We start from the raw sequence: 283,496 nt of genomic DNA on the forward strand, positions 1-283,496 counted from the left end.
GAAGACCACATGGATATCGCTCACTTGACAGATTAGATACAGTCCAGAGAAGCTGGCCAGGAAATGAATTTCTGAAAAGTAAATTTATTTCCCAATTTTTCAATTAAAAAACGAGCGTCCTGGGCTCTCAAACCTAATTTGCTCATTTCTTATGTGACCTTTAATTTAGCAAGTGTGTGAGCTAAAAACCCTGGTGAGACTCAGTTTTCTCATCTGTAAAATGGGAGTGTGGCCCAAATCACTACGTTTTCCTCCGACTGACCCAAAAGAAAGCTCTTGGTGAGGGAGGGGTTGGCAGGATTACAGGCCCGCTCGGAGGGCCCCAGGGCACCTGCAGTTCCCTTAGTCCCTTCTTGATAAGACAATGTAGATGAAGCAAGTCCTAGGAGCAAGCCAGCCCACAGGAAGTGTACTGAGGGGGAGAATAGCCCTCCATTCGCTGAAGAATTAGACTGCACCTGGAAAGATAAGGCACTTAGAGTGCTTGTGACAGTGAACACTACAGGCCTGCAATGGACCACACCTCCTGGTATTCATGGCCTCTTGATGTGCAAGGTACCCATCCTTGAATCTGGGCTGCTTCAAGCAGTAGAACGGGACAGGGGTGACTCTGTACCGGCTCTAGGCCAACATCTTAAGGAAGCTCGGGGGATTCTGCTTTTGCTCTCTTGGGAGACCTGAGCTACCACATAACCTGCACCCTGTATCCTGTTGGAGAGGCCACGTGGAGAGGGAGAGGCCCTGGGCTCCGTGGAGAACCGAGGACCCAGCCGGACGTTTGCCCCTGTTACAGGCCACCCTGCCACCCCTCCCACGTCCCCACCCGACCTCCACTTCTGGGTCACCTGACACGGGAGCGGAGCAGCACCTCAGACGTTCCACCCAGACAGAGACCAGCCACCCAGTGGCCTTGTTTAAATTCTCGACCCACAGATTTGTGAGCAAATAGCATCACCACTATTTTCAGCTCTGATGTTTTGGGTGCAGCACTGGGTCATGAAATCCCACACTCACAGGAAAGGTACACCATCCCCCCCCAAAATATGTCAGGAATCTGTGCTGTCCAGCTGGTCGGGTTTCTCAGGGTCAAAAGAAAGGATGTGTAGAGTTTAAACCACAGGCAGGAGCACTTCCTATTGGGGACCAAACAGGAATTCCCTGAGGGCCCCAGGTTCCTGGACGCTGGGCTGGGAATGGGTGACAGCCCCCGGGGGGTTTCTCAGCTCTTGCTCAGACCATCCCTGGGCTGAGGGACCCGCCCAAGCTTTGTTCAACCCTGGCTGTGCTCCCCCAGAGAGACAAGGACACGGGGAGCTGTGTTCCGGGGAGGTTTGGTGGGGACAAAGTCGGGGGGTCCCTCACCTCCTGGGAAGCAGCAAGAACGAAAAGAGATAGGAGGTGGGGAGGGGGGATGGGGGAGGTGGGAAACCACCCCACTCAGCAGCAGAGGCAGCTCTGGGGGCTCCTTCAGTCACCCCAGGGCAGGAAGCAGGACAGAGAGTGGCAGGAGGGGACCCACCCGGATGGGGCCTCCATTCAGGGCCTGGACCGGGGGCCAGGGCTTCCCAGGCAGGGGCAGGCCTGGGGCTCTGAAGGCAGCTTACACTTCCACGGGGTCAGGAAGGGGCAGGATGCTGTGTGCCCAGGGACACCCCCGAAGGTGCAGAAATAGCAGCATGCTGCCTGGGACAGGAGGACAGGTGAAAAACGAGAAGGCCAGGCCAAGGTGGCATAGGGACCAGACTGCGATGGAAGGCTGGGCCTGGGTCTGGCCCAGCACTGACTGTCCAGCAGCTGGCACGCAAGAGATGCTCAATAGATGTTTGCTGAATAGAGCCACAGAGAAAGGACGGGGGATCGTCCTCAGGAAGAACCTGACCAGGATGAGCAGCTGTGGTCGGAGGGCATCTCCCGGGCCACGGGCTCTGGTCCAGCCTGGGCATCACATCGCCAGGTGACGTGGGCAAGTTGCCGCCTCTCTGCAGGGCTCAGCTCTGTGTCTGTGAATCAAAGGTGTTAGGGGAGAAGCTTCCCTTCTGCTCAGGGACTTGGTGTCCCTGAGATCTGGTGACTAACGTCGAGTGTGGATAGGGTGGTGTCAGGAAGGGAAGGCGATGGGAGGATCAAAGACAGTCCTGAGGAGGGGCATGGAGAAAATAAGGCAGCTGTCAGCAGAAACCGGAAGTCAGAAGGGAGAGATGGGCTGGGGGGAAAAGGTGACATGTTTGCCATTAGGGAAGTTTAAAGGGGACAAGGGCACATCTTCAAATGGGCAGTGGAGGCCAAAAAATCACAGCCAACTAGAACATTCTCTCCATGGCCCCCCAAAAGACAGCCAAGTCCTAATACCCCCAAACTGTGAATGTTACCTTACATGGAAGAAAGGTCTTTGCAGATGTGATTAAGTAAAGGTCTTGAGATGGGAGATTATGCTGGATTATCCGGTGGGCCCCGAATGCCCTCATGTGTGTTCTCCCTCTTTTTTTTTTTTTTTTTGGCTGCGCTGGGTCTTCATTGCTGCGCGTGGGCTTTCTCTAGTTGCGGCGAGCGGGGCCTACTCTTCGTTGCGGTGCGCGGGTTTCTCATGGCGGTGGCTTCTCTTGTTGCGGAGCATGGGCTCTAGGTGCGTGGGCTTCAGTAGTTGTGGCATGCAGGCTCAGTAGTTGTGGCGCACGGGCTTAGCTGCTCTGCGGCATGTGGGATCTTCCCGGACCAGGGCTCGAACCCGTGTCCCCTGCATTGGCAGGCGGATTCTTAACCACTGCACCACCAGGGAAGCCCCACGTGTGTTCTTAAAACAGGGAGGCAGAGGGATATTTGACACCCAGAGGAGAAGGTGATGTGAAGACGGAGCAGAGAGACATTTGAAGATGCTGGCCTTGAAGACTGAGGGATGCCAGCCACAAGCCGAGGAACAACGGCCACCCCCAGGAGCTGGAAGAGGCAAAGAGCAGATTCTCCCCTGCAGCTGCCAGAGGGGGTGTAGCCGAGAGACAGTGTTTTCAGACACCCAGCCTCCAGGACTCTGAGACGAAAGACTTCTGTTGCTTTAAGCCACCAAAACTTTGCGGTAATTTCTACCAGCAGCCACAGGAAATGAATACACTGGGCGTCCCCTCAATCACGGACTCTTAACTCACCGCCAGGTCCCTCACCTGGGCCCCAGGTTAAGTGCTTTGGGTATGTTATCTCTCACCCCTCTGAAGTGCCTGTGAGGCAGGAACTGTTAGAACTCCTGCTTCCCAAAGGAGGAAGCTGAGGCACAGAGGTCGGACAGCCCTCCAGAGGTCGCAGAGCTGGCGAGTGGCACAGCTACACAGAGGTGGGTGACTCCAGGGGTGCTCCTCTTAGCACTGTGCCAGTGCTCCGTCCCAGCTGAACTCATGCTCCTAAACACGCCACCCATGCAAGCTTGCAGGTCCTGGTCATGGAAGTGGTACCTTCTTCTTTCAGTGCCCTAAGTTATAGAGCTACTACGTATCACAACTGCACTTAGAGCTTGTTAGTCCCGTAATGGGGCTTTGAGCATCTGTGTCCTGAGACATGTCACAGGGCAACAAACTGGGACCCTAAGAGGCGGTGGCTTGTTCACCGCCTTAAAGCTGGTCCCTGAAGTTAGAGCCAGAATCAGAAGCTAATTCAGAATGTTCCCACCCAGCACCCCGGATATATTTTAGGAGCAAATTAAGCAGCTGAAATGTGAGAAGAAATGCTGGCTTGGTTACACGACCCTCGCTATCTAAGGCAGACCCAAGACCATGCTCCAGAACAAAGATCTGAAGTCAAATACACTCTCCTGACATACGTGTTCTGGGCACGTGAGGTGTGATGCTCGCCGCCCACCAGAAGGTGCAAGGGAAGTGGGACAGGGCGCTTCCCAGACGACTGATCGCACGGGGTGGGGGACACCTGCCAAAACGGGCCCATCAACCGGCTGATTGATGACCCATCAGGATGCCCTCCTACTGGGCGAGCAATTGGATTAACCAGAGCAGCTCCCTGGAGTGAACTGGAGAATGTGGAGAGGATTGGCGAGAGACAGACAGACAGACGAGACAGAGCAACCAATCTCCAGAGCCACACTGCATCCTGGAAACTTTCCCGGAAGAGGCGTGCGTACTCTCACCCCCCACCCCTAAGGCAGCCTCAGCGACTCTCCATTCTTCTGGGTGGATCTGAGCCTCTTGGGTAGCTCACAGGGCACAAAACAGAGGCAAACTGACACAATTAGCAGTATTCGCCCCAGTTTTTGTTTTGCATGTTTGCATTCAGATGAGTACATCTTTTTTCTTTTTTTGGCCATGCCACGTAGCTTGCGGGAGTTCCCTGACCAGGGATTGAACCCAGGCCCTCAGCAGCGAAAGCTCAGAGTCCTAACCACCAGGCCGCCAGGCAATTCCCAGATGTCTACATCTTTAATTCCTTTTTGAGGTGATATTCTTTTTTTAAAAATTTATTTTATTGAAGTTTAGTTGATTTACAATGTTGTGTTAATTTCTGCTGTACAGCAAAGTCATTCAGTTATACATATATATTATATATTTTTTCATATTCTTTTCCATGTGGTTTATCACAGGATATTGAATATAGTTCCCTGGGCTCTACAGTAGGACCTTGTTGTTTATCCATCCTCTAGATAATAGTTTGCATCCGTTAATCCCAAACTCCCAGTCCGTCCCTCCCCCACCCTCCTCCCCCTTGGAGGGGATAGTCTTATAAAATGCCTTCCTGAACTAATTTTGCTGCCTGTCACCCTAGCGAACCCACCTGGGCAAGTCAGATTTGCAAGGGCGCCCTCTCTACTGAGACAGGTCCCAGGAGGGCCCTTAACGGAACCAGCTTCAGGCAGAGACCACACTGTGTTCCTCTTTTTTCACGCTCTAGGGGCCAAAATGAGATGGGGCAACCTGGGACCCCGTTTTTTCTATACACTCTTGTCTGAATTAAAAATGTCCGAAAAATGAATGTTAAACCCTTCACCCGTGGAGGAATGTTTAGTATCTGCCTGAACACAATGCTAACTTGAAAAAATACCTATTTTGTGCTTGCCCATAGTAGAAATAGAGCTGAACTCTATGGGTCATTTGTCACTGATGTAGTACGGGTTTATACCTGTGTGCTCAGCCGATCGCAAGATCGGGGTCCGCGTGTACTGTGCTCATGGGTCCCATTCATATAAGGCTGAACTTCACCAACGGCACCCTCCTCCCCGCAGCCCGCCAGTATTGACAGGACTCCTCTCTCAGGGGACCTTGAGCTCAGGTGTCACCTTTGGGTGACAAAAATGTCATCACAGACTGAGAATTTTACACATTGGTTTCTGGTTTCTTTGGGGGAAAATTGTCAAGGTGAATAACAAAGGAAGCAAAAAGGAGGGCAAGAGGGAAGAAGGAAGACGAAGAAAGCCAAGTGAGTGAAAAGAATAACATTAAAAAGATGAAATAAAAAAATAAAAAAGATAAAAATAGTAATAGCTCCCCTCAACTCCCACCTGGTGCCTGGCCCTGTAGCAGTCTCTCACAAACGTACCGCACAGGTGTTCTAGATGAGGCTCCCAGTGCCCAGAAAGGCCAAGGCACCTGCCTGAGGTCACACAGCTTAGGAAGCACAGAAGCCTGGATTTGAATCCAAGTTCATTTTACTTCAAAGCCCATATTCTCGTTTATCAAGCACAGAAGCATCCTCTAGTCAGTCCTTAAAGAATCTTACAAAATAGAAGGAAAAAGCACAGGAATTCTCTGGAAAAGTCATAATTTAGAGTTGAAAGGTTGGGTGAAAATGTAACGAGTATGTCCTGGGCTGGCACTGGCAGTTTGGACCTCTTGTGTTATTGAGCAAAGAGGCCATTAAATAAACGAATCACACAAAGGCTGGAGGGAAAAGCACAGCCCCTCGGGGCTGCCTGGTAACCGGGCCACGTGAGGACCGTGGCTGAGATGAGAGCATCTTGATGTCATGGAGTTGGCCTAACTCAGCCCTGAACGCCTCCTGGTACAGACCCTACTCAAGTCTCGGCTTTGAGGCGGTTTAATACCACCCCCATGAGACTGTGATCTCTTTATTTTTTTCCTAACTTCTACTATGAAAGATTTCCAAACATACACAAAATTTAAACTAATAGCACAATGAACAATTCACATTTTGCTATTTGCTGTATCTCTCTCTCTGTCTCTGTCTCTCAGAGACAGTTCCTGCTGCCACCCGCTACCCCCCACCCCGTGAGTTCAAGGTCTCAGTGCCTTTGCACGTGCTGTAGCCTCTGCCTAGAACATCTTCCACATGCTTATCTTGTATCATAGCCTCCCACATTTTGTTCCCCCTACTGGGCAGTGAACTTCTGGGGTGGGGATGGTAAGGGAGCTGTTTCTCCTCTTTACTTCTAGTGCCTGACAGGAGAAGGCCCTCTCATTTCTACACTGTTCAGTCCATCCAGCAAGCAGCCGTCCTGCTCCTCGTGTCCAGATATGTCATCTTTGAAGGCCCAGCCCAAGTACCTTCTCTTCCACAAAAGCATCCCTGATTCCATCTAGATGGAAGTAATTGCCTTTCTCTGAAGGCCCCGTAGCACTTTATCAAGTCCTCCCGAGTGGTCGTTATTACTGTGTATCTTGGTTTAATTATTTATGCACCTATATTTGCTCCCCCACTAGACTGTGAGCATCTTAAAATCAATTCCATAAGTGGATCATTTTTCTTATCACCAGAAGAATCTAGCGCATAGGTGACATAGTTGACATTTAAGAAATTCAGTTAAATTGTACAGATATTTTTTTGAGCGTTTATATGGGCATACAGAGATGAATGAGGCAGACACAGCAATCTCTGCCTTCTGGGAGCTTACAGTCTATTCTAGAAGTCAGACTGGAAAGCAAGTAATTATGATGTGATGATGGAGTGAAAGGAGAAATAGATGAACTGTTTCAAAGCAAACACAGGGGATTTCCCTGGTGGCGCAGTGGTTAAGAATCCGCCTGCCAATGCAGGGGACATGGGTTCGATCCCTGGTCCAGGAAGATCCAACAGGCCGCAGAGCAACTAAGCCCATGCGCCACAGCTACTGAGCCTGCACTCTAGAGCCCGCGAGCCACAACTACTGAGCCCGTGTGCCACAACTACTGAAGCCCACGTGCCTAGAGCCCGTGCTCTGCAACAAGAGAAGCCACCACAATGAGAAGCCCGCGCACCGCAACCAAGAGTAGCCCCTGCTCGCCGCAACTAGAGAAAGCCCGCGCACAGCAACAAAGACCCAACGCAGCCAAATATAAGTAAATAAATTTATAAAAGAAAAGAATATACATTATATACATTTATATGTGAATCACTTTGATGTACAGCAGAAATTAATACAACATTGTAAATCAACTGTACTTCAATAAAATAAATTAAAAAAAAAAGTAACACAAGAAAATCTCTCAGAATGTAAGGATAAGTATCTCAAGATTGAATGGCCTGGGACTTCCCTGGTGGTCCAGTGGTTAAGACTCCCGTGCTTCCAATGGGGGCACAGGTTCGATCCCTGGTTGGGGAAGTTCTGCATGCCGTTGGCTGTGGCCAAAAAAAAAATTGAAGGGCCCAATGAGTGAGCAACAAAATGAATGGGGGAAAATGTCTCAGGCCAGGACACATCTTTAAAAACTTTACAAACTAAGAGTTCTTCAGCACTCTAAGGATAGAGAGAAAATCGTAAGATCTTCCTTAAAAAAAGCAGGTAACATACCAAGGATTAGGAATCAAAGTGGCGTTACTGGAAGTGAGGAGAAAATGGAAGAGAGTTTTCAGAATTCTGAGAGAAAATGATTTTCGGCCTAAAATTCCACACCAATCCAGGGAAACTCTCAGTCAAGGATGAGGATAGAATAAAAACATTTTCAGATAAGCAAGATTTCCAAATATTTACCTCTATGCATCTTTATTCCCAAAGGTTCTGGGGGATGTGCTACAGCAATCAAAGGAGTGAGCCAAGAAAGAGGGGGACAAAGAGTTTAAGAATTGAAGAGACAGGGGATCCAACAGAGCAGAGTGTAGTTCCAGGGTGATACCTATGTAGCAGTCCTAAAGGGGACCAGTTCAGACTGAAACAGGGGGATGGAGAGCTCCAGAATAAAGATTCCCAGAAAAAAAAAAAAAAAGCAACTAATGTGCTATGTAGAAAATATTATTGGCAAATGTATAACAGAGATGATGACGTATTTTTTAAAAAAAATTAGATCATATGAAACTAGGCTAATTAATCTTTTATAATTTAAAACAGAAAGTAAACTAAATAATAGAAATGAAATGATTATGAACTCCAGGCAAAAATAGAGTTCTACAGGAAACAAAGCATGGTCATAGTACACTACTTGACTTTGCAGTGAACAGTGTTTGCGTCATCGTAACATAAGCACTGACTAGAGAGTCAATCGAAATTTGTGATGTGCCCACATCAAGAGGAATGGGAGGGGGGGAGTGTGCGGATGAACAAAGAAGTCAAGTCCCCATCTATCATGGCAATAAGTCAGTAGATGCTACCTTTCATCAACAGATCAAGAAGTCTCATTACACACACGCTGTGTACACATATGGAGATAAATACCAGGGAAAACAGCTGAGGAGCTGAGATCGGAAGCCTCTGGGAAGCTGGCCAACGGGCTGGGGGCTACTCCTCTTCATTACAATCCTTTTCGTACTATTTGGCTTTTAAAGACACGTACTTGGAATATTTTCATAGATTTAGTAATTTTTAAATAAAATCAAAGAAGTAGGAAAAAGAACTATAGTTGATTGTTAATGCACAAGGATCTCTAGTGGAATGTCAGGGTGAGTAAAATTCAGAGATGGTAGGGAAGATGCACTGGGGAGAGGGTGAAGGGGTACAATTAAAATGAGAGTCCATACTGGTATGTTTTAATTGTCCTGTGGTTATTTATGAGAATTTACTTGGTTCTAGAAAATATATACTGAAGTATTTAGGTGTAAATGGACATCATGTCTGCAACTTACTCTCAAATGGTTCAGGGGGAAATATACTTATATTATATTATATTATATTATATTATATTATATTATATATAATAGAGAGAGAGAGACAGAGACAGACAGGAAACATAAAGAGAGACACAGAGGGAGAGAGAGAGACAGTGAAAGTAAATGAAGTAAAATGTTAATTGCGGAAACTGGCTGAAGATTACATAGGGATTCTTTATACTATTCTTGCCACTTTTCTGTAAGCTTGCAATTCTTTTTTTTTTAAGAATCAATTTTATTTATTTTTGGCTGTGTTGGGTCGTCGTTGCTGCACGCGGGCTTTCTCTAGTTGCGGTGAGCAGGGACTACTCTTCGTTGCAATGCATGGGCTTCTCATTGCGGCGGCTTCTCTTGTTGTAGAACACGGGCTCTAGGCCTGTGGGATTCAGTAGTTGTGGCACGTGGTCTCAGTAGTTGTGGCTCACGGGCTCTAGAGCGCAGGCTCAGTACTTGTGGCGCACAGGCTTAGTTGCTCTCCGGCATGCGGGATCTTCCCGGACCAGGGCTCGAACCCGTGTCCCCTGCATTGGCAGGCGGATTCTTAACCACTGCACCACCAGGGAAGTCCCAAGCTTGCAATTCTTTCAAAATACAGTTGACCCTTGAACAACATGAGGTATCAGGAGCGCTGACCCTTTGCAGTCGGAAAATCTGCATATAACTTTTCAGTCAACCCTCTGTATCCTCAGCTTCACATCCATGGATTCAACCAACCGAGGATCTTGTAGCACTGCCGTATGTACTTAGTGAAAAAAATCTGTGTATAGGGCTTCCCTGGTGGCGCAGTGGTTGAGAATCTGCCTGCCAATGCAGGGGACACGGGTTCGAGCCCTGGTCTGGGAAGATCCCACATGCCGTGGAGCAACTGGGCCCGTGAGCCACAATTTACTGAGCCTGCGCGTCTGGAGCCTGTCTTCCGCAACAAGAGAGGCCGCGATAGTGAGAGGCCCGCGCACCGCGATGAAGAGTGGCCCCCACTTGCCGCAACTAGAGAAAGCCCTCGCACAGAAACGAAGACCCAACACAGCCATAAATAAATAAATAAATAAACCCCCCCAAAAAAGTAAAAAAAAAGCAGAGGATACGATTTAAAAAAAAAAAAAAAAAAAAAATCTGTGTATAGGTGGATCTGTGCAGTTCAAACCCCTGTTGTTCAAGAGTCAACTGTAAACAGTTTTGTCACTTGATCGATAAGAAAAAAGTATTGGAATGGTTTTCATTTTACTTTGAGTAAAGTTGAACCCTTTTATGTTAAATGATCATTCAAAGTACCTGTTCTTTGCTCGTTTTCATGTCATGATGTCCATCTCCTTCCTACTGGTTTGTAAAAGTCATTTAAAAATCCTTCATCTGCCATATACTTTGCATCTCTTTAACCCGTTCTGCAGCCTTCTAATCTTGTTACAAATTTTCTTTTTGGACAACTTGTATGATTCTAAATATGAGAACCTCTTCCAGAGGTTGCTTTGCAGCAGTAGGACAGGGGCTTGGAATGAAAAATAGGATTTAGGAGTATCTTTGAGTTAACGCTGAGAGGGCAGGAGTCATGTCTGGGGCTGGCTCGGGGGGAGCTGGGCGTCCCTTTAGATGAGGTCGTGAATAAGGGTTTGAGGAAACAGGATTACAAAGGGCCAGATGTTCCCCAGGTTCCTTCCTAGGAAGCCCTCAGGACAGAGGGGCTGGTGAGCGCGGTGCGAACCTGGGGAAAAATGACGGGAGCTGGACAGAAAGGAGCGAGTGGGAGGCGGGGGCTTCTTCGGAGGCCCCCGCCTCGAAGGGAGGGGGACGCTGATGGCGCGGCGCTGTCGCCTTGGCAGCACTCGGTGGCCTTGGCCAGCCAGACCGTCCACGCGTCCCGACGTTGAGATGAGCGCTGGCCGCACGAAGGGGTAGCACACGGATGAGATGAGGGACCCTCCGCTTCAATCCCGCGACCTCCCAGGGCTGAAGGGGGTCTTCGGGATCGCAGCTGTCCCCTCTCGTCCCGCACACAGAGGCCGCAGAGCTGCTTCAGTCCTACCGCCCGCGGGCGCCTCTCCTACTTCCCAGCCCGTCTCCAGCGCCTGGAGACACCAGCGGGCGCATCCCGGGAGAAGAGAAGCGCCGCCGAGCCGCGTGTCCCGGACGCCCCCTCCGCGCCGCCCGCCAGTGGGCGCATCCCCGCGCCGGGCCGTGAGTCCACCTGCGGCCGCCGCGGACTCGCTTCCGCGCCGGTGGACTGTGTCACGCCGAGGGCTCTGCTCACACCCACGGCCAGCCGAGCACGTGCACGAGCAGCTGACCCCGCGGCGCGGGCGCGGCCGGGGAGCGGCGCCCAGGAGAGCGGCGCCCCCGAAGGGCAGGGCGGAAAGGCCGAGCGCGGGGCTGATCTCAGCGCCTCGTGGCCCCCTCGTGACCGCGCTTCGCTCGAGAACCTGGGGCCACGGCGGCCACTAGGACTCGAGCCCCGCGCCCCCGAGACTGCCTCGCGCGGCCAGGCGGGGCGTAGAGCGCAGCGTGGGGCGCGCGGGCGGGGCGTGGGGCGCGACGGCCGGACGTGGAGCGCGACGGCGGGGCGCGGAGCGCGGCGGGGGCGGGGCATGGAGCGCGGGGCAGTGACAGGGCGTCAAGGGGCGGGGCATAACGGAGCGTGCGTGCTACGGTGGGGCGTGGCGTCGCGCGAAGAGGCGGGGCACGGCGTCGGGCGCAGAGCACGGCGCAGGGCGGGTGGTGTCGACGCCCGGCGGGATGACGGTGACGGGGTGAGGGTGACGGGGTGAGGCTGGCGGGGTGGGGTTGGCGGGGTGGGGTTGGCGGGGCCGGGCTGGAGCCTCCGGGCTGGGGCTTCCTGGCCGGGCGGCCGGCTGGTAGAGGATGGAGACGGTCGCGGTCGGTGGGGAGGGAGGAAGATGTGGGAGGAGCAGCCGTGGCGGAAGCGGGGAGGACGGCGGGGGCGGGTGTGTCTCGGGAGAGCCAGGCCAGGCTTCCTCGGGTGGAAAAGACGAAGCGAGAGTCCCCGGGGATCCCCCAGGCCGCCCCCTACCGGGCCGGGTCGCGCTGGCGCGGGGCCGAGCCCAAGGAGCGAGTTGCTATGGACACCCGGCGGGGGTGGCCGTCCGGTTCCGGTCCCGGCGCGCCGGCAGCTCTCGGGCCCCCATCCCCCGAAGTGACTCCCACCTGGGAGGCCGAAGGAGGCCTCCTGACCTTTGACACCGCTTTTTTACTGTTAGGGTGAAGGCGCCACGCGCTCCCTCCCAGGCCCGGACAAGCCGGTCCTTGTGAGACAGAAACTTGAGAGGGGGCCGTCCTCTCCCTGAAGGTGGGTGGAACGACAGGACGTTGTCCTGGAGGAGAAGTCGCGTTTCGGCCCATTGTGGAGCAGTGAGGACGAGCCTCTGCTCGTAGGAGAGCTTTGACGAGAGAGAGCTTCGTTTTGGGGATTTCTTCCACACTCTGGAACTCCAGAGTTCAGATGTCCAGCCAGGACAGCCATTCGCTTAAACTTTCCCATCAATTGTCTATCATTAAAGTGGAGGAAATGTAGATAATTAGAAAATATGATAGTTCCAGACAGTGACGTCCAGTTTTTTCCTTTCCTCACTCACAAAGCCTCGCGGTGGAACAGCTGTCTGACCCGTTCAAAGGGAAGGATGAAATCTCTGCGCAGGCACGCGATGTGAATGGAAGAGGCCTGTCACGGTGGGTCTGGCTTTTAGTCACCTGGTGTCTTCCTCAGGGTGACACGACCCGGAGACGATGAACTTCAGTGGCTGAGATATATTATCAGCCCGCAGTTAAGTTACAGAAACGGCAAGATTTACATTAGTTCTCTTTCCATTTGGTCGTGAGCATCTTTGAGTCACACTGGAAAGGATGAGTATTTTTCACGTGGCCCTAATGAGTCAGTTCATAATGTTATTACCCAAATGGCAGAAGGAAATGGGAAATCAGGTCGTGTCTTGTGGTTACCACTAGGTTTTATAATAGGAGCAGGTTCCCTAAGAGATGGAGGAATGAATTTCATGGTTGTCTTTTCACTCTTCCAGAGACCCTCCCCCAAGAAATTGATTAGAAATGGGCAAAGCAAACAGTAATTTGGAGTGATCACTCCAAGGCATTGGCAATCAATCAGTCATTCCATGCTAGGGAGAAATAAAAGATGTCTGTGGAGGACGTACATTGATTAAAGTCACCAGTGTGGATATGCATTTTACATTTGACTTCTTGTGTCTTTCTGGTAGATGCAAACAGTACGGCACTCTGAACACACACTAAGGACAGCTCTCATCTCAAAGAACCCAGCGCTTGTGTCACAGTATGAGAAGTTAGATGCTGGGGAAAAGCGTCTGATGGACGAAGCCTTCCGGCCAGACAGTGATCTCTTTGGACCCATTACTTTGCATTCGCAGTCAGACTGGATAACCTCCCATCCTGAGGCTCCCCAAGACTTTGAAGAGTTTTTCAACGATCCTTACAGAAAGACGCCTTCTCCAGAGAAGCACAGTATTTATATACAGTGCATTGGTATATATTGGCTTTGGTTTGGTTTTGCAATGGTGCTGTTGCCAGGGATAGTTTGGCTTGCCGATCTCATTCAAGCGGGCAGTTTTTATAATCATTTTTGACGTTCATTCCCAAGGTGGAAGTTTTGTAGCCAAACTGCCTTAAAAGGATGTTTTGTTTCTTTCTAATTCGTATTCACCTCAGTGAACGATAAAGGTGTATTGAAAATTTACAGTTGGTTTGTGTCTAATTCCAAATTTCTAATTCTAGACTGAGGTAAAGGCTATTTTAATCATCTCATAGTCTGTCTTTAAATTTTCTTCCATATTATAGGATTGCTAGGAAACACCAGAAGTATCAGTGAAGAATATGTGAAATGGCTCAAGGGTTACTGTGAAGCATTTTTCTATGGCTTGACGGTAAAACTCCTAGAACCGGTTCCTGTCTCTGCAACGAGGTGTTCCTTTAGAATCAATGATAACACGCAGAACCTACAGATTCATGCAGGTGAATTAAACAGCTTTACGACGTGAATTGAGCTATACGTATATGTGTGTATTTATATATCACATGCGCGTTTCTTTTTATATAGGGCAGATCCTGAAGTTCTTGAAAAAGAAGAAACCTGAAGATGCTTTTTGTGTTGTGGGAATAACAATGATCGATCTTTACCCAAGAGACTCCTGGAATTTTGTCTTTGGACAGGCCTCTTTGACAGATGGTATTCCTTTTTGACATTGTTGGTAGACACTTCCTCAACTTGAGACTATTTGAAGATTTTGAAAGAGGGAAAAAATTCCAACCAATTACAATTTTGATACTTAAGACTGTATAGTATTTCTGGTGCGGCATCCTGCCGTAAAGGGAAGGATGCTGTTGATAGACCCCTTTGATCTGGGTTTCTCCACAGGTTGGCCGTTCAGTGCCTGTGTGACCTTGAAGCTAATAATACCTATTTCCCAGTGTCAGTTTGAGATAATTTACATAGGAGTGCTGACCCGTAAGAAGTGTGTACATATGCCTGGCACATATATAGGCGTTCGCACAACAGGTGGTAAATGTAGGTAATTCAGTGGCAAGGTGAACTAAATAAGTTAAGGATATTTGAATTGTCATTAATATAAACGAAAATCTTGCTAATTGTTTTTCAGCTCTTTTAGTAATCTTGCACAGATGAGGTAGCTGTAGACTGATTTACAAGTGTGCTTCATATCCAGTGTCTCAGGACATTTTGTTATTTTATTTATGGTCAATTTCAGTCTTTGACTTGAAATAAAATAAACTTTGACTCATTGTGAACCCGCTTGATAACACTGGGGGTGGGAAAGGATCCAGAAGCAAATCATATTTTTGCCTATTTTGTGTTTTTTTTTTTGCCTTCTCCCCACCCCTCTGTTTTTGCTCTTATTTTTCTACCCTTATCCCCCAGGATCTAAAACAGGTTTGAAGGGGAAAAGTCCAGTAAACTAAGGGGCATGATTGTCCATTAGCGTTCTAGGGATGGGGAGCAAGTACCAGGGCCTGTATGAGTACAGAGGTTATAGACTGGCTGTTACATCAGCCCCAGGGTTTGCTGGGGTGGGAGCTCTCGCTCACAAATGTTTCTTCCTGTTAGAGACACTCCTCTCCTCCCCGTTCATCAGAGGTGGGGGCCCGGGGTGCCGTGGAGCCTCCTTCCCTCCCAGCCCTTCATCCTCCCCCAGCCCTTCATCCTCACTCTCCATTTACATTCTTACAGCGCCAGACCCCCTGCCCCCATGACCTTACTAACACACACTCTCGCAGACTTGGGTCACTGCTGTCCCCCTGAGTTTTTGTACGAGTTTTCTATCAGAAATTTATATGAGCTCAATCTTTATTTCCCCTTTTATTATTAACCTGATAGAGATGGAACCATTAAAAAAATTTTTAAACAATGTGTTTATCTAGATATTGTTAACTAATATATCTTACGCGTTTGAGGAGGTCAGGAAGCACTCCCCCCAAATGTTTCTATTTCTTTTTTTTTTCTCAGTAAGTTTCTTAAATATTGTGTGACGTAAGAGAAGATGTAGTAGGAGAGCAGGGTTGATCTGCCGTGCAGTGAGGCAGTATCCTACTACAAGTGACTTCATTCTCTCCAAGTTTATAAAGATTGGTATTTTAAAATTGAGAAATATTTAATTACCAAAGGAAATAATCTGTTGGTAGGATTATTAGAAGAAAAAAATGTTCTTGCTGAAGGTATTATAGTGAAATACACCCACACTTGTTTGGTCAGAGGAGGTCACTTGTGAGTAGGTTTAGTTTTTTCTTAACTTCCAGAATGCTCTCTTCCCCTAAATCTCAAATACCAAGGTGGGGTGAGGTGCATTCTTTTTGAATCAAATTAGGTTGGACAAACTTACTATGAGTTCACTTCCTTAACACAAATGTTCCTTACTACTTTCGAAGAGCAACTGAAAGAGGCATACATGAAAGCGACAATGTAAACAAGTGGAATTATAAAGCAGTCAGTGCCCTTTAGAATGAGTGGTGCGTCAGTCTGTTCTCTGGGCAGAGATGGTTGAAACTAGCCTAGGTGTCACAGGAAGTCAGTTACAGGGGTGTTTGTTCTGGTCACCGGCACAGCTGCAGAGAGAGTTGTGCTGTGTTTACAGGGTGGGGAGGACAGGAGAGGTTCTTCTGTCTGAAGGCAGGGTCCAGACATGGTCACCAAGGCAGTGGGCCAGTGGCCGGATGTCTTCCTGTATAGCAGGGCACAAGGGAAGGACGGGACCCTCAGTGACATGCACGGCACCGAGATCTGTTTACCGTGATCTTCCAGAGTGAGGTCATGAGCCTGCAGTTCAGTCACTCTGTCGCTCCTTTTGGAGTACTTGATTTGGCTATTTAAGAAAATGACTTCTTTTTTTTTTTTTTTTTTTTGCCACTTGGCTTGCGGGATCTTAGTTCCCCAACTAGGAATTGAACCCGGGCCCACGGCAGTGAAAGCGCAGAGTCCTAACCACTGGACCGCCAGGGAATTCCCCCCAAAATGACTTCTTTTGTGGGGAAAAAAACTCTCTGGAACTTACAGTTTCTCAAGAACTTGACGTCAAGATCACTGAGTTTTACAGAGCAGAGCAGATTGGATAGCGGAAGATTCTGATCGGGAAATCTGGGGCAGAAGTTTCCTTTGGGCAAACCTTAGCCGAGCTTAGTGGGGCTGCGGGCACTCACTGGGACCGATGGGCACTCCCCAGCCAGGTGCCCGAGCGGGCTCTTTTTTAGTCTTTTCTTCAGGAATCTTCCTCTTATTCTGTCATTGTTTGTCCTCTTTTCCTAGGTGTGGGGATATTCAGCTTTGCCAGGTACGGCAGTGATTTTTACAGCTCACACTACGAAGGCAAACTGAAGAAGCTGCAGAAGAAATCTTCAAGTGACTACTCAGTTTTTGATAATTATTACGTTCCTGAAGTGACTAGTGTTTTTCTGCTTCGGTCCTGTAAGGTGAGCCGTTCAAACCGTCCCCCAGGAGTGTTTTTTTTTTTTTTCCTCAGGAGTGTTGTTTTAAGAGATCTCGATCCCCTGAACTTACGTATCCGCGGTCCTTAAGGTGGTTTCATAAATGAGTTTGTGTCATTTGTATACTTCTGGTGGATATTGCTTGACTGAAGTTACCAATAAAACCAGAATGTAAATGGTACCTTCATACTGAAATGTACAGTATCTGTGACAGTTTTTTGTCCTGTTAGTTACACGCGGCCTTGGCTGTACCTGTCTCCTGACCATTAGCTTAAGTCCAGAATTCTGGGCGGGTAGGGACGCCGTGCTCGTCAAGTCGGGCTAACTCCCGGGGGCCTGCGGGACCCCTGCGCTCTGGCCCCTGGCGGGGAACGGCCTTCCCCTTGGGCTCCGGGCCGCCTACTGCAGCTGCTGGTTCCTCGTGGCTCCCCCTGCCCTGCTCTGTGGAAAGCCTGTCTCCTCGTTTCCCCCCTTCTTCATAGCCAGACGGGCTTTTCCGCTTTCACCACTGCTGTGTGTCGGGGTAGAGAACGACACCTGATGGAATGACGGTTTCAGAGTACAGCCAACCCTTAAGCGACATGGCTTTGAACTGCATGGGTCCGCTGCCGTGTGGTGTTTCTCACTGACGCCATAGGTACTGCCCTACCTCAAGGGCCCGCGGAACTGCGGATGCAGAGGGCTGACTGTAAAGCCAGAGCAGGTTCTCGATTGCAGGGGGGTCGGTGCCCCACCTCCGCTTGTTCAAGGGTCAGCTGTACGTTCCCTGCATTAATGTGCTTGTTAACATGCAGTTCAAGCTCCTCCCCTCCTACCTACCAACTCGGCATCTCTGGGGGAAGGGCCTCAGAATCTAAATGTTAGCAAGCACCCCTCTGGTCCAGAGCAGTGGTCTCAACCAGGGGTGATTTTGCCACCCAGGGAATATTTGGCCGTGTCTGGAGACATTTCTGGTGGTCACAGCGGGGGAGGGCATGCTACTGGCGTCTAGTGGGTAGAGGCCAGGGCTGCTGCTCAACACCCTACCGTGCTCAAGACACCCCGCCCCGCCCCCATCAAGGAATGATCCTGTCCAACGTGTGAGTGGTGTCGAGGTGGAGAAGCCCTGGTGGGGAAGTAATGAAGCCCAGAGAGGAAGGCAGTAAGACATTCAGGGAAATGAGGGTCTAAGTCTTTGGGCAGACTGAGGTTTTGGTGGTGATGGCAAGGGAGCTCATTCCTGTGAATTGGTTTCTTGGAAGAGCATGCAAAAGAAGGGGGTGTACCTTGTTGCCGATGACCGTGGCGCTGTAAGCCTCCATGTGAATGTCTTGCAGACTTTAACCCATGAGATTGGACATATCTTTGGACTTCGGCACTGCCAGTGGCTCGCATGTCTGATGCAAGGCTCCAACCACTTGGAAGAAGCTGACCAGCGTCCCCTCGACCTTTGCCCTATCTGTTTACGCAAGTTGCAGAGTGCTATCGGCTTCCACCTTAAAGACAGATACAAAGTAAGTGGGGGAAGCCATAAAGGGGGAAGTGGTTATTTAAGTAGCAAACTACCATTTTCTATTAGGCCCTTCTCTGGAGGTGATTTATCAGAGGAAATTAGTGCAAAGGTAGGCAGGAAGCTGTGGTTTAAAAAAAAATGCAAAGAAATATCTTTCTTAAAAACTTTGACTTGCCTTACACTTAAAATTCAATGAGAAATGGTGGAAGAGGTTTCTGTGTCTCCCGTTCGTTTAGGGCCAGAGAGCTTGACTTCGCAGAGCAGAATAAATATTGATAAGCGAGGCAAAGTTCATGTTTAAAAATTCTATGAAGGGACTTCCCTGGTAGTGCAGTGGTTAAGAATCCGCCTGCCAATGCAGGGGACACGGGTTCCAGCCCTGGCCCGGGAAGATCCCACATGCCGTGGAGCAACTAAGCCCGTGAGCCACAACTACTGAGCCTGCGCTCTAGAGCCTGCGCGCCTGCAGCCCGTGCTCCACAACAAGAGAAGCCACCGCAATGAGAAGCCCGTGCACCACAATGAAGAGTAGCCCCTGCTCACCGCAACTAGAGAAAGCCTGCACACAGCAATGAAGACCCAACACAGCCATAAATAAATAAATAAATAAATTAAAAAAATAATAATAATAAATTTACATTTAAAAAACCCCACAAACTATGAATATGTGGAAGTGATTTATCTTTCCACATATGGGACAAGGGTATGATATTCATTAGGAGGAAGGCGTGATTTTAAGAAGGAGGGAAAGTAATCTCGATGTGCAAGTGAATGTGTGTCCACAAACATAGCGACTGCAGTCCATGTCTACATGTGTGTCTTCACATATGTATATGTGCCATGCCTATGTGTACACTTAACAGGTGTATACATAGCCCTGTCAAATTACAACCACGGTATAATGCCTTGTGGAACACTTAGCAAGTTGAGAAAAGAAAATAATTATCGTCCCACCTTCAAAAAACTGTGAGGACTAAGTGTAATTCTTTCTAATCTTCTCTCCTGTGCATCCTCATGACTGTCCTGTGTGCTCACAGCTGGCGTGTTTCTGGTGCGTGCCGTTTGACAAGCATGGTCTCACCTTCATGACCATCTTTATCAAATGGAACATCTCCGTGGGGTAGCATAAGTCACCGATGTAGATAACTTGATTCGGAAGCTAATGTTTTTCTCTTGCCGAAGTCTGTTTTGCTGGGATTTGTTAAAAGGTGAACGTGTTTTTCAAGGCGCTGGTGAGGTGGGTTGATGCCGAGTCCACTGACACACCTACAGTTTCTCCGGAACGTAGCCGTGAGGATCCTCTGAGTTTGCCCAAACCTGTGGAAGCCTTTAAGGAATGGAGAGAGTGGATAACAAAATGCCTTGCTGTTCTTCAGAAATAAGAACCTTCAAATAGGAGTAATTAAACACTTGCACTTTATGCTTTCATTTGGGTGGAGTACTGTACTGCATTGGAATAAACTGTTACACTGATTCTGCGCTGTGTCAAAGTAACAGAGTGGAATTTTTTTTTAAAGCACTGGAACTTCGAACTGAGGCTCATTTACAATGATAAAAACTCGAAACTCTTTCTCTTCTGTCTTAGTAGCCTGGTCTGTGGCAGCAAGCACAACATTTCCATTCTTCAGATACATTTATGTCTCCTGAGAGAGCTAGGGCCAGCAGTAACTAGTAAGTAACAAATCCTGTAAAAATAGCTCTCCCCATCCTGAGAAAGGATTTACAAGGAACATAATTTCCAGAGGAGGATTTCTGGTGGTTTTTAGAAAGAGGTGCTCCGGGTCTGCTGACTGGGCCAGGTCACTTTCTCCATTCACACCCCTCTGCTGTTCTGCAGACTTTTCCGCCCTTGGGCGCTGCCTTACCTCTTCTTTTCCTTTGCTGACTGTTAGCTCATCCCTGAAAGAAGCAGCAGCTCGCTTCAGTTCTAGCAGCTTAAACTATGACCTCCTCTCAAGAACATTTTCCAGTGAAAATGCCCGTGGTACTTGCATTACGCCAGCCTTGGATGCTTGTGGGGACATTGCAGTTCTCAGCTTTAACAGAGAGAGCCCTTTGTGAGGGGTCTTGCAGATAATTTGTTGTAGTTGTTAACGAGTCCAAGGTTGTACCGCTGGCCGGCACAGCAGGCCAGTAAGTCGAGAGGCGAGTTTTGGGGGCAAGGAATCGTGACCTTATTCAGAAAGCCAGCAGACCGAGAAGATGGTGGACTAGTGTCCCAAAGGAGTTAGAATTCAGGCTGCTTTTATACCAAAAGGGGCGGGGGCGTGGTTGTTGCAAACTTCTTGGTGTCAGAATCCTTTGTTCTTGCAGCTGTCCCCGTAGGTCAGGTCACCATGTTCCTGTAAACCTCCAACAAGATAAATGTTATTCTCTTCTGCAGCTTTTCCTCTGTATATGAATGAAAAAGTGTTACACCCTTAAAGGTCAGAGCCTTGAGAATGGGCTCTTCTGTATATTTCAGGCTCTAGGCAACATTCTTAAATTGGAGCAAAAGCTGTAGAGCAGGAAGGTTAAAGTGAAAGATACAGATCCAGTATGGAGTCAGGTTTGTTCTTCCCTCTTACATACTGGTCCTTACGGTTGTGAGTGTTGCACTTTTTCTGTCGCATTGTTTCTTTGAGGGAGAGTGTCGGGTGGGGTTCCCCGTGGGTGTGCCAGCAATGCCCACCACAGCCTGTCTGGCTGGGAACATGGGCTGGATTCCCACCGTAGGGAACAGGGCGAAGACCTCAGACCTGAGAGCCTGCCTCAGCTGCATCCGCGTCTCCCGGAAATCTAGAAATTAGAGCAAAGCACATGACTGCCTGCTGAGCAGAGCTCCCACTTCTCCTTTAATCTTGAGGGTGAAACTAAAGGTAATTTTTTAACGTCGATGCCTAAATCCTTCCACTGTTATTATTTATTGCAGTATGATTTAAAGCACATTTTAGAACCGAATCAACGGTTTCTCTTCCATTCACTCTCCTACTCAATTAAACCTCCCTGAGTCATTTAGAAAATGGTGGTTTGCTGTTAAAACTAACTGGAGGGCAGACACTTGGTCATTCTGATACTGCAGAGCGAACCCAGTGCAGCGTGGACTTTGATGGATTGTATTGCGGGTTGTGTGTCTTCCTGGAGTTGTGTGCTTTAGCTCTTCTCCACTCCCGTTCAGTTTCCTTTCCTTTTCCTGCAGGGTAAGCACAGCTTTAGTCCTGTGGTCGGCGTTAGTTACAAGCCTAAAAGAACTCAGATTTGGCTGTGTGTGTCATTTGGGGGTTACAGTTACTTGGTCAAGATAGAAGCCTGTTTGCACCGCCTCTGCACTGTGAGACCAGGAAAAAGGTCTATTGAAACAAATCATTCACTCTTGTCACAAGTTGGACCAGCAGAAGTTTTAGGTCATGGGCACTTATTTAGAAATCATCACTGAAGTGTGTATAACCAATTACTGCATTGCATTTACTTTTGGAACATTTCTTAGGGTTAAATTACAAAAGATAATTTGTTTCCTGCAACTAAATTTATACACTGTAGGTAAATCTTTGTAGTTTTTAAGAATGATTTTCACTTAGTGACAAACAGAAACCTACGCAGCTTTTGCTCTGCAAATGCTGGAGGAACAAGGTATTTGGGAGTAAAGAGAGTAATTTTCCACGGGTGAACACCATTCTAGAAGACTGGAGAGTTCACGGTGGCGCCCAGGGACTCAGCAGTGTCTCTAGGGTCAAGGGAAGGGTTACTTTTTCAGTTCAGGCTGCAGAGACTAAAGCGGGAGGCCAAGCGCGGACCCCGCCCCGCAGCAGAGATGCCCGCGCCGCGAACGAGCGCGCTCCCATCCCGGTCCCCCGACCCACCTCCTCCCTCTCTCCCTCCTCCTCCCTCTCCCCCGCAGGAAGCGCCCGGCAGCTTCCGCCCGGGGCTCCTCCGTCCGGACCGACCGGACCGAGGGGCGCAGCGGGCCTCCCTGCTGCGGGACCGGACAACCGAGCGCAGCGCAGCCACGTGGGCCGCAGGCGGGGCTGGAGGCCGGCGGGCGAGGGGCGCGGGCGCAGAGCCGTGAGTGCATCCGCGCGGACCCAGCGGTGCCGAGGCCTGTGGAGCCTTAACCTCATTCCCTGCCTCGGTTCCGATGGGTGATCAGAGCGGCTCCGGCCGGTGTAACACAAGCCACTGTGGCAGGGCATGTTTCTAGGAGCCCCGTGAGAGCGTGCAGAGAGAAGCAGGTGAAATTAATGTAATCGTGTAGTCTGCGTACTCCAGTACGTCCAGAATATTACCAACGGGTGATGGGTATAAGACTTACATATTTTGCATTCCTTGCGTGTGTGTGTGTGTGTGTGTGTGTGTGTGTCTGGGAATAACTAAGACCTAGTCTTCTGGCAGGTTTGATGTTTATAATACGGTATTGTTGTCTGTGTCATCCCTGTACTGTGCACTAATCTCCAGGATTTATTTATCAACTAGTTGCGAATTTGGATCCTAACACCACTTCGCTCTTGTTCGCCCTCCCCTAGCCCCTGATAACCACCATTCTCTTCCCTATTTGTATCAGTTCTGCTCTTGTAAAGCCCACGTGTATGTGATGTCATACAGCATTAGTCTTTCTCTGACTTATCTGAGAAGTTCACGTTATTTTCACCTACTGAGTCTTCAAATTCCGCATGTATTTTACTGGGGCAGCGCCTCTCAGTTCCCATTGGCCGCATTTCAAGTGGTCAACAGGTCCCACGGGTCCTGGCTGCTGTATTGGACAGGGCGGAGCTCAATTAGGACCGATTTCTAGTCTGCATGGAAAGATGTCCCTATGAAGCTGAAGTAACAAGGGAGTGAGGCTTTTGAAAGGAAAAGGTCACGGGGTCTTTGGACAGTGTGTACATTCAGGCTGAAAGGTGGGGAACACTGTAAGGGCCTCTGGATTCCCTGTAGATTTGCTCTGGGGTCTTGGAGTTATTCCCTGTGGCGGATGGTTCTTTACTCTCTCCTCCCATTGCCAAGGGCCTGGTGCGTCCTTTCCACTTTTGGAAAGCAAAGTTGGGAAGTGTTTATGTGCAAACAAGCCCGCAGTAGCGAAGTAAACTCTTGTGTAGTTAGTTACGCCAATGGCAGAAATGGGACCAGATCTCCCCAATTTCAGGTTCTGCTCTGTTGTCACCGTGCTGTATGACCTCATAAGAAGTAAAATACCACAAGCCAGACACCTAACCAATTTTTTTTCACATTGTTTATAGAAGAGCTTATAAGATTAAACTTTCTTTCAACCTCTTTTCTATTCAAGTTGGGCCATCTGGGGTTGCTCAAAGTCAGAGAAATCACAGTGCTTTGCTTTAGCACCAAAAAAAAAAAAAAGAGAGACTCAATATATAGAAAAGCACTTGCTACCAGTTGAGCCACTGGAAAAAAAAAAAAAAGCATCGTGAGGGAATTCCCTGGCGGTCCAGTGGTTAGGACTCCGTGCTTTTGCCGCCAAGGGCCCGGGCCAGGGAACTAAGATCCCACAAGCTGTGTGCGGTCTGGTGCGGGTGAGGGGGGGGGAGGCATCATGAAAAAAAAGTCTACTGGAAAATAGGTTAAGTTAAAACAAATTCCACACCAGCAGTATGTTCAAACTCACAGCATTCCGTTCGCATTGTCTCCCTGTATCTGCAGGAGGATTGGTTCCAGGACCTGCCCCTGCCCCCAGTACCAAAATCTGTGGATGCTCAAGTCCCTGATATAAGATGGTGTAGTATTTGTATATTACCTATGCACATCCTCCAGTATACCTTAAATCATCCACAGATCACTTATAATACCGGATACAATATAAATAGTTGTAAGTACAATGTAAATGCTATTTAAATAGTTGCCAGGAGTGTGGGAAATTCAAGTTTTGCTTTTTGGAACTTTCTGGAAGTTTTTTTTTTCCAAATGTTTTCAGTCCTCGGTTGGCTCCTCAGATGTGGAACCAGCAGATACGGAAGACTGACGTACCTACCCTAGTGGTGATTTCTTCCCACTGTTTGTTTAGTCTCTGATGGATTTATGTTTTCTTCCTCAGAGCTGACCTGCCCATATAGGACCTTACTGCCCTTTGAGACCCATCTCAGATGTTGGACCAGCAGGGTTTTTTTTAACAAATTTACTTATTTAGTTTATTTTTGGCTGCGTTGGGTCTTCGTTGCTGTGCGGGGCTTTCTCCACTTGCGGCGAGCGGGGGCCACTCTTCATTGTGGTGCACCGGCTTCTCATCGTGGTGGCTTCTCTTGTTATGGAGCACGGGCTCTAGGTGCGCGGGCTTCAGTAGCTGTGGCATGTGGGCTCAGTAGTTGTGGCTCATGGGCTCTAGAGCGCAGGCTCAGCAGTTGTGGTGCACGGGCTTAGTTGCTCTGCGGCATGTGGGATCTTCCTGGACCAGGGCTCGAACCCATGTCCCCTGCATTGGCAGGCGGATTCTTAACCACTGCGCCACCAGGGAAGTCCCTGGACCAGCAGGGCTTTTTTTTTTTTTTTTTTAAACATCTTTATTGGAGTATAATTGCTTTACAATGGTGTATTAGTGTCTGCTATATAACAAAGTGAATTAGCTCTACATATACATATATCCCCATATCTCCTCCCTCTTGCGTCTCCCTCCCACCCTCCCTATCCCACCCCTCTAGGTGGCCACGAAGCACTGAGCTGATCTCCCTGTGCTATGCGGCTGCTTCCCACTAGCTATCCATTTTACATTTGGTAGTGTATATATGTCCATGCCACTCTCTCACTTCGTCCCAGCTTACCCTTCCCCCTCCCCATGTCCTCAAGTCCGTTGTGTACATCTGCATCATTATTCTTGTCCTGCCCCTAGGTTCTTCATAACCTTTTTTTTTTTTAGATTCCATATATATGTGTTAGCATATGGTATTTGTTTTTCTTTTTCTGACTTTACTCTGTATGACAGACTCTAGGTCCATCCACCTCACTACAAATAATTCAATTTCGTTTCTTTTTATGGCTGAGTAATATTCCATTGCCACATCTTCTTTATCCATTCATCTGTTGATGGACATTTAGGTTGCTTCCATGACCTGGCTATTGTAAATAGTGCTGCAGTGAACATTGGGGTGCTTGTGTCTTTTTGAATTACGGTTTTCTCGGGGTATATGCCCAGTAGTGGGATTGCTGGCTCATATGGTAATTCTATTTTTATTTCTTTAAGGAACCTCCATACTGTTCTCCATAGTGGCTGTATCAATTTACATTCCCACCAACAGTGCAAGAGGGTTCCCTTTTCTCCACACCCTCTCCAGCATTTGTTGTTTGTAGATTTTCTGATGATGCCCATTCTGACTGGTGTGAGGTGATACCTCATTGTAGTTTTGATTTGCATTTCTCTAATAATTAGTGACGTTGGGCAGCTTTTCATGTGCTTCTTGGCCATCTTTATGTCTTCTTTGGAGAAATGTCTATTTAGGTCTTCTGCCCATTTTTGGATTGGGTTGTTTGTTTTTTTAATATTGAGCTGCATGAGCTGTTTATATATTTTGGAGATTAATCCTTTGTCCAATGATTCATTTGCAAATATTTTCTCCCATTCTGAGGGTTGTCTTTTCGTCTTGTTTATGGTTTCCTTTGATGTGCAAAAGCTTTTAAGTTTCATTAGGTCCCATTTGTTTATTTTTGTTTTTATTTCCATTACTCTAGGAGGTGGATCAAAAAAGATCTTGCTGTGATTTATGTCAAAGAGTGTTCTTCCTATGTCTTCCTCTAAGAGTTATATAGTGTCCAGTCTTACATTTAGGTCTCTAATCCCTTTTGAGTTTATTTTTGTGTGTGGTGTTAGGGAGTGTTCTAATTTCATTCTTTTACATGTAGCTGTCCAGTTTTCCCAGCACCACTTATTGAAGAGACTGTCTTTTCTCCATTGTATATCCTTGCCTCTTTTGTCATAGATTAGTTGAGCATAGGTGCATGGGTTTATCTCTGGGCTTTCTATCCTGTTCCATTGATCTGTATCTCTGTTTTTGTGCCAGTACCATATTGTCTTGATTACTGTAGCTTTGCAGTATAGTCTGAAGTCAGGGAGTCTGATTCCTCCAGCTCCATTTTTTTCCCTGAAGACTGCTTTGGCTATTCGGGGTCTTTTGTGTCTCCATACAAATTTTAAGATATTTTGTTCTAGTCCTGTAAAAAATGCCATTGGTAATTTGATAGGGACTGCATTGAATCTGTAGATTGCTTTGGGGGTAGTATAGTCATTTTCACAGTATTGATTCTTCCAATCCAAGAACACGGTATATCTCTCCATCTGTTTGTATCATCTTTAATTTCTTTCATCAGTGTCTTATAGTTTTCTGCATACAGGTGTTTTGTCTCCCTAGGTAGGTTTATTCCTAGGTATTTTATTCTTTTTGTTGCAATGGTAAATGGGAGTGTTTCCTTAATTTTTCTTTCAGATTTTTCATCATTAGTGTATAGGAATGCAAGAGATTTCTGTGCATTAATTTTGTATCCTGCAACTTTACCAAATTCATTGATTAGCTCTAGTACTTTTCTGATAGCATCTTTAGGATTCTCTATGTATAGTATCGTGTCATCCGCAAACACTGACAGTTTTACTTCTTCTTTTGCAATTTGTATTCCTTTTATTTCTTTTTCTTCTCTGATTGCCATGGGTAGGACTTCCAGAACTATGTTGAATAAAAGTGGTGAGAGTGGACATCCTTGTCTTGTTTCTGATCTTAGAGGAAATGCTTTCAGTTTTTCACCATTGAGAATGATGTTTGCTCTGGGTTTGTCATATATGGCCTTTATTATGTTGAAGTAGGTTCCCTCTATGCCCACTTTCTGGAGAGTTTTTATCATAAATGGGTGTTGAATTTTGTCAGAAGCTTTTTCTGCATCTATTGAGATGATCATATGGTTTTTATTCTTCAATTTCTTAATATGGTGTATTACATTGATTGATTTGCATATATTGAAGAATCCTTGCATCTCTGGGATAAATCCCACTTGATCATGGTGTATGATCCTTTTAATGTGTTGTTGGATTCTGTTTGCTAGTATTTTGTTGAGGATTTTTGCATCTATGTTCATCAGTGATATTGGTCTGTAATTTTCTTTTTTTGTAGTATCTGTCTGGTTTTGGAATCAGGGTGATGGTGGCCTCGTGGAAAGAGTCTGTGAGTTTTCCTTCCTCTGCAATTTTTTGGAAGAGTTTGAGAAGGATGGGTGTTAGCTTTTCTCTAAATGTTTGATAGAATTCACCTGTGAAGCCATCTGGTCCTGGACTTTTGTTTGTTGGAAGATTTTTAATCACAGTTTCAACTTCATTCCTTGTGATTGGTCTGTTCATATTTTCTATTTCTTCCTGGTTCAGTCTTGGAAGGTTATACCTTTCTAAGAATTTGTCCATTTCTTCCAGGTTGTCCATTTTATTGGCATAGAGTTGCTTGTAGTATTCGCTTAGGATGCTTTGTATTTCGGTGGTGTCTGTTGTAACTTCTCCTTTTTCATTTCTAATTGTATTGATTTGAGTCCTCTCCCTCTTTTTCTTGATGAGTCTAGCTAATGGTTTATCAATTTTGTTTATCTTCTCAAAGAACCAGCTTTTAGCTTTATTGATCTTTGCTATTGTTTTCTTTGTTTCTATTTCATTTATTTCTGCTCTGATCTTTATGATTTCTTTCCTTCTGCTAACTTTGGGTTTTGTTTGTTCTTCTCTAGTTCCTTTAGGTGTAAGGTTAGATTGTTTATTTGAGATTTTTCTTGTTTCTTGAGGTAGGCTTGTATAGCTATAAACTTCCCTCTTAGAACTGCTTTTGCTGCATCCCGTAGGTTTTGGATCATCGTGTTTTCATTGTCATTTGTCTCTAGGTATTTTTTGATTTCCTCTTTGCTTTCTTCAGTGATCTCTTGGTTATTTAATAACGTATTGTTTAGCCTCCATGTGTTTGTGTTTTTTATGGTTTTTTTCCCTGTAATTGATTTCTAATCTCATAGCGTTGTGGTCAGAAAAGATGCTTGATATGATTTCAATTTTCTTAAATTTACTGAGGCTTGATTTGTGACCCAAGATGTGATCTATCCTGGAGAATGTTCCGTGCACACTTGAGAAGCAAGTGTAATCTGCTGTTTTTGGATGGAATGTCCTATAAATATCAATTAAATCTATCTGGTCTATTGTGCCATTTAAAGCTTGTGTTTCCTTATTAATTTTCTGTTTGGATTATCTGTCCATTGGTGTAAGTGAGGTGTTAAAGTCCCCCACTATTACTGTGTTACTGTCGATTTCCTCTTTTAGAGCTGTTATTAGCAGTTGCCTTATGTATTGAGGTGCTCCTATGTTGGGTGCATATATATTTATAATTGTTATATCTTCTTCTTGGATTGATCCCTTGATCATAACGTAGTGTCCTTCCTTGTCTCTTGTAACATTCTTTATTTTAAAATCTATTTTATCTGATATGAGTATTGCTACTCCAGCTTTCTTTTGATTTCCACTTGCATGGAATATCTTTTCCCATCCCCTCACTTTCAGTCTGTATGTGTCCCTAGGTCTGAAGTGGGTCTCTTGTAGACAGCATATATATGGGTCTTGTTTTTGTATCCATTCAGCAAGCCTGTGTCTTTTGGTTGGAGCATTTAACCCATTCACGTTTAAGGTAATTATTGATATGTATGTTCCTATTACCATTTTCTTAATTGTTTTGGGTCTGTGTTTGTAGGTCCTTTTCTTCTCTTGTGTTTCCCACTTAGAGAAGTTCCTTTAGCATTTGTTGTAGAGCTGGTTTGGTGGTGCTGAATTCTCTTAGCTTTTGCTTGTCTGTAAAGCTTTTGATTTCTCCATCGAATCTGAATGAGATTCTTGCTGGGTAGAGTAATCTTGGTTGTAGGTTCTTCCCTTTCATCACTTTAAGTATATCACGCCACTCCCTTCTGGCTTGAGATTGTCCTCAATTCTTTTCATTCTTTTTTCTTTACTCTGCTCTGCGGTAGCTATTTCCACTATTTTATCTTCCAAGTCACTTATCTGTTCTTCTGCCTCAGTTATTCTGCTATTGATTCCTTGTAGAGAATTTTTAATTTCACTTATTGTGTTGTTCATCATTGTCTGTTTGCTCCTTAGTTCTTCTAGGTCCTTGTTAAACATTTCTTGTATTTTCTCCACTCTATTTCCAAGATTTTGGATCATCTTTACTGTCACTACTCTGAATTCTTTTTCAGGTAGACTGCCTATTTCCTCTTCATTTGTTAGGTCTGGTGGGTTTTTACCTTGCTCCTTCATCTGCTGTGTGTTTCTCTGTCTTCTCATTTTGCTTAACTTACTGTGTTTGGGGTCTCCTTTTCACAGGCTGCAGGTTTGTAGTTCCCGTTGTTTTTGGTGTCTGCCCCGAGTGGGTAAGGTTGGTTTAGTGGGTTGTGTACACTTCCTGGTGGAGGGGACTGGTGCCTGTGTTCTGGTGGATGAGGCTGGATCTTGTCTTTCTGGTGGCAGGACCACATCTGGTGGTGTGTTTTGGGGTGTCTGTGACCTTATTATGATTTTAGGCAGCCTCTCTGCTGATGGGTGGGGTTGTGTTCCTGTCTTGCTAGTTGTTTGGTATGGGGTGTCCAGCCCTGTAGCTTGCTGGTCATTGAGTGGAGCTGGGTCTTAGCGTTGAGATGGAGATCTCTGGGAGAGCTTTCGCTGTTTGATATTACATGGCGCTGGGAGGTCTCTGGTGGACCAGTGTCCTGAACTCTGCTCTCCCGCCTCAGAGGCACAGGCCTGACACGGGGCCAGAGCACCAAGACCCGTCAGCCACACGGCTCAGAAGAAAAGGGAGAAAGAAAGAAAGAAAAAAATAAAATAAAGTTATTAAAATAAAAAAGTTTAAAAATTATTAAAAATAAAAAAATTAAAAAGTAATAAAAGAAAGAAGAGAGCAACCAAACCAAAAAACAAATCCACCAATGATAACAAGCACTAAACACTATACTAAAAAAAACCAAAACAAAACAAAAAACGGACAGACAGAACCCTAGGACAAATGGTAAAAGCAAAGCTATACAGACAAAATCACACAAAGAAGCATACATATACACACTCACAAAAAGAGAAAACGGAAAAAGAAATAGAAATATAAAAAAAAAAAGGAAGAGCGCAACCAAATCAATAAACAAATCTACCTATGATAATAAACTCTAAATACTAAACTAAGATAAACATAAAACCAGAAACAAATTAGATGCAGAAAGCAAACCCTAAGTCTACAGTTGCTCCCAAAGTCCACTGCCTCATTTTTGGGATGATTCGTTGTCTATTCAGGTATTCCCCAGATGCAGGTACATCAAGTTGATTGTGGAGATTTAATCCGCTGCTCCTGAGCCTGCTGGGAGAGACTTCCCTTTCTCTTCTTTGTTCGTACAGCTCCTGGGGTTCAGCTTTGGATTTGGCCCTGCCTCTGCGTGTAGGTCACCTGAGGGCAGACAGGACGGGGTTAAAGGAGCAGCTGATTAGGGGTCTCTGGCTCACTCAGGCAGGGGAGAGGGAGGGGTACGGAGTGCGGGGCGAGCCTGGGACCAGCAGGTTTTGAGCACAGTGCTTTCAGGCCGTCCAGCTGCTTCATAGAAGCACCAGCCTCTTGAGTGTAATCGTAAATAGGTACCATTTTTTTTTTTTTGCTCTTGAAAAAGTCAGTGAAAAATGAGGCACTCATTAACTCATCCATTCAGCAGTATTTTTGGAGCATCACCTACAGTGTGCCAGGCCCTGCTCAAAGCCTTGGGAATATAGCGGTGAACAAAAAACTGCTATGCCTTAATGATAATAAGTGAGTAAACAATACTTTTATAACATCAGAGTAAAGGGGTAGAAACAAGTGTTGTTTTGGATAGGATATTCAGGCATGCCTCCTCAGGGGGGTGACTTTTGCGGGGGGGGGGGCCAAATTGAAGGCTCATGTCATGTGCACATCTCAGGGAAGTGGGACCAGGCAAAGGGAACCACAGATGCCAAGGCCTGAGGCGTGTGATTTCAAGGAACAATAATAAAGCTGGTGCAGTGAGAGCCGGGCAGAAAGTACTAGGCTCAGGCATGTGGTCGTGTACGTTCATGCTTTAAAAGGATTGTTGCAAGGCTTCTGTCTGGAAAACGAAGGCCAGGGTGGGCTGGGGTACATGTGTGGCGAGAGCGGAAGTGGGCAAACCTGCTGGAAGACGATTGCAGTGATCGAGCGAAGATGACATTGACTCGGATCAGGGCTGCTGGCGGAGTTGGCAAAGGCAGTCAGGTTCTGGATATATTTAGAAAGCAGAGCCAGTAGGATGTGGGGAGGAGGATCAAGGCTTCTGCTGAGAGACAGGTTAAGGTGGCATTGCTGCTCTCACACAGTTGGGAGATGTGCGGTGAAGTCGGGACTTAGCAAGAGAGTCCCCAGTGTAGAGAAGGTAAAGTTTGGGTCGAATTCTAGGGGAGTAAGTTGCTAGGATGGTCAGCGTGCTTGTTCTCTTCCTGAGTTGCTGGAAAGGTAGATAAATAATGTAAATTCATGGCCACAATTTGTATTTTTTCCCCATAACCTTGGATGAGCTATATTTTAAAAGCCTTTATAGATAAAGTGTTCTGGGGTATCAGTTTTGCTGTCCCATTTCCCCTCTAGGAGATCCATAGTCACTGTGGTCATTGTGATTTGGCCGTGAGAGTTTTTCGTTCGTGAAAAACGAAATTTTGCAAGTTCCTGACCTTGGCACTTCTCTTGTTCAGCACCCTCAGGCGGTCATGACGGACACTGAACACCAGGGGGAGCTGGTTCCCTTACTTATGCAACAGAGTCTGGCCCACCTGTTGGAGACTGTAGGCCTCCCGTGTATTAACCATAAACCTGAAACCCAGGACAGCTTCTCTTTTTGCAGTGAGGTGTATACTTATAGGAGTGATCTTTTAGCGTGTACCATGTCTGAATTGTCTTTAAATTGGTCGTTTTAATTAACGCTCATAACCATTTAAAATTTTAAGGGCAGTGGCTTCTAAACTCTAGGTGTATTAGTGAGCCCCATATCTGGGAGCTTTTAAAAATAAGGATTCATGGGACTTCTTTGGTGGCCTAGTGGTTAGGATGTGGCGCTATCACTGCCGTGGGCTGGGTTCAATCCTAGTCGGGGAACTGGATCCCAGAAGCTGTGCGGTGTGTTGCGGCCAAGAAGAGAAAAAAAAAAAGAAAGAAAGAAAAGATTCATGATCATTTCTGATTTAGAATATTTGAGAAGTACAGAAATCTAAATGTAATAAATACCTCAAGTGACTTGAATGGATGACTCGGCCATGGAACTCTGAGTTAGAATCTATATTTTATCACCAGGTATTGAGCTAAAGGAAAGGCAAATAAACGTGCAAAAGCTACCCTACACATTATTAGAGTGGAAAATTGATAACCTGGTTAAAAAGCTTGGAAACATTGTATCTGTTAAGGATGCATTTGTCTTAAAAGAACACATGATCTTATCTCATTTTTACAACTGGAATGATTTTATTTTGGGAAGGGAAGTGGTCTACATTTGTAGTGAAATTACTTCATCAGTAACGTGGAAGCCAAATCTCTTTAATCAAGGCAATGAAACCTGATAATGTGCTAGCAGCTGTTTGATCTTTCCTATCTTTGGCACCTGTGATCTAAGGCTCATTTTGACCACGATGATCCTTTCCCATCAGTTAGGACAGCTAGTTTACAGTTTTGCTACTGGTGGTACCTGTCCGATCAGTGTCCCAGGTGCGTGGAGCAGGCCCGCAGGCCCAATCCGGTCCACTGCCGATTCTTCTTGACCTCCTGCAAACTAATAATGGCTTTTACATTTTTATGTGGCTGAAAAAAATCAACAATATTTCATAGTATGTGAAAACTCTATGGAATTCAAATTTCAGTATCCATAAACTTTTATTTAGACAGCCATGCTCATTCATTTACATTTTGTCTATGGCTGTTTGCGCCCTACAGAGGCGGAGCTGAATAGTTGTGACCAAGCCTGTGTGGCCCGCAAAGCCTTAAATAGTTACTATCTGGACCTTTGCAGAAAAAGTTTTTGCAGACCCCTGGCATGGGAAGTCCGTGCTGTTTACTTACAGGTTAGAGCAGTTCTTAGGCCTGTTCTGTAACCACGTATGGTTAGTCTTAACTATTTTCACTTATTACTTTTGATAGGCTGAGCTATCTCTCTGTGGCCACCAGGATATCATTTCATTCATTTATTTATTTTTAAATTTTTTGCCATGCTGTGTGGCATGTGGGATCTTAGTTCCCCAACCAGAGATCGAACCCGTGCCCCACTGCATTGGGAGTGTGGAGTCTTAACCATTGGACCACCAGGGAAGTCCCCATTCATTTATTTTTCATTTATGAAATAATGATGTTCAACTAACACGTCTTGGAAACGTTTATGCGTCTCCAGTGCAGTTAAAAGATTTTGCACAAAAGGTTTTAAAAACGTTATTTGACATGAATCTTACTTGAGTTTTTATAACTTTAACTGGATCCAACAATGAACGCCAAGGAGTCAATAAAAAACCGAATCACTCTCTTTAAATAAAAAAGCCATACATTTATTGCAAATCTAGAAGTACCAGAATGTCACAGAATACAGAACAAATCAGCAATCCTGTTTTCATTTTCTGCCAAACATTTAAAACCTTGATTACTGACATACTGAAATTGGCATACATTTTTTTTTCCATGCAATTAACAGAATGGACGTCTTGAGCAGATCGCTCTGAAACCAGATATAAATACTAAATTGTATTGAACATTCATAGTAAAAAATGCTGTAAAGTGCTGAAGTCATGAAGTCTGCAAAAGTGCCACAAGCTCCAAGTCCTTCTCTGGTAGTGACAGAGATTTGCTACATCCAACTTGTTCTAGGTGTGTCTGTTTTTGACAGACACGTTGTCATTTCCTCCCCAGCTCCTCCCCAAAGTTTTACAGATTGTCCTATTTCTATGGCTGATCAAACACTATACAAAAACGTAGCAGGTGGTGATGAACTATGCCACTTTCATTTCAGTGCAGAGAAATATTCAAGCTTGTGTGTACCTGTAACCAAACTAGGCAAACTAGGCTTGTTATATTTTTTTTCCCCCTGAGTTGTCATAAATTAACAGTAAATGAATAAAGATGGAGCAGCGGTACTGACCGTCACCTGTGAAGTGAGATTCAGGACATTATGAGTACGTAGCCAACCTGTTACCCTCATACTTGCCCTTTTACAGAAAAATGTGCACATGAGAAATACTATACATGTAATGTAACTCCAAAAAAAAAAAACAGTGACCAGTTCCCCCGATAACTCTGGTAACATAGAGCAATCAAGGTTTATAGGATATAACTCATGATGGTAAAATAAATGTCTCTGCTATCCCACGTGAAATACAGAAATGCTTCAACGGTGAGATTAAAAAAAAAAAATCAGAAATGCTTCAACAATTCAATGAAATATAATTCTGATCAAAGAAGATCCTCAAGTATTCTTAGGTGATAAAACAAACCATTTAAAAAAGCTACGGCGATTTATTTGCTCCTCATCGTTGTGGCCCCCTTTAAATGACGCACGTCGTCTTTCATCAAACTGAAGAATCCTTACAACTTGGCCTTTTACGAGAGTCACATTACAAGTTAAGAAGTATTCTTTCAGGCATGTAAAGGATTGCAGAAAGGGGGTAAAAATTCTGCTTATGTCTCAGATTTTCTTTCTTTTGATTACTTTATTCATTCTAGAATAACTTAATAATAAATAGTGGTTTAAATTAAAGACACTACAATCACATATTTCTGAATAATTAAAAGGAATAGGAAACACATTTTTGAATGCTGTGCTGTGTATTCTGTATTGAAATACTTCTGGTAGTGACTGGCCATAAAAAGAAGTGGTCATCTTCACATTTATGAAGTTCAAGTTACATATATTTTTAAAATTTCCGTTTACTAGCCAAATGTTTGGTCTCAAACTGTACTTCATTTCCATGAACTATGTGGAAAATTCAGAGGCCCTAATTTGTTAATGGAAACCTCAGTATTTTTCAAAGGGTTTTAAACAATTTGTTCATATTTCTGAAAATGAGAAATGTTTTAAATGATGTAAGATTCTTTTTTTTTTTTTTTTTTGGAATGGCCAAGTTCATTTCAATGGCCTTGGCCATATGTCCTTTTCCAAGATAGTAGTTTATCACATGTGAGAGCTCTTAAAACCACTTTGCCAATTCATGTCACTCTTTTAAAACCGGAATGCGAACCCGAGAGTCCTGTGCATCTTCGTATTGCTACTGAATACAGCCAGGTTGATGTACGGAAAGGGTGTTCAGTGGTTTTTGTTTTGGCTTAAAAAACAAGCGAAAAGGAAAACTTACAAGAAAAAAAAGAAGGATGTTGGTAGTGGTGTTCACGCATACATTCCCTTTAGAGTGTAGTCTGGAAAGCGGGTGGGTGGTCCACGTCTCTGCTGCCCTGGGTCCCCTGTCCCCCACCCTCTGCAGCCCCCAGGGAGGCTGGTGTGAATGACAAGCGTGTCACACGGGCTCCGTTTTCATAGGCGCTCTGTGCTCAGTCTTCCCCAGGTCCATTTCAAGAAAGTCTTCTGGGATGTCTTGTAAAGCTTTCGCACGGTGACTCTCGGCCTTCCCTTCCCCGGCTCGGGGCCGGCGGCACAGCCCCCTTTTACAGGGTCTCACGAGGGCGAGGCACACAGCGGCCACCAGCATCCCAGCCGCGCAGGAGTAGAAGGCTCTGCTGTAGATCCTGCTCTGGTCCACCAGCAGCCCTGCGGGAGCATCGGCACGTTAGCCACGAAGACCTCACCCCCCGGCTCCCCCAGACTCAGCCACTTCTCAGGCTCTCTGCCTTCCTTGTTCTGTCTGGGGTTTTTTTGTTTTTTTTTTTTTAAGAAAAAAACACGTGGAAGGTAGGAGTCTTTTCTAGACGGGAGAGAAGACGTAGACAAACATACAGCCTACTTAGCACCTGAGAAAATTCTGTCACTCAGATGTTCTTCGTGGGCTGATCTGTCCTAGTTGACAATCTAAAACTTGGGAACGGTGAGATGCCCACTTCTTTGGAAAGCTGACATCCTCTCCTAAGAGGAAAGAGCTCTATTATTTTCACTCGAGTTCACTTCAGGTATCTTTTCACATGGAGTAAGATTTCTAATCACAATAACCTCAAGGACTTATTTCAGGGCTAAGATGTAAAACAAACCTATGTCCTTCCTACAGGGAAATATTCTGTAGTGATGAGTGAAGTTCTCTGCAGAGTGCAGCTCTAGGTTCAGTTCCCTAAAACCCCTCCCTAGAAGGGAAGCTGGCTTACGGAAGACCCTTGGTTCTGTTATCCCAAAAGTCAGGGTAATGAGGTCAGAAATCCAAGTGTTCCCCCCGCCAAGCATTTTTCAAGGCCAACTGGTAGAAAAAGCCCGGGCAGCTTGGTCTGCAGACCCAGGTTCTAATCCTGACTTGGTCACTGATTTACCATTGGGCTGTAGGCTGACATTCTCTGGCTTTCACTTTCCTCATATTTAAGTCAAGAGAGGTGGCTCGGGTAATCTCTATCCCAACACCTCTAAAATTCTCTGCAAGTATAAAAATCAATAGTTTTTTTCTTCATTCGACTCAAATAGGAAGCTGGCATTAATAAAAGGACAGCATCCTACAGGTGGAATCTAAACTGTGACACAGATGAACTCATCTACGAAACAGAAACAGACTCATAGACTTGTGGTTGAGAGAACAGACTTGTGGTTGCCAAGGGGGAGGGGGATGGGGGAGGGATGGAGTGGGAGTTTGGGGTGAGCAGGTGCAAACTCTTAGATACAGGACGGACAAACAACAAGCTCCTCCTGTAGAGCACAGGGAAGTATATTCAATATCCTGGGATACACCATCATGGAAAAGTAAAGTATTGTAAAAGGATAGCAGACAAGGGTTTTACTTTGTGTATTTAACTTACCTGCAAGGGGCGGTCCAGCCAGTCCCGCGATGCTCTGGAAGAAGACGTAGACGCCAGCCGCTGAAGACATCTTCTCGATTCCCACGACGTCGTCCTCAGCGAGCAGTGGGATGTGGGTCCCCGCCACCGTCCCGACCATAATCCCGGAAAACACGCTGCAGGACATGAGACCCCAGAATTCAGTGGCAAAAGTGAAGGCGAACAGGGACACAGTCAGTAAGACGACGCAGATGAGCTCGATGTAGATCTTGCGGATGGGCTCTCTGTTCAGGACCAGCCCAGCCCCGATCCTCCCGAACACTTCTGCGATCGCCATCGCGGACAATAAGAGAGCAGCGCGGTCCCGGTCCAGGCCCAGACTGAGGCCCAAGGGGATGATGTACAAGGACGGGGCGAAGAACCCCAGGGTGACGAAGAGACCGAAAAACGCGTAGCAGATAAAACTTTTCTCTTTCAAAACGGAGAAGTCCAGCAGCGGGGCCTTCTGGCGGCCGGGCGTGCAGCCGGGCTGGCCCAGGATCTGCTGCAGGTCGGCCGTGGGCTCGAGCTCTACGGTCGTGTGACCAGGCACGCTTTTAGGTGAGGTAGTTAGTTCTACTCCTGAGTCAATGGAATCTATCGAGGTGCGGGTTTTCTCGTTCTCAAGCATGTATTGCGCTTCTTTCCGATTTTCGTGGGCGGTGGTTTTGGGGGTCCCGGGTCCTCTGATGATGATGGGTCTGAGCAGCGCCCCGCAGACCACGAGGTTGAGCTGCAGGAGGCCCACGAAGAGGAGGCTGTACCTCCAGCCGATGGTCTCCTTCAGGGCCGTGATGGCTTGGGTGGGCAGGAGCGAAGGAGAAAGAAAAGCCAAGGTCAGAAACGAACTCCAGACCCGGGGGTGGGGGGAGTGGGGGGGGGAGAAGAGCGAGAAGAAACGCGGACTGGGAAACAGGTAAACAAAAGTTACTCGGCCGTGGGAATGCAGTCGACAGGCACTACCCTTTCTTCTAGGTTTGGGGGCTGTTAGGACTCGAGAAGGAGGAAGGTGCGTAAGGATGAGTAGAGATACACGTTTTCAGCCCAGGCCTCTGAAAGAGCTCTGGTGGGTGCCTTCCGCCAGGCAGAGACTCAAGAGATGAACTAAGTCCGTGACCCACGTCGAGGTTCGGCAGACAGCCGTCTGCGGGCCAAATCCAACCCCCGCTGCCTGTTCTGGATGATAAACCTTGACTAGAACACAGCCGAGATCATTCTTTAATGTCGTCTACGGCTGCTTCTGTGCTGTCACCGCAGAGATGAGTGGATCCGACAAGGACTTGTCCATGAGGCCTGAAATATTTCTTCTCTGGCCTCTTCAAAATAGAATTTCCACCCTCTGAGCTAGATCGTTCTCCATCCACTCCTTCAACCCTTAGTAGTAACAGATGAAGGAGAAGATAAACTAAGAATCTAAAAGCTCATAGGATTATCCTGGAATTAAGACACTTATTTTGTGGATACAGTACAGTCCTGTGCAGTAACTATATTGCTACAGTTCTCCGCTTTCTACTTTGTGGAATGTTCTAACTACCTTCCTGCCAGCCCAGAGGCAGCCCGGAGGGGAGGACTGGACCCTGGCTGGGGTCCTCTGGGGGTTGAGGGGTGTCAGGCCAAAGGGGGCTTCAAGCCCCCTAGTGACAATAGGATAATGCAGGCCCCACGAGACCTTCAGGAATTTTCGTCATCATCCCACAGAGGTGAAATGATGTTCATTAGAATTTCATTTCACTAGATTCTCATTCTCTGAGAGCTGACAGTCAGGTATAAGAGACATGGTAAGTTGGTTCCCTAGAAAGAAGATCAGCTTAACAAGACAGCCCCGAATTCCGGGGCAGGGGGTCTCCATTTACCTTTGTAGCATGCTTTGCTCACACCTCTTTTCCCCCTGTTAATATGGAAAGCTCAGAATTGCAAAGTCTTTCAGGCTTGGGTATTTCAAAGTGCTTTCCCCGCCTCTGGCAATGATCGGTCTGCTCTTCTTTTCTCCAATTCACGTTCCTTGAGTGCCTGCCTACCAGGTGCCAGGGATGTGCTAGGGAACAAAGCCGACCTAGATGCAGTTTCTACCTTCAGGGCGTTCACACGCCACTGATTCTCCCCTCAATGTTTTGTTCTGAAAAATTTCAAACGGACGGAAAAGTGCGAAGAATGATACCTGCCTGCCTGCCCGCACTTCAGTGAATTTCAACAGTTAACATTTTCCTCTGTCTGCCTATTTATAGGCAAGCATACATTAATTTTTCTGAACTATCTGAAAAGCTTCAGACATGACATGTCACCCCGAAATACTACTACACGTATCTCCTTTGAACAAATCTGCCGTGATCCACTGACACATTCACCAAGAAACGGCAGAGTAAGAGGTTAATCTGTCTCCAAGGTGATTTGTCTACCACTGGCTAGTGAAATTCACAGGTTCTCGTTAAGATAGGGAAATAAACCAGGGATAAAAATCTCCCTGTGAGATTATCCACACACGGTTAACGAAAGGGACTTTACTAGCACAATTTAAAGCCGCAGTGAATATGGCTCTTTTGACCAAGGAGAGAAATAGAATAATAGGAACAATCCGAAATCATTAAATCATCTATTTTGGAATGGCTGTTTCAAGCCTTACCACTGAATATGTGCCATTGTATATTCCTATTTATGTAAACTTGGACCAGTATGAAAATGTTTGAATTCCTAAAATCGGGGTTAGGGAAGACAGATCCTGAAAATGTGCTGGAGAAGAGAAGACAATTAACCTTTCCTTCTGCACGCAGTCGAAGCTGTCAATCTATTAACTGACGGTTGGCAAAAGTTAGTGTAGCAAGAAGAGCTAGTTCACGTGAACACGTAGACCGTAGTCATCCACTTACCTGGTGCAAAAGCAAACATAGCGAAACATTCTCCTGTAGAAGCAACAGCCGTGACCACAGAGCGTCTTCTGTCAAAGTACTGTGACAGAATGGTGACAGTTGGGAGAAAGCTAAAGCAGTATCCCAGACCTGTGATGGAAAGTCAAAAACGATAGAAAGGACCACATCCTCATTGATGCTAGAAGAATGCATTCAAAGATCTGGGATTTTTGTGTTCATATTTAAAATGATAAGTTCTGGGAGCCCAGAAATTCATTCTGGAAAATAGTGCTGGAGCAAAAAAAAAAAAAAAAAAAAAACAGGTTTCATCAGAGGTCTGGGGAAACTGCAAGAGCTGTTTTGGAAAGCTAGGAGTTAAAAAAACAAACAAACCTGTTTTCTTTTTTTTTTCCCCTACTTTTCTGCAATTTTTTCCCCCCAAATTTATATAATCCACAATGGACAGAACTCTTATCGAATATAGTTTTTATACATGACTTCTATTTGGAAATAAATGAGTTTTGGTATGTGTAGAAATATATGAAAAGATTTAAAGTGTTTCGAAAGGGAAAAAAGTTTTCTCAGACCCCTAAGAATAAGTCCAGCACAGACCCCTCCCCTACAGCTCAGGATCCTCACAGCCCGACTTGGGAAATCTCAGCTAAAGAAATTCAAACCTTACTTTGTGAAAATGATGTCTTTTGGCTGCAAACTATCACAAAAGAGAAGTTCTCTTTCTCATTGGTAAATATTAAAAAAAAAAAAAAAATCAGAAAGTCCTGGGCATTGAGAAGAGGTTCCCAGGGGAATACCTGGAGCCCATACAGCCCAGTTCAAAACGACTGAGCTGGGACGTTATTAATTTTAAAGAAAAAAAGAGAAAGGGAGAAAGAAATACACTTTGGATTTGATTCCCTCCCCCCCCCCCCTTGTTCTAGAAGCTAAGTCTCTGGAGAATGAGGGAGCCCAGGAGAAGTGCTTACCAGAGATGATGCCGATGGCAATGTACATATGGTAGACCTTCTGTGAGAAGGAGGCGATCACCATGCCCACGCTGACCAGCAGCCCCCCGACCATCACCACCAGACGGTGTCCAAACCCAATGCTCAGGACAGTGGACACAGGAGCTGCAGAAAGAGCAAAACGGGGTCTCAGCTCCCAGAGGCAAAAGGCTTAGCCTCCCTAGGACTCCTTTTTTAAAAAAATTTTTTAGCATCTTTATTGGAGTTTAATTGCTTTACAATGGTGTGTTAGTTTCTGCTGTATAACAGAGTGAATCAGCTCTACATATACCCTAAGATTCCATCTTGTTTAATTTTACATTTTCTAACGTTTAGTGAAGTGTAGTTGGTTTACCACGTTGTGTTAGTTTCGGGCGTACAGCCGAGTGATTCAGTTATACATACGTGTATATACACTCGTGTTTTAAAAATATTCTTTTCCCGTATGGTTTATCCCAGGATGTGGAATGCAGTTCCCTGTGCTACACAGTGGGGCCTTGCTGTTTCTCCATCCTGTATACACTCATTGGCACCTGCTCACCCCACCCTCCCTCCCCATCCCTCCCCCTCCCCCTTGGGAACCACACGTCTGTTCTCTGTGTCCGTGAGTCCATGGTAAGATTCCATCTTTTAAGCCTTGAACATGGAGGTGATGATGTAAGATACAGAATACATTTTGTGCAATGGTTCCTTAAGTCAGTTCAGGACTTATTTTACTATTTGCACAAGCTGGACAATATATTTTGGGGGCTCCTTGAAGAGAAATCAAGAGTCATAGTATAAAACATATCTTTCGTCTCCGATGAAAGATTTTGACTCACCAGGAGCCCCTATAAAATTGGATATGCATTAAATTTATGTTATTCTGTAATAAAAATGGGCTTTTCCTGTGATTGTACGAGGCTTTTTTTTTTTTTTCTTTCTATACTCGCTGCTTTGGATTTTTTTTTAAAAGGCTCCGTTTAGGGTCAAATTCCAGCTAAGTTCCATTTGACTTTTTTGCAAATGGTATGAAAGTATGGTGAATTCTGTTATGCATACCAAAAGGAGGCTAGCTATGGGATAGATAGTTCAAAGTGGCTGATGAATTACAATTGGCGTAGCTTCTGTGCTCTGTATCCTCCAGGACATTTAAATCTGGAAGATGAGCTTCCTAGTTAGATGCTACTTAGGTTCCCACTGATACCGCCTTGAGTACAATGAGATAAGGGAACCCTCCAGAGTTGGGGGGAGGAAGAATTTTGTTGGGGTTGGTGCATACCTATCTCTTATGTGAGTTGAATGTAAACTAATATATTAATATAGCGAATAATGAAATCACTAGGATCATTTTTAGGCAGTGTGTAGACTCAAGGCATTAATGACTAGAATAACAGCATGAAGAACAATTATCTTCTGGTATAATAGTATTAGCTGGAAATTTCTTGTTGACTATATTATCTTTGGTTAGAAAACGGCTAAAAGTTCAGCTTTGGGATTTTCGTTTTATTTTGGTTACCAAATGTAAAATTTTGGTTCTAATTCATGTAAGTTATCTTTCCATGAAAGTAAACATCCTGCCAATTAAGAAATTAAGTATCTTAATACTCAAACCGGAACTAGGAGTACTTCCATGAACCGTGTAGGAGAGAGTATCAGGGCTAACGGGAGAAATTCTGACTTTACCCGGTAGCAAAGAACAATGGAGCTACCTTTGTGAGACAGTATAGGGCTGAAAACTAAGTACCTTTAAAGACAGGCTTAGAAAACTTCAGAGGCAATGGTTCCATGACAGGATATTAGGGTAAAGTTAGGGAAGCTGAAGTTCAGCCCCGTTAACTGTCAGCGGTAAGTTCAATGGCCTTGCTTTCTCAGAAGACCCTGGCGCGGCCCCTGACAGATGGATGAACCGTCATGAGACCTCAGAGATGTGTTGAATTAGGTCTGAATGGGACCAAGTGAAAATTAGAATGTTAAGAATTATACTACAACCCCATTCATCTGATGCTGTTGGATCTGGGAGCTGGGCACACTGATTAGCCAGTGAAGTCCTTTAGGGAAACAGGTGTTTGGAATTCAGAATATCCTCTCTGGACAATATGGGTAGTTTTCCCATATACCCTTTTACACCTTCCATCTTTCTTCTTCATGTAGCCACATTTTCATGTTCCCAACCTGTTTCCTCAGCTTGTTTTTACGAGACCAGGACCCAGGATGCCAAGAACTTTTAATGCTGCTTCTTTAGGAAATGACCACATTCCCATTGAACCGGGGTTTGCTATTGTCCTCAAAATAATCTACAGTATCCTAAGAGAGTGCATACAGTAGGTGTTTAACACATGTGCATTAAATGAAGGCAGTCAAGTCTGGCAAGCAGACTTTTTCCTTCAGCGCCTCTTACATAATTAGGCAGACTGAAAGAGGCATATGCTTATATAGCTCTTAAGCTGGAAGATGTACTAACCTGTAAATGTTAAGACAAACACACAAATGGATATTATCCATGAGATCCTGCTATTGGATTCATCAAAACTGTCCATTAAGTCATTGAAGAAGACACCAAATGACTTGATGATGCCATAGGTGAAGACTTCAACGAAGAAAAAAGAAACAGCTACCACCCAGCCCCATCCTCCATCAGGCACTTGAGTATAAACATTGGCTCTGGAACAAAGCTGTGATTTCTTTTGGGTCATTCTTAATCTAAAAGAAAAAGTTAAAAAAAAAAAAATTAGACCAGCAATGGCATGAGGGTGGATGATTCTAATACTCAACATAACAGATGAGAACTACTTACTACATTTCTTAGGTTGATGAATATTTAAATCATGTGCAGTTAGTATAAAGTCTTTGAATAATAGTATCTATCTATCTATACATCTATGTCATCTTTTATCTATCATCACATTTATATCATTATCTGTCTCTGTCATCTATCATTTTATCTATCCATCTTATCTATCTATCTATCTATCTAATGAACTAACTATGTTTGTATTGTATATGGAGCCCCTAAAGATTCTGGGAAGGAAGACTTCCAAGCTATGGCAGTTAAATGGAAAAACTAACCAAAAAAAAACATAAAGAATCTGGGCAGAATATTTAGAGGCACTTTGGAGGACAAAGAATGGCCACCAGACCAAGGATCAGTGCTGACCTTGAACCTGAAGACAAGTTAGGTAAAGGAAGATTGAATTGACCGTAAGGAATGTGGATCAGAAATGAAGCCTAGGGCTTCCCTGGTGGCGCAGTGGTTGAGAATCTGCCTGCTAATGCAGGGGACACGGGTTCGAGCCCTGGTCTGGGAAGATCCCACATGCCACGGAGTAACTAGGCCCGTGAGCCACAATTACTGAGCCTGCGCGTCTGGAGCCTGTGCTCCGCAACAAGAGAGGCCGCGATGGTGAGAGGCCCGTGCACTGCGATGAAGAGTGGTCCCCGCTTGCCGCAACTAGAGAAAGCCCTCGCACAGAAACGAAGACCCAACACAGCCAAAAATAAATAAATAAAAATAAATTAAAAAAAAAAAAAAAAAAGAAATGAAGCCTAGGAAGAGAGAGGCTCAGAGGCCACCTTGCAGGGGGCAGCTAAGTGCTGGAGACGTCCTGCATCTCTGCTTGATGCCCCTGGTCATTCAGACCATCCTACTTCCTACTCAGCAACATTCTGATTATGGTCTGGAGTCCCATATGGCTGTACCTACGGGAACGGAATGTGGCTACAAATTAAAATTTGGGGATTCTGTCTTCAGGGTGTTGGTTTAGCATGAATGAGTTCCTCAAAGTCAGTCACCACGTGGTGTATGAGAAATGGAATTTCTCCACACAGGACCAGTACTCTAGGATATAGTGACCAAATAAGGCACTACCAATTTGCGGGGTCTGGACAGCCAGGGAACTTAAACCAAGTTACTCCTGACCTCGCTATGCTTTTCCATTCAGGTTGCAACAAACATCAGAACATCAGATCCCTGTGCCGTATTGCCACTAAGGGGAAACAATATTTAACACTGGAGGCAGGGTCGTTTAAGGCTTCTGCGGCGGGCTTAAGCGCATAAAACGCGGACATTTTCAAAGCCTCTGCAATTACATACACTTTGAAATAGTGATGTGTGTTTTTAACCCAACTAAAAATTAATACCTATAAATAACAAATGAGTCTGTGGTCTCCGCGCTCTTAATGGCAATGCACCTTGAGTTTAAGAATTCTCTACGATTATGCAGTTGTATCCAGGTGAACTTTCAGGATGCGTGCGTGGCCTAGCCGCGAGTTGTCGTGCTCACATACTAAGGCAGGTTTTATTGAAAATGGAGAGCAATTGAGAAATAACAGGACAAAACCTCATCTAGCCAGTAGACTTTCCAGTTTCTGATACGGGGATCCAGTATTCGGAATCTGCTCTGGGAATCTTACAAAGCAGCAAATCTGACCTAATTTCATATTGTTCAGCCTATTGATAGCATGGTAGCCTAGTACTCTGAAAGGACTGTATACTCACTTTTTACTCTCTGTTGGCTATTTGGTTGCATAAATAGGGCATAAGATGCTTTAAGACGCTATGCTCCCTGCAGCAAAGGCCTCTGCATTTTGATGTGTGTCAACGTGTCATGCCTGAGAGCTGAGGGCAAAGGTGGGAAGAGCACTTAAGTGGCTCTGGGTGTAGGGTAACAATTACACACCAGTTTGTCATTCATGTTCCCAACACGGAAAGCGGCTGATTTAACACGGGAACCCCGAGCCCTCCAGCAGCTGAGGTTTTCCCAAGTCCCCTCCTCCGTTAAGACTTTCAAAGTTTGCTCCCAAGATGAGGCAGCTGGGGCAGAGGAGCTGACAACGGTAGTGGGCTTAAGATTGAGAAGGAAAAAAAAAAAAGTACATGCCGGTGTTGGCTTTGGAACCGTGTTCAGCCCTAGGGAGCGGGGTAGGAGGGAAGGAGGGGGAGGGCGGGGGGGAGTCCACAGCTCAGGTCACCCTCCCATCTCGCCGCCCCTACTGGGCCACTCCTTTGAGCTTCGCCTTGGAAGCCCAAGACTCCTTCACTGGTCTCTCAACTGTCTGGTACGATTAGTCTTTCTGAAATGCTACATTTTTCTGCTCGGACTTTTTCAGTGGCTTTCCTCTTTCTGAAGGACAGAATCCACGAGCTCAGCTTGACTTTCAAAGTCCTTCCTAATTGGGAGCCCCTGCCCCCCACGGATCTCGGCAGCCTTCATTCTTCCTGCTCTGTCACTTGCCTGGCCAGCCACCTTGCCTGTGGCCATGCCCCTTCCCAAGGCTGGAGGCCCCCCTCCAGCTGGCGCCCATGAGGGCCTGCTCCGTCACACCCTCCTGCTCTACAGGCTTCCTCTGATCCGCTCAACCAACCGAAGGAGCCCTTGTCACGTGACAGGCACCCTTTAATAACGGGGTACTGTTTACTTGCATGCGTTTATCCTATTTGCTCAGTTAAATTGTAAGCTCACGGAAAACAAATCTGGGGCCTATTTCTCTTTGCATCCCTTCCCCCCCGCCCCAGGTACCTTGCACACAGCTTTAATTAATTCTTTCCAACAAAGTAACTGCTGGGTGCCAGGGCCTACGCTAGGGGGGACAGTGAAAATAGAGAGATGGCCTCTGCCTCCATGGATGAAATTGTTTGTTGATGATAATGATAAGGAACCTTAAGACTGAAATCCCATCACATTTTAAAACCATTCAGCCATGTCCTCCCGGAGCTCAGGACATTTCTGACAAGCAGTGGCGACTAAGTCCAAGGCCACATTGGCACGATCTGACGCAGAACGGTGCCCATAAGATCTTAGCATTTTAAGAGAGGGCTCGGGGCCAACCTGAATAAAAACACATTGGGCTAAAATTGATAAAGGCCCCAAAGAGACAAACAGAAGCCCTCTCTAGCCTAAAATCACTGCAGGACCAAGACACAGAATCTTTCTGTTGGGTTGCATTTTAGAGGATCAAGACTAGACTGCAGTTTTTGTACAAAGACGAGGTTTCCTACTATCAGAAGGCCCTGGGTGAGGCCAGCGCCTCAGTTCTGGTGATGGGTGCCCATCTCTCTCTTTCTTTGCCTGTTGCCGTTGGTGGTTTGAATGTGCAAGATGGGTGGGGCTGGAGGCCCCGGGGTGGGTGGAGTTAGAATTACAGAATGTTACAACCAAAATGGGATTTGGAGCCCATCTGGGTCCATCTCCTCTTTGTAAAATCCCACTCATTTTGCAAAATGGGGAAACCGACCCCCAAAGAGGGGAAGGGACTGGACCGAAATGGTCCAGCATCTGATCTCCTGTCTCCCCGGGGCCCCGCTGTATTAGGATGCAGAACAACATTCTGAAGCCCAGGGAGGGGACGTTTCCTATAGAGATTGTGAGGACTCTTTCACCACGTCACTGTGTGACCCGGAGAAAGTCACTGCACCTCTCTGGGCCAGAGTGCCTCACTCGTCAAATGAAGAGGTTGGCTTTGGGAATCCTTAAAGCTCCCCCAGCTTTGGCAGCTGACACTTCGGTATTCAGCACTGAGTTCTCAACCACCTGATTGCTCAGGTTAAACCTACTGGCCCAAGGAGAGCTGGGAGCCGGGAAGAAAGTGCAAGTGCCAGGTGGTTCTTGCAGACGTGGGTGTAAAGGAGCCGGACGTTGGTTAGATCCGATCTAGGACAGCTGGCTCGAAGATGGCAGCTGTCTGACTGCTTTCCTTCTGTTTACTCTCTGAGCTCCTTCTGGGTGTTCCAATTCCTTTGTTTCTTTAAACTTTACATCTGGGCTACTCCCCTGGAGCTAGATCCAAATATAACTCTCACCTGCATTCTTAGGTTTGGGGAGGACAGCTTTTTTATTGTTTTACTGGGATCATCATAAAAGAAAGATGACACCCCAGAACCTACTGATACTCCCAAGTTTACGCCTTCATCATCCTAAAGCATCCTATGCCCTGGTATATTGAGCTTTGAAGATCACAATACAGAATGATAATAGAAGAACCAGGTTTCTGTAACATAGGGTTGAGGACGCCTTGCACACAGGGCAGTCGGCAGCTCTTTCCAGACCCAGTGCCTGGCAGTGTGTCTGGCACATAGTATGTGCTCAATAAAAGTTCACTAAACAAAGTATTCGTCTTGGGGCGCTCCTGAAGCAATGCACGGCTCTAGCCTCCTAAAACCCAGTCGTCAAGTGAGGAAGTCCCTGCTTGCAGAATAAATCCTTCCCCTGGACTCTTTCCTTTCTGCCATCCCCTCAGCAGGCCGACTGGCTTAACTAACGGGTTGGCCTCTACAAACGAAAGAGAGAAAGGCCTGTGGCTTCAAAGGCTCTAAGAATTCCAGAACATGGAAATAATCTGTTTTGGTTTTATGGGCATGTGAATTTCTCTGACGTGACGGGATGGGATATTCGTTTTACTGTGTGGGGATATAGCCAAGCGAGGAGCGACCCCACAGCCTTGGGAGAATCACCTTGCTCCTTGATTTTCAGTGTCAAGAGGTGAACAAGGGAGTTGAACTAGACGGAGGTGATCTCAGATCTCTGCCTGCCCTAAAAATCTACATTTCTCTGATAGCCTTTGACCCCCACTTGCTCCAAGTTACCCTTTCATCTTTCTCAATTCATTTTTGAGTCCTTTGACGCAAGGTCCACAGGTCTGTCTTCGTGAGGCCCTTGTGCGTTATTTGTTGAATCTCTATTTACCATTAACTGGCTGCACCCTCATGGGGAAATGACTTTGTTCCTGAGTTTCATCCACTACGAGCAGGGGTGAGACACGGAGGTCTGGAGGGTGAAATGCTGCGACTCGGAGCGGGGGTTCCTGGCAACCGTGTCGCCTTCCCCCTAATGTTCTCCCAAAGGAAGCAGAACGGACAAAATGCACTGGGTCGTTTGGAGTGACTTCCTATGAGCATTTGGTTGTCTAATCTTAAATAAACGAGAATCCTGCCAAGGCTTGGGAATCTGCTGTAGCTGGGACTCCCTCTGCGATTTGATTTCTTGAGAAAAGCTGTCCCCTGGAGGCACGAAGGACGCAAAATACTGGACTGTGATAGACCGTCAGCGTGCCAGTCCAGGGTCAGGTCAGAGCAGGGTTCAAAACGCAGGCTCTGGGTGGGCAGCGGTGGCAGCTGCTGGTGTGGCTGGTGTGAACAAAGCCTCAGCGAGCCACTGCCAATCGCCATTCTTCTTAAAGGCGTAGCCTGGAGAACAGCTTTCGACAAGTTGTTTCCAGCCCTAGTTGTCAAAACCAGTCTGTATTTAGGTGAAGCTCACTTCAGTTCTCTATTTTAAAAAAACAAAACAAAAAACAAAACCCCCAAACCTAACCTGGACGGCAGCCTCAGCTGCTCTGAATCCCTGGAGAGCACCGATTCACCCCCCCTTTTACAAGATCGTGATGTAGAAACCTAACCCCTCATTTAAGTGTCGTCCTCAGGAGTTCCACCGAGCAAAGTCCTTTTTGGGAAACCACAGAAGGAAAACTCAGGGTTGGTGGTTCTCATAGAGAAGGAGCTTTTCCACTTGGCTGCACTGTTTATATACATACTGGAACTATCTTGGACACTCTTAATGATGAGAAGAGGTATTTCTGTATCCACCAGGCAGGATGTATTGTTGATCGCCCCCCCCCCCCCGCCCAGTGACAGGGACTGGTGCTTGGACATGGGCAGATGCATCACTTCGAGATCTCTGCATAGCACTTGGGATTGTTTTTGCAAACAAGACCCTCCACCCAATCCACTTAGTATGATTTGCAAAATAATAAGATTACCGAGAAATCCCATTCCCCGGGGTAGAAACCGTCTCCTTTGAGAAAGAGCTGGCTTGGTGTGTCTATAACCGAGCAAACAAAACCAGCTTCCAGGATGACAAGGTGTCATTGCTTGCTCTTCCCCGCTTGGCTCCGGGGAGCTTTTCTCTAAGACTGACGCCCCCCGTGTTTGGTGACATGTTACATGCCACCTAACAAACTTCTATCACCTGTCTGCTGGGAGAGTGTGGCGGTCTAGTTTAAAAAAGAAACAGAAGGAAATAACCCATTTCCTCTGCAAAACCATCCTCCCTGGCCACAGCGCCGCTCAGCTACCCGGGCGCTTTCCCGTGGTTGGCAGCCCTGGGAACCTTGGAAGTTGAGCGGGACCAGCCGTCAGCCGCTGACGGCCCTGACGGTCAAGGTGGACGAGCTGCTCTCGGCGGGGACATGCCTGCCTCCCCGTCGGCCGCCCCGGGTGCGTGTGTCAGGCGTGGGGAGGCCGGGAACCCCGCTTTCCCTGGCGCTGTCTGCGGGGTCGCCCTGCGCGCGCGCGCGCGCGAGCCTGGGGACGGTACCTCTGACATTTCGCTCCTGTGACGCGCGGGCAACTTCATGCGGAAAATCCATGCAGGGGGCTCACCGCGGCGCCCCCCTCGCCCGACAGCCCGGAGCCCCTCGCCTGGGCCGGGGGGCACCCAAAGGCCAAACCTGCCTTTACGTGTTTTCCGGACACCGACTGTACCCGGGCCACCGACAGGCAACTCTCGGCTGCCCGCACTGGTGAGAGCGCGCCATCCCGGTGGACCCGGGCATTCCCAACTGTCAGAGAAGATTCGGGGAAATAACCTATCCAAAATGTTAAGCAGTTAAGTGGTTTCCTCTTCCTCCCTCCAACCTACCCCCCCACCAGCCCCCAAAAGCTCCCAACATAGCTTAAAAAAAAAAAAACCACCCACACCCCACCATCAAACTTTTAAACATGTAAAATGATAAAACCAACTCACCAAGTTAGAAGGGAAGAGAATAAACCCCAAAAGGCTCCCAATAAGGCGGAGGCCAGGCCGCCCCCTCCTTATAAGCCGCTCGGGAACACGAGAGAGGATTAACCCCTTAGGGCGTGGGCCCGAGCCTAGGGCAAGTTGGCTCCGGCGGGCGAGCCCCGGGCGCCCGCCCCGCCGCGCCCGGCTCCGGCCCCCCGCCCGCTCCCGCGCCTCGGGCCCCCGCGCCGCGCCCCCCGCCCCCCTCCCCGCCGCCCGCGCCGCGCCGCGCCGCGCCTATAGCCGTGCGTGCCGCCGTCCGCGCCCCGGCCCCGCGTCGCTGCCTATCGCTTATCCTATACCGGCTGCAGCCGGTCTCCGCCGGCCTCGGGGGCGCGCCGCCGACCATGTGCTGCGAGCGCGGAGCGCCGCCAAGGAGGGGGCCGGCCCGGCGTGCGCGCGCCGGCCCACGTGGACGAGGCCGTGCCGGGCCCGCGCCCGCCCAGGGCCCGGGTCGCGGGTCACGGAAGGTAACGGCCTCGCCGTGCCAGACCCCAGACCGGCCGTGGGGTCCCGTGGGGCCGCCCCCCACCCGCCCCGGCCCCGCGCATCCTGGCGCGCCTGGCCCGACCGGACCCAGGCGCTCGGCCGCACTGTAAGCGGGGCGCGCCGGCACCCACTCTGCGGACACGTCCGGCCGGACGTGCGGGGTCCCCGGGCCGCCTCCCTTCCCGCCGGCCCCGCCCGCGCCCGGAGGGCTTGGGCTCCCGGCTGCGGCGGCTCTGCGCCCGCCCCGGGCAGAACAGGTTCCTTCCAGTTCGGGTGTGAGCTGCGCGCGCAGCGCCGCGGACCCCGAGTTCCTCCTCTCGTGCCCGCTTCCCCCGATTTCGTCAACTCGCGCACCCCAGCGGTTTCCCTTGGGGGGGGGGTGTGGGCCCTAGGAAGCTCGCGGCCGGCTGCCACGGGCGCTTTGCTTTCCCCCCTTTGCTGCAGAAGCGACAGCATCGCGTTGCGCGCGAGGGATGTGGGCGAGCAGCCGGGCTGAGTCAGCATCCCCGGCCCGGGGCGCGCGCGCATCCTCCCCGCCAAGCGGGAGGCGACGTCCACACGGGTGCCAGGCTGCAGAACTCGCGGGGAGCTCCGGTGGGCGAGGGACCCGGACGTCGAGGGGGTGCGTGCCCCTCGTCCCGGAGTCCCGGACCCCAGGGTCACAGGGGGCTCAGCAGATGATGCTCGGGAACCTCAGTAAGGAGCTCGTCACGGGGACAAAGCCGTGTGTCGGGTCCCAGGCGTTTCGGAGCCCGCGGGGGCACAGACTCGCCCGCCTGGTGTCCACCTCACGTCCCCAGGGCCTCTTTGAGAACTGCTCGGAAGCAGAAAGCCTTATTCTCCGCGTCCCCCTGCCGACTCTGGCACCAGCCGCTCCCTGCATTGGGTTCGGAGAATGTGCTTCTGATGTGAGAAACTCGGGAGAGCCTACTTTGGGGGGTGCGTGTACGGAGGGTCGCCACCGGGAGGAGTCGGCGGTCTGAATCATAACAAAAAGCCCTTTGCGGTCGCTGCCTGATTTCTCCCGTGATTTTGGCATCGGGTCTACTGGGTTAAGTGCCATTTTGTGCTGTTAACAAGCTCTGGCGTGGGTTAGGGGAGCAGGTGTGTTGGCGCAGAGTGCCTGCTTACGACCGGGACGGTACAGCCGGGGGCCACTGATGAGCTTTGCAACCTTGCCCGAGAAACCTAACCTCCTGGAGCATGAATTTCCAAATCTCTAAAATGGGGACAATCATGGTATTCCCAGAATCAAAGGATTTAATTGATGATGCCAGTGAAGGACGGATCACAGCGACTGGCGTTGTGTATGGTACGCCCTGACTAGCCAGTAGCTCTTATTGTTACTGCTGTTTGTGGCTTTCCAAGTCCAACAGCTGACTGCAGCACACATCCTGCACGCGGTCCTTTTTCGAGCTGTTCTTCCAGGACTCCACACGTAATGAAATTTAGAATGTGACTTTAACCACCGGCATGAAAGCACTTAATGCTAAAATAGGAATGCCTGTAAATATAATCTTCCATGTTTAGGATCTTACAGTGCCTTGGGACCTGTCCCTGCTCTGAGTGTGGAAATGTCATATTTAACATGACACAGCACATTACTGTATTGAGATCTGCTTAGGAACCTAGGTGTGCAGTCCATTAATTATAGCTGAGTGACTCCAAGCAAGTCACCAAAGATCTTGGTGCTTCAGCTTCTTGGTTTTAAAAATTAGACAGATAATGCAGAAAGCCCTAGGGGTGAATGAACGTTTGGGAAAGTCGCATCTGAGTGTTTGACCAGGTGAGATGAGTAGCTGTTGGAGGAGCATGGCTGTAGTGATAATAACAATAATAATGTAATGCTATTTTATTCATATTAATTGTACCTATTAGTATTTTTTTTTGCATTTTTGCTTTGTTCCCTGTATTAGGTGCCGTTCATGTGATCTAATTTTAAGCCCATCAGCAACCTTCTACAGTTGACACTCATCTCCATTTTACAGATTGGAAAAGTTGAGGCACAGAGCACGGAAGGGATTTCCCCCAAGGTTCAGACACACTGGCTCTTTTTGCAACTGAGAGCTCTTCCAAGTATGACATTTGCCACCTGCGTTTGGATAACAGCAAGCTGTCTGGAAACCCAACCTCTGTCCAGTCTTGCCAGCCACAAAGCAGTGACATTTGTCCACCGTGGTTAGAGGCTGGCTTCACCTTGTTCCCTGAATCCTAGTGAGACCAAGTGTGAAAACCCCTGTTTTTCTCTCTCTTCAAGGGAAAGCAAAGGAGGGAAAGCAAGGCATTACCATGCTAATCAATTACCTCCCCCCCCCCAAAAAAAAGAAAAACAAAACTAACTCTGTTTAGTTCTAAATACGAACAAAAGGACCTTTACAATCTAGAGTACAGAACCAGAAAAATCAGGAAATTAAGTTCAGGGTTCAGCTCCCCTCTTAGCCTCTTCTCTTGTATCTGTCGCAACCCAAGTGGCGGCAGAGCCCCTAGGGCCCTTCGTTTACAGGGGGCAAGGCTATAATGATGCCTTTAGAAAGTCCCACAACATCTCTGGAAATCGTTGGCTCCCGAGAACTGTCCCCACTGCTGTCTCTTTTCTAGCCCTCCTGTTTTGGCTCATTTGCATGAGAACAGATTCCTTTGTGCAAACTTGGCCTGCCTGGTCTCTGTGGACGTTCTGAGTCCTTCTAGTCTTCATGTTGGGTTGCTAGGCAGATATGACCCTGGCTTGCAAATAAGCTCCCTGCATTTACCAGCCCGTGAGAACTTCAACTTGGGGTAAGTAGGCTGAAAGGCATCTTGTCTGGAGCTCAGGGAAGTATAAGCCTGCTTTTAAGGGCTGGGTCTTCAGAGCAGCCAAGGAAGAGGGGGAGCCCTGGAGGGGCTTGTAGGGAGGCCTGGACGGCCTGCCCACCTGCCCACTCTCCTCCTTCCCTGTCTCTGCACCACGTGCCTGTCTTACCATGAGTATTCGATGAACTCAAACTCCTGCTTTAAAACTTTAATATCTGCTTCTCCGGACAGCACAGAACTTCACAGACTTTTCCCTCTAGGAATCCTGACTTTCGAGGCGGAGGTGCTGGGTTTATCTCGAGGTTTATAGGATTTCCCCCAACCCTGACATTTGATGGTTTGAGGGAAGGCAGGGCCCTTCAAACAGAAATGCATGTTTTGGGGAGAATTTGAAGATTTCCCAAGGGGAAAATCTGTTCTGAGGCACAGTTTTGGGGGAATCACTTTTCAGAACATCAGCTCTTTCTTGAAGCTGATTTGTCTGAGAACCCACCATGGGGCAGGCCCGCTGTTGCTTTATTCCTGCCTGGTGGGCCTTCTCTTGCTTAGCCAGAGCCAAGATCTCACTAGGGTGCCCTGCTCTAGCTGTAAACACCTCTGGGGGGAAGATCAAAATATTATGTCAGGGAAAGCTCCTTTCTTCAAGTCAATATGTCCCATCTCCCAAGTGCATCTTGTTAAAGATGCATTTCCAAGAAAGTTACCTTGTGCCTAATAATAATTTGTCAAAATTTATAATATATGTTGTTTGATTATCAACGATTACTTACAGTAGTAATGATAGTGGCTCGATCCAGAAGGGATTTTTTTTTTTTTTTTTTACACTTGGAGCAAAGCATAAGCAATTAAATTTCAATTTCTACACAAAGTCTGTGTTCCAGAAAAGTAGGATAAGGTAATTCAGTACTTCTGAACATAAAGTTCTAGTATATTGAGATAGAATGGAAATACAGTTTTGAAAAAAAGAGAGAAATGATAGAAAATTTCCAACCTAATGAGAACTCTTCTCAAGTAATTTTTGAATGAATGATGGTGAGAATTCCCTGACGGTCCAGTGGTTAGGACTCGGCGCTTTCACTGCTGGGGCCTGGATTCAATCCCTTGGATTGGGGAACTAATCCCTTGGTCGGGGAACTAAGATCCTGCAATTGCTCTGGTGTTTATAGGACATTGGATACATTGAAAAGCGTGGTTTAATAGTTTTGTTATAAAAGTCAACATTTATGGATACAGTTGAAGTGATAACTTTTGCAGCTATTTAGAATTGGGATGAAACAATGAAGGTAACTTAACACTGTGAGGGTTTTAGGGGCTGAATGTTTGTGCCCCTCACCATTCAGATGTTGAAGCCCCTCCCCCTCCCCCCTCCCTCTTGCAATGTGACAGTATCTGGAGGTGGGGCCTTTGGGAGGAATTAGGGTTAGATTAGGTCATGAGGGTGGGGCCCATATGATGGAATTCTTGCCCTTATAAGAAGAGGAAGAGAGAGAAATCTGTCTGTCTCTCTGTGTCTCTCTCTGTGAGCACACACTGAGGAAAGGCCATGTGAAGGTGCAGTGAGAAGACAGCCATCTACAAGCCAGGAAGGGAGCCCTCACTAGCACCTGACCGTGCCGGCACCCTGATCTCAGACTTGTGGCCACCAGAACCAGGAGAAAATACATTCCTGTTTTTTAAGCCACCCGGTCTATGGTATTTTGCTATGGCAGCTTGAGTTAATACAGAAGGGGTTTTTTGTTTTTCCAGATTCTTTTAGAGGCTACCCAAGCAGAAACATCTGCAGGCCAATGAGGAGGATCCACGTTAGTACGAGGACAAGAAAGATGTGGTTCCCTGCCCTCCCGGATAAGTTCTCCCTGGAGAGAGAAAACAAACCCAGGAGTCACCATAGCGGGCTGTGAAAGGCAAGCGAGGGGGCTGTGTCATTGAGAGGTTTGGTGGAAGATGCTGTAAGTGGTAAGGTGCACGTGAACATGGACTCCAAGGCCCGACTGGAACCCCAGGTCTGCCCTGGTAGCTGTGTCACCTTTGGGCGAATTAACCTCTCTCTACCTCAGTCTGCTCATCCGTGAAAGGGGGATGGTAATAATAATAATACCTCCCTCAGAGGGTAGTTGTGTGGGGAGCTTAGTGCTGTGTTGCTACGTTAACTGAATTAACCTGTGTAAGGGGCTGGGGGCGTTGAGGAAGACGGAGCTCGGTGGGCCTAGAACGGGTAGGAAAGATCTTGCAAGCACTGGCAAGGCGGAGGGGTGAAGGGTGAAGAGAATGAGAGGAAGGTGGTAGTGGGGGGGAGAGCATGCTGGTTTTGGGGACAGGGAGGTCACATCCCCACCCAGGGTACCAGGGGCCTCTGGTGATCTGAATTCTCTCACGTCTGGTTACCATTCTGGGCAGTGTTGATGTCTCACTGTGTGCATTGCGTTCACTCTGGAGTCACTTTTACTTGGATGTCAACACTGGTATTTGTCCTTTTTTGTCCTCATTGTTTACTGCTCCTGTAGTTTTGTCATCTTCTCGCTGCTTATAAAGAAAAAAAGTGAGAGAACAGTGGCCTTGAGGAGGCCTCTATAAATGATCTCAAGCCTGTTGCAAAAGTCCTAAAAACAGAACAAAACAAAAATTAAAATTCTCGGAACCAAGTAATTTTAATCACATTGCTTTCAGGAACAAATACATGTCATATTAGACTCTTATGGCACGGTTGTGAGTCATGAAGTTTTGGAAAGTGCTGGGTGTGGGACCACTGGGTTTTGTCCCCAACCAAATCAGGCTTCCTTTGGATAATTGTTGAAGTCCCACCCATCATGTTCCTCAAAGTCCAAGGAATGAAAACCTGCTCTCCTGCTATGTTTCTTGCCTAAAGGGAGATGCTGGCTTTCCCCATCTTGTCTAAACATGCACAGCCGGTCTGGCTGCCCCCTGGAACAGGACACACTGTTAAGCTGCTATTTTAACCCTGTCAGAGCAGCGCATCCGTGCATTTCCAGGCGGCTAGCGGGATGAGGCAAAGAAGCTAGACGGATGCTCCAGGACTGTGTTAGGGGTTTGAGGCAAGGAGGGACCCTGCCCTGCCGTGGTCGGTGGAGGGCTCTGGCCTCTGTGTTGAGCTCAAATGCTTAGTAGGGATCCGGGGCGGGGCTGGGTACAGGGAACATCCATCCATCCTTCCATCCCACGTCCATCGCTCCTCTGTCCGGACAGCCTCTGCTCATACAGCCCACTCATGCGCACTGGCAAGTGCAGTAGTTTCCCAGGCCACAAAGCCACACCTCGGAGGATGTGGTCCATACTCTCAAAGTGTTTACTCTCTAGTTTAGGAGAGAGGACACATATGTGATTATCACCTAAAGCAGCACCTCAGCAAGGGCGCTTTTGCAAGTGAGAATCTCAGAGGCAGGGGAACTGAGAAAGGTCATCTGAATTTAGGGAAGTGATGAGATGAAGCTGGGTTTTCAGGGTGGAATGGAGGCTCGGCCGTAGTGGTTCAGGTCAGATGCACTCATTTGGCAAATATGGGTTGAACACTTCCTGGGTTGGGTAACCCAGAATTATGCAGTGTGTGAAACAGATAGACATCCCTGCCCTCATGGAATTCACATCTTCGAGTTGTGGTGTTTTCTTGTTGGAGCAGTTAGCTCAGTGTCATGGACAGATAATCCTTTTGGATGTTTCTGATATTAAAATGTAATTCCCACTTTCTTTTTTAAAAAAATTTTATGGGAGTATAGTTGATTTACAATGTTGTGTTAGTTTCAGATGTACAGCAAAGTGAATCTGTTATACATATACATATATCTGTTCTTTTTCGGATTCTTTTCCCATATAGGCCATTACAGAGTATTGAGTAGAGTTCCCTGTGCTGTACAGTAGGTCCTTATTAGTTATCTATTTTATATATAGTAGTGTGTATATGTCAATCCCAATCTCCCAATTTATCCCTTCCCCTGTTACCCTGGTAACCATAAGTTTGTTTTCTACATGTGTGACTCTATTTCTGTGTTATAGGTAAGTTCATTTGTACCCTTTTTTTTTTAGATTCCACATATAAGCGATATCATGTGGTATTTGTCTTTCTCTGTCTGGCTTACTTCACACAGTATGACAATCTCTAGGTCCATCCATGTGGCTGCAAATGGTATTACGTAATTCCCACTTTCAATTGGCATCATCAGCAAAGGACGATTTCCCTCACAGCCCCTCTACATCTTGACCTCGTACTGTTACGTTGTCCAAAACCAGATTTGCTGGTAGGCAGTGTACTCCAAGGACCATGCTAGGTGTCACCAGAGTCTGCCCGGGACAGAAGGACCCAGCTCAGGTTTTCCCAAAACAGCACCGACAACCATGGGATTGTGTGACCAGGAACTATAGTTTGGAGCTTTGGAAATGCAAATCAGGATGACTCTTCACTTTCCCTTTGGCCTTGTTGTAACCATAGTGTTTGTATCTTTTACCTTTTCTGGGTTCAGAATCCAACAGCCAAGAATGCTGACAGACAGTTATGACAAAGACTCAGCCAATAGCTGCAGGGAGTCTGGTTTCACCGTCTATACTCGGAATAGTTTTGCTTAATATTAATTGTAGTAACGCTTTGGCTTTGCATGGTACTTTTTCAGAGTATTCTCATGTTTGTTATCTCTTTATCCTCAAGCCATTTGAGAGAGGGGAGAATAATAGTCCACATCTCTGAGCGCTTATTGGGAGCAGGCACTCGTGCTGGGTTATTTCATCCTCATGTTGGGTTTGGGGTGGAGGAGCTCTTCTATGGCTCTGTTCTTCAGGTAAGTGGGGAAGCAGAGGCCCAGAGAAATTCCATAACCGATCCAAAGTCACGGAGCTAGGAAATGACTCTTCTGGATCCTGGAGACATATTCTTCTGCAGACAGGCCATCACATCCCCAAAGCCAATTCTCCAAAAGGCAGATTTGCCAAGTAACTACTTCACTTAATTGAGCATTTTTTTTTCTGGCCAGACCACGTGGCTTGCGGGATCTTAGTTCCCCGACTAGGGATCGAACCCCGGCCCATGGCAGTGAGAGCACAGAGTCCTAACCACTGGACCGCTGGACTGCCAGGGAATTCCCTGAATTAAGCATTTTTTTCCCCCAAGTTTTGGTCTTATCCTTACTTCTGCCCCTGCTTCAGCCTCAGAGGTTCTCAGATAAAACTTAGCTCGGGGACTTCCCTGGTGGCTCAGTGGTTAAGAATCCACCCGCCAGTGCAAGGGACACAGGTTCGAGTCCTGGTCCGGGAAGATCCCACATGCAGCGGAGCAACTAAGCCTGTGCGCCACAACTGCTGAGCCCGCGTGCCACAACTACTGAAGCCCACGTGCCTAGAGCCCGTGCTCCGCAACAAGAGAAGCCACCACAATGAGAAGCCCGCACACTGCAAAGAAGAGTAGCCCCCGCTCACCGCAACTAGAGAAAGCCGGCACGCAGCAATGAAGACCCAACGCAGCAAACATAAACAAACAAACAAATAAATAAATTTATTTTAAAAAAACCAAACTTAGCTCGAATCTCTCTTAGCAGGCTTGGGCTGCCGTACCAAAACACCACAGACTGGGGGCTTACACACAGAACTTTGTTTCTCACAGTTCTGGAGGCTGGGAAGTCTAAGATCAAGATGCCGGCTGATTTGGTTCTTGGGGAGGACTCTCTTCCCGGCTTTCTCACAGCTGCCTACTTGCTGTGCCTCCATCTGTGAGAGAGAGAGAGAGAAAAAGCTCTCCCCTGTCTCTTCAAATAAGGGCACTAATCCCATCATGAGGGCTCCCCCCTCAATGACCTCCTCTAACCCTGATTGTCTCCCAAAGGCCCATCTCCAAAAACTATCCTATTGAGGGGTAAGCTTCCAACATAGGAATTTTGAAAGGACACCATCATTCAATCCATAATGGAATCCAACATATTTCATTGTAGAGGTGCAACAGATCTGGGGAAAGGATAAATCTGCAAAAATAGAAAAGACAGTAGGTAGCATTTAAGAGAAAGTTTTCCCTCTTCTCATGCAAAAATGACACAGGAAAAAATGAAGCTTTGACACATGAACCCCAATCAGTCTTCTTTTTCTTTTTTTACAAATTTATTTATTTATTTATTTTTGGCTGCGTTGGGTCTTCGTTGCTGTGCACGGGCTTTCTCTAGCTGCAGTGAGCAGGGGCTACTCTTCATTGTGGTGCGCGGGCTTCTCACTGCGGTGGGTTCTCTTGTTACAGAGCACCAGCTCTAGGCACGCGGGCTTCAGTAGTTGTGGCTCACGGGCTCAGTAGCTGTGGTGCACGGGCCTAGTTGCTCCGCGGCATGTGGGATCTTCCCGGACCAGGGCTCGAACCCGTGTCCCCTGCATTGACAGGTGGATTCTTAAACCACTGCGCCACCAGAGAAGCCCCAATCGGATTTTTGATGATACTAACAAATGATTGTTTATTTTAAAAATGGGGGCTTTACTAGAATTGCAATTATACTCTATTTTATTTTTTAATTTTTGAATGTTTTTTAAAGCCTTTATTGAATTTGTTACAATATTGCTTCTGCTTTATGCCTTGGTTTTTTGGCCGTGAGGCGTATGGGATCTTAGCTTCCCGACCAGGGATCGAACCTGCACCCCCTGCATTGGAAGGCGAAGTCTTACCCACTGGACTGCCAGGGAAGTCCCTGTGATTACATTTTAAAATAATTCTTATAATTTAGAGAGCCACATAGAAATGTTTGTTGATGAAGTTGTATGATATCTGAGATTTGTTTCCAAATAATCCAGTATAAGGGGAGGATAAGGGAAAGACAAGTAGGAGGGGAGACGGGTAAAACTAGACTGGCCCTGTGTTGATAACTGTTGAATCTAGATGTTGGGTAGGTATGTGTGAGTTTCTCAACTTCTGTATTTTGACAACTTTCATAACCAAAAGTTTAATAAGTAATAATAAACACTGCTTTGTAAAAAGTCGTTAAACATTTGGCAAACAGGCTTTAAGGGAGTGGATTTCAGGTAATTGACTGTAAGCCCTTTTCATTGGATCCCACCCCTCATGATTTTTCTTCTCAAGTGGAGGATGGAGTTTTATAGGAAGGATGTTATTCAGAGGCCCATCTACTCTCTCTGTTTTTCTGACCTGTGTTCAAGGACCCAGATATAATTTCTGCAGGGCTACTGAGTTTTAGATCCGTGGTGTGATGTCACCTCTGCTCTCCCAAGTTGGCTCCTGCCACATGGCTTCCTTCTGGGACAGTCCCAATAAGTGGTTCCAGCCTAAAGCCAGGCAGGATGTCATCTGTCCCTGTGGATGAGTTTCCTGGCATCCCTGGGGTCACAGAGGTTGATATTCCCAACAGGGTGCGGCTATAGGTATTCAAGCTTAAAATTTTTTTTTTAAATTATCTAAATGGAATTGCTCTCCCAGTTTGGATGGAGGTATTCAAAGATTTCTTTTGCTCCAGTTAGAAGATAAATGAGTCGGGGGATGTAACGTACAACAGGATGACTATAGTGAACCTGCCATGTGGAATATTTGCAAGTTGTTAGGAGAGTAGATTCTCAAAGTTCTCACTACAGGAAAAAAGCATTTGTTTTTCTTCTCTGTCTCTCTCTCTCTCTCTCTCATTTTCTTGTATCTATATGAGATGATGGATGGTAACTAAATTTACTGTGGTCATCATTTCACAATACATGTATGTCAAGTCATTATGCTGCATGCGTTAGACTTACACAGTGCTGTACGTCAAAGATATCTCAATAAAATGAAAAGAAATAAAGATGACAGAAAAAAGATTTCCTTTCCATCCTCTGGTGAGCTAAGACTGAGGCCCCGTACATATGCTCTAAGAAATCTTTCCGAGTTGGGCCAGCCCCAAACTGACATGTTGGGGTCTAGAGGCAAAGGGAAGGGGCCTTGAGGATGTTTATTACACGTAGACGTTAAATGACCATCTGATGTTGGCCACCAAGGTAACTGGATTCTCCTCTGCCCTTGGGCTTGGATGAGGGCGAGGCAAAATTGAAGGAGGTGCTCACCGTCAGGGCTGCGCTTACACGGTCAGGGCACCTGAGCTGGAGCGCCACCTCCTTAAGTTCTGCGCCCTGGGCACTTGGCTTGCCTCACCTGGACTCACCTGGGCTCACCTGGGCTCACCTGGGCTCACCTGGACTCACCTGGACTGCGGCAGTGACTCCTAATCTCCCAGTAGAGCAGCCAGAGGGATCCTGTTACGCTGAGTCGGAGCTTGCTCAAATCCTCTGGCTCCGGGGAGGCTGTCTTCCTCCCGATTCCAGCTAATCCGCGCCCTTCCTCACTCCGAGGCTGCTCCTGCGGCTTCTCGGCTGCCCTCACGTGCCCCAGCCCTGCGCCCTGCTGGGCTCTCTGCCCGCGGTGTCCCTTCCCTTCCCGACTGAACCTCCCAGCGGTGCAAAGCTTCCTCCCCTTCTCTCCTGGATCCACCTAGAAAGACCACCTTATCAGTGAGGCGGTCCCTGCCCTTCTTCTTTAACTCGCATCTGCTCACCGGCTCGCTCTCCCCAATCCCCCTCCTGTGGTGGTTTGCTCCCTGATGCGTTTCCTGGGTCCATGTCTTCCCCTCCTCCCCGCAGCAGGTAAGTGGCAGGAGGGCAGTGGGTTCTGTGTGTTATTCACTGCTGAACGCACAGCGCCCAGATGGAGACCTGTGCCTCGGTCCCCGTTCTCTGGGTGGATGACTGAAGGCACGGGGTTGGAGGGGGGGAATCATTTCCGACAGACGTGGGCAGCTGGTGCCCTGGGACCCCCGCGTGACTCCTGGCTGCAGCCAGCGCCCCCAGTGACCGTGGTCCGACTGGGCGGGTGAAACCACAGAGCTCTGCAGCCGGAGCTCACACTCCCTCTGCGCCTCTGTCTTTCTTGGCCTCAGCTCATCCGAAGCTTTGTCTTTGGAAAACCAACAGAGCCCTCTGCCAGAAAGGTCTGCCCGACTGTCTTGTTGCTTCAGCTGTTTGCAAGGCGCTCTTGCGGGCTGCTTGGCCACGGGGGGCCCACGGGGAGCCAGGGTCAGGTGATGGGCAGCCGGCCCGGGTGTGCAGCCTGCAGAGCGCATCTTCGGGGCAGCTCCTGCTTTCCAAGGCTCAGCCCTTCTGGCCCACAGCCCGCCTGTGAGTCGTTTCCGTGATGAGTACCCTTCCCCATCAGCAAGCCCGGAACCCAAAGGGAGGCCCAGCGGCCTTGCTCTACGGCGGGGTCGTGGAAAAGAGCGCAGACCATCGCAAAGCTGATTGGCAACCGGAGCTCCTGAGGACACGGGCAGGGTTGGTGCTCGCGCCCAGCAGAGCCCATCCCAGTCAGCTCAGATGGACCTGCCTTGGCGGTGTGTGTGGAGCACCTTCCAGCCCAGTGGAAAGAGGGGTGAAGGCTGTATTTGTCAAACGCTCCCCCTTCTTCCTAAGCCCCCAGGAGTGCTCCTTGCCTGTGTCCACTCTCCCTTCTTTTATTTACTTGGCTGCGTCGGGTCTTAGTTGCAGCGCGCGGGCTCTCTAGTTGTGGCACGTGGGCCTAGTTGCCCCGCGGCATGTGGGATCTTAGTTCCCCGACCAGGGATCGAACCCGTGTCCCCTGCATTGGAAGGCAGATTCTTAACCACTGGACCCCCAGGGAAGTCCTCACTCTCCCTTCTGAGATGGGGAGTGTGATGTGTAAAGAAAGTTTGGGAAAGTAGCCTCAGATAAGACACTGAGCCCATAGTCCTTAAAAAACGATCTTTAAAAAAGATCTTGGATCTTTAAAAAAAAAAAAAAAAAGCACAACGACCCAGCTTTATTGAAGTAGGATCGACAAATAAAAATTATATACAATGTGATGTTTTGATATACACATACATTATAAAATGATGACCACAATCAAGCTAATTTAACACATCCGTCACCTCACATAGTTACCTTATAAATTTTTTTGGTGGTGGAAACATTGAAGATCTACTTTCTTTGCAAAATTTCAACTATGTAATACAGTTTTACAAACTCTAGTCACCATGCTATACATTAGATCCAGTCACCATGCTATACATTAGATCCCCAGAAGTGATTGATTCTTTTTTTTTTTTTTTTTAATATTTATTTATTTATTTGGCTATGTTGGGTCTTAGTTGCAGCACGTGGCATCCTCGTTGCCCCGTGTGAGGTATTCGTTGCGGCATGCGGGATCTTTAGTTGTGGCATGCGAACTCCTCGCTGTGGCAGGCATCTAGTTCCCTGACCAGGGATCGAACCCGGGCCCCTTGCGTTGGAAGCGGAGTCTTAGCCACTGGACCGCCAGGGAAGTCCCAGAAGTGATTGATTCTATGTAACTGTTTGTTTGTACTTTGACAAACTCCCTTCCACCTGCCCCACCCCCCAGCCCCTGGCAACCATCATTCTCCTCTCTGCTTTTGTGAGCTCTACTTTTTTAGATTCCACATATAAGTGAGATCATGTGGTATTTGTCTTTCTGTGCCTGGCTTATTTCACTTCACATAGTATCCGCCAGGTTCATCCAGGTTGTTATGCATGGAGAAGAATCTCCTTCTTTTTTAAGGCCCAGTAATTCCATTATGTGTGTACAATGCACACAGCACATTTTCTTTACCTATTCACCCATTACTGGATACTTGGGCTATTGTGAATAATGCTGCAATAAACATGGGGGTGCCAGTAGCTCTTCAAGATATTAATTTCATTTCCTTTGGATATAGACCCAGAAGTGGGATTGCTGGATCATATGGTTGGTCTATTTTTAATTTGAGGAACCTCCATACTGTTTTCCATAATGTCAGCTTGGATCTTAATCAAGGTCTGTGGCTTGAAGTCCATTCTTTGAATGTCTGACTTGCTTTTTCCCTTTAGTTAAAAACAATAAGTGGGGAAAGGATTAAGTGTCTCCCTGGAGGTGTGGGCGTGAAGGCTAGGGCAATGGTGTACTGGCTAAATTAGCTTATTTCCATGCCATAAAAATTTTAAGTATTAATGATTCTGTTTGAAAACCTCAGAGGAATGTTTTATCCACAGAATTCTTAAGAAAAACAATCTGTTTACTTATGTTCCCACCTTAATTTTAACTTCCTTCTTAAGTGGTTTTTTCTGCCCCCCCGGGGCGTTTTGTGTTGGGTCATTCTGCAATGCATTGTGGGTGAAGAATGAGGCCGCTCTGGTGTTCCAAGCTAAGTAGCTTTAGGAAGAAAAGCTCCCTGCCACTGTTGCTCATGGTCAGAAGCCAGTAGAATAAGGCAGGTCAACAAGTGTTTGTTAGGCACCCTGCTTGTGCAAAGCCTCTTTCTTCTAGAAAGGGAGAAGTCTTTGGGGCCTCAAGATCAACAAATACCAGTTGAATCTAATTGAGTTTGAAATAATAACTTTCCTTTTGGAAAACAGAAGAATTTGCGTTGCTGAACAATTGATTCATTGCCCTCCAGATGACATGACTGTTGACTCGGAATTCCTTTTATTTTGATTAAGTGCATAGCTGCCTATCCTTTTGACTTTATCTGGATCTTCCAGAACTTACATACCTCCAACCACTCCCATCCATCTGGGTTGGCCACTGGGTTGGCTGGCTGGCTTGGTCGGCTGTGCATTCCTTCCTCAAGGGCAGGGATACACAACTGGAAATGGCATCTGTCATAACCCCAGCCCTACTAGCACCTTTATATATTAGTATTACTGTTATTTTTTGAAGAATGTGACTGTTCATTTATTTATTTATTTATTTATTTGGTTGTGCTGGGTCTTAGTTGTGGCTGGCGGGCTCCTTAGTTGTAGCATGCGAACTCTTAGTTGCGGCGTGCATGTGGGATCTAGATCCCTGACTGGGGATTGAACCCGGGCCCCCTGCATTGGGAGTGCGGATTCTTAACCACTGCACCACCAGGGAAGTCCCGCATCTTTATATATTATAACTTGGTTCTCCTTTAATGGGTTGGGTGTTCCATGGAGGTTTTTAAAATCTGATCCAGAATTTCAAGTCTATGTCTCCTTACTAACCTAGTCAATTTAGGGCTTTTAGGTGAACTAGGGGTAATATGGTTTTATTCTGTGTTTCCATTTGCAACCTGCAGTTGAAAGCATAACCTTCCATTTCTGTCTTTCAAAACTCAACCTGATTTATTGTTTTGTGTTTTTCCGCTGAAGCTGAATCATCTCTAGCTAGGTCTCTAGTTAGGTTAAGTATCAGTTAGGTTAATCACCTCCAGTTATGTTAGTTTTCTTCTCGGACCAGAATCTGGATATTTTTTCCTAAGCATCTTGCTACTCAAAATGTAATCTAAAGGCTATGTTAGAAATACAGACCCCAGGTCCCAGCCTCACCTACTGAATCTACATTTTAATAAAATCTCCAGCTGATTTGTATGTACATCTAAATGTGAGAAGCACCGGTTGAGCATGTTCTTAAGATTTTCTTATTAAAAATTACATTGTCAAGATGTAAAGGGACACATTTCCGTTAAACATTTTTTGGACATTTTTTCCTAACATTTTATTATGAAACATTTCAAACATACAGCAAAATGGAAAGAGTTCTACAGTGAGCTCCCTAGACTGTCCACCTAGATTCTACCATTAACTGATTTTTTTTCCTTTCCTTTTCTTCCCAATTAATTTCTATCAAGAATTTTATATAGAGGGACTTCCCTGGTGGTCCAGTGTTTAAGACTCCGAGCTCCCGCCGCAGGGGGCCTGGGTTCAATCCCTGGTCCAGGTACTAAGATCCCTCATGCCACACGGTGTGGCAAAAAAGCAAAAACAAAACCAGACTGCTCCTTTATTGGGGAATTCCCTGGCGGCCCAGTGGTTAGGACTCAGCACTCTCACTGCCGAGGGCCCAGGTTCAATCCCTGGCCGGGGAACTAAGGTGCGGCCAAAAAGAAAAAAAAAAAGAATTTTATATAGAAATGCTAGTTTACAGCATGACTGTTAGAAAGAATCATGTCTTGGTAATAAGGTAATAAGGGTCTCACCCTTTCTTCTAGAATCCTTGATGGTTTTGACAAGGTCACACTCAGTTTGGGAATGTCTTGTGAATCAGAGAAGCACAGTGAGGTAGGAGTCGGGGACCAGGGGGATTTCACACAGTGCGGTGCTTGTCCTTGCCCCTCTGTCCGGAACACGGGGCCTCAGAATGTTCTCCTCTATACGGTGAGCGGGTTATGAGAGATCATCTCTACTGTTGCTTCCAACCCTGTAATTATAGGTCTATTGCAAATATCAGCATCACTGTTTCTCAGGTGGAGAAAGCAATGAACCTGTTCAGTAGTCGAATAAGAAGGAAAACATCTGTCGGCCTGGAAAAGTGATTATTTCCTAAGCTACTGAGTAAAACACAGCTGCGCTGGCAGTTTTAACTCTGTTTTCTCATCAATTTCTGTTCTTTCAGGAAACCTTACAGACACACGAAGCCTTCAACCATCTGGAACTCAGAAACTCAACTGGGACTGACTGTGGCTTCTAGACTGTCCAGGTGTTCTGCAGATGTGAAAATTTATCCCGCACTCGCCAGCTGGAGCCCCGAATGGATGCAAGGCTTGTGCTCCGGCTCTCACATCTCTGAGCACAGAGGGGTCATTTCCTAAGTGGCCAAAGAGCAGTTGTTGACACTGAGGTCTGATTGCTGCACACGACCCGTCACCTTACGGGGCTGGGCTGGAGAAAGTCAAGTTCAGGGTTGTGTGTTTCCCGACTCTCTTGAATCACGATTCCAGACGGGGGCCTCATTTCTGTAGCGCCCACCATCCCTGTGGGCATCACCACCACCACCGTCACCGCCAGCAGCTTCTTGCCAACTCCACCACTGCACCACTCCACACAGCTGGAATCCTCCCCTGATCGCCATGGCCTGGCCTTTCCTAAAGGTTTTGTTGGTGGGGGTGAGTTTCCTGGGATGTCTTTATCCTCTCGTGGATTTTAGCTTCAGTGGGGAAACAAGAGACCAGAAACCGAATTTCGTGATCATTTTGGCAGATGACATGGGGTGGGGTGACCTGGGAGCAAACTGGGCAGAAACGAAGGACACTGCCAACCTTGATAAGATGGCTGCAGAAGGAATGAGGTGAGTCCTGAGATGCCAGGAGATGCCAAGCCAGCATCTCTTTGGATATTTTATCCTGACTCTTTTGGGGGGAGGGGGCCGCATAAAGCACTTAAAGAGCAATTGATGGGTCCATGTTGATTTAATTAATTGATTGATGGCTTTGGTTTGAAGCCAGTACAGCATCATGAAGGAATCCATCCGTCCATCCGTCCATCTGTCCATACGATAACTGTTTTTTATTTGGCCACGCTGCACGGCTTGTTGGGATCTTAGTTCCCTGATCAGGGATCGAACCTGGGGCCCCGGCAATGAGAGCACTGAGTCCTAACTGCTGGACTTCCAGGGAATTCTGATAATACTTGTTCTGTGTGTGTCTGTGTGTGTGTGTGTGTGTGTGTGTGTGTGTGTGTGTGTGTGTGTGTGTATTGGGAGCTGGGAACACAAAGGTGAACAAATAACAATCCTTGCCCTCAAGCTCTCATAGTGGAGACAGGTTGAAAGGAAAGTACAGATTACAATCTAGTCCGAGAGGCTGCATCAGGAATTTTTGGAGTCTGTGGGGAGGGTGTGGACCCCAGCCTGGGGGTTTAAGGGAGAAGGTGCCCTTGAAGAGTGACTGAAAGTCAGCGGGGCGCATGAAGGCCAAAGGACTTTCTTATCTGTGAGCGGACAGGACTTACTGGTCCATTTAAGGCGCACTTAACGCTAAGGGACCACAAAAGGGGAGGAGGTGTATATCTGAACTGGTCGAAGTTTTATGAATATTTTAGATCGGTTTTCTTCTTGGGCTGACGTTGATCTGACTGGCCCGCTCAGATCCCACCTGCCTGGGTTAAACCCCTCCTGTTGGCTCCGTGGGAATCATCCCAACCGGCTGGTTAGGACAACACATGGGGTGTCTCTGGAGTTTCAGCCACTTGCATCCTTAAGCCGGGAACTTTCCCCTGAGATAGGGACCCTTGGTGTCCCTGCGTCTGGTCTCACCCTCTCCAATCCGTCCTCCTCACCTCAGCCAAGGTGAACTTTCTAGAAACACTTCTCTGCTTCCAATCCTTCAAAGGCATTTGGTGACCCTAAGAATAAAATCCAAACTCCAAAGAACAGTGTACAAGCCCGGCCCATCCTCTGCACCGGTCCTCTGCACTGGTCCTCTGCACGGCCCCTCCTGTCTGATGGCTTCTTTAGCTGTTGCCTCCCTCTGTTTGGGCCTCACCTATGTGATTAGTTCTTCTTCTTCTTTTTTTTTAAATTTAATTTTTATTTTATATTAGAGTATAGTTGATTTACAATGTGGTGTTAGTTTCAGGTGTGCAGCAAAGTGATTCAGTTATACATATACATATACCCATTCTTTTTTTTTTTTTTTTACTTAAAAAAAATTTATTTATTTATTTTTGGCTGTGTTGGGTCTTCGTTTCTGTGCGAGGGCTTTCTCTAGTTGCGGCAAGCGGGGGCCACTCTTCATCGCGGTGCGCGGGCCTCTCACTGTCGCGGCCTCTCTTGTTGCGGAGCACAGGCTCCAGACACGCAGGCTCAGTAGTTGTGGCTCACGGGCCTAGTTGCTCCGCGGCATGTGGGATCTTCCCAGACCAGGGCTCGAACCCGTGTCCCCTGCATTAGCAGGCAGATTCTCAACCACTGTGCCACCAGGGAAACCCCTACCCATTCTTTTTCAGATTCTTTTCCTACACAGGTTATTACAGAATATTGAGCAGAGTTCCCTGTGCTGTACAGTAGGTCCTTGTTGGTTATCTATTGCATTGATACATATAGTGATTAGTTCTTCTTGATGCACTTTCCACTACTCCTGTTTTAGTTTCTACTCACCATCTGGTTCCTAACTCCACATGAGGTCCTCAGGAACCCTTTCTTGGATGCCTCAGGTGTACCTTTGCTGCTCTCCATGGTGACTGCTTAGCCACTTGTGTTGGGTTCAACAGCGTCACCCCCAAATTCATGTCTACGCAGAGCCTCAGAACGTGACCTTATTTGGAAATAGGGTCCTTGCAAATGTCATTAGTTAAAGACCTCTGTGATATCCTACTTGATTTAGAGTGGTCCTAAATCCAACGACCGGAGTCCTTGTAAGAAGAGGAGGGGACACAGAGGGACGTGCAGCAGAGAAGGTGACGTGAAGATGGGGGCAGAGGATGGGGTGATGTGCCTACAAGCCAAAGTCACCACCAGAAGCTGGAGAGAGGCCTGGGACGGACTCTCCCTCTGAGCCTCCAGAAGGAACCAACCCTGCTGCCATCTTGATTTCAGACTTCTCGCCTCCTGAATCGTGAGAGAATACATTCCTATCATTGTAAGCCACCCAGTTTGTGGTAATTTGTTATGGCAGCCACAGGAGATTATACACTGCCCTTCTAGCTCTGGGCTTCAGGAAGAAAAATGCCTCGTCTCTTCTTCCACCCTTGTATTCCTAGCACGGTGCCCGGCTCCTAGTAGGCTATTCAGAAGTATTTGTTCGTTAGTAAATGGGCTTCAGGAGTTCAGGGTGCTTTGAAATGTCACCCCAAATTTTGCATGTCAGATTTTTTTTTTCTCCCTAGGGTTGAGTGTTAGTGCAGAGCATTTAACAGATCCTCAAAGGGAACTGGGTTGCCAAGTGCTTAAGAACTTCTGCTTTTCGTGTCGAGTGGGTTTGTGGGGAAATATCTGGCCCATTATTTAAACCGCAATTTGTGAGCCTCGGGATTCTTCTTATGAGCTGTCCCCACCTGCACGCTCTCAGCTGAGCGGAAAGGGCATCTCGGGGACCAGAGCAAACACAGTTGGGTGGGCTCTGCTACTTCTTCCTCCCTTGGATGAAAATATTCTCTCCATCGGAGCCTTGTGACTGTGGCCAGGCAGACAGCCCTCTGGCCTGAGGTTGACGGCTTTTCACCCTGTGCTTTGTTGACAGGAAAGCAAGCTTCCTGTGAGGCCAGGGATTGATTCATCACGGGCTTTTCCCTGCCTACTCACCGCCAGTGGGGAACCATGACTTTCAGAAAGAACGCTTATTGCCAAACAGGGGCTAAGGGTGACTTGAGAAACTATCTTTTCTATTGTCTCCCTTTTATTAGTGTGTTCGTTTCCTAGGACTGCCACAACAAATTACTACAGATTAGGTGGCCTGTGTGAAAAAGAACGAAATATTGGGACTTCCCTGGCGGTCCAGTGGTTAAGATTCCGCGCTCCCACTGCAGGGGGTGCGGGTTCGATCCCTGGTCAGGGAACTAAGACCCCACATGCTGCACATGTGGGATCTTAGTTCCCACGTGTGGGGAAAAAAAAAAAAGAATGAAATAGTGCCATTTGCAGCAACATGGATGGACCTAGAGATGATCATACTAACTGAAGTAAGTCAGGCAGAGAAAGACAAATACCATATGCTTTCACTTATATGTGGGATCGAAAATATGACACAAATGAACTTATCTACGAAACAGAAACAGACTCACAGACGTAGAGAACAGACTTGTGGTTGCCAAGGGGGAGGGGTGGTGGGGGAGGGATGGAGTGGGAGTTTGGGATTAGCAGATGCAAACTATTATATAGAGGATGGATAAACAACAAGGTCCTACTGTAGAGCACAGGGAACTGTATTCAATATCCTGGGATAAACCATGATGGAAAAGAATATGAAAAAGAATATATATATATATGTATAACTGAATCACTTTACTGTACACCTGAAACTAGCACAACACGGTCAATCAACTAGACTTATAAGAAAAATTAGTGGCCTCAGATGGGCCACTAGTCATATTTATCCTCTCAGAGTTCAGAGGCTGGAAGTCCCAAATCAAGGCATAAGCGGGGTTGGTCCTTCTGGAGGCTCAGAAGGAGAGTCCGTTCCAGGCGTCTCTCCTGGTTTCTGGTGACTGCCAGCAGCCCTTGGCTTGCAGCCTCACCCCTGCGTCATCCACCTCCACAGCTCACATACCTCCCTGCGTGTGTGTCTAAACCTCCCTCTTGTAAGGACACCAGTCATTGGCGTTAAGGCTCATCTTAATCCAGTATGACCTCATCTCAACTTGGTCACGTCTGAAAAGACCCTATTTCCAAATAAGGTCACGTTCACAGGTTCTGGAATGATATGAAATCTGGGGAGACACGATTCAACCCAGAGACATTACTGCTACACATATAATTTGTACTACACCCAGAATACTATAATTAGCCATTATACGACCCATATCTGTGCCTCTGCTCCTAACATAGTCTGAAACGCAGCACCTACTCATGAGATGTTTGTTGCTTTGAAGATTAAGCATCCTGCTTAAGAGGGCAGGCTCTGGTGCCACATGGCTTGGGTTCAAATCCCAGCTCTAATACTTTCCACCTGTATGACCCTGGACGGGCCACCTCATTCCTCAGAGGTTTGCTTTCATTTTTTGCAAGGGGGCAATGGTAGCACCCACCTCATAGGATGTTGTGAGGGTTACATGAAGAATTAGCTATGTAAGCATTAGCACAGAGCCTGGCACACCATAGACACAGATAAATGTTAGCTACGGTTATTTTTGTTATTGTTATGAGAAACAATATCCATCTGCATTGTCAGTGTGAATTTGCTACTCTGCCTATGGAAAGGTCTAAGTGATAACTCATGGAAGGAGGAACGGGGTCCAGGGACAAACCCCAGTAAATCTCTACGTGGACCGTGCACGCCGGGCCAACAGCTGTATTTGAATCAACCCAACAGCTGTGACAGTAACTAACCCGTACCAGTGCTTGCAAGGCACCAGGCTCTGGGCATCGCCCCGTTCAGGTCGTTCAACCACCTGATGCTTCTCTTCTTTCACAGATGAGGAAATCCAGGTAGTAACTCGCCCAGAGTTAGCGAGTGGCTGAATCAACGTGCTCTCACTCTAGAGCCTTATCGTTAAGGGCTGGGAGGTTGAGGTGAATTTACCGAGAGTGTCCTTCAAGGCCTGGGCTGGCTTTGCCACGAAGAGGGAAGGAGGCCGTCAAAGGAGGTGCAGATTAGAGTCTCCATAGTTCCTCTCCTTCTGGAGCTGACAAAGGATCTCTGTGCCGTGAAGGTGGAAGAGGCAACTGAGAGACGTGGTTGAGATGTCAGTCACTGATGCAGCCATTGGACAGGAGACTCCACCGGCCGAGAGCGTGTGGTTGCCAAGGCTGCAGATGCCTGCGATCTCCCCCTGCTGGCTCTGACTTCATCTCCAAGCCCCTCCCCACGTTCCGTCTGCCTCAGGGCCTTTGCACTGGCTGTTCCTTCCCTCTTCCTGGCAAGCTCTCCCCTCAGGCTCTGAGTGGCCGGTCAGTCTCGGCTCCAGTGTCACATCCTGGAGGAGGCCTCTCTGACCTCCCTAACCCTTCACCAAGCGTGTCTCTCACTTTTTCTCCTGATTTGTTTCCATGACCCATATCACCACCGACATGATCTTTGTTTACTTCTTTATTGCCTGTCTCTCATCCTGGAATGTCAGCCCCCTAGAGGAACCATCTAATCTATCTTGTTCATGGCTCCAGTGCTTAAAACAATGCCTGGAGCATGGTAGGTGCTCGACAAAATCTGTGTGCCTGGGTTCGGACTTCTGGATCTAAGCTTCTGGACAGGCAGAGGCGAGTTAACCGCAGCGGGACTTGGAACCAAGCTGCCCGACTCTGTCACTTACTAGCTCAGGGACACCAGGCTCGTGACTAAACTTTGCTGGGCCTCAGTCTGACCATCTGTAAGATGGGACAGTAGTGGCATCATCGTGGGTCATTTTGAGGAGGAAATGGGTTAAGTCCTGTAAGACGGCAGCAGGTCCCTGGTAGGTGTGGGCGCTTATGTGTCCCCTGAACCTTGGGCTCTGCTGCCCTGGTCTCCTCCCATCCCCCTCCCTTGGCTGGAGGGTCAAGCATGTTGGCTCAGCTTTTGTTCCAGAAGCTCCTCCCTCTGTCTGTGCTGGACCCTCATCCTTCCCCAAGCTGGGCCGTGAGACTCAGCTGTCCTCTGGGAATCTGCTTGATTCTGCTCATTCCTCCACCAAGTCCCCAAGTCATTTTTCTTCCTTCCTCCCTTCCTCCCCTCCTTCCTTCCTTCCTTCTTCCCTTCCTTCCTTCCTGCCACGTGGCACGTGGGATCTTAGTTCCCCGACCAGGGATTGAACCAGGGGTCCCAGCAGTGAGAGCGCTGGGTGGGAGTCCTAACCACTGGACCATCAGGGAAGTCCCCGTTCATGTTTTTTTCAATCTATGGTCGATGCAATTTGCCAGTTTTGTGGTCAGAAGAGGCACCATTCACAACATAATTATGATGTCATCATGGTTGCAAGAAAAAGGAATCCTTGGGGAAAGAAAATCACAATTTGGGACTTCCTGGGCGGTCCTGTGGTTAGGACTCTGAGCTCTCACTGCTGGGGCCCCGGGTTCAATCCCTGGTCCGGGAACTAAGATCCCACAAGCTGCATGGTGCGGCCGGGGGAAAAAAAAGAAGCAACATTTTCAGAGCCTTGGTTTTGGGGTCCCTTTTCAGACTTCCTAAACTCCAGTTCCACGGAGATAGAATAGGGGTTGCGGCCTAAGACCCCATGGCCTTGAACTCGTTTCCAGCAGCTCACATCGGAGAGCGCCCACATCACACATCACGTGGGGGAAACTGGGGCCCAGAGAGAAATGAAGAGTTTTTGCTCTTACAGTCAGCTCTCTGACATGTAGGTGCGGGTTATCCAGCTTGCAGATTCACCACATTAAACAATTTATGATGATGATGATGAACAATTTTTTTTTTGACTAGCATTTTTCGGGATCCACTTTAATGAGGTCCAGTTTACATATGATCAAATGCCCCCATTTTATTTTTATTAAGAAAAACATTTTATTGATTGATTTAATCTTTGGCTGCGTTGGGTCTTAGCTGTGGCGCATGGGATCTTTGTTGCGACCCGCGGGGTCTTTCACTGTGGTGCTCGGGCTCTTCATTGCGGCGTTCGGGCTTCTCCATAGTCGAGGCGGGCGGGCTCAGTAGTTGTGGCTCGGGCTTCATTGCTCCGCGGCATGTGGGATCTTAGTTCCCCGACCAGGGATCGAACCCGCGTCCCCTGCATTGCAAGGCGATTCTTAACCACCGGACCACTGGGGAAGTCCCAAATGGCCCCGTTTTAAAAGTACATTTTGGTGAGGGTTTTTTTTTTTTAATTTATTTTTTATTGAAGTATAGTTGACTTACAATGTTGTGTTAATTTCTGCTGTACAGCAAAGTGATTCACTTATACATATACATACATTCTTTTTCATATTCTTTTCCATTATGGCTTATCACAGGATACTGAATATAGTTCCCTGTGCTCTACAGTAGGACCTTGTTGTTTATCCATTCTATATTTACCAGTTTGCATCTGCTAATCCCAAACTCCCAGTCCATCCCTCCCCCATCCCCCTCCCCCACCTTGGCAACCACCAGCCTATTCTCTATGTCCCTGATTCTGTTTCTGTTTCATAGATATGTTCATTTGTGTCATATTTTAGGTTCCATGTATAAGTGATATCATATGGTATTTGTCTTTCTCTTTCTGACTTATTTCACTTAGTATGATAATCTCTAGTTGCATCCATGTTGCTGCAAATGGCATTAGGTCATTCTTTTTTTTGGCTGAGTAGTATTCCGTTATATATATGTATGTACCACATCTTCTTTATCCATTCGTCTGTCGATGGACATTTAGGTTGTTTCCATGTCATGGCTATTGTAACTAGTGCTGCAGTGAACACTGGGGTATGTGTATCTTTTTGAATTATGGTTTTCTTTGGATATATGCCCAGGAGTGGGATTGCTGGATCATATGGTAGTTCTATTTTTAGTTTTCTGAGGAACTTCCATACTGTTTTCCACAGTGGCTGCACCAACTTACATTCCCACCAAGAGAATGGTAAACAATTTATTTGTGAAACACATGAAAGCTGCCGCATCTCTTTCTCAGGGGGCATTGCTGTTTGGGGCTCCCTATGTCCAGAGATGGCCCACATGTGCACTGCAGGGCAGTAAGGCCTCCTGCCCTTGTCAGTAGCTTCAACAGCCAACGTGTCTCGCCTTCGACATTGTGGGCTCCCGTTTTGCCAGTGTCCTGTGCAAATCTGAGCTGGGCAGTGCTGTTGAACATTTGCAAGTTTAAAAATGATATGATAACCAGAAGAAAATCGAAATGTTGGAATTTCAGTGAAAATGCCAGGGACTTCGTAATCCACTAAAACCTAAACTTTTCAAGCACTTAGAAAACTTGCATCACAATAGGGGTTAGAGGAGTGCATTGCTCATACTTTAAAAAAGAGAAAAGGACAAATACCCTTCATGGGCATCTCAGCCAGCATTTCAAGTGGTCTGAACAATGTTTAAATCTCTGCGAGAACCCAGTGGATGAGCTTGATAATGCGGCACTAGTTTGGGTCTTGCCCACAGAGCATCCAGGGAAAGGCTGGTGCTAGTTTTGAAACAGGAGGGAAGGGGGTAGGGCAAAACCTTTAAAAGAATGACATAGTCCAAGGACACTACATAAACTGATTAGAACCAAATAGGTCCAAGATGGCAGACAGGTCGACTTCCACTTGACCTTGAGCCTCAGTATACACTCACTGTAACACATCAGCAAGCTAAATGACACACCCACAGGTACAATGACAGTTCCAAGGCAGACAAGTTGACCTCCACTTGACCTTGAGCCTCAGTATACACTCACTGTAACACATCAGCAAGCTAAATGACACACCCACAGGTGCCATGACAGTTCCAAGGCCGACCATAAAGATCAAAAAGTGGGCAGTGGCCCAATTTCTGGAAATCCCCACCCCTCCCCCAAAATAACTGGAATACTCCTCCCACGCATTAGCCTATGAAATTACCCACCCCTATAAAAACTGACAACCCCATACCCTGGGGCTGCTCTTGCCTTCTGAGATGGCCCACACTCTGGAGTGTGTTTCTCTCTAAATAAATCCACTTCTTACTTATTACCTTGTCTCTCACTGAATTCTTTTTGCGATGAGACATCCAGAACCTGAGCTTCATTAAGTCCTGAGACCAGGTGTGTGATCTCGGTTAAAAGACCGTGCGTTCAAGTCCCAATGTGAGTTGCGTGGTTTCAGTTTCACCTGTGATGAGCGAGCAACGTATTTCTTGAAAATTCTTGGGTTGAGAAGTAACTTGAATAAGTCTCCTGGCTGGGTGACTGGGTTCAAGCAATGCCTTAGGCTGTCCAAACTGGGATTTGAGGACCTGAGCGGTGATGAGCCATAGGTGTCTCGGAGGGAGGAGGATGACCAGTGACAGTGGGACAGCAGTGGCCCCACCGGCGAAGCCCAGATACCGTCCACTCACTTAAGGTGTCTGCCAGGCTGGCTCAGAAATGAAGTTGGCAGTGTATCGTTTCTTTTTTAATTTTATTTTTCTTTTTTCTTCCAGTGCTACTGAGATACAGCACTGTATGCGTTTAAGGTGTACAGCATGATGATTTGACTCACGTCATGAAATGACCACAGTGAGTTCAGTGAACATCCATTGTCTCACAGAGATACAACATTAAAAAAATAGAAAAACATTTTTTTCTTTGTGATGAGAACTCAGGGTTTTGCTCTCTCAAAATACATAACGTATATAACGCACAGCAGCGTTAATTATATTGATCATGTTGTACATTCTATTCCTGGCACTTATTTATCTTGTAACTGGAAGTTTGTGCCTTTTGACCCCGTCATTCAATCTTTGGCACACACTCCCTCCACCCTGTAACCACAAATCTGATCTCTTTTTTCTGAGTTTGTTTTTGAAGTACAATTGTTACTGAATGCAAGCTTGTGTGCCCGGTGCCCAATGAGGCCAAACCAACCAAAAAGTTCAGATGCCCAAAACACAGGGAGGCCAAACCAACTGAAAATCAGTCAAGAGTTTGGAGCAGAAAAAGGTTTGTTACAGGGCCAAGCAAGGTGAACGGGTGGCTTGTGCTCAAAAAACCCGAATTCCCTGATGGTTCTGGGGGAGAAGTTTTTACAGGCAAAATTCGGGATGAGAGCTGCAGGGCGTGTGGCTTTCTTCTGATTGGCTGGTGGTGAGGTAACAGGGCCGGGCTCCAGGGATCTGGTGCTCATCCTGAAGTTGGCTAGGTGTGGGAGTTCCTACAGAAGAGCTGGAAGATATATTGTTATGTATATTGTTTGAGGGAGAACCAGGACCTGCCCCAAGGCTTCACTACTCTTTCTTGACTGCCCCTCCCTTGCTTCTGCATCCCCTCCCTTCCCTGATTAACAACTATTTGAATCTGACCTTTGGAACTCAGGGAAGGTCAAGGAGGCTGGATGAAGCCTATTTCCTACAAACAAGAAATGGGGGACATGGAAAGGCTTTTGTGCCCAGGAGTGCCCCACGGGTTCCTGCTTGTTTTCGTAATTCACCTACAAGCCTATGTTATTTCCTGGTGCACAGCAGAGCAATTTGCTATTTCTGTACATATCGAAATGATCATCATGATAAGTCTATTTGTCATCTGTCACCACACAAAGGTATTACATAGTTAGTGATTATTCCTCACACTGTACTTTTCATACCTGTGACTCATTTATTTTGTAACTGGAAGTTTGTCCCTCTTAATTTTCCTCACCCATTTCATTCATCCCTTCTCCCCTTGGGCAACAACCTGTTTGTTCTCTGTATCCATGACTCCGTTTCTGTTTTGTTATGTTTGTTCATTTGTTTTCTTTTTTACATTCCACATATAAGTAAAATCACACAGTAATTGTCTTTTTCTGTCTGACTTACTTCACTGAGTGTAATATTGTCTAGGTCCATCCATGTTGCTGCAAATGGCATTATTTCATTCTTTTTTATGGCTGAGTAATATTCCACAGTGTGTATATACCACATCTTCTTCATCCATTCCTCTGTCGATGGACACTGAGATTGCTTCCATATCTTGGCTACTGTAAATAGTGCTGCAATGAACATAGGGGTGAAGGTGACAGTATATTGTACATACGTTTCCTTCTGTAAATTGATGTGTAATCTGTTAACTGTGTACCTTGATTTCTCTTCCTCCCTGCTTCACGCCTTCTCTGCCCTCATTTTAATTTTGAGTCAAGTCCCGGCAGCACTGAGAGTTCTAGGCAGTGGCTGAGCCTGGAATCAGAGATCAACGTTCACCCCGGGTAGGTCAGAGGCTCCAGGCGCTTGAGGCGGTTTCTCTAAAGGGCCCCCGTGAGGAATGAACTGAGCTGTCAATGCAGTCAAAAGCCGGGTGCGACTTCTTTTTTCAGAATTGACTTTTTGCAGAAATTCATGTACTATGTTACCTCTCAGGACTTTCTCAGCCGTTCTGCTGCCTTTGGGATTTTGCAGGAGCCAGGCTGGCGCTGGAAACTGCAGGGGAGTGAGGTCTGATAGACGCCCCGAGAGCGAGGGCAGAAAGAACTTTCTGAACGAGACATATCAGCAAGAGAGAGACCCTCCCCCCACCATGCCATCCCCTTACAGCTTTGTCCACCCCACCCCCTGACCCCATACAGTAATTCAGGTTTGGGGTGCAGGACCCTCACTGGGGAGAAATCCTCTTGTCTGTGATCTTCACCTCTGAGCTGTTTGCTCTGGGACGTCCCATCCTGTCTTCCCCTTGTAAATGCTCAGCATCACGGGACAGGCAGTTTTACCTCTTTGTTCTTGGGTAAGTAGGTCAAATAGACATAAAAATCACGTGATGCCCACCTATCCACTGGGGCAAGGTGAAGACTGGGGGTTTTATCCTTGTGTAGCAGACGGGGACGTGCAGGAATGTGGTGATCTAGGTGACAGCCAATCTCAGAGAAGAGGAGCTGAGATATTCTCCAGTGAGACCTTGGTGCCAGCCTGCTTCACAAGTGTCGGTGCAAAATGGCGTGTCCAGTGGCTGCCATTTGTTCTGTTTTTAAGCCTCCCAACTACAGTCATTCAACAGCAAATCTCTACTAAGGGCAGGTCATGAGTCACACTGGGAGACCTCAGCCAGCTCTGCCTTTAAGAGGGTTACAGCCTGCTGGCAAAAAAAAAGACAGGAAAGCCATCCTTTAGAAGGAAGAGCAGGAACTCCTGATGTCTCTCCCACCCCTGGGGCTTTTATAAGATGAGTTGGACGTAATTGAATTGACATTCCGGGGGACAGAATTAGCACATTACGAATACATCGGTCCCAGGCGCAAATGAGAAAGGTCCATGCTGGGCTTCTCACCTTTTGGACGATAAAGCTCAGAGCAAGAAGCATGTGAAAGATAGTGCTGTGGGACCATAGGAAAGAAAGGCCACTTCTCCAGAGGGAAGCCAGGAGGGACTCCATAAAGCTTATTGGTTAGGACCTGAACGCTGAGCCCTTAAGGGTGAGTAGGAATCAGCCAGAAGGGGGACGAGAGAGTTTTGTAGGCAGAGGGAAAAGAAAGGGCAAAGACCCAGAATTGAAAGGTGCCCATTCACTCAACAAATATTCGTAGAGGGACCCCAGCCTGCAGGCACTGTCCTAGGTGCTGCAGATGCATCGAAACAATAAACAACCCTCACTCTGCGGGGTCAGGCTGGCATTCTAGTGGGAGAGGGCGGCTGGGATAGGGCATTTTAAGGCTGGACCCGTGGACTGAGCAGCTGGCGAAGGGCATCCTGTGTGTCCTCAGACGTCTGGGGGGCCCTGAGCGCTGAATTCGTCGGTTGCATTTGGGATGGCCTGCTCCACTCGCTAGGCCCGGCCCGTGCTGGTGGCTGGGAGGGCAGGGGGCGTGTTTCCAGGATGGCTCAGCTCAGGGTTGTGGCAGTGGGCAGAAGTGTCCCATCTAGGAGGCCCCGCGATGCCTGTGTATCCATCTTGTTGTTGCATATCTTGTTGGTGTCCTTCCTCGAGAGTGAATGCACACATGTCCACTGCAAGAGTGTGGAAAGGGAAGGGGAGACTTGCCAAGGATTATACCAAGCTTGGCTGGCAGGAGACCTTTTATTGAAAAGAACGAGAGTAGGAGTGGATGGTTGGATGGATGGATGAATGGATAAATGAGTGAATGAGTCAGCAAAACACACCAAGTTGGCTATTTGCTGCCACATTTCTTTTAGCTTTTTTTGTTTGTGGTTTTTTTTTTTGGTGTTTTTGGCCGCGCAGCTTGTGGGATCCTAGTTCCCCGACCAGGAATCGAACCTGGGCCCCGTGCAGTGGAAGCGTGGGTTTCCAACCACTGGACCACCAGGGAGGTCCCTGCTTGCAGTTTCAAAGGGCCTTCGTATTGGTTGTCTTAATGGTCTCACTTAGCATCCTTCCCATTTAACAGAAGGCAACGTGGAGGCTGAGCTGAGCTGGTCCATCTAAGTCCTACTCCAGCCTTTTCCAGGTCTCACTACCCACCTGTGTCCCTCTACACGCAAAGGCCTCAGCAGATGATTTTAAAAACCCATTTCCACCTCCAAGCCTTTAAATTATGAATGGAGCACAGACAGCTTTTATTCCAGTCACATAGCAATTTAGAGAGTGGCCACAGCAGACCTCATCCTTTGTTTTAAATTCCTTATAAATGAAGGCTGGACACGCTTCGCTTCGCAACGTTATATCTCTCCGAGGCTTTCGGGGCGGCGTTTCCTGCGCTCACGTTCCCCGATTCTAATATGCGTAATTGATGCAATGGCGAGTTGCTTTGGTTTCTGTCTGGCTGTGTGTTAATTTGCGTTGCTTTTCCTGCTCACGGGCTGCTGTAATGTCTGGCTCTGTATTTCTAGCTTCGCTTTACAATGTCGTTTCAGACTTTAATTAGGACCCCTGTTGGTGAACGGGTCTGAGCCTGCCCAGATAGATTTGGGGAAAAACAAAGGAAGCTTTCCAAAGAGCAAGACCATTTTATTGCTTATTAATTAGTCCCTGCCCAATGCAGGCAGGGGCGGGGAGGGGGAGGGTGACACGGAGGTCAGTGCATCGAGCTGTGTGGGGTGTTGGTAGGTAGTTTGGAGAAGGAGGTACAGCCAGGGCTCTCTAAAGACCTGGAAACAAAGGACATAAGATTGTTCCTGAGAGTTAAGCTACGAACTTTAACACAGAGTGGGGAAGGAACTGAGCCCTAAAAGCATCAGCTTAAGCGATTATGTGGAAAATGGACTAATGTGTCTTTTCCAACCAGATGACGGGGGCCTCTCTCTTCAAGTTTTGTTGGTTCATTCACCAGATTTTGCTGGGGCGGCCCTGTCCCACCAAAGCACTCTGTTTGGGGCTGGAGTTGCCCCTCGAAGCCCCATCCTCGTAGAACCTACAGTCTAGGGAGGAACTCAGAGTTACATCTTGCCATAGAAATATGCTATAGCATATAGCTATATGCTAGCATATAGCTATAGCATATAGCAAAAGGATGGCATTAACGTGTTCAAGGAGAGACCATGCTTAGCACAGGTGGTAAAAACAGGCAGGCATGATGGTATCCAGGAAAGGTATTTTTGGCACTGCCCAGGTGTATCAGTCAGCTTGGGCTGCTGTAACAAATACAACAGTCTGGGTGGCTTAAACAACAGACGTTTATTTCTCACAGTTCCGGAAGCTGGGAAGTCCAAGATCAGGGTGCCAGCTGGGTCAGGTTCTGCTGAAGGCCCTCTTCCTGGCTGGCAGAGGGCCATCTTCTCCCTCCATCCTCACGTGGCAGATAGAAAGCTCTGGTCTCTCTTCCTTTTCTTATAAGGACACTAATCTCATCATGGGGGCTCCACCCTCAGGACTTCATATAAAGGGAATCACCTCCCCAAGGCCCCACCTCCAGATACCATGATACTAGGCAGAAGGGCTTCCACATATGTATTTTTTGGAAGACACAAGCATTCAGTCAGTAGCACCAGGCAAGAAGAAGTGGTGGTCACAGCCGTTGAGCATCCCAGCCCCACTGGCAAAGGTCAATCCACGGTGGACAAAAGTCCCCTAAGCTTAGCACACAAGGACTTTTTCTATGACCCATTTGAACTCCCTTTGTGTTCATTAACTCCACACTCCCGAAGGCAAACTTTGGATTCTGATTTCGTGTGCAGGAAGAAGACACACTGACCTTGCTGATGCTTTGGTTCCTCTGTCTGCCCTTGGACGTCAGCTGGGAAGTAGGCATTCCGATGTCCCTCACGAGCTCACGTATTTTGTGTGGATGTGAGTCAGGCTGTCAGGGTTGGCACCAGCAAGAGTGAGTCTCAGAACTGTCCCAGCCCAAGACCAGTGACTAGTTTTAAGGTAGTTCCTTCTGTGGACCAGCCCGGCTGCAGCCAGCCTTCTCCCAGATGGAAAGGGACCTGGGAAGAACATGGTATTTGGGGCGGGCTGGCCTGGGTTCAAGTTCTAGCTCTGTCATTTCATACGTGTAGGGGTCTACGGTCTTTGATACTGAACAGGGATTAGACAGAGTAAGGTGCATGTTCATGCCAGCTGCATGGTCTTGGGAAAGCTACTTACATTCTCTGCTTTACCTTCCTGATCTGTAAAATGGAATTCTGATGATTTGAAATGATATATGTAATATGATTAGGGTGGTAGCCACATGATAAGTGGTAGCTATTTTTAGTATCCTAAGACAAACATACATAAAGTTAACGGATATTTATACTGTATTTATTTATTTTTTTATTGAAGTGTAGATGATTTACAATCACTTATACGTGGAATCTAAAATATGGCACAAATGAACCTATCTACAGAGCAGAAACAGACCCACAGACACAGAACAGACTGGATGTTTATACTTTGTGTGCATCTATAGGTCTCAGCTTACACGAAACTGTCTTGAGGAGCGCTTGACCCTCAGAGGCCCCTCACATGCTGGGATTACCCGCCTCTGACTCTGAACCATGTGCAGCTTGAGGGCAGAGATTGACCTTCTTCTGTTACCTGTTGCGTTCCAGGCCCCTATCCTGTTTCAGCTACAGTGAGATAGCCAGGAGTCTCTGGTTGTAAACAACAGAAGTGCAGCTCAACCAGCCCAAGCACAAAAGGGCACAGCTTTGGCTCATGAACTAAACTCTGGAGAGACTCGGTCTTCCGTCTGGCCTTCTGAGCCAGTTGAGCCATTCTTTCAGGCTCCTGGTTAGGGGGAGAGGTGAGGCCCTTGTCCTTCTGGGATTATATCATTTTAGCTTGAGATTCGAGGCGGGGAGAAAAAGCTATTCCTCTCTGCCTGGTTCAGAAAATGCCGGTTTGGGATTCTGAATAGCCCTGCTCAGGTCGTGGGCCCGGTCACTGAGGAGAAGGGTGTGCTGCTCCGATGGGCCCACGTCGGGGTGCGTGGATGTGAGGGCCGGGATGGGCACCAGCAACCCCACGGAAACCCCTCTAGTAAGCGCCCAGATACCATCAGATGAACGTCTGCATTCAGGCTGCCAGGAAGGTTCAGGAGCTCCAGAGGTCAGAGTCAAGACCCATCTTTCTGGGGAATAAGGGAAGACTTTGTGACAATGGGAGGCTTTGAAGGTTAGGTAGGGATTTGGAGGGGCGGGAAGAGAGGCCGGGCCTGCTGGCTGAGATACAGCCAAGTCGGGCATGGGGCTGGCGAGCTGCACGTGGGGTGCGGGATGGCAGGGAGGGGGATGGGAAGTGTTCCAGGAAGAAGAGTCCTGTCGGGCTGAACTTCGGGGATTTGTAGGCTGGTGTGTTCGTTTCCAGGAGCTGCCGTGACCAAGCACCACAAACGGAGGGGCTTAAAACAACAGAAATGTGTTCTCTCACGCGGTTCTGGAAGCTGGCAGTTAAAGGTCAATGTGCTGGCTGAGTCACGCTCCCTCTGAGGCTCTAGAAGAAGCTCCTTCCCCCTCCACCGCCTGGTAGCCCCAGGCGTTCCGTAGCGTGTGGCAATCCAACTCTAGTCCTTGTCTCCTCAGTCACTTGGCCATCTGCCCTCCGTGTCTTCACCTGCAGGTCTCCTTGCTGTGTCTCTCTCCTCTTTTCTTTTTTTTTTTTTTAATTTTATTGAAGTATAGTATAGTGATTCAGTCATACATACATATATATATATATATATATATATATATATATATATATATATTCTTTTTCATATTCTGGTTTTTAAAATTGTTTTATTTTATTTATTTATTTTTTAAATTTATTTTTGGCCACGTTGGGTCTTCGTTACTGCACGCGGGCTTTCTCTAGTTGCAGCGAGCGGGGGCTACTCTTCATTGCTGTGCGCAGGCTTCTCATTGCGGTGGCTTCTCTTGTTGTGGAGCACGGGCTCTAGGTGCACAGGCTCAGTAGCTGTGGCTCGCGGGCTCTAGAGCGCAGGCTCAGTAGTTGTGGCTCACGGGGCTTAGTTGCTCTGCAGCATGTTGGATCTTCCTGGACCAGGGATCGAACCCGTGTCCCCTGCATTGGCAGGTGGATTCTTAACCAGTGCATCACCAGGGAACTCCCCTCCATTACAGTTTGTCACAGGATATTGAATATAGTTCCCTGTGCTCTACAGTAGGACCTTGTTTCTCTCCTCTTGTTTTAAGGACACCAGTTACATTGGGTTAAGGACTCACCCCACTCCAGTATAACCTTATCTTAGCTAATTACATCAGCAATGACCCTGTTTCTAAATAGAAAGTGGTCCGGCTGTGCCCACTTTGCAGATGAGGATACTGAGGCCTGGCTGGAGTTACCTGTCTTGTCTCACACTAGAGGGAGACGGGGCCGGAGAGGAACCCACGCCTGTTTGCCCGCACTTTTATCCCTCCTGCCCTCCACCTCCCATACCTCACTCACTGTATCTCTCTGACCAGGCTCATCGTATTTTGTCTGGTTACCCACATAGGTCTTGACCCTTCTGCTAAAGGGTACGCCTCTGATGGAGAGGGCTGTGGTCCCCTCCCCGTCGTCCTTCCGCCAGGTATGGCTGGTGGAACTAAGACCAGCAGCTCAGAGTGAAGGGTTTGGGCTGAGCGGTGCTGTGCATGTGTGTCTGTTGAGAGGCACAGACGGGTGAGGGCAGGAGTGAGTGTCCACTGGGAGCGTCTCAAAGTCTGGTTCCCGCAGGGAACCCGGCGGAGGAAGCCCTAGTCCCCCCAGATGGGAAGAACCATCTCACCGGTGGAGTGCAGAACTCCAGCTGCCCAAATCAGAGAACCCGCCTTCCTGAGGTCGGGAACCAGCCCCCGGGGGGGCGGCGGTGGGAGCGGGCAGACACACGCCGGCTCTCGGGGACTCCATTCTAGAGGGGCAGCCGGGCAGCGAGCAAGGAGACCAGTCCATGAGCAAGGTGAGGTCCGAGTGGGTAAAGGCTCAAGACGGAATAGAACAGCGATGCAGTGGAGAGTGGTCAGGTCAGGAAAGCCCTCCCTGAGTAGGTGAAATGAGAGCTGAGACCCGGATGAAAAGAAGGGGCCCGTCGTGCAGAGACCAGAACAGAGCCTTCCGGACGGAGGGGCCGTGAAAAGGGCCTGAGGCAGGGACAAGCTCGGGGTGACCTGGGAAGGGCCGCTCTGGGTGGTGTGGCTGCGGCGGGAGCCTGGGGTGAGGACAGCGACGATGATGCACAGGTCCAGATCCCCCGGGGCGTGGCGTTCCCACCTTTCCGCATGCTGTCAGGACCTCTGCACCCCGTTCCAGGGAACTCCACCCAGGCTCCTGGCGGTTGGAGGCGGCCAGCGTGGGACTCCCACAGGGATGCCTGGCGCCCCACCTGCAGGGCTCTCTCCGTCCTCTGCTCTAACGGGATCGCTCCCCTGGGACTGTGCAGGGCACGGGTGCCCAGGAACCTCCAGTTGCCCGGGGCCCCGCCTGGCTGCCCCCTGGGGCTGGGAGGAACTGGATCTCAGAAAACCTACTAGTTATCAGTATTTGGCTGTATCTGTGTGCTCCAGCTCCCTGCTTGAGAAGCTCTGCTGGAGAGCCTGTAGACCACGACCGTGACTTGGGATTTACCTAAGTTGCAATGAGAACTTATTTGTGGGTTTCCAGCCAGGAATAATGTTAGCTGATAAACAGTTTTTAAGATTACTTTGGCTGCCCCATGGAAAATTGGGAGAGGAGGAATTGGGGGCAGGAAATGTAAATGGGGAGCAGGGCTGCCGCGTACAGGTGGGCGGGTTGCGCACTATTCAACTCCGGACCATGGTGTGGATGGTGGGTTACTGCTCTGCTGTCGCCATCTTGAAATGCTTGGTAGGTTTTGAATAAGGGCCCTTGCATTTTCATTTTGCACCGGGCCCTGCAAATCGTGCAGCTGCTCCCACTGTTGTGGATAAAGAGGTGACCCCAACAAGCTTGGGTCAACCCATACAGAACTACACCTGCAAACCAGAATGAGTCCAGGGACAATGGGTGCTCATGACTTAGAGAAGTGCCTGGATTCTAGAAGCTTGATGAGCATTAGCTGTGAGAGTAATAAAAGTTGCCGAGTGTATAGTAACGTAGTAGTAATCTAGTCATAGTAATAGTCCTTATTATCTTAATTAATTTATTTTTGGCTGTGTTGGGTCTTTGTTGCTGCGCACTGGCTTTCTCTAGTTGAGGCGAGCGGGGGCTACTCTTCATCGCGGTGCGTGGGCTTCTCATTGCAGTGGCTTCTGTTGCTGTGGAGTACGGGCTCTACGGCGCGTGGGCTTCAGTATTTGTGGCTCACGGGCTTAGTTGCTCCGCGGCATGTGGAATCTTCCCGGACTAGGGCTCGAACCTGTGTCCCCTGCACTGGCAGGCGGATTCTCAACCACTGCGCCCCCAGGGAAGCCCCAATAGTCATTACTATAAGGAACATTTAGGAGTGTGAACCAGGAGGCGGTTTGTGCTTTAATCTTGGGAGGAAAGGAACGGAAGAGGCTGGGTACAGATGAACGTTTTCTTGGGAGAAAAGTATGAACACTGAAGTGCAGCTCAGTTTGGGATTCCAAGGGTAGCGGTTGCCAGCCACATGCAGCATCCAGAATCCTGGATTTTGCCCCAGGAATTGAACTCCCTGCGGCCCCAGCATGTGGGCATTTGGGGCTGCTTTGAGAGAAGCCGGTGCCTGGGCAATTACCCAGGGGACCAGCAGTCGATGGGCAGAAGGGAGGCTGCACGTGCTCCTCCGGCCCCAGGGGACGGAGAGACAGGAAGGAGGTGCCAGCAGGGGTGTGAAGCCAGAGCCGGGGGCCCTGGAGCTCCCTGGGGCTGGAGGGAGGCCTCGCCCAGCACCCGCGCACCCAGCATGAGCGCTGGAGCACTTCGCTCCCGTGCCCTCATTCTGTCAGATGGAGGCATCGCACGTCTGCTTGAGGAGCACGGCTCCAGGGCCGGGCCGGCGCTTTCCGGCGGGCATCGCTGGGACCTCTCGGTGCGTGTCACTGCTCTGTGAATTCACCCATCCTCTGGGACTGAGGCCCAGGTCTCTTCAGCAGAGACTCACCATGTTGTACAAAAGCAAAGAGTACGGTGGCATCACCCTCTCCACAGGCGCTGGGTGGTGCCCACCTCGTGCTGGGCTGAGGACTGAACGGTCAGGAGAGGATGGTCCAGTGGGAGACAGAGGCTGCTCTGGTGGTGAACTGCTGGGTAACAAACCATCCCCAGAGTCAGCAGCTCAAAACAACAACCATTGTATCCCGTCTCATGGTGCCGAGGGTCAGGAATTCAGGCATCTCTCGGTTGGGTGATTCTTCACCGTGTTGTGTTGACCAAGGCGGCTCTGGTGAAATTCAGCAGGCAGATGGCTGCGCTGGGAGGTCCAGGGTGGCCTCACTCACACGTGTGATGTTTAGACGCAGTGGCCTCAGCCGGGGTCGTTGGCCGGAGCACCTACAGGTGGCCTGTCCAGCTGGGCAGTGTTGGGGGAGTCGATTTCTCACCCAGCGGCTCACAGAGTGTTTTGAGGGAGGAGATGGAAGCTACCAGTCTCGTAAGGGCTGAGCCCAGAAACTGGTGCAGTGTCACCTTCACATCGTTCTGGGGGTCAAAGCACTCACAGCGTCAAGGGCGGGGGGACCTCAGACCCCGCCTGTCCCTGGGAGGCCTGTCGAGGGATTCGTGGCCATCTGGAAGCTTCCCCAAGCAGGAAAACGAAGAATTAGAGTTCAGTGTTGTAAAGGAGATGCCAAAGGCTATCTAATCACGTAGAGAAGAGGGGGCCTTGATTCCACGTGGGGTGGGGAGGTGCAGATTGGTTGGGGGAGGGGAGAGGCGGGGGGGATGACCTGGGGGATAACATCTGAGTCTTTGAGCGGGGTCTTGAAGACGACTGGGACTGGTCAATGAAGATAAGGTGGGACACTGGGGGGAGGGCTTGGGGAGTGGGGGAAGAGCATGGGCAAAGGCACAGCGGACAGGAGTAAGTGGGGGGTTGGGAGGATGTGAGGAGGCAGCTCAGGCAGGAGGGGGGCAGCAGCTGAGCCCCGAGAAGCAGGCAGAGGGAGATTGTGTTTTCCAGTAAGAGACTGGTGTGATCCGATTCCCACTGTGGAAGGACATTTGCATCAGTGTGGAGGATGATTTCGGAGGCGGGGAAGAATGGGTGAAGGTGGTGACGACTTCTGGGCGTAAGTCATGAGACGTGATGCACAGCATGGGGACGAGAGTCGACAATGCTGTCTTGTGTATTTGAAAGTCGCTAAGAGAGGAGATCTTAAAAGTTCTCATCACAGGAAAAAAGTTTGTGACTATGGGAGGTGACAGATGTTAACTAAACTTTACTCTGGTGATCATTTCATAATATGCACTTATATCAAATTATGATGTTGTACCCCTGAAACTAGTACAAGGTTATGTGTCAATTATATCTCACTAAAACCAGAAGAAAAAGAATAGAAACATTCTCCCACATGGCCATAATCCTGAAAATGAGCGATAATCCCCTAATATCATTTTATATCCAGTTCATATTAAATTTCCCTCCCTAATTAGCCCTCAAATGTGTTGCCAGCTCTTTTGAACTGGGATCCAGTAAGATTCATGTATTGCCCTTGGTTCTATCCCTCTAGTCTTTCCTTATGTAGACTATCGCCCCATCCATCCCATCGTTCCCTCAGATGTTGACTGTTTGAAGAGATGGGACTGGTTGTCTTATCGAACGTCTAGAGAATGGTTTGGTAAAGTCTTTTCTTGTGGGGTCATTTAATTTGGTCTTGCATTAGCTTTTTTTTCCTGTAATGTGGAAATTAGGTCCAGGGGTCTGACTAGATTCAGGTTAAACATTTTGGGTAAGAATCCTTGGTGTTATGAATTCATATTGCATCCCATCAGGAGACACATGAAGTCAGGTTGCCCCTTCATTAGTGACATTCAACTTACTCACGTTCCTTGAGGGTAAGAAGATGGCTAGACTCCTCTGTTTCTCCACAGTGTCTGAAAAAGGGTTGGGCTTAATATGAGGAGTAATAGATAGTCAGCTCTCGTATCAGCAGTGGTGACGTTCTATAAAGTCCCTGTGAACACTGGATCTGTGAGAGCCCAAACAAGAAGGTCACCTTGTCCAACCTCGGCTGGAAATGTGCCAATTTTCACAGGTCTGCGTATATCCATGAACTATCCCTTAAGAGCCACGAGTATTGATTCTGGGGGTTACAGATACATTAAGTGAGTAGGTGAATTCAAAATGTGGAACCTGCAAATACAGGGGATCCATTCAATATGCTGGATCAAATCCATCTGAATTAGCTGTGTGACCTTGGATTAGTCGCAGAACGCGTCTCTGGGCTTCATTTTCTTTACCTGTCCCACGACTGGGTGACCCTGGAGCTTTTCCCCAGCCCTGGAACCCCAGGAGCTGAGACCCCGGGAATTGAACTTCTCTCGGCTTGGCTCTCTGTGGCCGGGCAGACCCCGTCGCTTCCCTTTCCGCGCAGGTTTGTGGATTTCCACGCGGCCGCGTCCACCTGCTCGCCTTCCCGGGCCGCGCTGCTCACCGGCCGGCTCGGCCTCCGCAACGGCGTCCCTCGCAACTTCGCAGTCACCTCTGTGGGGGGCCTTCCGCTCAACGAGACCACCTTGGCCGAAGTGCTGCAGCGGGCTGGCTACGTCACCGGGCTGATTGGTAACATGGCCTCCACCGCCCGGACCCCCGTCCTCCCTGCATTTACCGTGGCGGCTGCTTTGTGTCTGCAGGGCTGCCGCCTCTCCTGCTCGTGTCCGCTGTTCTGCTCATTTCTTTTTTTTTTTTTTTTTTAATTTATTTATTTATTTATTTATTTTTGGCTGTGTTGGGTCTTCGTTTCTGTGCGAGGGCTTTCTCCAGTTGCGGCGAGTGGGGGCCACTCTTCATCGCGGTGCGCGGGCCTCTCACTATCGCGGCCTCTCTTGTTGCGGAGCACAGGCTCCAGACGCGCAGGCTCAGTAGTTGTGGCTCACAGGCCCAGTTGCTCCGCGGCATGTGGGATCCTCCCAGACCAGGGCTCTAACCCGTGTCCCCTGCATTGGCAGGCAGACTCCCAACCACTGCACCACCAGGGAAGCCCCTCTGCTCAATTCTTGCTGTAGCAGTTGGGAACGCTTTCAGCTCTAAGCAACTGAAACGACCTACCAGGGGACTAAACTGTGTATGGAGCTAGTTTCCCCTGGTCCCCCCCACAGAGGCCAAGGCCACCCAGCATCCCGACGGCATCCTCAGGCTGTCTGTGCTTAGGATCCGGGCTCTCCAGGAGCTGGGCCCGGCGGGGTTCCCCCCTCTCTCCACCACGTGAAGTGGCAACGAGGGTCCCTGTGGGGATGTCCTCGGGGCCCCGGGCTCCCCGTTAACCTGCAGGAAGCTGGCATTTCTGGTGCGTCGGCCTGGCTCCTCCTCTGGGTCAAGGAGCCTGACATACTTTTCAGAAGATCAGACTGCAGTGTGGCCTTCCTTGTCCTGGGAGGACGAGACCATTAAGGTCCCAACCGGCTCTCCTTTTCGCCCCTTTCTCTCCGTACCCGGAGGTACGAACTATTCTGAAGCTCTCACTATGGGCCGAACATCCTCGCCCGCCCTCTCCCACATCCATGTAAGACTCCCAGCCCGGGGGGCGGGAGGGCTTTGGTCCCTGGGCTCTCTGACCCTAACACTTCATGCAGCGTCAGGGGCACTGGATTCTTCTCGAGCTGGGTTCTATCTCACTTGCCCCTCCTTCTTCATGCCTTTAAATCCCAAGAAGGCAACTGATTACAGATCGACTGGTCACCACTCATGACACCTTTTGCTTTTCTAGGAGAGGATATTGAAGCGTATCTCCTTGTTGAGATCGTGAATTTCCTAGAAGCACGCTTACAGGGAAAATGAAAAACCTGCTGAAGGAATACCGAGTCCATTGACAGCACTCACTGTTTGCTTCTAATCTTGCTCTGTGTTAATGTGTTTGTCCCTAGTTGTACATGTTATCACTCGGCCCTACTTTTCTCCCCCTCCTATTATTTTTCTATTTCCTGGTGATATAATTTTACACGTTTATTATAATTTTAGAAGTAATTTAAAAATTGTACTATAATTTTATATTTCCATGTCATGCTGAATCTAAGCATTCCACATAATGCTTAATCCACTTCCCTCAACTTTTTATTACATTTGTTTTCAAACCTACAGACCAGTTGCAAGAAGGGACTCCTAGACCCCCATATACCCTTCACCTCGATTCACCGTTGTTCGTTTTGGCCACAGGCATTTGTCTTGAAAAGATGGTTTGGAAGTATTGTACTGAGGCCACGTGAGATAATTTACTGAGTCAGACTCCTGTGGTTGCCTGTTCATTTCCGTCCTTGGTGTTGTTTCACGCTGCCGCCGTTTCGGTCTTCGCACCGCATTTTTGATTCATCCCCTCGCCTCGTAGCTGACTTCCCTGGGATCTTCACCCAGAGAGCAGGTCAGGGAGTTCCAGCCTCGCCTCGCGTCCCCCAGTGAACGCGTTTACAGAGCGAGGAGGAGCGGTGCGGCTGAGGTTCCTCATTGCTGGCCTGCGCTCGGGCGGGCGGCAGCAGGGAGGTGGTCCCCCGCTCAGCTTCTGCAGAGGAGGAGGATGAAACCAGGCGGGGACGGCATCTCTGGGACTGTCTGGGCCGTGCACCTGCTCCTTGGGTCCTTTGCAGGGCCCCAGGCAGGAGGGCCGAGCGGAAGGTGTGGTGGGCCCCGGGGGGGGGGGGGTTGCCGTGGGCACTGCACCCTCTTTGGGGGGCAGAAGCCCAGCCTGCTCACTTCTCTGCGCTCCCGGTGATGGCTCGTCGTCCCCCTTCCCTGCACGCGTTCCTGCCTGGGTCGTGAGTCATCCTTGCTTGCTTTCTGTCTCCCTGGGGACTCCCTCTCGGTCCCAGAGAACGAGGCTTGGCTGTCACACAGCATGTGAGCCTCTCTTTGCTTGTCCTCGGGAAAGGGCAAAGCTGGTGGAGACCTGAGTGTGTGATCAGCTCCGCCAAGGGCCTGGGAGCCCCCACGGGGATTCCTCTCAAAGTCTCTCTCTCTCGTTTTCCTCCAGGCAAGTGGCATCTTGGGCACCATGGCTCTTATCACCCCAACTTCCGTGGTAAGAATTCTTTGGAGGATTGGTTACCTGGGAAACAGAAAATAAAGGTCTCTGTGTTAAAGGACTCTATGAATGTGTAAGCCATCCTGCCCCTGAGGGACGTCTCTCCTGAGTCAGGACACCTTCGTTCACAGGGTCACTTGGGTGGGTTTGAGGTGCCAGGGTTGCCTCTGTTTGCACATCCCTCTTGCCGGCACCTTTCCCGGCCCCCCTCTTTGGTGCCTGCCTACCCTTCGGGCTCCCCCAGCCTGAGGCCATCAGTGTTCTCCTCGACCCAGTCCTTCACGTGTCCGGGAACACTTGGCCCCCGAGAGGCCCCGCGTGGTAAGAAGTAAAAATTGTTTGATGGGTTCACTGAAGCAGGGGCTCGGGGGGGAGTAGGGAGTTCTGTGGGAAACTTCACACTGAAGTTGTGCTGGAGAAGAGATGGGATGAGGGAGGGTCTCAGAAAAAAGTCAACACAGGGATTTCAGGTCTCAGTTTGACCCTCACATCCTCCCTCCAATACCCCTCCCCCCTCTCAAGCCAGCCCTGCCAGCCCTCCGCGTCCAGCTGAGGTGCCAGCTCTGCTGAGAAGCACGTTGAGAGTCCCGTCTCAACCACATCCCACCCCCAGCCTCCAGGGGTAACGTCCTCTGACCCCGCTCATGGGCTTGCTGATAATCCATCTCTCAGAGCTGAATCTCTACTTCTTACCCTCCCCCTCTGGAGGGCAGAATATATTCTTTTATCCCTCAGAGCGTCATGCAGGTAGTAGATTTTCACCAGGTATTTCCCAGCGGTGTCCATCATCGCACTGGGAACAGGAGGTGTTCAAGAGTTCTCCCCACTTCCTTCCACGCAGGGTTAACGCTAATCACAAGATGTTTTGCAAATCTAGTCTTGCAGCCAGAACCCAACAAAGTGTTTTCTTTGCGTACTACAAAGGGATATTAGTCAAATCCTCTTTTAATTACATACTCCATAACACTGCAGAATTAAATCATGGAAAATTAAATTTCTGTCCTGGGTGTAAGAATGCAGGCTCATAGCCTAACCCGTTCCTTCTCTTCCAGGGTTTGATTACTACTTTGGAATCCCGTACAGCCATGACATGGGCTGCACTGACACCCCCGGCTACAACCACCCCCCTTGCCCGGCATGTCCACGGGGCGGTAGACCGTCAAGGTAATCCTAGCCAAGGCATCGGCTCTGGGCTCCAGAGCAAGGTGAAGTCCTGGGGGTGTGGTCCATCAGAAGGAAATGAGAGAGGCCCACGGGGATCAGTTACAATAGCAAAAAGGGATCGAGTACCTGGGACTTCTCTGGTGGCGCAGTGGTTAAGAATCCGCCTGCCAATGCAGGGGACACGGGTTCGAGCCCTGGTCCGGGAAGATCCCACATGCCGCGGAGCAACTAAGCCCATGGGCCACAACTACTGAAGCCCCTGTGCTCTAGGGCCCTCGTGTCGCATCTACTGAGCCCGCATGCTGCAACTACTGAAGCCCGCGCACCTAGAGCCCGCGCTCCACAACAAGAGAAGCCACCACAATGAGAAGCCCACGCACCACAACGAAGAGTAGCCCCCGCTCGCCGCAACTAGAGAAAGCCTGCACGCAGCAATGAAGACCCAAATGCAGCCAAAAAAAAAAAAAAAAAAAAAAAGATCGAGTACCATTAGTGCAAATTTAAGTGCATTATTTGCATGGAGTGCAAGAACACTTTTCATGAAGATGAGGTGAACAACATTTTTTTAATTGGCATTTTCCAGGTTCCTTGGACTGTTTAGCTCAGCTGGGGAGAGGCTGGTGCGACCCAGGGTCTCATGCAGGTGGCCTCCCTCCTCTGCCTGCTGGCTTTGCTCCTGGACCACTCACCTGGCCCTGACACCGGACATAAGGAAGGAGATAGAGAGAGAAAAAGTCCACAGGGCTCCCTATAAGCCCCACCCCCGCCCTGAAATAAGCCAGCGTTTCGACATTGGAATGCTGTGCAGGCACTCAACAGGATGTTTTAAAAACGTATTCAGTGAAATGGGAAAATGCTCACAATAGAATAGTAAGTGAAAAAAGCAGGAAACAAATCATCTACACTGTGACCTGAACTACCTCTGTATTTATGCCTTTAATAGCCCTGAAGGAAATACGCCAAAATGGTAACCATGGTTCATTCACTCTGATTGTGGCATTAAGGAGTTTTCATTTTTTTCCTCTCCCGTATTTTCCAAATATTCTGTAATGAGCATGCAGTACGTTTATTATCAGAGAAAGGTAATAAACCTTATTCAGGTAATAAAGCAGCCGAAACCAGGTGCTGTGCTGTTCAGATGGTGTACTGGGATTGTTTATAACGTTGCAGGTGTCTGAGCCGCCCGGGGAAAGCGTGTCTCAGGTGGCTTATTAATAACACAATAGTTAGTATAATAATGGCCATTTGTTGAGAAATTGTTACATTCTAAGCACTCTGCGCTCTTATCCGTGATCCACCGGACCACTGAGTGAGGCAGGTGTTTCTCCTGACTGTCCAGGGAAGGAGGCTTACCTGGTGGCCCAGGTCACAGTGGAGTCCTGAGAGGGAAGGATGGAGAGTCCCGTCTGGGTCTCTGAGTGTGGAGCTCAGGTCCCCTCTCTCCTGACCACTCGGAGGGTGGTCGCTGGACCAGCATCATCTGGGCGCTCGCTAGAAATGCAGGTGTTCAGACCCCTCCCCGAGGGCTGCCTTTTCACCAGATGCCCAGGAGATGCAAGAGCCTGTTGGCAGTGGGAGGAGTGACGTCGCCATGTGAGAACCTGCCACTGCTCTCCTCACCGCCGGGCGCCTGGGGCTCACACCTGTGGCACCCCTGCCATCTCGTGCTGTGATGACCACAGCCGCCTGGTCCCTTTTCCATCAGTGTTAAATCAAATAGAAGAAAAGTGTTGGCTGAAGGAGGAAAAGGGGGAGAAGGTTAGGGATGATAGAGCAGCCACAAGATCATCCAAAGCTGGAAGATTGGACACGAATGATGAGGTTAGCTTTGTGACACCTGGGACAGCGCTCTTTTTCTCTTTTTAAAAAATTGTGGTCCTTGGTGATTATTTACCCGTCTGACCTTGTCTCTTAAGCTTCCGGCACAAGTCTGTGTGCACATAGCTGTGTGACGGGGGCTTTCATTTCTTCCCAAATTCTTCCCTGCAGCAGGAGGACAGTTTCCCTACCCAAGAGGCCCCCCGTGACCACCCTTTTCTCTCCATTGTTCTCAGCTTCTCTTCCGGTTCTCCGTGGCCCTCAGGACAGAGGGCTTGAGTTTTTACTGCATTCCTAGTGTGCTGAGTAGTGTGAATGCTAACCGCTCCTTATCCCTGTAAGATGCCCGGGCAACCCCGCACTTTCCATACGGAAAGTCAAACTCTGAGAGCTTAGGTAACTCACCCAAGATCACAGCCGGGGTCATGATTCAGCTGCTCTGCTGGGCCATTCGTATGTCAGATGCATTTCCATCTGTAAGACCAAGGGCTGAGTTTGTTTTTTTCCAGGAGATACAATTGGTTTGACCCTCACTTTTTCCAGTTGCTAAAGTTTCTCCAAATTCTCCAAACATGGTTTGAAATTCCAAAGTTGTTCCTAACCATCTGTCCTCTTGTCAGACGTCTTGTCACACAAAGTCCTGATTGTTGACTTGGGAAAATACCAAGCGTTGTACCCCATGGACGGAAGTCATGATTTAAGGGGGTCAGTGGAAAAAAACAGGGCTACTGATTGCCTCTGGGACTCTGCTGTGTAATGTAGTTTGTTTAACCTCAGTCTCTCCGCCAGCAAAATGGGTATAATCATATCCCTAGCTCAAAAAAGTCGTGAGATTTACGGAATGGCCAGGCTTGTCCAAGGAGCATACACGTCTATTCAAAGGGAATAGAAGAAGGTATTATATTGGTTTTGCACTTGGAGGAAATGGCAGACTGGAAAAATCATTTGAGGCCAGGCTATTAAGTGTTTGGTATTTATGAGCCTCAGTGCATTAAAGCGTTTTGTTTGACTCCATGACTGCTTAGGTCGTGGGAATGAGTGCTCTACCATCTGTGATTTCCACACAGGAACCTTGAGAAGGGCTGTTACTCTGACGTGGCCCTTCCTCTCTATGAAAACCTCAACATCGTGGAGCAGCCCGTGAACTTGAGCGGCCTCACTCAGAAATATGCCGAGAAGGCTACCCAGTTCATCCAGCGGGCGAGGTGAGCCCCCCAGGGTTGGCCACCATGGCGGAGTTCCATTGCCTGACAAAGATGCATGCGTGCATGTCTCCTGGAAATAAAGCTAGAAAACAGTCTGTCCTGGGGTCTCCAGGCCTGGGTTACAAGTGCCTCGGGTAAGTTCCCAGGGTCCCTGCTCAGACCACACTCTGCCATCATTGTCAGGTGTCCTCTCCTGCTAGCGTATCACCTCCCTGAGGGCAGGGTCCATCCACTGTCTTCTGGGCATTCAAGGTGTTTGTTGAGTTCATTAGTTGACAGGCTATGTTCGTTTCTTACGGCTGCTGTTACAAACTGGCCACGAACTTACTGGCTAAAACAATAGCAATTTATTCTCCTACAGATCTGGAGGCTGGATGTCTGAAATGCGTCTTATGGGGCTAAAATCAAGGTTATCAGAAGGGCTGTTTCCTTCTCGAGGCTCCAGGGAGGATCGTTTCTTGTCTCTTCCAGCTTCTGGTGGCTGTTGGCATTCCTTGGCTATGGCGACATCATTTTTTTTTTGGCGGCACCACTGGGCTTGCGGGATCTTAGTTCCCCAACCAGGGATGGAACCCGGACCCTGGGCAGTGGAAGCATGGAGTCCCAACCACTGGACCACCAGGGAACTCCTGGCCACATCATTTGAATCTCCACTTCTGTGGTTCGCTTGCCTTGTCCTCTTGTGTAGTCAAATCTCCCCCTGCCTCCTTCTTATAAGGACATTTGTGATTACGTTCAGGGTCTACTGGGACGATCCAAGATAATCCCCCTATCTCAAGATCCTCAACTTAACTGCATCTACAACATCCGCTTTGGGGACACTCAAAGATTCCAGGGATTAGACCCTGAGTATCCTTGGGGGCCAGTTATTCAGTATAACACACAGGGGTCCAGCATCTACAGGGCCCAGGTAACCTGCAGCGGGAAGCAGGCTGACTTTGAGGCAGTAGGGAGTGGTGGGGCCTGTGGTGAATTTGGAGCACCTGTCCCATCTAAGGCCACCTGCTGCTGCTTTGTGGGAATGGGGGCCTGGCTTCTCAGGCCTTTCCATTTCTCAGGAAAGACAGGCTACCTGGCCCTTGGCAAATCTCCTGATCGCTAACTGTTAGCAACCACTAATTGCAAATAACAAAAAGCAGAAACCCCAGAGCCATACCACAGTGGGTCTCTAGCAAGCTGTCTCTGTGCAAGAGCTGCTGGTTTACAGCCTCTGTCAGATCAGAGATCAGCACAGAGAGTAGATTGTGCGAGACCACAGTCAGCTCCCAGATGACATACACTGACCTTGGGGTGCATGTACATAGGTGGCGGGGTGCAAGCCCAGACACACACACGTGCACACACGGTCACCCCACCCGCTGCCTCTCTCATGTGCACTGGTGCATCTTTTTTTTTTTTAAAGATTTTTTAAAAAAATTAATTAATTTATTTGTTTTTGGCTGTGTTGGGTCTTCGTTTCTGTGCGAGGGCTTTCTCTAGTTGTGGCAAGTGGGGGCCACTCTTCATCACGGTGCGTGGGCCTCTCACTATCGCGGCCTCTCTTGTTGCAGAGCACAGGCTCCAGACGTGCAGGCTCAGTAGTTGTGGCTCACGGGCCCAGCTGCTCTGTGGCATGTGGGATCTTCCCAGACCAGGGCTCGAACCCGTGTCCCCTGCATTGGCAGGCAGATTCTCAACCACTGCACCACCAGGGAAGCCCAACACTGGTGCATCTTTCTCCCAAGATTGCATACTCTCTCTCTCTTTTTTTTTAGGCCGCGCCATGCGGCACACGGGGATCTTAGTTCCCCAACCAGGGATCGAACCCGTGTGTTGGGAGCATGGAGTCTTAACCACTGGACTGCCAGGGAAGTCCCAAGACTGCAAACTCTTCAAGGGCCGGGGAACACTTTCCAACACGTCCTTTGGTATTTTCCATGGCCTTTGCCTAAGTGGGCAGGAGAACGTGTGCTGCACACCTGTCTACTTGCGCAGAATTAAAAATAGACTCCACCTTGGGATAACTGATCTCATCATCTCCTTGAATGTGCAAGAATTCCCCCAGCCCCTCGCTCCACCACGCTGGACTTTTCTAGGGAGAAGGGCAGCTGGGAGGGTGGAGGTATAGCCATGTAGTAGATCCATTTCTGGTTGATCACACGACCTGCTAAAGGCCCACATTCTGAGAGCAGCCCCTTAGGGCTTCAGAGATTGCATCTGACCAGTTTTTCAGGGCTTTCTGAGAAACACTGTTGTGTTGGTTTGTTCATTTTTGTTTTTTCAGATGGTTGATATGAAAAGTGCAAAGCCCCTTCTCCCACCTGGGGGTTTGAGCACGTATATGCTCCCTGGATGGCTTTGGGCCCCGGTGCCCTATGACAGGTGGATGGTCTGTGGCTGGTGAGGAAGGTCTACCCCAGCTTTTGCAATGAAAGCCCGGTGTTCTCAGGGGACGGTAGCGGGTGGCAGCCGGCTGGGGACTGATTAACTCTGAAGAGGACATGGTGCTGTTCATCTACCACTTAATTAACCAGTTGAAAGACAAATCAGCGAACAAACTCTTTATCACAGGAAAGAGGGGAAGAGTTTGCTAATTTATTAATTAGTTATTAAGTGAAAAGTCACATGAATCCTGTTGGCTTTTTGCTTGACAGAAAATAATCCTCAGGCATGCTGATTTCTTTAGGATTTGACTTGCCAATTCATCCATGATTTTTGAAGTGTCAGCAGAAAAGCCCCCAGATCTGTGCCGTTTTCTCCGCCATGACCCCTTACACCACCTTGACTTGTTTGTCAAAACTACCGGGGGTCCCTGGAGTGTGGTTTCCTGCCCCTGCTCGGCAAGAGGGTCTTCTCTGAACGTTTTTCCTTGGGGCTTCACTTGAATTTAGACCCCTAACCTAGCAGTGATGTTGAAGGCTAATTCTTAAAAAAAAATTTTTTTTTACTTGAAGTACAGTTGATTTACATTTTTGTGTTAATTTCTGCTGTACAGCCAAGTGATTCAGTTATACATATATATACATTCTTTTTCATGTTCTTTTCCATTATGGTTTATCCCAGGATAGTGAATACAGTTCCCTGTGCTCTACAGTAGGACCTTGTTGTTTCTCCATCCTGTATATAATAGCTGACATCTGCTAATCCCAAACTCCCAATCCTTGTCTCCCCCACCTCCCCCCACCCACTTGGCAACCACAAGTCTATTCTCTGTGTCTGTGAGTCGGTTTCTGTTTCATAGACAGGTTCACTTGTGCCATATTTTAGATTCCATATACAAGTGGTATCATGTGTTATTTGTCTTTCTCCTGAAAGCTAATTCTTGATTCGAGTTTTTTAAACAGCAGGCAAAGCTCCGAATTGGCAAAAAAAAAATAAGGAAAAGAAAGGAGGTAGCGGATGGCCTGGGCGTCTGGGCTTCTAGGTCATGGAGCTGGCTGGTCCTCTGCTCCCTACAGGGTCTAGGACGGCGCATTGAACCTGAGTTGGGAATACAGGGCTTGATGGGCAGAGCGTATTGGGGTAGGTGTGAGGTGTAGTTGAGGATGTTTGAAATCGGAGTGTATGGTCCATATTCCAGGGAATTCCGCACTTAGAACTAGGTCCTGGAGAGGCGCAGAGGACAAAGAAGCCCCAGCCTTCCTGGGCTGGAGCCCGGAACCCACATCAAGGGCTTGATTCCTTCTTCTCCTTCACCCAGCCCCTCCCCCTGCATTGCTCTCCCCCTGCTGGTCTAAGCCTCCTGCCCCTCCTCATCTCCATCCTCACCATCTCCCACCTAAAGCGCACCACCTGCCACCCACCTCACGGCTCCGGGTTCAGCCTGAAGATCATTCTGTCCTCCTGACCCCTTCTCTCTTCTTTCTCCTGTTTGGGTGTTCCGATGAATAACGGGTGAGGACATGAGTGACTGCACGCACCTCTGGGCAGTGGGACGGCCGTCCTCCTCCTGCAGCCTCTCCCTCTGCTGTTCTGTCTGCCTTGAAGGGCGACCATGCACTGTCCCCCTGGAGCCCCCCCGTCCTTCGGGCCACACTGTCTCAGAGGTGCCTCCCCTCTCCCCCTCACCCCCGCCCAGCCTGGGTCCCCTGTTATGCTCCTCCACAGAACCCCGTATTTCTCCTCCATCATCCCTACTACTTACTGTACATTTGTAATAATGATCTGATTCATTTCTTAGTTACATCTTTCTCTCTCCTGTTTCCAATTGGATGTGAAGCTCCAAGAAGGTGGAAATCCTGCTTCTGTGTTTGTAGCTCTCTCCGCAGTGCCTGGGGCTTGGTTAGCACTTAATAAGTATTCATTGAATGAGTGAATGAAGAGTGAGTTGCTTGATCTGGCGCCAAGCGTGTGCCGGTGTTGTGTTGGGAATACACACGTGGATTAGATCTGTTTCGGCTTTCGAGCGTCTCCCAGGCTAGTGGGGAAACGGATGATGTTCAAAAGCTGGCTTTCGCGTAGGCTGCATTATCAATACTGATCAGTTCTCTAAGGGAGGGGCAGCAGGGGCCAGGGAAGAGGAAGCCACCTATGAGCCGCGAGCAGAGAGGGATCTTGATGGCTTTGGAGTGGGATCTTGATGGATTAATGGATTAAGTGTTTGCAGGCAAGATACCAGGCAGGGTCCTGCCGGGAGAGGAGTGAACAGGCGCAGGAGGACGTGAGGTGGCCCTGGAGTGGGGAGGACGGCTGGGCTGGGCTGGGAAGGCCGCGGATGCCGGGCTGTGGGGTTTGCACTGCGCGCGGGCTCACGGAGCCCCGGTGGGCTTCTGACCCGGGAACTGTCAGGCCCAGTCTGGGTTCCAGAAGGTTCTCTGTAACGCTGAGGCCCAGAGGGTGACGGTGAGATTGGGGAGGCGGGGGCGAGTGGCTATTGCAGCGATGCGTTCCAGAGAGACTCCTGGACCGGTCAGCCCCGGGGGCCGCTGCGGGGGGAGCCGAGGGAGCCCGGGGGCAGCGGGGGGAGCCGAGGCCGCCCGGCTCGAGGGCAGCCCTGCCGCCACCTCCAGGCCTGGCTCTCCTGCCAGGAGCCCACTGGGGACACTTCCTGAGAGGTGGGCGTCCCTCACTTGCCATTTGCTATTTCAGGTCAGGAGATTTTCTCCAGACTTGGCTTCCCCAGGTCTCAGTCTCTGTGCATCTCCACACCGCGCCCCACCCCCTCTCTGCTGGAATGTCCCCTCCAGCGTCTTAATCCCTCTGATATCTTAACCCCTTTTGTTAAATCTGAACATGTTCTTCTAGCCTCCTTCTGTGCTGGTGAATAAACACACACACACACACACACACACACACACACACACACGTATATATCTATATTTAAATAAAAATGAAATCATACTGGCTTATAACTGGCCTTTTTTTTTTAAAGCACCAAGTCTCCTCCACTTTTTTTTTTTTTTTTTTTGGCTGGGCCGCATGGCTTGTGGGATCTCAGTTCCCCAACCAGGGATTGAACCCGGGCCACGGAAGTGAAAGCCCAGAACCCTAACCACTAGGCCACCAGAGAACTCCCCATCCTCCACTCTGTATTTGCCATTCAGCACAGGGGTGGCTCAGGGGATAGATGCCCCCAGGGAGCTAGTTTGTGTGGTTCCTGCAACGTGCCATCTTTATGAGTTCTAGCATGGTGTTAGGATGCAGGGAGAGAGGTACTGCCCTGGGTACCACGGATGCTTACTACTGCAGACTCGTATTATTCATACTTATTAATAAAAGGTAGCACTTACGAAAAGCTTACTACGGCATTAAATACTCACAGCTGTATCGGGGAGGCATAGCTGTCCCCACTGTGGAGACGACAGAGGTGAAGTGAATTGCCCAGGGTCACACGACCATGAAATAAAATTCCAGGGATCCGGATGCCGGTGTCCAATGCCCGTCTTCCCTCACCTTCACAGCCCAGGGTGCTAACAGGATTTTGATAATGGGTGGGAGTTTGCAGGATAATGATGGGGGTGGGAAGAGGGTGGGTGATGGGACCGCGCCCCCAGCCCATAGGTGGCGATGAGCTGATAAATGTTTAACAACCAGCACTCAGGAAAAAAGCCCTGATTTGCCCATTTCTGTGGCGTAAATACTCTCACTGCGGCTGAATTCAAGATACCAATGAGATGTCGCTGACCGTGGGGTTGGGGAGAGATGTGCGGTAGGACCGCATCACACGGTATTCCCACCGCACAGATTCAGTGGCCGCAAAGTAAACTCCAGGGCATAGATAATAGTAAAGTGTGGTAGAATAATTAGGATGTGATAAATCGTGCAAGTTTATTACCTTTGGGTTTTTTTTTTCAGTTGATTTACAATGTTGTGTTAGTTTCTGTTGTACAGCAAAGTGAATCAGTTATACACATACATATATCCACTCTTTTTTAGATTCTTTTCCCATATAGATTCTTTTACAGAGTATTGAGCAGAGTTCCCTGTGCTGTACAGTAGGTCCTTATTAGTTATCTATTTTATATATAGTAGTGTGTATATGTCAACCCCAGTCTCCCAATTTATCCCCCCCACCTTTGTTTCTAATATCATTTATTTAATGGTAAGTTGACTTCATTTAATTTTTAATGGCAGCCATGTTTAACAACTGGCCTGCAAAATTCCCGAAATCTGAGCCAGCTCCACCCAGCATACTGCTGCCATGTGGTATTCACCTGCAGATTAGGACAGGCATCCCCGCTGAGTGTATGCTGACGTGTGCCAGAGTGCCCAGCTCAGCCAGTGGATTGTGGGCTGGCATTAAACTCCCATTCGCTCTCTCAGCAGGATGTCCTGATGCTGAAATTGTGCACAACCTACATAACTGTACATGATCGTCTTTGGGAGATCAGGCAACAGACACTCTTAAATCAGCACCATGCAATAGCGCTCTCTGCAAGGAAGAACATGTTCTCTCTGTGCTGTCCAGGATGGTAGCCACTGGCCTGAGCATTGGAAATGTGGCTCAGGCAACTGAGACACCAGATAGAAGGATAGGGAAAGAGATAGACATAGATAGCTAGATAGATAGATAGACAGATAGATAATAGATATATGATAGATGATAGATAGATGTAAACTATACATAGCATAAAATTTTCCTTTTCAATATATATATGTATAACTGAATCATTTTTCTGTACACCTGAAACTACCACAGCTTTGTAAATCAACTCTACTTCAATTAAAAAAAATTTTTTTTAAAACATCTTTATTGGAGTATAATTGCTTTACAATGGTGTAAAAGAGTCGCGCTTCTGTCACCACCCTATGGACTCGCCTGAAGTTCCCCCCTTGCCCTCCCTGTGTCCTCTGAAAGATCCCCCACAGGGGTGGGCTGTGGGAAGGGGCTCCCTGAGGGTCCCTGCTGCTGCCCTTGACCCTGCCCCTGGCCTGGGAATGCAGGTGGGGAGCAGGCAGGAAGCAGAGGCCCTCCCAGGGGAACCTGCAGGATCAGAGCAGGGGCAGCCGGGAGCCTGGCCTCTACCAGGACCTTGATCTAGACGTTCCCAGCTATGGCCTTGGAATTCCCTGTGGTCCGTCCGTTTCAGTCATCCGTTCATCTCCTAGAAAGAGCCAAGGCTGGGAATGGAAACGATGGCCTGGACGCTGCGGAAGAGCAGCTGAAACTTAAAAATATGTTTGCACCGGACACTAGACTGACGCTGCCAAGAGCCAGGGCTATGCTCTCAGCCAGACCTTAGTTTAAGCCCAGACTGGGTCGCTTACTAACCTTGGGTAAGTCTCTCAGTTTCCCTGAGCCTCTGACGCTTCATCCGGAAGAGGGAACTTGGGGGGTTTTATGAGGATGAGTTCAGGCAACGTGAGTCATGTTTAATAAGCTCTCGGTAAATGCTAAAGGGCAGAAGCAAGTATTACAATTACTCTCAGTCTTTAACTAGCTTTATGCCCCCATTGCCTTTGCAGGCTGTAGACGGATGTGTACTTCCTGAGCACACAGGGTGGAAGGGGTTCTGGGCTCTTCTCTGAGGCCACGGGACCCTTCTGGAGAGTCACCTCCGGCTCTCTCGTTTCAGTGCCAGCGGAAGACCCTTCCTGCTCTACGTGGGCCTGGCCCACATGCATGTGCCCTTGTCCAGGAACCTGCTGTCAGCAGAAGCCGGGGGTCGAAGGCCATACAGCGCGGCTCTCCGGGAGATGGACAGCCTCGTGGGCCAGATCAAGGACAAAGTTGACCTCACAGCTAAAAACAACACATTCCTCTGGTTTACAGGTGAAGTAGTAAAACCCAGCCAGCCTCACTCGGCTCTAATGGATAACCCCACACACGCCCCACTCCAGAGCAGAGTCTGGGCGAGTGACCCTCTTCAGCTGGGCAGGGGGCTTGCCTGGAACTTGGGGCCCTGCTCGCGTTCGTTGGCCTGCGTGCTGAGCACCGTCCATCGGGGCCACCAGGGCTGTGCCCCTGGGAAGGCTTGCACGGGAGAGCGGGTGCCCTGCTGGCCCCTTGGGTGCTGATCAGGGCCGTCTGGGTATTGCCCTTAATTGTTAATGAGTGACTTTGACATTGTGGACCTCTGTAATCCTCGGGCAATTCCAAGAGTCCTTCTCTACCGTCTTCCCCCATCCCAAAGGTTGCCACCGGTCAGCAGGTCACGTCTTCTGGCTGAGAGGCGCTGGACTAGTGAGCTGTTTAAAGGGCCCACACAGGCATCACTGGTCTCGGGTCCCTGTCTGGAGCGAGAGTGGTGGACACTTGGGTTTGAATCTCTACTCTTGGGAAAGTTACTTTATTTATTTTTTATTTTTTATAAATTTATTTATTTTTGGCTGCGTTGGGTCTTCGTTGCTACCTGCAGACTTTCTCTAGTTGTGGCGAGCGGGGGCTACTCTTCGTCGCGTGGGCTTCTCTCATTGCGGTGTCTTCTTTTGTTGTGGAGCACAGGCTCTAGGCGCGCGGGCTTCAGTAGTTGTGGCTCGTGGGCTCAGTAGCTGTGGCTCGCGGGCTCTAGAGCGCAGGCTCAGGAGTTGTGGCGCACGGGCTCAGTTGCTCCGCAGCATGTGGGATCTTCCCGGATCAGGGCTTGAACCCGTGTCCCCTGCATTGGCAGGCAGATTCTTAACCACTGCGCCACCAGGGAAGTGCCGGGAAAGTTACTTTAACCTCTGTTAATCCTCTCCTTCCTCATCGGCAGAATCGAGCCGACAGTCAAATCTATTCCGTAGCACGTTGGGGCATCAGGAGGTGATGTATGTGGAGCGCTGTGTGCTTCACAGGGGCTCAAGAAAGAGTTGCTGGGCCTTCCCTGCTGGTGCAGGGGTCAGGACTCCGCGCTTCCACTGCAGGGGGCACGGGTTCGATCCCTGGTCGGGGAACTAAGATCCCACATGCTGTGCGGCCATAAAAACCCCCAAAAAACAAAAGGAAAGAAAAGAAAAAGTTGCTGGGCTGAAGATAATGGTAATGGAATTGCTGAGCCCATATCCAAAGGCAAAAGCCTCAGTGTGGGGCGAGCTCGGGGCAGGACAGCCCACCTCTCTGAAAGCCCATGGGAGGCAGCCCCCTCTAAAAGGTCCTTCAAGGGTAGGGTTGCATGTGTTTTCACAGGTCCTTTTTCTCTCCAGTCCCCTGCTGCGCACAGGGATGTGGGACCCGAGAGAGAGAGAAGCGGGCGGAAGCATCCTCCAGCCTGTTGACTGCTGCGTGTTGCTTTTTTTGGTTTCTAGGAGACAATGGCCCGTGGGCTCAGAAGTGTGAGCTGGCAGGGAGCATGGGGCCCTTCACTGGATCGTGGCAAACTCGTCAAGGTAGAGGCTCACAGCTGGGGTTGGGGCATCTCCCCGTGGGTGCTGAGTCCAGGCTGGGGCATGAGATCCGGCCTCTGGGAGGACCAGTTTATAGCCGGGTCTTGGGACATCATTGTGAAATAGGGACAGATTACTCACAGCCACTAGCTCCCAGAAAAGAAACAATTTGGAGCGGAGAAAGTTCATGTTCACCCGGGGGGGTTCCCTTTCCTTCCCTCCCAGGGCATCGGCCCGCTCCCTGACAGGCCAGTCCAACAAACACGCTTCACCTTTACCTTCATCCTGATGCCCTTGCTCTTCCTCCTTCCTTTCTTTTCTTTCCTTTTTTAAATGTCATCCCTCCATCCATCCAAACATTAATTCATTTCATTCATTCAAGAAATATTTAATGCACAACTATGCAAGGTTTCTATATGCATTATCTCTAAACCTTAGTGAAAGGCAGGTAGTAATCACTCCATTTACAGCTGAAGAATGAGAGAGGCTAAGTAACTTGCCTAGAGTCACACAGCTCGGGGGGACGGAGCCAGGCTTGCTACCAAGTTAAAGTTGGTGATCTTCCCACTACACCGTACTGCCTCTCTTGATTTAAACATCCTTCAGCCCTCAGCTCAGCGCCCATCTGCTGGGAAGGTTTCCCCAAGAGGACCTCACTCTCTGAAAGAGCAGTCCTGCTGGGGCCAGTTCGGCAGCATGGACCAAAGTCTTGAAGAATATGCATGCTGGACGATGCATTAATTCCTCTTTTAAAGAACTTGTCTTCAAGAAATAGTAAGCCCAGTGCGCAATGATGCGTGTAAAAGAATGCTCGTTGCAGTAGGTTTTTTTTGAAAAAATTAGTTAGACATAACCCAAGTGTCCAGCAAGAGAGGAGTGCTCAAAGAAACTATGATTCACGCATTTAGAGAAACACTAAGGAACCACTGAAAATGGTGCATATGATTGACCTGGAAACAGTTACATCAAATACTTTCCAGTGAGTAAAGCAGGTCACAAAACCATATGTAAAGTACGATTTTATTGTATAAAACTAAGTGCATGTATTCTCGGAAAAATCTTGTGAGAGGCAACAAAAGGTATCGATAACAAAAGATTAGCAGTGATTACCTCTGGGTAGGGAGGAAGGGTTTAAGTGTAGTTTTTCCCACTTTTTTTTTGTTTTTAACCAATTAAAAAAATTTGTTTTTAATTTTTTTAAATTAATTTTTTTTTTTTAGTGAAAAAATTAAAATAAAATTTTCAGAAGGTGCTTGTATCCGAGGGGTTCAGAGGTGGACTTGGCAAGATTACCCCCTGGGGCTGGGTTTGCCCTGCTGTCTGGCTGGCTTCTGACCTGTGGCCCCAGCTGTGTCCAAGTCGGAGGACACGACTTCCCTTTCATATTAGTCTGGCAGAATATTCGTAGTTACCTAGAAGCTAGAATTTTCGTGTGTCCCACAGCTAGCTGTGAGAAGGAAGTGCTTTACCCTGGCGTCCCTTGGATCAGATCCCTTGAGAACTTTCCAGGTGAGTGGCTGCTGAGTTGTGGCCACATCTCGTGTGTGGACATAAGTGGTGGAAGTCAGGAAAACGGGGTGCTGCCCAGTGACCAGACGACTTCGTCCCACTGGGTGCTGGCGTTCCTCTATGCATGGATCTCTCTGGCCCATCCAGTTCAAGAGCGCTGTAATTTAGTTCTGGTTCCTGGAGAGCTGGACCAGGAAAAGATGCTAGGACCAAAAGTGGTGGAAATGTGTCCGGTAGCTGCAGCCACAGCCTAGAGAAATACAGTGCCAACTGGGAGTGGTTTTTTTGCATTCGCTGATGATAATTCCTCCTCTCTGTACCTGGGGTACCCTCGGGCCAGGCTGCCATCTTCAATGCTCAGTTAGAAGAGCCTGGAATTATTTTTACTCTCAAGAGTAAAAGTCCTAAAGGCACAGAGACCAAGGTTGAGGGGATAAAAATCTGTCCGTAAGTGGTCCCTCTGTGGGGATCTTTCTGTTTCCTAAGAAGACGACCTCTGGTCTCCTATCTGAGGACCTGCCTTGTCCTTTCTCTTCTCCCGCTTAGGAGGCAGTTTTAAAATAGTGAACCAGTTTACGGGTGTGGACTGTAGCCCATTCTTCGCGGGAAGAACTTTATGAGAAACACATGTATCAGCAGGGCAGAATCCTCCTTTCCTTCTATTTCCTTCTACTTGTTGAGCACCTACTATGTGCCAGGAACTGTGCTCAGTGCTGGGGACACAAAGATCAACAAAGCCCCGGCTTTAAAGAATGACGGTCTAGAGCAGTGTTTCTCAGACTTTAACGTGTAGTTGGTCCCCTGGGGATCCTGCACCCAGTAGGTCTGGGTTGGTGATGCAGATGTCGCATTTCTAACCAGCTCCTGGGTGATGCTGGTGCAGCTGGTCCAGGGACCACTCGGAGAGCCACCAATTTGGGATATCCACATCTGGCGTCCTTCGAGTCTAGAACTTTCAGATCTAGACCAGGGGGTTATCAGGTGAGGTCCCAGGACCAGCAGCATCGGTACCCCCTGAGAACTTGTTAGCAATGCAGATTCCAGGGCCTCACCCCAGACCTACTGAATCCGAAGCAACGTTGGGGATGGTGTGGACAAAAAGGAGTGCAAGTTGGTGCAGCCACTGCGGAAAACGGTACGGACGGTCCCCCCAAAATTAAAAGTAGCGCTACCACGCAATCCAGCAATCCCACCGTTTATCTGGAGAAAATGAAAATACGAATTCCAAAAGATACATGCACCCCTATGTTCACTGCAGCATTATTTACAATAGCCAAAATATGCAAGTGACCTAAGTGTCCATCAGTAGATGAATGGATAAAGAAGAGGTGGTACATGTATATAGAGACATTTCTATTGAGTCAAAGACGATAAATAAAGGGAAGCGAGTGGCGGTCTGCAGGAACCTCCCCGCGTTCAGACAGTGCCAGGGGGGCCTCAGCGAGCTCTACTCCAACTATCTTGTTGGCCAAATGAGGGACCTGGGGCTGAGCAGGGCAGAGGGCTTCCCCGGGGCCAGCCATCGACTGAGGGGGCCACATGGTCTGACCACCACCCGGCTCATTCCTCAACCCACGTTATCACTATCCTCACGTCCTGTTACACCCGACTGACTGCTCAGCTGTCTGCAACGTCCTGTCCTACTTCTTTGTCCCCTCCGTGGTTGTCAGGGAGAACCTCATCAGCCCCTGTGACAGTCTGAGTCTTTCTAAATCTATGGGAGGCAGAGTGGAGAGATGGAGAGAGGGCTTTGGAGGCGTGATTCTCGACTCAGCTCAGGACCTGGTGCCCGGCGGCCCCTGCCCCTTCCAGCCCGGCGTCCTCCTCAGTGAGGGCAGTGGAGACCCGCCTCGCGGGACGGTGCAGGGCCAACTGGGACACTGGCCGGGAGGTGCCGCGCCTCTGCTACCCCCATGCAACTCCATCTCTTCACTCCCAGCCGAAACAAACTGGGGTGGGGGGGTTGAGGGTTCCCACAAAGAGAATAATTGGAAGAAATGCCCTGAGAAAGATTTTCCTGCTGAAGTACATGGGCACCTTAAACAACATAAGGATCACTTCCCAAGAGTTCTGGGCCTCTGGTTTGGAAAACTGTGCTCCGAGGCTGGATTTCCTTCATGTCAAGATGACACCCTTTGTGGGGGGCAGGGCCTTGCACAAATGTTGTGTCTGGATGTGGTATCTGTGGGACACAGCACTTGAATTTGTGGTGGGACTGGATCTGGTTACCTTTTTCTTTTCCCAGGAGATCCTGAAGACGCACTTTGCGGAGGGGTAAACGCTTCCCCTTCCTCAGTCTCCAAACTGGCTTCCCGTCAACCTCTCCTCACTGCCCAGGCCACTGCTGGGGGCTCCGGGAAGGCGGGCAGAGCCCTGGGTGGAAGGGGCATGGCCAGGGGGCCCGGGTCACGGGGGAGGGGCTGGGGGTCCCCCTGGACCACCTGCTCTTCTTCGAGCAGGTTCCTTGTCAGTGGGATGCCTGTGTATCCTGCTGTAAACGGGGCCAGTCTCGGGAGCTGGTGAGAGAGAGAAGACAGTCAGTGTTTTCGCAATGGAGCAGGACAAACAGTACCCAGAGCCCTGCTTCTTTCTCGCCGCAGCCGCCCCGGCGCATCAGGCCACACGCTGCCTTCCCCTGTGCCCAGGGCCCCCGGGCCGCCCCCCCACCCCCTTTCCTGGCTGAGCCGCTTTGCTCAGCTGATGTGATGAGGCAGCGTCTCTTGCAGTCATCCCTTCATCCCGTGCTGGAGAGAGGCTGCTCCACCGGGCTTGGCGTGCGTCCTGTCGGGGCGAGGAGAGACCGAAGCGGGGGCCAGCGGGCACAGCAGGGCCGCTGCCGACCCCGAGCCCGCGGCCCCCCGGTTCCCAGCCGCCGGCCCTCCCTTCCCTGCTCCAGACCTATTTCCTCTCCGGGACAGAACCAACACCTTGTTTGTCCTCTAACTGACGGCTCCTCTGTCTGGAAAATCTTTTCTTGTTTTATTTGAAGAGCAGAACTGTTCCTTCCTCCCCCCCGGTGATGAGGAAACATGCTGTTGAATTTGGCATCCTCGGCTTCTAGGAGACCTTGGTTGTCACTTGATGCTGTCAGGCGGTTACATAACCTTTCCCACTAGTGTGCTCTACATCCTGGGCCTTCTGTCCATTTGGGGCAGCGGTGGGACGGAGAGGGGTCGGGGTTGGGGGGACTGGGGAAGGGAGGGGGGGCAAGGGAGGGGCTCTCGGCCCCAGCTGGGGGCAGGGCCAGCTACTGGGGACCCAGTGGAAGTCAAATGATGTCCCCTGCCGGGCTCGGAAGTCCCCATCCCCACACTCACGGCCGCCCCAGGGCAGCCAGAGTCCTTGGCCCCAACAGAGGCCTGACTGTCCTGTGTTTCCAGAAAACTAGTGTGTGCGCTCTGGGCAACCTTGGCAAAGGCGTGTATTTATATTTAGAAATGAAGCCTGCTTCTTTAGAAGGTTATAGAACGTGTGCTCCTCAGAACACACGTGTTCCATCCGAGTCACAAATATAAATGCCTCGAGGGGCCAGGCAGGTAGTGTAAACGAACAACTGTTTGTTTTTGTCCATTGTGGCCAGCATTAGGGACTCGGCAAATCGGATCGAGGGCTCTGTCTAATGACATTCAAATTTAGTTTAAAAAGAAATACGATTCGTGCCAAACCAAACTGTCAGGGGGCTGAATTCAGTGTATGTTTTGCCAGCTTGCAGCTTCTGCTATTTTCTATCTGTAGGTAATTTTGTTTTGTTTTTGATCTGCTTGGGGTTTCTTTGGATGGCATTTATTGGGCGCTTCCGTGGCAGGCACTATGCCAAGGGACCTTGCTTGGAACTTTGTATACATTATCTTACGTCACTTTCCCACCATCCCGTGAGCCCAGTACAGTCACTTCCCCCTTCACGGCTGAGGAGACGGACGTGCAGTGACATTAAGAATTCTGCTCGAGGCCTCACCGTGAGAAGGCGTCCTCCCATTTCCCTTACTAATACTTCTCAACTTCTGGTCCTCAGAGACTGGTGTCAGAATGACTTGGAGTCAGACCCCACCCAAGACCTACTAAATCAGCATCTCTGGGTGTCCTTCTGGCGGCTCCATGTACTAAGAAGTTTGCCAACCTCTGTATTAGCCACACTGCCTTTCTGACTCAGGCAAGCATCGCATTTGGGTCCTTTCTGGGAAGGAGCCCTATTCCTAAGCGTAGGTCGTGGTGAGCCTTCCTCAGGCTGCCCTTTTCTCCATGCATCATGGAGTGGCATTTTCTTCTGTAGCCAGGGAAGAACAAGCAAGCAGTTTCATGAATCATGGTTCTGTTTATATTTTGGTTGCTGAGGCTAAATATTGATTGCTTTACGTAAGAGGTTCTGCCTTAAGTAGAGTCATAACTAACCGCAAAGGGCACTGAAGTGCGTTTTCATGACCATCAGACTTGCGCTTCTCAACAGAAAGCCAAACGCAATGGACCCTTTTGATGTGCCACTGCCGCTGATCAAAGTATGAACGTTGCTCTCAACTAACGAGTAGCTTTTGAAATTAAAAAGTGCCTATTTGACTTTGTGGACTTAACCATTGTTCTTACTCACTGTAACATGTAGGGTCACATTCACGCTCCGATGGCGCAAAGTTATAAAGCTGTGGGCCATATAAAACCTGTCATTAAAAAGCACATAAGCTACAATTAGTTTCAAAATGCATTGTGTCCACTTTCTGACTCTGCCCCTTGCTCTCTTCACGCTCGGCCTGGAACTGGGCGCGCTCTACATTAACTCACCAGGAGAGCTTTACAAGGTACTGGTATCCAGGCCCCACCCCCGGCCAATTTAAATCACAATTCTCTGGGAAAGGGACCTTGGCATGGGTATTTCTTAAAAGCTAGTGATTCGAATATGCATTTGGGGATGGGAACTGCTGTCCTAAAAGGTCCTAGAAGGTTTAATGGCTGAGGGTGCTGGCTGTGTGGTTAGACTTGGATTCAAATCCTGACTCTAGTGTTTCTTTGCTGTGTGACCTTGGGCAAATTACTTAACCTCTCTGAGCTTCAGCCTCCTCATCTGAAGAATGAGGATAACAGGACTTAGCTCACAAAGTTGTCCTGAGGATTAAGGGAGATGATGCCGGGAAGCACTTAGCATTATGGGTAGGTGCACTTAGCTTGGTGCTTAGGAGGGGCTCAATCAATAGGAGAAATTATTGTTACTGTTATTATTGTGGTTAACGGAGGATGAGTTTCCATTAGTAGGAGCAGGTATCACTGAAGGGCATCAGGGGACCAGGGCCAGCTGCTGTGGCTTTCAGTGTTTGCTGGTGCAGATGAACCACAACAAACACTGTTAGATGTTTCTGATAATCAGATGCTTGGTTATCAGGCATCAACCCTGGGGACCCACAGAGAATGCTGGTCGGATCTTTTAAAGTTGGCCCACCCCTAGCAGTGCCAATGAGATACTGGAATTTGGAGTGGGAAGGTGTCCACGCTCTGGGGGATATATTTTTTATAATTGCTTACCCACACTCTGGACTCTTTTAAGATAAATTCCTTTTGAGTACAAGGCTTGTGGGCATGGCTGGAATATATAATCGTGTCTTTCTGGTAAAGCCAGAACCTAAGGTACAGCCAGGTACCAGCTGGCCAGTCTTGACAACATGGAGGAGGGATTGCTCTCCGCACCCCAAGTGTCCACACCGAGCTGCTTCTCTCAGCCAACATTTTCCTCTCTTTGTCCCAGTTCCTGGTTCTTTGCAGGGCACTGTCCACTCTGTTGACGTATACATGTTTTATAACTGGCCGAATTCCTTCTAACCTCTCCAGCTTTCAACTCTCTGCTGAAATAAGGCAAACGCATTGACATATTTTTCTCTGAAAACGAATTAGGAAAGTTAATCGTCTGAAAAAGAACAGTACAAAAAGATTATGGCAAATGAGCAGAACCCCTAGTGGTGAAGACCAATTAGCAGATTTATTAATTAGGGGCTAGTGTACCCTTCTGGAAACACCCTGGAGTCGGGAACGCAATCCTGGTGCTGACTCTGGACTCTGGCGCCTGTGGCCCCAACACAGTGCAAGCCCTCAGCTTGGGCCTTCTGGTCGACCCTCAGAACCATTGGCTTGTTTCTTCGAATTGAAACCTTTGCTTTTCCTTAGCATCTGGCCTCAAAGGCTAAGCAAGTTCGTTTGAATTTTGTGCTCCATGGACTTGCAAATAAATGGACTCCATATTTTCACCCACCTATTCCCCAAGCTTCCGTAGAAACGCCCCTCATGGGTGGTGGTGGGGATTATCTGCAGAGTTCCCGCACGTGCAATGTTAGATGCTCCCTGCCCGCTCCTTGGCCTTCAGCTGAAGCATAAGTCATGCATTCCAAGGCCACGTGGGAGTGCGATTTATGCTTGCTGTAGCTCTGGAGTCTCTGTTCCATATGCGTGAATAATTGGGAGTGGGCTCTAGGTATTTATGGGCGGCGTGGCTCTGGACGGGAAGAAAGTATTTGAGACATTTTGGGCCAAGTCAAAGAGTTTCCCATTCGCCCCCCACACAACTCCACTTGGTTCCGAGAGCCCCACCCCTAAACATAAACGGTCCATAGACATGAGTTGTTTTGTGTATCGTTTCTGACTTCAACACTTGGGGGGACTCCAAAGCTGGTTATGAGAAAATTACAAGAATGCCGAGCATTTCTGGTGTCATGTGCTGGGCCAGGGACATCAAAGGTTCCGTTCCCTGCAGGGTGAGTGAAAAGTGACGCAGCCTTGGTCTTCTCGCCCCCTCCCTCCCCATCGTTGTTCCCGCCAGCCAAACATAAGGATGTTGCATGACCGTGGTATGTGTGAGACACACACAGCATTTGCCTTGGAAGGGCTCTCTACACGCTAACCGTGTGGAATTCCTGGCTCAGCTGGGATGAGGTCGGGGTGTGTGTGGGAGGGATAGGGATGGTCATGGTTAATTCAACGCAACACGTACTCAGGATGTTTCCATAAAGCATGACCTCATCCCTTCCAGCCTGCTGGTCATCGTTACACTGGTGGTCACTTTTGACTTGGTGGTTACAAAAATAATTCCTTTAATTACCCAGTGGAAATTCGTAGATTGCACGTAGATTGTTCTTACCACCCCCTGAGAGGCAAGAGGTCGGAGCTACCACAACATCGGAAGAGCTCATTCATTCAAAAAAAAAAAAAAAAAAAAAAAAAGGAAATCAAAAAAAGTAAAGTAAAGCAGAGTGAACAAAATACAACAACAAAATCTATGCCAGATCAGTTGTTGGGCAGATCGAATAACTGTGGGAATTTCCGCCTTTATCTCATTTCAAATAGTTTTATGTTTCCATCCTAAACATGATCTGTAGGAAGACACATTCATTCATTCATTTATTCAACAGATAGTTGTTGAGCACCTACTATGTCTCGGGTGCACAGGACTGATGCCAGTCTGTAAACAAGCCAGACAATCTGAAGTGGCCAAAGTGGCATGAAGACACTAAGTGACGTGATTCCCTAGAGAGGGACAGACACAGCTAGTTACGCGTGTTGAATCCGGTAAAATAAAAGCACGTATTGAAAGAGATTAACTACATGAATAAAAATAGCTCGTTGCTAAAGGAAGTCATTGCTTTGTTGGAATTATCAGAAGCTCTTAGAGAGTCCCCGTGGAGAAGGACTGTTTTCCCAGAGAACCAACTGTCTCCCCTCTTCTCACAGGGGGAAGTCCAGCCAAGCAGACCACCTGGGAAGGAGGACACCGTGTCCCGGCTCTGGCTTACTGGCCCGGCAGGGTCCCCGTCAACGTCACCAGCACTGCTTTGCTAAGGTACGAGACCCAAATTACCTTGAGATGTAGGAAAAAGTCATGGATGCTTGCGTAGCTAGAGACCTCAAACATCACCTGGCCTGGCCGGGTGTCCCCAGATACTTCCCGAACTCAGATTGTAGCAGCGTGGAGCTGCCTGTAGCAGTCGTGCAGTGGGACACTTTTCAAGCCATCCTCTGGGGGGCCTGTCTCTGGGAAGAGGGCGCTGGGGGCCGTCAGTGCTGGGTCGTGCTGGTGTGCACTGAGGACAGAGGGGCTGCAGAGAGGCCAGGGGTGTCCTCACCACGTTTGGCCTGGGCCAAGCTGACGGGGGTGCGGGGAATGGATCTATTGGGCCCGAAGGATCCCTTCTCTGGGGGTAGGGCAGGTGTCCTGGCGATGGCTCTGTCAAGCATGTCACTGGTCATCAGATGGCACAAGAAAGGGGTCTAGATGTTGACGTGCCCCCGAGGGGAGGGAGAAGGAAGCTGGATCCACCGGGCTGGGAAGGAAAGGATGAATCCTTGGGCGAGGATCTTCTTCCTACCTCTGGCAAAGAAGCTTCTACAAGGAAGGACGATTGTAAACGTGAGCACATCTCATGATTACTCTGATCTCCTTATTAAGGCAGGCTCAGGAGGCCATCTCCTTGGCACAGAACTTGGCTGTGATGTGCCATCCCGAAAGCAACACCACGCAGCTCTGCAACCATGACTTATAACGAGGGCTTCTCACTGGCCTGGAGGGCCCATCGTCTCCGTGGTTCTGCCCTGAATCCATGGACAAGGGGGCCCCTCCGTAGACACAGGTGCTTGCTCACACGCTCAGAGGTCTTATTCTGGTTAAAGACTAATTTCCTAGTTCCAAAGGTCCTTCACCGTTAACCAAGTGGGTTCTGGCCTAGAGAACACAGCCCAGTAGAGGAAAGCAGGCTTCACTGGTTTCCTCTAGCATCCCAGAGGGGAGGTGATGGGGAGAAGGCGGGGAGACTGAAGCCCGGGGTACAGGAAGGGTAAACAGCGGTGACAGCCAAAGTCGGGGGTGAGTAGGCACTGTCCCTGGCAGCCTCTGGGCCCCCAGGAACTCCCTGTCAGCCCCGTACAATCAGGGGTGGGTATGGGGACGGGGTGCTGCCAGCAGACGTGACAACAGCAGCTCCGGCTGGAGTCTGTGATGTCAGGCTGGCCGGGAAGAGGGCCAGGCGGGTGCTTTTCATGGGCCTGACTTGCTGCAGTCAGGCCAAGGGTTCACGGGCTGGGCTGGACGTGCCGTCTCTCAAGTGACATCACCGGAAACCAAGCTCGTGCTTCTCAGTTGAGAGTGGCGTTCTCACCTTCAGTCAACTACGGCTCCGTGATAAAATTGCATCATTTTGTTGATAATTCCGGGCTTCAGAGGTGACAACTGACTTAGGGGATATTTTGGTGAGTGTCCAAAGGAAGCCAGCCTTGGTACGAGGTAACATTTGCTGGGAATTTTACCAGGACACTACCGATACACCAGATCAGCCCCTCTTAGGATATTTTTGGTGTTAAATTAGTCCTGATTGCAGCAAGACAGTTTGTCTCCATACAGTTCATCCTCTTGCTATTTTCTCACGTGAATCCATGGAAAGCAAACTTGGGTGGAGCGCCCTGAATGCCAGGGCCCCCTCAGGGTCAAGTCTCAGGAGGAGGGTGGTGTGATCGCTCTTCAAGAAGCTGATGCTATTATGCTTCATGTTCTTGGAAGCCCAGGCAGACACTCCCACGTATTAGGTACTTAATCACCTCTTCTATCACTTAGTCTACTACTTTATTCCCCAGAGGATATACATCTCCTTCCAGATCAGAGATAACTCCCTCCAGCCACTCTGAGCTGAGGCCATGATCCCTTAAACCAATATCCCAGTGGCCCTACGGGATTACGGACACCAGAGAGTAAAGTTGATGTAAATACTCACGTGAATACAGAAAAAGTAGAAAGGTGTGTTAGGGGGTCAGGGGAGAAGGGGTCGACACTAATCCTATTGGTTACCTTTAGACGTAACTAGTGTGTTAATAATCAGGTGTGCACTGAGGTGATGTGATAAGATCAAAAGAAAGGTCTTACAGATGCCCTGGCCCCAAAGCCCAGTGACACAACTGCAGAATGGGGGAAATTCATTTATTCAACGGAGATGAATTGTTGGGTCCAGGTATGGGTCAAGCATGGCTCCAGGGACCGGGGATGTAAGAACGGTTACATGGGACAGAAGGCTTCTGTTGTTGAGGAGCTGACGTCCCTTCAGGAGGGCAGCACGTCTGGTGATTTGACCCTAAAATTCTAGAGCGGGGTATCTCAACCTTGGCACTGCTGACACTTTGGGCTGGACCACTCTTTGGGGTGGAGGGTGTCCTGGGCATTTAAGGACGTTTACTAGCATCCCTGGCCTTCACCCACTGGATGCCCATGGCTCCCCCAGCCCCAGTGTGACAACCAGAACGTCCCCGGGCGGCTCCAAGTGTCCCCTGGGGGGGACAGACTCATGCTGGTTGAGGGTCACAGCTCTCAAGTGATTCCTCTTGGTCATGGACAAAAAGGGGCGGGGCCTGCTCTGCCTCTGAGCTGGGAGGCCCCCATCTCTGTTCAGAACGGAGGAACGCTGTCTTGGAGGTTCTTGGGGCAAGCCTACAGCGACTCGACGGGTACGGAGGACTTGCAGTAATCTCATCTGAGAAACAGCTAAAGGTCTGCTTCGCCCGGAGAGCGGATGCCCCACTGGGGGACCCCGAGGCTGTCTTCCCATATCCCAAAGGCAGGCAGTTATGTGGAGGGCGATTCGGCTGGTTCTGGGCTGTCTTGAGGCACAGAACTGAGTCCCAGGAGTAAATCTGCAAAGAGACGATGCTCACGCCGGTGTCCTGTGGGCTGGGTGTCACCGCCCCCCGGCGAGGCCCAGCCAGCATCTCCTCTCAAGGCCCCCCGCCCGCTGCTTTCCCGTATCTGGCAGCGGGTTATGGGGGGAGATGGGCAGTGGACCCTCCCTCACCCGCACTCCTACGTCACTCTGCTCTGTAACGGACGCGCACGCTTCGGTGTTGGGGCTTCCTGGTGCTCTGGGGCCCCCCGTGCTCCCTGCAAAGTTGCTGCCGGGCCCTGCTGGTCTCCAGGAGGGACCTGAGGCCGGGGGCCTGGGGGACCTGCAGCCTCTCCAGTCTCCGCAGAGGGACTTAGGCCAGGAAGGGGTGGGCGCCTAGCTTTCCCGGGAGGTAACGCGAGCGAGTTTCCCGCAGGAAGGAACTTACAGCCAGAGGCTAAGGAGCTCGCTCGCCACATCCCAGGACCGTTCCCACTCTTCCACGGCCTGGAGGGGCTCTGCTCTCCTCTCCCTCACTCTAGGCCCGGAGCCCAGGCCCGCACACCCCAGTCTACACTCCAGCGGCCCTGGCCCGTCTCACTTCCCGTCTTCAGATCGCACCGGCCACTTCCCAGATGTAATGTCCGCGCTTCTAGGAAACAGCCTCCCTTCCGCCCCCGGCACCCCAGCAGGCACCCCAGGGCCATCGACACGTGCCCTGAGATCCAGGCCAGCCCCTCGCAGTCCTGCAGCTCCCCGCGTCCTCCTCGCAATTGCCCAGGCCCCACACGCAGCTTCTGTTGGCAATTCCTTGGATAAAAACACAAATATGCACACTTCCTCTGAAGAGCCTTCAGCGCCTTGGGCTGGCTGAAGCCGCGTGAAGAAAATCTTCTCACGGGGGCAACAGAACCTGCAGTGCGTGCCCCCCAGAGCCGACACGCTCAGCTGGCTCTCTTCCGGGTCGCCGTGCCTGCCTGGCCGCCAGCAGGCTCTCGACGGCCCTTCTCGTAACCAAGGCCTCCAGAATCCAAGGCCCACTTGCCCATCGGGGCCGGAGGCGCGGTGCTGGGGGCACACGACCTTTTCATTTTCTTTGAAACCAGAAGAAAAAACAAAAACTTTTAGGTTGAAGAAAAATGGCTTAATATTTCCTCTTTATATATTTATCTTTTTAATTTTTTTTAGTTTATTTATTTATTTTTGGCTGTGTTGGGTCTTCGTTTCTGTGCGAGGGCTTTCTCTAGTTGCGGCGAGCGGGGGCCACTCTTCATCGCGGTGCGCGGGCCTCTCACTGTCGCGGCCTCTCTTGTTGCGGAGCACAGGCTCCAGACGCGCAGGCTCAGTAGTTGTGGCTCACGGGCCCAGTTGCTCCGCGGCATGTGGGATCTTCCCAGACCAGGGCTCGAACCCATGTCCGCTGCATTGGCAGGCAGATTCTCAACCACTGCGCCACCAGGCAAGCCCCTATATTTATCTTTATGTCAACAGAATTGTAAAATATAATTTTGAGTATTTTATATGGAATAAGGAACCACAAAGGCAAACGGACTGAGGTTCCATGAAAGTCGGAACGCGCCTTCCCAGGTATTAGAATGAACTGTGGAAACTTGAAACTTAGGTTTGGGGTTTTTTGGTCTCTTTCCCCAAGGTTGCCAAGATTCCTGGGACCAATTTCTTAGGGAGGGTTTGGAGTAGCGGGGTCCCTTTGGTAGCCTTTGCAGGGCTGATGCTTTCTCCAAGTTCACACAGGGGCCCAGGGTCTGGGGCTGTGTGTCCCGGGAGGATCTCCCTCCTCCAGGGCTCCCCTCGGGGGCTTGGTTTCCTCCTTTACGTAAGGAAGGACTTTCTGGTAGCCTGAGCTTGGACTGGCAAGTCCTGGAGATACAGAAGCTTTTCTCACGGACCCGAGCTTTCCTCTGTGCTCTGGAGGCTCCTGCCCGATTCTGAGACACGAGGACTCCATGAACATTAGACTCCGTGCTGTATAATGAAGATGCCAAGCCTCACGATGACGGAGGGGGGAATAAGACGGGAAAAGAAAATGTACCACACCCCCCCCAAATCTAAGGCAGATCCTGTTCTTCTGGCACCGACCTGACCCCTCTGGGAGGCACGCCTCTCTTAGGGGTGCAACTGAGAGAAAGCGCCGAAGCAGCCGTACCAGCCGCCCCGGCCTCTTCAGCCTGCATTGCAGTCCTCCGGACTGCCTGGTTTGTGGCAGGGACCTTGGACTCTGGACAGGTTTCTGGACTGTTCTGTACTCCGCAAGGGCTTACTGCGTACTTCTTGCACTTGCCTGTGCGTGGGGTGCCAGCTCCTGGAGCGTGCATCGCAAGAGATAAGCCACCGGCTCTGTGGACTGTGGAAGCCAGAGGCAGACCAGAGACGCTCTGTACCGTAGTCGAGGGAGAGATCCTGCTTGGGGCTGTAGACAGAGCCCCGGAGCAGAGGAGAAGGGGAGGCGGGCACGTGGCAGGTCCCTTCCGCGGCCCATCTTGGGGGGCGAGCCTCCGCTCCCCGGACCCTGGGCTGGGGAAGCAGCAGGTGGGGCCTGGAGGCCTCCCCACGAGCCCAGCCTCAGGTGGACCCTCTTTCCCGGGATGTCCAGCCTCGTGCGGGCCTGGCCCTCTGGCTCCGTCGAGTCCCACCGACTCTCCGTTAGCCTGGCCCTCAGATAAACAGCTCTGTCCTTGCCGAAGAGTTTTTGTCTGACCTGAGCACAGCAGGCTGGAGGGAGATGTGCCCTAGAGTAGAGGGAAATGGTACCACGTGACTTCAAAGAAAATCAAATTCACAAAATCCACCAACGTGTTCACAGTGGCTGCCTTCGGGTGAGGGGCTGTGTGTGTGCTGCTTCTTCATATTTCTGGATGTTATGCTTTTTCCCACCCTGAACACTGACTATTTTGTGACAGGAATAAAAGAGCTAAATGAAAGCGGATGGAATGTGTCACACATGACGGCATTCTAGACAAAGACTAGCTATTTGCGACACGGAGACCCAGGGTGGGAAAAATGAAGGAAATGTTCTCTTGCAGACACCTGTCACACACTGTTCCCTCTCAGCGGGTGGCAGTGGCCTAGGTGGTGACAGGTAGAGCCCCTTGGTTCTTTTTTTTTTTTTAACTTTTATTTTATGTATTTATTTTTAAATTAATTTTTATTGGAGTATAGTTGATTTATAATGTTGTGTTAGTTTCAGGTGTACAGCAAAGTGAATCGATTATACATATACATATATCCACTCCTTTTTAGATTTTTTTGGCATTTAGGTCACCACAGAGCATGGAGTAGAGTTCCCTGTGCTATACAGTAGGCTCTCATTAGTTATCTATTTTATACATAGTATCAATAGTGTGTATGTCAGTCCCAATCTCCCAGTTCATCCCACCACCCCCCTCCCCGCCTTGGTAACCATAAGTTTGTTCTCTACATCTGTGACTTTATTTCTGCTCTGCCGATAAGTTCATCTGTACCGTTTTTCTAGATTCCACATGTAAGCAATATTACACGATATTTGTTTTTCTCTTTCTGACTTACTTCACTCTGTATGACGGTCCCTAGGTCCATCCATGTCTCTGCAAATGGCACTATCCCATTCCTTTCTGTTAGAGCCCCCTGGCTCTTAGGTAGGTCTGCAGGGATGTCCCTGCGAGTGACTCTAACACAGACATCCAGTGAGCACCCTGAGTGCCAGGCCCTTTACGTGCATTACCTGTGTCTTTCATCCACGCTGCCACCCAGTCAGGCAGGTACTATTGTTATCATGCCCATTTTATTTTTATTTTTTTGGCCACACTGCGAGGCTTGCTGGATCTTAGCTCCCTGACCAGGGATTGAACCCGTGCCCCCTGCAGTGGAAGGGCGGAGTCCTAACCACTGGACCGCCAGGGAAGTCCCCTATCATGCCCATTTTAGAGAACAGAAAAACTGAGGGCTAGAGAGACAGATGGCCGAGCTGAGATCGGAGCCCAGGCAACACCTGGCTGCAGAGCCTGGGTGCTGCTCCTGTAGGAAATGCAGGTGGGGCCTGAAGGCGGAACAGGTAGGCAGAGGGGGCTCGGTCTGGGCTGGGCTGGGCGGCTCTTGACGCCAGCACGGCCAGGGAGAGAGCCTGGGGGCAGCTGGGGCCAACACTGTCTCGATCTTCCTGCAGCGTGCTGGACATCTTCCCCACCGTGGTGGCCCTGGCTGGGGCCAGCCTGCCCCGAGGCCGACGCTTTGATGGTCTGGATGCCTCAGAGGTGCTGTTCGGCGGGGCGCAGGCCGGGCACAGGGTAAGTGGAGGTGGCGCGTGTCCCACCTGGGCTTCTCCGGAGGCGGGCCCCCTGCCCCTCATCGGGGCCTGGCTGCCTCCGTGCAAACAGAGCCATCGTCAGAAGATGCCGGCAAGTGGCCACTGGAGATGCAGTTTGTCAGCCGCCGAGGGGTCATTCCTTTGGGAGGAACGTGTCCTTCCGCTCCCCCCTTCTTCCCGAGTCAGTCCAGTTCATCAGTGCAGATTTCTGTGCGGCAGTTTTGGTGTAGGGTGGGCGTCCGTTGGGGCTTACTCCCTATACCGAATGACTTTTTTCCCCCTCACCATCATTTAATTTTCTGACATGCCCTAGGCACGCGGCACATTTTTGTTGGATGGGGTGCATGACCTGCGTCTGTGCGTTGTGTATCGTGGGGCTCCCCCGCCAGAACGGAAGCTTCCCAAGGTCAGGGAGCTCACCATGGAATTCTCAGAACACCTAACACAGGGTCAGGCGTCCGGCCAGCGTGCAATAAACGAGAACTGGATGAGTAAACAAATGAACGAAAGATGCCCTGGGTGGCAGGGCCGGGTCCTGGAGGGCTCAGCACACACACGGCCCTCCAGCCCCCAGGGTCCCCTCTTCGGGGTGCTCTGAAGCCCTCGGTGGCAGCGACAGCCAGGAAGTGTCAGGCCGGGTGGCCTTTCCCTGTCTTTCTGTGTGTTTTACTTTTGCCAAAAGGAAGAGGAAGTGGGAGGAGGGAAGGAGGCCGGCGGAACCCGGAGCTCTTCTGGAAGGCCCCGTGAGCCCGGCTCCTCAGTTAGGGACCCACACATCAAAGGGTTTATTTCTGGCTTTACTGCGGGTCACATGGAAGTGAGTCAAATGTCCTGGGGCAGTTCCTGAGGCTGCCCTTCCCCACGGCCGGCACACTGGTCCTGAGCGGCCACCAGGGCTTCTCCGCGATGCTCGGAGTGGCCCCTGGAGCAGGATGGCTCCTCCCGGCCTACCTGACCCCCTGGAGCTGCAGCCCCTTCCAGGCCGAGCCCTGCTCCTGCAGGACAACCAAGCAGGAAGGTGGCTTCCGCCTCTGGCTGGGAGTTCGCAGTATGTGACCCTGGGGGGTTATCGACGACGTCAGCGGAGAGATGCTCCCGCGTGTTTATGACCACGGCTGCGCGCAGAATGATCGGGGTCACCAGGAAGCGCTTCAAGGACTGTGGGCTCCTTGACGTTGTCCGTCCACGGGGGGAAGCCAGCGCCCGGGCGCGGAACTTCCGCTTCCAGACGGCAGAGAGCTCGCCGTCTTCCTCAAGCCGCCGCTTCCCGCGGACCCGCGGAGGCCCCGCTCGGGGCTTCGCCGTTGCTGGTCTGGGCCCCCAGGGGACTGGGCCCAGGGACCGGCAGGAGAGCCAGATACGAGCCGCAACACCGGCTGGGGTTTTCGTGGGGACGTGTGATGTGTGTGGGATACCCCGTGGCCCAGGAGGGGACAGCTGCCACTCGCCGCTCGCCCAGAGCTCTGGTGGCACCTTCCAGGGTAGAGGCACGTGGGCACTGGCACCTGTGGGCCCGGCCCAGCCTCCCAGAAGACTGGACTCCTGCAGCGTTAGTCCAGACACCTTAGAGGTCAACGTAGGTCGCCGCTGGCCCCAGATTCAGCCGCTACGGAGACAGGAGTACGTTGTCTCGAGTCTGCTGGTGGAGGGCCAGGAGGGAAAAATACATGAGTGACTGTAGAAATATACATACCTATGCACACATATACACGTGGGTACACACACACGAGCACACATTTGCGTGCTTTTTGTCTTTGGTTTTTGGTTTTTGGTTTTTGGTGCAGCATGCAGGATCTTAGTTCCCCGACCAGGGATCAAACCTGGCGCCCCCAGAGTTGAAGCGTGGAGTCTTAACCACGGACCGCCAGGGAAGTCCCTTGTTTTTGTTTTGGTATTCAGTAATCATTTATTGAGTAACTATCACGTGCAAGGCACTGTATCATTCTGGGACATCCAACTGTGTATAACGTTAAAGCCTTAAAGGTTAGCCTTAAACATTGCCACCTGTTTGGAACATTCCTTAATACTCAAATTAGAATATATTGATTAGTTCCCACAGCATACACATATGTATTTTACTAAACACAGCTGTGTTCACCCTTAGGTATATGCTGGGCTTACAAGATTCGAGTATGGGTTGGTTTAGAAAACCATTCCAGTTTCAAGAAGCTCAAAGTAACTCCTAGACCGTCATCTCAAAACAATATGCAAAAAGTCTCAGCGGTTGGGTTCTTCCCTATTTTGCAAACGAGTAACGGAAAGTCGAAGAGCTGAAGCAACCTAGGGCCACGTAAGCCCTGGCACCCTCCCCAGGTCCTGCGCGGAGAGGTTTACAAGCAAATGCTGGGCTGTAGGTCTTCCTGCTGAGCGGTCTCACCACCCACTTCATGGACAGCTAGGGTCGCTGATGCCATGCTGGGTATTCCTACACCTGCAGACCGTTCTGCTTCTGATCTGGAGGCGTCTGTGTCCAGGCAACGAGGGCAACCACAAAGGGGGAGAGGGGAGCGGGCAGGAGAGGGTGCACAGCCTGGGGGCAGGCATCCCACTCTAGGCTCGCCTGCTTCCCAGATGGAATTTGGAGGTTGCAGCTCCACTGCTGGTCAAGTCCTACTACCTCAGCCCCAGGTTGCCATGACCGAGTCCAGAAACTGTCAGCCGAGGGAAGGCTTCTTAATGGCTCTGCATCTGTCCCGTCACGACCAGTCTGGGGCTGTGTGGTCATACAAGGCTTGGTCCATCCCTGGAGACCATACATTGTAGAAACGGAAGTCGGGTCTTGGTCTCTGCACCGCTGATCACTTCTCTTAGGGATAAGGGAGGCCCCCTAGTGGCAAAAGATGCTGTCCGGAGCGGCTGGCACGAGGCTGACGGCCTTTGGAGACCTGGGTCTGTGCACCCCGACCTGAAGGGGTGGGAGACCCCTCCTTCTGGGATGGGCACCAGCCTCCAGAGAGGTAAGGAGGTGCTCCCTGCTTGAAAAAGCAAAACAAAAGAAAACAAAGCAAACAGGTAAGAAAGGCAACCAAGAAGATGCAACATGTTTGCAGAAGATAAAGTTATCTTTGAAATTCGGACCGGGTGTCCTCTGGAGAGGAAATGTCTTCAGCTGTGATTCATGTGTAAATTTGCCAGCCTCCTTCCTATGTTGATATAAACAAGAACGCCATAATCAGTCTGCTCAGAGGGGAAAAGAAGGGCATATACAAGTTCTCCAAAATCCATCCGCCCTCCTGAGAGTGAGCCATTCTGCTTGCTCTTGGATTCTGGAAGTGGCGCCTGGTAACACCAAATGAATGTCCAGCACACGGCAGTCCCCGCTTATGGAATTTCTGTTTCTGTTACTGAGCCATAATGTCAATGGCTCGAACCCGCGGGCCTGGACTCCCATCTCCTGGATGTCTGAGTACATCCTAGATCTGTTGACAATAGATTTCCCAAGTCCCCCACTTCCTGCCCTCTCCAGAAGGAAACAAAACAGCCTCCTGTGGTGAGAGGCTTGGCTTCCTTCAGGGTTGGAAGAAGTGAGGGTTTTGAGTTACGACTTCTCTTCCTGTTTGGAAGGAGCCTGCTGTCATCACGCCGGCTGGGGACCTGGCAGGCCCTGTCACAAGAGCACGGAAGCAGCAGGTGTGGGAGGAGCCCCACCCTCGCTGGCATCCTTTCAGAGCCGGGAAACTTGGGGGGACAGCTGTTTACCGCTCCAACAGATGTTTCTCATTTTTTTTTTTTTTTTTTTTTTTTTTAGCTCCATGGAAACTTTGAATCACGTAAGCGCCTTTCCAGTGATATATATCGGTCATGATTCATACCAAGGCGGTCTCACGTTTCCAGCCCAAAGCCACCAACTTACCAAGGATGCTGGTCATTTATTTTCTACCACACCTTGTCCTTGGGAACCCTGAACTAGGTGTTTCCATTCTGGAGGGTGATTCTTTTTATTTTTTTATTTGGGGGGCCACGCCACTTGACTTGCAGGATCTTAGTTCCCCGACCAGGGATCGAACCCGTGCCCCCTGCAGTGGAAGCGTGGAGTTGGAAGGTTTCCTTCATTGATGACTTGCTCGGTCTGAGTGCGGTAGGACGGAGTCAAAGGTGATCTGTGTTTGGAGGGAAGGCCGTGCCCAGTTCTGGAGAAATCACACGGAGACACCCTCACGTGAGAGTCAGAGAGTCGACTGGATGCTGAAGAAGCCGTTTTTCAAATAGATCCAAGGATCACCACCAATCTGTGTCAGGCTCCCTGGGAATATTTCTAAAACATGCAGATCCCAGGCCCCGTCTTGACCCTGAGGGGTGGGGCTCAGGCGGGGGCCGGCCTCCTGGGTGGGTGACCCCTGCTGTCACAGAGGGACCCGCACTTAGAAGGACCCTGTGTTTGCTTTAAAGCACATGTGCTGTGGCCACCTTGAAATTCTTAATTTTGTGTGTGTGTGTGTGGGGGGGGGGGGTAGTAATTAAAAGAAAATAGCTTTTTAAGAAATTTATTTTGGGACATCCCTGGTGACGCAGTGGTTAAGAATCCGCCTACCAAGGCAGGGGACACAGGTTCGAGCCCTGGTCCGGGAAGATCCCACATGCCGCGGAGCAACTAAGCCCGTGCGCCGCAACTACTGAGCCTGCGCTCTAGAGCCCGCGAGCCACAACTACTGAGCCCACGTGCCACAACTACTGAAACCCACGCGCCTAGAGCCCATGCTCCACAGCAAGAGAAGCCACCGCAATGAGAAGCCCGAGCACCACAACGAAGAGTAGCCCCTGCTCGCCGCAACTAGAGAAAGCCCATGTGCAGCAACGAAGACCCAACGCAGCCAAAAATAAATAAATAAATGAATAAAAATTTTAAAAGAAAAGGAAATTTATTTTGCTGAAGTATAGTTGATGTACAATGTTGGGTTAATTTCTGCTGCACAGCAAAGTGATTCGTTTATACACGTATATACGTTCTTTTTCATATTCTTTTCCATTATGGTTTGTCACAGGATATTTAGTATAATTCCTTGTGCTATACCGTTGAAATTCTTAATTTTTGGACAAGGTTTCTCTCATTCTCATCTTGCACTGGACCCTGCAGATGACATGGCTAGTACTGGCCTAGGAATCCAAGCAGAGCTGTAACCCACTCCGATTAATTGACTAGCAAAAACAGCTCTTTCACACAGGCTCCCGGGAGTTGGATGGTGTAGACCACAGGCCTGTGTCTGTGTTTGGGGCTGGGCTGGGTGTCAGAGGGTGGGTTTGGCGGGTGATGGGGAACAGGGACGCTACAAAGAAAGTAATGCTGAGACTTCCCTGGCGGTCCAGTGGTTAAGATTCTGCGCTTCCAATGGAACTAAGATCCCGCGTGCCGCGCAGCGCGGCCAAAAAAAAGAAAAAAGAAAGTAATGCTTTCCAGGGAGCCTCTAGCATGGTTTTCTTATTTGTAAGCCCTGCCCCCCCTTTCCCAGGTGCTGTTTCACCCCAACAGTGGGGCGGCCGGAGAGGACGGAGCCCTTCAGACTGTCCGCCTGGAGCAGTACAAGGCCTTCTTCGTCACCGGTGAGTTACTGAGGGGCCCTGTCCCACCCAGACTCTCGCTCAGGCCTCCGGATGATGGGGGCTGCCCCCTTTCAGGGTGCTCTCAGCATCTCCGATGGTGCCGCCCCAAACCCGGGCCCAGAAGGAGGGCTCAACACACAAGGGCCCTGCCCAGGCCCTCTGTACCTACAGGTACGCTAATAAGGCCTTTCTGCTGTTCGCCTAGGTCTCCAGCCAGCTCAGAGCTGGTCCAGCACATCCACAATGTCCACTTTTTCACATGAAAAACATTTCATCCCACGGTTATGCTTTCAATGCCAGTCTGGCTGAACATTCAGTGCGAGCTTAGAGATATTTTGAAGCAAGAGACTGTTTCAGAAAATAGATGTTAGAGGTCTATTTAGCAAACCCAGGTCTCTCTCCTTCTTGGCTCACCCTGTGACCGTCTTAAACGTATATTTTAGAAAGGTGATAGCAGATCAGCATGGTTCTCAAAGTCTTGCAATGGCTCTTTGCTTCCAACTGAATTCGGACTCCCTCCACCCTGGGTCCCTATACTTTCCTAGTCTTAGTTCTCCAAGAGCGACGGTCCTTTTCCTTGGCCTCCAGATTAAAATCCCTCTCAGCTTTTAAGGCCACCTGCATTGTAGAGCTTCTCGTCTTCCCAGCTGGGTAGGATATGGAGAACGCCGGTATTTACCACATTCTGCCATATATGCCAGTTATTTAAGTACATCTTTTATTTCTTCTAGTAGCTTTAAGCTCTCTAAACTCAGCCTCTGTAAGCTCTTTAATCGTTGTTGTCTTGACATGCTTGGCACAGAATCTTGCATCTGGTAGGAACCCTAACACTTTTTTTTAATGAATGAAAAACAAGCTCCCCCCAACGCCCCACACCCCCCCAAAAAAAACCCTCACCCAAATCTGGGATCTGATGTGGATTCCAATTTGATTCAGTTATTTATTCTTTTTAACTCAATTTCTTTTTTTTAAAATGAATTTATTTATTTATGTATTTATTTAATTTATTTATTTTTGGCTGTGTTGAGTCTTCGTTTCTGCGCACAGGCTTTCTCTAGTTGCGGCGAGCGGGGGCTACTCTTCGTTGCCGTGTGCGGGCTTCTCATAGGGGTGGCTTCTCTTGTTGCGGAGCACGGGCTCTAAACACACGGGCTTCAGTAGTTGTGGCTCTCGGTCTCTAGAGCGCAGGCTCAGTAGTTGCGGCGCACGGGCTTAGTTGCTCCACGGCATGTGGATCTTCCCAGACCAGGGCCCGAACCTGTGTCCCCTGCGTTGGCAGGCGGATTCTTAACCACTGTGCCACCAGGGAAGTCCTGATTCACTTATTTAAGGTTAGAGCTTTCCAAAGAATTATATAATAAAGAAGAAAAATTTATTTGCCCTGAGGGTGAATAAGTGACCCCAAAGAAAATGTGGCATAAAAACCAAACAAGTTCTTTGAGTTCATCACTTGAAGGATATTAAAAATGCCACAAGAATCTTCGACTTTCCAAGACCTAAAGTGCAAACCAGTGAGATGTTTGTTATTCTTTCAGATGGAAAGTGTCTAGATTACAGCCCTTACATTACTCTGTCTCAGAGGTATGGTCTCTCCAGGCTGAGTTAATTTCAGAAGTCATAACCCAGCCAGAAAGCCCTTGTCTTCACGGTGCTGGGATCATAAACGCTACTATGAAGTAATAGGACTGTTTGAAATGATCACAGTCAGACAGGAATTATGATACCCAGGGGAGGTCTGTTCTTCTGAGGCATCACCAAACTCCCAGGAAAGTTAGCAAGGGAAGAATGGAAATCTCAACAGATGGGAGGCGAATAGGATGAAATAGGATGAAGCCTGGATGTGCTCTGATTCCTCCTTTCCCCCATCCCCGTCCCTGAAAATCTGCGTGCTAATTACATAAAACTGCTTTGGGATAAGTGAGGTGAACTGACATCTACTCCATTAGATCAGAGAAAGATGTGTGTGTCCCTCTATGATGAGGGTGTGATTTTTGGGGTCGTGAACTAGGAGCAGCTTTAAAAGGCAGCTAGTCTGTTTTGGTGTGTGGCCTAGAATTAAGTGATCTTATTGTTTTTTCCTTTTTCAAAAGAGTAATTGAGGAAAACTTTACACACAGTGAAAGCCACAGACCTAAACGGCATGATTTGATGAGTTATTATAAATGTATATACTTGCATAAGGACCCTCTTAATGCTGTGAATTACATCGATTGGTTTTCAGATGTTAGGTCAACTTTACATTCCTGGATAAATTCAGTTGTGATGTATTCTTCTTTTTATATATTGATGGATTTGATCTGCCGAGATTTTGTCTGTAATTTTCCTTTCCTGCAATGTCTGTGTCGGGGTTAGGTATCAGGGTTTTGCTAACCTTGGGAAATTAGTTGGGAAGTGTTCCTTTCTCTGTTTTCTGGAAGGGGCTATAGGAGATTGGTATTATTTCTTTCATGTCTGATTGAATTCATCTGTGAAACTCTTTGGACCTGGAGGTTTCTTGATGGAAAAATTCTTGGTTATCAATTTAATTTCTTTAATAGGTATAGGGCTATTCAGATTTTTAATTTCTTCTTGTATCAGCTTTGGTAAGTTGTTAAAATAATTTGTCCATTTCATCTGAGTTGTCAAATTTACTGGCCTAAAATTGTTCATAATATTCCCTCATTATCCTTTTAATTAATCTTTAATGAAGCAACTTTTATCTCTGTTAATTTCCTTTATCGTTTTCTATGTCATGATTCCTGCCTTTATTTCCATTCCTTCTTTACTTACTTTACTCTCCTTATTCTAGTTTACTAAAGAGGACATTTATATAATTAATTTTAAACCTTTCTCATGTTCAAATATAAGCGTTTATAGCTACAGTTTTCCCTTTAAGCATTGCTTTATCTGTATCTCCCAAATTCTGTGTTTTACTTTCATTATCTAGTTGGAAATATTTTCTAGTATCTTGTCTAATTTCTTCCTTGACTCATAGGTCATTTAGAAAGCTGTTGCTTAATTTCCAAATTTTGGGGGCCTTTTTTAGCTCTCTTATCTTTGTCATTTCTAATTTAATTTTATTGTGATCAGAAAACATACTCTGGAAGTTTTCAATCTTTTGAAACTTACTGAGACTTATTTTATGGCCCTGCAGATGGTCTGTCTAGGTGAACATACCATGTGGAAGTGAAGCAAATGTGTATTCTGCAGTTCTTGTGTATAATGTTCCATGAATTTCAATCAGGTGGAGGTGTTGATAGTTGTTTAGATCATCTATATCCCTCCCGGCTTTTTGTCTAGCTGTTCTATCAATTATTGAGAGAAGCGTTTTAAAAATCTCCATTTAGGATGTAGATTGTCTATATTTCCCTTTAGTTTTGTCTTCCTTAAAAACTGACTCTTGATCCTTGTGAAATATCCCTCGTTATCTTGGTACTCCATATCGTGAAGTATGTTTTGTCTAATGTTAACATAGCCACTCCAGTTTCCTGTGCTTACTGTTTGTGTGATATATCTATTTTGTTCCTTTCAACTCAACTGCTTTTATATTTAAAATGCATCTCTGTAGGCAGGAAAGAAAGGAATCTTGCTTTTTCACCCAGTTTGATAAGGCTCTGCTTTTAAACTGGAGAGTTTTGACCATTTGCTTTTCTCTATATAAGATCATTTCATCAACAAATAGAGGTGGTTTCACTCTTTCCTCCCCAGTCTGCATGCCTTCTGTTTCTGGGTCTTGCCTAATTTCTCTGGCTAGAACCTCCAGTACAATGTTGAATAAAAGTGGTGACAGTGGACATTCATGTCTTGTTCTTGATCTTAGGGAGAAAGCTTTCAGTCTTCCCTCACTAAGTATGATGTTAGCTCTGGGTTTCCCACAGATAATTTTTTTTTATAGAGTTTTTTTTTTAAATTATTTGCTTTATTTATTTATTGTTATTTTTAAAATTTTATTTATTTATTTATTTATCCATTTATGGCTGTGTTGGGTCTTCGTTTCTGTGCGAGGGCTCTCTCTAGTTGCGGCAAGTGGGGGCCACTCTTCATCACGGTGCGCGGGCCTCTCACTATCGCGGCCTCTCTCGTTGCGGAGCACAGGCTCCAGACGCGCAGGCTCACTAATTGTGGCTCACGGGCCTAGTCGCTCCGCGGCATGCGGGATCTTCCCAGACCAGGGCTCGAACCCGTGTCCCCTGCATTAGCAGGCAGATTCTCAACCACTGCGCCACCAGGGAAGCCCCTCACAGATAATTTTTATCAGGTTGAGGAAGTTCCTTTTTATTCCTAGTTTCTTGAGTGTTTATATCATGACAGAGTGTGGGATTTTGTCAAATGCTTTTTCTGCATCTATTGAGATGATCATTTTTTTGTCTTTTGTTCTATGAATATACATTGCTTTACACTGACTGATTTTCATATGTTGAACCAACCTTGCATCCGTGGGATAAATCCCACTTGGACATGGTGTATAATCCTTTTTATATGCTGCTGAAATCAGTTTGCTAGTATTTACCGAGGTTTTTTTGTATCTCTATTGTCTGCAAGCCAGGGAAGAGAACCCTCGCCAGAAACCAAATTTTCAAGAACCTTGATCTTGGACTTGTAGCCTCCAGAACCATGAGAAGATAAATTTCTATTATTTAAGCCACCCAGTCTATGGTATTTTGTTATGGCAGCCTAGGCTGACTAAAATAGCATTTTAAGGCTTCTCCACGTCTTTTCATGGCTTGAGCTTATTTGTTTTCAATGCTGAATAAAATATTCTCTTGCCTGGACGTACCACAGTTTATTTATGCATTCACCCACTGAAGAAAATCTTGCTTGCTTCCAAGTTTTCACAATTATGAGTAAACCGTTTTGACAGTTATGCTGTAAACATCCACGTGGGGGTCTTTTTGTGGACATAAACTCATTTGACTAAATAACAAGAAGTGTGACTGCTAGATCGTATGGTTAGAGTGTATTTATTTTGTAAGAAACCACCCAGGTGTCTTGCAAGGTCGTGGCACTCTTCCGCATCCCCCACAGCAGTGAGCGACAGTTCCTGCTGCCCCACAGCCTCACCGGCGTTTGGTGTCGCCACTGTTTGTCGTTTTGGCCACTCTAATAGGTGTGTCGTGGGGTCTTATTCAGTTTGCAACCACTGATGACGTACAGCGTTGCGCACCCTTGCATACGCTTGTCCGCTAACTGCGTGTCTCCTTGGGTGAGGTGCCGTTCAGGTTCTCCTTCTCACCATCCTGATTGTTGAGATCGAAGAGTCCTTTGTGTATTTTGGATAACAGCCCTTTATCAGATATGCCTTGTGAAAAAATGTTCTTCTCGTCTGTGGCTTGACTTCTTGTTCTCTTGACAGGGTCTTTCTCAGGGTCTCTGAGCTTCCTTGATCTGCGGTTTGGTGTCTGACATGAATTTGGAGGAAATCTCAGTCATCATAGTTGCATAGATTTCTTCTGTTCCTTTCACTCATTCTTCTCTTTCTAGGGTTCCCGTTACACTTTTTGTAGTTTCCTCACAGTTCTTGGATATTCTGCTCTGCGTTTTGCAGATTTTTTTCCCTCTTTGCTTTTCAACTTTGGAAGCTTCTTTTGAGATACCCTCAAGCTCAGAGATTCTGTCCTCAGCCGTGGAATCTACGAACGAGCCCATCAAAGGTATTCTTATTCTTATTTCTGGTACAGTGTTTTTGATCACTGGCGTTTATTTTTTTCTTTTTTCTTAGGATTTTCATCTAAAAGATGACTCCCACCCCCCCATGGGGTTTTTAACTCTTAGACTCACCCACACTGAGCCTCCTGCCATTTGTTAATCACAGTTCGGATTTTCCTACCAGGGCACTGGTTCCCAGAGGTGCCTGCTTGTGGGTTTCTGCTCTGGTATGTTGTGATTCTCTGTATTCACCTGTCTGTCTCCAGTTTGGGGGGCAGAGGTTTGCCCTGTGACCTCACTTCTCTGATGGATCTAAGAAGAGTCACTGACTTTTTAGTTTTGTTCAGCTTTTTACTTGTTAGGATGGAGGGCTGACTTCCAAAGCTCCAAATGCTGGACCAGAAACTAGAAGTTTCCTATTGAGTCGTTTTTAAAAACTGGACATTGTGTGTGATGCATTGTAGAGATTCTGACTTTCAGTCTGAGGAGTGTTGACTTTGGTTCTCACGGGCAGTTAATTACTGCCTAATCCCCTTAAACTTGAGGAGGCTTGATTTTATGCTTTGTCAGAACTGGGCTCTGTTGGATTTTATCCTTAATCTTAGGTAAACGCCTTCATTCCGGGATACAGTCTTTACTCCTAGCATGAACCTTTTGGGACTTCAATGGAAAATATGAAGTGTTTATCAAGCCTTTCTAATTTAACAGAATTCACACTCTAAATTCTACCTTCCCTGCACTGGGTAGCACAGAAATGCGTGCTGGGCTCTTCAGACTTGTAGCTGTTGCTAGAATCTGTGCATGCCCAGCTCAGGGGTCAGCCAAGGTTTTGAAGGGAGTTTATTTGCAGATCTTAAGCCTTCCCCTCTCCGGCTCTCTCCTTCCCAGGATTTTGCCCACCAATTTTCATCCGTGGTGGCAGCTCTGAACTCTGTCCCCTGACACCTCATGCCAAAGAGACCGCAGCCCCCTCCTGGGGCTTTAGCTGCTCCACGCTGCTCTGACTGGGTGGGTAGGGGGTTGTCCCCAGGGGAAAACACTTAAACACAGGCCCCGCCCCGTGCGGCCTCCTGCTTTCAAAAATCAAATTCCTTTCTGCCTGCATGGATGATTTTCTGGTGCCTTCAATTGGTTGGGTTTTTTCCGTATGTTGCCTAGAACTTAAAATTGTCATCTATGGGAGGATGAGTTTTATGTGAGCTACTCCACTATTCCCTTAAGTGGAAGCCTTTAATTTTTATAAGAGGAGTCAGTCCCCACCTTCGCTTGACTGATTGCCAGAGCTCACGTCACCTCTGTTTATTGGCAAAGAAGAAGAGCCAACTTCAGCTCCAAACACTAGGCAACGACTCTCTCTCTGTTGGACAAACTGAAACCCATCCCAGGAGGAGAAGCAATACCAGAGGGCTTCCTGAAGGCGGCGTGATCTATCCATTCTTCCCTCTCAGTGTTTCACACTTTACGTTTCTGTTCAGGTTGGCCCAGAGTGAAAGCTGCGTCCTCCCGTGGTGTGACTGTGGCTCCTCCGTGGAGATTTGCTTTTACTGAGTTGCACTTGGGCTTCAGGCTCTCAGCTTGTAGCGGGGGGTGGGATAGAAAGTTGTCAGCTGGACCGTCCTCATCACACAGCTGTGCTTTTCGTAAGGATGCTGTCGAGCGTTCCATCCCACAGGGTCCCCTGTAGGAGGGGCCGGTGGAAAAAATTCTCTCACCCCTCAGGGCTCTGCTTCCCCCTGAGCGGCTGGTGAACGTCTACCTTGTTCACGTTTCCCTGCTAAGGGGACCAGAGGCAAAGGAAATGTTCAGGATTGCCTGTGTGTCCCAGGGCTGTCCTCTGCCTGAATTCCTTTTGTTGATATAATTATATTGTATTTATTCCTGTCAGAAGTCTTAACTACTTTTAGTACGGAAAAGGGGGGAAAAAAAAGTCATCTGAATCATTAACAGCCCAGGAGGCGGCCATAGCTCCAAACGTTTTCGTCACCCGTCCTCGGGGACCGCCATAACAGCCAGATTCTAACTCAGGCAAGAAGCTGAACCGCAGCCTAAAGGGAAACGACTTCCCTGGCCTCCCTGCCTAATTTGCCAAATTGAGTGTCCTGTGGACTCAAGAAATCAATTTTCAAAAGACACATTTACTCCCAGAGGGTAGAGGGGACAGATACTTGAGTCAGTGTCTTAGCGGCTCTGAGGCAAGTCCCAGGAGCAGGTCCAGATGGTTCTGGATGATGGAGCATTACGGATGCTCGAGGCAGTTGCTCTGGCAGGGAGCGCGGTCGCTGCAACACTGGAGTCCTGCTGTGTTTGCACTCGCTTGTAATCAGGCGCTGGGCTTGACGGGGTCTCTGTTGTCACCCGCTCCAGGTGGGGCCAGAGCCTGCGATGGCAGCGTCGGGCCCGAGTGGCACCACGAGCCCCCCCTCATCTTTAACCTGGATGGTGATGTCGCAGAAGCCGTGCCTCTGGAGCGGGGCAGTGCCGAGTACCAGAGGGTGCTGCCCGAGGTCAGAGCGGCTCTCTCGGGGGTCCTTGAAGACATTGCCGGCGACAACATCTCCCGGGCGGATTACAGTCAGGACCCTTCCGTGGCTCCCTGCTGTAACCCCCACCAAACCGCCTGCCGCTGCCAGGCCGCGTGACGGGAATACCGGGAAGCGAGACGGGCGGCCTCGCATCCCGACTGCGGTTTTGCCCGCTTCGCAGTGATGTGTGCTGTAAAAATGAGGCTCCGAAGTTTGTTTTGAAGCCACCACTCCGTGTCGCCCCCCCCGCCCCGTCCCTTCCGCGTGCCGGCGTGAGGGCATGCCGAGCCCGAGCTGTAAGGAAAGGCACCTGGGCTTTGGAGTCAGGAGTCAGGCCAGGTCCAAGCCCCAGCTTTTGAACTTGGGCCATTATTTAACCTAACCCGCAGGCTGACCTTGAGGATGAAACGGGTGACACGTGAAAGCGCCTGCCTGGCACGTGACGTGACGCCGAGCAGGCACTCGGTACGTTTTAGTTGCCGTTTTGTTTTACACGCGCTCAGTTCTGCCGGTCGTTTGAGCAGAGGCGCGTCCCGGCGGGCGTCCAGAGCGGCACCTCGCTGTCTTCCGCAGGCGCGCAGATCACCTGGGAGCTTGTGACCGTGCACACTCTGACCAGGTGGGCCGCGGGGCCTGAGGGGCTCCGTGTCTGGGAAGCTCCCTGGGGGTGCTCCCCTGAGCAGCACGGGGGGTGCAGACCTGACAAGGTGAGAGCTGCTTCCAGGTCACGAGCAGCAGGGCCCACAGGAGTCCGCGGCCCTCCCCACCTGCCACCACCCCGTGCGACAGGTCAAACGGCTGTATTTTAAAGATTTTAGGGGTGCTTCCTGCTTTCTGAAACCACAAAGAAGTAAAGTTTTAAAGCCTCAAAAGAGATTGCCATGGTTTTATTATCAGTGTCCTAAATGGGACTGAAAGGTCATAAATGATTTATTCCAATCACTGCAAAAACCTTTTGCCTGGCTAAAATAGCCTCTCTATGTCATATACAAGAAATACCGTCCAGAGGGATTCTCCTGTAAGTACATTTTTACGCAGCATACGCTTTCGAAAGGATGCTCTTTGTAATATAAAATTAGGGTTATAGACCAAGATGGTTCGTCCACGTGGACGCTCTGGCTGGGACACACTTGCGACAACGGCAGGACGTGGGTTCGCAGCAGCTCCCGCGCCCACCGGCCACCGGGGCTGAGAAGAGCCTGCTGGGCAGCGAGCCGCGTCCCGGGTTCCTGACCCCCCGTTCTGCTCACACAACCGCACGCCTCGCGTCCGCCTTCCCCGGCGTCTCCAAAACCGCCTGGCGGGGGCGGTCTTGCTGCTCATCAGGACTGCTTCGTTTTGCCCTTCTGATCGCCGCGGCACAAGATTATCTACCGAAATCAAAACAGAACGGCCTTACTCTTTCCGGGAAGGGGCTGGCGGGCAGGCTGCACCGCCAGCAGACCTGTGCCCACGCGGGGGCGGCGGGGGCAGGCCGGGCCCGGCACAGCTTTCCCGCCTGTGTCCACAGGCCGACCCTCGCGTGTGGTCACGGAAGAGTCACCCGTCTTCTTTAGGTGTAGACGAGGTGGCACAGTTTCTGAAAATATATGTGTGTATTGATATGTATGTGGGTTGCTTTTTGTTTTTTGTTTATTTTTTTTAAGGCTCATCTTACTTGTAAACACAGACTGCTAAATCACCATGAAAATGTCAGTAAATACCCTTGGTCCCAAGAGTAAGACGAATGTCAGAATATATGCAGACTTGTCAAGGTTGGCTTGTTACTGAAACCAAAGCTACTCCCTTCCTGAATACAACATCTTTCTAAGGGACCAGAAATGATCAATTCTGTTTTCTCTCATTGTGCTTGGAGCAAAGTAAATCCCGAGGAGATGAGAGGGATCATACCCAGGTTAGTGTCAGTGTATTTGAAAAAGAAGACCAGCAGTGATGACCCAGCGAGCCCCTCCGGAGATTATCCGAGCAAACCTAGGCTCGTGTCCGGGAGAAGCTGGGACCCCAAGATCCGTCAGGATCCCGGAAGGTGTTAAGGAATGTGGGGAGAGATGAGGATTCTGGACAGATGTTTGCAACAGGCATGACAGTTCAGAACCGAGGCAGAGAGAGGAAGTTGCTTAGCGTCTCCAGCGGACTCTTACTGCCAGTGAGGACATGACTAATATGGTCCCTCTTGCGAGAACATCCCGGGGGCACTCAGGCCCCTGATCCTTGTGCGCTGAGATGCAGAAGCCCACCCGCTACCCCATCGCTCTGCCTGCAGGCATGAGGGCAGGGCTGGGGTCTGATGGTCTCCGAGACCCCTACCACCGGCGCTGCACATGGGGGCTGCTCCGAAATCGCTAGGGCCTAGCGACCATTCTGGGGAAGCTCGTTCAGTGATCGACACTCAATGGCAGGAAGCCTTCCTTCTACATAAATAAAAATCAACGCAGTTTAAACCGACTTCCACTCATTTGGTCCTTACGAGGGAGACAGGACGAATGGCTTGTACCAGGCTTCCTGGCACCGAATAAGCAAACAGGCCTTTCATTTTAGTGCTAGTTCTTAAGCGTCTCCAATTTTTTTTTTTTTTAAACTCCAAATGATCTGCATGGTGTACGTATTATCTGATACAGGTTTTCTTTGGCAAGGGATCACCCTCTGAATGCCGATATCCAAATTCTGTAAATACAAGAGGTTTCGAGGTCTACTCTGATTACAGTTAAGTATCTAACAATCTAATAATCTTTTATAGCAGTCACAGACTTTTACCAAAATTGCTGATTCCATTAGATTCCACATGTATACCCACTGCATCTGACCTGCTCTGGTTCCCGGAAGATACAACTTCAGATAAATGACCACCAACTTTTGGGGGGCGGACAGAAAAGCTCCCGCTATAGCGAGTAGGGGCAAGAGAACCCAAAAGCAAAACAACTGGTCTCTTGGGAGGGCTACTGGGAGACGTTTTTAAATGTATAATTAGTATTTTTAAGAATGACTGCTTTCCACCCCTAAAATGTAAACTTCACTGGTTGGCACTGTATTTGACAACCTATTAAAAGCCAGAAATGCCAATCTTAAGCTGCAACCCACAGAGCCCTTTGGAAAGTCAGGAACACGGCCCTGCAGTCCTGCACGAAGGGTCCCACAGCAGCTTTTGTTTTTCTTTTACTAGACTTACTAGATTGTCCTATGGATCTCTGCAAGAGAGAAGCCAGACCTGCACTCCATCCTTTGGCAAATGGAATCCAGCTGACCCAAAATCATGACCAAGAGAAAACACTGCAGCCCAAGGTCTATGCCCAATGGCTACTTCTCTCTGCTTCCAGGAGGGACAGTCAGCTGACTCTCCAAGCCTTGGCCTAAACACTGCTTCCGTCTTGAAACGACTTCAAGTGGACCGTCTGGGCTGTTTTCCGACTGAAGCTCCTAAGAGGGGTCCCTATGTTGCCCTGAACGGAAGCTTGAAGAATCAGAAGCAGGGGGACAAGCTTCTCTCCACCCCAGGCTGCTGAGAGGAGGCACGCCCAGTGCCCGGCTAAGCCTGGGCGCTCGCTGCCAGGAGGGCTGAAGCAGGACGCTGGCGAGCCCGGCCAGAGGTGCCCGGGGGGCTTCCCACCGCCGCTCCGCTCTCCGAGTGGCCTGCTAAGTAACAGGGGTCGGTCCCGCCAGAGCCGGAGGAGGGCGAGCGCCCAGCCCTGTCGGAGCGTCACCTTCAGCATCACAAGAGCAGCGACACTCTGCTCAGAGCATCTCAGGAACCGCGGCAAACTAAGAGCTTAGGCGGACAAGTTTCTCCCTGTGAGCAGCAGAGAGAGTGCCAAAGAAGCAAAGGCAAGGGGTCCGGGCCTCTGAACGCGGGGAGGCCGCCAAGGCTCCCTGGGCGAGTACGTGGCTGTCCTACTGTCGGGGGGGCTAGTCTGGGGTGCTGAGGCTTCCCGGGTGTTAGGGGAGGAGCAGCTGTTACAGACGGGACAGCAGGGAGAGGACTCGGCCCCGCGCACAGGCGCGGCTTCTGTCTACGCGCGCGGACTGGCGCCCTTAAGGGTTCCCGACGCTCACAGGCGGGAACTCGTTCTCGTCATCGAGACACACCGGCCCCGCCGCAAACTCGTGTTCGGGGATGACCTCTCCTCGGAGCGCCCCGCCATCCTCAGAATAACCTGGAAACCAACAGTGAGACGTGAGAGAAGCCACGGGGTCTGTTCTTAGGCCGCGACCCCGGGGCCGGGCCCCAGCAAAGCGAGCACCCGGGGACCCGCGGGACAGACTGTGCTTCCGATGAGTCCGAATCCTCACCGTTTACGGCCCGAAGCCCCTGGGCGGCTGGTCTCCTCCACCCGCCCGCCCCCGGCTCCTCCAACTTTCCACCTGATTACAAACCGTCCAGGAGGCAAAGGGTTCCCACTACTTGTTGGGGAGGCGACCACTGGGGGCTCTGCCGGCCCTGTTCTGGGACCCGCGTTTAAGGCTATGCCCACGGCCTCATCTGGAGGAGACACGTGGTTCGGGGGAGCGCTCCGTCCACAGGCAGTGGTGACGGGAGAAGAGGGCCGCTGTCACACAGGTCCCCCCGTGCCCACTCACCTGGCACCGTGGAGGCTGCAGATGGGCTTGGTCTGGCTACAGTTGCTGCATAAGACTGAGGTAATGAAGGTCTGAGGTCATTTTCTTTATTCTCGTCGGCAGTTCCTGAGCCAAGCAAGCTAATTGCAGCGATGAACGGGGGGAAGGAAGAGACAAAGAGGTCACCTCACGCCCAGGACGCTTCCAACAGGCAGAGCACCCGGAAGCCCGTGCTGGGCCCCTGGAGTTCAGGGCATACACCTGTCAGTTCCCTGCCAGGTCAGCGTGGGCCAGCCTGACCTTCACCTGCCAATCACGGGATTTCTCATCTCTGGCGTTCAGTAAACCGAGATCGGTCCTGTGCTTCTCCTGGCACGCGCAGGCAGGGGCACCCGGGAGCCCCAGGTGAGGGGGCAGTGGCAGCTCGGGGCACCCTGTCCGCAGCAGGAGGTCGCCCTGCCCTCGGCCGCAGAGGTCAGGAGAACGTCTCAATTCAGTTTGGTACACGGCTCTGAGCGCCTGTTATGTCTGAGGGACCCCGGGAGGAGGAGGGCCCAGCAGGGAGATCCCATTTTGCATGCTATTGAGCCCCACGTGAGCCCAGCACCGAGCAGGGCCCCCTCTGGCTCTGCCCCTGGGCCCGCCCCTGAAGGAGGAAGGGAAGCGAGAGCCCTGAGGCTGGTCGCTCTTCTGGGCTGAGGGGCGCACAACACAGCCGGCTCTTGAAAGGCCGGCTTTCTGAAAATTGGGCTCTTCACCTGTGGGTCTTGATTAAGACGCAGTCTCCTCCATCCTGAGGGTCCAAGTTGTAGATGTAAAGGTGTCCACTGGATGATGCCACCAGGAGCCTCGGCAGCTTCTGGATCCTAAGGGCCAAGAAGACATGTGCTGGGACGACAACGTACATGGCGGCAGACCCGCTTCCAGGGACGAAGCCCCCCCCCCCAACCCCCCTGGGAGCATCACCAGCGTCTTGTCCCGACATCCACAAACCCGCAGCCCGCTGACCCCAGAGTCTGGGTTTCTGGTGATTTCCTTGCGTTGTGTCCTAGTGATCTAGCTTGAGGATGACTTCTTGTCTTTGACCATAATTGTGTGGGTGAGACAAAAGGATATGCATACACCCTGCTGCTCTGTGAGGTTCCCCTGCCAACAAAAGCGTCCGCCTACCTGCCTTATGTGTGTCTCTGCCTTTAACAGCAGAAGGAAGGATGCAGGTGCAAAACTGGCCCCCATCTTTGCTGGCTAGTTTTACAAAATTTTTCAAATGTTCGGCTTTAATAAACACTTTTTAACGTCTTAGATAACACACCTGTCGACCTCATAGGTATCTGGACCTAGACTTTGGAACCAGAGCCTTTTTACATAATTCCGTAAAAATGGGAACTGTCTTCAAGACAGTGTCACTGGAACGAGAGGGTTAAAATTCCCATGGCAGCTTCCAGCTCAGCTTCCCAGCCCCCGGAGAAAGGGTCCCACCGGACGGGAAAGCAGCTGGCCGGCCACGGGGTGTGCCGTGGGTCCTGACCTTGCGTGCCCTTCTTGGCTCCCTTCTCTTGCCTTTCTTCTAAACCTGTGTGTGTGTCTGGGGCAAGTAAACCTGTGCTTTGGGGAAGCAAATCTGTAATGGTTTGTGCCTGATGAGGGGTGGCGCTGCACGTACGTAGAGAGGGTGCAGATGTTCCTGTGCCCAGAGAAGCCCAGGCGCCCGGTGGCAAAGGCCCTGTCCTGGTTCATCATGTCGGACACCTGGGTGGGGAGGTAGTTGGTCGCAGCCATGAACATCTTTCCCACGTAGCTGGTCCAGGTCGAGGGCTCCTCTGGTTGGCTGGGGAGCAAGGTACAGGCGAGGGTGAGGCCGAGCCGCTCCCTGGCAGCCGTCCAACATCCCCGGCCGACGCTGGGAGCCGCGCTCACCGCAGCGGGAAGGGACTGTGCCCTGGCATGACGTTCTGCCCACCCGAACGCTCGGGACGTGCCATTCCGGCCGTACCCAGAGGGCGTCAAGGGCTCGTGTGTCCTTTGGAAGAGCCATTGCCCGGCCGTTAAGAGGTTCCCGGTGCGACGGCCTTCCTGCATTAAGCGAGCTCAATCTGACCATCAGTCTGATTTCTAGGTCCCTGGAAGGGGGCTCGGCAGTGAGTGAGCTGGAATCAGTCCCTGCACTGTGTAACCTAAGCCCAGGCCTGTTCTGGGCTCACGGAAGAAAAGAACAGGCCGATCTCAGCGTCAAGGCCTCCCAGCCAGACTGCGTGGGAAGCAAACCTCCGGGCACAATGCTTGGACAGGTGTTTGGTTACAGCCCTCGAGCCACCTGGGTGGGTGCTGGCAACGCACAAAGGTGGGGGGAAATCAGAGGGACCCGGTGTGCCCCCTGCAGTCCCCGCGCCCCATCCTGGGGTCTCTGGCAGACAAGGGGGACGGCTCTGTGGTGAGACGCGGGTGCGCAGGGTGGACGCTCGCCTCTGCGCCGAGCGGCCCGGCGACGACCAGGGTGGCCGCGTGCGCCCCAGGCACCCCGGCCGAGAGGCCACTTGTCCGGGGGACGCATCCTGGCGAGGGACACGGCCCGCAGCTCCGAAGCCCTGGGGCTTGTTCCTCCCTGTGGCCACCTGGACAAACCTCCCTGGGCCTCGAGGGTCTCGTCTGGGGGCGACGGGCGCTTCCAGGCTCCGCCGTCCCCCTCACCTCCTGAGCGCTGTGGGACACACCTGCGCGGCTCGCCCTGGCGCGCTGCGCCGAGGGTGGGGTGTCACCGGGAGGTACCGACCACACCCAGGTCCTGCATCCGAGGCGGGGCGCAGCACAGATGTAGAAGGGAGGAGGCGTGAGCGCCCCAGGACAGGGCCCAGGCCGGGCGACTCCCAGACCACAGAGGGGGGAGGGGTGGAGGGCGCTCCTTCCCCCCTCACATCCCGCCGTCCTCACTGGGGACGACGGGGACCATCAGGGTCCCCTGCCCGTGAGAACTAAAGCGGCAGTGCAGCGTGGGGCTGGCGCACGGCGAGTGCTCTCACATAAGACGGGGTCTCTGGGGCTGGCGGGACTGAAGAGGCTTGGCGGGTGGTCGCCGGGCTGGGCCCCGAGGCAGGTCTGTCTCCGAGCGGGGTGGGGGAAGCAGGAGGAGGGCCCATCAGAGGCTCCGGACACGCGTCCGAGAGTCAGGGCCACACTGGGCCGGCCCAGGGGGCAGAGGCAGGGAGGCCTCAGCTCAGGCAAGGTGCGGCGAGAAAAGCCTCGATATCATACGGCGCTTGCTGTTCTTTCTGACTCACTTCGCTTAGTCTGACCATCTATAGCAATCTAAACTGCGACCCAGATGAACTCATCTACAACACAGAAACAGATTCACACACACAGAGAAGAGGCCGGTGGTTGCCGACGGGGAGGGGTGGGCAAGGGATGGGGTGGGAGGGTGGGGTGAGCAGAGGCAAACTCTTGTGTACTGGATGGAGAAACAGCAAGGCCCTACTGTAGAGCACAGGGGACTGCATTCCACATCCTGGGATGAACCGGAAGGGAAAAGAATATGAGAAAGAATGTGTGCGTGTGTGTGTGTGTAACTAAATCACTGTGCTGTACAGCAGACATTAACACAGCATGGTAAATCAGCTCCACTTCGGGACTTCCCTGGTGGTCCAGTGGTAAAGAATCCGCCTTCCAATGCAGCGGACGCGGGTTCGATCCCTGGTCGGGGAACTAAGATCCCACATGCCGCGGGGCAACGAAGCCCACGTGCCGCAAATTACAGAGCCCATGTGTTCTGGAGCCCGTGCGCCGCAACCGAAGATCCCGCGTGCCGCAACTAAGACCCGATGCAGCCAAAAATCAAAAAACCAAAGAAACACTATACTTCAACGTGTGTTTGATATCTCTATAGTGATTGGGAAAACAATAATGCAGATTAAATTTTTAAGCGTGTTATGTCTGTAGCCATTACGTTGTGAATGCCAAAGACAAAGAAATATTCCTCTAGTTGTTTGCGAAAAGGGAGGGAGGGAGGGAAGGAGGGAGGGAAGGAAGGAAGGAAGGGAGGGAGGGAGGGAGGGAGGGAGGGAGGCCTCGAACGCCAGGCTGGAGGATCTGGGACTTTACTCCTGAGGGCAAAGGGGAATGAAGGTGTCTGAGGACGCAGGGGCATGTTCCAAGGATTAGTCCAGCAAGAAGACGTATGATGGTCAGAAGAGGCTACAAGGAGCGAGACCAAGGAAGGGAGGCCCGGGTCAGGGCGGTGGCCAGAGAGGTGGGAGCGAGGCAGAGGCAGAGGCGTCTCGTGCGGGACGAGTCACCGCTTCATGGACGGGGCGGGCTGGGGGGATGTGGAGAGGGACGGAAGGTGTGTTCCTGGTGACCTGAGACGGACAGAAGCAGGTGAGCCTGGAGGCGGAAGTGAGCCCAAGTGGCCATTTCCCACCTTAAGCACCAATAAGAGACTCGGATGGAGATGTGACCAAGGCAGCGGCGTGGGGTCCCTGGATCCCGGGACCTGGGGGTGGCAGGGCGTCCGGCTGGTTCTGCCGCCACGGGGGCCCGAACCCAGCACGACTGAGGACGGATTAAAGCTCCGGCAGAGAGTGGGGCCTATGGTGTAGAGGCTGTCCGAGAAGGGATAGAAACGTCCAGAAGACAGATGACATCTATTTAAAAGCTTAGAGGGCGAGCAGCGTGCTGTAGGGCACGCGCACACGGGGGCGGGCGCTGGAAGGGCTCCAGGCGCAGCGAGGAGCGAGGGGGGCAGCATCTCGTGTTTCACGCCCCTGTGGGGCCAAGGTTCCAGAGAGGACGCGAGAGCAGCCCCTGGCCAGCGGCCGGAGCCAGGGCCCAACGGTCACTGGGTGCCCCGGGAGGGAGGGAGGGAGCTCCAGACGGTGTGGGACAGAGGCCGGCACCATGTCACACGCACACAGACACACACACACACACACACACACACAGAGACACACACACAGACACACATACAGACACACAGAGACACAGAGACACATAGATACACACAGACACACACACAGATACACAGATACACACACACACACAGATACACAGATACACACACAGAGACACACACACACACACACAGACACACACACAGACACACACACACAGAGCGGGGGCCGGGTTCTGTATCTCCCTGAGCCGGTGGAAGGGCTCTTCCCGTGGAAGCCCCACTCGGGCGGGGGAGCCGGCCTCTCGTGGTACCAGGCGAGGCCCAGCAGAGGAGGCCACACCTGGGACACGGAGCTGAGCGTCGCGGAGTCGCCTCCTGGCGGGGCGAGATGCGGCGCTTTCACGCGGACCCCGGGTTTGGAGACGGAGGCCGGCTCCAGGCGAGACGCGGAACTTCTCTGAACCCGTTCCCTCAGTCGTGAGGCTCCCAGCCCGCCTGCCTTCTGGGAGCGCCTGGGCAGCGCGGGGCCCGAGAGGGTCGGGAGGCGCCGCGGGACCCGGACAAGCGGCCCTGCTGCTGAGGCCACCACCGCCTTCTGGGCGTCCCTGAGCTAACCGCTAACACTTCACGTTTCCATTTCCTACAGCGACCCTGGGGGGGGTGTCAGGAGACACGCGGTGTCCGAAGGCCCCCTAGGAAGGTGTGAGCCGTGTCCTGGGCTGCGCGGGGCAGGGTCTGGGCCCCAGGGGCAGGCTGGGTGACGTGGCACTGCCACGGCCGAGGCCTGGGTGGAGGAGACCCTTCACCGCTTTCCCGGGAGAAACGGGCTGCACCTGCGCTGGTGCCCACACGACAGCGGGCGGAATCCCTAGGAGGGGCCCCAGGGTGCCACGGCCTGGTCCCCGGAGCCTGTGCCAGCGAGGAGGCCGCAGCCCCGTGACTGTGTCACGTCGTACGGCCCAGGTGACTGTGGGGGGAGATGACCCAGACGGCTTTAGCCAATCGCACGAGCCTTAAAAGCAGAGGGCTTTCCCCAGCCAGAGGCAGGAGGGAAATTCAGAGGAATCAGGAGCTTGAGAAGGAATCGGCGCGACCTTGCTGGTTTGAAGGCCGTGTGAGGAGGGACGAGGAGCCGGAGGCCATCGGGGGGGCAGGGGCTTCGCTGCTGCAACGCGAGGGCCTGAATTCCTGCCGATGACCAGGACGACCCGGAACGGGGAGGGCGCCGAGCTCAGGCAGGCGGCGGGCAACACCTGCACCGCAGCCTCGCGACCCCGAGTGCAGCCCGAGCCCTGCCACCCCGGGCGGCCGACCCTGCCTGGCGTAAGGCAGCACCGCGGGGCCGTGAACGCGTGCTGCCTTACGCCATGAGGTGTGTGGTGATCTATTGCAGCGGCAACAGGAAACAGACACGCGCACCCCTGGCTGCAGCCCAGCGCACGCTGTACGCTGTCGACCCCTCTCCTCTCCTCTCACGGGCACAGCAGCGGCCCTGGAAGGGTCTGCCAGGCCCCCAGCGCTGGGCGTGACGAATGCACGCAGACCCCAGAGACGCTGCGGGGTCGGCTCCAGATCGCAGCGATAAAGCAGGTCGCACACGTGCGTATAAAAGTGATGTTTACACTATCCTGCGGTCTAGTAAGCGTGCAGTGGCATGATGTCTAACAAACAACGTGCGGGACGTCCCTGGTGGTCCAGTGGTTAGGACTCCGTGCTTCCACTGCAGGGGGCATGGGTTCAGTCCCTGGTCGGGGAGCTAAGATCCTGCATGCCTCACGGCACGGCCAAAAAAGAAAGTACAGTACTTGGAGCCAGATTACAGAGATTCGTATCTGAGCCCCACCTCAAAAAAACTCAATTTGATAAAATAAAAAAAAAATGTGCATTCCTTATTTCTGACCATCATGTGGGCCTTCAGTGAGTCGTAATCTTTTTGCAATGGTAACATCAAAGATCACTGATCACAGGTCACCACGACAAATAGAATAATCATGAAAAAGCTTGAAAAATGTTGAGGATGATCAAAACGTGACACAGAGACACGAAGGGAGCAAAGGCTCTGGGGAAAATGGCACCGATGGACTTGCTCGAGGCAGGGCTGCCACAAACCTTCAGTTTGTAAAAAACGCAGAATCTGCGAAGCACAACAAAGCTTGAAGCGACAACACGAGGTTGGCCTGTGCATCACGGTATTTGTAGCGAGACTAGCAAACCCTCTCTAGCGTTTACTCCATCCCCGGCACAACGCTGCGTGCCTTCAGCCCAGGCACTCACAACAGGCCTAAGAGGCGTATATGATCATTAATATTTTAGGTTTGGCGGACGAGGAAACAGAAGTACAGACAGATTAGATCACCTGCCCGAGGCCTCGCCGCTCACACGAGGCAGAGCCGGGCTGCAAACTCAGGAGGGCGACCCCAGCTCACATCACCTAGTCTTTGCTGACACTCACTCCCCACGTTGGTGGGGACAGAACGAGTAAAGCCAAGTCCGTGGCGTTGACAGAGAGAAGAAGTCACGTGCGCTGGTCGGACACCCAGGATCTGACTCCTTTAGTGTAACGAGCGTTTCGTGTCCTACCTGTTGGCGAGGTGCTCCAGCTTGAAGATGTGTACAGTCTCCGTGTTGCTTGAAGCACAGAGGAGTTGCGAGTCCATGCTGAAAGCCAGAGAGCTGATCGTCACGTACCTGGAAACACAGTCACACAGGGATGGGTGAGCCCGGGGAACGAGGGTAATAGCCTGAGAGTACAAAAGTCAGCTCCACGTACATGTGTAAGAAAACCTACATGTATCCCGAAGAGTTTGAGCACAGGCAGACCTCGTTTTATTGGGCTTCGCTTTAGGATGCTTCGCAGATACTGCGTTTTTTTTTTACAAACTGAAGGTTTGTGGCAGCCCTGCCTCGAGCAAGTCCATCAGTGCCATTTCCCCCACAGCCTTTGCTCGCTTCGTGTCTCCGTGTCACGTTTTGATCACCCTCAACATTTTTCAAGCTTTTTCATGATTATTCTATTTGTTGTGGTGACCTGTGATCAGTGGTCTTTGGTGTGACGACTGCAAACAGATTACGACTCGCTGAAGGCTCGGATGATGGTCAGCATTGTTTAGCAATACAGCATTTTTAAAATTAAGGCATGTACATTTTTTTTTTTTAGACTCATGCCACCATCGCACACTTAACAGACTGCAGGATAGTGTAAACATCACTTTCATAGGTACGAGGAAACCAAGAAATGTGCGTGACGCGCTTTATGGTGATACTGGCTTTACTGCGGTGGTCTGGGATGGAACCCACGCCATCTCCGAGGTCTGCCTGTGTTTTCTAAAATCCCTTTGACACTGTATCGTTCATACTTTGAAATTAACATCGGAAAGAGTCACACTGGGTCGCTTCTCAGGTGAGAAGAAACCAAGCACCGCCCCTTCTGGTCACGTTGGAAGTCTTCCGTCTGCGAGCCCTACAGCGGATAGGACCCAGACCATCACACTTCTCTATTCCGCGGGGGTAGGATCCGCAGTTACTTTCGGGCCGCGACTCCCTCGCTCGTCTCACTTCTCCGCGACGGGCCGCCCTTGGGCGCGTCAAGAAAGGGCTCCCCAGGCTGGAGGCCCAGGTCACAAAGCCCCCCTCGGCTCTCAGGTGTTCTGAGTGCTCAGCGGGGCCTCTAGTCAGTCACCTGAGAAAGGACCATCATCCCTCCTCCCGGGCAGGGCAAGGGGCGCACACAGCCCCTCTGTCCTCTCCCCGGACGGCTGACCCCTGTGCGTACTCTACAATGGGTTCGTACGACGAGCACAGACCTTTTCATGCCTCTCCGAAACTCATAGAGCTTCTGCCCATCGGGAACCGAGAACACCCGGATGACAGTGCCCTGGAAGAGAAAGCAGGTAGGCGTTTCGCACCGTGAACGGCTTCAGGCAGACACGTCCCTTTGGAGACGAGCCTGTTTGCTTGGCTTTGAGCGTCCGTCTCAGGAGAGGAAGCAGCCAGGGCCGTGCACAGAGGCTCTTCTCCGTGCGTGCTGCATAAACCGTTCTTGGAAGGCGAGTGGAACAGCCTCTGTCTCCCTGCCCCTCCCCACCCGAGCCCAAGGCGCTGGCGCGCCCGTTCAGTCTGCTCTGGCCCCCGCAGACATTCAATCTCTGCCCGTCAAAAATACACCTGTTTTCCGTGGCATCTGAAATTCAACTCGATCACCTTCCCTGGTTATTCCAGACGGAAGATGTCAGTCTCTCCTGCTGAACAGCCAAGCGTTTTGTTTCTACTGTGTTTATGGAACGCGGCATCTCTCCGTATCTGTGATGATGGGCACGCACGTTTCTTAATCAGACCGCAAGGTTCTGGGCAAAGCGGCTTGTGCCCTGCACAGCAGAGGCCCTTGGTCGGCCGAGTTAATAAATGCAGCGCCTCACGCAGGGGCCGGAAGGCCTCCCTCCGGAGTGAGGTCTGAGCGCTGGGGTCACCGGGCCCCTTCCACCAGCTCTTTGGGGCCCAGCGCCCCCGGCACCCCGCCCCCCCCCTCCCCCAGCAGGAGGCGGGCGAGCCCCTGAGGAACTCACTTTCTCCGAGGCGCTGGCCAGTCTGGAGCCCGAGGCGTTGAAGGCAATGGCGGCCAGCGCCCCCTCGTGGGCAGCAATGGTGCAGACTGTCTTCTGTTGGCGAAAAGGAAAACGGAGGTTGATGCTGGGGCAGAGGGAGGACGCTTTTCGTCTCCTCTCCCTCCTCCTTCCTTCCGAGACACCCTCCCTCCTCTGCTGGGTTCCCTGTTTCCCTCTTTCCACCAGGCCGTATGCACAGAAGCTGCACGTGGCTTCCCGGTGTATCTAGAGGCTGCTGCAAGGGCTGCTGCGTTTCTGTCCCTTTTCCTGCCCTCGGGGAGATGGGCGACCAGCCGCGTGGCCAGAGCGGCGATGTGACCGTGCTCTCCGTGATGCGGCTCTAGGGCCCGGGCTTCCTGCAGCAATCCTGCCCGCTCTGTGAAGCTCGGAGAGCAGAGGGCAGGACATGGGACACGGCTGCACGCTGTCGCAGGCCGCGCCACGGCCCGGCAGGACGCACTCAACCCCGCGATGGCCCCCAGCTGCCACGGCGTCTGTCCGGGCCTGGCAGGCTGCCTTGTGGCTACGTGGACGGACGGCGATGAGGGCGAAGGGCATGACCTTCCCGTCCACACCCCACAGCGGTGGCCGGAGCTGCTTGCGCCTCTGCACCTCGCCCCCCGGCCACCGAGCCCGCCCCTCACCTGAAACTGACCACGAGGCCCGGCAGGGGGCTGGGCCGGCCGGGGTCACCGCCAACTCACCAGGGCGTGTCCGTCGTAGAGCACGATCTCGCCTGTCGTCCGGCTCCCAGGATAGGCCACGTAGGAATTGGAATGGTTGATGGACAGGGCACACAGACCTGGCGGAGAGCAAACCGCACGTGAGAAGCCGGCGTCCACGCCCGGGAAGGGCATCTGGACACGGCACCACCACAGCGCCACCTGCTGGCGAGGGGAGGAGCGGCCCTGCAGACCTCGACTCCCAGTTGATTCTTCTAATCCAAGGACCCTGATCAAGTAAATTCCCGGGACGACCTCGTGATTGGACACTGACCGTGTCCACGCCACAGCTGAGAGGTCGGAAGTGAGACTATTTTAAACGTTCTTCTTCGCACTGTGCCCCAGGGCCCTGAAGTAACATCTACTTCTCTTCCAATTCCGTTACCCTCTGGGCTACAAGCTCCTCACTGAAATAAAGGGCAGCTTGTGGTGGCCTTTCTGCAGGTGATTAAATGTCATTTTAAATTGGAGGGTGGGGAGGCTGGGTGGCTTGAGGGGAGGACCTATTTATAAATTGTTTCAGAGCCAAATGTCCTGCCTCGATAAGGCAAATGGGCCCCTCCAGAGGGGAAATTCACTTGAGGGCAGCGAAGATGGTGTGTCTGCCGTCGGGACAAACAAAAGAAACAGGACATGTTGGATTTAAGAGGCTTCAACAATATTCTGGAAGAGTAAACACCAAGTCAAACCACTGAACCAAACCTAAGCCATTTTTATTTACATGGGGATTGGAGGGGGCGGGGGAGGATCCTAATAGCATTTAAGAAAAGGATTTTCACAACAATGGTTTCCATTCATAGGCGTGTACGTGATAGAAGTGAATTCACGGAATTACCCGAACCAGAAGCATTACCAGAATAGGAACTTCGAAATCAGGCAAGAGAGGCCCTTTTTAAATAGAAAAGGTAGCTTTGTTACAAGTTAGTCTGTTAAATGGGTTTCTTGTAAAAGCATAAGAGAAACTTCAGATCAGGCTAAAATGGACCTGACCCTCATCTGTTGGGGGCAGAGCAGAGGTTAAAACAAAAGCAAACGTCGAGAATGGGAACCAAGGTCCGACCTCCTGCTCGGGCTTTGCCGAGGACCCACCAGGCTGTGCCCTTATCACCTGCCAGGCAGCTGTGGGAGGAGGGTGACAGCCCAGCGCCCTTTCCCGCAGGCTCCCTGCAGCTCTCTCGCCTGTACAGGGTCACCCGGCCTTAGAAGAGACCACTCATGCCTTCTCAGTTTTGCTGAATGTTACACCCCCATGACTTATTTTTTAACTGAAAGTTTGTACCTTTTGACCCCATTCAACCATTTCACACCTCTCTTCCCCCTGACCCCCAGCCTCTGGTAACCACCAGTGTGTCCTCTGCATCTGTGAGCTTGTTTGTTTTGTTTGAAGATTCCACATATAGGTGAGATCATATGGTATTTGTCTTTCTCTGCCTGACTGAATTCACGTAGCGTGATGCCCTCAAGGTCCATCCACGTCATTACAGTGGCAAGATTTCATCCTTTTTTATGGCTGAGTAGTATTCCATTATATCTATACGCCACACCTTCTTTATCCACTCATCCATCGATGGACACTTAGGTTGTTCCCATGTCTTGCCTGTTGTAAATATCGCTGCAATGAACTTTGGGCTGCAGATATCTTTTTGAGTTAGTGTCTCCATTTTCTTTGGATAAATACCCAGAAGTGGGATTGCTTAACCATAAGGTAGCTCAGTTTTTAGTTTGTTGATGATCCTCCACACTGTTCTCCACAGCGGCTGCACCAATTTACATTCCCACCAACAGTGCACGCAGGCTCCCTTTTCTCCACACCCTTGCCAACACTTGTCTCTTGTCTTTTATTTATTTATTTATTTATTTATTTATTTATTTATTTATTTATGGCTGTGTTGGGTCTTCGTTTCTGTACGAGGGCTTTCTCTAGTTGCGGCGAGCGGGGGCCACTCTTCATCGCGGTGCGCGGGCCTCTCACTGCCACGGCCTCTTTTGTTGCAGAGCACAGGCTCCAGACGCACAGGCTCAGTAGTTGTGGCTCACGGGCCTAGTTGCTCCGCGGCACGTGGGATCTTCCCAGATCAGGGCTCGAACCCGTGTCCCCTGCATTGGCAGGCAGATTCTTAACCACTGTGCCACCAGGGAAGCCCTTGTCTTTTTGATAATAGCCATTCTAATAGGTGTGAGGTGACCTTCAGAGTTGTATATTAAAATGTAAATATTTCCAGAAAGGAAGGAAGCTTAAACTTCTTCAGCTAACATGGAACTTCCTGTAACACCTAATGGAGAGTGAGTTGACACGAGATTCTGACAAGAAGGGACCAGGGATGGTAGCGAGGGCAGGTACACCCTGCCACGTAACCACGTGCCTGACAGCTCTGCCTCTGGCTCGCACCTCGGCCAGCCCACCTGAATGTAGCCAAGGGGCCGTGCCTACCAACCTTTGCAACTTAATGACGGTCCCCAGAGATGCTGAACGTGAGCTCCTTTGGCTTCCTGTGTTCCAATTCTCAGACAAATCCACCCAGCTCTAAGAATGCACTTTATTTCTTGTGAAGCCCCCAGGAAAGTAGGAAGACTTTGCTATAGGCTTAGATATTCCCATCCTACTCGTCTTCTGTTTCTGTCACAAGTGTCCCCTGAAACCCTTTATAGGAAGGGAAATGAGCCTTTTCTTTTTTTTTTTTTTTAAATTTATTTATTTATTTATTTATTATTTTTAGCTGTGTGGGGTCTTCATTTCTGTGCGAGGGCTTTCTCTAGTTGCGGAGAGCGGGGGCCACTCTTCATTGCGGTGCGCGGGCCTCTCACTATCGCGGCCTCTCTTGTTGCGGAGCACAGGCTCCAGACGCGCAGGCTCAGTAGTTGTGGCTCACGGGCCCAGTTGCTCCGTGGCATGTGGGATCTTCCCAGACCAGGGCTCGAACCCGTGTCCCCTGCATTGGCAGGCAGATTCTCAACCACTGCGCCACCAGGGAAGCCCTTTTTTTTCTTTTTTAAAATAAATTTATTTATTTATTTATTTTTGGTTGCATTGGGTCTTCATTGCTGTGCGCGGGCTTTCTCTAGTTGCGGCGAGCGGGGGCTACTCTTTGCTGCAGTGTGCGGGCTTCTCATGGCAGTGGCTTCTCTTGTTGCGGAGCACGGGCTCTAGGTGTGCAGGCTTCAGTAGTTGTGGCTCACGGGCTCCAGAGTGCAGGCTCAGTAGTTGTGGCGCTTGGGCTTAGCTGCTCCGCGGCATGTGGGATCTTCCTGGACCAGGGCTCGAACCCGTGTCCTCTGCATTGGCAGGTGGATTCTTAACCACTGTGCTATCGGGGAAGTCCCAGCTTTTTCTTTGATATTATTTTATAATATAAAAGTGATAGTATAAAAAATTTGTAGAGCCCAGAAAATATAAAGAAAGAGAAAAAAAAAAGCACCCATAATTCTAAAACCCAGAGGCTTTTCACTATGCTCAATATTTGAGTATATTTTCTTCCGGCCTTTTTCTTCTTTTCTTTTTTTTAAATATAAGGAGTTAGGTTTTGATGTGGCTTTTGGACTTCAGACTCGACACACATTTTCATAAATCATGGTCAGCTAAATTCCACTGAAATGGTTTGGCTGTAATCCTTCTGCAGCTGGAGAAGAAAAATGCCTGATTTCCATTCAAGAACCAATGGCACCATTGGCTGGAATTACAAGGAAATCCTGTGATTCTAAATCATTCTTACCTTGGTATTTATAGTATTATATGTCAAAATTAAAACAAGTTAACAGTGATTTATAAAATGCAGTTCCCTCTGGGTTGATTAATGGAATATGCTTTCCAGTTTTTAAAAATAGAAAGGGGAGAAATCGTCTCTGTACTTACAGATGCTCTATGCTACCATTTACCCCCACCTGCATTACATTTTCAGAAAGAGCGCTCGCTGGGGAATAAGCGGCTACTCTGTCCCATTATACACATTGCTGTGTGGTGTAGACTGTTCCCCCAATACTCCGGGAAAGCCTGTAAGACCGACAGCATCCCCAAGTTCTGCCGTTGGCGGATTTTTTTATGGAGATTTCCACCTTCAGCTGCTCAGGGCACAGACTGCTGTGCTAGCAGGAAATTAACTTCGAGCCCCGTCTGGCCAAACCCTTTAAAGGAAGCAGCCTGCGGTCTTTGACACAACAGGAATGGGCATGACACAAACAGACAGAAGGAAGGAAATTTACAGCCGCGGCCGGTACTGAGCGTGAAGCAATCACAGGCCTCTGTATATATCACGTATTCGAAGTTCACAAAGTCAAAAGACATTCAGAATTTGTGTGGCTAAGCCAGTCAGCCAAGAGGCCCCATCTCCCTGTCCACCCACGAAAATTCATCAAATCAAGGGCCAGAGTTTCCATCTTACAGCTTTTTGTTCAGAAAATACATGAGAGGGTGGGAACAAATAAAGGAGACTCCTGGCCTCTGAGGATCTTATCTTCGTGGTTTTGGCCGCTCAGAGTCTGCTGGGGGTCCTTGAGCGAGGGACGGGTCATGTCACTGCAGGGAAACTCTGACCTGTCCCGAGCCTGCCCTTCTGGCTGGAGATGGACATGATGCATGGAACCGGCCGGCGGGTGAGCCTGGCCGAGCCTGGCTGAGCCTCGTGTGCCCAGCAGATGGGACTTTGCTCTCACCCCCTCCCCGCCCTCGGGGAATCCTCCCCATAATAACTCTGTGGGGTAAAAAGGATCGTCCCCATTTTACTGAAGTAGGAAGAGCTCAGGGAAAGCTGAGAGGATGATTATAAATGTCAGGATTTGAAACTGTCTTGGTCTCTCTCTCCAAAGAACGTCAGAGGTGTAATAAGACACACGTTTTGGTCTTTCAACCCATCCCTGGGCTTTCAGAAGGAAAGGCTAAATCTCTCCCCCAGCCCACTGGTAATGTTTACCTGAGGACACCTCCCATCATCTCTAAGTTGTCTTGAGATAAAACGATTCCCTTTGTGAGGCGCACACATCCTAACAGGAAGCACAAATGGCCCTACACCTGCAAACCTCCTTTCTCCCTGTTTAAACTGCAAAACTGAGGCCATCAGTGCGTTTTCTGAGCTAAGACAAATGGCTGCATCTGCTCAAAGTTAAGAGGAGACGGGCTTTTCGCCAGAGGAACGGGTTTGGCCCTGGAGGCAGGCAGCACCATCCCCTGGGCTGAGCGGCTGACGGTGTGACCGCAGGAGTTAGGGGGGCTGGCGGCTGCCCTGACCTGTGGGACGCCCGCTCGAAAGGCCGCTGACGGTGCCCGGCTCCCCTCCTTTCAAAGAAACGGAGAGTCACAGGCAGCTTGTGAGCTTTCTGCCCACCTGGCATTGTCCCCTGCCCCCCTGAGATGTCCCCTGCCTGCCTGGAATGTCCCTGCTCACCTGGCATGTCCCCTGCCCCCCTGAGATGTCCCCTGTCCAAAGCCGCCAGGGTCCAGCCCAGGCCCGCGGCGCCTGTGGGTTCTGTTCGGACCCCATTCACCTCCCCCCCCGTCAGAAGAGCACATCTTCCTTTCAGCCGTCACCCCCTGGGTCCCAAACCTTCCAAAGACACCAGGGCACTTGTGCACCATGTCCCATGGGTCTGGGGTTCCTGGTGTGTGGTCTGTACCTACAGTGCCTGCTATGGTCCCGGGCACGTAGCACGTCTGCAATAAACACTTTTCCAGATTAGTTCAACCTCTCATTCCTGAAAAACAGCACAAAACAAAACTAACCCCCCACCCCCGTCCCCGGCCACGGTTCCTTCACTTACCACCCTCCACCTCCACTTGTGAAACAGGCTTTAAAGTTGTTCTCTCACAGAGCTTTCTAACGACCTCGATGGCTGTGATCTTTTCAAATACAGTACCGTTTTGTCAGGGCTGAAATTTTAAAGCACTGAAGGCAACAGCAAGGGCCATCTGTATAACTCAGATGGAGAGAAGGAAATGAGGCCAGAGGAGGAATTACTGCCCAGCAGGCCGTGAGCAGGTCACCGCCACAGACGCCACCCCTGTGAGACGAGGGTTACTGTTCCATTTTACAGGTGAGGAAACTGAGGCTCAAAGAGCCTAGGTGACTGAGGTCGGGCCACAGGGATCTTGAAATTCAGTGAAAGTCAACGAATTAGAAAACTGCAGTGAACTGAAGCAATCATTTAACGACACTAAGCTGGAGCGCGATTCACAAATACTGCCCTGAACCATTAGACCCGCAAACTGTTCTGGTTCGGTGGCTCCTGTCCCACCACACAACTTCCTTCTCGTTTACTTCTGCTGCCAAGGGTTCACAGGATGTCATCGTCTGCCATTTCAACCTGACCGATCCCAGCTGCTCCCATTCTTAAATCAGGAAAATGTATTAAACAGTGTTACATCTGAGAATTTAATACAGTCCAACCTCCTAGCATATCACCCACGTGGAGAGAATTGTCTGTAACGTAAGAAAACACATTTCTTTTCAGTTTGGATTGTCTGTCTCCCGGTCAGGTAGAACCCACTTTTCATTATGACGTCTGCTCTATACTGAACAACCAGCAAAGAAAACTAGGGGTGAACACCTTGCAACGTCAGAGGCAGGACATCTCCTACACGTCTGCCTAAATGCTTTGACACGTTTGCTGAGAACGGGTCCCAGGGGAAAGGAGTTTCTCCCAGGCTACAGGGAAGGTCACACGGCCTTCCTGCAGGACGCATGGCCTAATAAAATCTGAATCTGCCGCCGTTAAGACAAAGCTTCAAGGCAAACACCACAAAGATTTATAAAGCAATGAAGGACAAACGCTGCTTCGGGTTTTCAATTTGGGTGGAAACACAGCTGGTGCAAAGGAGCGCCCGGACACGAGATCTGGGGGCACCTGGTCCGGGCTGGGGCTCACCTGTCGGGTTTGGAGGAATATCCAGGATGGTCTTCAAAAGCTTCATGTCCTTAATGTTGTGAATGTAAATGGACTCCTCCAGGCAAACGAGCAGCCTCTGAAATCACACAGACCCATCAATCTATCGGGGCTGATTCCTCGAGAAGGGCCCGACCATCCCGAGATCACTCCTCTTTCCTGTGAATCCTAACTCGATTGTAAGCCGAAAGGGGGAGGAATTTTCACGCTCAGTTTGAAGCTTACGTTACGTGCGCACAGCCGCGTATATATCACCATCCACCTGGACGGAAGCACTGAATACAGGATCTTAGGAAATTCCACGTAGAAATTGAGATTTCCTTTTGATTCTATTTTTTTTTTTACTTTTCCCTCTCCTCAGTCCTGGGAATCCTGGACACTTCCTGGTCAGACTCCCTTTGCCAGTGAAGACACTTTCGGGTAAACTTTTCGGTTCCCCTTCCCATCAGACGGGCCCCCTTTGATGTTCAGGGCCGAGTCCCATCTTGTCCGGATGTGGGTTCCTTGGCCCCCTCTGCATCTCCCGGGGTTACGTTCCCCCTCCCCACGTGACGCCAGCTGGAACTACGATCCACCCAAACGCTCGCCCAGACCCACTCGTGCGCCCTCGCTCCAGCCCCGGCGAAGGGAACCCGAGACACCCTCCAGCCCTCACGGGACACCCCGCCCAGCGCCCCTGCCCCGCGGTCCCCCTGGGATGGGCTCCTCTCCCCGGGGCTCCCCCTCCCCAGTGCCCGGACACCCTTCTCTTTTTCTTCAAAGGAAACTTGTCAGGTTTCAAGTCTCTTTCCGAGGGCCCCGCGGAAGCAGGCCTCGGGGTTAAGGTGTCAGGTGCCTAGAGGAGCAGAAAGCCCGACTCCGCACAGCGCAGGTGCCGGGTGCGAGCGCGGGGCCCTTGGGAAGGGGCTTTTGGCGCAGGGGCTACTGCCCTTCCACAGCCCCCCCTGCTCCTGCCGCCTCGGCTTCCTTCAGGCCGGCGCTTCTCAGACCCCGATGAGCGCCTGGCATCCCAGGGGCAAGGCCTGGGCTCTGCCTGGAGACCCTCGTCCAGGGGGGTTTCAACACGGACCCCAGACGTGAGGACCGCTGCTCCCGGGCCAGATCCTTTCATCCCAGGGAACAACTCTTGGAAAGGAAGGGACCTAAAAATACTACTAAGAAGCGGCGGGTTCCCCTTCTGGGAAAAGCCTGCGATGCTGTTTTCCCAGTAAGACTTTTCCCAGCTCAGAATTTTTCGGGAGACTGTCACTTGAACCAAGCGGAAAGATAACATTGAAACACTTTTCTCAGGTTTATTTAAGGCTCTGTGGCCACAGCGCTGGGTGCAGAGGGGTGATAAAAAAGATTCTAAGATTCTAACAGGGTCTCCAAATTGATGGCATATATCAGTGCTTCTCCGTAAAATATACAGTCCCTGATTTACCGCACCGCTTTGCCTTTCGCCTGCACTTGCTACGGTTTGGACTAGAGTGCTCTATGCTTGTTGATGTTTGTGGGTTCGGGTTCGCTCCTGTGTCCCCGCCCCGAGCCCCACGTGCGACCCCAGAATTCGGGGTCTTCACCGTGCCCCTTCCTGCAAGGGCAGCCTCCACTCCTAGCTTCTCTGGCCTCGTCTGCATCTTTCCCACCAGCTCTTACAGCACCATCTGCTCTGTGGTCCACTCGGCCGGAGGTCACCCCCCCGCCAAGGGAAACACAGAGGGAACAGTGAGGGGCAAAGAGGAGGCACTTCGTCTGTGTTTCACGTGAGGGCTCGTTCCTGGTGTGAGCGCAACCCTGGCAATGGCTCCCTTTACTAATCAGTCTCCGGTCTCAGGAGAACCCTGGGCTGGCCTCCAGCTCAGCTCATTCCCTGTCACCCTGGCTCTCATCTACTTGTCTAGGTCCTAGAAGTAAAAACTCCTTTTGTCAACTAGAGAATTATTTACAGCGTCTGCCCTTGGAGGCTTCCATCCAATCAATCTCCATCTGGGTAACGAGGGCCCCTCGGAACAGATGGTCAAAGAACTGTGGACATTTACAAATCCAAATACATCTGGTTTATTGTCTTTATTCCACAGAATACCTTTCCTCTATTAGTAGAAGGGGATTAACAGCAACTAAAAATGAAACAGATCACAATTACTGAATATTCTTCCTTTCTACAGATTCAGAGGATAATAGGGGTTTTCTTTCTTCTTAACTCCCCACACAAATCTTGGACTTTTTTCCTGTTTTTCAGAAAGGAACTGCACAGCCTGAGGACCTGATGAAATAGACAGAGCAGCCTCTATTTTCACGTCCTCCGGGGGCGGGGGGGGGGGGGGGGGGGAGCACCAGGACCCTGGCCTAGCAGGGAGGGGACTCTAGCAGCCCCGTAAACCAAAAGTGAAGTCCCAAATCTGAATGTTTTTAAGAGAAGCAAACCCCGAAGACTTCCCAGACCTGTTTCAAATCATCTTCTTAGCAGAAGAAATGCTAAAGGAAGAGAGCCCTGCTCGGCCTGGGGTCCAGTTGGCTTGGCTGTGAACAGCGGAGAAGTTCTAGGTGCCGTGATGTTCTTTAGGAGATGCGGCAGGGGAACTTTGAAGTTAATGAGTGTTTTATTGAGGAGAGGGCGGCACCTAAAGGTTAACAGTCCCATTTGCTGATGAAGATATCAGAGAGCAAGCAAGAGAGACATTATACAAATAAATACCGTGGATACCATTTGAGGGTTCTGATCATTACGGGATATTTGCCTAAACAGTCTTAATTTTTATACCCTGGCCATCAACGTATGCAAAGATAAAACGTCCTGCAAAGAAATTTAATGTGCAACCAAGAGATTTCAGAGACAGCACTGGAGCCAAGAATTGTGCTTAAAAGCCTTCAAGTTGAAAACCCTCAAACTGCCTTTCCCTCTCTTGCCAAGAACTGGGCTTATCTTCTTTATCTCCGGCTACTCCTTGCTTTTAAAAAAGGTCGTATTCTATTTCTCAGGCCATTTTCTACCGCCCTGCTTTATACAGACTTGAATGGATAGGCAGTCAAAATAGTGGATCAACCCAAAGAAACAATCTCTTCCTTCTCATAAACTTAAGACAGCACTTTGTCTCATTTGTTTAAAAAAAAAAAAAAAAAAGTAAGCACTTAATAGTTTAGGTACAAAGGAGAAAATGATGTCCTCAGTGAAGGCAAGGACCTCCAGCACCCTGGGAGTATTTAATTGAATACACAGATCTGCTCTGTCATATAAAGAACCGATTTATTTGTTTTTGTATTTAATAGGCAGCCAGGAAACAGATATTCACTGAGCATTTTTCTACCGGACACTGTCTTTTCTACCAGGCCTTACCGTAGTGAGTAAAATGGATACAGTCACTGCCCTCAATGGATTTAAAATCTAATAATTCAAGGGAAACTCGGCTAATACCCCCAAATGCTTATTTAACAGGAACTTACAGTTTTCAAAAGAATGTATATTGCACGTTTGAGATAAGACTAAACCTTCCTCCAACAAAGAAAACACCACCAGAAACGTCTTCAAGGGTTAGCCGGGAGAAAGAAAAGGAGCGGCCTGGGACTCGGTCCCAGCAAGAGGAGGGGCAGTTTCACCGACTTTAGGGCTTCAGCACTAACCCAGGAGTCCCACGCTTTCTCTCCAGGAGCTTATTCTGACAGGAGTGACCACCAGCCGGCAACGAATGCCACCATCTAGGGCCCAAACCAGAAGGGCGTCCCTCTGGTTTAAGGTGCCCCTGCAGTGGCTCATGGGACAGATTCTGAGCCAGGGTTCCACCCAGCCTGGCTCCTGGGGACCGCGTTCGCCTAGCCGGTGGCGGCTGTTTGAGAAATCACACCAGGCGGAAGCACCGGGGCCCGGGGGCGGTCTCACCGCCTAGACAAGTGTGTGCGGCGTAGATTCAAACCACGTCCGCATAGTCCTCGGCCTGAGTTTTAAATCCCCCGACAGAGCTGGATGCTGGCGAGAGATGACCATCCCGAGAGGTGCTCCTCTTTTTCCTTGGTCCCCAGCGGCGGGAGCCTTGCGACCCGGAGGGACGCCCCAGCCCCTTACCTGCCGGTTCAGCCTGACGGACAAGACGTTACTGGAGTAGCCGTAGCTGCAGATCTCCGTGCCCTTCTTGAAGTGGTACACGTTCATCTGGCGAGGCTTCGTGCGGCTCACGACCACCACGAGGCTGCTGGAGAAGAGGCGCTCCACGATGCAGACGTCGGGGATGTCATCTGCGGCCGGGGGGGCGCACACGTCAGCCGGCGGCCTCCTCGGGGTCCTCCCCCCCCCCCCCACCCCCGACCGCCTGCCTGCAGAGATTCCCCGCCCCTTCCCTCGACAGTGAACTTTAACCCGTTTCCCAAGTTCCCAAGCCCTTTCCACCATCGGCAGTCAGGCAGACCCCGGCGATCAGAACATAAAGCCGGGCTTTCCAGAACATCCCCCGATGCCCTCCGCGGCTGGAATCACAGCCCCGCCCCCGGGGCCGCTGTCCTCTCCGCAGAACATATCTGGGAGGTTTGGATCAATCCACTCTTTCTCCACGAGAGGTTTCAAAGTGGTAACTACTCTGCCGGGAGGCTCTGCTTTCGGAATTCTTCTGGTCCCTGTTGCTGAAAGGTACAGGTGCCACCATGATGGGGCAGGGGCGGGGGCAGGAACACAGTGAATTCTGTGCCTCCTGCCCGTCTTGCTGTGCTCCCTGACTCTCTCCGGAATCCCTTTCCTGTTGATAATACCCCGGACATCTGTGCTATGACCAGGGAAGTCCTTCTGCGCCCAGGAAGAAGGTAAATCAGGAAGCCTCTTGAGCGCCTGTAGACAGGAGGCCTCCGTGTCTTTCTGGGAACATTCTTTTCACATGCCTGCCTTTCTTGGGCTCCAGCAAGTCCCATAGGGAACAACGCAGGACAGATACAGAGCAGAATCTTCACAAAAATGTTATAATAAAAATAACATCTTACAAATGAATTGGGAGCCTAAGATATTATTTGCCAAGCCACTTTCTTTCCAGGGAATCCAGAGTGTGTTTTCGTCCATATGATGGTGGCATAAACAACAACCTTCCCTGAGACAATGAGAGAGGCACATGTCTAAGCTGGACTTGTTTTTAATATTCACAAGAAGTACTTCAATGTCTTTGAATATGGACTCTGTGAATGGGAGACTACTGCTTTATTAAAACAAGGAAACTACTTCCATGACTGAATGAATGTTACCAATATTCTACAGTGCCAATAAAAGGGCAAAAAAAAAAAAAATCGTAAGTGAACTTTCAGTTCGACAGTTATAAAAACTGATAACCGTGCATATGAGTATACGAAAAAGTGTCAACAATACAGTTTCAAAGGATTTCTTAATGTAAAAAGAGAATGTGACTTAAGCTATTGCCAAATCTTACTAGTGTTTCATGGTGGTGTGTTTTTTTAAAGCAAGTGGAAACAATGATTTATATTTAAATCTGAAAAACTACTGACTCTGTAAGCTTGAGGGTTAGTGGAGGGAAACGCAGAAAGCTGAGAAGCGCCCCAGCTTAGAGTCTAGAGGGCGGATTTGGTGCCCTGAGATTCTCACACACACACACTTACTGCTTCCATGGACGTGGTCAAGCTGCTCCACAGAACTCAAAGAAAACAGCTTATAACCAGATTTGGTTCCAATCGCGAGGGATCTGTGAAGGCAAGGACAGCCTGGGAATGACAACAGGTACTGGGTCCAACCATAGGTGGGTCTGAAGAGAGACACCCTCCGTCCCTGGAGCCTCACAGGGGACAGATAAACATACAGCCTCAGGAGCCGAGACATTTGATCACTTTCTAGACGGTGAAGCAAGCATGCCTTGTCAGGTGGGCAGGTCCAGTCGAAAGGAAGAAGTCAAAGACAACTACATACAAGCATGTGAAATGGTTAAGAGACCTGAAACTGAATGGGCTCTATCGTCAAATGAAGTGTCAAACCCACCAGGGACCATGCTTTCCCAGCTGGGCAGAAATAGGCAAAATGGCACGTTTGACAATATTCATCACAGTGGTACCAAGAGGTAAATTATTTTTTTTCTTTCCTTCCTTCCTTCCTTCCTCCCTCCCTCCCTTCCTTCCTTCTCTCCTTCCTTCACTTTCTTCCTTCCCTCCCTCCGTCCTTCCTTCCTCCTTTCTTTCTTTCTTTCTTGCTTAAAAAAGAAATACGTGGGGCTTCCCTGGTGGCGCAGTGGTTGAGAATCTGCCTGCCAATGCAGGGGACACGGGTTCGAGCCCTGGTCTGGGAAGATCCCACATGCCGCGGAGCAACTGGGCCCGTGAGCCACAACTACTGAGCCTGCGCGTCTGGAGCCTGTGCTCCGCAACAAGAGAGGCCGCGATAGTGAGAGGCCCGCGCACCGCGATGAAGAGTGGTCTCCGCTTGCCACAACTAGAGAAAGCCCTAGCGCAGAAACGAAGACCCAACATAGCAATCAATCAATCAATCAGTCAATCAATAAATCTTTAAAAAAAAAAAAAAAAAGAACTACGTGATCTTAGAAGACACAGTAGGTCATTAGCAGGCAAAATTTAATAGATGCTTCCTTCCATCACTTTCCAAGAAAGCATCTCAGATACTTTATACCAGTGGTTCTCATCCCTGGCTGCACATTAAACTCACCTGGGAAGTTTTAAGAAAAATACTGATGACTGTCTACCCTGCTCCTCCAACCCTGTGCTTTTTATTTAATTGGCTTTCTTTCTTTCTTTTTTTTTTTTTCAGTTCAAGTACTTTCATGGGCAGCCATGGTTGAGAACTCTGCCTTATCCTCAGCTCCACAAAGCCAGCACTGCCACCTATCAACAGAGCAAAATCTAAACCTTATCTGGGACAACAGGGGCTAAAAGAATTTTGTCTTTTTTTTTTTTTTTTTAATTTTTTGGCCGCACAGTGCAGCATGTGGGATCTTAGTTTCCTGACCAGGGATCAAACCCACGTCCCCTTCATTGGAAGTGCAGAGCTTTAACCACTGGACCGCCGGGGAAGTCCAGAATCTTGTCTTCTTTAGTTTTCACTCTTCAACCGATAGATACAGAGTGTGCACCCAGGTTTCCTTGGCCCCAGGATGAAAGCAAATGGGTCAGTTTTGTTCGGCAGCTGAGAATTCCTATCCAGCTCTCTCCTGCTTTGCCCTCAACACCTCAGCGATGATCAAAATCTTACCCAGAGCACCCTCAGAATAAGCCATCGGACCCTGACCCCTGGGAAATGGGATGTCAGGGCTGAAATGGACCTTAAAATGGTCCTACGTAGACCTAACAAGTAGTCCAACTCCCTCATTCAAAATAAACGTATGAAAAGGTGAGCTTCGCTCTTCACAGGGAGACATAGACTAAAATAAGCAGCTTACTGCTACAAGCCTGGATGGCCAAGGCTCTTGTTTCACTAGCCTAAAAAAGAGAAGGTCATATGATTCTCCCTGGAATTTTTTTTTTTTCAACCCTAACATTTGTTCTTCCCTGGGATGGCAGTTGACTTTTAATCAGCAAGGTGGCTGCTTCTGCCGCTTCGCCCCCCGTGCCCCCCCTCCAACCGACCTGCTGAGCAGCTAACCTGGGGGATTAGACGTTTGCATCAGGCAACAGTGCGCTTAGAAGTGGGGCTTGGCTTCTAATGACAACAAACTCGAAAGGCCAGCCAGCCGCATCTTACAACTTCAAAATATACATACTCCATAGGGATCACTGCTCCTAAACCTTCTTCCCATAAACTTTTTTCACATAAATATGTGTGCATTTAGTTGCAAACCAAAGTTTCTAAAGCTTGCAAGTAAGGGGAAAAATGTTGTAATTAGAGTCTTATAATATTAACCAAAAGATCTGGCAACTTAAAATAACTTTCAAACATATGCCCTGCTCCACACGAATTTTAAATATGGGAAATGGCAGTGTGATCACTGTTGTGCTTTAAATGGTTGATCAATGACCACAAAAAACTCTGAATCAAGGAATTCAGACTAAACCCTTATTTCATTCATAAGGCCTTTTTGTAGGAAGAAAAAAAATTCTCATCACCTCTCATGAAAATGGGATTTGGGACAAATACATACCACGAATCAAATGAAAAAACACACCCAAATTGTCTGGCACAGGGCCAAGCAGGAAGGATGAGTGAAGACTGCTAAAGGTTAGTTGTCTTCTAACTAACCTTCTCCAGAAAAACTGGGCCCTAAATTTGGCCTATACTTATAGAAAAAGACACGCTGACACTCCGAAATGTATTCGGCAAGGGGCTTGACTTATTTTAAAATCCAATGTCATACCCTCTGAGGCTCAAAGCAACTGACTGTGACAAAAACTTTTATTTATAGGTGCAATAGAGCTGCCCAGCAAAGCCAGGAAGACAGAACTGACCGTAGGGACTAAGGAAATTAACTTCCCAAGCACCCCACGGTTTTGAAAATAACATTCTTATCCAACTGCTATAGAAAGCTGGGACTTACCTAGAGTAAAAATTAACAGCCCTTTAAAAAAATGTAATAAACAATGCTACAAAGCAGAATTGAGAACATTTCCTACTAAGAAGCAAACTAGCTAGCTCCCCTCCTTAACCTGCTTTCAACTGGGAAGGCAAACGCCCAGGCATTTCAACAGCCATCCTCTCTTGCAAAATGTTTCTTACAAAACATCAGAAGTGTATCTAGACCATCATTTTTGTAAACTGTGGCTCTCAACCCATGAGAAAATAATTTAGTAAGTCACGAATGGCTTTAAAAAAAAAGAAACACAAAATACCAGAGGGTATTGCACACATTAAGAGTAAACAGCATGTTGTGAATTGCTTTTCAGTGATATTATACATATATATATGTGTGTGTGTGTGTATATACACACACATCTATATCTGGATATTGGGTAATGTTGTAATATGTATTTCTTATTGTGGGCTGTGGTCAAGGAAAGCTTGAAAGTCCGTCCTCTAACCCAGTTGCCCAGCTACTGGATTACACGATTACACATACAGCTTTTTCGAACAAAGGTATATTGTTTGGCATAGGGTGTTTTTAAACAGAAACACAAAGGGAATGGAAGCCAGGGTTGCTTATGGTACACGATGGCCTTAATTACACCACTGAATGTTCAGTATTAGCATGGCCCAGGCACAGACGGCCAACACACACCTGAAGCCGACTCCAAACAAGGAGCACAACAGAGACTGGTACAGCAGGAAATGGGAAACTGGGAAGAGGTCATCACTGCCTAATGCTCTGGGTGCACATTCCAAAGAGATTATTCCATACGGTGCCCAGAGCTGGCGTCTAACAATCCCATGAAAAGAGGTAAGGGAGCAGGAGTTTTCTTCTAAGGGACATCTTCCAGATGTCTGAAACACAGTTCAGCAACTCCCGGCTCTCTGGCCAAAGTCCCAATGGGAACATCAAGGTGAAACGTTAAAAATCCAGTCAAAAAGCAACAGAGTGGAGCTCGTGCTTCTCCCGGAAGGCAGCCTGGGCCGGGAAAGGGCTCCGGACTCCCAGGAGGCGGCCCGGCCTCTCCAGTGGGCTACGTGAAGACACACTGAGAGCAGTGGAGAGGTTCCTGACACCCAGATCCGGCGGGCGAGGTGCCCTGCGCTGGGGCTGGGACCGGGGCTGGCCTGGCCGCAGGGATAGGCTGCCTCTGAGTCACTGGCCCTGCCCAGATGCCACGTTGAGATGCTCAAGGACAAATGGGAAAGTTTTTCCTGTACTCCCATCTTCCTGGGCCCCAACTACCTCGCCTTGGGTCAGCTTGCAACTTCCCCGTCCTCTCCCATCTCCTTTGCTTTGGCCTCTGCCCCTCCTTCCCCAGACCCCCACTTTGGTCACTACCCCGCCCCCCCCGTCCCCCCACGTACCTTAGCCTCCTTCAGCCCCACTCCCCCGGCTAACTCCCTCCTTCTCCCCCGGCCGGGCCCTCCTGGCTCTCCGCCGGCAGCGGGCGATGGGGGTGCTCAGCCCCCTCCTGGAGGACGGGGAGGCCGAGGGGGCGGTCCGGGGACCCGCACCGGTCCGGGCAGCACCGGCCGTCCGCCGAGGCCTCTGGGGGCGTAGGCCCGCGCCTCCTGCACAAGTTGCCAACTGGACGACACCCCCGATCGCGACTTTTCTCCCCCACCTCCCGGCAGGGCAGGCGCCTCGGCTTACGTGCAGTCCTGGTTGAAAGAGAAGCAGCTGAGCGCCTCCTCGACCCCGCCCGAGGGGCCGTCTGGGGCCCCGGCCTCCATCAGGGGCTCGACCCGGGAAGCCGCCGCTCCGAGCGGGGGACAGCCACCTCAGCAGCCCGCTGGCGCCGGCCCCGCGGGCCGGGTTGTCCGCCCCCTCCGCCCCGGCCCCGCCCCCGGCCCCGCCCGGGCCCCGCGTCGCCCCGCCCCTCCTCGCTCAGCTCCGCCCCACACCGCCCCCTCCTGCCGGTCCCGCGGACCCAGCCACCGAGAGGGCGGGGTCCCCACTGCCGGCCTCCATTGGTCGTGAGCCCACGCCCCGGCTCACTCTTGGCCAATTGGCGACGGCTGTGGGCGGAACCGCCCTGCTGGCGACCCGCCCCCAACTCCGAGACACGGCTTGCCATTGGGCGAAGGCGCGTGACGCCAAGGCTGCAGGCCACGTGGCGGTGTTTTCATTGCCAGGGCGGCGGGGCAGCTGGGCCCGGCCTGCAGGCTCCGGTCCGGCGTCTGCGTCGCGGCCGCGGCAAAGCAGACAGGCGGGCGCGCTCGTTCCGACCCCACCCAACCCCGTGTCCTGGGTAACACTCCGTTTATTAAACTTACAGTTTAGTAGAGAGCGTTGGACGCCAAAGCCCCACCTTCTCGTAGAGTCTTCAAGCTGCTTAGAAAACTGTTTCTAACAGGAGGATGCTGAGGCCAGATAGGTAGGACGTCATCTTATCCATTGTCCGTTGAGAACTCTTACCACAGGTCAAGCACCGTGTTAACAATGTGTATTATCTCGTTGAATTCTTACAAAACTTTGGGAGGAAAGTATAATTATGCCCAATTTAAAGAAGCCGTAACTGAAGCACAGAACTGCTAAACAATTCTGCCTGAAGTAACACAATAAATGGTAAAATGTGGTTTTGTCTGATTTCAAGACCCGTGCACCAACGATTCTGCTAGACAGTTTTTGGCAAAACCTATCTGATCTGTAGCTGAAAAAATGAAAGAAAATGTGTATAGGATGTTGTATTTTATGAAAAGGATGAAGTCTTGAAGACAGCACAGTAAAAAACTCATGTAATTCGAGGTGAATCCAAACGGTCTCTCTTCCCAAGATGAATACATGTTGCCATGTAGAATTATCAACACGACTAATGAATCAGTAGCTCTGCTAGTTTTGGATGTATATAATTACTGACGAATTTTTTTTTAAGACTTTCTTTTTTAAATTAATTAATTATTTATTTATTTTTATTTATGGCTGTGTTGAGTCTTCGTTTCTGTGTGAGGGCTTTCTCTAGCTGCGGCGAGCGGGGGCCACTCTTCATCGCGGTGCGCGGGCCTCTCACTATCGCGGCCTCTCTTGTTGCGGAGCACAGGCTCCAGACGCGCAGGCTCAGTAGTTGTGGCTCACGGGCCCAGTTGCTCCGCGGCATTTCGGATCTTCCCAGACCAGGGCTCGAACCCGTGTCCGCTGCATTGGCAGGCAGATTCTCAACCACTGCGCCACCAGGGAAGCCCTACTGACGAATTTTTAATTCATGCTTTTCAAATTTTGAGACGAAATGATATTTTATTGCTGTTGTTGTACGACTGCATTTCAGACTGGTATAATTCAAATTTTCTATTTTGTGACAAAACTGTGTATATATATATAGGAAACTTGGACCTACAGTGGGTGAGCGAAGAGCACTGTTTCTCTTAAGCTTTTCTGGTTGACTCCTGGTTTTGGTTTTCTGAAATGCAAATATAACAGTTTCTTCTTTCAGTGCTATTATTCTTTCTCTCAACTGATGTAAAAATAGTTCAGCTAACACATCTACAGATGTCGATTGCTCTTTAGTTGATTGTGAGGTGTTGTAAAAATCATCGTAAGGGAAGGAGCTGCCGCTTGGATGCTTTAACTGTGTTATCCTTGTAACGTCTCAGCTCAGAGGTGCTTTCCCTCTCCCCTCCCAGCTCAGGCAAATGCTGCAGTCCTTTTTGTTCTATTTAGAAAGCAAAAAGTCTGACATTCTAGTTGTTAGGTTGTTGGGAGAATTACATAATGTGCACAATAGGTTTTTAAAGTGGAAGCTGTTATTACCAAGAATTTGGACTTTATGGGGTAGAGATGGGAGCTGGTGTTAGTTTTTGAGCAGGAGCGTTTCATGATAAAAGTAGGGTTTTAGGCAGATAAACTCAGCCCGGGTGTGCAGAGCAGATTAGAAGGGAGAAAAGCCTAGACTAATGTGAAATTTTAGGAGCAAAAGCATGTGAGAAACTAGGCTATAGGTTGGCAGCAAGGTCAGAAAGGTTAGGACAAAGCCAAGAGAGATTCTTTTTTCTTGAAATGTATTTGACATATAACTTTGTGTCAATTTAAGGTGTACAACGTGTTGATTTCGTACATTTATGTGTTGTAACCTGACTGCCATTGTAGCGATAATTAGCACCTCATCACGTCATGCGAAGAGATGTTTTGAAGGGCGCTGTCCAATAGAGGGATAATGTGAGCCACAAATGTGAACCCCAAATGTGATTAAAATTTTTCAAGACGTGTCATTTAAAATTTTCTAGACCCCATGTTAAAAAGGGTAAAGAGAAATGGGCAAGTTAATTTTAATAATATTTAACTAGTTAAATATTATTTAATATAACCCAGTACGTCAAAAATATCATTTTAGTAAGTAATCCACGTAAAATTATTAATCAGCCAGTTTGGATTATCATTATTTTTTAGCATAAATATTTAAAATCCCGTGTGTCTTTTTCACTTACGGTATATCTCAATTTGCACTAGCCACATTTTAGGTGCTCACGTGTTTGGTAGCTATCTTATTGCCCAGTGGACTTCTGAGAGCATAAGCCTCGGGGCATGGCAGCTGATGGGGAAGGAGGGGTGGCAGGGAACAAAAGCGAAGACTTAAAGCCGATTCCATGGTCGGAAGGCGTACTGTGCTGCCTTCAGAAACCAGATGTCTGGCAGGTATTTAGGAAGCTGCATTTAGTTTCAGACACGTTGAGGTGGTAGAACTGAATGCTCATTGGAGTTAAGGTTCAGACCTAGAGATGTAGATCTGGAAGAAAACAGGTCACCTTCCCAGCCCCAATTTTTCCTATGAATGATCTCCCTTGTATATTTCCTACTGGGTTAATGGTTCACATCCCCCAAGGACCCATGTGGAAATAACATCCCAGGGCTGCCTCATCTGGCTTTATTTTTCCCAAGACAATACAGAAATCTGTATTTTATGTAAATGTATATTTATAGAAATATTTATTTCATAGAAACCTGTATTTTTACGTACAAATGTTAAACGCTGACAACTAATTCTTCTTTTTAAAAAACACTATGTGAGCCAAACTAAATACATCAGCTGGCTGGATGTGGTTTGTGGAGGGCCAAGTTTATGACTTCTGTTAGAGGCAGAAGGAGCCACTTGGAGAGGTTCCACCCTCAAAAAAAAAAACAGTCCCAGAAATCCGTTTGGATAAAAGGCCAAGGAAAAGGTTATAAATAAATTCAGAGGTGCTGAATTCATTTAATGCCAGGCTGGTTTTTCTTTTTTTAAGTCCTAGTTCTCATCTAGGTTCTATAGGAGTGGAAACTCCTGATTTGAATATCAGGCTTATGGCATCTTAATCCTTCCACATTTTTGGAACAGAGATTTCAAGGCTAAATATCAGAAGCAAAGGAATTTTGGGGGAGGGGCAGAGAACACAAAGTTTACTGAAATGGGAACAGGATTTTGACTCTTTCTCTTTTTCCCAATTGTAATTCCTGCGTGTCCATCTTTTCCCAGGGAAAATGTCCATTCTTTCTAGGGAAACAGTAAGTCAGCAAAATCTTGGGAGAATCAAGCCAGGGTCTGGGAATCAAACATCCTTTGTCAGATAAAATTGCAGGCCACAATTCAGCTAATGGGAAGACTTCCTATTTGTGTAACAGTCAGGTTGTAATTTAAAGATGCTGACCAGGGCATACACAGGGCATTAACAGGGGAAGTTGGAAATGAGAAATCCTGTCTGATGCAACCTTCCGGTCACTCAATATGGTTGCCTGTGACACCCAACCGTCTATAATTAGAGTAACTACTAGGTGAGTGAATACCACTCCTGGCTGCTGCTTCCTTATATAAAATCCATTCTATTTTTATAAAATCAAGTCACAGAAAATAATCTCCTTTTTCTCTTCTTGTTGATGTGTTTCAACACTCTGAATGTGAGCTGAGAAAGAGTAAAACCACAACGGAGAAGGGTGTATGGTAGTACTTGGAGAAAAGAGGAAAGGAGGAGGGGCAATAGAAAATAGGTAAGCCTTTGGGGTTGGGGAGAGGGAAGGGCGATGGGTTGTGACGTGAAGGAAGCTCAAGAAGTTAGCCCCACAGTTCTAAGTAGGAGAGGAAGGAACAGGCTGTAGGGTAATTTCTGGGAAAGGAGATGGTCCCATGGGATTGGCAATCAGGAAGTCCCCGGCCAAGGGTCTGGTTGAGCAAAGGCACACCTGGGCTTTCTTGTTACTCACCATGGGCACCGTCTGTGTGGGAGAGGGGTGCTGCAGTGAGTGAACAGCCCCTGGGATGTGCCTTTGTTCCCCAAACGGAACCATTATTTCTGGTTTTTCCGCTTGAAAAAAGGGAGGGCAGGGAGTAAAAATTAACAACCTTTCTAATATTCCTTGACTTACGTATTTCCTCTCAAGGGTAAGAAACAATGATATTTCACTGAAGAACTGGTGTCTTTGTCTTCACCCCCTCCCCGATCTGTCATATTTTGGCTTCCAGAATAATCTTCCTAAAACACCAAAGCAAATCACAAGTTCTCCATAGATAGTTGCTGGTCAACTGACATTTACAAAGACAGTAGCTTTCTATGCCTGCATTTGCAGACTTACCTTGAGCAAATGGTCTATTATTCAACACAATGTGGGGAGGTTCAACCATCGAGTTTCTGTTCCCTGGGACATCTGAAGACCAGCCGAGATTACAGACATGGGTTCATCAGATCAGCCAATCACCCTGGCTTAAGTGTTAGAGTACCTGGAAATGGAAAACAAAGCTTTATAGAAAACTTGGCTTGAAGCCTCATACAGCTTCACGTAATGCTCACTACATCTGTTCTGTCCAGGACATTTTATCCCCATCATGCAGCCATGTAAACCCATCTTGAGAGACGTTGGATAAGTTTCTCAGGGACCCAGGAGATGTTGTCTTCACTCAGTTCCCTCCACTAGATTCTCGGGTCACCATTTCATGCTGCCTCTCGCATTGCTGTGGCTCAAGGTTGGAAACAAAGCTGGAATCTTAAGCTCTACCTCATTGGCTAGAGAGGCAGGGCAGAGAGGAAAAGACAGGATTGTGCTAAGAAGGCCATTGGTCAAGCTCAAAGGGGAGGCGTGGAGTCCTGCAACTTTTCAAAAAGGTCCAAAGCTTTGCTTACGTTTGCCAGGGTACTACTCCAAGTAGAGTTGGCCCTCTGTGTCAGTGGATTCCGCATCCATGAATTCAACCAAACTTTGATCGAAAATATCCCCCCAAATTTAAATAAATAAGGAAATAAATTCCAGTTTCAAAAGGCAAAATTAGAATTTGCCACGTCAATAACTATTTACATAGCACTTACATTGTATTAGGTGTTATAAGCAAGGTAGAGATGGTTTGAAGTATTTAGGAGGGTGTGCCTAGGTTATGTGCAAATACTATGCCGTTTTACATAAGGGATTTGATTTTGATATGGGGCAGGGGTCCTGGAGCCAATCCCTGCGGGTACCCAGGGTCGACTGCACTAAAAATATCTTTTGCTCCCAAGCAAAGTGTTAACCTGTGCTCCTGGGTGGGAGTGGCTAGTTGATAAATGATGCTGTAGGACTCTGGGTTTCTTCCTGGTCTAGAGAGATGGCCTAGGGAGTGGTAATCATTCCTTGGAATACTTGTCTCTAGGAAAAAGGTGATTTCCGAGGTCTTAGGACGGCGGGGCGACGGCTAAGAATCCAACGATGCGTGGTGAACAGCGCCATCTAGCGGTCCACAGTATTCGGTTCCAGGCTGGTGGGTGGGTTTTGAAGGAAAGACTGACTTCAGGGGAAAGATCTGGGGATTTGATTCTAAAGCTTTGGAAGAAGAGTCCCCGAGGCTCCCCATGTGTTCTTCCAAAACCTCTTTACTGTCTGTACATCGAAAACGCAGAGGCCCCACTCCCCACTTCCTGTGCTGGAGGAGACGTTTGGAAGGGGTTTGCATATTCACTCATTTGAAAAATCTTTATCAGGTGCCTACTATGTGCTTGCCACGGTTCCAGGCCCTGGGGATGCACCACGGGACAAAATCCTTAAAAATCCTGCCCAAAGATCTAAACAGACATCTCTCCAAAGAAGACATACAGATGGGCAACAAGCACATGCAAATGTGCTCCGTATCACTAATTGTCAGAGAAATGCAAATAAAAACTACAACGAGGTATCACCTCACACGGGTCAGAATGGCCATCGTCACATCTACAAATAATAAATGCTGGAGCGGGTGTGGAGAAAAGGGAACCCTCCCACACTGCTGGTGGGACTGTAAAGTGGTAGAGCCACTATGGAGAACAGTATGGAGGGTCCTTAAGAAACTAAAAATAGAACTACCATATGATCCAGCAATCCCACTCGTGGGCATATATCCTGAAAAACTATAATTTGAAAGGTTACATGCACCCCAATGTTCATTGCAACACTATTTACAATAGCCAGGACATGGAAGCAGCCTAAGTGTCCATCAACAGAGGAATGGATAAAAGTGTGGTACATATGTATTGATACAATGGAATATTACTCAGCTGTAAAAATGGATGAAATAATGCCATTTGCAGCAACATGGATGGACCTAGAGATGATCCCACTAAATGAAGTAAGCCAGACAGAGAAAGACAAATATCATATGATATCACTTATATGTGGAATCTAAAAAAAAATGATACAAATGAACTTATTTACAAAACAGAAACAGACTCACAGACTTTGAAAACAAACTTATGGTCACCAAAGGGGAAAGGTGGGCGGGAGGGATAAATTAGGAGTTTGGGATTAACATACATACACACTACTAGATATAAAATAGATAAACAACAAGGACCTACTGTACAGCACAGGGAACTTTACTCAATATTCTATGATAAGTTATATGGGAAAAGAATCTGAAAAAGAATGGATATATGTATATATGTAACTGAATCACTTTGCTGCACACCTGAAACTAACACAACATTGTAAATCAACTCTACTCCAATATAAAATAAAAATTAAATTTAAAAAAATAATAAAATTTTAAAGATTTTTTTAAAAATTAAAAAAGTCCAGCCCACATAGGCAGAAAGACCACAAAGAAAAAAATAAAATAAAGTGGAGAATACCTTAGATGTAATGAGTGCTGAGAAGAAAAATAAAGCAGTGAAAGGGCGTCTGGAAGAGTTGAGGAGGGGGTTGATTTCACAGAGAGAAAGCAGGGAAGGCCTCCCTGGAAGATTCCCTTTGAACAAAGGCCTGAGGAGAGGTGGGAACGGTTTCCACAGGCCCGTGGGGAAAAGCATTCCGGGCAGAGGGAAGGGAAGTGCTCACGAAACACGGCAGAGGCCAGGGTGGTTGGAACAGAGAGAGGAGGGGGCAGAATCCGTAGGCAAAGAGGTCAGAGTGGAAATGCTCGGGGTGTGGGAGAAGTATGAAAAACCACTGGACGTTCTGACTTACATTTGAACAGAATCAGGCAGCTGTGTTGAAATAAATGGCCGGTGTTTCGGGAGATTCACAAGTCACCTTAGCGTGTTCAAAGATCCCGAAAGCCCAGTACTGTGTTTATTTACTATTGTTTCACAGGCTTATTTAGATCTCTTGTTTTCCAGGAACACCCACTAACTTGTGGGACTTGAGAAAGTAAAAATCAGCCCTGATAAGCCGGCTCAGATGTTCCCGAGAGTCATAAACACGTCCCGTGCGAGGCCACAGCGCAGCTGCAAAGTGCCTGTGAGTGGCTCCTGTGTTCTTATCACTCCCTCCCCCAGAGGTGCTTTGCTCTTCTCACCCCCGGGACAGAGATTTTGGAGATACCCAATGGTTAAAGCACCCCGCTTCAGGACCACTTCCAACCCTGACCTGACTCCTGTTTCCCCTACCCTTCCCACCTTAGAATCACTCAGCACAAACCCAGGTCCTACAGAAGCCCCTTGCCACACAGCCTCTTACTGAGACAGCCCATCTGGTGTACACCCGCCCTTGCTGCAGTAAGTGAATAAAACCAGCACTGACTGGGTGAACCTGGTGGTCTTTACCTCGAACGGTTAGCAGACCCCAGTGTTTTGTAGAAGAAAGTTGGAGAAAAGCTGGACAAAATGATTACTTCCTACAGTGAAGTTCCTCAAGTCTAAAGCTGAAGCGTCGCATCCCACCTGAAATGTCTTGTGTACTCGTTGGAAAACAGTGCGCGGTCAATGAAAGGGGTGAGGACTGTCAAATATTTTTAAATTTTGTCAAATATTTTAAAAATAGTGAGTGGGTATTCTTATCATTAGTTGTCTCTTGTCTGTCTGGTCCCTCTTGCTGCTAACATTTTTGGCTGAGCATTTGTGCTACAGACCCTCTTGGCTTGATTGGGGGCTTCATACCCACCCCTCCTACCCGGGGCATTTTTCAGACAACACTCGGATGTCCAGAGAAAGAGCAGAGTGGTTCTAGGCAAACACGTCCACGTCCACACCTGAGTCACAGGGAGAGTGTACGCAAAGGTGATTCGCAAAATCGGGCTTGCACCTTAGAAAGCTCATTGCAGAAGTCGAGGGTGGAGCAGAGACAGAGATGAGGCTGGAGGCTGGTCCATCAGTCCCAGCTGGAGGTGATGAGACCTGAACTCAGGTGACAGCTCGGGGGGAGGTTAGAAGTTTCAGGACTCAGTGGCCTATTAGACCAGATGCTGGTGTCCATTGTGACAGCACCAAAGTTTCCTTGTTCCTTTCCCATACTTTTTCTGCTTTTAGTAAAATGGTCATTTATGTTTTCTCTGATCTTAGGTTCATGGGGTGAACTACATTGATTAATGTTTTTAAATTGAGGTGAAAGTCACATTCGGTTAACCCTTTTGTTTGTTTGCAGCACAATTTATTATCTGGTCATAGTATTTGGGTATATTACTAGACATAGATTTAACACCATTGTGACTCCTCTTGAGACAGAACAACCCCAAAAGAAAACTTCAAATTGTGCAAGAGCGATAAATACCAAACTTTCTGGTCTACAAATGTGTACATATAAAATGCCAGCCATTTCTGGAATCATCCAGCGACCACGTGTTCACGGCTAGGTATCTGGTTTTGGCAGTGCTAATTGTTGGAACACGTCACATGCGTTGGCCCCAGTTATTTTTATGTCATTTACCAAACATGTTTGCGGGGACGGGACAGCCTCGGGCCCTTGGTGGGTGAAAGCCCTTCTTTTTACAAGCAGAAACCCCAAGCAGCTGGCCGCTCTGGTGAGCCTGAAGGTGTCACTGTCTTTATGCTTTGGTGAACAATCAAATGTCAACAGCCTCTGGCGACCAGGGCGGGACAAGACTGCAGTGTGGGTCGAATGTGTCTGGATCCATCCTGTTGACCCTAAACACGGAATAATTCTTCCACTTTCTCCGTGTCTCAATTGTCTGGTCCCGCAGACTGCTTCGGCATGACCACATGGATAACAGTAAATTCATCTTGTGTCAGTTTCCACAGGTTTCCATTCCTCTTGCTGCATTAGATCTGCCAGCTGCAGAATGTGCGGCCAAGATCTCGTGATAAAACTGCACATCACAGCCCTTCAACCGCTGAATGCTGTGCAGCACTCAGATAAGCAGCTGCTTTAAGGCCCTGTTTAGGGGAGGAAACTGACTAGTGTAATTGATCGCATCACTTTTATCGGGCTGATCTGCAGATACATTCAGCAAGGAATTGTTCTGGGTTGGGCGAAAGCAGGACAAAGCAGTCCCATGAATCTGCTCGTGAATCTGCTCTCACAGAGAGGGGTCGGGGGAGTGGGGGGCTTGGGGGTGCCGTTCCTGGCTCCCCTTGTAACCGCGGGCTAATTCTTGCTTCTTGAGTTGATCTTCAAAAACCAGAAACTGCTCCCATTCGAGCTTCTGCTGGCGCATCTGAGCAGTTTGCTTCCTTTCTGTCTCTGTCAATCTCACAGGTGTCAGTTTTTTTGAAAATTTCAGCTTTATGTTTGTTTTGCTTTACAAATATTCTTGATATTCCATGTTATATTTCTTTAAAAGGTCCCTTTTCAATTCATCTGTCCTTGGGAATGCAATCTCCTTCAGTTTCTTCATAATATCCTGCTGTTCAGGTACTCCACGTTGCTGGTAATCTTAATACCTGGGAAGCCTTTCTACAAACAAGATAATAAATTGATTATAAAGAACAAAGGCATTTTCCAAGTTTCCTTCCTTCAAATACACAAATGCCATCCTCTCCATTTCTATTCCAGATAGAAAGTAGCGCCCCCTCCCAACAGACATGGAAAACAAACTTAACGTTACCAAAGGGGAAGGAAGGGAGGGGATAAATTAGGAGATTGGGATTGACATGTACACACTACTACATATAAAACAGATAACTAATAAGGATCTACTGTATAGCACAGGGAACTATACTCAACATTTTGTAATAACCTATAATGGAAAAGAATCTGAAACAGGATATATATATATATATATATATATATATATATATATATATATGTATGTATTACTGAATCACTTTGCTGTACGCCTGAAACTAATACAATATTGTAAATCAACTATACTCCAATAAAAAAAATAATTACCAAGAAAAAGTTGTGGCCTGGAGTGATATTTTCATTGATGGTAACATTACAACCAAGGTTGCTCAGAACATGGACTCACTCTTCTGGGCTGAGGGAAACATCTCATTGTGAGGCATAGATAGCAGCTACTTTTTCCCCAGAATTCACAGAGAATTTCTGATCCGTGTTGTCCTGTCTAAAAAATGAAGGTGTTCACTGTTTCTTCTCAATTACGTCATCATATTACTTCAATCTAATCAGAAATATAGTGGGCCATAAGAGTTAGATCACCCATTTATTAGGAAAGGATGTAACTCAGGAACAGGCAGATGGAAGAGATGCTTCAGGCGAGGGATGTGGGAAGGGGCTCAGAGCTCCCCTGCCCTTCCCACACGCTACGCTCCCAGCACCTCAACATGTTCACCAACCTGGAAGCTCCAAAATTAACCTTTTTAAAGTGAACATTTCAGTGGCATTTAGTACATTCACATTACTGTGCAACCATCCCCTGTATCCAGTTCCGGAACATTCCACTGCTCCAAAAGAGAACTCTGGAGCCACTAAGCAGTTACTTCCTATCCTCCCTGCCCCCATCTCCTGCCCATTGCCAGCCTGTTTTCTGTTTCTATGGAATTACCAATTCTGAATATTTCACATAAATGGGGGTCCTACCATAGGTGACCTTCTGTGTCTGACCTCTTTCACTGAGCATAATACTTTCAAGGTTCATCCATGTTGGAGCATGTACAGTATTTCACTTCTTTTAATGGCTGAATGATATTCCATTGAATGTATATACCACAATTTGTTCATCCATTCATCAACTGATGGACACTTGAGTTGTTTCCACCTCTTGGCTATTGTGAATAGTGCTACTCTGACTATGTGTGTACATGTAATTATTTGAGTACCTGTTTTGAATTCTCTTGGGTATAGACCTAGGAGTGGAGTTGCTGGGTTATATGATAATTCTATGTTTAAAATTTTGAGGAACTGCCAAACTATTTTCCACAGATGTGGAACCATTTGACAGTCCATAACAATGTACGAGGGCTCCAATTTCTCCACGTCCTTGCCAACACTTGTTATTCTCCGTTTTTGTTTTCTTTTAAATTACTGTAGCAGGCCCCATGGATGTGAAAAACACTGAAGTTTTGTGCCATGTCTGCACAATTGCAAACACCTGGGACGTCCAAGTAGTGCTGGATCCCCCAGCTGAGCCAAAGCTGCGCTATATTCTCAAGTTTCCCATATCTATTCTGGGTCACACTCTGGGCAACAAAGCTTTGTGTCATATAGAAAGTCGTTCAGCTTCAACACGTAAATTCAAATGTGAATCCACGGGGCCAAGTCAAGGGACCAATATCTGAAACAGATCCTGCGCTGCCACCTCTAGCTTGTTCTTTCCATTCTGATCTTTTATTCTCCAGGTAAATCCTCTTGATGCACCACTGATTCTCCAGATATGCTGGGACGCACTCCTCAGATAAGCTGGGGTATGGTTGCATCCCAGCTTTGGTTCAGCCCGGGGATCTCTGCTCTGTAGGTTTCTTGTTAGGGTGGAAAGTAGTGCCAATCACAGCTGATACAGGAGGACAAATCGCTTTGGGAACCAGAGACTTTGGTTCCTTTGACTGTAAAGATGCTGCGTGACATCAAAGAAGGAACGTCTTAGAGGTAGCTGCTACCTGTATCCCGGGCATAGGGTAGAAATATGGGATGGAGAGAGAGAGAGAGAGAGAGAGAGAGAGAGAGAGAGAGAGAGGGAGAGAGAGGGAGAGAGAGAGAACCAGATCATTGGCGAAGAGGTAGTGGCTGAAACCATGAGAGCAGGTAATGTGTAATGGAACATGTGTCAGTTGGTGAAGAACTGGAATGAAATGTCCTGGTTTGATGTTTGGAGTATTCCTTTAATTTTAGTTACACTATCAGGAGGGAGGCTGGCTTGTGTGCTGAGCCGGTCAGGGCAGCTCTAAGTCACACATTGCTGATGAGTGAGAACCTCTGTTATAAATGGAAATGTGAACTGTCAAATGCACCTTGGCTGAAACTAAGTGCCGCACAGGATCGCCTATTTTCCTTATTGATTGCAAATACACGCAGGGAATAAAAAGCTGGTGTGTCTTCCAAAAACACGACTGAGAGTTTTCACGGCTGCATATCTGAAGTGGGTGTGATTTAGACGTTTCATGATTTCTCTGACACCAGAAACATCCTTTGGTGGGGTTCTAATTTCTTATGGAAGTTTGGTTCCAGAAGCTATTTAAGAGCCTTTAGGAAAGACATCAAGTGGATAAGATGTATCTTAAAATATTGAAAGTGGCAATTTCCTAGGTCCTCATTTCTTCCCTTTCTGGTCTCTCCCCAGGGATCTGCTCCCACACTTGCCGGTTTAAGTCAGCCTCTATCTACAGTTGACCCTGGTCTGACCTCGCTCTCTGGAATTCTCTGCATGTCAACATGCACTCCGATGGCATTCCTGACGAGCTCTTGAAAGAATCCTGCTTCAGCAACTCCCAGGGAATGGTGGGAGAGGTGTTTTTTAAAAAGAGATTTGTCACACACCAAGGACAGCAGTCATTTACTTTGCACCCTTTTATGCACGGACTATTTGCATGGTAGGCTGTTCATTTCCATTCTCCTATTCTCCCAATCCATGAACATAGTATAGATTTTGAGATCTTCTTGACCCAGGTCTGAAATTTCTCATGAACACATAGCCCAATGCCTTACACCCCCCAGGGATTCTTATCACATTAGCCTGTGTATTTCTTTCAAAGCAGTTATCACAACCTGAAATTATCTTGTTTGTTTATTTGTTTACCTGTTTACTGTCTATCTGCTCCATCTAGAAGGTAAGCTCCATGAGAGCAGGGTCTTCTCCCAGCATCTAGAGCAATGCTTGACCACATAGTAGGAGCTCGTGAAATATTTGCTGAATGACTGACTTACAGAATCAATAATTTTAAAATCATATAAAACTTAATTAAATTTATAAATTTATAAATTAAAGTTAAGCTTTCCATTAACTCATCATCAGTGTCTTTTTTTGTCTCTCTTAAACAATGATATTGTCCAAATTTAATTGGTATTATGACCAAATGTCAATTAACTATATTAGTGGCTCTCAAAATTTTTGGATTCCCTTGACACTCAACAATTATTGAGGGCTCCAAAGGGCTATTGTTTGTGTGGGTTATATCTATCATTATTTGGTGCAATAGAAATGAAAACTGAGAAGAATTCAAAATATTTATTAATTCATTCATTAAAAAATAATAAACCCATCATATATTGACATTAATATCATATTTTTTCTGTTTCCAAAACAAACAAAGAATGGGGATGAGGGGCTTTGTTCTACATCTTTACAAATCTCTTTAATGTTTGGCTTAATAGAGGACAGCTGGATTCTCATAGCTACTTCTGCATTCAGCATGTGGTGACATCACATATCGTGTAGCCTTCAGCAAACCCCACTGTGCACTTATGAGAGAACAAGAGTGAAAAAGGTGAGTCATTCCTTGGTATTATTCTGAAAATAGTTTTGAGTTCACAGGTGCCTCAAGAGATTCTTGAGTGGCCCCAGGGATCCTTGAAGCACATTTTGAGAACAAATGAACAGTATTAATGGAGAAGAATATACTTTTCTTTTCCTTTGAACTGCATCACCTTTAAACACTGTATCTTCCTCTTCAACATCCGTAGCTTAGGTTAGTATTAAACTGCTTGTATTCCTCAAAAATGTATCATTGCCAAGGGCAGCCAGGATGCATAGTGAGGGATGAATGATGGAAAAACGAACCAAAGGTCAATGTTTATTGCACTCCGACTCATTCACACAGAAACAGAAACATCAATTATAAAAACATGAGCCTTTGCTGCATGGTCCATATTCTCCAAAGACTGTCTCTACTCTTTATAATAACACTTCCATGTAGGAATTACTAACCTCATTTTATAGACAAAGAAAGGAAAGCTCAGAGAATGTAAACAATGTGTCCGAGGTCACCAAGCTAATGAGTGACGGAGTGCTGACTCTGGTACTCCAAAAGCATTTAGATTTTTACCATCAAATACTAGATTACCATCACATGGGGAGAAAAAAACACCGAAGCAATGAAGAGTTCACTGTATAAATGAATCAAAGAATTTTAAAAATACAGTTTTTTCTTTCTCTTTCAATGATGTGTAACTAAAAAGAAGTCGATGCTTTTTTTTCTCTGATCTGAAAAGTAATACATCTACAGCAAGACTGAAGACCAACAAAATATCCATCGATAGAAGACAGGTTACATTCACTGTGGTCTGTGGATAGATAGACCATGATGCAGTCGTTAGAAGGAGGAAGGCACCTCTATGGGTACTGATAGGGAACCATCTCTGAGAAATGTTCTATGAAAAAATAAGGTAGCGCAAGGTCTGTTTCTATTTTAAAAATGTGTGTCTTAACGTGCACAAGTCACCAGTGTCTTCCATGAACTCAACAAGAGGACCAACAGGAGACGGCTTATTTTTCTGTGATTCTAGTCCCTTTCTCCCCCATGTGCACACCTCGAGGTATTGTATGGGCAGATCCGTAACTTTTCAGGTCCTTCCAGAGAGTACAAAGTGTCCCTCTCACAGCCAGTTCAAAACCACCATCTCTGCTTTTTCTCCTTCCCCACCTCCTCCTTCCCGCTCCATCTCCATCTTTTTCTGAGCTGGGACCAGGAGAGATTAGGCGACTGGGGTGAAGTCTGCATCAGAGACATCCCTGTAGGTTTCCCCAACCCCCCACCCCTCGCCCATTAGGGCAGCATCTCCAAATGCCTCCAGAAGCCTGTCTCTCTCAAGGGCCCCATCTGTGGTTACTCAGAGGGCCTCTCACGGGACCCCCGCACTACCTCCTTCCTGATCTGGGTGATGTGCTCTTTAGCAGACCTCCCATGGCTCTCCTCCTTGGCTTCTTCCTCCAGCACCCATCCACAGCCTCTCTCTTCTGTTGCACGGTCAGGTGGCAGGTGGAGCCCTTCAAGTGGCTTCTGCCTTTCTTATCCCATATACACTACTATATATAAAATAAATCATCAACAAGGATCTATTGTACAGCACAGGGAACTCTACTCAATACTCTGTAGTAACCGATATGGGAAAAGAATCTAAAAAAGAGTGGACATGTGTATATGTGTAACTGATTCACTGTGCTGTGCACCTGAAACTAACACAACATTGTGCATCAACTATAATATAAAATAAAAATTAAATTAGAAAAAGAAGAGATGGCTTCTGTCTTGACAACTCCTCCAGCCTCCGTTACCCCGGGAGCTCACCAGTCCTCACCTTGACACGGCTGGTGTAGAGACTTCCCCACCGCTACCCTCCCTCCACTCACCCTGCTGGTAAGAAGCAGGCACTAGGCTCTGTATGCCTCCATCTTTCTCTCCCATCTTCTAGGGGACCCAGGCCAAATTCCCGAGAACATTCCCGCGGTCTCTGCTCAGACGCACAGGGATGGTCCTGAGAGTCTTCCCAACACAACCAAGCTTCCAACCAGGGCCAGTGACCTAATTTTCAGGACCCAGTGCAAAATGGAAATGCAGGGTCCTTTGTTCCAAAAGCAAGGAAAAGTATGGTTAAAGGCACTAAACTATAAAGCTTTTTCCTTTAAAAATGTTTTATTAGTTATAAATCATAATGGGGATAAGAAAGCTACATGAGTAGCAATGTAACTTACAAATAGCAAAAAGTACCATTCTGGGGTCATAATTTTATCTAACGCAATAATTTGCTAATGTGATATCTTGATTGATCATTAGGATTTTCTGGCTCACTTTTCTGCACATTAATTTATTAAGTCATCGAATGTTATACTTTTAGTAACTTCATTTTTAACTGACATAATTGAAAGTGGTGTCAGTTGCTCTTGGAAAATGCCTGACTGTAAATATAATTTTTAATTTTGAGAAGGCTTATTCTGTGGATGCAAGTTGCAGTTGCTTGTGTGATCCCCATAAGTTACAGGAGACATCAGATGAAACATTGAAATCGTTACTGTGCAAATTTACATTTAAACTTAAATTCAGACATACTCAGAAATGCTTAACATGAAGAGATAGAACTATTGATCTAGGTGCTGATCTATAACATAAATTTACCCATCAGTTGGCCTATCTCTCTTGGATATGCGTTGTTGATTTCTGGAAAGAGGGGGTGATTTCCGGCTTGCTTCCCATTCCCAAAGCCTTGGAGATTAGGAGGAATGGAGTGAAAAGGAGCTTACTCTTTTATTTGTAGGATTTGCCACTGTTTTTTTTTTTTTTAATTAAAAAAAGTTTTAAAATTTTTGTTTGGCTTTTTAAACATGGGCATATCTTAATTGTTCAATAAAAAAACTCGTTAACAAGAAAAGGAACTCTTTAAGCAAGAAATGCGCGGTGACTTACAATCTCAGTACTTGGTTGCTCATTGGTAATATTTTGATTCTTGCTAGTCTTTCCAACACCTTGAATGGTTACATTTTTATAGTACTCTTTTTATATTAGACGTAGCTATCTATAGTCCAGCATCTTCAATTCAGCTAAAAAATGGTAAGCCTGAAAACTTGCCAACTGTAGAGCACTGTCAGATCAAGTCTGCTTTTTCCTGGGGCTAAGTTTTTGGAAAGGTAAGGAGTCATCTGTCATTTTGGTGGTGTTTTTTAAAAAGATAAGGTGTGGGGCTTCCCTGGTGGCGCAGTGGTTGAGAATCTGCCTGCCAATGCAGGGGACACGGGTTCGAGCCCTGGTCTGGGAAGATCCCACATGCCACGGAGCGGCTGGGCCCGTGAGCCACAACTACTGAGCCTGCGCGTCTGGAGCCTGTGCTCCGCAACAAGAGAGGCCACGATAGTGAGAGGCCCGCGCACCGCGATGAAGAGTGACCCCCACTTGCCACAACTAGAGAAAGCCCTCGCACAGAAACGAAGATTCAACACAGCCATAAATAAATAAATAAATAAATAAATAAATAAAATTAAAAAAAATAAAATAAAAATAAAATGCGCTTTATTTAAAAAAAAAAAAAAAAAAAAGATAAGGTGTGTTTGCTAACGAATGAAGAGGATGCCACCAGAAGGTTATTTCCTGCGCTGGACGTTCCGTGTGTGCATACAGGAAGAGTCAAGGGCCGGCTGCTCTGGACAGCGGTACCCCAGGGGCTGCGTGGTCTCCGGCTGCCTGACGTCAGGCACGGCGAGAAGGCTGGCACCAGGCAGGCAGGCAGGGTAGCCCACGGTCGCGTGAAGCAGGGGCAGCTGCAGCAGGGCGTCAGGTGCTTCCTGTCATAGCTGTTCCCCATCAAGGCCTCTCCGCTAGCTCCTCAAATAAAGACCGAAGAACACCGACATGCAAAATCAAACCCCCTGAGTTTTCCCATTTGCTTAAATAAATAAATAAATAAAACATTTAAAGTGTCTTTTTAAAAAAGTTACAAAATCCATCAGATTTATTTCTATTGATTTCCATTTTCATGGAGTATCTTTTTCCTTGCCCTCACTATCAGTCTGTATGTGTCCCTAGACCAGAAGTGGGCCATATATGGGTCTTGTTTTTGTATCCATTCAGCCAGTCTATCTGTGTCTTTTGGTTGGAGCATTTAATCCATTTACATTTAAGGTAATTATCGATACGTATGTTCTTGGTGCCATGTGTTGATTGTTTTGGAGTTGTTTTTGTAGGTTGGATTTATTTCTATAATGAAAGGATGGTTTCACATTCAAAGACCAGTGAATACACTTAATGCAACTTTAACGTATTAACGGACAAAGTAGGGGAACATAATCCTCTCGATAGATCTTCTGGTCGATTGATAAATTCCAGTTCATTCAGGATACGAATTCTCAGCTAGCTGGGAATAGCAGGGAATTTCCTTAACCTAATAGAAAGTATCTACCAAAAACTTCCAACAACTAGCGTACTTACGGTATAAGCATGGCAAGAATTTCCTAGGAGTCAGGCCTGCATGCCCTGTGTCTCTGCGTAGCAGTTAGATAGATGAGATAATCTTCATCGGTCAATAAAGCCTCAAGAAACATAATGCTGAACAAATAAAACAGGCAACAGAAGGATGGGCACAGCATGAAACATCGCCTCTAAATTCTGCTTTAGCTTCAGACTAGCCATTTCGATACATATTCTTGTCATCCTGCTCGTGTCAAAACATGTTCTAATTTCCATTATGGTCATATATATATGTGTGTGTGTGTGTGTGTGTGTGTGTACATATGTACATAAATATTTAAAGGAATGCTAAAAATTTTACTTTTTTAGTATTTATATATGTATATATATATATATATATATATATATATATTAGGAATACTGAAAAATTTCTAAGCATGTCAAGTTTTTATTTGTTGTTGTTGCTATCTTTAAAGTGGATTTCAAATTTTACAGAGAACATGATGATGTCATGTTTATTTGGGGGTCGCTTGGTTTTCTTCTAGCTTAATGCATCTGTGTGTGTGTGCGTGTGTGTGTGTGTCTGTGTGTGTGTGTGTGTGTGTGTCTGTGTGTGTGGCCTGGTCAATTCTGGTAAATGTTTTATAGCATTTAAAAATAATCTGAGTGCACTAATTGTTGGGTCTAGAGATCTCTCCATATGTTCATCAGATCAATCTTTGAAATTGCTCAAACCTTGTATTTTCTTGCTAATATTTTGGGTTGCTTGATCCGACAAATACTAGGAGACAGGATGTTAAAAAATCACTTGCTATGGCTATAAATTGTCATCACATTCTATTTAGCATTACCCGGTATTTGTCACCCAAAGGACTTGTGGACATCTAGTCTGTCACATTGGGGAAAGTAGAAGTGTCTGTTTTCTCCCTTCTTGATTATAAGAGAGATTTTTGGGGGAGACTAGATAATATATGCACATGGCTCATAATTTGAAAGTACAGAAAGACACGTAGAACCCCAGTCTCTCTCCCTGGGGGCATCTAGTGTTACCCATTTCTTGAGACTCCTTCCAGAGATTGCCTGTCTGTCTGCCTTTCTCCATGTCTAACATAGTCATTACCACTTACAGTATAGATGGTTCTCTTTTCTCGACCTTGTTTATATTTTTTATTTATTTTTTATTACTTTTTAAAAACATTTTATTTTTTTATATTTATTTTATTCTATTTTATTTATTTATTTGGTTGCACCGGGTCTTAGTTGAGGCTCGCGGACTCCTTAGTTGTGGCATGCGAAGTCTCAGGTGCAGCATGCATGTGGGATCTAGCTCCCTGACCAGGGATCGAACCCAGGCCCCCTGCATTGTGAGCGTGGAGTCTTAACCACTGCACCACCAGGGAAGTCCCTCTACCTTGTTTTTAATCCTTTAGAGATGTTCAGTGAAAAAATCTCACCATATTTGCCTCATCTTTTGAATGGCTGCTTTTTCCATTGTGAGAAAAATATATATCTTTATACATTATATACATTATTATATGTCTTATATCTTATATGTATTATTTAACTATCTCCCATTAACGGCTATTTGTAGTGTTTCTAATGAATATTCTTGCACCCATATCATTCCTGTGTGTATCTGGCGAAAGCATTTCTATGATAAGAGCATATCAAAGGCATGAGCATCTTAAGTTTTTCTGGATGACTGGCCAATTGTCTCAACATCATTTATTGGGTAGTTCATTTTCCCCTCATCTATTTGAAATGCTGTCTTTATTGTAAGTGAAATTTCTATGTGTTGGAGTCTATTTTGATATTTTTCTATTCTGAGCCTTAGTTGTGTGTTTGTGTGTGTTTGTGTGTGGTACTGATGGGCCGTGCTTGGTAATAAATTAATATCTGGAGGGGCAGTCCCCCCTCATTATTTGCTAGACTATTGTTAATTTTTCCAAATGAGCCTTAGAATTAGTTTGTCTACTTCTGCAAAACAAAATCAAAACATAAAACAAAACTATAAAACTTTGTGGTTTTTATTAGTTAAATTTTATTAGTTAAATTAGTTAAATTTATTAGTTAAATAAATTAGAAATTTATTTAGGGGTCATCAACACTGCTGTGATGTTGCAGAGCAATGAGATGCTTTCCATTTGTTCAAAGCTGCTGTGGGGTCCTTCAGGGGTGTTTCTAGTTTTCTCCATGTGGATCTGTCATGCTTCTTGTTAAACTGATCTGCAGGTCCTTCATGCCTTTGTCACGCAGCTTCATACATTTTCAGGCCATGTGGTTAGGGATGTACCAGTACAGAATTATTACCTCTTCTCTTTTTCTTGCTCTTTTATCATTATGTAATATATCTCTATTTCTAATACTATCTTTTTGTCTTAACTACTGTATTTTTCTCCAGTATTAATAGAGCTGTATTAGTTTTTTTTGACTAGTATTTACCTAATATACCTTTTCCCCATTTTTGGCTTTCAACTTTTTAGTGTCATTTTTAGGTATACCTCTTTTTTTTATTGCGATGTAATTGATATATAACACTATATATTTTTATTTATTTTATTTTTTTATCGACGTATAGTTGATTTACAATGTTGTGTTAATTTCTGCTGTACAGCAAAGTGACTCAGTTATACACACACACACACACACACACACACACACACTATATACTGATATATATATGTACATCCTTTTTCATATTCTTTTCCATTATGGTTTATCCCAGGATACTGAATATAGTTCCCTGTGCTCTACAGTAGGACCTTGTTGTTCCTCCATCCTCTATATAATAGTTTAGCATCTGCTAATCCCAAGCTCCCACTCCATCCCTCCCCCAACCCCCTCCCCCTTGGCAACCACAAGTCTGTTCTCTCTGTCTGTAAGTCTGTTTCTGTTTTGCAGATACGTTCATTTGTGTCATACTTTAGATCCCACATATGAGTGATATCATATGGTATTTGTCTTTCTCTTTCTAACTTACTTCACTTAGTATGATCATCTCTAGGTCCATATCCACATTATATTAGTTTCAAGTATACAGCATGATTTGATATTTGTACATATTACAAAATGATCACCACAATAGGTCTAGTGAACATCCGTCACCACACAGAGTCACAAAATTTCTTCTGTGTGTGATGAGAACTTTTAGGACCTACTTTCTTAGCAACTTCCAGATGTACACTAGAGCGCTGTTAACTACAATGGCCATGTTGTACAGTACCCTCCGCGTTTATCTTATAACTGGACGTTTGTTCCTCTTGATTCCCTCCATCCATTTTGCCTGGCTGGGCAACCACCAATCTGGGCTCTGTATCGATGAGTTTTTTGTTTTTGTTTTTTTTAGATTCCACATATAGTGGCATCATACAGCATTTATCTTTTTCTGTCTGACTTTTTTCACTCAGCATAATGCCTTCAAGGTCCATCCATGTTGTTGCAAATGGAAAGATTTTCTTCTTTTTTATGGTTGAATAATATTCCTTAGTTTCCTCTTTTAAAAAAAATTTAAATTGAAGTATAGTTGATGTACAGTAATATTATATAAGTTACAGGTGCACAATATAGTGTTTCACAATTTTTAAAGGTTATAGCCCATTTCTAGTTATTATAAAATATTGGCTCTATTCCCTGTGTTGTACAATATATTCTTATAGCTTATTTTATACCTAATAGTTTGTACCTCTTTATCCCCTATCCCTATATTGCCACCCCTGCTTCAATCTCCCCACTGGTAACCACTAGTTTGTTCTCTATATCTGTGAGTCTGTTTCTTTTTTGTTATACTCACTAGTTTGTTGCATTTTTTTTTAGATTCCACACTTAAGTGATATCATACAGTATTTGTCTTTCTCTGTTAATATTCCTTATTTTCTTTATCCACCTATCCATGGATAGATTCTTAGGTTGCTTCCACGTCTTGGCTATTGTAAATAATGCTGCAATGACCATGAGGGTGCAGATATCTCTTCAAGTTAGTGTTCTCATTTCCTTTGGATAAATACTCAGAAGTGGAACTGCTGGATCACAAGGTAGTTCTAGTTTTAATTTTTTGAGGAAACTCCATACTCTTTTCCAGAGTGGCTGCACCACTTCACCCCACAGATAACATTATTCTGGGACTATTTAAAAGGTTAATTGATCAGTTCAAGAGTTCCCAGACAACCCCGCTACTATACATTTGAGGCCCAAATCCACTTGAGGCTGGAGGTTTCAGGGGAAATTTTCCATTTTACCCAGAACTCAGAGGAAGACAAGCTTTGCCTTTCTGAGCTAATGGATAGTTTTTCTCCCTTCTATAGGGCGGGTAGACCTTCAAAGACCTCGCTTTCATGCAGGGGTCTTAGTTTCAGTTCCCTGCCTCATGTAGGTCTGAGGCTTCACCTCCCATTTCTGTGCAGGCTACGCAATCCAAGCCTGCTGTTTACCAGCTCTCGTAGCCTGTCTCACCCTACCACTCATAGCATCAGCTCGCCCCCTTCCAGGTCTGCTCTTTTTGTTTGTACTTTTTTTTTGCCATGTTTGCCTGTGTCATGTTTTGGCTCCTGAGGTTTCCCTGTCCTTATTGAGAACTTAGTCATATGTTAAAAACGTTGTTATATGGGATCCAAAATTTCCGGGTGATGATAACCAGAAATTTTCCCTTTTATCATAATCTTCCATCTTGATTGTTACTCATCCATCCAGCCATTCATTCATTTATTCATGTGCCTAATATGTGCCAGGCACTGGTGATACAAAGATGACAAGAATACCTAAAACCTCAGGGGTTAAGAATCCACCTGCCAATGCAGGGGACACAGGTTCAAGCCCTAGTCCGGGAAGATCCCACATGCTGTGGAGCAACTAAACCCATGCGCCACAACTACTGAGCCTGCACACCTAGAGCCCGTGCTCCGCAACAAGAGAAGCCACCGCATTGAGAAGCCCACGCACCACAACAAAGAGTAGCCCCCTCTCGCCTCAACTAGAGAAAACCCGCGCGCAGTAACAAAGACCCAATGCAGCCAAAAAATAAATTAAGAAAAACCAAAAAAACCCAGCGTCACCACACACACACACACACACACACACACACACACACACACACACGGTCACTATATTAGTGATGGCTGTGTTAATTAGCTTGATTGTTTAATCATTATATAAGGCATACTTACAGCAAAACATCACATTGTACAACTTAAAAACATGCAATTTTTAAATTTGTCAATCATACCTCAATGCAGCTGGGGGACAAAAAGACGATAGAAGCTTGAGTTGACAAAGAAACCTTTTTGGAGGGGGTGGAACTGAAGCTGAATCGTGAAGATTAAGGGCAAGGAGACCGAGGTGTATTGAGTGCTCATTGTGCTGGGTGCTGCCCTAGGTGCCGAGGTACAAGATGGGAGAGAAGCTCTACCTTTAAGTAGTTTCTAAATGAGTGGAGAGAGCCGGAGATGGTCGAGGAAATAGGTCCTGGCAGTGTGGCATGGGCCATGTGCTCCAGTGGGGAGGCATAGACTGCCAGCGGAGCAGAGGAGAGGTCTTCAAGGAGATGTTTAAGTTGAATTTTGAAAAATGAGTGGCCATTCGCAGGATGAAGCCATAATGAAAGAGACTAACAGTTTTGACTGCATACAATTGAAAATTTACATATGAAAATAATAACGGTTGATATTTATTGAGCATTTACTATGTGCCAGCTATAGGTTTTTCAGCATTGCGCTTTATCAGGTTGAGGATGCTCTACTTGGGTCAGTTTTAGAAGCTCATCAACTTAGATAGAAAGGGCTGATCATCAGAATAGTGTCCTCCAATAGAGAACAGACTTGTGGTTGCCAAGGGGGAGAGGGGGTGGGGGAGGGATGGATTTGGAGTTGGGATTAGCAGATGCAAACTATTATATATAGGATGGATAAACAACAAGGTTCTACTGTAGAGCACAGGAAACTAGATTCAATATCCTGAGATAAACCATAATGGAAAAGAATATGAAAAAAGGACATATGTATATTATAAGTGAATCACTTTGCTGTCCAGCAGAAGTTAACCCAACATTGTAAATCAACTCTACCTCAATAAAATAAATTTAAAAAAAAGAGAATAGTGTCCTTCACCAGAATGCAGCAAAGCACTAACAAATCAGTGGTCTAGTTTGTAAGAGACTGCTGAAATATATTAAGACATCACAGATACATCTGTTTTGCCAAGGACTCAAAGAGCAGCCTGAACTTTTATGATTTGCTGGATTCATGGACAGATGATGGGCTGCCTTTCTGCTGATGAGATTATTTTACCCACCAAATCGTCGTGGAGAAATCCTGAGAAGAGCAGTAGCTTATGCACACAGTACTATTTGTCTAGAGGCAAAGGTAAGCTCAACAGAGAAGGAGAGTGGGAGACCATGACCAGCTTCATTTCCACAAAGAGTTGGATGCCGGGTGACCTCTTAAACCAGCTATTGCTGTCTGCACCAGGATATCATCGTAGATCTCGGAGCGACTGCATGTCCGTGGATTATGTTGTATTAATACAGCAGTGGGTTTGCTTTGTGAAAGAGGGAGGGAAGAGTAAAAGGGAGAAGACATCTGTTACTTCTAGTGAGTTAAGCCTTCTAAAAATATTTCTTTTTTAGTGACCACTTGTTCTTTTGACCCTTTGATCTTTTACTCTGAATATAGGGCCTTTTCAACTCCCCCACTTTTTCCTCTCTGTGTTTGTAAAATGGTGATAATGCCTGAACCACAGAAGGAGAGACTTCACTTTGCATCCACATTTTTTTGGAGATGAGAGGTTGTGGCGATAAAGGAAGAAACCTTCTGATTCTTCTTGCAAAGACGGAAGAGCTTCATTCACAAAAATTGTGTTCATTCCATTGATTCTCAGGAAACACTCTTGAAGCTCCGTGATCAAGTCTGACATATTTAGTGATTCAGTGAACAGCTGATTGATCAGCGGGAGAGAAAAGATTCTCTCAGGAACCAGCCAACTTTGCAATCAATTTCACATTCGTCAGGCTGACGTTGGGACTGGGCAGAGAAGACCCCTCGAGGTTTTGAAATGTCTTCATGAGTATGGAGTCTTGAGAGCGTCAGTGGCTTTCCAGGGGACTGTCCTATGAAGGTCACTGGGCTGTAGTCTGCTATGATGTCAGGAGATGCACGCTCTTGATTTTAAGGAGATGCTTCTTCTCTGTTTTCCTCTCTCTCTTCCTCTTCCTCTCTCCTCCCTTCCTTCCCCCTTCTTCTCCCCTTCTCCCCTTTCTCCTCTTCCTCCTTCTCCTTTTTTTCTTTCTTCTTCTTTTAAATAAGAGTTCCCCCTCCCTCTTCATATTCTAAGGATAAATTATGCTCACCGTGGAAAGCAACAGCACGGTATGGCTGTTGCTCCAGAATCAAGCTTGAGTTAGAAATCTGGCCCCATTATTAACGAGCTGTGTCAACTTGCAGAAGTCACTCATCTGGTCCACCCCGGTTACCCAGGTGTTAATGGGTGTACTCAGGCTAGTTACAGCCCAGAGCTGACGTCATATGGATTTCACCAGACTTTCATGTTCACACATATGTGCCAGGCACATAGCGAGAGTTCCAAATATTGTGCTATTAATAAAAAATCCAAAAAACACAGACAACTAAAGCTACCTATAATTCGATGGCTGGGAAATACATTTTACCTGCAGGTACACTTTTACCATCTAAGGTTTTCAAATGAAGGTCAACCAGATGAGTTAGTGAATAGTTATTTAGCCAGACACTCTGCTATGTAGTGAGAGGCATGTGGTTGTAATTTAGTCAACGTTTTCTGACTTTCTCCTGAGCTAATCATCTTTCTAGTAGTCATTCATTCATCACACTCTTTCAAAGATATTTTTAGCACTTTTTGTGTACCAGATGCTATTCTAAGTATTGGAGACACAACAGGGATCAAAGCAAAAACTTGGCTCTTGTGAGACTTACGTTTCTGTGTGTGTGAGAGAGAAGAAGGGGGAGAGACTAAACAAACTAGCAAAATATATATAATAAGTCATACGGTGGTAAATATGGAGTAATTGTGTGTAGGATAGGCTTCGTGTTGGAGGTGGGTGGAAGGTTGCATTTGGAATAGGACAGTCAGCTGGCATTTGAGCACAGACCTGAAGGAGGTGGGGCTCGAGCCCTGAGGCTGGGGGGGTAACTCAGCCTTTCAGGTGGACCGAACGCCAGCACCGAGGTGGCTCTGCCTCGTTTGAACAGCAGCAAGGACGACGATGTGGCCGGAGGGTGTGCAGGCGGGAAAGCAGAAGGGCTGAGATCAGAGGGCCGTGCAGGCCGCTGTGAGTCTTCTCTGCCCCATTTCCAAACTCACTGGCCCGAGATCTGCTTTGACCAGTGAAACGCAAGAGGAACTGATATGGGTCTTTCCTCTACAGAAGCTTTAGGAGCTAATGCTTCTGTCCCGCTGCCAGGATGTTCTAGAAAGAGGCCACTTTTAAAAACTGAGATCTGGTGTGAAGATAATATGGAACCATATTTCGGGCCACCTGGTAGATTTGTAGTGTGAGTGAGAAATAAACTTTCATATGGCTCTTTTTCCAGGCTGTTTCTGGATTGGGCTTGTCCTGAAGTTGCATTTGCAAAGCACTTTGTATAGCATTTTTAAAAGTTATATTGTCTATACCCAAAAACGAAGTGGGGAGAAGCTCCTGGAATCAGTGGGCCCTCCCCTTGCCCCTCCCCTGCTTTCTGCAGCCAAGCCTGGGGGGTCATAGCCTCCATTACGTCAATAGCAGCCCAATTTGTCTCCCTGCCAGACTCTTCCCACACTGAAGCCAAAGTAACATTTCAACATGCAAATTTAATACTGTCTCTTTCCTATTTAAAGTCCTTCAGTGGAAAAGTAAAAAAATAAGTGGAGGGTCTGAAAAGGTGAAGCGTCAAAAATTTTAAAAGGGAATTCTTCACAATGGTATGTGAACGTTTCTGGGTAGTGGGGTTGCGGGTGATTTCTAATGTTCTTTTTTGTATTTTTCCACACTAAAAATGTTTTTAAAAACCCCGCATAGTCCAAAAAAGAAAAAAAAAGCCCCTGTTTCTAGATGTGGCAGATTAAAGATGGCCCAGGAGCTTTGACACACCTTCCATTGAGAGATTGGCTTCAGCGCCCTTCCCTTTGGAACCGGGCTGGCTGAAGTCTTGTGTTTGACCAAGAGCATGTGGCAGGAATAAGCTCTGGGACTTCCGGGTTAGGTCATCAAAAGCCACGCAGATTTTGCCTGGCTCTCTCGGGATACTCTCTCTCTCTGGGAGCTCTGGGCCCTCGTGGAAGAAGTCTGGCATCTTGAGACGTCCGTCCTGTGAGCAAGGCCATCTGAATCCTTCAGGCCAGCCCATCCTCTGGCTCAACACCACCCAGTGACCTCAGTGGACACCACACGGAGCAGAAGAATCACCGAACCGAATTCTGCCAAAATTCCTGATCCACAAAATCAGGAGATACCACACTGCGATTGTTGCTTTAAGTGCTGGGTTAATTCGTTCGGTGGTGATCAATAAGTAGAATTCCAGACGACAAAGAAAGGCTTGTCAGCAGGGCTGAGGTCCTCCCACGTCTGGCTCCACCTACGTTTCCCCTCCTCTCTCCCTTCCCCTCCTACTGAGCTCTCTGCTAATCTCGGACTTCTTATAGGTTCTTGAACCCGCTATGGTCTTCACTCTCCGTGCTTTTGTCCATGCTGGGCCTCTTTTTTTTTTTTTTTTTTTAACAACAGCTTTATTGACGTCTAATTGATATTAAAAAAAAAATGACGTGTTTAATGTATGTGCGTGTGTGGTAAGAAAGCTTAACATGAGATCTACCTTCTTAACAAATTTTTAGGTGCATAATATTTTAACACTAGACACAAGGCTGTACAGTAGATCTCTAGAATTTACTCATCTTTTTAAAAAAATTTTTATTTTATATTGGAGTAGAGTTGATTGACAATGTTTTGTTTCATAAGAACTTACTTGTCTTGCATAATGGACCCTTTCTACCCACTGAAGGACATCTCCCCGCGTGCCCCTCCCCCAGGCCTCCCCGTTCTAGTCTCTGCTTCTATGAGTTTGACAGTTTAGAATCCTCCTAGCAGTGGCATTTTACATGCTGCGTGAAATAAGCCGGTTTCAGAAGGACAAAGCCAGACGATTCCACTTGCATGCTGGGCCTCTTTTCTCCTGTTTTCCATCTGCCTGGACTGCTCGTGCTAATGTTGTACGTTGTACCCGCTTCGGTGGTGCTCGTCTACGCATCACATCTGTTCCCAGGTCCTTCTCTTCCGTTGGTCTGTGTATCAGTGCCTGTTGCTGCTGTATCAAATTACCACAAACTTAGTGTCTTAAGACGCTGCAAACTTATCTGGAGTCCTGGAAGTCAGAAGTCCTGAGTGGGTCTCACCAGGCTGAAATCAAGGTGTTGGTAGGGCTCCCTTCCTTTCTGGAGGCTCCAGGGAAGGATTTGTTTCTTGCATTTCACATTGTCTAGAAGTTACCCACGTTCCTTGACTCGGAGCCTTCTCCATCTTCAAAGCCGGCAATGGCTGGTCTAGTCTTTCTCACGTTGCATCTCTCTGACACCGGCTCCTCTGCCTTCCTCTTCTGTATTTAAGGACCCTTGTGACTACATGGGGACCACTCAGATAATCCAGGATAGTCTCCCTATCCTAAGGTCATCTGCAACCTTAACTCCGTGTGGAACCTTGACTCCCCTTTGCCATGTGATATAAAATATCATAGATTCTGGGGGGTAGCAGGTGGACATCTTTGGGGGCCATTATTCTGCTGACTACAGTCTGTGAGCTCTTGCATTACAGAGGCTGTGACTTCTGCGTGACTCTCCTCCAATGTAGAACAGGAGCCTGCTGCATAAGAGACACCCACGAATAGGTATTCCAGGATATGGACCTATAAATAAAATAAATAAAAGATGGGAGATTTGTCCAGAAGGAGCTTACATGCTAGAGCAAGGGTCAGCAAACTACGGTCTATCCTTTTTGAATAGCTCACAGGCTAAGAGTGATTTCCCCCTTTTTAAGTGGTTGAAAAAATCTGAGTAATATTCTGTGAAATGTGAAAACCATAGAGATTCCAGTTTAAGCATCCATAAATAACGTTTTCTGAAACGTAGCCATGCCTGTTCATTTACGCATTATCTGTAGCTGTTTTGATGCTACATTGGCAGAGTTGAGTAGTTGCAGCAGAGACCATATGACTGCAAAGTCTAAAATAATGACTGTCTGACCCTTTACAGAAAAAAAGAAAGCCAATCCTTGCTCTAGACTCATGTCATCCAATATAACTTTCGTGACAATGGAAATGTTCTATATCTGTCGTTGTCCAATATGGTGGCCACCAGCCACCTGTGGCACTTGACATGAGGCTAGTGCCAGTGAAGAACTGACTTTTACACTTTATTTTAATTATAATTGATTTCAGTTTAAAGAGTCACCTGTGGCTACTGCATTGGACGGCTCAGCGCTGGGAGAAGAGGAGACAATAATGGGGATGAAGATGCCGATAATTCAGGTGCCAGGAGCCCTACTAAGAGAACAAGGACGATGTTCTTCTAATGCCCATTTTACAGATGAGAAAACTGAAGCTAAGGAAAAGGGAGTGATCTGCTTAAGGTTACATGGCTTGTCAGTGTCAAAGGTAGAACCCAGGTAGGTTGACTGTGAAATTGTCACCCTAACCACAAAGCCACCTCAGTAAGATGAGACATGTACACATTGAATTATAACGTGGAATGTACTGAGTGCTATGAAATAAGGGAAAACAAGGCAGGGAAATACAGGAGGGGAGAACATCTGCCCAGGGAGGAAAGAGGCAACTTCATGGGTGCCAAACTCCTTAAGCTGAGCTTTGACATTTGGGCAGGATTTTGACTGATAGCTATGTGCTTGTAGGCAATGACCTACATCAGCGTGTGGCCTTGGGAAAGCAGAGGGCGCTAAGGTCCTGGAGGGCAGGGCCGTTGTAAAACCCATGTCAGAACTTCGCTAGCCAAGGGCCACAGAAGTTTCTCGACAGATGGGTGCACTTCCTCTTTTCTATCAATAACAGCCATGTAAATGACCTTGTCTCCCTTTCACTTTGACTGGAAGCTTAGCATCAAACTTGAACTTGACAATAGCAGCAGTAGGAGACTCTTACAGCTTGAATATTTGTGTTTCATTGTCACTCTCCCGCAACCCAGCCTGATTTCTGCCCTTCATTATGGTTTTTTTTCTGATCTTAATATTTGTTCTTATTCACGTTCTAACATAATTCTGTTATGTGCTTATTTGTCGCGATGCTCTTTCAATCGTTTCATGAATGTGTCTGGGTATAAATAACAGAGTAGGTCCTAGTTGGATGAGGATAGAAGGTGAATTCAGAAAGTTAAGCTGGAAAAGATAAGTTGGTGTCAGGCCCCCGGGCAGTCAGACTCAAGCAGGCTGCTGGCTGTTTCTGCCTTGAAGAAATAGCCGTGAGCCAGCCCGGTCAATCCCCTGCAGCCTTGGCTGCCATCCGGGCAGATCGCCACTCCGTTCTTAGAAACCTGGCAATTGACCCCAAAACTGTCGCGTGCTACTGCCCCCTTGCTTCCTGGGCTGGCTCTGATGTCTGCTGGCATCTTCTTTGAGGGTTAACTCCCAAACATCCTTGGTTTCCGCCTCGTTGTTGGCACCAGGGAACAGGAGGGCATCGTATACTCTTTCTATAGGGACACCCTGATCGTGTCCCTCCCCTCCCTGAAGGACTCAGGTGAAAGCCCCGGTGCATTAGCTTGACTCAACGTCCTGGCTCACACCCCAGCTCTACCTTTCCTGCTATACATACAACTCGGGCAAGTTCCTTAACTTCTCCTGCCTCAGCCTCCTCATCTGTAAAGTGGGAATAACAATAGTACTACCCACCCCAGAAAGTTGTGATGAGGATCGGCTGAGTCAGCCTGTGTAGAACACGAGAACGGTCTGGGGCACAAAGTACGTCCTCTGTGTGTGTCGGCCTTATTGTTGTGAACTGCTCAGACTCATCTTTTACTGGGTCCCCCCCACAGTTTCTGGATCCACGCATCCTAAATTACTTGCCGTTTCCCAAATGCCCTCCAGCTGGTTTCCCTCTCACCTCTGGGTGTTTTGTACACGTTTCCTCTGCCTGAAAAGTGTTCTTTCTCCACTCGTCACCAGCTCTTCCTTATTCTTCTTATCTCAGTTTAGATGCCACCTCCTCTGGGAAGCCCTCCCTGCTTACTCTCTGTCCTCCCTCACCCGTGTGTATTTTTCTGTCTCTCCCCCTAGAGACCAGGGACCATGTTTGGGACCCTTGTAAGGACGATCACAGTTCCTGGCAGAGTAGGTTCACATTAAACTGTCATTGAATGAGTGGTCAAGGCAAAGCATAGTAGAGACAAAAATATATGCGTTAGTTTGATGCAAATCTAAATAAAATGACCTAAAGTTCCAGCCGCATAATTTCAAAGCTGGAGCGAATCCTAAGCTCTGTTTATACTATTGCCACTTGGTGGTGCCAGTTTAGTTGGTGCCCGACAACACCCACCAGCCTTCCTCAGGATCAGTCTTCAGGAATTTGTGCTTTGCATAAAATGCTAACCCCTTATACTCCGAACTAGGGCCAAAGAGAGCTGGGTGGTAGAAAAATAGGGAAGAACAAGGGAATGCCAGGACAGGAACTCAGACTATATCAAGGGGATAGGAGGATAAGACGGGTCTGTAAGAACATGGGCCTGGAGGCCAGCTAGCTGCAAATCCAGAATCCCAAACTCAGTGCAGGGGGCAGGGATGTTATGGGGGCAGGAGAGAGAGGACGGAGATGGCTGAGGATATATGACCAATTCAGCAAGAAGGGATAAGAAAACATTCAGACATGGGGCACTGATTTCCATCCTGGAATCCAAATCGAAGAGCAGGCAGGGCTGGGGAAGCAAGCCAGGATTCAGTCCAGAAGGGCCAGCCATGAGAGCTGCTTAGTAAAGCTCACCCATAACCACGATTAAAAGGGTAGAATGTTTATTTCAAAGTGGAAAAGACACACAGGGTTTCTCAGCGTAGGCGCTGAAAAATTGTTCATGCTTTTCTCCAGCTTAGAGAGGAGAATCTTTTTGTGTCCATCCTCTACAGTGGAGATGGCTCCTGCACTGTAGAGTGAAGAGTTGTTCAGTGATGGCCCCTGATCGGCGCTCGCTTCTCTGGCTGCCACCTTCAGGAATGGGTGGATCAAGGGTTGACCAAAGTGTGGCCAGCCAGCCTGGACTCTCCACGCAGTTGTGACTTTTGACTGGGTGACCACAGTCACCGTCCAGTGGTTTGTTTGTTTTTTTTCCTCTTGGTTGACATGAAGACTGCACATTAACGAATAGGTCATTTCCTAATTATCCAACAAGAGTCTGGAGATTTTTATACTGTTATTTTCCAGGACAGGATAAGGGACATATCACTCAGAGCTCTTTTATGTAAGCAAAGAAACAAACCCTTGATGACATAAGTAGAAAAGGAATTTATTGAACGTATATTGGGTGACTCACAGGACTTCTGGGAAGGCAGGAGAACCAGGTTCCGGCAATGTGCCAGTTGGGGACAACACCCGAAATCACAGTGTAGAAGTGGTTGGGTGAGAACACCATCCAGGATTCCCTCCACGGGATGTGAGTAGGAAAGCAGTTGATAGAAACAATGCAGTCTTGACATTCTGTGTATTTTCCCTCTGCCTTTCGAGGGATACAAGTTTCCAACGGCTTTAATCAGCACAACAGCCTCATGATTATCTATTCTCTCATCTCTTGCTGGCTGGTCGTGCAAAGGAGTCCACGTGGAAAAACAGCTCTGAGCATCATTTCCCCCTTGATTGCAGGTCAGAAGCGTCATCTTGGTTCCCGGTGCTGTGAATTGCCCTGACCCTTCACTTCTTATTCTGTGTCTTTGCAGCATCTGTCTTCTTCTCGAAACACTTGCCCCCCTCAGCTTCTGCGACCCCCATGCTCTCCTGGTTTGCTGCCTGCTTTCTAACATCGCTTCTTCCCTTTATCTTCTTGTTCTCGGTCTTCCTCATGCCATCTTCCTTCTTCCCTTTGCTTCTCTCTCAACACCTGCTACCGGGAAGGATGTCATTCACGCCCATGGCTTTGAAATTAATAAGCTGATGATTTCAAAGCCCTTAACTGTCTCCTGAGCTTCCAACCGGCACACAACTGACAGCCCCTCGTGGATGACTCACGGCCCCTCACCCCGCCCACCCCCGCTGCTCCTCCCTGCTTCTCTGACTCAGTGAAGGGCAGCAGCATTATTCATTGGCTAAGACAGAAACCTAGGGGTCATCCTTGAGTCTCCCCTCCTCCTGATGCTCCACAACAATCCCTAGGTTCCGTCTCTCCTAGTTCTTTAGTATTTCTGGAATAGGCCCAGCTCTACTCACTTGCATCAAAATTTTATTAGTTTAAGCCATTCCCACCCCTCACCTGATTCTGGCAACAAACTCCAGCAGGTGTCTTTGCTCCAAGCTCCCTCATACACCCTGGGCCTGCCCTCACTTCACTAGAGGCAGAGTGATAAAGTGTGTACTTGACCATGTCTCTTCCCCGCATGCGACCATTGTATGATTCCCCAGTGGCTCTAAGAAGAAAACCCAAACTTCTAAGGCAGGGCTTGCCAAACTATGACCTGTGGGTTGACTCTGGCCCACGATATGTTTTTGTACAGCTCACAAGCTACAAATAATTTTTACATTTTAAAATTGTCGAAAGAAAGCAAAAGAATGTGACGTGAAAATTATATGAACTTTATTCAAAATACACAGAGAACTCTTAAAAGTCAACAATGAGAAAACAAACAACCCAATTCGAAAATGGGCACGAGATCTTCACGGGCACCTCATCAAAGAAGATACACAGATGGCAAATAAACATACAAAGTGAAGCTGAACATCATAGGCTATTAGGGAACTGCAAGTTAAAACAGCAACGACATACCACTACATACCTGATAGAACGCCTAAAATCCAAAACGCTGACAACACCAAATGCTAGTGAGGACGTGGAGCAACGGGAACTCTCATTCACTGCTGGTGGGAACGCAAAGTGGTGCAGCCACTTCGGAAGACAGTTTGGAGGTTTCTTACAAAAGTAAACATACTCGTACCGTGTGATACAGCGATCGTCCTCCTTGCTTTCGAGGGCGGGGCCATAGCTCATCCCTCACCTCCTCTGCATTCCAGGTACCTAGGGCCTGCCCTGTGTGTGCTCAGGAAATACCTTTTAAGGCTTCTGAACCTGACGTCCAGGCATGGATGAGCGTCGGTATCTGTGGACCCACTGAAATCAGACGATGAAGGTCATATGTGTGTATGCTTGGCATATTTTCTGGGGAGAAAGAAAGCCCTTGTTTTCATGAGCTTCTCTGAGGAGACCATGACTAAAATTTTTTTTATTGAAGTATATTTGATTTACGATGTTGTGTTAGTTTCAGGTGTACAGCAGAGTGATTCAGTTGTTTTTTAAAAATTATATTCCATTATAGCTTATTATAAGATATCAAATAGAATTCCCTGTGTTATACAGTAAATTCTGGTTGCTTATCATCACTATCTTTTTTTTAAAGCCCTAAATCTGTGAACTACTGATTTCGGGTTAGCATGAGTTAAAACTAGCAAAGGCATAGGAGAGCCATATCTGGGAGAAGAATATTTAGAAGAGATTCATGCAAATATCTGGGCTAGACTTGACTCATGCTTGTGATGATTAATTTTTACGAGTCAACTTAGCTAGGCCCTGGTTCCCAGTTTTCGGTCAAATACTAGTCTGGATGTCGTTGAGAAGGTATTTTTTAGACGTGATTCACCTTTAGAACAGTAGTCTGTAAGTAAGGCACATTACCCTTTGTAAACGCCTTAAGAGAAAAGATTGAGGTTCCCAGAGGAAGCATTTGGGCCTCCAGACCCTCTTCAGAGTCAAGGCTGCAGCATCAGCTCCCCCCTGGACATTTGCCAGTGAGAAAAGCAGAAAGACTTTTGGCATTGGAATGCTTGCTGGAATTAGGTTATCTCTGAAACCACAACCTTGGGTTCCACAGGAAGCATATATACTCAGCACAAATAGGTGGTGATAGTCTGAAAACTACTCCTTGGAAACCTGAACTACGTGCATCTGGCCTCACCCAATGGAAACTTGAAACATAAGAAACACTAAGAAATGGCATGCCAAAATATTCCTTCCTTTTATACACTGGCTTTCTTTTTTTAAAATTTTTTTTATTGGGGTATAGTTGTTTTACAACGTCGTGTTAGTTTCTACTGTACAGCGAAGTGGAGTTCCCGTGCTATGTGGCAATTTCTCATTAGTTATCTATTTTATACATATTAGTGTATCCATGTCAATCCCGATCTCCCAATTCATCCCACCACCACCCCCTTCCCCCCTTGGTGTCCATATGTTTGTTCTCTACATCTGTGTCTCTATTTCTGTACACTGGCTTTCTTAGTTCAACTTCTGCTTACTAAAAGCATTACTGATGTTTATTTTGCTTTTAAAATTGTTTGCTGTTGTTTGTTTCACAAACATTGTAACAGCAATTAAGGAATTCTGTTTTGAAGAGAAAAATTTACTTACAACACCACTACCGTAGAAACTCATTTTGTGGAGCTTTTCCAAGGACACAGATTAAAAAAAAAAAGAAAAAAAAAAAAAAAAGGGCTGACAGACCTTGGAATCCAGGGCTGAAGGCCTCTGGAGAAGGGGAAACCACACAAACTAGGGTGGAACCACTGTCATTTCTGAAATGAATTTGATGAGTTGAAATTCTCGCAGCGGCACGGCCGGCTGCGCTGAAACAGCATTCGCAGCATTGGGAAACCACCGAGGCTGTTTGGCTTTTCGCAGCAGCTGTCTCAGTGAACTCTCCCCAGGCTCAACTATCTCCTGCACATTTCCCTTTTTGTCTTTCAAAGCCCCAGCCTAGGAGGATTTGGCAGCTAGAACAAGGTTGAGTGCGACGGACACAGGAAACGACGGCCCGTGGCTGGAGTGGCGCCTGAATGCAGCTGAATGGGGACACAGAGCCAGGCCTCAGCACAGAGTCAGCTGCCGCTCAAAGCACAGGCTCAATGTCACCAGCTTGCTGGTTTCCCTATTCTAAGCGTCTTGACTCTCTTAGGAAGGTAACACTGAGAATGGGACACAGTGCAGCTCAGTCTTAACCTAGTGGTGTGGGTAGCTCCCGAGGAAGGGGAGAGCAGCCGGGAAGCAAACAATATTTATCTATTGTATCCCGCCCTGTGCTGGGCACTTTCTTTACATACAGCGCTGCAAAGGGCAGTGATTACGCTCACTGCCTAGGTATGAAACATAGTAGTCGCTTAACTGCTCCAGGCCTCATTTTCCTTCCATGACAATAACATCATAATAATACTGATGCTAGAGTTTATTATGAAGATTCAATTAATTATTATGAGTGAAGCACTTAGAACACGGCCAGGAACACAGCAAGTGCCATAGACGTGTGTGCCGTTATTATCTTTATTGCTTCATTTTAGCACAGCCCTGCTCATCCTTTATGATTGAGGAAACTGAGGCTCATGGGGATTAAGTCAATTACCGGAGATGGCAGAGCCTGAAACCAAACTCAGATTTATCCGACCGCAGTGTTTTCTTCTCAGAACGAGACCGGGCCTGCTCAGTGCTATCGAATTCCCTCTCCTGCTTGCCAGCTTAGGGTTCAGTTTAATTAGCCTTTCTTTGTACTGACAAGGGTGAAATCGTATATATACGACTGAGGCTGTGCCTTTAATCTCCCATTCCACCCATCCTTGGCGAATGTCCCGTGGGGGCGTAGGTGGGAGAAGAAACTTTCCCCCTACATTCCCCTCTTACAGGCCTAATCTGGCCTTTCTGATGTTGTCTATGCTTCTTCTGACTTTCAGAAAGCCCGTGGAGGGGGGGGGGGGTGGAGCGGGGGAGGGATAACTACAACTAAATAAAAGAAATACTCTGATAAGCAGGAACCTTATCGTACTGGCGGATTTAGGGTTGCACCTGGCCTGTTAGGACAGTGATGTCCAACAGAAATACTATAAACACGAGTCATGGAGGAAATTAAAAATTTTCTAATAGCTATATTAAAAAGGTAAAAAAAAACGCGAAATTAATCTTAATATTTAACCGAATATATCCAAAATATTACGGTTTCGGCCTGGAATCAGTATAAAAATTATTAGAGGTATTTATATATTTTTTGTATTATGCGTTAAATCCATTGTGTATTTTACACATACAGCCCTAGAGCTATATACCCCAAGGGTACAACAGGTACCAGCCAGACACAAAGATACGTGTGTTGCAAGGGCCTTCTTTATTCATTTAGCGACGTCATTTGTCCGAAAGCGTCCCCTGCCTCCCACCCCCTTTCCTCTTCCACGGGCGGATACTTGCATGGGAAAAAAAATGGCTGAAGCAGTAAAGAAGTCGCTGCCCCGCCCTCCCCTCCATCATCCCCGATGAGGGCAGTTTTTACAGGCGGTTGAGATTTCTCGGTCTGTGCCCACCTGCACGTTTTGTACTTCTCATTATGCGGGGTCGGGGCGAGGATGGGGGCATTTCAGGAGCTAGAAGGCCTCAGGCCTCTCTTGGACTCCCACAAAGTCCTTTCCAGCATTTTGTGCCCACTGGGACTGTGTGGCCTCCACTTGGCGACAGCACCCCCGAAGGGGAGAGCGGCCCGCTTGGCCAAGCAGACACTTGGCAGGGCTCGGATTTCCTGGACCGGATGGCGGCCCGGAGGCCGCGGCGCTGGCCGAGCACAGGATACGCGGCGGGCGTGCGCATCCCGGGATCCGCCCGCGCTCGGCCCCTGGTGCAGCTGCCGCGGATCCGCCACCTCCTCCGGGGCTTGGAAGCGGCAGGAATTCCCCCTCCCCGGCCCCGCGTCCCCCTCCGGCCGGGGCTGCGGGGCGGAGTCGCCCACCTGTCATCCGAGACGCCCCACGTGGGTCGGCCTGGGTGGGGGGCGGGGGTTGAAGGCAGGGAGAAAAGGCGGAGGCGGCGAGGGAGGTGGGAGTGAGGGTGGGGAGAAGAGAGGAGAGGAGGAGAGAGGGGAGCTGCCCACAGCCGCGCGGAGAGCGAGCGAAGAGCAGCAGAGAGAAAAAAGAGGACCTGTGGCGTCCAGACTGGAACAGGTAAGGGGCGGCAGGTGTACAGAGGAGGGAAGCCCCGGGCTAGAGACAGTGAGGAGAAGACCAGAGGCAAGCGCGAGGAGGGCTGCGGACGAGGGACGAGGCAGGACGGAAAGAAGAGTAGAAGGGGGACCATTCTAGGCGGAGGAGGGGCGAGGGTCCTTCAACGAGTGGCGGCGGAGGACCCGGGGCCGCTGCCCCTTTAAGGTTGCCAAGGCGACGGCTCTGGCCAGAGCGAGGCGCATTGACGTCAGCAGCCGGGCGCTGATTGGCTGCGGCGCGGCCGTTTCCGGTGGAGCCGCCGCGGAGCAGCTGTAGCCGAGTGCATCCAAGCTGGGAGGGGAGCGCTGAGGTAGCTCCGCCGGCCGCCGCCTCGACCGCAGTCCGAGCCCGCCGCCGTCCGCCCGCAGGTGAGAGGCCTCGGCGGGGGCCCCCGCGCGCCCAGCTTCGCCGCCAGCCGCCCGTTTGGGGGCGCCGGGCCGATCCAAGATGGCGTCGCGGGGAGCGACCTGCGGGGGACGGCCGCACCCCCTGCGTCTCCCGGCCCGGCGCCTCCAGAGGGCCTCCCGCGTGCCTCGCTCCCCGGCCTGGGTCTGCGCCCCCCAGACCCCCCGGGCCCGCTCCGGCCGCCCCGCCCCCGCGGCCTCCCCGCTCGCCCTCCCGCATCTCCTGAAGGACGGTGGCGAGATGTCCCCGGAATCCGCCATCGCCCCCCGGCCTTTCCGGCTGCTCCGGGGACCCGGCGGTCCTCGTTTTCCTCCGTCCGGCCTCCTCCCCGGCCTCTCCCGCGGGCGCTTCCCCTTCCTTCCCGGGATTGTCGCCCCGCCCCCGCGGTGGTCGTCGCCCGGCCGCTCCGTGGCTTTCTGTCCCCTCTCCCCTGCCCCCCTTTCCCGGTCCCCGCCCCCCAGGTCTCCCCTTGGCCTTCCGACCAGAGCGGGATGCAGGATGGGCCTCCCTTCCGCTCGTCGCCGTGACTGTGGCCTAAGTGGAGTGAAGGGCACTTCCGTGTCCTTGCCCCCGAAACGTGCGCGGTACCTGTGACCCGCCCCCCCCCCCCCCGGCAGCTCAGTGCAGGCGCGACGCCGAACGGCGTCACCGCCGGAGGGATGCGCGAGAGATGGGTCTTCTCGGTGCTCCGAGGATGACCCCCAGGAAGGGCTCCTGGCTGGTGTGAGGGTCTGCGGCCTGAATCCGCGAGTTTCTCAAGGTGTCTGACATAGCGCCTCGCATGTGATCCCTTTGAAACGGAATTGTGTCACAACCGACTTTCCGAAAGAAAGAATCTCAGTGTCTTCTTAGGAGGAGAGGCAGTGCGGTGTACGTTTTGCAGCAGTTAAATAATTGGGGGCGGGGGAGCTAAATTGTTAAGCTTTTACTACCAAGTACGAGGACGGGCTTAATCTAGGCATATTCGATTAAAAAATTAAGACTGTGAAATACGGATATTCCGGGGTGTACACGGTGACCTGACTGCGCCAGTCCTGGGGCGTTTACGTTAATATGCTACCTTATTTCCGTTGTCCTCCTTTCGGTGTTTTAAATACATTGTTGCAAACAACAAACCAGTCTCACCGCTTAGCCCCAGGTCTCGCATTTCTACCACAGACCTGATCTTCGAATGATTTCTCTGATCAGTTGAATACATGTATTGATATTCCTGAGATGGCTCTGAATGTTTTGAAGCGTAAAAAGATCTGATTGATCATTGTTCTCGGTGGCTTTCAGTCCAGTATTTTTTCAAATGCAGAAAGTCCTACTGAAGTGGATTCTCAGTTCATGTGGTTGTCTGAGCTGGAAAAGAGGCTGGTGTAAATCTATCCGAAAGTAACGTGTTTTTTTGTGTTTGTTTTGTTTTGTTTTTTGTGTTTGTATTAGAGTGTTTATTTCTGAAGTAGCAGCATGAGTCTCTTTCTGTGGCCTCTAATTTACGTGCTTGTCAGGGAGCTACAGACTTTCTCATGGTCTGTTAATTAGTTTACTCGTTATTGACCCTTACCATGAAAGTTGTCAAAACAAGATGCCTAACAGCACATAGCTCTTTACTCTGCTGATTCTTTCTCCTTTGAAATTTACAGTGTCAGCTCAGTGGTTTTGTGTGTATTATATTTGAAAAAGACCAATTAGTGTTGAATTTAGTTGCAAAGTGGAGGAGACCTCACTTTTATCTTCTAATCTTAATTACTTAATAATTAGGAGTTGAAAGGAAAACAGTTTATGGCTCTTTTGTTAAATTAGTAAGCTTTTAATTCCAGGGTAAGGTTAGCTGCCCATTCTTATATTTGTTTATTTTACTTCACATCGAGGTAGTTTGAACCGTCTAAAATTCACTAAATGCAGTTTTATCTATTGAGTGTTCATGTGAGTTTCAAACTTAATGTTTTAACATTTTCCTGTCCAGATGAATAAAATGTTTTTTTTCCTGTCCAAATCTTTTATCGTTTACTTGGTAAGGTGTTTTTTCATTTATGTGGTTTTGGTTTTTGTTTTTTTCTATTAAGGATTTGCCCTCTTACTAGTGGGTAAGTGTGTTATCATCTAGAGCTGGAATCTGGTAAAAAGAGGAGTCTAGGATTAAAAGTTGCTTTTATAACTCATCTGGGGTTTCTTTTGTGTTTTAAAAAATGTTGATTGCGCTAGTAGTTGGCTAACCAGAGCCTTTGCTCCAGTGGTTTGCTGGGTGAGATTAGGACACTCCCCTGGGATCCGGGTTACGTATAGGGAATGTCAGATGTTCTGTCTTGTGCTTTCTTGCTTTCACTTAGAGCTGACTTGTGTGCCCTTGTAATTCTCTGTCCCGTTTGCCGTGTACACACTTCGCACGGCATCATGATTTCTTCTGTAGGAGGAGAATTGAATGAAATTCCCTTAAGGGCCTGCCTCCTCAGCACCCCGCCTCTGCCGGGGATAAGTGGCTCATACTTGCTCCCGGGAGCCGAGGTTCTTCTCACTGTTGCTGCCTGCAGAGCCTAGATCCTGTGCAGCAGGACCTCAGTGAAACACGACTTTGAGAGAATGCTATTTCTGTACCTACTTTACTCCCTAGGCCTCACCTCCCTGTTTTAAAAAAAAATCTACTTAGAAAGAAATCCTTGTGAATCAGTTGCCTAGTGAATTTGTTAGGTCAAAGGCCAGACTGACATTTGCTCTCTGTAAACAGTTCTCACAAGCATCTGTGTGTTTTCCCCACAGCGAGCCATGGCGTCTGGCAGCACCGCCAGCGAGGAGGAGCGCAGCCTCCGGGAATGCGAGCTGTACGTGCAGAAGCACAACATCCAGGCCCTGCTCAAGGACTCCATCGTGCAGCTGTGCACCGCGCGGCCCGAGAGGCCCATGGCGTTCCTCAGGGAATACTTTGAGAGGCTGGAGAAGGTAAAAATAAATGGGGCAGAGCATGAGCTCACCCTGACGATTGTTAAGGGGGATGCCGTAGCGTGTCGCTGATTTGTATCCTTTGGAAGAAAAGGAATTCTGACCAGATAATAATTGATCATCATCATCATCATCTAAAATAGAACTTCAGAAAAGAAATGTAGTTAACACACTTGAAGTAATTTTTAACTTTGTAATCAGTACAATTTATCAAAACCAATCTGTATGCTGAGTTTACTTGGCTAACAGGTTTTCGTTTTCCAAACATAGTTCCTTGTAACTATTTAAATTAGTACATAAAACTGAGTAAATGAAATAACTGACTAGATACAGTTGATCAGAAGTAGTGCGGCACTGTACCGCAGAAACTAACACAGCATTGTAAATCAGCTATACTCCAGTAAAAATTTTTTAAAAGTAGTACAGCAGTGGTATGAAGTGAGAAATTCTACAGTACTTGAAAGCATTTAATGCTTTTTTATTCAGCAAAGCAAGTGAACTTGTAAGTTTTATCCCACCTTTTGAAATCACTGTAATGAAACAGTTGAGTCTAGCTTGTGACTGAAATTTCAGAAACTCTGAATTAGTGAAGTGTGTTTTACTGTAGAATATGTCTCAGGTGAATCGACTCTGGAGCAGAGAGATCAAGATTGATGGTTGTCAGAATTTTACTTCACAGTTTTGGTCAGGACTTGTTTCCTCTTGAAAAAAAAATTAGTGCAGTTCTTAGTCGTTGTTGTTCACCCTCATTCTGTGTATGTCAGTGGGACCTAAGCATGTGGTGTGTGCTTTTCTAAGCAAAATGATCATTTTTCATCAAGGTCGATGCTTCACTTCACTTCCCTCAAAAAATGATGAATGAGAAAGTTTGGATTGTTAAATGTTTTGAGTAGTTTGGTTTACTTCTGAAATTCAGCGAGATAAATTTACAGGTTTTCTTAAGCATATTGAAGTTTTGATGTGGTTCGTAATGATTGTGAACCAGTTGGGAGGCATTTTCTTAGGTATATGATTGTTAATTATCTAATTGTATTGCAGAAATATTTGTAATGTATCCCACTGGTTTGGACAGTTTCTTAACCAGCATAACTTACTAGTAAAAGAGTCTGTTTTACTAATGTTTAAAAAATGTTTGGGTGGCTCAGTGATGAGGAATTTTCTACTGTTTTCTTGAAAAGCTGTTTGTTGAAATTGGTGTCTAGTACCATGATTAGATTAATCAAAAACAACAACAACCAAAAACTAACCAGTCCCGGTGAACGTAGCCTTGCTGTCTTGGAATTGTGGTAGAAAGTCTGGTTTTCTCTCATTTAAGCAGTTTCCTGATCGTGAAATGCTGTAGCGCCAGGCTGCTGTGGGCCTTCCCTGTTTTGAAGTGAAGCGTGTTGCTGGAGACCTGGTTCTGAAATTGGTCACTGTAAGGGGATCCCTCTTCCCTCTGGACATCAGTAGAAGCCTTCCGATGAGGGGTGAGGTTGGTGAGACGTGAAGGGCGTGTCTTTTTATAGAGAGTGTTGAGTGTGTGGCGCTCATTTCAGAGCCTGTGCTCTCATGGCCCTGTTGAAGCACTGACCAAGGGGAAGACAAGAAATGATCATTAAAGTAGTTTCTTTGCACGTGGGATTTTTTAATTTAATGTGTGTTGGCTTCTTTGCCTTTTATTTATTTATTTATTTATTTATTTTTGGCTGTGTTGGGTCTTCGTTCCTGTGCGCGGGCTTTCTCTAGATGCGGCGAGCGGGGGCCACTCTTCATCGCGGTGCGCGGGCCTCTCGCTGTCGCGGCCTCTCTTGTTGCGGAGCACAGGCTCCAGACGCGCAGGCTCAGTAGTTGTGGCTCACGGGCCCAGCCGCTCCGCGGCATGTGGGATCCTCCCGGACCAGGGCTCGAACCCGTGTCCCCTGCATTGGCAGGCAGATTCTCAACCACTGCGCCACCAGGGAAGCCCGGCTTCTTTGCCTTTTAATAAAAGTCACAGCTTGACACTTTTTCCTATAATTCAAGGATCTTTGTTCATTTGCATACATTCCTTTAGCCAGGGTTGAATGTAAATATCTGGACTTTAAAGTAACTAGGTTTTCGACTTTTCAACAGGTCATTGTTCTGTGCATTAGGTGTTAGGTTATATGTGTGAAAATATGGTCACACTCTTGTCACCTCTTTCCCTGTGTTAACCAGGGGTCATGTTTCTGTTACCCTCAACTGCTCAATAACAAATGCACCAAAAAACTCCATTGAAAGCTTCTGCGTTTTATTTCAGACTGTTACCTGTAATTTGAATCCTCTTTTCTGCATATATTTATTAGAACCTCCCTGTCTGATAGATCAGAGGAATTTCAATAGCTCCGACCATGGAGTGTCTTCTGTGTGCCAGGTACCGTGTGAGCACTTTACACACCTACACACATACTCATTATTCCAGTTGTGTGAGGTTGATGGTCATCACCATTTTACAGAGGTAGCAGGTAAAACTAAGAGAAATCAGGTAATGTGGCTGTGGTCATACAGGGTAGTAGCTTTATGTTGCAGTACCATACGACCCCCAAATTTCAGTCGTTTACTACCAAAGTCCTAATTTCTTGGTCATGTGCAGCTCTTGTGGGCTCAGCCCATCTTCTCTCCTTGGCTCCATGTGTCTTGTCCTGAGGTCGAGTGGAAGGAGCAGCCATATGTAAAGCACGCTGTTCTCAAGGCAGAGGGGGTCCGATGCTGCAGGGGCCGGGGTCAGATCTTACAAGAGGACACGGTGTGGCGAATCAAGCCACATGCCAAGCCCCAAGTCCGCGGGACGACGGGGACGTGTACTTCCCCTACAGGGAAGAATGGAACGGCAGGGGCAGGGAGGGGACAAATAGCGATGGTTGAAAGCATATTAAGTAAGCGGTGGGCACAGCATCGGAGCTTAATACTCGAGGATGTATTGACAGTAAGTGCACTGGGAGGGGTTCTTTTGTCTGTTCTTGTTTTAATAAGTGAGAGAACTGAGGAGGGAGGAGACTGACCGAAGAATGAATGACAACAGCAAGAAAAAGGGCGTAAAAATGTATACTAGAAATCGGTGATCTCAGTAACGGCTCTGAGTCATCAGGATTAGGTTCTAGCTGATAGCTATTAAAGATGAAAACCCATGGAACAGTGTTAAAATCAAAATGCTTTTGGTACTTCAAAATTGTCTTAAAAATTCAGTTACAAGACAGTTCCAAATGAGATATTACTTGTGAAACTTTACATGAAATTTTTGTGAAATATCAGTGACAGATTTTGGGGGTAGAATTTGTGTTTCCATTTATACCCTTGAACTTTAGACTTTGGGGAGACTTGAGTTTTAAAGTTCTCTGTTAATATGGAATGGGAAAACCTTACCTGTTTACTGGAATTACCAGAATGAAAATGAAGTGGGTTTTCTTTAAAAATGTATTTTTTAAAAAAATGGTTCTCTATTTGCACATGGTTCAAAATTCTGCAGGTGCAAAAGGATATGACAATAAAAAGTCTTTTTCCCACTTCGTTGTCTTCCTAGAGTGCAGCCTGTGTTCCAGGGACAATATATGGGCACTTACAGATTCGTATCCAGCACGTTCTTATCCAGCATGTGCGTGGTATTCCACTGTATGGATGTACTACAGTTTATTTAATCACCATGTTGACGACCGTTTTGGTGGTTTCCAGTGTTTTACTATTAAAAGCAATGATATAATAAATAACTTTGTATATCTGTCATTTCACACACATGCATATTTTAGAATAAATTCCTGGCAGTAGACTTACTGGATTATTTGGTCAACAGGTAAGTGCATTTGTAACTAAATATGCAAATATATTAAAGTCGTTTTTGTTATAGGCTTTTCTTACTGTGTTTTTAATTGAAAATTAGAAAATCTAGAGAAATGAGAAAAATAAAGCCAATTCCTCCCTCCAAAAAATAAAAAAATAAAAATCAAGCATGAGTCTGTAATAGAGATAAACACTGTTAATGCCTTGATTGTTATCATTCTAGACTTTTCTTGCTGCGTTTATATGTTCTTTTATTTGTCTTGATGCCAAATGCAGAGCCGAGTACCATGCAGGAGAAAAAGTAGGCAGCTCCTTAGTTTCTTTTTTATCAAAAAATTTTCAGAAATAGTAAATGCTGAGTTCATTTAGAATTTGAAAGACGGCTTAGAAAAATAATGGAGAGTGAGTCAGATGAATGAGAATGTAAATAGCTCACCATTCTTGGCTTTTTTCATTCTGATTTTACGTCAGGCATAACTCATTCTTTACTGAAGACCTGAGAGGAATTTCTTTTTAAGGTCCTAGATCTGAAAAATAAGAATGTTAAGTAGTTGATATCACTTTTAAACGGATTGGTTTAATAAGTTTTTAAAAGTGGGTAAACTTTTTTTTGTTTTAACTTCAAGTGTCAACCTTGACCGTAAAGAATGCTTCCAGCTCTGTTAGGAGAAGTATTGTTGCAGCCGGTCTTAGTTAAATTCTAGGTTGCCGTCACGTTTTATGATCTGTTTATAACTGAGGCTCCAGCTAGAATATGAGCTCCACAGGCTCAGGACTCTCTCCTATTGTTTTTTTGTTTTTTTTTAATTTATGTATTTATTTATCTATGGCTGCGTTGGGTCTTCATTGCTGTGCGCGGGCTTCTCATTGTGGCGACTTCTGTTGTTCCGGAGCCCGGGCTCTAGGCGCGTGGGCTTCAGTAGCTGTGGCTCGAAGGCTCTAGAGCGCAGGCTCAGTAGTTGTGGCGCACGGGCCTAGTTGCTCCGCGGCATGTGGGATCTTCCCGGACCAGGGCTCGAACCCGTGTCTCCTGCATTGGCGGGAGGATTCTTAACCACTGCGCCACCAGGGAGCCCTCCTATTGGTTTTTATATTCCCCTTGCCTAGTGTAGACTTGGCGTGGCAGATCCGGAGAATACATATTGAATTAATGGAGTAACCCAGTGATCTAGACATTCTTCTATCACTTTGCTATGCCTGAGTGATTATTCCTAGATGGCATTCTTGGACGGGGCAGGGATCTCACACTAATTTCCCAGCCTTTTTGTTTTGCAGTTCATTACTGTTGAGTGCATTACAAATCATTGTCAGTATATTATCATAGTGAGTATATAATTTTTTATTTGCATGTTACGTGCCCTGTACCAGTGGCTTTTGTTCATTAATAAATACAGCATCTGTTACCCTCTGAGAAACAGTAAAGTCCTTTCAGAGTATTTCTTTTCAAGCTTGACTCTCCATTTCCCCCCCGCCCCATCTGTAATTGACCTTTGCCCCTTAACTTTCACCTTGGTAATAGAGGGAGAGATCTGAAGTGACTGAGAAGGACCGTCATTGGAGTATGAGAGTACCAGCTGAAGAATACCATGCTGAAGGGTCTCATTTTATAAACTTATAATTTTTTTTTTTTTCAGGAGGAGGCAAAACAGATCCAGAATCTGCAGAAAGCAAGCTCTCGTGCAGACTCGAGGGAGGATGAAATCTCTCCCCCTCCACCCAACCCGGTGGTAAAGGGCCGGAGGCGACGAGGTGCCATCAGTGCCGAGGTCTACACGGAGGAAGATGCCGCGTCCTACGTTAGGAAGGTAGTTTTGATAGCTGAACACTGAGGAAACGGCTTTGGGACCCACGTGGTAGCCATCCAGTCTCCTCTGACGAATGCGTGCACTATTTCGAGGAGTAAAACACAGACAGGATGGATCGTACTCCGTCCTGGACAGTTCCTGGGTACTTGGGGAACAGGTTTCTGTAACAACATGCCATCAGAGGAAGTAACTAACAGTAATTATAAAACAGTGCATAAGTGAGTTTTGGGGGTTTTCTTTTGCATGTTGTTGTTTTGCAGTAGAAGAGCAGGCAGTACTCCTTTTTCTCTTGAATCATGGTGTCAGTTTCTTGACATCCTGTAATTCGTGTTGTGGCTTTTAACCTTTTACCCCACAAGCGTCATTTGTCTCAGTTGGCTGTTAGAGCCAGTCTGCCATTTCGAGTTACGCTGTTAGCCTGAAGGGGGAAGAGAATTGTGCTCGCAAGAGGTTGTGAGACTAACAGTACGTGATCACAGTTTAGAAAATGACCAGTTGTCATAAAATGCTTAGTTTTGCCTCACTAATCACCTTGGGCAAGGTGATTTTGGTCTGTTCCTTTAGTTGTTGACTAGGAACCAAATACTAGCCTTTAAATACAGGCCTAGATGTAGGCAAAGTGGATTATTGAGTCAATATTTGTTGAGTACTTTGTGGATCAAAGACAGTGTGAGAGTGTTGTGTTGAAAATGTTTCACTCAGGGCAGCTTTGTTTAAATACCGTGATGTAGCTTGACATTTCATTGTAATTTAGGTTGCAAGCATGAAGTGGTCTTGCTTTATGGAATTGTCATTTTGCCTTTCTGTTCTTTCTTAGGTTATACCAAAAGATTATAAGACAATGGCTGCTTTGGCCAAAGCCATTGAAAAGAATGTACTGTTTTCACATCTTGATGATAATGAGAGAAGGTAGGTACAGGTACTTTGTTATACTATTTTTCCAGTACAGCTGGTGTCCCAAACTAGTCTCATCACTGTTGCAAGTTTTAAGGCTCTTAGTAATTGTTCACCTGATAACAATCCAGGCTGAAAATCTGGGAGCTTTAACTCTAAGGTTAATGTTTGAAATCCACAGAAGCAGCACATGAAATGTAACGCGAGGCCTTCTCTCCCTTGCAGTGACATTTTTGATGCCATGTTTCCGGTTTCCTTTATTGCTGGAGAGACTGTTATTCAGCAAGGTAAGGGTTGCTGCTTTTATGGCACGCACTATGATTATTGAAGTTTGTTTTCCTCTTTAAGCCTACCATTTTCCTTCTGTTATACCACTGGATTTTCTTATTTCTTTTAATTAAAATCTTCTGAGCTAAAAGGCACACTTTGCCTAAGGGACTAATATTTCCCTAACATCTGATATAGTTTTGTTTATGGTAACTGTTAAAGGGAATTCATGCATTTTTACTTTGTATGGAGTTCCAGAACCTCACTTATTTCATATATCCTTTATATTGATTATTAACCACTTACAAAGTAAAATAAAGCAGAAAATAAGCAAAACACTTAATATTCTTCATCATCTAGCCCGTCTCTCTATAAGGTTCTGTGCCTTCTACTGATGCTTGCCTTTTTTGACCACATGTAAGTAACATGGATCTCATCTTTTGGTGTCCTCTCTTTTTTCCTTTCTTATTTACTCTCGATATTTTCATGGGTCTTCATCATCCATATATTTTCTTGTTTAGTGACAATCTGATATTTGTTGCTTACTATTTGAGTTGTTTCTTGTTTTGTTATAGGTGATGTAGTGTTTAGTGTCTTTGTACACACAAGTGGCTTTTTTTTTTTTTTTCAGAGGCATTCTTCACCACGAGATGACTAAAAACTCGATCAGTTTTATGACTTTTAAAATAAATTGCTGGACTTTTTTTCTTGAAAGGTTCTGTTAATTTGTAATATACTCTTTTCTCTCACAGCACCTCTCTAACATAAGTTCATTATTTTACATTAATTTGGTTTGATTTGTGCTTCTTTAATTAATATGCTTCTAACTTTTTTTACTCTCCTCGCTTTTAGGTGATGAAGGGGATAACTTCTATGTGATTGATCAAGGAGAGATGGATGTAAGATTTAATACTTGCAAAAATATGTTGATAATCTTAAAAGTCAACTTGTTGATATTTATTGCTTCTAAGAGTTTCTGAAGGGCTATTACATCCTTGTATGTTCGATTCCTTTTGCCAAATATTTTACTGACACAGATACTTTCTAAAGGTAATTTCTTCAGCTAGACCTACAGTTCAGAACTTTTGCCAGATTAGTGGTTAAGGTGCGTATGTGTGCTGTGGAGTAAGACAGGTGTCAGGGAGAGTCTGGACCGGTCGTGAGCTGGGAGACTTGGTACAGCTTTCTTGGTTCTGGAAGTCTTGTTGCTCCCGTAAGATTATTAGAAAACTCGGCACCTCCTGCAGGTAAAGTGCTTGCTTAGCCCGGTGCCTGGCACCGTGCTCTGTAAGTACATATAGTTAATATTAATGCTTAGTTCACTTTTTTTGCCCTGGTCATCCTTACAGAGGACCTTTTTCTTATCAGATAATTAAACTAGGTAAGCTACAGACACTCTGAACTTACTTAACTCATTGTCAGAAGTCAGCTGTTTTGCTCCGTTGTGTACCGAAAATGTAACACATTTTATTTTTTAAAACAAAGTTCAGGATTCTGACCTCTTAAAAAGGTTTGCAGGTTTTTAATACTTACGTATTTGTCTATGTAGAAAAAAACAATGCTTTTGTATTTTAGGTCTATGTCAACAATGAGTGGGCAACCAGTGTTGGGGAAGGAGGGAGCTTTGGGGAACTCGCTTTGATTTATGGAACACCTAGAGCAGCCACTGTCAAGGCAAAGACAAATGTGAAATTGTGGGGTATCGACCGAGACAGCTATAGAAGAATCCTTATGGTAAGATACATGGGTTTTGGAGTGTGGCTCACAATCCAGACTGTGTAACTAATGTTTAAATAGTATCACCACATTAAAATGAGAATGTTTTTTACTTTTAACGATTGAATGCTTGTATTAAGCCCAACTTAGCATCATTCATTATACCGTTTGAGACAGTGATCTTTTAGAACAAAGCTTTGGCCAGAAATAACATGGGAAACAAATGTGGTGTATACGCAGTGGTCAGCTTATGTTTGGGAATCTCTCCATTCGTCAGTCAGTGCATCTTCCCTTAGCTGATCTTTACACATTACAGTCGGCCTGAGAGGTGCTGCTTCCGAGTGCATGACGTTATTGAAGCCCACTCAGAAGCGATCAGCTTCTCTAAATGGAAAGGAGGTTAGCGGTGATGCACGTTTCATGTCCCCTCTCACTGTAAAGGAATAAACGAAGTAGTGAAACCATTGGAACGTTCTGCTGATGTAATTAGACTCTGAGAACTTTCTGACAAATTTATGGAGTAGCTTGGGTGTTTAAGTCCCAGTAAATGGCATTAGTCATCTTAAATGGCTTTCTTAAATTTATGTATTACATGTCTGATTATTTGACAGTACGCGGTTGGACGTACTTAGAAAATTTTCTGTACTGGGGGATGGAGATATGTATACCTATTGTGTATATACTTATGTATATGTAATAGATACATATTATATAATAAATATTAAATACGTACTTAGAAAATTTTCTGTACTGGGGGATGGAGATAATGTATATCTATTGTGTATATACTTATGTATATGTAATAGATACATATTATATAATAAATATTAAATAATATAAATACATATTATACATACATATTTATAAGTATATAAATTGCCAAGGCAATTTACTGTGTAAGGGATGTTTATTATAGAGGAACTGTGTGTTTCCCCCGTTCTGTCCCCCAGATATATTTAGCAAACCTTGCAGATAAGACATTTTGGTTTAGTTTGGGGTTACGGCACTTTTTTTTGTCAGGGTGGGGTGTTGTTTATATGGTAGCAGTTGTATATCCTTCCTTCTGTGGAGGATCGGGGTTGTGGAAAAGGACCCTGGGCTGGAAATATATTCAGCCGTAGTCACATATATTACTTGGGTTTTTGTGTTTTTGTTTTGTTTTTTTTGGAGAACTGATTGTTTGCTTTTTTGACATTTCACTAACTCGTGAATTCTTTGGGCATATGCGTGGTGTCTCTTTTAGGAGCAAGTTACTAAGAGCTTTTGATTGCACTGAACAGAGGGCTTACCGTCTTCAACAGGAAGAAAACAATCATGTATCAAGCAGCAGCAGCAAGCTTTGACTTCTCTGTTGTTGTTGTTCATTTACTTGAAACAGTATTTCTTACTCCACAGCATTACGTGAATTACACTTTCTTTTTTCATTTATAGGGAAGCACGCTGAGAAAGCGCAAGATGTATGAGGAGTTTCTTAGTAAAGTGTCTATTTTAGGTAAGTTTTGGAAGATTGCATGGAGAATTGTTAAATTGAAGTGTTAGTAATGCTTAAGGAAACTGATTGTATTTCATAAAGATTACTCCAGTTATCAACTCTTTCTCTTTTTTTAATGGTAACAAAAGCCACATGGAATGCAGAGTTGAAGTTTGACTAAGTTAGAAGTAATTTTAAAGTGTGTTTAATTTGCTAGTATATGACAGCCCTCTAACTTAGAAGTAAGTGTTACTTACTCCTCCTGGAGAGACAGAGGACTGGAAGTGTTCTCCTGCGTGTGGACTCCCACAGTCAGTCCCCCGGGACTTGTTTCTCTGTTGCTCCATCAGTGAGTTTATTGGTTCAGGAAAGTGAGTATTTCCAAGAATGCATTTCCTCTGTAGAAAGAATAGGTGTCATTTGCTTGCTTTCTCTGAAAAAATGCTAGAAGTGTGGGGGAATTTAGAGTAAAGTAGGGTAATTGGAGGCATTTCTACATATTTTGTTATGTGGACTTAGAGACATTATTACAAGCTGTTCTTCATTGGGAGGGGAAATGGCGATTTTTATAAGGTAATATAGTCTTGAGTCGTTGCTTTGTTATAGTGAATTGACTTTTTTGCCCTTATTTGTCCTCTCTCTGGAATGGTTACATTTGTTTAGTGTCTTGGGTGTTAGTTTGGCCTTTGGGAACAAAAGTTATTTTCTAGTTACTCTTGTTGGTTTTGTAAATAAATTCTACTGAGGATTTAAATTGATAAATTATTTCTCTTAATCTCTGGAACTATTACTTTTGGGTCCTGTAATTGTAGGTTCGATTTGCATTGATGGCAGTCTTTAGGAATACTTAACGATTACATTTTTCTTATCCCTGTACCATCGGATGCAGTTGGTATAGGTTAACCTGGCTGGCCACTGGGCTACTGAAAGAAAGCTCTGGGGTCATCTGTAAGTAACAGGAGGATCTTGGTGAGACAAGAGGTAGTTGAAGACAGGTGCCATGTTGGATTAGAGCCACTACTAGAGTATTTTGGTTGACTTCTTTATACCTTTTGTTTTGAGATTTTTAGCAATACCAAATAATGCAGAGAAATTCTTTTGATTCTTGCCTTTTAGAATCTCTGGACAAGTGGGAGCGTCTCACGGTAGCTGATGCGTTGGAACCAGTGCAGTTTGAAGACGGGCAGAAGATTGTGGTGCAGGGGGAGCCGGGAGATGAGTTCTTCATTATTTTAGAGGTAAAGATGGGGCAGCACCGGGCGGGGAATAAGGGGGACACCAGTTCTCATTTACAGCTACCGTTCTTAAGATAAACAGTTTTATTTAAAAATGATCGTTCCCTTTGAAATGTCGTTGTTTGGTTTTCGGCCAGGCCACCACATTTTAAATGAGGGCTTTGCATGAAGTAATAGCCGAATTCTGACCTACTCGAATTAATTCTCCTCACAGAAGCCAAACAGAACTCAGCCATTTAGCACACAGGCTGTGATGTACTGCACCGTTCTTGTTAAAATCATGCATTTGGGCTAATTTGGCAAACAAGGATCAAAGGCAGGTATTTAAATTCTAAATGTTACCATGTTTTATATCGTCACAATCCATGGAAATGTATAGCAGATACTCTTGCCAGCCAAGGAGATCCACAGAGCAGATTCGCTGTGAATGTGGCTCAGTAGATGCTAATCGGTGTTGTTTAAACCAGGGGTCGAGGAACTCTTTCTGTAAAGGGCCAGACAGTAAGTAATTTAGGCATTTATGAGCCATAGTGTTTCTGTTGCAGACTCAACTCTTGTCATAGTGGGAAAGCAGCCATGGACAGTATCTAAATGAATTGGTGTATTGTTCCTATAAAATTTTATTTATAAAAGCAGTGAGCTTGGATTGGCCCTCCTTCTGCAGTTTGCTAACCTGCGTCTGAACCCTCAAAGTACCTCAGCGTGATGAGAAGTATCTCCTAGCAGGAACTGCTGGGGTAAATAAGGATCAAGCCTGTAGTGACTCTTTTCAATTACCTTTTATCACATGAACGCAGAGGATTTGAAATAACTGCTGAGTCCTTTTTTTTTTTTTTTTTTTTTGCAGAGTAGCTAAAATTGCATGGGATATTTAAAATGCCACCCAGGATTTGAAAGTATTAATGCGTTTTGGTGATTTTGTTATAGGGTTCAGCCGCTGTGCTGCAGCGTCGTTCAGAAAATGAAGAATTTGTTGAAGTGGGAAGATTGGGGCCTTCTGATTATTTTGGTATGTGGATTTCCTCACAATAAACACATAGTTTCTGTAAGTCACTTCTCAGTGAGCTATCACAGTCTTTCATAATCTTGTCTTTTCTTCTCCTGAATTTTATTTTTTATTTTACTTTTTCGGCTCTCAGAGCAGTAGTGTGAGATTTTGACCTTGACTCAGTTAATTAAGTTATTGATTGTCTCATATCTGTCAGTTGGTTTTTTCCTGAGGTGCAGATGTAGTGTGGCCTGTACTGAGTTACTAGGAGGAAAAATACGGTGTTCTTCTCCCTGGAGGGCGCCCCTCAGAAGACGTTTCTGAGGGAGCTAGCCTACTCTCAGCCCTTTCCCCCCCTCCAGGCGAAATCGCGCTGCTGATGAATCGTCCTCGCGCCGCCACCGTGGTTGCCCGTGGCCCGCTGAAGTGCGTCAAGCTGGACCGCCCGAGGTTTGAACGTGTTCTTGGCCCGTGCTCGGACATCCTCAAGCGGAACATCCAGCAGTACAACAGTTTTGTGTCCCTGTCCGTCTGAAAGCCGCTTCCCGTGCCTCCCTTCTGCCTCTCCCTGGCCAGGCTTCCCCACGCAGACTGCTCTCTGGCCCCTCTTTGCAGCGCCACGTGGCCACTGGCATCGCAGCTTCTTGTCGGTTTCTGTTCAAAGTTGCTCTTATTGCACCGTTTTTAGTTTGGAGCATTAACTGAGTGCTCATACACAGTTAAATAAATAGAAAGAGTTCTGTGGAGACTTGGCTGTTCCTGCTTCTCTCTGTGCAGTGTTAGTGTTCGCCCTGGGCCGCGCGCGCCGTGCTTCCTGGTGAGGGCAGACCCTGCGCCACGTGAGTTACCGTAGAGTCATGATGTCACCGTGCAAGATTGCCTTTCAAGTGACAGAAGTTTCCTGTTATCATAAGCAGATTCTAGACTGTGGCCATATATGCTGTATTTCTTTATAGAATAAACGATTTCTCATTAAGCTCTGAGGATTAGGAAAAACAGATATAGAAAAATCTTAGTATAGTAGAAAGACATCTGCCTGTATTTAAACTAGTTTAAGGGTGGAAAAATGCCCATTTTTGCTAATTATCAGGTAGAAATGATCTGTTCAGTTCTTTTTCTTTTTAACAAGAATTTTTATTTGTCAAGCGACTTTGCCTGGTTTTGTTTATATCTTGTTCTTAATGTTTCCTCTCCAATTCTAAAATATGTTGAGGTGTGGCTATCTATACCTACCTGCCTTTTAAGGTTCACACCAAATCATAAGCTGCAAATATTGGGTAATGATTTAACTGCATCTGCCTCAGCTCACAGATTCTGATTCCACCCTCATTTACCCCGCTAGTGCCAAATGTTGATCATCAGATGCTGAATTGAGAATAAGAATTTGAGGTCTGCACTCTCGGTTGTTAACTTAGAGGTTTTGGTTAATGTATATCCTTCAGTTGAGTCCAGGATAATAATCTCTTATGGTCTTTAAGCACTGATTCCAGGAGATTGGATTTACTGGGAATAGACAGACTGAATGTCGTAACCGAAAATGGAGGTGGGCTTGCTGAAGGGAGAAACGGCAGGGGGACAGAGTTCAGCGTTGGGAGCTTTGCCCCACTCAATTCCCTGGGGCGGGAGGTGTGGGAAGAGGTTTTTTACTTTGCTTTAACCTTTCCTCCCCTTTTTACATCAACTAGAATTTATGGTGGGTTGGGGGGTGGGGTAGGATGTGTCTGTGTTTCAAATTGGTCTAAAAGGCCATCCTACTGAAAAGTTCTGCTTTCCTATCTACCACCTTACTTCTCTGGCAGACTTTTTTGTGTAAACGTGTGTTTTGAGTCTTAACTGTATTTCAGTATTTTCCAGCCTTATCAAGGTTATGTGTTGTTACGTTATTCCATGTGCACCAATGATACCCAACTGTTTATTTTTATTACTGTTATTTTTTGAAACAAAATTTCACAGTTCCATAATGTAGGCACTTTTATTTGCATTGTGATTTATATAGTATACAGGGTTATACTGGGGGTGACTGCAAGCGTTTTTTCCATCTGTGTGCATCTGGCTCTGATTTTTAATCCCCTCTCCTTCCCCTTTCCCAGGTAATTTAAATTGGTCATGGTAAATTGTTTTCATAGATTTGAACAGCTTTTGGGTTGTTACTAAGTTTGGAGTATAAATCTGGGAAAGAGATTTTATTTACATTTTAGTGTGGGATAGAAAGCCACCTTATTTCAAATTTTTTATTTTTCAAAATAATCTTTACTAAATGAGGATTTTCCGGTCTGTATTTTGTGTTTAGCTTTTTATATTTAAAAGATTAAAAATAAAAATTATGTTCTTATTAGCTTAAAGCTTGATTTGATCTTTGTTTAAATGCCAAAACTGTACTTAACTAAATTATTTAGAATGCCATAAATGTGCAGTTTCATATATGTATATAATCATGCTCATGTATATTTAGATTCGTAACAATGCTTTCTAAATGAGTTTTGTTCTTAAGTCATTTGGCTTTGCTGTTTACTCCCTTTTGTAGTTTTTAATCTAAGAAAATTTAAGTCTGAATTTAAAAATGATCACATTTAAAGCTTTATCTTTGTGCAGTCTATGTGAGAAATCACGATTGGCATCATTTGTCTCAGTGGATATTCAGGGCTTCAGAAGGCATTATTTCTGGGCTTGGTGAGTGGGTTTATGAGCTCCACTGCTCTAGAAAGCATAGGTGGCCAAAGGACCATTTTGTATTGTTTCCTGGTCACTAGCCTGATTATACTGTGTGTGCTGATATACCCTCTTCTCTTTGTTATAGATTGTCTTAATGGTAGGTCAAGTAATAAAAAAGATTAAATAATTTAATTCTCTAACGAATCAGTTTTTCTTCCCTTTCTCCTTTGCTTCTCTTCTCCCTCTCCCCGCAGCCCCCGAAGCTGCTAATTGGTGGGCACGAATGAAAATCGAAAGTGAATTAGGGGATCGGTGTTTTGAAAGAATAATATGTTTGTTTTCAGTGTTTTCCAATTCAGTTTGTCAAAGAATGAATCTAAAAACCTTACTTTAAGGGTAATTGAGATGTAGCAGATCTGTACTGAGCAATGGAAGGAAAAGAGTAAATCAAAAGTCAAAGGTTTCCTTTTTATTGAGGGTAGACTGGTTCTCTGGCTTTGGAACTTTCCCAGACTCAATGGGGGAATGTCATTTCTAGGTCAGCATGCTCTTTGGTTTAAATTTAATATGTGCATTCATATATTTAGGTATGCTTCTATATTTTGCATGCATATAAAGTCATTTCTAACATTTATTTCTCAGATTTCTTAGGCGGGGACGATTAAATTGAATTCATTCGCATATTGGAATTAATTTCTTTATATCCAGTGAAGTTGAAGATAATGTTGTACTGCCTAGAACATTGCTTAAGTTGTGCTGCTTTGTGACACGTGCACTTTGTCCAGATTCAGTAATCCCCTCCCTCAACCCGCTGGAGTTGGAACCTTTTGAGTCACAACACAATGTAATTGAAGAAAATTTTCCTGGGTTGACTGTACTGGTTGTAGTTTAATTTTCCCTCTAAAACACTGGCTTATATGAAATCCCTTTTTGTTTTTTGATGACTTAAATATTGACAGTATAAAATTGAAGTAGTATGATGTTAGTTTTCTTAATATTGCTTTATCTCCAACCACAGATGAACAGCTGAACCCTTTTTGTATTTTTGTTAGGCCCTGGCAGTGTATTTCTAGATGGGCTAAAACTAAAACAACATGGAGAAGCAGTGTGTCGATCACCATCATAATAGCCATCAGTAAAGACTGTGGAGAGGAGAACATAAAAGGGAGAATGGTAAATCTCTCCCTTCTTACCCTAAGGAATTTCACACAGCAGTCAGTGTTACTGTGTACATATAAAGTTGAAATTTGTGTACTGACAGAAGTCCAGAGCTGTGACTTCATCCTGATGCTGCCTAAAAACCCAGACCACTAATGAGCAGAATTTTTTCGTTTTGCGAAAGCTCTCTGCCAGTGTAGCTTAAGTAGCTTTGTGGTTTTCTAAGCCACCACTAGATGGAGGGCTTTTTATCATCTTTGTTAGCCTTAAAGTCAGTTACAGTTGGTCCTCATTATTCACGGATGCTGTATTTGCGAACTTTGCAGATTTGCGTACTTGCTGAAATTCATTTGTAACCCCCCAGATCAGTACTCCCGGCACTGTCACAGTCATTCCCGGACTTGAGTGGAGAGGGGCCCGCGTCTCCCGACACGCAGGTGCCTGGCGGAGGTCAGACCAGGCCCACTCTGCCTTCTAGTTTCAGCTGAAATCAGGCGCCCTTGTTTTGGTCTATTTAGTGCCACTGTGTTGCATTTTTGTACTTCCTGTTAGTGATTTCTCTATTTAAAGTGGCCCCCAGGGAGTGCCCGTGCCCTGGCTGGGGTCCCGAGGGCGAGGAGGCGGTGGCGTGTCTCTAGAGGGGTGTGTGTGAGCCAGCTTCTCCCAGGCGTGAGCGGTAGCGCCGTTGGCCGAGCTCAGTGTCCGTGAAGCAGCAGTGGATGCTAACTGAGGTGTCTTCAACACACCGTAACACAGGACTCGAGATCGTTATTGGTTGGTTGACAGAAATGTCACCAGAGGCTCAGCGCACAGGAACCTACTACCCTGTATTTCTTCTAGGGGCAGATGGTTGTCTCCGCCAATTCCGTGTCCTTGGTGACCTCATCAACCATACAACTACCACAGATAAGAGAATCAGCTACCCTTTTTACCGTCTTCAGACTCAGATTGTCCTCCTGACTTTGGGGGAGGCTAAGTGAGTTCCTCCAGACCCCTTTCTCCACCAGCTCGTGGGCTGTCCGTTCCCTTTCATTTTTTAGTTTGCTAAAACTAAACATGAAAAGTTCTTACATAGAGACAGGAGAGTTTTTATGTCGTGGAATATTGAACAGTGGTCCAAAATGAACGTGTTGGAAGAACTTGATAGTTCTAAGACTGGGGTCTTTTGCTTTCTGGTATTTTTGACAAATGGTAGAGGCTTAATTTTGGTATTAGTGAAAAAGTAATGGATGGGTGAATAATGAGATATCTAGGTACGCGACATACTGTGGTCAAACTCGGTTCTGTTACTCTCAGTCTGTAAAGGACGCCAGCATTTTTATTATAGGCCATCTGAAAACTAGTCCGTTGTCACAGAAGAGGCTGGGTTAAGGTGGAACTGGACTTACCTTCCTGAGGCTCTGCAGTTTGGAATTTCAGACCACTTTGTGCAAGTCTTTGAACACCTTTGCCTGAATATTTTCCTCTCGTCCCACTGTGTGTAATTACCTGGCTCCCCCTCCAAAAGGAAATGTAGGCTTGAAGTAGAAGAAACCGTTTGTGAAGTGGGAGGCCCTGAGCGGCAGTAGAGACACCAAAGTAACGCAAGGCTCTGGGATTAAGATTCCTCTATTAAAGACTGATTTTTGTTTTAAAGCCAACGAATACAACTTCATAAATTGGGTGAGTTACTGTTGAGTTTTTGTGTTACAGTGGAAAGAACGCTTTGGGATAGTTTTGAATCATTAAGTTGCGTGATTTTAGTTAACCTTCCTGAGCCTTAGTTTTCTTGGAGGTACACTGGGGGTCAGGGATTCTGCCTGTCGGGGAGGATTGGAAGCCTGCGTTTGATTTTCGCACATGGAGAAGGAGCTCCGTGAATGGAAGTGATGTTAGTATCATGGGGACATAGGTTCGGGGCAGTGTACGAGTAATGGGGGGAGCCAGGGTGGGCCAGAGGAACCTCTGTCTCTGGGCACACGGCAGAGGTCTTGGATGACGTCTAGAGGCATCTTGACCCGATACCCACTTTAGCGACAGCTTCTTCCCACCCCACTCGTACTGGTATTTGTGCCTCTGGCCTGTACCAGAAAAGCTGAGCTGATGAAATCAGCCGTTTTTACTTGCTGAGTGATTAATGTGAATACACACCTATCCCGTGTGTTTTCATGGATTGTTGAATAAGAAACAGCCTCCTATTCAGACACGAGCAGGTCAGCAGGGAGGAGGCTGAAGAGACAGGAAACCCCTGAGATGCCCACTTTTGAGGGAGGCTTGGAAAGTAAACTTGACTTAGTCCTTTCTGAGTGAGCGGTGGAGGGGAGTGGCACCCAGAATGTCAGACTTCTCCAGATAGCCTTGCTCCTCTTGGGGATGGGTGGGGGACAATTCCTGAATCTTAGGGGAAGGAGGGCTGTCACTGGTGGGCCCTGGTCGGCCCTGGCTGTTCTGCTGTCTCAGTGCAGGCTCATGTGCCTGCTGGACCCATTCTTCTGCTGTCCCACCTTCAGGGCCACCCTTGTTTTGCCTTCTGTTGTTACTGGATGCTAGCTTTGACAGCCTTGATGTTATTTCAATGGATGTTTACTCTTCGGATTGAAATATCCCTTTTCTGATACTCTGAGCAAATCCCTATGTTATTTTCACCTCTTGTAATAACACTTCTGAGAAATTAATTTAGGACCAGTCAGTAGGGATTATTGTGTTCAGACTGGGCCACAGTGCTTAGAATATGAATAGAAAGTGTGCAGACTACTTTGAACCAGTTGGAGAGTTACCATATTTAGGTTTTTTTTTTTTTGGTCTGCTCGTGAGATGCCAGGTGTTTATTAATCTGGGTCGGGAATTATCCGTGTAGATCTAATAAAGACCTGGGCGTGTCCACCTGATGTCCCGTCATTTTATTTGTGACAGTTAATGCCCTCTCCTGGGAGCCAGGCTTCCAGGCCGGTCCCGCGTCCAGAGTTCCCAGTGGGCTCAGCAGGTGGTGTGTGGCCTTGAAGCAGAGCTTCTGGGGAGAGAAGGAGCCAGGGCAGTGCTCCAAGGAGGAAAGTGCAGTGGGTCCCACTTCTTTTGCTCTTTGGGAATCATCCCAGTGCCCTGCCTGCTTCCTGAGCTCCTGACCCAGGCCCCAGCCTGGCCGGGGCCCGCGAGGACACTGTGGTCCACACCCCAGAGTCCACGGCGGGCTCCAGGCGTAGTTTCCGAGGTTGGACTCGTCCAGCCCCTAGCTGGGGCCGGAGTCGGGGGCCGACTGTCCCGTGGGGCCGTTGGCCACGACGCTGCGCTCTCCGTGGGCCTCTATACAGCCCCGCACGGTCCTGAGGACAGTCTGGAGTCTGCGATCCAGGGCGAGGAGGTGCGGCTCTGTGAGCACAGGGGTGAGCTGGTCTTGCAGCAGCGACTCCCTCATTACGTCGCTGAGTCTGTAGTCGGCTCGGGCCAGCAGCTGCAGGTGCGAGAGTGTTTTCCTTTTTATTCTGGAAGGACAAAGTCAGGGGACCAGGTAAGTAAACGCAAAGAAAGAAACTTCTCGAACTTACTTCCTTCCCCGCCGACAGTGCTGGGGGCTGACGTCTGGACAGCCTTGGCCCCCAGTGTCTTCTCAGGCGCGTTTTAGTGCAAACCCGGTAAGAAGGGAGTGGATGAAGGGTGACGGCTAGGACTTCGCGGTCCTTGGCCAAGTCGCCCCGCCAAGCATCTGTGCTCTAACAGCTGTGACGCCACAGCATCGGATGCTCCTCGGGGAACCCGGACGGAAGTGCCATGTAATAGTGACTTCTCAAGGACACTGAAAGCTAACGAGAGAAGCTTCCAGTAGGTGAAATGGTGATGTGTGCCGTCTCAGAGGCCGCGGGTACCGCTGGGCTCCAAGTTGTTTCTGCTCGACTTTGTAATTCTGATTTCTCTGTGTCAGATTCTAAAATCAGGGCTGGAAGTGGGGGAGGGCCAACCTTGCCTTTAGGAGTTTGATTTCTTTTTATGTGGGAATGTGACTTGGACTCAGATGTGCAAGCAGCTTAGGTGTCCACGCATCGTCATACACAACTCCTGCCTTTCCTACTCGGGAGGAGAGGAAGGGGGTAGGGAGGGAGGCACACGTCAGTTACCCCAAGAAGTGGAGAAAGGAAGTTCAGGCTCTGCTCTGAGTTTTCCAGCTGGAAATAGAGACCATTCTGCTACGTGTGGACCACATATTTCTAATTAGCTCCGGACCCTGCAGCTGTGCAGGTGGGCCATCTTGACCAGCTCGGCTGCAACACCGGAGAGGTGTAGAAGCAGGGCAGAGATTCTCTGGAGAAGTGTTGGCCAGGCAGGGGCCTGAGTACTTCCTCTAACCTGACATGAGTTCATGGGACTTCAGTCAGGATTTTGATTTTGCTTGGCCGGCGATCAGGCAGTCACAGTTAGGCGCTCACGTGAGTGCGGGGCGCAGCAGAGTTCTGGTTAGTCCTGTCAGGGGCCGCGGGGCTCTTCGGAAAGTGAGTGATGATCTGAGTGTGTTATTAAAGCGGGCGACCGAGAGGTTTTAAAAGATTAGATCCTAAGTCATCTGCTGAGAGATGAGGGTGTGCGAAGTGCTGGGGGCGGTTCTGTGGTTGTAGCATAAGGAACGAGGTCGTGCCTGTCATTCCACCCACCCGCATCCTCGGCCAGTGAAAACGGATGCAGACCTGCGCAGCTTGGTGGCAAGCAGGACGAAGTGTCACAGCTGTGACCCGTCCCTGAACGGAAAGCTCACCGGCAGCACTGCGAGAGCGGCGAGAGGATGGAGATTTCGTCGTGGGAGTGCCGTCCGAACCTGCGGGGAGGAGAGACAGGCTTTCACGGGGGCGCCGGGGGCGGCGGGGGCGGCGGGCACCACCTCCCGCCTCAGTGCTTCCTCCTGCCTCCCCCTCTGCCGTTTCTGAATCCCAGCTTGGGGTAAAATGCCAGGGGTCACGGCGGCTGCCTCTCCAGCCCTTCTCCTCCATCAGGTCACAAGAGCCTCCGTCCACAGCTGGCAAAAGCAAGCGTCCGTCCGTTCCTTTATTCACCGGCCGCAGAGGCCAAGGCCGAGCACGAGGGTGAGCCGCGCGCTGGGTCTCCGGGAGGGGAGCGTGGGGTGAGTTACGGAAAACGTGGGTCCGCTTCCTAGCGCGCTCAGGCTGGAGGAGAGTCAGGCGGCGCTCAGCCGAGATCAAGAGCAGAGGAAGCGGGGCCCGCAGGGCCCGGAGCGGACGGGACGCGACCGCGGAGGCCCTGGCTCGGGCCCGCCGCCCCTGGGCCGCTGCACGGCGGCGCCGCCGGAGAAGGGCCGTGGGCACGCTCACCCCCTGGCGTTGTCCAGGTGAATCAGGAAGCCGTCGTCCCCAAATTTGCTGAACGTCTCGTAGTGGTGCCGGTCCATGTTTCCTGTGGAGGAGGGAGGCGTGGGCGCGGGCTCCCGCCCCGTGAGCCCCGCGGGGCACGGAGGCCGGAGCCGGAGCCCGGCCGCCAGCTGTGGCGCCCCCAGCGTGGCCGGTGGCATCGCGGAGGGAGCAGGAGGGAGCCCGGCAGGCGGGCAGAGCCGGTGTGAGCTGCTGGCCAGTCGGGGGCTTTGCCCCGGCGCCCCCGCTCAGGCGCGGCCCGGGCTCCAGAAGCACACGGGCCGCCTCCCGGGGCGCACGGCCGCCTTCCTGGCGCGCCTGCCCTGGGCGCCTCCCCGCAGCCCCCCGGCCGGAGCGGAGCCCGGCCTCTCGGGCAGCCGCGTCCCCGCCCTCACAGTGACGTCCCCTCCCGAGGGCGGCCCGCGCGCTCCTGTCCCCGGGGCCTCTACCACTTGGAGCCCGTGGGTGGCGCGACGTTACTGAGGCCGGTGGCCCAGGCCACCAGGGTCCCCGCCCGGCCGGGCCCCGCGGGCAGCACCCACCCGTCAGGAAGTCGAAGATGGCCATGTCGATGATGTTGAGGAGACGGCCGCTGCTGCTGTGCGGGTAGACCTGCTTCACCGTGTCGCAGTAAAGAGGGTTGACCTCCCACCTGGGGGAGAAGAGGACCTGGGCTGCAGAAGCCGGGCGGCAAGGCGTCCGCGCCCGCATCCAGGCCCCCCGGTCCTGCCCGGGCCGCTGGCGGCAGGCGCCCCCCGGAGGAGCTGGGCAAGGACCTGGGCAAGGACCCGCCGGAGCCGCGGACTCGCTGGGCCAGAACGGCTGGGGCCCGTTCTCTGCGCGTTTCCCGAGCGCCTGCCCGGCTGGGCGCTGTACTGCCCGTGTGCCAGGGGGGCACCTGCTCCCTCTGCGGCCCCCCGCCCAGCCTCTCGGGCGCTGGCCCTCCGCTCTCCCAAGCTGCTCGCAGCGCCCCCGCCAGCCATCCTCTGCCATTTCTCTGCCACATGGGCTCCTCCGCCTAGAGTGCCCCCAGGTCCCTTTTCGTCTGGGGGGGGGGGTCTTCCTCAGCCTTCACGAGTCCCTAAGGATCTGTCACGTCCCCCAGAGATTCTGGCCCGGTTACTCCTCTTCCCACCACGGTTGGGGTGTCTGGATCAACGAGCCCATTCATTCAGTCGCCTCGTATTAACTGAGGACCTGCCCTGTGCCCGGGAGTGTGCCACGCCCTGGGGAGCAACCGTGAGGTCTCGGCTTCACGGCGTGGGCTCAGCAGGCCCGGTCCCTCCCGCGGCCTCCCCGTGGGCATCTCTGCGGGACAGCAGGTGGGTACTGCGTTCCCACAGCCTGGCCACCGTCTGCCGCCCCGCTGGACCGCAGAGCTTCTTGAAGGCACAGCCCTGGTCTGTCCTTTCTGTCTCCCCCAGCATCTAGTGCTGGGTACGCAGTGGGCTCTTTATAACCAAACGCGTGAAGTAAAGGGACGGAACGGACAGCGGGCCCCACGGGAGACGAGGCAGAGGAGGACCGAGGCAGCGTCAGGGCTCCCCGAGCCAGGCGAGCAGGTCCTTGGTCCAGGGACCCACTCACTCCTCTTTGCCCGCCAGCGAGTAGGAGCGGATCCAGGGGCTGGGGACGGACAGCCGGGGGGCCAGGTTGAGGGACGGCAGGAACGCGGACAGCGAGCCCTCCAGCAGGTGCGGGTTGCCGCACACGGCGTACTCCGTCTTGCACAGGTACGGGCACTTGGCGAAGAAACACACGTTGCTGGCTAGAGGCAGAGAAGGAGCTCAGTAAGAGGAGGACGCACGCCGTCCTCCTGCCCCACGAAATCCATGAGGCGGGAAGGGAAACCCAGAACCCACGGCTCGGGGGGAAAAGGCCGGGGAAGAAGAAAACAGACCTCTTCCCGACGTAGGGGCTTGTGGATGCTGTTAAACTGAACATCCTGGGGACCAGCTCGCAAATGTCTCAGAGTAGAGACAGTGTGGCGGCAGCCTCGCTGCATTGCGCCCACGCGGCCAGCCCGGCCTTCGTTCGGATGGGTGGCATCTGACTCGGGGGCGGCCAGCATCAGAGTTCAGGGCCCAGGGTGGTGAGCGTCTCATGTCCAGCCGTCTCCCATCCCCACGTCACCTTGTGTGACGCCCAGGTGGCCCAGGGTGCGAGTGTCTGATGGCAGCATGTAGCCGCCTGATAGGGGATGGGGCCACCAGCAGGAGGTCAGACCACACTGGCCAACCACATTCTTAGACCCAGAGTGTTGCTTTGGCCAGAAGCCTACCTGGAGAGATAAAGAAAACACTCTGCAGGATTTCATTCTTGGTGACCTCCAGGATTTCCTTGGTGACATTGACTAGCCTCCCTACGGTCGGTGGTACCCGTCGGAAGTCCAGAATCCTGAAAGAGGGGGAGCCCAGTTCAGATCTGGGGAATGATCGCCCATTAGAAATGGACCTGCTGCGAATTCCCTGGCGGTCCAGTGGTTAGGACTCCGTGTTTCCACTGCAGAGGGCACGGCTTCGATCCCTGGTCGGGGAACTAAGATCCTGCCCTCAAGCCAAGCGGCAGGATCCAAAAAAAAAAAAAAAAGAAAAAAGAGAAAGAAATGGACTGGCCTTCTGACCACACCCAGCCGAGGGCGGGGGTCTCCGCAGTGCAGAGCTGACCGTGCCGAGGGCAAGCCTGCATCTAAGGGGCTGGGAGATGGGGTAGGAAAGGAATCCTTATCCCATGAGGCCTCCTGGGCAAAGCTTCCGCCCTCCAAGCTGTGTCCTAGCTCAGTGCTTCTCAGGCTCCAATGTGCACATGAGTCACCCGCGATCTTGTTCAGATGCAGCTCTGAGTCAGTGGGTCCAGGGTGAGGCTGAGAGTCTGCATTTCTGAAGAGCTCCGAGGGGGTGGCCAGGCTGCTGGTCCCCAGACCACACCTCTAGTAGCAATGACAGGCAAACAGAGGGAGCTAGGAAACTGAGGAAGGTGCTCTCACCTTTTAGTATCGTGACCTTGAGACCCTTTGGGGAAATGGCCGTGGGCACATTCTCCCCACTTTCAGGGCAGGAAACTAGAGCCAAATCACAACGTCAGGTTCAGGTGTAGCTTGGGCAGTCTGGCAGGGTTAGTTTTCTTACTAAGTGACTCTTTTCATTACATACAATAAAAGGGCTTGTGGGGCTTCCCTGGTGGTGCAGTGGTGAAGAATCCGCCTGCCGATGCAGGGGACACGGGTTCGATCCCTGCTCTGGGAAGGTCCCACATGCCGTGGAGCAGCTAAGCCCGTAAACCACAACTACTGAGCCTGCGCGCCCTAGAGCCCGTGAGCTGCAACTATTGAGCCCGTGAGCCACAACTACTGAGCCCACGAGCCACAACTACTGAGCCCACGAGTCACAACTACTGAAGCCCGTGAGCCTAGAGCCCGTGCTCCGCAACAAGAGAAGCCACTGCAGTGAGAGGCCCCCGCACCGCAACTAGAGAAAGCCCGCGCGCAGCAACAAAGACCCAACACAGCCAAAAATAAATAAAATAAATAAATAACAAAAAAGGCCTTGTGATTTTCGATCCACGGGGTTGGATGGGTCGTGTTGGGTTTGAAGGTGTTGGGACCCACGAAGAAGATGAAGTGCCAGGAAGAAGTCGGGGGGGGGGGCAGTGTCTCCCTGGGGCGCCCTCTGGGGATTGGCCTCTGCAGTCAGCGCCGCCTCCCTGGGGCCAGACCCTACCTGTCCAGGTGGAAAGCTGCAATCTCAGCGTTGTGTCTCTGAAAATCAATGAAGTAGAAGAAGTCCTCGGGCGTCTCTTCATCTCGCAGCTGTCTAGAAGGAAGGAATCACGCCCTGGACTCAGACCTCAGCTGGGGGCCTGAGAAAAGAGCTGACACACATGACCAGACAGAAAGGAAGACACGCCTTTATGCTTTTCAGGGAGGCACGGATGATGGGACAGCACATCAGGAACAGCCCGTGGCTCCCTCGGCTGGGGAGACCCACAGGCGGGAGGAGTGAGGCTTCTTGCAAGACGCGGACCATCCTGGAGGCCCCCCGGTGCCAAGCCTCCTTCTCGAGCAGCTCTGGTGACGGCCGCTGATTCTCTGAAAAGCCCAGTGGTTGGAGGGAAGAAATCCACTCTTCCGCAGAGACACAGAAGGCAGGGCACTGGCTAACACACCAGAGGTTGTGTACACCCGGGGGCCAAGGATTAAGAGAGGTGGGGCACGAGACAGAACTTTATAAAAGGAAAAGTGCCCTACAGGTGCGATTTAGCATGACTGACACGGAAGAGCGAAAAGTTCTGGGTCTGTGCATCGACCGTCTACTCAGAGGCACCTCACCTGGGTCGTGAGAGCGGGTCCTGCCAGAGATTGAAGGGAGGCTAATGCAGAGGATATGTACTTATATACAGTAAAGAATCCCTACTAGATTCCTGCAAAGCACCATCCTGCCTGGTCATGAAGGGCCGGCTGGCTATGTACGTTTAGGTGCCTCCCAGTAATATGAAGGGGATCCCGGCTGCTGGGCCCAGGTTGACTGGCCTCAGTGCTGATAATCCTTGGAAGAAGGATGATCTTCGAATAATTTTATAATCCACCGTGCGGGGCTGCACGAGGGCTGCGAAAGCAACGTGAATGTAAATCAGCGTAATGTTGTGTAATGAGCTGTAAGTGCGCGGCGCCCGAAATGGAAACAGTGACGGGCGCTTCGTCCCAAACACCAGCCAGTCCTGGAAACCACGGCAGGGGGCTGCTCGGAGTGGGCACTCTCCTTTAAAAGGTGCCGCCACACTTAGAGTACAGCCCAGGCCTGACCCAGGGCTGCTTAGAGCATGGCCGAATGTCCAGGCCAGCAAGGACTGTCCGTGTGTCCCCAGCTCGTTTGCATTCCTGAATTCTCTATGTAAGAATACACAGTCTGGGAATTCCCTGGCGGTCCAGTGTTTAGGACTCGGCACTTTCACTGCTGCGACCCACGGGTTTAACCCCTGGCCAGGAAAAAAAAAAAAAAAAAAAAAAGGTAAAGAAAAAATAAAAATTAAAAAAAAAGAGAGAATACACAATCTCTGGGATGCCCTTTAGAATTTTCTAAACCATCATTTCTTCACTTTTGTATGGCATATTTAGGCATGATTTTAAATTTGAAAATCATTTCTCCTTTACGTCGGTACTTCCCAAAGCTTGAGAAGCACAGATGTATTTCTCATTGCATCTATTGAATTATATTACATTAAAAGTATAATCTTTGTGGTCATACTTTGTATTACCCAAAGATAAATTTCTACTTTCCTTTTTTAAAAAGGGATAAATGCTGTTTACTTGTAGAAAAAAAATGCATGCTTTTTCAAGAAATACATTTTAAAATGATACTTTGGCTTGGGACTAAATTTTAGAAAATGCAGATTAAACTTTGTGTTATGGCGTGAGCATAGATCAAATGGCTTTTGTGACCTAATGTTGGAAGCTTTTGCATTATACTCAGGGAGACAGCTGGTTCAGTTGAGCACTTTTTGCGTTTTGTTCATAATTGACAAGGCAGAGAAGAGATTTCAGGCCGTTACTTCATGGGCTTTCTTGCAAATAAAACACTACAAGTGTGAGTAGTTTTTCCTCCCCCAAATAGAGCTCATCCACTTTCCATTAGCTTCCAGTTTTAAAAAATTACAGACATCTTAATGTGCCACATATGAATTTTGCTCAGAGAACGCAATTGGTGGATCTGGCAATAAATGGTGAATTTGAAGATTTATCATTATTTTGACGCTTCTCTTTAACGTCTCGTGTTTCTACATCAGTGTTCCTTCTGCTTCCTCTCTAACTGATGCTCAGTTAGGACTCTACATTAAACATGCACGACTAACCATAACGATCATTTAAAACTCTCCAGTGGCCCAAACACGACGGTGGCTCTGTGTTCAGCCGAGTGGCACCCAAGAATCTTGTGCCTGCTTCTGGACCTGGGCTGATTGCCCTGTGTGCGCAAAGCTGTCACTCTCTTTTAAAAGGAACACAGTTCTTTTTAGTACTTGATAGGCTTGAATATAAGATGAGACCCCCCCACCCCAAACTGTCCCTCAGAAAAGGGAGTCTTTCCATATTCAAGGGCTCCCTCTCAATTTCTTTATTTTGTTTGGGACAGATTCATTCAGCTGAGATGCTGCTTTTATTACCTGACTGAACTGGTTAAAACAGGCTGCTGGTGGTGACAGGGCAGAATTTAACATGGGTTTAACATTGACCCCAAACTCGACTCCAGCGATGCTGAGGACCAATGTCAAAAATTTTGGACGAGTGACATGTGAGACTGGGGTGGGGGGGAAGCAATATTTCCAAATCTCGGTATTGTTTTATATGATGAGATTTTTCTTCATCGGTAAATTAAATACAGGCAGACATTCCCTTGTTTCATGTACATCATTATATATTTATTTATTTATTTTGTAGTACTCCGTTTCTTTTCTTTTTTGAATTTTATTTCTTTTTAATACAGCAGGTTCTTATTAGTTATCTGTTTTATACATATTGGTGTATATATGTCAATCCCAATCTCCCAATATATCGTTATATATTTAAATTGACCAAATAACTAGATTTTTGGATTTTCACATGGAAAAATGGAGGATCTCCTCGTGTGGCAGTGGTTTTCAAGACTGTCCTTGCCTTGGGATTAGAGGGGGCCCCCAGACCAATCCTATTGGACCCCCTGAGGGTGGGATTCAGGCATCGGGGTTTTTCAAGGCTTCCCAAGTGATTCAACGCACAGCTGATGTATTATAAAGCTCTCCTTAGTACTTTATATGCCTAAGTATGTAAGTGCTTAGTGCTTAATAAGGGTTTTTGCTAGGGCAGTGCAGGGATCAGAGCTAAGACTCTTTATTTAGTGCTCATTCGACCATCAGACCCACCTACAGGGCCTTCAATATGCCTCTCCGTTGTTGGAAGTTTTGGAATCTAAGTCAGCCGAATGGGATTCCACCGGAAGACCGTGCCTTCTGGCAGAAAGCATGACTTGGGTAACGGGACCCCTCCTGGGCCATTTTCTCTTGGGCGTGTCGTGTCCAGGGAACCATTCCTGATTCAGGAATCTCAAACCTCTGCTGCAGACCCTTTGGGGGCCAGGAACCCATACGCACACCAAGCTCTGTCCATAGATTGAATACATATTATTTCACCCACATAGACACACTACAAAATTTTAAAGGCATGTATTTGCTGTTGTTATGAATAAAATAGAAATTAATTTAAAAGTGTGATTGGCTGTAGAGAACAAACGTATGGACACCAAGGGGGGAAAGCGGGGAGGGGGGTGATGGTGGTGGGATGAACTGGGAGATTGGGATTGACATATATACACTAATATGTATAAAATAGATAACTAATAAGAACCTGCTGTATAAAAAATAAATACATAAAATTAAAAAAAAAGTGTGATTGGCTTCAGGGGAGCCTTTCTTCATGGTCTAGTTTTTCAATCAAAACAAGTATTATTATGTAGATATCTCTAACCTTTTTGAGGGTCCTAGCCCTGGAAAAAAAGCGAGGCTCATTTCTGGAGGTAGAGTGTGAATCTGGAAGTCCAGCTGCCTGGTTTGAATCCTGCTTCCACTGCTTGCAGCTGGGAGGTTGGGGCGAGCTGGCCTCTCCCGGCCTCAGTGTCTTCATCCATAAAGTGGACATTATTAACAGTCCCCAACTCAAAAGATAGTTGATGATCCAAAGGCACAATGCATGTCAAGTGTGTAGCAGAAATACTAGCAAAGACCCAGCTCTTACTATTTTGAATCATTATCACCAAAACAGCTGTATGCTTGTGCAGATGGCCCCAAAGAGAGTGTATAAATGCTTGGCTTAAAGATTTTAGACCACTTTTATTCATTTTTGGCTAGAACTCCCCCAGGGCTGCCACAGCTGTGCATATGGAGGTGAGGGAAGCACTCACTTACCTCATAGGTTTGAACATGGCCTTCCCGAAGTCCGAGAACCTCAGAACCAGTTTGAGGTGGACCCCACTGGGCTTCACGACTGTTTGGGGAGAAGGGGGAGTTAGCGATGCTTCTGGGCCCAAGCTCCGGGCTGTGATCATTTCCTCATTCAGTAAACCCAGCCCATTGCTTCTCCTCGCCCTTCTTCCTTGAGACCCTAAAGGGCAGGACTTGCTCTCAGAGCCAGCAGGGTACAGTTCATCGGGTCAGGCCGTGGAGAGTGTGTCCGGGGACTCAAGACAAAACTTCCTCTGCTGTTACAGGGAAAGGGCAAGACAGTGCAGCTTTCCCCAGAGGGACACTCGCTGAAAACCCCAAAGGATGTTTTCCTAAGAAGAGCTGACCCCTTCCTCTTTGCTTCAGCTGTGCCTTAGAGACTCTGATTATGCCCCCTGTTACATGGCATTAGACTTGGTTATTGATATCTCTTCCTACGTAAAACTGGCCACCTGGGCTCTGATGGGGCTTGGTGACACCTGAGGTGCACGTGCATGATCTTGACAGTGGGTACTGCCTCCTGATGTGTGTCCTGGGCACCGCACTCGCCTGGCCCTGCCCCGGCCCTGCCGTCAGCCCTGCGAGGGGCGGGATAATGCCTCCCTCACCTTTGCCTTCTAAAAAGTGGCAAATGGCAGGGGCGAAACTAAAGAAAACGGAAGCCCCAGGCCCTACAAACTTGTGTCTTTAACAAGTCGTGACACACGGAAATTTCTGACGTGTGCTCAGTTCATCGAGGTCACTGGAGGGGGCTCCTCGTGGCCGGCAGTGACTGGTGGGACCTCAGTGTCCAGGCACACCTGTACCCAAGTCACAGCGCCCTGGCAGGGACCGTGGTGTATCTCACGCCTATCTTTTTGGTTCTACTCATCATTTACCCCAGGGGGTCTCAACCTTGGCTGCATGAGGATCACCTGGAGCGTTTTTATATAAAATGCTGATGCCTGGGCTTCCCCCTGGCAATCGAATCAAAACCCCTGGGGTGGGGACCAAGACGCAGCAATTTTTAAAGCTCCCTGGGTGACTACTCTGCCGCCGGGTTGAGAACCACCGTCCTGCACCACTGCTTCTTAAATCTGAAAATGTACTCTAGTTCCTTGAGGATTTTGTGAAAATCCAGATTCTGACTCAGAAAATCAGGGCGGGGACTGAGATTCTGCATTTCTGACAAGCTCCTGGATGGTACGGAAGATGCTGGGCCAAGGACCGCATGCCGCCCAGCAAGGCCCTACCCAAGAGCTCCTCTTAAATGCCGTTTCTTTTGTGCGGGGAGGTGGGGAGAAATGTAGGTTCTCAGAGGTGAGGCAGAGGGACTCATGCGCCTCAGCTCCTGACGGATCCCCATGGAGGGGACAGCTGGACCTCCACGTTGCTTCCAGGTACTGGGGTTCACAAGGCAGTGAGGGGATGGAGGGGGATGGAGGTGGGGCGGGGCCACGATTGGTCCAGGGCATGGGCGTGGCGTGACTGGGGCGCGCGGCCAGGGCCTGGGGCGGGACCGGGAGTGGGGTGGGGCCGGGGATGGGGCGGGGCCACGGCATGGGCGTGGCGTAGCCGGGCACGCGGCCAGGGCCGGGGGCGGGGACGAGGCCAGGGGCCGGGGCGGGGTTGGCGATGGGGCGGGGCCAGGGCCCGGGGCGGGCCGGGGATAGGGCGGGGCCACGGCATGGGCGTGGCGTAGCCGGGCGCGCGGCCAGGGCCCGGGGCGGGGGCGGGGCCGGGGATGGGGCGGGGGCGGGGCCAGGGCCCGGGGCGGGCCGGGGTGGCCGCGGGTGGGGCCAGGCCACTTACTCTGGGTGCAGTCGCAGGCTCCAAGCAAGGCTTTCTCGTCCTGACTGTAGTCTGTGAAGGAGGAGCAGGGCGCTGAGAACCCTCGACTCTGGTTCAGACACCAGAGGGGGAAGCCTGGAAGGCAGCCTGGGGCCCTTGCGCATTCAATAGGGGACCTCCCCGAGCCCCATTTGGGGCCGCAGCCTCCCAGCCTGCTGCATCCAGGCCCCATGCTCTCTAGCCCTTCCATGGACGCTCCAGCAACAGCTGGTGGGGAAACCGGTGCTGGCTGGTGTCTGCAAATCCCTCAGTGTGTCCCTTTGGCTGGCGTAGTGCTCGAGGCCTCAGGCAGCAGGCCACCACTGGGTCCTCGGCCAGGTCACTTTTAAACCGTCCGAGCCTCAGTTTTCCCATCTGTAAAGCGGCAGTGATAATGTCTACATCACGAGATCACTGTGTAAGAGGGAGTCGCCAGATTCAAAAGGAGCACTGGATCGGTGGTGGCCATCGCCTTTCTGTAAGCTACGGAACACCTCCTGTGCCTCCCTTATGGGATTGTGATGAGATCACGGTTGTAAGATCTCTTTCAAAGGGAAAGAGATCACTGTCTGTGTTTTTCTTCTTCTTTCTCTCTTGGGTGTCAGAATCAACCCTTTACTCTTTCACCCTGGAGCCTGGCCTGATTGGGGTTTACCCAGCCTCTCTGGGAGAGAGTCAGTCCATCCCGCCTGGTCCTGTGACCCTCACCAGCGCTGATGGTGGGAAGGTGCCTCATGTCGTGGAGAAGTTTGCTGACGACAGGACTGGACCGGGAGTACAGGCCGTGGCGGCTGATCCCCAGGTGGAACTGGACCCAGCTGGTCTCCAGGCGGAGCTGCAGCGGGGGATCCAGGGAAGTGAGATTCAGCTGCTCCTTGTATATCTTGTGTCGCCTGAAAGAGCAGGAAGAGTTTTTCTTCAGCTGGCGGAACAAGGGCGCAAAGACCTGCCGAGGCACCTTGTCTGGACTCTCCGTTCTTTCATTCATTTGGCAAGAGTATGAAGCACCTGATATGTAGGAGGCTTGATGCTGTGCTTAGGGTACCATGGGGGACAAAGTGGCCACAGGGCTTCCCTGCCCTCAGAGAGTTTACAATCCAGTGAGCGAAACAGGCAAACAGTTACACAGTGCCACACACACACCCACAAATACCTAACCACAGACCATGACGAATACTGTGAAGGAAAACGGCAGACGGTTAAGAGGCAAATTAGGGTCCTCGTATAATCTGGGATCTCAGGGAGTGATCCTGGGCCTCCTCCGGCACTTTCCCATGAAAAAGTCTGTATTTTATATTTCCCAATATTTCCTGACCTTAGGAGTCAGGAGGTAGGAGAGAGAAGGTAATTGATGAGAATGAAAAGAATGAGGGTCAGGATTGTTAAGGAGAGCTGGAAGCTGAGTGAGATTAATCAATACGTCCTATAAGAAAAGAAGAATTGGGCTTCCCTGGTGGCGCAGTGGTTGAGAATCTGCCTGCCAATGCAGGGGACACGGGTTCGAGCCCTGGTCTGGGAAGATCCCACATGCCGGGGAGCAACTGGGCCCGTGAGCCACAACTACTGAGCCTGCGCGTCTGGAGCCTGTGCTCCGCAACAAGAGAGGCCGCGACAGTGAGAGGCCCGCGCACCGCGATGAACAGTGGCCCCCGCTCACTGCAACTAGAGAAAGCCCTCGCTCAGAAACGAAGACCCAACACACCCAAAAATAAATAAATAAATAAAATTTTAAAAAAGAAAAGAAGAATTAATTAGCCATATACTGTTGGTTCTGCTCAGGACACTTTTCTGCCAGGGTAAAAAGAAAAAGCTGAAAAACAATGCCACTGCCATGCAGAGGCTCAGAGCCCAGTCTGGGAGACAAGCGGTACATCTGTGAAATCATCAGAGCAAAATATAAGGCAGTTGTAATCAACTGCTGGACATGTGTTCAGACAAAAACGCCTTAACATTTTGGGGAAGGGAAAGACGATTATATGGTGAAGTAGTCAGAGGAAGACTCCGATGGGAGAAAGTGGACTTCAGCTGGATCCACATGGGTGGTGTTTGGATTGAAGGGGAGACGTGGGGTGTGCTCCTGGACTGGGGACAACATGGACATTACGAGAGGCAGGCGAGGGACAGGTATATCTGAGGATTAGAGAGGAAGGATAGAGAAAATAGATGGCTGAGTGAAAAGATGGAGGTCTTCTGACTGGAAAGCAAGGCGAGTCGGCACGTGTCATCTGGCGAGGTGAAGCTGACTGGGGCGGGCTAGGTGGGATTATGGGGCAGGGTTTGGGTGTCCCTATACATCCATATTTCTCAAACCGTGATACCTACCTCTGAGATCTGTGGTGGGGTACATAACAAAACAAACACGGCCGATATTCTTGGCGTGTCAAATGTTCTCACTGGTAAATAGTTTTAAAAATTCCTTTTATATTAAAATAAATATAGACACGTTATGGGGAGGAAAATGAAACAATCATTTTTAATAGAAAACAGTAGTTTTCCAAGAAAATTTCACTTGGTCACCTCAGACTTTACCTCCAAGGGTCCAGACCCTCAGGAGGGAATGGAGTTTTGTTTTGTTTTGTTTTGTTCTGCACTCATCTCGCCCTGTGTGAATACAGTCAAATAATAACGCTGTCCTGGGTGAGAGTCAATTGTCTTGAGGAAGAGGCTCAGTTTTATAAACTGACGTGGAAGGAGGGATGTCTGGCGGCTCTTGGTCCTAGCCTTCTTGGTACCTGCTCCAGGGTCCTGGTGGCCTCTGGGTGCCCCTACTTTTGGAGACCTTCGCCTTATACCATGTCAAACATATTAAAATCCACCCCTCATTCAATATTTTTTGCTATCCCTTTTTTTTTTTTTTTTTAATTTTTATTTATTTATTTATTTATGGCTGTGTTGGGTCTTCGTTTCTGTGTGAGGGCTTTCTCTAGTTGCGGCAAGTGGGGGCCACTCTTCATCGCGGCGCGCGGGCCTCTCACTGTCGCGGCCTCTCTTGTTGCGGAGCACAGGCTCCAGACGCGCAGGCTCAGTAGTTGTGGCTCACGGGCCTAGTCGCTCCGCGGCACGTGGGATCCTCCCAGACCAGGGCTCGAACCCTGTCCCCTGCATTGGCAGGCAGATTCCCAACCACTGCGCCACCAGGGAAGCCCCTGCTATCCCTTTTGAGAGTTTTCTTTTATCATTCTGAATCTGTTAAGAATAAAGTATCAAAGTAAACAAACAACAACAACAAAGAATAAAGTATCTAGTAATATAACCAAGTCAACAATACCGGGCCAAAGTCTTTCTAGAGCTTCCATCAAGGAGTCCTGGCTCTATCCCCTGGATTTATGCAGAACAAATTCCTTCCTTACATTGTAGCCTTGTAAATATTTGAAGATGGATGTCACGTGACCTCAGTTCCCATCTTCAGGTTGAGTTTCTGCATTCCCTTCACCACCTTCCCAGAACACGGTGTGAATCCATTTGTGATTTTGGTTATGTGGATCTGTTTCCCTCTTCTTTCTTTCTTTCTTTTTTTAAATATTTATTTGGCTGCATCGGGTCTTCCTTTCGGCACTCGGGATCTTTCGTTGCGGCCCGTGGGCTTCTCTCTAGTTGTGATACATGGGCTCTAGAGCACATGGGCTCAGTAGTTGCGGCGTGCGGGCTTAGTTGCCCCGCGGCATGTGGGATCTTAGTTCCCCGACCAGGGATCGAACCTGCGTCCCCTGCATTGGAAGGCGGATTCTTAACCCCTGGACCACCAAGGAAGTTCCACTTCCCTCTTATTTCTGACACCCAGAATGAAATGCAAGAGCCCAACATGGATCGCCCAGTGCAGAGCAGAAGAGGATAATTACCACCCCCATTCAAGATGTTTTCTTTCTATTAAGGTAGCCAAATAATGAATAAATGTGGAGAAACCACATCACATATCTCTGAGAAAATAGAGATGTTGTGGTTGGCAGAATTCTAGAACTGGCCTTCAAGGTTCCACGCCCTCATCTCTAGAACCTGTGAACATGATGACCTGTCACTCCCAGGATTATTCTATGTTGCCTGGCACAGTTGACCGGGGATGAGGAGATTATCCAGCAGGGCCTAATGTAGTTACATGACTCTTGAAAGCAGAGAGTTTTCTCTGGCTGGTAGCAGAAGGAACCGAAATGTCTGTCGATGGATGAATGGATAAAGAAAATGTGGTATATACACACAACGGAAGATTATTCAGCTTTAAAAAAGAAGGAAATCCTGCCTTTTGCAACAATATCAGTGCACCTGGAGAACATTAAGCCGAGTGAAATAAGCCAGACACAGAAAGACAGACACTGAGTGATCTCACTTCTATGTGGACTCTGAAAAAGTCAAATTTAATAGCAGCAGAGAGGAGAACAGTGGTTGCCAGGGGCTGGAGGGCGGGGGAAACGGGGGGGGGGGGGGATATTGATCAAAGGATGCAAAGTTTCAGTTGTGCAGGATGAATAACCCCTGGGGATCTAATACACAGGATGGCGACTCTAGTTAATCACACTGTACTGTATACTTGAAATTTACTAGAAGTGTAGGAGATCTTTGTTCTCCAAAAGGAGGTGAGAAAAGATGGCTGGGACGTCCCCCCAAGACAGCAAGCTCTGGGCAGGCAGCCTTCCAGCTGGGGGTGGAGGGGAGGCTTGAACTACTGGTATAATTATCCGAAGTGTCTCATGTTAAACTGCTTCAGTCCTAGCAGTTTACTAGGTCTGCAGGCCACCGGCCAGCTCTTCCTTACTTTATTCACATTTATTTTTATTTTAAAAGAGAGCCGGGCCAGGCTCTAGTTCCCAAGGCTACTTTGAGGCTTAAACGCTGGGACTGCTCGACTCCCCTGGGAGTCTGATGGAAAAACTGCAAAGTCCTGAGCTGAGTTAGTCACCCTGAGCTAGAGCAGCAGAAAGAGAAACAATGATTCTGGGATTTGGGAGCAGGGCTGGGGAAGAGGTGGAGTTTTCTTAAGTGGAGCTGCAAGCTGATGGGTTCCAGCTACAACAACAGTCCAACAGTCGCGGCTCCAGCCTCCAAAGAGAAAAACAAATGTGGCAAATTGAGTGTAACTTCCGCAGGAGGACGACTCGTTCTTGAAAACGTTCATATTTACTGTTGGGTGGGGATGCATAGCTCTCTGGTTAGCGATTCTGCCCTTTCCAGGGCCAGTGTCACAGCCTGGGCGGGGCCCGGGGGGAAGCACAAAGAAAGGGCATCACGGGGTCCTTCCCACTGGGTTTTTGTTTGCTTGTTTTTGGGTTTTTTTAATGGTTAAGGTAGAGCTGCTCAGAGTTGTCTATTTTTTTTCTTTCTTTCTTTTTTTTTTTTAATCAGAAACATTGTTTGTGTGCTCTTTGTTCCTTGGGGACAGCTAGCAGGGGTGTGCTGGAGCTGGCTTGGACAGGTAGCTTGACATCTGCCGTCGTGGGAGAATTTACACCATGGAAACTGGCAAATGTGACAGGTCGGGGCTTTTTGGCCCCCAGAGGAGAGCCCCTTCTGCAGCACACTGGCTTGTGCTCTGATTATGGTTGTGTGCTTGCAAACATAACAATGGTAAAAGAGATAACCAACAAGGACCTACTGTACAGCACGGGGAACTCTGCTCAATATTCTGTAATAAGGATCTAAATGGGAAAAGAATCTGACAAAGAATGGATATATGTATCTGTATAACTGAATCACTTCTCTGTACACCTGAAACTAACACAACATTGTTAATCGGCTATATCCCAATATAAAATAAAAATTAAAAAAATATGGCGAATACAGAAATTACCTGCTTTTTTTTACCTGTTTGTTATACCCAAGGAAAAAAAGAAAGTAGATTTCTAAAAACGCAGCTCAATGTGGCAAAAGTAAATATCACTATATTTTAAAAATATTATATATATGGGGGGAGGGATTGTTATGTAGAGCATCAGCCAAGATAATCCTGGTCTTTAAACTAGCCTTACTTTTAAAGGAAGAAATAAAGTAGATACCAAAAAATAAAGCACAAAGTATTGATGGGATGTTGCTTTCATTCATAAAAAGAAAACCTCAGTTACAAGTCCCATGACCTTAAGGTGAGGAGTAAAATCCACTCTCCTCATTACCCTCTGAAGTACTGGAGTTTTCCACAAAAATTGTTTTGAATAGGAAATACTTACATGGTTCAAAGTTTTAAATTTCAAAAATCTCCCTTCCATCCCTGTCTGCCCGTTCACCGACTTCCATCTCCAGAGGTAACTGATGTGGCCAGTTTTTTCCCGTTTCTCTCCCCTTTTACCCTTATAGGTTTTGTAGCATAAAATCCACGCTGTCCTGAAACTTGCTTTGCTCTCGTCACTAGGTTTTGGCAACTGTTCCAATTCAGCACCCAGAACGCTCCTTATTCCTTTGTAAGGCTGCCTAGTATTCCAGTGTTTGGGAATCACAGAATTCACCTTATTCCTTCTTGGTAAAAATCTAGGTTGTTTGACATCTTTTGTTACTGCAAGCGATGTTGTGAAGTCTAACCTGTACCTGTGACGTTTCCCTTGTGCGGGAGGACGTCTGTACGGTGAAATTCTAGAAACGTAATTGATGGGTCAAAGGTAGATATTAATACATTTGTCATTGTTACAGAAATTACCAAGCTGCCCTCCTCAAAGGGTGAGCAGTGTCTGAGACTATTTTCACGAAGCTTTGCCAACAGTGTTACGACACTTTTTGATCTTTGTCAACCTAATAGGTGAAAAATGGTATCTCCGTGTATTTTAAATGTGCATCTCTATCTTGCTAGGAGTTAAGCTGTGCTGACCACGCAGCTGAGCATCTTTCCATGTGTTCAAGAGTCATTTCTATTTCCTTTGCCCATGTCTGTGCTGGGTTGTTCATCTTTTTCTTATTGGTTGTGCACATGTAGAAAATCAGCTCTTTTTCCCTACTATGATTTGCAAATATTTCCCCCACCCCGATTTTTGGACTTTATTTGGGATGATCTTTTTTCATGCAAAAATGTTGATTTTTATAAGGTTGAAATGACCACTCCTTTTATTCAGGCTCTGACTTCTACATTATACTTGGAAAAGCCAGTCTCACTTTGAAGTGACAGGAATACAAAGCCAAATCAAAGCAAATCATGGTTCCTTCTAGTATTTTCTGGTTTCATTTTTTTCCATTTAAATATTTAGTAAAAGGTATGTAAAAAATATTTAGTATGGTATGCACCTTTTTCCCTGCTAGATAGCTAGCCAGTTCTCTAAAAATCATTTATTAAACAGTCCATTTTTAAAAATCTCACTGATTAAAAATGTCATCTTTTTTCACACAATAAATTTCCATTTATAGTTTTGGGTCTATTTCTGGGCTCTCCGTTCTGTTTCATGTTCTGTCTAGCCATGCTCCGGTATGATAGTTTGAACTTTTAAAAAACTTCATAAAACACTTTAATAGCTGGTAGGGCTAGTCCCCCTTTATTGCTCTTTTTAAGAGTTTTCCTACGTAGACCAACTTGTGTAGTTACCTACATGAATTTTACAATTATAAGATGCTTTTAAAATGGAAACTTTAAAAGGGTTTAAACAGGCTTATTGAGTCACATCGAGTATAATGCTTTCTTGCATTATTGATGAAAGTATAATTGGCACATCTTTTCAGAGGGCAACTTTCCATTTCAAAATTTATAATGAGTTTACCCTATGACTCAGCAGGTGCCCAAGGATGGTTGCCATTTTTAACTATTATTACTGCTAGAGAGCAGGTAGATCATCATATTTGCAGTGGGTCACTAGAAACCACCGGCTTCACAAGCCATAGCAAAATCCTCGGAACATCCTGTAAGCAAGGGAAGGACCTCTGTCTTACTGCTGCGCTACACACTGCCCTTCGCCTGCCCTGGCACGTCTGCAAGGTCACAGATCATCCCAGGGACCCGGGAATCCCACTGTGGCTCGTCTGTGGTCTCCAGCTGTGCTAAGGAAGCAGTAGCCAAGTTATCTTTGGGGCATTAGAGAAAAATGCTCTCTCCATCCTTTGACTGTTCAGGCAGGTCTGGCCTGGGGCTGGGTGGGAAGCCTGGAGCTGGGCACCTCAGCTGCTGCCGCCCAGCTAAGTGAGGGCCTGGGTCCTCTTCCTGGGATGTGGGGAGCCAAGAGCACGTGGAGGACGCCATCCCGGACTCTGGTCCCTCCTGGGATCCTCAGGGCAGAGCCCCTGGGGTGTGGTATTCAGGGGCCAGATGCTGGCAAGGAGGGGAGACAGCTGCTGTGACTCAGAGGGTTCAGGAAGGACCTGGAAGGTTCTCAGAGGCTTGGGCGCCACCCTCCCCCGCCCCACGCTCCCAGTCGCTGAGCACACGGCTTCAGGTCTGAAAAACTTCCTCGGTTTCTCGATTTCCGGTCTGGAGGAAAGACAAGGGGAAGGATAGACCCCCTCCCCACACCTGGTTTCAGGGTGTAGATGCCTCCACTGTATTGAGGTTCCTCATGGGGCGGGGTCAGGCCCTTTGGGGATAATTTTGGCACCAGACCCTGCAAAGAAATACGCAAGAATACTGTCTGATGGCCCATAAAGCGGAGAGGCTGGGGCCGGAGTGGCAGTCGAGGCCCCATTAGTTCCAGGAACAAGCTAGTCACTGCTCAGGTGACCTGGTTGCGAAGCGCGGGCACCTCTGACTCCTGTCCCCCCCAAATCGTTCCTCAAACCCGCAGTTTCGCCTCTGCAACCTCTACAGTGTTCCCTTGCCTCCTGCTGCCCGGCCACCTCCGCCCGCACGCCTCGCCTGGAGCCTGCAGTGGCCTCTTAACGGATGTTCAGGACTCAAGTCTCCCCCCCCCCCCCCCGTCTCTCCAGGCTCCGATCTCGGCCGAATTATCTGGAAATCAGAGCCCCAAGCACGCGTCTCCCTCCTGCAAAATCCTTCGCCACGTCCTTGCTGCCGGTGAAATCTGGTCCAAAGCCCTGATTCTGGTATCCCCCAAGAGCCCCTCTGACCCTTTCTAGTCTTCCCCCGCCATTCCCTTCCTACCTAAGCACTATGTTTAAGGCTCCCAGACCTTCCTCCCCACCTCGGGCTGTTTCTCCCATGGGAATGCCGACTTCCACGTTTTCATCTCCAGATTCCAGGGTCCGACTCCCAAGGAACGTCCTCTTTGAAGCTTTTCCAATTCTGCACCTGGATGTGAGCTTTCTCTCTCGCTCCTGCAAATCCGTATACACCTCCCGTCTCTTCTGTTGTTCTTGCTGTATGCAACAGGTGCTCAATAAAGTTTGGGGAACCAGTGAATGTGCTCCTTATCTCACCCACAGTGGGCGCGCAGCTCTGTAAGAACTACCCTCTGTATTTTTCTGGAAAGACAATTAATGGGAATCACAGGCTTACCTAAGAGCAGCTGATTTGCATGCTTCTTGGATAGCGTATGTTTGCTCTAATGCTAAAGTTTCCAGAAATCCTGCCTGCCGTCCTTCCTTCTTTCTAACCGTAGCACCTCGTAAATTTCCTGGTTCTCCTGAGTCAGGGCAGACTGAACCGATCCTGGGAATTAATTTCTGTCCTTTCCGGCTGAAATAACTAGTCTCTCTTTGGCATTTGGACCCACGTTCCCTGCCAAAAGCAACGATGCCAAGCCCTTGCAAGCAGAGCTATTTCAGCTGCATGCCTGAGAATTTATATTTTGCTACATTCTCTCGTTATGAAGCTGTGATGAGAGATGACATACTCTCTGCTTTAAGGGCTCACACTGAGGTCCCCTGGGGAGGAATCTGGTGATAATCCATTAATTATTTTCTAATTGGCTGACCCCCTGCTTGTTTTTTAGAGCTGTTCGTTCCCAGCATGGCTGGGAGATGCCGCGCCTGGCGGAGAAGTGTGATGGGGCTCCCAGAACCCCATCAACCTGGCTTAGGACAGATCATCTGCGGAGGTTCACAGAGCCCAGACCATCTTCTCCCAGCATCCTGAGCAGCCGGAGGGAGGCGGGGCTGTCAGGCACTCGGGCAAAATTCCCTCTTTTGGAAACTCAGTTGAGTGGTCGTTGTGCTGTAGCATCGGGAAGGAGATGGGGCGACAGTGAAAGATTTCAGAGCCATGTGGGTTTTCTTCCCAACAAAGCTCTACGTCTCTCGAGGGCTGGAGCCTGCCTAAGATTTTTACATCTTCCTTAGCATTTGACAAAGTGCTCTGCGTGCAAGAAATGTTCTATAAATAACTGATTCTTAGATGCCTGAACAATTTTCCTGCTGCAAAAACTCCATCAGACTCCAAAATACTAGTATCAAAACTTGGGGCGGGGGGGGGGGGGGGAGCGAGAATCTCTTGAACACAGGAATTGCACTAGAATTCTGTCTCTGTTAGAAGGGAACTCATAAGGTTACTTATTGACTTATTTATTATCTTACTCATCTTATGAATTTCCAAAAGCACTCTGCCATGAAGAAAATTATAAAAGCATGACAGTGAGCCTCTAAGGGACTCGGCTTTCGACCTCAATCTGTGCCTCTGTTTGATCCACGGGTCTGTTTCAATATTCTTAGCCTTGACCTTGGTCTTAGAAAGAACATTTTCCCAGAGTTGCTTCGTTTGGGCAGTGACGAGTTTGGAAAAGCCTTCCTTCATTTTGTCCTATTTCTCCTGTGAATAAGAAGGAGCTGGGTTCAGTGGGACCTGATGCTTACACATTTGGAGGACCACTTCTAGGAAAAAAAGAGTACAAAACTGTGAATACAAAATTAGACATGCGAGTGACTATTTCTTTGGAATGAGAAAAGATATCAACAAATCACTAGTGCCCTGAGGATTTAGATCCCTTTTCCCTGAGATTTCATACTTAACGTAGAAGCTGCCTCTTCTTCCTAGTCAGCACCCCACTCATCCCACTTACAACTTCCTGCACCCACAGGGGAAGCAAGAGGCCCTGGGCTGAAGCTTTATCAGCTTCGTGGTAGACCTGCCTCAGATGGGCAATGACACAATTCACAACCCAGAGCTTTTGACTGAATACCTGGTATGAATATCACGGGCAGGCACATAACTTTAGGGAACTCAGGGCTTTATGTAAAGGACCTCCTTGCTTCTCCTAGCCAACACTTGATAGGGGAACATTAGCACAACAGCTAATGAGGACAAGTGATGGAGGCCAAGAAGGCCGTGGGCTTCTGGAAATGGTTTTTCTGTTTATTACTCGAATGGACTTTATTTCTGAGACCATCGGGTCCCTGCAGGCTGCATGTTCTCACTACAGAATTATCTGGAACAGCCAACTCTCCCCAAATACACCTCAGCAGACTGGTGGGCTCACCATCAAAATCCTGTGGCTTCAGGGAACTATATTCCATATCCTGGGCTAAACCATAATGGAAAAGAATACGAAAAAGAATATATATGTGTGTAACTGAATCACTGGAAAAGAATATGAAAAAGAATATATATGTGTGTAACTGAATCACTTTGCTGTATAGCAGAAATTAACACAACATTGTAAATCAACTCTACTTCAATTAAAAAAAAAAAAAAATCCCGTGGCTTTTCGCAAACAGGGCCAGGATACTAATGGGCATCTCCCCACTGCTCCATCCCACGGGTTCCAAGAGCACAGCCCCCATTGCAGCCCTTTCTGTTCACCCGCCTCCCTCTCTGTTTATCCCTGTGCCCTCGAGGCCAAGGCAAGTCCACGGAAGCTGTGAGCCAGATGGATCTGCCACCAGCTGTCAGACCCCAAAGCGGGTCCCCAATCCCGCCTCACCTCCTCATCTCACTTCCCAAGACAGAAAAGCATTCACCCCCTGGAGTCCTTCAGTCTGAAGGAATGTCCGCTTCGCTGAGCCCATGGGCTGCGGCTTGACTCTTAGGGGTAGGTGACAGGTGACGATGCTGCCGCATCTGTAACTCAGAGTCACTGTTAGTGCCGAGCCTGCACATCCAGAGAGACAGGGCGGGTAGGAGAGGCAGGTCCCTCATCCGGAGTCCCAGCTCTGCCACGCTCGGCTGTGTGACCTAGGGCTGGTTCCTTGACATCTCTGCACCTCTGAAAAGTAGGGATAATAAATGTACTACCTTAGGGGGGTTTTAGTGAGGATTAAATTAATTAATAGGTGAGTGAGTTATTACTATGATTTCTAAGATTCCATTTGTATAGGGTGGGGAAGGAGGGCCGTGAAGGATTATTGTGACCTCTGCTTCATTTCCCAGTTCCCCGAATTCTGCTCTATGCTGCATCCCTGCGGCGGGTTGAGTGCTGGGCCGAGATATCCATATCCTCGCCCTGGGACCCGCAAATGTTTCCTCACACGACCAGAGGGACTTGCAGAAGTGATGCAGTTAGGATCTGGAGGTGGGGTGCTGAGCCTGGATACCTGGGTGGGCCCCGGAGGTAACCACAAGTATCCTCATCCGACAGGCCCTCGGCGGATACAGAGCAGAGCAGGAGACCACGTGGCCCTCGAGGCCGACCTTGGAGAGGAGTGACCCGGAGTCAGCAGAGGCTGGAAGCCAGAAATGAATTTCCCCCTGGAGCCTTTGGAGGGGGCATGGCCTCACCTACACCTTGAATTTGGACTTCTGCCCTCCAGAAATGTAAGAGAATAGATTTCTGTTGTGTTAAGCCCCGCAGGGAGTGGTGACCTGTGATGGCAGCTCTAGGAAACGAATCCAAGCAGCTACTGGGGCCACAGCTGATGGAGCCGATGGGAACCACCAGGCAGGGAGTGGTCCTGGGGCACCGCTGCTGCCGGGAGCAAGTCCACGGGGCTCCCCCCAAGGAACCGACTCCCCCATGCCCAGGAGCTACCACTGGGTGGGGGCAGTGGATGCTATTAGGTTGGAGAGAGGCTTCTGCTTCTCCCCCCATCCCAAGTTCTGCAACGTGGTTGCCCACTGAGCCCTGTAAATGGACCTGGCTGGCCAGTGGAACAAGCTCCCAGGAGAACACGAGAGCCCTGGCAACGGCTGGCCGGCTGTCTGGCCCCCTCCTCACGGCTGTCCCCAGCTCTGCTCTCACGTGAAGTCATCACGCCAACGCCGATGGGGCTCCGTGCCCGCCCCCCCCCCGCCCCCCCGTGAGCAGCCCACACCCACCGGCTCGGGACCCTCCTCCCCCTCCCGAGGGCGCAGGGACACTGTTGGCCTTATCTCACAGACAAGGAGGCCGGCACGGGTGAGCTAGCTCAAGGTCACCTGGCTGGAGAGTGCCACCACAGAGCAGCCGTGTGAACCGGGCCAGCTGGCTTCTGAGGTCAAGTTCTGCATTCCCACTCGACGGGGCCTTCCACACGGGGGCCCACGCCCCGCCCTCCGCTCCCCGCGTGGAAGCAGCGCCGAGCCCAGGCTCCCTCTGACCTCCCGGCTCGTCCCCAGGGAGAGGGATCCATAGGCACGTGATGCCACCAGGAGCTCCATCCAGACGGGGAGCGTCGCTGGAGACAACGTCCACTCACCTGGGGGCTGGCTACTGCGGAAGACGTTACTACGTGGAGCTGGGGGTATAGGGACAAAGGGACTTGCTGGACTCACTCAGAAATCCGAGATAAAGTGAGGAACCTCGGTCCTTATGACCCAAAATGTGATCTTGTTGTTTTTTTTTTCTTGGTCTTATCAAAGTGGTTAGACTTGCCCGTTTTGCTCAGACCTTGCTGATTTTTTTTCCTATTTATTTACTTATTTTTAATTCTATACAATTTTTAAAGGTTACTTTCCATTTACAGTTATTACAAAATACTGGCTGTACTCCCTGTGTTGTGCATGCATCCTTGAGCCTGTCTTATGCCCGACAGTTTGTACCTCCCACTCCCCCCCACCCATATTGTCCCCCTCACTGGTGCCCACTAGTTTGTTCTCTGTATCTGTGAGTCTGCTTCTTTTATGCTCTATTCACTAGTTTGTAGTGTTTATTAAGATTCCACATATGAATGATATACGGTATTTATCTTTCTCTGTCTGACTTATTTCACTAAGCATAATACCCTCCAAGTCCATCCGTGTTGCTGCAAATGGCAAAATTTCGTTCTTTTTAATGGCTAATATTCCATTGTGTATACATATACATATATGCATCTGTTGATGGACACTTAGGTTGTTTCCATGTCTTGGCAACTGTCAACAGACCTTGCTGATTTTGGATGAGCTAACAGAGCGAGGACACTCCTGGAGCTCGGACTATGGGCTCAGTGAGACACCTGCATCTCCACCCTCGCAACAACTTCCAGACCTATTGCCGAAGATGAGGGCAGATTGGACATCCTGCAGAAGATGGCAGGTCTTCTTAGATCCTGGTCTAAGGGATCCCCAGAGTCAAGGTAGGGACCTAGCAGAGAACTTCTAGCTGGGCCATGTTGCCCAGATTCCGGTCCTGGGCACAAAGCAAAGCACCAGCACAACTAACACACATCACTTGCCCCATGCAAATAAAATTGGAAAGAGTTGCAAACTGCAACCGCTCTGGGAGAGTCACAGTTACATGAAGACAGTAAAGGCTCTGAGAAGTCCTGCAGTCAGGCTTCCTGTGCAGAGGGCACTTCCTAAACCTTTCCTTTACAGAGCCCATGACGACATGCACTGGATTCTGTGTGGCGCACAACGCATCTTGAGAAACATTAAATATTAACACTGAACCCTCAACCTCATCACGACGTGACCATTCACAGAGCTGAGGTCCCACAGCTGTGAACTACATTGTTCCATGGGATACGGCCTCCATGGTGTAGACCAGAGGTTGTCAACTAGGGGCAACCTCACCCCTCACGGATGGCAATATTTGGAGACATTTTTGCATCTCAGTTGGTGGAGGGGGGTGCTGACAGATACTGCTAAACATCCTCTAATGCATTCTCCTCTTTTATTTAATTTTCTGTTGAGCCTAGCACGACGGAAAATCATCTGCCCCAAATGTCAGTAGTGCTGAGGTTGAGAAACCCTTGGCTGGAGTTACAGAATCATGAGCACAGAAAGCACTTAGTCCTCTGATAATGACCTGAAAATTGCTATGATGGATTCTGGACTCTGCGCAATTTAATATTTTCCATAGACAGCATAAAAGCCTTCCTCAGGGTCTCCTACACTCCTCCGAGATCCTCTGCACAGCAAAAAATCTAAGTATTATTTAATTGTGTAAAAAAAAAAAAAAAACAACAAATGTGAGTCAGCCGTCATTTAGTTGTCAGGCTTATACTGACCTAACAAGCATATGGATAAAATACCAACACACGTGTTACTTGCAAAGGATGCACTACTAAATTCTGGTTCTTTCCTCTTCCAACTGTGCAACCTCAAATAGACAAATATATGTTTCACACACACACACACAGTTAGCAAATGACACTGACATTGGAATTGGATGGCTGTGTATCGCCCCTCCTCCACCATTTTCCCGAGTGCAAAAAGCAGAACTGAGGTCTAAAGGCAGCGCTCAGCGTGGACTAAGAACAAGGAGGAGACTAAAAATCCACACGCTGGGTCCTTCAATAAACAAAGGTTGAAGGGAATATACATCTTTTCAAAAGTGTTTGAACTTTGCCTTACTGCCTGTCACCAGGCATGTGCATCCAAAGGAGAGAAGGATCCGACTGTAGGGGCTGGAGGCACATATTTTCATGGTTTGTAGGCAAATTTCCTTGTGGCTTCCCCACAGATTAAATTCTTTCAAGTCCTTGGCCCATGCGCTGGTGCTAATTTGCATGGTGTTATTTTTCCATCTGATTTACACACGAAGAGGATAATTGGCCTCTTTTCCTCCCGAGCATGAGAAGTCACCCGTGGGGTAGGATAAGTTATTGAGATATTAATGTGGTTTTTGTTCTTGTGGAATTTTACCCACCCCTATTCTAAGAAGGGGCCGGACTTTGTGTTTCCCTGTCTTAGCGGGTGTTTATGATCCAGGACCAGGCAGACATTTAGACAGGATTCCCCACTCCTTCTCTGGCTTTTAAAATGGTTTTATTTTCGGAAAGCCTAAACTCAGCGAAGGGAGAGGCTAGACAGGGCAGAGAGGAGGGAAGTGCAGGCAGAAGCACACGCTTTGGGGGAACAGGCAGATTCGCCAAGATCAGGAAAGGAAAGTTGGCTTGGGGTGGTGAGTCCTGGAGGTGACCCTAGGTGGCGGGAAGCGGCTGTGCGGTGCACCTGGGAAGGCGCATTTCAGGCACCAGCAAATAGTCCCGCGCCCGAGCTCGGCACAGAAGCAGCCCTGCCACCCTCATGCACGGGACCAGGTGACAGAATGAGGACCACAGACCTTCTGCTACCTAAGACCCTAAGGACATTCCCCCGACACTAGGGGGTCTAGGGAAAGGAACACCAGTGACAACTGAGATTGAATTTCCAACCAACCTCACGGGAAACGGGCTTACAGTCCCACTGGGTGTGATTTTAGAAACAGGAATCCTAGGTACATCTCTTTGACACTTGCATTTGGAGAGTAAAATCAGGTTCTGGGGAGAAACAACATGGTCCTGACAGCTCAGTGGTTTCACACAGCAAAGGTTCATTTCTTAGTTGTGCTGCTTCTCTAACGAAGGTCACTCAGTAGGGATTCTGCTCCACAGAGGGCCCCAGGGGTCAGCTGGATGGACACACCAAGACCCCCGCTTGTGGCCTCCCAGCCAGCAGGGCTGCAAAAGAGAGGAACTGGAGGGCTTAGGTCCCGGCTTCTAAAGGCTCTGGCCAGGAAGTGACGTAGATCATTTCCACTCACATCCCACGGGCTGGAACTCGGCACATGGTCCCCCCAGCTGCGAGGGGGCTGGGACACCCGTGGATCCCGAAGCCTCTCCCACAGCCTTGTGGTACTTATTTGACGTAGAAGGCATCGTTGTAGTCAATAATATTGATCTCTGCATTTGCGAAGAGCTTATTGCGAATGTATTTTGGGGGTTCTCTCCCTGTGCTGTCGAAGCCCTGCGACTAGATCACCCCTCCAATCCACAGAGGAGGAAAGGAAGGTCCGCACAGGGGAAGCGGCAACACGGTCCGTGGAAAAGGAGAAAGTAACAGCCAGGGTTCTGACCTAAGCCTTTTCTGCCCTTCCACGGAGGCTGCAGAGACGGAGACGCTTTGTCAAGGTGCATCGAGAACGCTGAGGGAAACTCCTGAAACACCAGGGTGGTGGTGGAAACTCTGAACCTGCTTATCTGTTTCCTGTTGAGAAAGTAATAACTGTACGGAGATTTCACTGAGATTTTGCCAAACGGGCTGATTTCCCAGCACAAACCCCTTGCTTTCTGGCTGAAATACAATCGCTTTCTCCTCTTGGAGCTGTGTCGCAATGGGCCACTTGTTTTCACTCCGGGCTTCGCTGGGTCCCTGGCCCCATGCTGCTGTCCCAGAACCACAGCTCTGGCCTGGCTGTGGAATAAGCCCTGCCCAGAGATCAGGGCTTCCGAGCCGGAGCGGACGGAACGGGGAGGGGCACGTCAGAGACCATCCCATGTGTGGGAGCCACGGGGACCTCTGTCCCTGTGAACAAACATCAGGAGGAAGAAGAGCCAGTGGCCCAAAGGGGTCCACAGGTCTGAATAATAACAAGGAACGTAGCTCACCCTCCCCTGGCACTTACATTGCACCAAGCACCGTCTGAAGCACTCTGCAATTTTAACTCTTTGAGGCCTCCCAGGAGCTCCACAGAAGGTCAGTATTATTGTTACTACCTCGGGACCCAGATGAAGGCGGTCCAAGTGAACTGTCCAAGGTCACTCTGCTAAGAAGTGGCAGACTTGTGATTAAACCCAAGCCTGGAATCAGGACATGGGTGAGAGATTCTTCCAATAAAGCTTTTTACCCTGATGGTAAAAAACAAAACTTTTTAAGTTTAAAGATCAACAGCAGCTCTACGGTGTACAAGGACGGACAAGTTGGGCTCTTTGTGGAGCTTTTGGGCTTCGTGACAACGTCCTCTCCGGGAGGACCACGGCAGTCTCCACCTGCAGAGGCCAGCGCCGGAAGCAGCTCTGCCCTTCCCAGCTGTGGGCCTCGCAGGGCCGGGACTCTGATCGCCGCCCACTTCGCCTCCCACGCTGAAATCGCACCAGGATCCGACCTAAGACACGGGGCACGGTCGGCGTGAATGCGGCACCTCTGCCTTGGAAGTCCGGGTTCCGCTGTGACCCAGCCGGTCTGAGTCCCCATCTGAGGATGGGCTACAGCGCCTCTCTGGGGCGGCTCTGAGGCTAAAGGAGACGGTGGGGGGGGGTCGGCTCTGCGCCGTGCACGGAGGGGGTGTCCGCGCCCCCAGCTCAGCAGAGGCGGGGCCCGGGGAAGGCCTCCAGCCAGCGGGGAGCGCCTTGCTCAGGGGGCTTGATACAGGCTTCGGGAAAAGGAGAGAAGAGGAAGGGAAAGGGGGTTCCTGTCGCGCCAGTGAGGAACGTTATAGCTGACTGGTTCCCTCAGAAGGGGGTGTGTGTGTGTGTGTGGACGTGTACGTGTGTGTGTGTGTGTGTGTGTGTGTGGATGTGGATGTGTGGATGTGTATGTATGTGTGTGTGTATGTGTGTGTGTGGAGGCGTGTATGGATGTGCGTCTGTGTGTTTATGTGTGTGTGTGGATGCATGTGGATATGTGTGTACATGTGTGTGTATGTAGAGGCATGTGTGTGTATGTGGACGTGTGTGTGTGTGTGTGTGTGTGTGTGTGGACGTGCAGATGTGTGTATATATGTGTGTGTGGAGGCGTGTATGGATGTGCGTGCGTATGTGTGTGTATGTGGACGCGTGGAGGTGTGTGTGAGGATGTGTGTGTATGTGTGCGTGTGTGTGTGTATATGCATGTGTGTGTAGATGTGCGTGTGTGGATGTATGTGGATATGTGTGTACATGTGTGTATGTGTGTGTATATGCGTGTGTATGTGGAGGCATGTGTGTGTGTGTTTGTGTATGTGAGGATGTGTGTACGTGTACACGTGTGTGTGTGTGCACACGCACGTATGTGGGGATAGAATTTCGGACATCGGTAGACTAACTGCAGGCTGCCCCAGGTCTGTGTCTTCCCCCGCCCGCAAGCTCTGGGTATCTGAGGTCAGAGTGACTGCGGAGAGGTGAACACGCGCACTTTCTCTGTGGCAGCAGCTGACGCTGAGGCCAGGCAGGCCAGGTGCTGGGCCGGAAGCACGGGTGCTTTTCCCTGGCGTCTGGGGACCACAAAGGCTGTTTCTTCCTCCTCCCCTCGACCCAACTGGGCATCAAACATCGATGAACGCGGCTGGCTGTTGGCGGCTATCAGGTAACCCATACGGAGCGTACAACAATAACTAACTAGTGGTCCCTTACCTACTGGTGACTCAGGGCCGCAGGAAGCAGGCGCGCCGCCCTGTGTGTTACACATGTGACCTCACTCTGCCCTCCCGACACCCTCAGGGGTAGGTATGCGCCCACTTTACAGGGCAGGAAACAGAGGCGGGAGGAAACGCGCTTCAGGCCTCCCAGTGCTTCAGAGGCAGAGTCAGGATTGAAAGCCAGAGCTGCCCAACTGCAAAGCCTCTGAGATGCTCCCTTATTCATTCGTTTACCAGACACTCAGTAAGCACCTGCTATACACAAGCAGCGTTTTAGACCCCGGGGTTACACTGCCCAAGAAGCAAACAAGCAGCCCGCCTTCTGTTCATTTCCTGTGGTGGCCCTAACAAATGACCTCAAACTTGGGGGCTTTACAGATCTCAGAGCTCTGCGGCCCAAGAGTCTGAAATCATGGCGTGGGCCAGGCCGTGCTCCTTCTGGGGGCTGCAGGGGAGAATCCGTTCTCTGCTTCTTCCCGTTCCGGTGGCTGCTGGTGTCCCTTGGCTTGCGGCCACGTCACTCCAGCCTCTGCCTTCTTGGTCACAAAGTCTCCTCCTTTTCTGTCTGTGTCTACTCTCGCTCTGCTCTTCTCTTACAAAGACACGTGTCATAGGATTTGGGGCCCACCCACAGAATCCAGCAGGATCTCCTCACGTCAAGATCCTTAACTGCATCTGCAAAGAATTTTTTTCCGAAGAAGGTAACGGTGACACGTTCTGGGGATCAGGACATGGCTATATCCACTCGATTCAATCCATCCTTAAAAAGCTGACAACCCAGTGAGGATACACGCAAAGCATATCAATAAACAAGAGGGCATGTGTTAAGAGCCCTGATGAAAGTAAAGCAGGAGTTGGTAAAAGAGGGTCCTGGGATCCCTTATGTGGGAGGGCAGGAAAGATCTCTCTGAGTGGGCAGTTTTGCAAGTTGACCTGAAGGACAAGAGTCAGCAGATCATCTCCAGTGGGGCCCAATGTTCTGGCCCACCTGGTTGTTTACTTATACCTTAATGAGTAAGTAACATTTTTGGGGGGCTTCCCTGGTGGTGCAGTGGTTAAGAATCCTCCTGCCAATGCAGGGGATACGGGTTCGAGCCCTGGTCCAGGAAGTTCCCACATGCTGCAGAGCAACTAAGCCCGTGCGCCACAACTACTGAGCCTGTGCTCTAGAGCCCGCGAGCCACAACTACTGAGCCCATGTGCCACAACTACTGAAGCCCTGCATGCCTAGAGCCTGTGCTCCGCAACAAGAGAAGCCACTGCAATGAGAAGCCTGCGCACCGCAACGAAAGAGTAGCCCCCGCTCACCACAACTAGGTAAAGCCCGTGTGCAGCAAAGAAGACCCAGTGCAGCCAAAAATAAATAAATAAATAAATAAATAATTAAAAAAACATTTTGGATGCGTTAGGCACAGCGTCCCCTGCCCGGAGAGTGAGGAAGAAGCATTTTCATAGATGCAGATAAAGTGGTTTTAATATCACAAATTACAAGTAGCCTAAACAGACTGCTAGCTTGGTTCCTGCCAAAATGAAGGGCTGCAGATCAATTGCTATAAATCCAAGATCATCGTTTTTGGCCGACCCTCCCAGACCTTTCGATGGATTTACAGCTCCTAACAGAACAGAACGCCACCTCATCCAGTTACCTGGGGTGTACAGTTTGCAATGAGTTTAACCCAGAGTGGTCCCTGGTAAGTTACACTGCTCACGTTAGGCCTCCAGTGGTTGCTTTATTGATGGTTTTTTTTAAAAATTAATTTATTTATTTTTTTGGCTGTGTTGGGTCTTCGTTTCTGTGCGAGGGCTTTCTCCAGTTGCGGCGAGCGGGGGCCACTCCTCATCGCGGTGCACGGACCTCTCACTATCGTGGTCTCTCTCTTGCTGCGGAGCACAGGCTCCAGATGCGCAGGCTCAGTAGTTGTGGCTCACGGGCCCAGTTGCTCCGCGGCATGTGGGATCTTCCCAGACCAGGGCTCGAACCCGCGTCCCCTGCATTGGCAGGCAGATTCTCAACCACTGCGCCACCAGGGAAGCCCCATATTGATGTTTTTTTAATACCTAAGGTGGGCATTGGCTTATCATCTATTTTTAATATTTTCCCAGCCAAACATTTTGCAGTCGCATTCCATGGCACACGGCTTTGATGCACTGATTACCCGCTGGCTCACCTGTCACAGCAGGTCCAAAAGAATTGTCCGAGGCGAGTCCAGGCTGCTCCCGGCCCTTCGGCCCCTCTCTGGACAGAGGTCTGTGGCTTGAGTTCACTCACTGATCCCGTTTGACTCCGCGACCTTCGTAAAGAACCTTTGTTCCTATGTCCAAGTTCAGCTAATTACTAGATCTATTCCTCTGTTCCGAATGACAACCCTGACGACCTACATTCCAGGCACCGCCAAGCGTTTCATCCTAAATGCACTGCCCCTCAATGTCTATCAGAAGCTCTAGCAGAGAAAGCCAGATCTGTAATGTAAATGATAAAATACTCCTTTTATGTAAATCTTTTAGGTAAACGATAAAAGTCTTTTTAAAAAAATAAAAATAAAATGGCACCTGCATGGCCTTTATGGTCATCGTGAGACACGACTGTAGTGGGCTGCACGGTGCTCCACCAAAAGATACGTCTGTGACCTAATCTCCGAAACCTGTGAAAGTGACCTTATTTGGAAAAAGAGTGTGTGCAGAGGTAAGTAAGGCTCTTGAGATGAGATTGTCTTGGATTACCAGGTGAGTCCTAAATCCACGACATGTGTCCTTAGAGGAGAGAGACAGAGATAGAAGAGGAGGTTATGTGATCAAGCAGGCCAGAGCTGGAGTGATGCAGCCACAAGCCGAGGGATGCTGGCAGACAAAGAAGTTGGAAGAGGCACAGAATGGATTCTCCCATAGAGACTCTGGAAGGCCTGCTACCCTGCCCACACCTCGATTTCAGATCGCAGCCTCCAGAATTGTGAAAGAATAAACTTACGTTGTTTCAAGCCACCAACAGTGACTTAAACAGTGGCAATCTGTCACGGTAGCCCTAGGAAACAAATACAGTGACTGAATTCTCTTTTTAGACCCTGCTCAGGAAATGCCAAGAGATCCGATGGCTTAAAGACTTGACTTCCAGCTTCCTAGAAGTGGGATGTCTCAGGCTTCCAGCTGTTGCTGTGCAGCTCATAAAGGGATCTCTGAAAGGGGTCCAGGTTACTGAGGCAGAAAAGTTTGTCATAGAAAACCCATCCTGGATGGCATATTTAATTTTTTAATAGCAAATTACATGAGAAGATCTCAGCTTCTCACCATTATATTATAATAACATACTGATTATAATAAACAGGGAGCACACACTTTTCCCTGTGTTGCTTTGAGGGCATCGAGTTGCACTGACGGCGTTTTTGTCCATTTCAGTGGAGAGTTCTCTGACAGGTCTGGCCTCTTGAGGGTCTCAGGACAAGGCAGCGCTTGTGGTTCTTGCCGAGGTTTTTCATCAGGGGTCCTACGCGGAGCTCACTGAAGCCTCGCCAGCCTGGGGCAATGCCAGGGGATACTGCTTTATAATAAAATATGGATTGACTGGACATCTTTCCATGGGGATACGCCGGTCAACCTCTTACTGGCTGCAAAGCCCAATCTTTTTCAGTAATGAACTAATTATAGCCTGTTTAAAGAGCTTTAGGAAGTAGAAAGGACTCTGCCTATTCATGGTGTTAACAATATTAACAATTATTTTCACAGACGCCTTATAGATAAATGGACAGATAATGGCCTTTGGAAATTTGTTTATAAAATATAGGCTCTTGGGGCTTCCCTGGTGGCGCAGTGGTTGAGAATCTGCCTGCCAATGCAGGGGACACGGGCTCGAGCCCTGGTCCGGGAAGATCCCACATGCCGCGGAGCAACTAAGCCCGTGAGCCACAATTACTGAGCCTGCGCGTCTGGAGCCTGTGCTCCGCAACAAGAGAGGCCGCGATGGTGAGAGGCCCGCGCACCGCGATGAAGAGTGGCCCCCGCTCGCCGCAACTGGAGAAAGCCCTCGCACAGAAACGAAGACCCAACACAGCCATAAATAAATTAATTAATTAAAAATATATATATAGGCTCTTAATACACCTGATAAGGAAGAACAAACCTTCGTTATTGTTCTAAGTATTATGTTGGTTAATACAAAAGGTTGGTTGATATGAAAGTGTTTAAAAATGTATAAAACTAGCTTTAAAATCCTTGTGAGAGGATGCTGTGTACTCATTCCAGTCAATCAGAGCATCTGTGGCCTTGGGGAGGACTAGGGTTACTACAGGAGGAATGCAAAGAGAGACAAAGGGCCAGTTTTCAGCTTTTGACCTCAAAGACGGTCTGCAGAAGAAGGTGGAGCTTAAAGTCTATCCATAAATAGATAGGTTGAAAAGAGAATAACTGAAGAGCTAAACACGTGGCCCCAAGGAAGGGATTGAGCCCATCTTGTCTGGGAGTCAGGGAGGCCGAGAGGCCTCTAGAGGCTGGAAGGACCATACCGGGAGGAGGGAGACAGTTTCAGAGATGGCTTTCAGCACCCTGCCCCGGGCACTGAGGCGGAGCCGAGCCTAAGTCAGCACAATTTGTGGGGACACAGTTCAGTCCATAGAAGCTTCACTAGATTTGTGAAGGGTTATATTATTTTTCCCATTGACACACAGGAAGGGCTCTGACCCCTGACAGTTGCCTGTCCACCACCCAACAACTCACCAGGAGAAAAGACTACCCTCAAGCCTTTGCTCATTAGAAGAGTACGAAGTTGTGCAGACCACCTCCACTTCGATGGCCATGGTACCTGCATCTCCCCAGGTGGCCTTGGATCTACTGGGGCCAATCGAATGTTGCAGAAGTGACATTCGTCAGGTTTTGTCCAGGACCTCAAGAGGCTACGCACAGTTCCGCTCTCTCTCGGTACCCTGCTGCTGCCACGTGAACAAGACCGATTGGCTGGACTGGGGGATGAGAGGCCACGTGGAGCCGAGATCATCATCTCAGCCCAGGTCCTAGACACGGGACTCCATAGGAGGAAGTACATCCCAGATGTAGACCATGGATGCCTGAGGGAGCCCAGCAGAGACTAGAAGAACTGCTTGGCTGAGCCCAGCCCAAATCGCTCACCTGCAGAATCATGAGTTAAGTAAATGGTTCTTGTTTTAAGTCACTAAGTACTGGAGTGATTTGTTAGGAAACAAAAGCAAAGAGTACACAGGGCCTAAAAGTTGCTCTTTTATGCTCGAGTGGCCAGAAGCGTTGGCAAGGTCATGGTGGGGGCTTGGTTATCAGAGAGAATGAGTGATAACAGCTGGGGCTGGGAGACGAGGGGAGCAGGAGGCTTGGGTTGTAGGCACATCGATTTTAGAAAAAAAGGAAAGAAATCTACTCTATTTCTGTATATGCCAAATCAGTGGTTTTCAAATTTTTTCTAGAAGTGGAACTTTCTTTTCAAAAGAAATCTTACACAGAATCCCCAATGTATAAAATAGGTCAAACTTTTAACTTTTTGGTATAAATTGAATTTATATGGTCAAATATGTAAAATTATTTTTAAAAGTTAATAGGAACAAGAGGGATAATAGGATTATGAACTCAAGCACTCAAAATCGGGGGGTAATGGAGGACAGGATAGTCTTATTTCAGTACCCACTTAATTTCTGCATATTATTTTGGGAGCAGAGTGTAAAAAATCCTGATAAACACACAGAAGTCATTGGGACCAGGAGACAGTTTTTAACAGCTCTCCTTGCAATGTCGGGACACTCCTCAATGAAACAAAGATGGGAGGAAAGTCATCTGTCCACATAAATTACCCGTGGCAGGCTCAGTGTGCTACAGTGTGCATAACACAATCAGGTGTGCATTTTCTCATATTACGTCGAAATTGCCTTAAAGTATATACTTTCAAAATGCAAATTCAATCAATCATTTGCAGAACCTGTGAAGCACCTCCAGGGACCCTGGAAGTTCATGAAACACACTGGGAAAATGCTTGTCTCGTATGTTCACTCAGAAGAAATCCTGGTTGAAGATGTGCAGAGCTTGGAAAACAGCTGTCAGAGCCCTTGGGAACCACAGACTCACCCTCTTCATGTCAAAAGGAGGAACGTAGGCCTGCAGAAGGCAAGTGTTTCTCTTGGGATTAACACTCAGGCATCTTGGTTCTCAGTTGGGTTTCGGGAGAAAGAGACACGAGCCCATTAATGGGTCCACATGAATTCCTTCTTTAGGCTCCCATGAAGAGAGCACGGCTGATTTAAGAGAAAGCCCAAATAAAGATTCCTATCTTCTTGCGGTATTTTAATGGTTGGTGTAAAAGTTCTGCACATTAGGAATCTGTTACGAATGAATTTGTTTTTAAAAAGTCTGATTAAAACTCCAGAACAGTGGCTATAAGAGTCAGAAACTGCAGCAAACACAAGTTGAGAAACTTTCTAGCATCACTCTGGTCACGTAAGTTCTTCTGGGTCACTCGAGGTCTGGGCACCCAGCCAGGTTTGGGGGAACTGCTCTTCCCACACTGAGCCACGTGGCTTGAATGGAGAGCTCAGTGGAGAGTTTCCAATGACTCCACCTCCCCGGCGTCAGTGATTGGTTGAAGCCTGGGCATCCTCTTCAGAACTGGACCAATCATAACCCTCTAGAGCCTAGTTGTATCCCCAGGCCTGGCCAATCAGTGGCTTTGCCCGGGATCTTTCTTTTCGGAAATTTTAGAAGCCCTTTTCTCTCTCTGGTCCCAGGGTTTTTGGGGCTTGAAACCGCAAGAGGGGATTAAAACAAGAGGAAGAACTAAGCGTATGGAGAGTAGAGACAGCTGACTTCACCGAATTTTGGTTACTTGATTCTCTACATTTCCTTTAACTGCTTGCGTTGGTTGGAGTTGGGTTTCTGTCATTTGACATCCAAGTACTCTGATGAGTGTAGGCAACACTTTGCAAATACAAGGTACTGTTTCCTAAGAAAATAAACATATGCACAGAATGCAACGTATGCATAAAATGTAAGGGAAACAGAGACCTCATCACCTGAACTCAGTAGGATCCAATGACCCCAGTTTAAAAAAAAAAACACAAAAAAACCCTGCAATAAAAGGGTGGTTCATCAGGGCTTGACTTGATGGAATTGTGGCTGGTCAGTCTGACTTCCCCTAGCGTCTCTGAGTGCTCAAGAGGAGCACAGAAGGCATAAATAAGCAGCCACTGGTTGTGCAGAATTCTTTAACTCGGAGTGAAAAAAACATGAGCTGGGCTGTGAGTGCAGATAAACACACTTTCCCTACAGGATTTGTCACTCTTCAGCCACTGAAGAAAATGAATCAGAAAAATAGAAAGCCCATTGAAATTGACGAAACTGGGATGACTGCATTGACCAGGAGAGAGAATCTGTCCCTCCATTCAGGCTCCGTTTTGGTGACCATCACGAAAAGTACTTACACATGAACTACAGAACTTGACCCAGGTACAGACAGCTGAAGGCAAGTCTGCTCTCTGAGAGCTGAACTTGACTTCCCAGGGCTGAACAGTTCCGGTCTTCTTCTACCAGCAGAGCTCTTTTCTAACCCATCCACTTCTCCCAAGCTGTCCAAATTCCCATCTCTCCCCAGGCCATCTTGGTTTTTATGGTCCAGCGCCTCAGTTCATCTGCCCCTGTGCCAACGACTCCTCAAGTTTCTCTCTACTCTCCACATTTTGCTGAAATTTTATTACAGGTTTCTCTCTACTCTCCACATTTTGCTGAGTTTTATTACAGGTTCCTAGCTTCTTGGGAACCATAGTCCTGAGCTATTTTCTATCCCCTGTGGCTTCCCAAATTTACCTGGTTTGTTACTAGAGAATCTGATCAAATAGGCCCTTTTCTGGTTCTTAACTTTGCCTCTTGCTCAAGCCCGATGATGCTGGCGGTCTCCAGTTCTTGGCTTCCAAGGTCAGCCTCCAGGGATCGACAGTCTTGGATGTTGGCATCTCCAAGGCACTCAAACTCAGTTCTGTCTTGATTTCACGCTTCAACCACAGGACATCCTGCCAACTGTCAGGCCATAAAAAGAACTAGGCCTTTTCTTTTTCCGTGCTATGGTTTTCCTTAGGCATATACGTGTGTGCCTGCCTGTAATAACAGGTGCGCAGACGCTCTCACTCCTAGGAACTTCTACTCCACTAAAGCTGCAGCTGTGTAGAATCCTCACTTGGCTTTTATTTTTTATTTTTAATTTTTTTTTTAAAGGTAAGCAGTCCATTTCTAATTATTTTTCTTTTTTTAAAAAATTTTATTTATTTATTTATTTATTTATTTTTGGCTGTGTTGGGTCTTCGTTTCTGTGCGAGGGCTTTCTCTAGTTGCAGTGAGCGGGGGCCACTGTTCATCGCGGTGCGCGGGCCTCTCACTGTCGCGGCCTCTCTTGTTGCGGAGCACAGGCTCCAGACGCGCAGGCTCAGTAGCTGTGGCTCACGGGCCTAGTTGCTCCGCGGCATGTGGGATCTTCCCAGACCAGGGCTCGAACCCGTGTCCCCTGCATTGGCAGGCAGATTCTCAACCACTGCGCCACCAGGGAAATCCTCACTCGGCTTTTAGCCACGCGAAAGCCGACTTCAGCAGAATCCACAGGTTCTCATCGCCCTCCAGTTTAATGAATAATCACAAGGAAAACACAGGTCAGCACCTACCAAGGGGTGAGTGGGGGTTGCTTTGGCTGAGTCAGGGTCTCTCTGTGGTTCCCACTTTTCTTGAATGCATGACTTTTTGGCTGCTCTTCCTCAGAAAGTTCAGGAAGCTGAGGAAATTCTCTCTTCTTGGCAAACGGCACCTCCTCAACTTTCCTTCAGGGCTTTCTTGTTTTGGAAATTGATTTTATTTACGCTACTGCAGTAGGGAGAGCGCCCCAGATCCAAATCCCAGGATGTCTCAGTAGGCTGGCTTTGCCTTTGACTTTTAGAGGGAGGAAGAGCCAGGTTATAGGTGGGATAATTTTACGGTTAAGATTGTTTTTGTTCAAGGCTTCTTCTCTCCCATAGGGGCTAACAGGCCATTGACTAACGGCCCCCAAATCCTGAGGTCGTCTGTCCCCCATTGTTTGTCCCACAGATATTTACTCTGGCTCTCCCCTATGGGGAACCATGAAACAGATGTATTCGTGCAACCGTGTGCAAGCTGGGGGCTTTTCATGCCGGGAGCAAGTGGCCATTCATGCTCACACGACAGCTGCCATGAAGCTGCACGGTCGTAACAATGAACGTGATGGTATATGGAGAGGATGAGTCTAGTCAGGGAAGGACCAGAGTGGGTGGAAGTAGTCAGAAAAGCCTTTCCAGGAGAGGAAAAGCGAGCACCTGTGGACGTCCAAGGATGCAGAGGGTGAGAGCTGCTGGTCAGAGAGCATGGATTCTAGAGCCAGACCCTCTGGGTGCAAAGGCTGCCTGAAGTTTGCTAGCTGCCTGACTTAAGAAGGCAAGTTATAACCACCTTCCCATCCCCCGTTTCCTCCATAAAATGAAGTAAACACAGTGCTGAATTAGTTTTCCAACCTTGTGGCTTTAAACAATACCCACTGATTAGCTCCCTGAGCTATAGGGCAGAAATCCAGCTCAGCGTGACTGAGTTCCCTGCACAGGCTTTACAAGGGTGAAGTTGTCATCAGCTAGGTAGAGTTCTTCATTTCTTGTGGCTGTAGGACTGAGGTCCCTGTTTCCTGGCTGGCTGTCGACTGGGGCCCACCTTAGACCCTGAGGGTCACTCATCTCTCCTGCCACATGGCCCCTCCATCTCCAAGTCAGCAACGGGACATCCAACCCTTATCATACGTGGAGTCTCTGACCTCCTCTTCTTTGACCAGCCAGAGAAAACTCTGCTTTTAAAGGACTCATGTGATTAGGTCCCGCATACCTGGGTAATCTCCCTATCCCAAGGTCAACCAGTCTGGGACTTTAATTACATCTGTAAATTCCCTTTGCTGCAGTACCTAGATTAGCATTGGATTGGATAATGAGGTGTGTGTACACCCAGGGCCTGGCCTCTAGGGGGCGCATCTTGGAATCTTGCACCTACTTCTCAGGAAATTGTGAGGCCTGAGTTAGCAAGTGTATGTCAAGTACCTGGCACCTACCAAGCATGTCTCAGGTAGGAGGATTTGCATGCAAAGAACTACCCAGTGGAGTTCCCAGATGGATGAGAATTTGGTTGGGGTAAAAGGGGGCTGTCGGCGGGTTGGGACCAATGGAACAGCTGATGAGCATCTTTCAGTTCTTGGTCCACGGGCTTCATTCTGATGCAGCTGGAGACCGGAAGTGCCGTCCTCCTTGGATGAACACTGGTACCCTCCCTGGTTTAGGTCTTTGCTGTGCTGACCGAAATGAGACCTGAGCTTTGAAGTGAGGGAGCAGGAACCTGGAAACGGCCTCTGGATGAGCTCTCTCTGAGACCATCTGCTTGGAGCTTTTGGCTCTGAGAAGAGTGGAGAGGTTTCCTCCAGCTACAAATCCAGGGATTCAGAAACCACTACAATCATAGCTTTTCCCAACCGGCCAAGCAAGGCTCTAATTGGGAGAAAAGAGAAATGGAAGTCCAGATTCCCACTTGTTCTGCTAACCACATACAGGTGGTGACTGAGGTCCCTCTTCAAATCCCAGGAGGCTCATTTCCTTTCTCAGCCTGGCATCACTGGCGGAAGAATCGAACAAGGGGCCCAGGTCCTGCTGACTCTGGGTGAATGACAAATGGCCGGCATCCCTGAGTGAGACCCTGGGCTTTTATCTGCTCTGTGAGCTGAACTGCCTGTTCTCAATAACTCTGCGCTCCAAACGATCTCGGGCCAGCGTGAGATAAGCAGGAAAGAGATAAAAAGGAGGGGGTGAGAATAAGGAGATTTTATTTCCTATTCCCCTGATGCCACGGTGGGAAGAAGCTTTTTCTCCAGCAATTCCTAGACCAGACCACTCTCATGCCCAGCTGAATTCTTGCCCGTCTCTTCTGGCATCCCCCCCCCGGCCCCGCCCTCCTCTGCCACTCTCCTACAACTGCTTTGGCTTCTGGATCTTCTCATAGCTTCTCCGGGAAAAACCAGAGCCAATTTACTTCCCTCAAACAGCTGTCATTTTTGCAAAGCTGTGTCTTTGCTGTGATTTTCAGAGGGAGACTCAGGGCCAGCCTTTCTTCAGTGAAGGCAAGCGGTGGAGGTGTGAAGGCGGAAGACAGGGGCATCCGATGGAGGGAAAGACACAGGTACGCACACGTGTTTGAGAAATGCTGACTCGGTAAGTGCAGGAAAATATAACCTTCTTGATACCTGAGGATGAGGTCAAGAAAGAAAAGCAGAGAGTGGAAAACTTGCATGTGTGCTGTAGCTGCCAGAGTTCTTACACCAGGCAGGCATGACCCTGTCTGACCTTGACTGTCAGACCAGAGGGTTACAGAGGAACCGACCAAAGATATGAGGGCAAACGGCCAAGCCAAGGTGACCGGCTTTGACATGTCAAAGGACAGATGCTGTCTGGCTCAGGGCAGCTGCTGGGCGGGGAAGGAACCCAGAGCTCAGCCTCTAAGATGTAACGGCAGCAACAGCATGAACCTGGGCTCCAGGTAAGCGCCGCCCTCCACCACTGCTTTGAAAGGAAAAGGCTTCGTCTAGCTTGTTGCCTTAAGGTCTGAGATAGTGACGACCCCACTTCCCGGGCTCCCTGTGTGCCCTCCTCTTCGCCAGTCAAGAGAGGCGCCAAACGTGTTGGACCGCTCGCTGTGATCAGCGGCCAATGGCCCGACAGAGATATTTTCCCCGATTGCATTTTTAACTTGGATTGCTGCCCCACTCAGTTACATTGCGAGGGGGAAAAGAGAGGAAGGGAGGGAAGAGCAGCTCGTCGAGGAGGTCTGCAGAAAGCTTTGTGACAGCACGAGGACAGCATACCCTACCCATCGTGTCAACTACATGTTGACGTCCCGCGGACAAATACCGATCAAGAACCTGAAACATTCAAAACAGTGCATAAGCTCCATCTGCCACTGAAATCAAAAAGAGACGTGCTGCGGAGGAAAAGGCAGGCCGTGTCCTAACTCCTATCGGTGTGACGAGCTCAAGTTATAGAAAGATACGTTCTGACTTCATACCAGTACTTATTAGTGTGGTGGTTTAAAATTAAAAAATCATTCACTCAGACTAATGGGCTCCTCTGGGCCACTGGGGAGGAAATGCTGATTTAGTTAGTTTATTACCTGCACCGCTCCCAGTGAGGCAGATTGGTTTACTGCTACAGTTATTCTGGATAGCAGTTAATGAGGCTAAGTAATTACTGGTAGGGTGGCATCCACATATGTCTAGAAAGCCCTGGCTTTTCAATACTCGCTGGGTTGTGGCTACAAACAAGGGGGGCTTGTCTGTGCAAGAGGGAAACAATTGGCAAGGTCCCTCCCGGTTTTTTTTTCCTTTGCTGTTCGTTCTAATTGTCTGCACTGAAATCTGGAGCGTTGGTTGGCCCTGCACATCGTAGCAGGTACTTTTTAATGTGTCCTCACATCGTCAGGGCACTGTCTCACTTAAGGTAATGAGTGACTATCTCTCACAATAGAACTTTGAGTGCAATTCCAATGCACCCTGGCTAATGAGTCTTCCACGTTCTATTTTTAGCCCTGGTATATACACGTATTAAAATCCTTGCCTTGACATTTACAATGCAGTTTGGGTGAAGGTTCTCTGCCTCTGGGGTCCGGTTTCAACACTTGTAAGTGTAGCTCCCCTCCTGTTACAGCCCACAAACCTCACTTGAGATCTCAAGTTTTTTTTTGTTTTTTTTTTTTTTTAAATTAATTTATTAATTTATTTATTTGTTTATTTTTGGCTGTGTTGGGTCTTCGTTTCTGTGCGAGGGCTTTCTTTAGTTGCGGCGAGCAGGGGCCACTCCTCATCGCGGTGCGCGGGCCTCTCACTATCGCGGCCTCTCTTGTTGCGGAGCACAGGCTCCAGACGCGCAGGCTCAGTAATTGTGGCACACGGGCTCAGCTGCTCCGCGGCGTGTGGGATCTTCCCAGACCAGGGCTCGAACCCGTGTCCCCTGCATTAGCAGGCAGATTCTCAACCACTGCGCCACCAGGGAAGCCCCGAGATCTCAAGTTTTAAAAGGCAGTGATGAATAGGTATCACAACTGTCACGTTCAACCAACCACATGAAACTACTCTGTTAGCGCCGAATACAGCAAGGTCACCAGTCCCCATCAAACCTCTGTTAAATGCCCAAGATCATTCCTGGTCAGTAAATGTGTTTTTCTGACATATAATGGCACAGAACTCAAGCTCAAAATTGTTTGTAGGCCAGATTGGTGAGAAAGACTTTTGCTTTTCTGACAAAATATTCCCTTCGACTCTCCTTAAGGACAAAAGTAATATAGGGAAGTTTAAGGCCACAGAAATGTGAGTAAGTGAATATTGATCGACATTGACAAAAGCAAGCAACTTCTCCCACGGTCCCCCCTCAAATCCTCAATGGACGTGGAGATAATTTTCCAAGGGCAAAATTTCCTAGCTCACTGATCTGCACGTTATTGATGAAATAAAGGTAATATCGAAAATGACAGTGTCTGAGAAGCAATCTCAAACTGCCTTTTTATTGCGTCCAATTAGCAAGAGAATCGAGAACCACTTTCTTTTTAATATAAAATCATCAGCCAGTTGCAACTGAAACACACTACAGTGACTTCAGCCAGTAACTCTCAATTTTTTTTCTTTTTTGCTTTCTGAAGGCCCCCTCCACCCCTGGTCAGTCTCAGCACTACAGAATAACGAGCAAACAGTTAAACTGGGCTAGCGCTGAACTTCCATAGAGATTTATGTCTACCCATCCTCCAGAGGGACTATAAAACCAGCGAAGACATCTCATTTGGAAATCTCTTGTATTAAGAAAAGTGATGGGTGCGGTCCAAAAGTGGACTGAATGATCTGTAGACCAGTGTGTACTTCAAAACAGAGTCCTAACTCCTATGAAGGCCTTCTGTCATCAGCTGAGGATCTCAGAACTGACCACTCCAGCTTCTCCAAAGGACCCTCCCACCCTGTTCTTTCACACACAAAAAAATCCTTCTTAATATTAGCCTAAATATGTTTAGCATTTTTTTCCCTCTTTATTTTGCCTTGGATTTAAAAAAATTCCCAGGTAGATTTTTATCTCCCCCGTGCCCAAATCCCCACGATAATAAAACTGCCTGCAGGTTGTAACACTCACGGGACAAGCCACGTTGTAAATAGCACAGCGTGGCGACCATTTCAGGAAACTGACCACTGACTTTCTGCCCGGCTGACCTCTCGTGATCTCTGACCCCGGGCAGAGGAATAAGCAAAGGGGAAGAGCCGGGTTGCGGGTGTAGCCTCGGTTCGTGGAAGGCGCCCAGGTCTAGAGGTAGGTGCCGGATTCGAAGCAGCTCTCTCTCGAGTTGCTCTTTTGGGGAACCTCATTCTGGAAAACCGAAGTCCGGCAGCGGCTTTCCACATCAGGACCAGGAGAAAGAGGGGGGAGATGGCCCGGGGAACAGAAGGGTCTCAGCATGGACCCCCAGGGGCTCGCGGGGAGAGGAGCTGGGAGCACCTCCTGCTGGCGCTGCTGCCCAGAAACTCTTCCTCGCGCGGAGGTCGGCTCGGGGCCGGGCGCCGGGGCGCGGGGTCTCACCTGTTCCAGCGGGCCACCTTCCTCCGGTAATAGCGCAGCGCCTCGGGGCCGGCCAGGAGCGAGTCCTCGGGCCCCAGCAGCGGCGGCTCCTCCGGCTCGTTGTACAGCGGGTGCGCGAAGAGGGCCCGCAGCTTGGAGCCGGGGCCGCCGCCGTCCGGCTCGGCCGGGGGAACGTGGCGCGCGGCCGGCCGGGGGGCCGAGGGGGCGGCGCGGCGGGCGCACGGGCAGCCGGGCGGGCGCTCCCGGGGCCGCAGCCGGCGCCGCACCCGGGGCCCGAGGTGGAAGTAGAGGTCGGCGGCCAGCAGCGCGCCCAGCAGCAGCAGGGTCAGCAGGCGGTCCCGGCGCAGCCCCGGCATGGCCCCGCCGCGGGGGGGTGGGGGGGGCGAGGCGCCGGAGCCCCGGGACGGGCCGGGGTCCGCGGGGCCGGGGCGCTCCCCGCGCGGAGAGCCCCCTCCGAGGGCGGTGGCCCTTGAACTCGGGGCCGGGGCGCCGGACGCGCGGGGGCTGGCGGCGTGGAAGGGCGTCCCCTCTCCGCGCGGAGCGGTCCCCGGGGGCCGCTGTCTCCCGGGCCCCTGTTTCTCGCACCTTCTCTGCCCCGCGCCCGGCCGCCCGGGAGTCCGCGGCAGGTGGAGGCTCGGGGCGCGGGGACGGGCGGCGCTTGCCTCTCGCCTCTCGGAGGAGGGGGAGGGCGGCTGCGGAGCCCGGGGCGTCTCTCCGGAGGATGCGGTCGCTCGGGCTCCTCCTGCGGGCGGCGGGGACGCCCGTGCCCCCGGCTCCGCGGGCCGAGCTGGTGTGCGCGCCCGGCCCCCGGAGGAGGGTGACGCCGGGTCGCCCCCGCCCACTCCCGCTGGCACCTGCCTCCGGCGCCGCCCGCCCGCCCGCCAACTCCGAGCCCTCTTCCGGCCCTGCCGGTCCACCTGGTCACCCGCCCCGCCGCGCGCGCGCCCTCCGCTCTCGCCCGGGACCCCCGCTTGCCCTGCCCGGGGCTCAGGCCGGGCGCTCGGTGCGGGGAAGGGGGCTCCCGCGGTGTGTGCACGAGACCTTCGATTTTCATGTTGATTTCCTAGAAACAAGACAGCTCCCGGAAAACCTGTCTCCTGTAAGATTTGCCAGGTGTGTGTGTGTGTGTGTGTGTGTGTGTGTGTGTGTGTCTGCGCGCGCGCGTGTGTGGTCTTTTCTCTCTTTGCATCTTCCCGCAGAGCGCCCACTTGATCCATAAGGACTACATGTCGTGTGCATGTGCTTGGCACGTAGTAGGCGCTCGGGAAACAGCCGCTTAACCAAGGAAAAAGTTTGACCTTTAAAAAGAAGGCACCGGTTCCACCTAGCATCTTGGCGACTTCCTGTTTGGAGGGAGTTTGGTGCCAACTGCGCCTGCACTCTCCCGAGAGGAAATCTGTCTTGCAGCGAAGGAGGGGGGCGTCCACCCCCGCCCCCATGACCCCACTCCGAACTTTTGCGGTGAGCTGGGTGTGAAGGCGGGTCCGCCCACATGAATCAGGCTTTCTCCCGATATCCTGTGAGGTCACGTCTACTTCCCCACTCCATTTTCCCGTTGAGGAAGAGGGGGAGCCAGTTGTCTGGCCCTGAACTCCGGGCTCCTCTGTTTAATGACCTGGTGGGATGGTGAAGTGCTCACCCAAACCCCCCGCCTGCTGGATGTGGAGCGAAAGGCATCTTCGCCTGAGCCGCCCGCCCAGGCAGCAGCGGTTCCCTCCCGCGTCTGGGGACCCCGTTCTTTAACCCCGTCCTTCCCTGCTGGAGTCAAGAACCCTCAGACACACTTGGACTTGTGGGTTCTGACCAGAGTTCTTGCTCCTGTGGTTCGGCGGGAGATCCTTGTGGCCTTTGCCATGCCCATCATTTGTAAGGGAACATGGTAATAGAACCTACCCCGCAGGGTTATTGTGTGGCTTGAGCCACTTAAAGCCTGTAACTTGCTTTGAACAGCACGTGGTAAGTGTGAAAGATGTGTTTGCCAGAAGTATGATTACTTCCTGGTTCCTGTCGTACACCGGGACAGGTTCGAGATGGCGAGTGGGACAAAAATAGAAAAGTACTGAAAAGGAAGATACCAAAAAGGGACCATCGTCAGCAACACAATGTAGTGGCCTAAAATGCCTAGTCCGAGTGAGCAGGTCCGAGATGACACTATTGCCAGCTGCTCCGCTCAGCTGGGTGTGCTGGCAGCATTTTTTAGGGGGTTTTTTGAACCACCTTCTTCTTTTTCTCTGCAATTAATTTCGAACTGGTCTGCAGTTTCTAAGACACTTTGCAGCTTCGGATGTGTCTAATTAGGCATCCGTGCCAGAGGGTGAAGAAGTCAGGCGTGGGTTGGTGTTGCGTCTGTAATAACTAGACTGCGTTTCTGGGCTGGCAGAGGACGTGGGCATGAAGCCACCACACGTCTTATGACTTCACTTCTCGCGCACCCACGGGGTCCTGCTCGCTCAGTAGACTCTTTTGTGGGAGCTCAATTCAGGAAGCAGTATTCCTGACTCAAGTAGGGACTGTCTCAACGTGTTCTCCCTGCCCTACAAAGGTCAAGGGCAAAACCGCGTGTGGAAGTCAGATATGAAGTGTGAATAAGGTTGGGGTGGGAGAGTGGAAACCCTACAGGCAGAGTTGACCAGGCAGAGGTCACTGTCCTCAGGGTTTGTCTAAATCTCTCCTTCTCTCTCCCAGAAATGAGCCTTTCCCTTCGGGTTCTGCTCTGACTCTGCACGTTTTGGGCCCTGGCTTCCTCACCAGCCTCATCTGTGTCCCTCATGTTGAGTTTAGTGGTTTATTTGCTTTATGGTTTGAATTTTGTACCACCCCCCCCCCAAATTTATATGTTTAAATCCTAGCTCTTAATGCCTCAGAAGGGGACCTTATTTGGAAGTAGGGCCGTTGCAGATGCTATTAGTTAAGATGAGGTCATACTGGAGTGGAGTGTATGACTGGTGTCCTTATGAAGAGGGGGACTTTGGACACAGAGGCGTATGCACATACGGAGAATTCCACGTGAGGGTGAAGTCAGAGATCAGGGTGTTGCTTCCAGGAGCCAGGGAAGGCCAAGGATGGCTAGCAAACCTCCAGCAGTTAGGTAAGAGGCATGGAGCAGACGTGCCTTCATAGCCCTCAGGGGGAGACCAACCCTGCCAACTCCTTGATCTTAGACTCTGGCCTCCAGAACTGTGAGACAATATACTTCTATTGTCTCAGCTACCCAGCTTGTGGCCCTTAGTTACAGCAGCCCTTGCAATCGAATCCAGTGCACGTCTGCCTTCCTCGCTGGAGCACGACCTCCTAAAGTGTAGACGGAGACTGTTACCTAAGGACTGGGGGCTCTGAGGACAGGGTTATTGGCTTGGGAAATGCTTGAGAAGTTTCTGCGGAAGGAATGAAGGGATATCATTGGAGGCAGGGATCTCAGGCTATACCTCTGCAGCTGTAGCCTCTCACACAGAGCCTGGTATCCCGGAGGGGCTGAACTATTGGTTACAATAAAATAACAACTTGGGACCCTGTAGGAGATGAAGAAGAAATACAAGACATGGTTCCTCCCTTCAAGCATCTCTTCTGGTTATTAGAGAAGCCAGATCTGTCTGTATCCAGGAGACAATTAAGACAGAGGACCCTGGGCAGATGAGGGAATCTGAGCCACGGCAGGTATTACGAGGAGCAAACGCAAAGGGCACTTGTGTTTCCTTTCAGTCTAGCTAAATATCAAGCCCTCTATTTCCAGGAATTAAATCATGAAAACAACAGTCAGCATTTAAACACAAGAGCTCTTCAATCTGTGAAGGTTGCACTCTTATTTCGATTGTGCACATGTTCATATGTTCCTTAAGACACGACTAGTTGTTTCTTGTTTGTGTGGTTGGTTTTCTACACTAGGCGCTAACTCCACGAGTACGGGGCCGACCTGCTCCCCCTCCTTTTCCTGCTTTCATAGGAACTCTTACATCGAAGGCATGGAGCTGAAATTAACAAACACCTGTGGAATAAATGATGCTTGTATATGTGGGTCTGTGTGTGCTCAGGTATCCAGGAGGTGGTTTGAAAAAAGAGTATTAAAAAAATCTGGACTTTTGGGACTTCCCTGGTGGTCCAGTGGGTAAGACTCCACGCTTCCACTGCAGGGGGCACGGGTTGGATCCCTGGTCAGGGAACTAAGATCCCGTATGCCGTGTGGCGTGGCCAAAATAAAAATAAAAATAAAATTTAAAAAATCGGGACTTTTAAGATCTGACCCCAGAATATGTTAAATATTATATTTAGTTAGAATATCTAAACCTTAGGAATCTTGATGGACCTATTGAAAGGGCAATAGGTAAGAGACGTATAATGAAATAACTATGCTAACTGCAGACATCTGTGTCCCTAAGCGATTTTGTTACTGTATAGATGTGTATGAGGACAAGGTTACCTTTACCTGCTGTCTCAGTAACCAGTGAGAGAGGAGGGAAGCAATTAGACTACTGTCAATGGCAGATCCAGAATGGAGCGGGATTCAGAAAACTGATACTGATTTGGTGTTGGACTCACTCTTATCTTATTCTGAGCTAGAAAGTCCAGAATTTTCTATTCATGACCAAAACATAATGCCTCAACACAGGCCAGAGATTTCTCAAAGTGCAGCCTGTGGATCTGAATTACCTGGGGTGTTTGTAAAAAGGTAAATTCCAGGGTCACTCCCTAGATCTAGTGAATCGGGGTCTTTGGAAGTGGGACCAGGAATGTGCAGTTTCAATAAGCTGATTCTTACCAGCTCATACGGTTCTGCACACACTGAGGTCCAATTCTGATACACGCTGAAGTTTGGGAATCATTGGTTGAGAGGATAGTGCTAATGAGAACAGAGTTATAGATTTGATTCCAAACGGTCCAGCTGGGATGCATTGCCCAGGGCTGGTGTTCTGACTTGTGTCGTAAAGTTGAGAGAGAGAGAGAGAGAGAGAGAGAGAAAGAGTGAGTAGGGGTATAAGTTAGTTTGGTCCAGCGCAATCCATCACCACTACTAGGGAACACAAACAAACAAATAAACAAGCAACCCCAGTGCTTGCTTTTTACAAGTGTGATCTTGCTATAAAAGGTCACGGCTTTGCTGAATTACCTTCCCTGGGCCTCGGTTTCCCCACCTGAAACACAAAGCACAGATATGTCATCTCTGAGGTCCTTCTCAGTTCTAAAAAATGATAATTGTACAGTTTTTTCTTGTACTAGCATACAATAATCCAGCTCTTTTTTTTTTTTTTTTTTAGTTTATTTATCTATTTAATTTTGGCTGTGTTGGGTCTTCGTTTCTGTGCGAGAGCTTTCTCTAGTTGGGGCAAGCGGGGGCCACTCTTCATCGCGGTGCGCGGGCCTCTCATTGTCGCAGCCTCTCGTTGCGGAGCACAAGCTCCAGACGCGCAGGCTCAGCAGTTGTGGCTCACGGGCCTAGTTGCTCCGCGGCATGTGGGATCTTCCCAGACCAGGGCTTGAACCCGTGTCCCCTGCATTAGCAGGCAGACTCCCAACCACTGCGCCACCAGGGAAGCCCCAATCCAGCTCTTTTTGCACGACTTTATTTCCAGTGTAAAGTAAATAATAGAGGCAACGTAAGAGCACTGAGCTGGGAGTCAGGAAGCAGGAACCTCGATCCTGGCTCAGGCAATAACCAGCTCGGTGACACGGGGGCAAATGATCTGATGCCTCTGGGCTTCATTTTCCTCATATGTAAAATGAGTTCTTTAAGTTAGACAATTCCAAAATCCCCTCTTAGAATTATTATCCTTCATGAATGGTGATGAAATACGAATAAAAATAACTAAGAGAATTCGTTGCCAACAGGCTTGCTCTAATAGAAATGCTAAATCAGTTTTTCAGATGGAAGACAAATTCTACCAAAGGGAAACCTGGAACGTTGGGGGTGAAGGAAGAGCAACAGAAATGCTAAATATCTGGGAAAATATAATAGATTCTTTTTCTCCTCATAAATTAAAAAAAATATGTATGATAGTTGAAAGCATGTCTGATGGAGTTACAACATCTACAGACTTAGTGACCACTAAACATAAAAGGAGGAGGGTAAAGTAACCTATAAAGCCGGTAAGGGTTCTATACTCCCCTTGAAGTGGTAATATTAATGCTAAGTAGACTGAGAAATGTTACATTCATAGATTGTAATCCCTAAGGTGACCACAAAAAAACCTCAGTTCACCAAGAAGGCATAATAATCCTTAATGTGAATATTTTAACAAGATGTATGTTAACATGTATGTTTTTTTTTTTTTGTACTTTGCATCTTTTCTAAGAATTTTTCCATTAATCTAAGTGATCTAATTTATTGGCATATATTTGTTCATAGGAGGTGAGTATTGGTTTAAATGTCATAGACTCTTTCTGTTCTTAATGAGTTTTAGTAGATTTCCTTGAATATGTGTTTCTTCATTTTCTCTTTGTCCTTAGGAAAATTTGCAGAGACTTAGAATTTTTATTTATTTATTTTTGGCTGTGTTGGGCCTTCGTTTCTGTGCGAGGGCTTTCTCTAGCTGCGGCAAGTGGGGGCCACTCTTCATCGCGGTGCGCGGGCCTCTCACTATCGCGGCCTCTCTTGTTGCGGAGCACAGGCTCCAGACGCGCAGGCTCAGTAGTTGTGGCTCACGGGCTCTAGAGCCCAGGCTCAGTAATTGTGGCTCACGGGCCTAGTTGCTCCGCGGCATGTGAGATCTTCCCAGACCAGGGCTCGAGCCCGTGTCCCCTGCATTGGCACGCAGATTCTCAACCACTGCGCCACCCGGGAAGCCCAACATGTATGTTTTTAACAACATGCAGTAAAACTAATAAAGCCAAAGGAAGGAATGGACAAATCCAACAATTATAGCTAGAAACCAATTTTTTTCTTCTCTGCAAGACAAGGATATCGTAGAACTGAACAGTGCTTCAGCCAACTGGATCTAATTGACATTTACA

General features: G+C 48.5%; 6 protein-coding genes and 1 pseudogene across 18 annotated transcripts; 3 read left to right on the forward strand and 4 right to left on the reverse strand.

The window, feature by feature from the left end:
- Positions 1 to 11,656: 11,656 nt before the first annotated feature.
- AMZ2 (archaelysin family metallopeptidase 2) lies at positions 11,657 to 19,940 on the forward strand. 7 transcript variants are annotated; one of them, XM_059908525.1, is made up of 9 exons: positions 11,666 to 11,747; positions 12,216 to 12,304; positions 12,595 to 12,684; positions 13,227 to 13,509; positions 13,822 to 13,995; positions 14,081 to 14,209; positions 16,796 to 16,959; positions 18,291 to 18,467; positions 19,675 to 19,940. In XM_059908525.1, the coding sequence occupies exons 4-9, from the start codon at positions 13,227 to 13,229 to the stop codon at positions 19,846 to 19,848; spliced, it is 1,101 nt and encodes a 366-aa protein (XP_059764508.1). In that variant the 5' UTR covers positions 11,666 to 11,747; positions 12,216 to 12,304; positions 12,595 to 12,684; the 3' UTR covers positions 19,849 to 19,940. The 7 variants fall into 7 exon arrangements, with proteins under 7 accessions (XP_059764507.1, XP_059764512.1, XP_059764513.1 ...); XM_059908527.1 differs by lacking the exon at positions 11,666 to 11,747 and adding an exon at positions 11,790 to 11,852; XM_059908524.1 differs by lacking the exon at positions 12,216 to 12,304 and having other exon boundaries at positions 11,657 to 11,747.
- Positions 19,941 to 22,390: 2,450 nt separating this feature from the next.
- ARSG (arylsulfatase G) lies at positions 22,391 to 138,536 on the forward strand. 2 transcript variants are annotated; one of them, XM_059908522.1, is made up of 12 exons: positions 22,391 to 22,674; positions 67,637 to 68,308; positions 91,020 to 91,207; positions 93,606 to 93,653; positions 94,709 to 94,820; positions 97,706 to 97,843; positions 105,838 to 106,034; positions 107,489 to 107,569; positions 116,774 to 116,882; positions 123,839 to 123,959; positions 129,427 to 129,517; positions 137,507 to 138,536. In XM_059908522.1, the coding sequence occupies exons 2-12, from the start codon at positions 68,091 to 68,093 to the stop codon at positions 137,779 to 137,781; spliced, it is 1,578 nt and encodes a 525-aa protein (XP_059764505.1). In that variant the 5' UTR covers positions 22,391 to 22,674; positions 67,637 to 68,090; the 3' UTR covers positions 137,782 to 138,536. The 2 variants fall into 2 exon arrangements, with proteins under 2 accessions (XP_059764505.1, XP_059764506.1); XM_059908523.1 differs by lacking the exon at positions 97,706 to 97,843.
- SLC16A6 (solute carrier family 16 member 6) lies at positions 35,943 to 51,352 on the reverse strand. The gene is made up of 6 exons (XM_059908531.1): positions 51,291 to 51,352; positions 43,680 to 43,918; positions 41,219 to 41,362; positions 40,257 to 40,385; positions 37,375 to 38,190; positions 35,943 to 36,193 (listed from the first exon to the last, which is right to left on the reverse strand). Exons 1-6 carry the CDS (start codon positions 51,335 to 51,337, stop codon positions 35,943 to 35,945), a joined length of 1,626 nt encoding a protein of 541 aa, XP_059764514.1. The 5' UTR covers positions 51,338 to 51,352.
- Positions 138,537 to 169,581, reverse strand: WIPI1 (WD repeat domain, phosphoinositide interacting 1). 2 transcript variants are annotated; one of them, XM_059908521.1, is made up of 13 exons: positions 169,415 to 169,581; positions 164,859 to 164,941; positions 163,333 to 163,502; positions 159,276 to 159,372; positions 152,406 to 152,503; positions 151,663 to 151,755; positions 150,904 to 150,974; positions 149,681 to 149,788; positions 143,879 to 144,043; positions 142,974 to 143,081; positions 142,237 to 142,355; positions 141,712 to 141,812; positions 138,890 to 139,034 (listed from the first exon to the last, which is right to left on the reverse strand). In XM_059908521.1, the coding sequence occupies exons 1-13, from the start codon at positions 169,492 to 169,494 to the stop codon at positions 138,987 to 138,989; spliced, it is 1,341 nt and encodes a 446-aa protein (XP_059764504.1). In that variant the 5' UTR covers positions 169,495 to 169,581; the 3' UTR covers positions 138,890 to 138,986. The 2 variants fall into 2 exon arrangements, with proteins under 2 accessions (XP_059764503.1, XP_059764504.1); XM_059908520.1 differs by lacking the exon at positions 141,712 to 141,812 and having other exon boundaries at positions 138,537 to 139,034.
- Positions 169,582 to 178,104: 8,523 nt separating this feature from the next.
- On the reverse strand, positions 178,105 to 204,309 carry LOC132355836 (AMSH-like protease; annotated as a pseudogene).
- Positions 204,310 to 208,173: 3,864 nt separating this feature from the next.
- PRKAR1A (protein kinase cAMP-dependent type I regulatory subunit alpha) lies at positions 208,174 to 226,643 on the forward strand. 2 transcript variants are annotated; one of them, XM_059906460.1, is made up of 11 exons: positions 208,174 to 208,283; positions 211,470 to 211,649; positions 217,058 to 217,228; positions 218,046 to 218,137; positions 218,348 to 218,409; positions 219,242 to 219,288; positions 219,965 to 220,123; positions 221,537 to 221,597; positions 222,693 to 222,814; positions 223,739 to 223,820; positions 224,162 to 226,643. In XM_059906460.1, exons 2-11 carry the CDS (start codon positions 211,476 to 211,478, stop codon positions 224,332 to 224,334), a joined length of 1,143 nt encoding a protein of 380 aa, XP_059762443.1. In that variant the 5' UTR covers positions 208,174 to 208,283; positions 211,470 to 211,475; the 3' UTR covers positions 224,335 to 226,643. The 2 variants fall into 2 exon arrangements, with proteins under 2 accessions (XP_059762443.1, XP_059762441.1); XM_059906458.1 differs by lacking the exon at positions 208,174 to 208,283 and adding an exon at positions 208,328 to 208,690.
- Positions 226,644 to 230,473: 3,830 nt separating this feature from the next.
- Positions 230,474 to 277,384, reverse strand: FAM20A (FAM20A golgi associated secretory pathway pseudokinase). Of its 4 annotated transcripts, XR_009499582.1 has the most exons (12): positions 276,555 to 277,384; positions 243,419 to 243,603; positions 242,693 to 242,743; positions 240,866 to 240,944; positions 236,656 to 236,748; positions 235,218 to 235,333; positions 234,524 to 234,704; positions 233,479 to 233,588; positions 232,901 to 232,982; positions 232,330 to 232,389; positions 231,131 to 231,926; positions 230,948 to 231,036 (listed from the first exon to the last, which is right to left on the reverse strand). XR_009499582.1 is itself a non-coding variant. In XM_059907512.1 (11 exons), exons 1-11 carry the CDS (start codon positions 276,908 to 276,910, stop codon positions 230,815 to 230,817), a joined length of 1,566 nt encoding a protein of 521 aa, XP_059763495.1. In that variant the 5' UTR covers positions 276,911 to 277,381; the 3' UTR covers positions 230,474 to 230,814. The 4 variants fall into 4 exon arrangements, 1 of the variants encoding a protein (XP_059763495.1); XM_059907512.1 differs by lacking the exon at positions 231,131 to 231,926 and having other exon boundaries at positions 230,474 to 231,067; positions 276,555 to 277,381; XR_009499583.1 differs by lacking the exon at positions 231,131 to 231,926 and having other exon boundaries at positions 230,981 to 231,067; positions 232,262 to 232,389.
- Between the last annotated feature and the right edge of the window lie 6,112 nt (positions 277,385 to 283,496).

Source organism: Balaenoptera ricei, chromosome 20, assembly GCF_028023285.1.
Source record: "Balaenoptera ricei isolate mBalRic1 chromosome 20, mBalRic1.hap2, whole genome shotgun sequence".
NCBI classification, from domain to species: Eukaryota; Metazoa; Chordata; class Mammalia; order Artiodactyla; family Balaenopteridae; genus Balaenoptera; species Balaenoptera ricei.

Excerpts from the sequence above, each read along its gene's own strand:
- PRKAR1A (XM_059906460.1), top strand. The coding sequence starts at position 211,476 with ATGGCGTCTGGCAGCACCGCCAGCGAGGAGGAGCGCAGCCTCCGGGAA. Across the intron at positions 218,410-219,241 it reads AGAGACTGTTATTCAGCAAG|GTGATGAAGGGGATAACTTC; the intron begins GTAAGGGTTGCT and ends CCTCGCTTTTAG. Across the intron at positions 223,821-224,161 it reads GGGGCCTTCTGATTATTTTG|GCGAAATCGCGCTGCTGATG; the intron begins GTATGTGGATTT and ends CCCCCCCTCCAG.
- AMZ2 (XM_059908524.1), top strand. The coding sequence starts at position 13,227 with ATGCAAACAGTACGGCACTCTGAACACACACTAAGGACAGCTCTCATC. Across the intron at positions 13,510-13,821 it reads TATTTATATACAGTGCATTG|GATTGCTAGGAAACACCAGA; the intron begins GTATATATTGGC and ends TCCATATTATAG. Across the intron at positions 13,996-14,080 it reads GAACCTACAGATTCATGCAG|GGCAGATCCTGAAGTTCTTG; the intron begins GTGAATTAAACA and ends CTTTTTATATAG.
- ARSG (XM_059908522.1), top strand. The coding sequence starts at position 68,091 with ATGGCCTGGCCTTTCCTAAAGGTTTTGTTGGTGGGGGTGAGTTTCCTG. Across the intron at positions 93,654-94,708 it reads TTATCACCCCAACTTCCGTG|GGTTTGATTACTACTTTGGA; the intron begins GTAAGAATTCTT and ends CTTCTCTTCCAG. Across the intron at positions 116,883-123,838 it reads ACCAGCACTGCTTTGCTAAG|CGTGCTGGACATCTTCCCCA; the intron begins GTACGAGACCCA and ends ATCTTCCTGCAG.
- WIPI1 (XM_059908520.1), bottom strand. The coding sequence starts at position 169,494 with ATGGAGGCCGGGGCCCCAGACGGCCCCTCGGGCGGGGTCGAGGAGGCG. Across the intron at positions 149,789-150,903 it reads TTTCGGAGAGGCATGAAAAG|GTACGTGACGATCAGCTCTC; the intron begins GTCTGTGCTCGT and ends CTGTGTTTCCAG. Across the intron at positions 144,044-149,680 it reads CTGGAGCACCTCGCCAACAG|CCAACCAGAGGAGCCCTCGA; the intron begins GTAGGACACGAA and ends CTTGCTCCCCAG.
- SLC16A6 (XM_059908531.1), bottom strand. The coding sequence starts at position 51,337 with ATGGTCGGCGGCGCGCCCCCGAGGCCGGCGGAGACCGGCTGCAGCCG. Across the intron at positions 40,386-41,218 it reads TGCCATCGGCATCATCTCTG|GTCTGGGATACTGCTTTAGC; the intron begins GTAAGCACTTCT and ends TTTCCATCACAG. Across the intron at positions 38,191-40,256 it reads TATGTTTGCTTTTGCACCAG|CCATCACGGCCCTGAAGGAG; the intron begins GTAAGTGGATGA and ends TGCCCACCCAAG.
- FAM20A (XM_059907512.1), bottom strand. The coding sequence starts at position 276,910 with ATGCCGGGGCTGCGCCGGGACCGCCTGCTGACCCTGCTGCTGCTGGGC. Across the intron at positions 236,749-240,865 it reads GCCATGTTCAAACCTATGAG|ACAGCTGCGAGATGAAGAGA; the intron begins GTAAGTGAGTGC and ends CCTTCCTTCTAG. Across the intron at positions 232,983-233,478 it reads CATCTTCGACTTCCTGACGG|GAAACATGGACCGGCACCAC; the intron begins GTGGGTGCTGCC and ends CCTCCTCCACAG.